This window comes from Mesocricetus auratus, unplaced genomic scaffold, assembly GCF_017639785.1.
Source record: "Mesocricetus auratus isolate SY011 unplaced genomic scaffold, BCM_Maur_2.0 Super-Scaffold_100676, whole genome shotgun sequence".
Lineage (NCBI taxonomy): Eukaryota > Metazoa > Chordata > Mammalia > Rodentia > Cricetidae > Mesocricetus > Mesocricetus auratus.
The window spans coordinates 157772205-158053889 of NW_024429266.1; the positions used below are offsets into that span (position 1 = coordinate 157772205).

Genomic DNA, 281685 nt, shown 5'->3' on the forward strand with positions numbered 1-281685 from the left:
ATTGCTCTTTATGAATTGAGATGTCAGGCAAATCAGAATCAAGTGAAAGGAAATGTCTTTGAAATAACAGTATTTGTGATTTATTCTCTTCCCCCATATTTCAAGCTAATTATCTTTGTTTGAAGCAGAAAACTAAAAAGACTTAATCTGTTTTTGAAGTTCATCCCCATCAAATTAGGCAGAATATATATGTAGCATTGTGCTGGCAGCTTGGAGACCCAGCAATTATTTTAAAAATTAATAGCAATTGCCTTTACAATATTTCACTTTTTGACAAACTTCAACATTTACCGGTGCCTTGGAGGCTTATAATTGTCCTAACTCTCTGAGCCACCGGCTTTATGCACCACCAAACCAATCACCTCAATTAAGATCAGGAAAAGAAAATTAAAGCTTTGTCTTCCTGGGGTAGCTTTTTTAGTTTAAATATGTAACATACGCAAAATGTCTTGCATATGTGGATAAATAAAAAAACTTTAAATGACAGTAATTAAAAGTCGGGTGTTGGCAAAGTCAGCTGACCAGATAAGGGGGAGCTCTTGAATCCCAGACTTATGGCTGAGAGGCAAACAGGGGACTGATCCAGACTCCATGAATCTAGTGCCAGGGAGGAGGCACAGAAATCACTGGGGCCTTGAGTAGTAGATCAGTGTTTACCATGGTGTATGAATGATCTTTGGGAGCCCATTCCAAATAGAGGAATGCTCTCTCAGCCTGGACACATGGGGAAGGGCCTAAGTCCTGCCCTGGATGAACTGACAAACTTTGGAGATCCCCCAAGGAGGGCCTCACCCTCCCTGGGGAATGATGTGGGGGTGGGGTGGGGGGCTAAGAGGGCTGGTGGAGGGACAAAGGAAGAGGAGTGGGAAAGGAAGCTGAGATTGACATGTGAAGCATTCATGTTTCTAATTTAAATAAAAACATACACTGAGGGGAAAAAAGTAGGTAATTGATCTCACTTGATGGGGGCTGTCCAAGCTAGCAAATAAGAAGCCTAAGTCATCGGTCAACAGTTTAATAATTAAAAAAAGTCAATATTGGAATGAGTTAATCATGGAATCTAATAGAAACTTTGTTCTTTTGTGTCATACTCAAGCAAGGCTTTAAGGTCTTCTGGACTCACATTTATGAGAAGAAAGAGCATCTATCACATGGGACATTGTCAAGAGTACAGAAATGCTTGACACACAAATAAGCTAGCTTTTACTACCACCACTATTTTTTAACGTGTTTATCTTCTGACAAAGGTGGTAAAGGGGACTAAATAGCTCGATTCCTAAGTACCAGAACATAGAATACACAACATACATTTGCTTATTCAACCTGTAAAATCTTAGGAAGATGGCTCAGTAAGCCAAGTGCTTTCCATGGTAGCCAGGTGACCTAAGTCTCCAGAGCCCATATAAAAGTCAGAGGAAGTGACTCAGGGACCTGTAATCCCTGTGCTTTGAAGGGACAATAGGAAGAAGAGGCAGATGACTCACCAGAAGCTTGCATGCTAGCTATGCTGGTACCTCAAGCAATGTGGAAAGTCAGAACCAACACCTGTTGCCTTATGACCCCCCCACATATGGGGTGGGGCACACACATGCTCACACTGAAGCATATGAGCACTCACATGTCACACACACACAGACACACACACACACAGACATACACTCACACACACACGCCTCTGGGTCATTGCCCTTTTGCAGATATGAACAATGAAGAACTGACAGATTTGATGAATGGTTAGGAGTGTTCAACACGGCATCTCTCTGGTCAAATCAGAATTTGAGTTGTTTAGATACCCCAACACCCATGCATACATATATGCATGCACATACATGCATAAAAGTATCCACACACATGCCACTAACTACCACACTTCAGTATAAACTCAGTGTTGTTCTTTAGAGGGTTAAAAAATAGGGCTGGAGAGATGGCTCAGTGGTTAAGAACATTGGTTGTTCTTCCAAAGGACCTGGGTTCAATTCCCAGCACCCACATGGCAGCTCACAACTGTCTGTGACTCTAGTTCCAGGGGATCTGACATCCTCACACAGATAAACATGAAGGTAAAACACCAATGCACATAAAATAAGAATAAATGAATTATTAAAACAATTTAAAAAAATAGACAGTGACAGGAATTGAGGAAGTCTAGGCAGTTCTGTAACTTTGACAAGGCACTGAGTAGTTCAGGGCTGAGACCAGCCTTCTGACTCCTGCTGTGGGAGAGCCTTCCACATATGTGAGTCTCATAAGGCAGGCTTTTTTTTTCATGTCAAACCATCTTGAAATGAGTGACATTTCTCATGTAACTGAGTTGTTTGCCATCCATGGGATTGAGCAATTGTCTTTACACCTTAAAGTATAGCTGGCCAGCATCAAATCCCACAGTTTCTAAACTAACCAGTAAAACCAAAAATCAAAAATACTTATGGGTTATGGCTGCAAAAATGTCCAGTGAGTAAAGTGTCTGCTGTGTAAGCAGGGGGAGTAGTACTTAAATCCCAGCACTCACAAAAAAGTTGACATGATATGTCTGTCACCCCAGTGCTGGGAGCACAGAGGTGGGCAGAAATGGGGGAGCTGGGGGTTTTCTCCCAAGCCAGCCAAGCTATATCAGTGAGTTCCAGGTTCAGTGAGAGACTCTGTCAAACACCAGAGTGTACAGTGATTGAAGAAGACATCCATTGTCAAGCCCAGACTTCATGTACATACATACATAAACATGTATCCCCACATCCACATGCAGATGTCCATACACAAAATACTTGGAGGTAAAAAGCATTTGTCCTGAGACTATACAGACTTATTTTATTGTCATAATTCCCTCAGCCATAGAGTATAACAATTATATACTATACAAGTAACATCTCCAGGTACTGTAAGTCAACTAGAGATTACTTAAAGGCTACAACAGGCTTTTTATATGCAAATGCCATGCCATTTTGTAAAGGAGGTTTTAGGATTTTAGTATCTATGGAGTTCTGGAACTTTTACTAGCAGCTGACTGTGAATGACATGTCTCTAGGTGATGCTGCCTTCTAAACAAACTCCACATAACAGCTCTCCATATTGTTTGAGAACATTGCCAGGAGTTTGCATCTGTGGAGAACAGAACTGCCTCCCCCCAGAGATCCATCTCCTGGGAAAGCAGTAGAATTCAAGAGGCTTGTCTAAAAACCCATCCCTGAATCTACCCCTTCTCATAAACATCTGCTCTTTGGCCCCTTGAGTCTGAAAAAGCAGGCCTCATCCATGAGGCCTCTGTGCTTATCACTGTTTTATGGATGTTTTGCATGTCTATTTCTCTTCCAGTTGAGTGTACAGGTGTTAGATTCAACTTTTATAGGAGTTGATCTAGGAATAATAAAACAGTAATGGCTAGCCAAATTCCACAGCCCTATATTCTAGTTCTCTTTTTTCCAATCAACCTTTTCACTTAGAACAAAGAGTAGTTAGATATAGGTTATCTTTTTCATCATTGATATCAATCAGTAAACCTACTAAGAAAAAATATTACTGAAAATATGATACATAACCTACTGTAATTAACCAGTGAGAAGAGAAGATTACACGTGTAATCTAAACCATTGGATTAGATTGAAACTGCTGCACAGTCAAACTTCTAGAAAAGACAGGAAAGTGCTTTCTAACACATACTTACTCTGAGCTCCTATTCTTCTACTCTGCCTCCTAAGGATTAGTGTTAGCATAATAAAAAAGAAATATAATCCAAAAGATCATTGAAAACACAGCCATGTTTAGACATAGTCAAGTCATTATCGCTTCGCTTTGCTCAGCTCTCAGTCTGAATTGTGTAATACAGGCTTGAAAACACAATGATGTTTTCAAACATTGCATATTCAGATCTGGAGAGATGGCTCAGCCATTAAGAGCACTGACTGCTTTTGCACATGGCCAGGGTTCCATTCCCAGCATCTGTGTGAAAGCTCACAACCCACCTTTAACTCTAGTTCCGGAAGAACTGACGCCCTCTTCTGGCCTCTGCAGGCAACAAACACATGAAGGCAAAGCATACATAAGCGTAAAATAAAGGTCTTTTCTTCTAAGATACTACTTTTACATCTTTTTATGATTATATTATTAATTAGAATTATCACTCATTTCCATGCTAGTTTTTCTTAAGCCATATGTTAGGTTTTACTTTCATGTATATATATTTGATGTGTGTGTTTGCATGCACACATGTGTATATAGATATGGATGTATGTGCATGTCTGTGTGTGCATCTGTGTACTTTTATAAATGAATACATATGCAATACATGTAACAATATTAATGAAAAGAGAGGTCATGGATTTAAACGAGAGAAGGGGGAGGGAATATATGAGTTTGGAGAGAGGAAAGAGAAGAGGGAAATGATATAATTAGACTATAATCTCAAAAATAAAGGAGAAAAACCATTCAATTTTAAAGCAGTCCCAGCATGAGTGTACTTGACTCTCTTCATTAACTTCTCTTTGGGACTTTCTTAGGAGATAAGAATGGCTCTCCTTGTTCCCTTCGTTATACAGTTTGCCCCAGAAATTCTGTTGCCTGAGAAATCCCCAGAGTGTATTTTTTAAATCATTTTCCTGTTACTTGTACCAATTATTTTGTCTTTATTTTCATTTTCGTGTTTATTACTTTGTGGGCCAGATTGCTCTAACAGGAATGATAACTTGCTGTATTTTTCTCACCAGGCACAATCATCCTTGATAGCAAACATTTTTATACAAAATGACTGTCACACATGCTACATTTCCCATTGATGAATTATCAGAAAGCATAACACAAGAAAATGAAGCAATAGTGTAGTGTGCTTTCCTCAACTCCAAGGATTTGTTCTATTTGAGAATTGTCTCCCAGGCTTTGTATACGTGTGTGATCATCTGTGTAATGTTCATATCATTTCTTAATCTTTATGTGTTTTTGGGTGCCTGCATGTATGTACATACCTCAGTAACTGTGTGGCAATCAAAAGATGACCTCAAATGTTCATCTTCTCCTTTGATCTTGTTTGAAAGGGTCTGTTGTTCACCACTTCATACCCAAAGCTGATTGGCCTGAAAACTCCAACACATTCTCCTGTCTCCATCTCAGTCTCAGAATAGCACACTGGGATCACAGACTTGTGCTACTGCAAACAGCTTTACATGAGTTCTGAGAATTTGAACTTAGGAGCTCTGGCTTTCACAGCAAGTGCTTTACCTATTGAGCCTTCTCCCTGTCCCTATAAGGTATTGTAATGCTGAGCTCACTGAGTATATAATACTTCATTACCAGCTTTTCTCCCTTAACATGGGAGACGTTTCTGTCTATAGAATTAATTCATTATTTTTATGTCTTTGAACTAATCTAAGTTCATGAAAGTTCCAAATATTAGCAATTATTATTCCATCACACAATATGAGTTAAACTGTTGTGAGTTGTTCTGGTATTTCCTACTTAGTCACAGTGCTACAATGTGTGTGTGTGTGTGTGTGTGTGTGTGTGTGCATGGATGTGCATTCATGAACACATTAATGCACATGCACCCATATGCGTGTATGTTAGTAAAGATATATCCCGTAACAAATGTATAATGTGTATACATTCCCAGATCAGCTCTGTGTCTATAATCTTCATATCTTCATAGCCATGATCTCCAGAAATAGTGTTTCAGTTTACACACTACCAAAGTGTCCATTTGTGAAAGTGCACATTCCCTGCCCCTCTCTCTTGTGAGCATGATTGTCACACTTTTGCACATTTTACAGGACAACATATTCATCACTTAATTTTCTTTGTTTCATCATTAGTGATCATACATGTGTCTTCCAAGAATGGTTTGTCACAATGCTATAGAAAACATACCCCAAATTAGACCCAAGAACTTACATATTTTATAACTTAAAGTTGGTATCCTTTGACACGTGTCTTTCCATTTACCACTCATAGGTCCTGATTACCACTGCTATACTCTTTGCTTCTGGAGTTTTCACTTTTTGGATTCTACAGGTAGGCAAGACCATCAATTATTTGTGTTCAGTTTTCTAATTTATTTCATTTAGCATAATGACTTTCAAGTTCACCTGTATTATGACACATGACAGGGTATTTTTCCTTTTTGACTGAAAAATGTTCCATTCTATGTATGTATATATGTATATGTATATATACTAAATCACATTTTCTTTTCAATTCATCAATAGATATTTGAGTTTTTCCACATTTTGACTCCTATTAATAATGCTTCATTGAATGTGCAGACTTCCATGTCACATTTGTTGATGATATATGTTGGACTGTCCTTGCATGAGTCATTTAATATTCTGCTGAATTATTCCTGTTTTATTTTGTTGAGAACTTTTGCATGTACTGATGTGTTCATCATTATATTTGTCTATAATTTTATTTTCTTGTATAGAAACTTCTAATTTATTTACAGGGATATATGTACCTAGAAAATTAAAGTTAGAAAAGTTCTCCCCCTCTTCAACTGTTTGGAGAAGTGTAGTGCTAATTCTTATAATACTCAACATAAGGAATGACTAAATAAAGTTATAGGGCATAAAACCAACCTTCACAAATTATCTTTAAAAGAAACTTAAAAACTAATTGCATAATGCATCAAGAAGAATAAAATATTTTTGAATAAATTTAATCAAGGTGGTAAAAAATCTATATACTCTGAATTAAGAATGTTAATTAGTAAAATGTAAAATAACACATAATTGGAAACTATCTCATGTTTATGGAATAGGGTAGTTAATATCATCAAAATGTCCATACAGTTTAAGCAATCCAGACATTCAATGCAATCCCTATCAGATTCCAATGATATTTTTCATAGTAGCAGGAAATAAATCCTAAAATTATTGTGAAACTAATCCATAATAGACCCCAAAAATCATAAGCAATTTAGAAAACATCAAATAAGATGGGGGTATTATATTACCTGATCTCAAATGGTATTATAAAGCTGTAATAATGGGAATTGTATGACACTAGTATAAAAGAAGACCAGTAAAATAGAAGGAAGAGCCTAGACATGAACCAACATCTGTATGACCAGCTCATCTTTGATAAACACAGGAAGAATATTCAATGGGGACAGAATAGTTTCTTCAGTGGAAAGTGCAGAACCATAAAATGCCAGGGGGGGAGAACATAAGGAAAATGTTTCCTGGCATTGGATTCTGGATAGAGAATAGGGATTAGCCAAGATATGCTACCAAAATCACTGTCAACAACAGTAAAACTAAATAAAGGATTGAAAGCAATGGGATTTCATCAAGCTGCTAAGCTTCAACTGAAAGTTATGAAATGTCCAGATCCATGGGGAAGAACTTGACATAGGTCCCTGGAGGCATCAGGTGTGTGAAGGTATGTATTCCTTTCTAGAGTCCTGTAAAGGAACCAAGCACAGGGACTGTGGTCCTCAGGCAGATCTTGGGACAGTTTGTGGTGAGATTCAAGTTCCTACCTTCCAACAGGGCTAGAGTGTTGACTGCAGGAATGGATGGGCAGTCTGGCTAAAGTTTTCTCAATTTTCCTAGTCCCTTCTGAGAACAGTTCCCTTCCTTGGTTTTTCTCTCTGATTTTATCTTCTATCATTCATCTCAACTTCTGCCTGTATTCTTTTCTTTCTACCAGCTTCAGATTTAGTTGTCAATTTTCGTTCCAGTTCCTTAAGGTGTGCAGTTAACAATTATCAACATTATAGTTCTTCTTGAAAGAATGCATTTATGCCTACACAATTCATTCTTGATATTGTTTTTGCAGCATCATGACTCAGTGAGTTGTTTTCATTTTAATTCACCACTAGGCTTGTTTTTAGCTCTTATAACTTAAATTAACCTATATTCTGCACCAAGGCTAGTTTGTCTCATCTATGAACTTCCCATGTTCCTTCTTTCAAGCCTGGTTCATGAATCCTCAGACTCCACCCTTGTCTGCCTGAAAAATCCTGCCTACCTACCTGTCAATGAGCTTCTTTATTAACCTTGATAACAACAAATTTTCACAGTGTACAAAATGATTATTCTACAGCATAACCCCTACAACTTGCATAGTCTACTTTGTTCTCTGAATTTGAAACTGCCCTCCCATACCTTGCACAGTTGGCTTGATTTTCTGTATTCTAAACTGCACCCCTATACCTTCTATAGTCTGCTTGGTTCTCTGTATTCTATGCTGTACTGCCTAAAACTGCCATAGTCTGCTTGCTTTTCTGTATTCTAAACTGCATCCTGTAGTTTCCACTGTCTGCTTACTTCTCTGTATTCAATCTCAATATCCCATCTTGGACTGGCAATTTCCTACTATGTATATTATCTCTCTCTGTTTATCTATTTGATAATTATCCAGCAGTTTTTATTGTTCTTTGTGAGACAGTTTCTCTGAGAAAGCTCATTTTCTTTTTTATTTCAATTAATTTTAAATTAAAAACAATCTTATTTTACATACCAATCCCAGTTCCCTCTCCCTCCTGTTCTCCCATCCCCCCCAGCCCCCCATCCCACCCCCCCTATCTACTCTTCAGGGAGGATGAGGCCTCCCGTGAGGGATCATCAAAGTCTGTCACAACATTTGGGACAGGACCTAGGCCCTCCCGCATGTATCTAGGCTGAGAGAGTATCCTACATAGGGAATGGGCTCCCAAAGCCCATTTGTGCACTAGGGATAAATACTGGTTCCACTGCCAGAGGCCCCATAGACTGCCCAAGCCCCAGAGACTGCTCATTTTCATTAACAGAAACTGGAAGAAGCCCTAGTAGTCTTGACCACTTGGGAGGTTTGCCCTTTGGTTCCCTTCTCAACTCCCCCAGAATCCTGGCTGCTGCTTTCTTTCCACAAGACTAATGAATAAGGCTTGTTATTTCCGCACATGTGTCTCACAGGGAGTTTTACTCATTTTTCATAGTATTGTTATTTCCTAAGAGAACATTAAGTGTGATGGCTTAAATACTTTTGTGATTGTAAAAGTGGTAACCAGTAAACTTATTTTAAGAGTGAAGAAAAATACCTATAATTCCTTTGACTAGAAGATAGCTGCAACTAATACATGTTATTGTATTCTCTACCAACCATTTCCTCATATGGATAAACGGAGACTTTGTTAACAAGAACACTGGCCCTGCTCAGATTGCTCAGTGGCTCAAGATGCTTGTTGTCAAACCTGATGGCCCAAGTTCAATCCCCAAAACCAACTCTCACTGTATGTCCTCTGATGCCCACACATGTGCTATGGCATGTACACAACCATACATACAAAAGCACATAATTACAAATAAATAAATGTAATTTTTTAAAAGTGACTTTCATTCAGATATAAATTGTTTTATAAATTAATAAATGTTAAACACTTTAAAAATATAATAGAATCCTAAATCAGCATTGTCTAAGACAGTAGCTGCTAGCTACACATAGCTATGAACACTTTGAGATTTGGATAACATGTTGGGAGATGTGTTATAAGAAAATGCACTTTATATTTGGAAGATTGACTATGAAAAATTTAAATCACTCATCTAAAACTTTAACCAATGGCTATATATTCCTATTCATAATTTTCCCTTCCTTTAGTAGATTTAAATGTACGTAATGAGAACTAATGAAAGTTGAAATGCACGGAGATCAAATAAAAACAATGCCCAGTGGAAACAGTAAGGCATATAGTTGAGTTGCACAATCAGATACCATATTTTCAGTAGCTGTCCTAATCAGAAGAGGAAACTCATCTGGATGAAAACCTGAGCAGCAATTCCTGGCAGAATTATAATCAGCAATTTTAAATCTCAGGTCCTAAGTAGCCAGATGCTAATCCAATCTATCATGGCTTTTTAAGTTTTAAATATAGCATCATTAACATTTACTGGGATTTAATTATAGGGTGATATTCTACTGAAAGTAAATTTTCCTGGCCATCTATCCTCACTCACTGCCATGTTGATTTCTATATATGAAAAACTGTAAGCTAAGATCCACATGTAAGAGAGAATGCAGTGTTTATGTTACTGGGTCTGGGTTACCTCAATATAGTATTTTCCAATTCCATCCATTTTCCTGAAAGTTGCATAATTCCATTTTTCTTTGTGATTGAAAAAAGTCCATTGTGTATAGGTACCACACTTGCTTTATCCATTTGTCTATTGATGGACATCTGGCTGAATCTATTTCCTTACTTTTCTAACTGGGGCAGCAATAAATATCGTCTTTGTCATTTGTTCTCTTTCTTCCTTCTCTCCTCATTAATTTTCACATATTGTCAGGGCCACGTTAGGCTGTATACTATAGTGTAATGATTGAAAGTGCCTGTCCTGGAGCCAGACTGCCTGAATCATATACTAGTTCTGCCACTGAGCATCTCAACTCATTTAGGCAAGTGACTTAATCTCCCATACAGCTTACATTTGTTTTGTCTCTTTTGATGTCTGAGTTCTGACAGCTCTAATTTAACCAACATAGAGTGTGACTATTTTAGACCCTGATTTATAAGACAAATTTTACCTTTTTGGTTTTTTGCTAACAAATAAAAACATATTTACATATTGAGGTACCATGTAATTTTTAATATATGTGTATCCTTCATAATGCTCAAATCAGAGTAAATATGCCTACCCAAACACTTATTGTTTATGGTGCATGACTTCAAAATTACTTCAGTTTTTGAGATGTGCATTACATTATGATATGTAGTCACCTTATAGATTATTATGAAAAGTCACCCTACTGAGCCACAGCATGTGAGAATCTCTTATTCCTGTCTAAATTAACGACCATTGATCCCCATTTTCCCATGCCCCCTCACTCTCCCTGATAGTATGTCCACTATTTTATATCAGCTTCAATAAGATCAACATTCTCAGTTTCCACACAGGAGGGAGATCATGTAGTACATGTCTTTCTGGGTTTGTCTAAAAATAAGGTTCTCTACAAGAAATCCAGTGACAGACAGGGAGGGCTGATGACCAAAGGTATTAAGACTGGGTTGGTTTAACCCCCAGAAACAGCTGACCTGAAAAGGGTTAGCTTTTGAATCCCAGACTGATGCCTGGGAATCCAGCATGGGACTGATCAAGACCCCCTGAACGTGGGTGTCAGTGAGGAGGCCTAGGTAATCTATTGAGCCGTGGGTAGTAGATCAGTATTTATCCCGGGTATACAAATGGACTTTGGACTTCCATCCAACAATGAGAGATGCACTCTCACCCTGAACACTTGGGGGAGGGTCTAGGCCCTGCCCTGGATGAAATGACAGACTATAGACACCCCCATGGAGGGCCTCACCCTCCCTTGGGAAATGAGGGGATATTGGGGGGGTTGGAGGGCATGGGAGGAGGGGAGGAAAATGGAGAGAGACCTGGAATTGACATGTGAAGCAACCTTGTTTCTAATTTAAATTTAAATTAATATATATATATGGTTCTCTAGCTATTGCTGAAAATGACAGGACTCCATTCTTTGTATGTCTAAGTAGTGTTTCTTTCTTACTTTGTCTGTTCATCAGTAGATTGTTTCCATTTGGGGCTGTTTTGCAATGAATGCTGATGCAGCCATTCTCCCATGAGTTCTACCACTATAAATTCAGTCTCACGGAGACCAAAAATGCTTTAAAATTTTTCTAGAATGAATATATGCAGATTGTTTGTCTTAATCTCTAAATAATCTACTAGACAACTATCTCTGTAACATTTATGTTGTATGACATAAGTAATCACAAGGTAATTTAAGGTACATGTGAGGATGTGAATGGATTATATACAAATAATGTAATATTTTATATGGGGGACTTAGTGTTTTCAGATTGTGTATTCTGAGGAGAGAAGGGTGGGTTTCCTGGACCAGTGTCCTAAAGGTACCACAAGACAGGAATAAGCAGTTTTACTATGAATGGAAGCATGATGGGTTACCATCTCAATACAGCAAAGGACTATTTCAATGTAAGAATTGTTTTTATTATTACCTAAATGTTTTCCCTTCCCCCAGCATCTCCCCATACCCCTATGGACCCCATCTATGCTCCTGTGTTCTCACTCTCACTCTTACAGGTGCTTGTGAGTGCTATCTCAAACACACATAAAGACAACAATGTAGACTTCAGTTTGTGTTTACCAACTATTCCTGGTCATCGGGCCTACCCTGAAGTGTGACTGATGACCCAGTGACACTCCAGTGGAGAAAACTGACTTTCCTTCTGCCAGCAGGTATCAGTTGCAAGTACCTGCTTGGAGAAACACAGGATTTCACATCCACTTCTCCACATCTGTACTGGGACCCTTATCTGGCTTGAACCTGTGCAGGTCTTGTGGATACAGCCACAGTCTCTGTGAGTTTATATAGTACAATGATTCTTGTACTGTGTGGTAAGAAAGCAAGCCCCCAAACACATGGAGAATTTAAAAGTCCACCGTTTTTATTAAATCAAATAGAAAGTCTTTGTTTTACTGTGAAAGAGACATAAAGACACACTGTAGCATAAAAAGAGCTGTAAAGAATTTAAGAATCATTCCAAGTGGAACAGAAAATCCCCTTCACTTTTTGAAAGGGAAAAACCAATGTGATGGTTGGACTTAATGGAACTACTAGTTAGTTACTAGTTAAATTACCCAATCTAAGAACCACACTAGGGTGACTGAGTGCTCCTCCACCCAGACAGAAGAACTACATTTACTCACAACTAACTTTTCTTACTGAATTTAGTAATCTATTTGATTTGTAGAAATGATGGGGGAAGTCCTTCTGTGTATGTGCTTATCTTATTGGTTGTTAAATAAAGCACTGTTGGCCCATAGGGAAGCAAGATAGGTGGGACTAGGAGTTGAGGAGGATTCTGGGAAACAGAGGCACAGTCAGTCACGATGTAGGACGCAGGAGAAGTAAGAGGTCTGGACCCCTTTCTCTGGTAAAAGAAGACCGCGTGGAAATACTCAGATTAGCAGTTATGGGTTAATAATTGAGTCAGAGTTAATGAATAAGAAAACAAGCAAACAACCAACAACTTCATAATTAATATAGTGTTTTGTGTGTTATTTGGGGGCTGAGACAGCTCGGGACCCAGGCAGCTGGTGGAAAGACTACACGTTGCATAGAAATAACTTGTTTCAGTGATTGTCTTTGTATCAGAGAGTCTATATCAGTGAATTTAAAAGAAAAACTCATGGACTCATTGGCCCCCTCCTTTTCTTCTTGCCACACCATCTCTGTATACTAAGTTAATGAGTAGTACCTGACTCAAACAGAAAGGATGGCTGGTACCAAACAGCATAAAGATTTGACAGCAAGCTTGTAACACTGCATCTTTCATGTTGCTGTATTATTCAGTTAATTCCGATGAGGATTCTGTGGGTTTTCCCCCACGCCTTTTTCATCGAGATGTTTTTAAATCCAGATTAATGAGAGCATCAGTGAGCTACACATCCTAGTAAATCCATGCATGGTAGGGTATTTTGTCAGGTAGAATGCACTATATATCTAACTCCCACTGCATGAACTTCTTTTTTTCCAATTTATTACAATCCCCCAAAAGGATACCATTAGGGACATATTTATTCATGTTTTCATTTATTATGTAACTCATTTCCAATTTAGATACACTGCCAGCTCTGCCATGATATAAGATTGTAGCGTGTTAGTATGTCTAGATTTCTTTGTCTATATAAAAATACTTTGATAAATGTAAGTTGATATTCTCCAAAATTAAACTCCTGTGTTCTTAAAAAGGATTTAAAACACTAATGAAAATTTTTATACCACTGTGTCTTGAGACAGGTACAAATGTCTCAAGGCTGTTCTACATGGGAAAATACAAAGTCTATGCACAGAACTTGTGAAACTGCACAGTCAAGAGTCCAGTGTTGATTCTCGTGTCCCTGCCAACTTCCAAAAGGAAAAACAAAACTGTGCCTGTATGGCTGTCGGTGCATGCGTGTCATAACACACATCGTGGAGGTCAGAGGACCTCGCTTGTTGGTCTGCACTCTCCACCTAGAGACAAGGTCTCTTGTTTCTGCTGTGCATGCCAGGTCCTCTCTCCACTTTCAGCTGCAAATAACTGCAAGAAAAGGATCTGATCTAAAAGTCCCAACAAAGGGTTATTTCCTTCCTGTTGTTGGCAATAGCTGCAGACAACTTAGTTATCCAAATTCAGAGTGCCAAGAGTTAGACAGATGGCTGAGCAGTTAAGAGCACTGAATGCTCGTGTAGACGACCCAGGTTAGTGTTTCCAGTAACAAAATGGCAGATCACAATCCTTTTGCAGGAGAACTGATTCCTCCTTTGGCCACTGGAGACACCAAGCATTAATATGGTACACACATACATACATAAAACCAAAGACTCATACACATAATAATAATAATAATAATAATAATAATAATAATAATAATAAATATTTCTAAAAGTTCAAGTGGGTAGTAGTAGAGTCTTAAAGTTGAAGGTCTGGTATCTGTTAAACAACCCCCTGTACAGAACACCTCCCAGCTAAAAAAAAAAGCATCAGTAATCAAGCAGCAAGAGTACTGGGATAGAAAAACATTGACCTACTTGAGTGAGGATGCATCTGTTTTGTATCCTTTTGTGTGGACATCTGTTTTCCCCCAGATTCCAGGTCCTTGTCTGTGCTACAAAGCAACAACTTGGTGACTGATGATGAGTGCATACCTCAGTTATGCCTTCTTCTGAGTTAGCAAGAGAAACTGAGAGGGGCCTGAGATAATTGAAGCAGCACCTTCATACACCCTCATTCTGCACACCCCAACATGGAGCCTCTTTCTCAACTATGTATCAAGGCATGCCTGAGGTTTCTGTAGTTGTCCCAACTGATGTCAGCATGCCCCACCATGTGGGATCTTAGTGGTTTTTTCATGAGCCCAAATGAGAGAAGCGATGGCAAACAGAGAAAGTTGAATAACACCACTGTATATTCACTCATTTTCCAAGTTAGATATATTTTCCACATGTAGGCTCTTGTGTGACCTGGCTTTAAACACCGTTTTCAATATAACTCCTGTGAAGATGAGATGTCTGTTTCTTTCAAAAGATCTACTGTTTCCACCCTGCTATTTCTAACACTTTTCAAGACAGGGAAAGTGATACTGAACTATGCAAATTGAGTCATTGAGTGTTCCATTATTTTCCACAAACTATGATATGCATCTTGCTTCCCATACCTGGGAAATGTAGCAACTCCTTTGAAAATGGTGATCTTTTGGGCGTTCTGTGAGTTAATAAAGTTTTTTGCTTTGGGGAGTGAGAGGCCAAAATCTCAGTGAAAAAGTGGACACGTGTGCCTTAACTTTGTTTGCTCAAACATCTTAATGTCAGACCCTGGATGTCAATCACCCAGCATATAATTATCATTACAGCATGCACAGTGTTTATGTGGAACTTCTGGTCAAAGAGAGAAAGAAAAAATATTCTGAATTCCTCAAGAAGTGTTGGATAAGGGGGAAATATTAACATACAAGAGTGGATTCAAGGCCATCAAAGGCAAAAGCAGTGTTGATAAAGGTCACAAGAGGAACAGCCATACACAACTCAAACCTCTGTTCCACACTCCCATACTTGAGATATGTAAGCAGGAGTTAGTCTTACCTGAAGAAAACTGGTGTGGATGTGGGAATCTAACTTACATAGTAATATGATAGCTGTTAACCAGGTCATCAGAGAAGGTGCTATATATGATGAAGTCCATTTACCATCCTTGGGCAGTTTGAATAGATTAAAAATTAGATGAGGTTCTCATACAAGTGTATTTCTAGCTCATTGGTAAGATAGTGGTGACAGGAAAGTACCTGGAAAAGCTTTTGAGAATGTATAAGTGGGGATATGAGGTATTCTCATGGCACAAGCAATGAAACACTTGTTTATGGAGCAAAGCTAAGAAAGTGTTTCAAATCACACACTCATTTCTTCTAATTCTATAATGTATGCATTTTCCCCCTTATAGTATATCTGCTATTTTTCTACCTTTCTTTACTACCATTATCTAGTCCTCTCTGCCATCACTTGACAGAACTCTTAGACTATGGAGGAGGATAAGAATAAATTGATGTCTCCTTGTCTTCCCAAGATAGATGGCTGGCCACTCTTGAGATACTTTTATATTTTATTACCAATGTTAAAATTCTGCAACTGTCATTTGCTTGTGCGTGAGTGAGTCCAAGTCTCGGCTCATGGATAAAAACTACAATAGTGGGACATATTCACAGCTGGCATTTACTGAATGCTGCCCAGTATGTGCAGCTTCATCCTCAGAACATTTTGAGGGGTTTACACGGAAGACAGAGTTCCGGAATTTCTCCAAAATCATTCAACCAGGAAATCATGGAGCTGTCAGTGGTGATGTCACACTGCTAGAGAAAAACAATAAGACTAAGTGCTTACTTACAGAAATAAGAGTGACAAGTACATCATGGGAAGGAGAGGACAGGGAACCATGTGTCCTTTACTACGTATGTCCATAACATGGTTTCTGAGGAGGTGGCACTGTAATACTAATGGATAAACAAGAGATCTGATTGTCAGTATGGGAAGGCCTGACTGAGAATTAGGAAACAAGCAAGCATCTGGAACAAATGGGCTTGTTTGACTGCAAAGCTTATGCTTTTGTAGGAAACATTACTATTGTTTCATTCGTTGTGTTCCACATGGGATTTGCTTGTGCGTAGTGGTCACCCTTCTCATTCACAAGCTTTAGAGAATCAGGATGGGTCTCTGATTGTAGGCCAATTGAAAGGGATATATGCTTTGTTATTCTTGTGCAAGGAGTGTACAAAAGAAATCAAGCCCTTCAACATCTTCCCCAGAAGTCAAGAAGTTGTTAGTAGAGAACACTCATCAAGACTTCTTACTCACTGATAACGCAAACCCACAGTAGCCATATATATATATATATATATATATATATATATATATATATAATGACCTTATCCATTTATATAACACACACACACAAATGCACACCCTACATATGCCATATACACTTATACAATATGCATGAATACACATACCACATAAACACAGCACATTTAACATACATGGTACACAAAATACATGCATACACAGACATACAATACATACATACATATAGGCAGGGGTTTTTATTGGGACCTCCAGATTCCCCAATAACTGACATGGAGACTTACTATTAACTATAAATGTTCAGACAATAGCTTAGACTTGTTACTAAATAGCTCTTACAACTTAAATTAATCCATATTTCTTACTGAAGTTCTACCACATGACTCAGTAATATTTTTCTTTTTTAATTTTTTTTCACTTTACATACCAACACCAGTTCCCTCCCTTCTCCCACCTCCACATCTCCAACTACCATCCCCATCCACTTCTCAGAGGGAGTAAGGCCTCCCTGGGGAGTCAACAAAGTCTGGCACAGTCTATTCATCTTGCTTCTCCCTGTGTCTCCTACTGATTCCACCCTTCTTCATTTCTGTATCTCTTTTTTCCTGTCCACAAGTCCCAACTAACCTCTTCCTGCCTAGCTATTATTGGCCATTCGCTCTTCATCAAACCAATACAAGCAACACATCTTCACAGTGTAAAAAAAAGACTATTCCACAACAAACACCATACATACACACACACACATACGATGCATACACCATACAAGCAACATATATGCATATACTCACCACAGAGACACAACATAAATGTATACAACACACACCCTGCCATTGGCACCATTGGCACCATGCCTTGAACACTTGTGGTATCTACAAACCATCCAATGTGAAATCTGTCACAAAACAGCTACATTATACATTATGTAATGAAGAGAGGGAAAGATAAGAGCAATATTTAATAGCCAAAGAGTCTGAATCGCAAAGTCTAAAACAGACGCATAGGATAAGCAATAAATACTTGAAACTCACAAAGATGTTGAGATAAAAGAGACTGTTACTAACCTGAGGAAGAGTAGGAGAGGATTTGCATGGGATTCTTGTATCCCATTGGAAATGGAAGTCAAGGTATAACTAAAGAGTTGGACTTTAATTAAATCATGTCAGCTACCTTTTGCTGTCAACTCATAGTTTAAGTCAAGAATTCTTGTGAAAACTCAGGGTCAAAACTCCATCCTCTGGAGTGCTATGGAATGTAGCTAGTCTTGTCCAGCTCCAGCCAGATTCTGTTTGGAGACCATTCCCATTGCTTCAATTAGTGGAAAAAAATTTAATGCTGTAAATGCACAGTGTGTCACTCTTAATTTCTGCACAATCCATCACACTCTGAGCATGTGCATGGCAGCTCTTTTTAATAAAGGATTTTGCAGAACACCTGCTGTGGCTAAAACATTTTATCATCTTTGCCAGCTCCGGGAGTTCTAGCATTATGTTGGGTTTGACTCCAAAAAAAATATTATTATAAGCTCTGGAATTAGAGATGCAACAGTGGAACTAGCTGACATCAATTGCCCGTGAAGCTATCATATTTTGAGGAGTAAAATGTAGTTAAGTTTTCATTTTAATCAAAACCTATAACAGGACCAGGGTTGCTTGTCTGAAACAAATAACTTTCACATTTCTGGATACTATCAGATAATGGCTCTCTCATCCATGAAATAATTATAAAGCTAGAAATGCTTTAAGAATATCACATTGTCTCCCCCTGTTTTATTTTAATGGTTATTTTATGTTTCATCAACTTAGAGCTTAAAGGATGAAACTAGAAAGTAGTAAAGAGTGAATTCTTAAAGTATCTCTCAGCCTGTAACACTTACAAAGATTATCAAGGGATGGCTATGTTCCCTCCATGGTCCTCACATAACAGACTTATTGAAGAATCCAATACTATTTGGATATAAACAAAAAATTCTTTTTCTCAAGTATAGCCCCCAAAAAGTCAATGCAAATCCTCTCCTACTCTTCCTCAGGTTGATAACAATCTCTTCTATCTCAACATCTCTAAGAGTTTCAAGTATTTATTACTTATTCTATGGGTCTGTTTTAGACTTTTTGATTCAGACCCTTTGGCTATTAAATATTGCTCTTATCTTTTCCCTCTCCATTAAATGAATATTTAGCCCTGAATCTCATTAATTTCCCCCACCCGGGAAGTGCATGAAGAAATAGTCATGTCACCCATGCACTTTGGAAGAGACATACCTTCCCTCTGTGTCTAGATCCAGGTTGTCTCCCACTGTGTGTTCCTGAGAAGCAGAAGTAATAGTTGTTCTTGTATTTTCCTTCTCAGTGGGGTACTGTAGCCCTCTCAAGGTAAAGGGACTATTTCTCTTGCAATGATTCCCTTAGAGCAAGTGCACTGGAGGTGGCAACTGTCTTCACTCTGCCTTTAGTAAAAAGTAGTACATTGTAGCCTCTGCAACAATGAGGACAGTAGCCTGGTTACTGAGGACTATCTGGGCTCTTAGTAACTCACTGACCATCTGAAGTAGGTTCCCTATGCCTATTTGACAGATGATGTGGATTGTAGATGTAGCATGCCAAGGTGTTTAACTGAATTCAAGCTTTGTGTTCTGAAGAATCACAATGGCTTAAGAACTCCAGGAGTCAAATGAGAATGGAATCTACCAGTTACCCTTTCCTCATCCTCTGCACCAAAGCTTAGCTCAGACTTTTCCAGGTCCCTTCCACATCAAAGGCACCCTATATAAACTTTGTCAAATTCCAAGGTCCAAGTTGCTTCTTATGTAGCTCCCATTCCTTGGTGTCTCTTTCTTGCCCCTTCCTTATCCAATCCCTGCAAGTAATTCAGTCATGAAATTATTCAGAAACTATTTAAGGACTTCACTGATAAGTCAGAACACGCTAATGGTGTTACAATAGCAAACCTATGATATAGGTGTCAAAAAACAAAACCTGGCTGTGTTCCATAGCTTCCTCATTCAGAAAAAAATCTTCCAGCATCTCTGCCCAAGAGGTATAACTGTGATAAAAGAAAGTCTACTTTTGATAATGGAGAATGGTACCTAGCCATGGGTAGCAACTAAGCACTTAAAATACTACTAGTGTGACTAAGAAACTTAATTTTTATTTGATATTAATTTAAACCAATTCAGATTTCCAATACCAAAATTTGGTTGATGATTCTGAACTGGTCAGAGTCGTTACTGGCACTGTGTCAGGGAGAGAGAGAGACATGGACAGTTATACACTATTCCCTGTAAGTTTCTGCCTAGAAGTAGTAATTTTCATGCCCTGTCAAATTTCAAAGACCCAAATAAATCACGTGCTCATATGCTGCCAGGAGACACTGAGAACAATCCCTGCTATCCCAGTAGGAAACAAAACTTATCAGCTGTTAGGATGAATGAGCTACATGTCAGCTCTACTAAGAATTCTGGATATTTGTCAGGAAGCACAGTGTATACTCCCCTTAGCTGGTGGGGCTGAAATTCTAGTGAGGGAAGATGGAGGCTACCATTAGAAATACACACATATGCATGACCACAAATCTCTGAGAACCCAGAGCAAATCTATAAATCAAAGATTCCAATTGAGATTGGGAATTAAGAATGACCTCTGTGAAAATTCAACCTGAAGGACTAGCCTAAAATAGTCTAGCCTAGGTAACATACAGACCAAGGCAGAGTACTGTGAAGGTCCTATATTAGTGATGTGCTTGTTGATATCATCTGGAAAGTTAAGAGAGACCCTGGCATAGAGTGGGAGCATGTGGGAGGAAGGGCAGGCAAAGCAAAAGCCATGTTCTGTACAGTGTTGCAAAGTCTGCTGGGAGACGATGCTAGTCAAGGGGAAGACCATAGATAGCCTTCTACAGGAGAGACACTTTCTTGCGTGTGGAAATGAAAGGGTACTCTGAAAGCTACCTGGACAGCAGGTTTGGGGAAAGTATAAAAGAAAAGTAGCAAATTCTTTCTAGGTATCCTTCTGGGTTATACCACAACCTTAAAGGTGCAAAACTATACTCACCATCAGCCTCACAATTCCCACTGGTCAGAAATCCAAACATAACATAAAGAGGTTCTCCTCTCAGCATCTCACCAGGCTAAACCCAGCTATTGGCTGAGCTGGATTTCTTCCAGAAGTTCATGTGGTTGCTGGACAATCCCAGGTTCTAGTGAATGCAGGGTTGAATTTCATTTTCTTTTTTCTTTTATTATTTTAATTTTAAATAGCTTGCTTCACATGTCAATCCCAGTTCCCTCTCCCTCCCCTCCTTCTGTATCCCCTCCATCCCCCCCAGCCTCCCACCCTATGGCCACTTCCTTCCACATAGGGGATATCTAGAGTCTGTCATTTCATTCAGGGCAGGGTCCAGGTACTCCCCTAAGAGTCCAGGCTGAGAGAGCATCCCTCTTTGTGTTATGGACACACAAAGTCCATTTGTATGCCAAGGATAAACACTGATCCACTCCCCAGGGCCCCTTAGGTTACCCAGGCCTCCTCACTGACTCTCACACTCAGGGGGTCTGGATCAGTCCCATGCTGGCCTCCCAGCTGTCGGTCTGGGGTCCAAGAGCTCTCCCCTGTTCAGATCAGCTGTCTCTGATGGTTTTGCCAGCCCATTCTTTGCCAATTTGTTCATCGCTCCTCTCCTCGGTCACTGGGTTCTATGGGTTCATTTCAGTGTTTAACTGTGGGTGTTTGCCTCTGCTTCCATCAGTCACTGGATGAAGGCTCCAGGATGGTTATAGACATCAAGTTCATTATCAGGAATGGGCATTCAAGGTGGTCTCTCCACTATTGCTTAGCTTGTCAGTTGGTGTCATCCCTTTAGATCACTAGAGGTCTCACTGGTGCCAGATCTGTCTTCTAACCTATGATTCCCTCTTCCCCCTATTCTACCTCCCACTCAACCTTCCTGTTCCCCCATGACCTACTCTCTCTTCCTCTTCTCCCCCTCTCTTCTTCCCAGCTCCCACTCCCCCCTCACCCCTCACAGTGTTCCCAATCTGTACAGAAGATCTTGCCTCATTCCTCTTCTCTGGGGTACCATGCATATCTCTCTTAGGTTCTTTCCTGTTTCCCAGACTCTCTGTCAGTGGAAGTGCAGATTGGCCCTATCGTGATCCAAGTCTAAAATCCATATATGAGTGAGTACATAACATGTTTTGTCTTTTTGTGACTGGGTTACCTCACTCAGGATGGTTTCTTCTAGTGCCATCCATTTACCTGTGAATTTCAAGATTCCATTGTTTTTTCTGCTGAGTTATACTCCATTGTGTAACTGCACCACATTTTCTCTATCCACTCTTCAGTTGAGGAGCATTTAGGTTGCTTCCAGGTTCTGGCTATTACAAATAATGCTGCTATGAACATAGTGGAGCAGATGTCCTTGTTGTATGAATTTGCATCTTTTGAATATATGCCTAAGAGTGGAATTGCTGGGTCTTGTGGTAGATTGATTCCCATTTTCCTGAGGAATCTCTATACTGATTTCCAAAGTGGGTGTATAAATTGGCACTCCCAGCAGCAGTGGAGGAGTGTTCTCCTCTCTCCACATCCTCTCCAGCATAAATTGTCTTCGGTGTTTCTTATTTTAGCCATTGTGACAGGAGGAAGATGGTATCTCAAAGTTGTTTTGATTTGCATTTCCCTGATGGTTAAGGATGTTGAGCACTTTCTTAAGTGTCTCTTGGTCATTTTAGCCTCCTCTATTGAGAATTCTCTATTTAGTTCTATACCCCACCTTTTAATTGTATCCTTTGCTGTTTTGGAGAATTGCTTCTTGAGTTCTTTGTAAATTTTCGAGATCAGCCCTCTGTCAGATGTGGGGTTAGTGAATGAATATCTTTTCCCATTCTGTGGACTGCCTTTTTGTCTTGTTGACTGTGTCCTTTGCCTTTCAGAAGCTTCTTAGTTTCAGGAAGTTCCATTTGTTAATTGTTGATCTCAGTGTCTGTGCCACTGGTGTTATGTTCAGGAAGTGGTCTCTTGTACCAACTCATTGAAGAGTATCTCCCACTTCATCTTCTAAGAGTTTCAGTGTGGTTGGATTTATGTTGAGATCTTTGATCCATTTGGGCTTAAGTTTTGTACAAGGCGATAAACATGGATCTATCTGCAGTCTTCTGCATGCCAATACCCAGTTATGCCAGCACCATTTGTTGAAGATGCTTTCTGTTTTCCATTGTATAGTTTTAGCTTCTTTGTCAAAAATCAAGTTTTCATAAGAGTGTGGGTTAAAATCAGGGTTTTCATTTCAGTTCCATTGCTCTACCTGTCTATTTTTGTGCCAATACCAAGCTGTTTTCAGGATGATAGCTCTATAATAGAGCTTGAAGTCAGGTATGGTGATGCCTCCTGAAGTTCCTTTATTGTATAGGGTTGTTTTGGCTATCCTGGGCCTTTTGTTTTTCCATATAGAGTTGATTATTGTTCTTTCAAGGTCTGTGAAGAATTGTGCCAGAATTTTGATAGGGATTGCATTGAATCTGTAGACTGCTTTCGGCAAGTGTGCCATTTTTATTATGTTGATCCTACTAATCCAAGGCCATAGGAGATCTTCTTTTTTTCTTTCTTTTAATTATTTTGGGGAGTGGGGAGGTTCCAGACAGGGTTTCTCTGTATAGTTTTATAGACCAGGCTGGCCTTGAACTCACAGAGATTCGCTTGCCTCTACCTCCTGGGATTAAAGACATGCATTTTCTTAGTAGATATCAACTAAATGTCCTCTTCGGCATGTCTATTCCTTGCTGTGTGACATCTCACTGCATGGTAGCTTTTCAAGGTCAGCAAGGGACTAAGTCTCTTCAGAATGGTCCAACCCTGTTTGGAAGCCATTTGTCTTAATTCAGATCCATTAATGATACATTCCTTCTGATTAATTTTCAGACAACTAAACTGAGTCATTGATTACACCTGAAGAATTTTTTCATATTTTTCCAACACTGTGGTCTAAACATGAGAGTGAGAGTCCATCATAATCACAAATCCCACCCATATAAAGAAGAAGGGGCAGCAAGATGTCTTCTGGTGATGAAAGTCATCCTAGGTTCCATCCCTAGAACACACACCTTGAAAAAAATCACACCAATTTTTTCAAGTAGTCCTCTGACCTCTGCACACATACTGAGGCATATACTCACACACACACACACACACACACACACACACACACACACACACACAATGTAATTTAGGCTGGCAATAGCTCAGAGATTAAATGCTAAGGATCATGACCAAAACATCAAGAATTTAGATCCCAGCCAGCATCCACATTGAAACCCAGCTCCAGCTTCCTTTAGAAATTAGATATGTGTATGCATGAATGTAGATACATTCCATATATGCATATAATATATTTGTTCAAATCTACATATGTAATTTAAGGAGAGGAAATTATGCAAGTCAGTTCCATTAGGGGATAGAAATTGTTGAAGGGTAATTTAGAATTTTGCCTATCACTACTTTTGGTCCTTCCAACTCACATAACATTTAGGCTTATAGACTTTCTCGTGGGAGTTCACCTATTCAGCCTTGAATCTAAATTAGGCCCCTAAGAGTCACAAGGCACTAGCCAGTAAACCAGAATGGCACTGTTATAGATTAGTATAAAATTTAGCTGCCAGACAAACAAAACAGTGCTAGCTGAAGCCCTGCAGAAGCGCTCAAAAGAATCTTGGAATAAAAAAAAGAGGGTTCAGGTCCTTAATCCTTCATGGCCTCAGTTTCCTCATCATTAAATTGGGGATCATTTGAGTCTTGGCCACCAATATTATTTGTGAACAATAAATGAACTAACATTTGTCAAGCCCTCAGCACAGTGCCTGGCAAATGATAAGCTTGCCAGAACCAGTAACTGCTTTATCTTCCTATCCTTCCCTCCGGACACAGCCCAAGTTCAATAAATACTTGTTGCAGTAACATGGTCGAAGGCAGATGGCTTGGCAAGTTGTCTAGGCTTGGTCCCAAAGGGGGCTCCACAGCTGAAGCAGATAAGCCTAGCACCGTTGTCACTATGTGACAGCAGGCCATCATTTCTGAGTCTGTTAAACGCAGATAACCTCAGCCTCCACTTCTTCCTCCCTGAGGAAGTGGGTGGCAAGATTCGAGGCTCGTGGAAGCAATGTGTCATGGGATAATAACATCGTGATAAATACCTCACATCCATGTCTCGTTTCCTCCCAGGGCATGAAGGTATCTGTGCAGCTCTATTCTCAGCAAACTGTCATCCTATTACTTCATTCACTTAGTCTGCTACAGACTTCGTACCAGCGAACAGCCAGTCACCAATTAGCTCCACCTTCTGGTTGTCACACTTGTAGACTGGCATGGCACCATTTCCCTGCCCTGAGCCTCTGAAGTCTCAGGAGTGCTTTGGCACTTGACAGCTCAGTACTTCCCAACACAAGAGTCTCATGCATTCCAGACAAGCACAATAGATCTTAGGGTGCTCCTTTATAGTTGACTTGCAGAGTTGTGCTCTGAGCACAGATGTGACTCATTTGAATATGTGCATCGAGTAAGTTTGGGATAAGAAAATTAGGTTGTATTGAGCCCATTAAATGTCAAATGTCAATATTCAAGTTTCCAGTGACATAGAGGCCCTAAAGATAATGCAAGAATATGTTTAATATCTGTTTCAGAAATAGACATTAAATAAGGAAAGGGCCCCCCCCACCTTGGGAATAAATTCATCATGAGTTGGTAGATTAAAAACCTTGAATAAGAGCTGAGTGTTGGTGGCTCATGTTTTAATCCCAGTACTCAGGAGGCAGAGGCAGGCAGATCTTCGTGAGTTCTAGGACAGCCTGGTCTACAGTGCAAGTTCTAGAACAACCTCCAAAGCAATAAAGAGAAACTGTCTCAAAAAACCCACAAAAAAGAAGAAAGAAATGAAAAAAAAGAAATCTTGGATATGTACAAAGTTTGTGACATCAAATTATTTGCTGAAATTATGCAGAGGAAATGGCCTGAAAGAACATGGGGGATAATATTGATTAAAACCATCCTGAGAATAAGTAATTGCTAGAAGGTATTCCTGTAGATCAGAGCTTGGCAATTGTCTGCTGTTGTAGATAAGGGTTCTCTGTGTTGTGCTACCCCACTCATTTTCAGCTTATCTGTCTGTTTGCTCAGGAGAGTAGTGGAGCTGAATATTTTGACAGAGAGCACACAGTTTACAGAGCCTAAACATTGATTTTCTGGCCCTTTACATAGACTCTGTTTCTAAATACTACATAGAACATTAGTGGTTAAATTGTCTTTTTCAAAGACAACTGGGTACAAAATACACTTGGAATATTGCTGTGTTTCTTAAGACACCATGGAATTAATTAAGGTGGAAGCATTCCAAGCAGGAGGAGTACACGCACCAATAGAATGTGAAAGCATAAAATTTGCAAGAGCTGGATTATTAAACGCTAATAATTAAGGATATCAGTACCCCACTACTAATAATAGAACATTTAGACATAAGAAAAATGAGACCACAGGAGTCCTGGGCAACACCGTGAACCAGCTAACTTAACCTAGCAGACATCAGCAGAACACCCCATCTTACACATGTAAAACACACATCCTTCTGAAGTTTTCAGAGAAAATTACCCAGAAAAGACCATGTGTGGGGAGACAACATACATTTTAGAAAACTATATTTGATAGTAGGTTTCCCAAATAAGAGAATGAAATTAGAAATTCTAGACAAAAGAATATTCATATCTGTGTGAACCATGAACAATATATGCTAAAATAACCAAAAAATGTTAAAAAATCACAAGGGAAATTAGAAAAAATATTTTAAGGCAATTGATGGAAACATAGAAAAGAGAGAGAGAAAGAGAGAGACAGAGAGTCGACAGAAGAGAGAACTTCAAAACCTCAAGGTGCTCAACTACTGCAGTCATTACTGGTTGTAAACTAAGGTTTTTATCTGTAAATAACTGTTAGAAAGAAATCACAAATGAGTCATCTCATCCCTTAAGCTGCTAACAGCAAAAATGACTAAGCCATACCAATTCATAGAAAGAGGAATGATGATGATTAAAACTAAATAAAAGTATAAAATACAGAAAATCAACGAAGTTAAAAGATCAACAATGATAAACCAGCTACTGAACTCTCTGGAAAAAATCAATATTAAGAAACCTCCCTCTGGTCAACTAAGATGAAAAGAAGATTTAAATTGCTGAAAACTGGGGGAAGGAAGATGGGACTTACATATTTATAGTCAACTGTTTTTTTTACAATTGTATATGGGAATAAGCTCAATGGGAATAAGCATAGACATTTTGATATCATGTTGCTGAGGCAGCTAGATACCCACATGTACACATAGTGGGGTCTCTTCCAAGGTAGATTTTCTCCTCTTGAAAATTTTACAGCATATTCAAAGAGATTTGTCGATAAGAATAACTGAGGGCTTCTGCGATGTGGAGCTTTTGTATTGGCCTACTAAAGTAGGCCTTGGGTGAAAAGGGGCATGCAGGACATAATCAGGACAGAGGCATAGGGCCACTCAGGTGTAGAATGAAGTGGTGCAGTCTTGAGAAAAGCAATGCCAGAGAGCCCCAGAAGCTGGAGAAACCAGAGACTGGGGACCTCCAGAAGGAACATAACCCTGTTAAACTGGCTTCAGACATCGTGCCTCGAGAACTATGGGAGAACACATTTTTGTTGGTTCAAGCCCCCAAGTTTTTTAACTAATACACTTATATCATACCATATACAAGAACCAATTCAACAACCAAAGACACAAAAGTAAGGGTTAAAGTAAACATGGGAACCAATGTTACTGATCCTCAACTGAGCCATAAAATAAAATAAAAAGGGTATAATTGAACCTTATGAAAATCGACACAATTCACCAAAGGACACCATCAATACATGAAAATATATGTCATGATCAAGAGGACTTTATGTCAGTGATTCCAGGCTGTTAACGATAGTCAAATGTTAAAAACAATTCATCCCATTAACAGGTTAAAGAAGACAATAAGGTAAATATTGAGTCCAAAATTAAGATAGGGTCTTAGTCAGTGTTCTGTTTCTGTGAAGAGATACCATGACCATGGCAACTCTTATAAAGGAAGATATTTAATTGGGGCTGGCTTAAAGTTGAGAAATTTAGTCCATTGTCATCATGGTAGGAAGCATGGTGGCTTACAGGCAGACATGGTGCTGGAGAGGTAGCTGAGAGTTCTGCATCCAGATCCAAAGGCAGCAGGAAGAAAAAATGAGGCACTGGAGCTTCTGAAACCTCAAAGCCTACCTCTAGTGACACATTTCCACCAAAAAAGCCCCACCTTCCAATAGTGTCATTAGCCTATGGGGGCCGTTTTTATTCAAACCATAACTATAAGTTTAAACAATTCCTTTAAAAAATCTCTAGCAGCAGTCTTGTAAATAACACAAAATTATTCAAATACTGAAAAAAAGCCAAAATGCCTAAATTTAATTCTGAATACAAGAATGAAGTAGAAGGAATCACTATCAATGTCAACATTTTCTATTTAAGAATAATGGCTTCGTATTTATTGCATACACATAAATAAATAGATCAGAATAGAGAACTGAGAAGCAGACTCACACAAATTGAATGATCTGTTAGCTGGCAGTAATGCAAAAGCAACTCCATCCAGGTCTTCAGCAGATGGTACCAAAGCAATTGGATATTCATAGGCAAAAGCTCAGCTTATATCCTCTAAGTTATACAGATGGATGTTAAATGTAAAATTTAAATCTATGAAATGTACACAAGGGATGAAATATTCAGGACATAAGACTTTTGACAAAGCTAGACATCACATAAAACACGATGTACCAAAGGCAGGGAAATGAGACCTGACCAAAATATAAGGCTTTGTATAATAGCCACAAAAGACAAAAGCAGCTGTCCAGCAAATAAAATGGCCAAACATTTTCAGTATTCAAATCTGAAGCATATGAGGAGCTCTCAGTATCCAGCATGGCCAGATCTTTGTAGTGTAGAAAAGGTATATGTCTTAAACTACACAAGAATGAGATATAAACTTTTCAGGTAAATAGAGGGAACTAGAAGAGATCATATTAATTGAGGTAACCCAGATCCAGAAAGGTAAATGTCACGTGTTCTCTCTTATTGGAGGCTCCTAGCTTCAAAATTTTAGGTGTAAATATGTAGCCCATAGTAAATACAGAAACCAGGTAAGTAAAATGGACCATTGTCAGGATGGGGGGGACTAAGGAACAATAGAGAAGGGAGTCACCAGGCATAAATGATCTGACCTGGGAAATGGGGAAAGGGAGGCTCATTAGCGAAGGGGAGGGAGCTGGGTAAAATAAAACTAAGGATGTCTGAAGAAGCACAATAAATCATGTTATTAACTATTTACCCTTAGAAAAGATCCTATAATGCACATAATTCTGTGTATAGATATAAATTCCTGATTTTGATACTGAGCTATATTTACATAATACGTACTCGGTGATTGACCTGGGCCCATGGCCAAAGGGATCAGTCTGTCAATATTTTTCTTTATAACTGTCTATGGTTATTTAAAATTTTAAAGTAAAAATAAATCCAATAAAAAGCCAATTATTCTGCCAGGGAAGGATTCTTAACATACCAAATATTCCTTTTGATAAGTAAGTCTCACTATAATTTAAACATCTGTCTGTTCTTCAACACAGAGAAAGGATGTGTGTCCTTTAGTATTTGGGGGCTCTCTGAGCACAGGTATTTAAGATACGATTTGGAGGACAAACACAGAGAGGAAATTGAAGTTTACAAGTACCTCAGCCTCCATTTAGGTCAGCAGTTCTTACCCTGTGGGTCACGATCCCTTGGGGGTTTGCATATCAGATATCCTGCATACCAGACATCTACATTAAGATTCATAACAGTAGCTAAATGACAATTATGAGGTACCAATGAAATGATTTTATGGTTGGGGGTCACCACAACATGAGGAACTGTATTAAAGGGTGGCAGCATTAGGAAGGCTGAAACTGCTGGTATAGATAAATGGTGCTTGATCTTGCTCAATGCATCTGATTCATCACACGCTCCACCTGCTGATCTGAACAGCTGTGCCAGAGATCAGAGAGAAACTAAAGGGGAATGCAGTTCTTTTGCTTCATGATCCTGGCTATTTTTAACCTATGAGGCAAGAGGCTGGCTGGTATTGCTGTCACATGTTCATCAGAAGATTAAAACGGGATTCAAACACTGCACAGGATCAAATGCCTAATTATGTCATTAGGCATTTTCCCCAACAAAGACTTTCCTTTGATTGAGCAAATCAACACCTGATATGGTGCCCCCGCAGGAATGCCACAAAACAGAGCTTGTTGTAAATTTTTTTCTTTTTCATAACTTTATTTAATTTTAAATAATACAGTATTTGAATTTGATTTGAGAGGGCTGGGAAGAAAGCTCAGTCAGTAAAGGGCTTATCTCACAAGCATGAGGGTCTAAACCCCCAGTACCAGTTGTAAAAGATCAGGCCTAGCAGGAAACATACATAACCCTAGTACTTTAGATCAGAGAAGGGAGCATTTCATGGACTCAATGACCAATTGACCATGACCAGCTAAACAGTATAACAAGTCCATGAATTCCAGGCCCAGTGAGAAATTTTCTGTCTCAAAAACTAATGCGGAAGGTGACTGAGGACAATGCCAGACAATGACCTCTGGCTTCTACACACATAAGCACCTGCATGTACATGTCCGCACACATACAATATGCACTCAGACATTAATTTGGTATTGTTCAAGATAGCACAAGGTTTAGCACCTATTTCCAAGGAGACTGTTGAAGGTAGAAACTTAAAAGGAAGTATGACTGTTTGGTAGAGAAAGGTTGTGAAAGAAAATAAGACTTCACGTTTCCTATAGAAACCACAATGAAGATGTTCCAGTCTTCAATGAGACCTGGAGGTTTTCATTGGCTCCCCAGACAATTACATGGAGTACTGATCCAGGTTTAAGGGCTCCCTTTCTCTAACCCTCTCATTATCTTTAACTCAGCCAAAGAAGTCCTGTTTGGCAACCAAAACAGAAAACAGCTCATCTTCATTCACGTAGCTGCAAAACCAGAAGAAAATTTAACCCAAGCTTTGCTTGCCCTTGCTTCGAGCCGTGAAAGACGAGCAGCTCTAACTGAGCATCTAATGCTCCTATTTTGTGCTGACACAACATCTTGGCAAGTGAGCTGATGCTGCACTGTTTCAAGATGTGTCTTATCCACAAACCTCTTATTGCTGAAATTCAACTAGTGTCTTGTCTAATTCTCATTTCAGTCTTTCTCACTTTAAGAATACATATCCCGGTTCTGGAGACTCTGACACTACTGTAGTGTTTATGATAACGTCACACTCCCATCTCCTCTCGGATTCCATTCTCACCATGTCAGTGAGGCTTTTGTTTCCTCTGGATTTCTTGTTTTTGGAAATTGAAGGCCTAGAGAGTGGCTAGTAATTTGTAACACTACCATTGACTAATATTTCCTCTCCAGTTTCATATTAGAAAGAGTAATGGTGGGGACACGAGGAGAGAGACAAATGTCAGCCCTGGCAGTCTCTGTAAGTCTTCCAGATCACTCTGCAATCTTTTTCTCGAAGTAATGGTGAAAGAATCCCTCATGCCTTACATGCAGTGAGTGAACAGTAAATGCTCGGCCCCTCTCTTCTCAGGGGTTTCTGAATAGGGAGGGTAAAGATGCATTCAAGCCTGCCCAATATTCTGATACATGAGTTCTCTGTTTACCAGGCCTAAGGATAATCCCAAAGAGTTTCAATAGTCAAATATGCTACAATTTCTTTTTTTTCACAGTAAAATGTTCAATGAAAAATCAAACTATCAGAGTTACATTTTTCCCCTCAATCAATAACATTTTATCATTGGAATGGAGTGGCTAAAACAACACCAAGCCTTCTGGAGAAATCAACCGGAATATGCTACAATTTCTAATGATCTAGATTGTCTTCCTTGATTGAGATGGCGTTGTAGACTCAAGGAATTTTCAATGGTATCCCATATATGAAGTTATATATACTGATGAGTGTGTCTCTAAAGAAGCAGTTTAACCTGTCCCATGTGTACCAGAGGGACTGACATTCATGGAGGCATTGAATGATACTATAAGGAGGACAGCATCATTGAGCAAAATTTATTACTTCAGTTCCTGAGAGAAAGGGCTGTGACACACTTCACAGAGCCAGGGGTGGAGAGAGGGCCTCACATCTCAATCAGGAGGCAGAAAAGCCCAGGCTACAGACTGCATTGGGATTCTGTCAGAAAGGGGGCCAGGTAGGTGATCAGCTTAGAATTAGCTTATTTAACTAATTAACAATGGACTTAGAGAGAGAATGTTTGTTACACAGCCTTTGAGTAGACATGAGTTACAATGCTATTGGCCATGAGTTAACAATGCACTGAATGAGGTATGTTCAAACAGAAACACAGGCAAAGCAAGGTTACACACTTACAGGTTGATGAAGAATTGTGACCCGAGGCTGTGTACCAAGCCTTGCATTTTCCCCTAGGAGCCTGGGTTAAGTGTTCATCAATTCTGTGTTTGTGACAACAATGTAGAATATATCTACTGTGTCTAATAAAAATCAATATAGATTCTTTAGAGGGTGCAAACAAACCAGGTGTCTCGTAAATGATATGTGGCAGTGTGAAGTGCACAGAAACTCTGGGAATGGTTGCAGATTTTCTTACAAAGTTAAATGTACAAGCACATACTAGCCCCTAAGTGATGTCCTTGAGTAGTTTTCCCATGGTAATGAAAACTTAGCTATATAAGCACTGTTGAAATGGGAGGTATGAGTCTTTTTACTAAATTTGTCCTGTTTTCAGCCAGACTCTAAAAAGATTTTATGGGTGGGGTATTCTGTATTCTCTTCTGTCTCCTGAAGAACCAGAATGTGAGTAGTTTCACTATTTCCTCACACTCTTGGAGACTCTGTTCGTTATATTTTCTGTCCATCTGGGTGATTTCTACTGTTCCCATCAAGCTCCCTCATCCTTCCACTCCTCATTTCACTTCAAATCCACCTATCCAGGGAGGTTTTAAACTCTGAGTAGTTTTAGTCTAATTTTGCCCTTCTTTATACCTCCTGTTGGTTGCTAGGGTAGTCTACTTTTTAGTTTGTTTCAAGAATGTTCATAGTTGCATGTTAGAATGGTGTTCTGTAACATTCTTGTCCATAAACTCTAGCACCTAGTCCTTTCAGTGCTGGCTTGTTCCGCATCCCATTTCCTCATTTGAGATGGGATTGTTTCTTCATGTGATGATGATGATGTCTCTTGCCTTCATCCTGTAGCTCTTATGTGCTGACATAGCTATGGAGGAGAGGCTGTTCTTGTCTCCCTGCAAAGAAGATAGCATCACAACTTTGCTCCCAAGCTCCACACCACAAAGGAGCTCTCATGACCAAAGACAGAGATTAGAAATCCATTCTCACTGGAAAGGGGTGGCGTGCTTCCTTGTTGGTGTCCTTGTTGGTGTCAGAAGGTGGTGGAAGTTAGCTCATCACAGGCCATGGAGGACTGCACAGTGGGAAGACTGAACGCAGCCTAAGCATGGGGGAGAGGGATATGGGAGAAAAAGATTCCAACCACAAACCCCACTAGAGGAGTGCGAGAGTACCTTCGTGGTTTTTGTCTCAAGAATAGGTGGGGCTGGAAGATGACTCAGTGGGTAGAGATCTTTCATGCAGGCCTGACTACCTGAGTTCAATGCCCAGATCCCACAAGTTGGTAGGTGACAACAGACAAGCAAGATAAATAATTCCTACAATTGAAATATTAAGAGTTATTACCTTGTTAAAATGCCACCTAACCCTGCATGTATCCTGTCAATTCATGTTTAATATTACCTTTCTTTTTTACTATTAGGCAAACAGATACACTATAGAGTAATCTGAGCTACTTCTCAAAACCTTGAGTCTCTGGGGATTTTCCTGCAATGTCTGCGTGTTATGAGCGTGTACTGTTCACTGTCTATTACAGTGTTTACTTTTCACTGCCTTTTTATTAATGCAAATATAATTACATCATTTTCCTCCTACCTCTCATCCCTCCTACCCTTTCCAGGGCCCCAGCCCTTACTCATTCTCAAATTCATGGCCTCCTCTTTTTTAACAACAGTTGTTACAAGTACATATAAATGTATGAATTCATGAATATGACTTGCTGTGTTTATTTAGTGCTGCCTGTATGTTTCTAGGCATGACCACTCAGTATTGGGTAACTAATTAAGGGATTCATCCTGGAGAAGATGAAGTGTCACTGTCTCGGCAGTTGTTAATTGCTTGTAGCTCCTATCTAAGCGTATAATACTTTCTTCCTTCATGTTGGTGTATCAGTTGTTGTTGAAATTGGTCAGGACTGAGCTAGGTCCTCATAAAGTGGGTGACAGTTCTGTGGCTTTGACAGTCTGTGGGGCCACTGGCAGTGAGACCAGGGTTTATCGCTAGTACATGAATTGGCTTTTTGGAGCCCACTCCCTATGGAGGGATACCTTACTTAACCTCTATACAGAGAGGAGGGGATTGGTCCAGCCTCTACTTGATATGCCAAACATCGTTGATTTCCCATGGGAGGTCTTACTTTTTCTGAGGAGTGTATGTGGGGGTCGGGTGGGAGAAGGTGGGAGAGGGTAGTGGGAAGAGAGGAGGGAGGCAAAACTATAGTTGGTATGAGAAATGAAAAAAACTTCTAAATTAAAAAAAGAAAAAGAAACAAAGAAAGAAAAGAAATTGGCCAGGTCCTATTTAGGCAACTATATCACTGAAATTTCATAGCTATAGCTTTCCTATTATACAATGCACAATTCCACAGTAGACCTCCTGGTCCTCTGGCTCTTAATGATATTTCTGCCCTCTCTACTGGGATGTCCCTGAGTTGTAGGTGCTGTTGTATTGTTGATGACTGGGCACTCCACTGTCAGTTCTCTACATTTTAGCTAGTTGTAGCTTTCTGTAATGGTGTACTTCTACTGCAAAAAAGCAGCAGCTTTGATGAGGGGTGAGGGTAAGTTACACTTTTTGTGGGTATAAGGATATAAGTATTTAGAATGCAGGGAAGAAGTATACTGGTCTAGGAAAGTAGCAGTAGTAGGTTTTTCTCTCAGGTCTATGACGTCTCCAACTGCAGGACGCTGGTTAAGTTTATAGTATCAGGCATGATTTCCCTTAGATAGTTGTCAGTTACCACCAAGATATAAGTGCAATTATTTCACTATTGTGGCTATGTCTTCATATCCTTTTCTTCAAATTCTGAGAGGGCATTGAAAGGCAACAGAAATAGTCCATACTATTTTAGGATTCTCTTGTTGAGAGAATTATTTTCCCATGTGATATAACTACTTTAAACTATATATGTATATATATATATATACATATTTTTCTGTGAATTATATGTAACTTTAGGTAAAAAATAAAGTGATACGTTGGGCGGTGGTGGCGCACGCCTTTTAATCCTAGCACTTGGGAGGCAGAGACAGGCAGATCTCTGTGAGTTCGAGGCCAGGCTGGACCGACAACCTCCAAAACAATACAGAGAAACCCTGTCTCGTAAAACCAAAAAATAAATAAATAAATAAAGTGATTATTTCCTATGTCTTTTTCAAGCATCCTAACTATAATTTATCTCTCTTCCTCCCCATTCTTGTATTGCTCCCTTGTGGCTTTCTCCAATTAAAGCACCCCTCCCTCATTTTTTCCATTTATCCATTCAAAACACCAGTATCCCTTCTTGATTTTATCTTTGGTGCATTTATCATGCAATTTTGAGTTGTTCAATCATGAGTTTGTATACTTACTAAAAAAACTGTTGATTTTAAGTTTTGTTGTCTTACTATCATTTATGATACATGTAGTTACTTCAATTTTTCTGATTTTCTTGAGATTTGTTTTCTGTCTAGGGTGTGGTATATTTTAGGGAAATTTTGCGAGTTTTTGAGTAGAATGTATATTCTTTGATGTTTGGGTGGCATATGCTGTAGATATGTGTTAGGTCCATTTGACATATCTTTTTCATTATTTTTTGTCCAAATGATCTAGCCACTGGAGAAAATTGGGTATTAAAAATATCTTCTATTATTTTGTTCATGTTAATCCCTATTTTTTATTCCAATAGTAATCTATAGTACAAGTAATATAAACCCAGACACAGATATTGTGGTTAAAACTGAAGATCAGAGAAATGGAGTGGCCAGCCTCTAGAGAGTTCTCACCTCTACCAATGCTTGCTCAGACTGAAGGGGCAATCCTGTCCTCTGATTCAATCTCCAAACTGCAGTTCTCCTCAGATTGCCTAGACTGTACTTCTCTCCACCAAAATCCTCAACTGCTCCCTGAGACTGCACTGAGCTCTTTATATACTCTCTAGTCCTGGGATTAAAGGCATGAACTCTGTGTCTCTTTTAGACTGATTCACTCATGTAGTCCCGGGTGGCATTGAACTCAGAGATCCATCTCCTTCTGTCTTCTGAGTCCTAGGATTAAAGGTGTGTACCACTCTATGGCTGAGACGAGCTTTGCATTCTGTTCTCCAGCCAAGCTTTATTAGATCATAAACAATATATCACCACAGTAATCTTTGTATGAAACTGGGTACACCATGATTTGATATGTCTTGCTGGTTAATTGTTCTCTTAATTAGAATGGATGCCTTTTTCATTTCTTCTGATTAAATTTTGTTTGAGGTTTATTTTGTTGGACATTAGGATAGCAATGTCTGTTTTCTTCCTTGCCCCATTGGCTTACAATACTTTTTTACAACTGTTCACTTTGAAGGTCTTGCCTATCATTAAAGCAAGGCTAAAGTCTCCTGTAGGTGACAAAAAGATGGTTTTTGCTTCTGTTCCCTCAGCTAGGATTTGTCTATTGACTAGAGAATTGAAGCCCTTAATATTAGAATTATACTTGGAAATTGTTTGTTGGTTGTAGTCATTTTTGTATTGTTAGTCATTTTTGTTTTTTAAAAATTATGGCTTCAGTTTTTGCTTCCTACAGTCTCTTGGCTATTATTCCTCTCTTATGTTCAAGGTATTGCTTCCAGTATTCTCCATGGGGCTGGTTTGTTGGATCTGAATTCTTTTAGTCTGTTTATATAATTGAAAGACTTCCTGTCTCCTTCAGCTACACTTCTGTTGGGTACAGTAGTCTAAGCTGGCATCCGTGGTCTTTTAGAACATGAGTGATACTGCTAGCTTTCAAGATTTTCATTAAGAACTCAGCTTTGTTTTGATGGCTTTTGCTTTGTGTGTGACTTATGTTTTCATCATAGATCCTATCTTTGTCTTAAACATTTAGTGTTTCAACCATGATATGTAATAGGTAGTTTCTCTTCTTTTCCTATTTGATCTACTGTGTGCTACATGTATCTGTATGGTATAACTTTCCTTAGTCTGGGGAAGTTTTTGATCTTGTTCAAGATATAGTCTATGCCATTGTCCTCAGATTCTTCTCCCTCATCTATGCCTATAATTTGGAGATTTGATCTTTGCATGGTGTCTCATGATAGTTGCAAGTTCTTGTTTTAGTTTTTTTCATGGTCTTTGTTTGTCTGGTTTAATTCTTCTACTTTATCTTCAAGTCCTGGTAGTGTGCTTTCTGTATGATTCATTCCATTTGTAGGGCTTTTTCTGTACTTTCTAAGTGGGTTATTGAGTTTTCTAAATCATCTTCATTTCAGCTTGAATGTTCTTCAATATTTTTACCTCTTATTTGAATTTTATTTAAAATTCTGGACTGTCTTTACCATTCCCTTCAGCCATATATTTGTTTTCTTTTTTTTTAGACTTTATTTATAGTCTATTATGTGAATTTCTAATGGCACCTCTTTTGTTTTCAGCAATTTCTATATTCTTTTTTTTTAATTTTATTTTCCAGTTTAAATTTAGATAAGAATCAAGGTTGCTTCACAAGTCAGTTCCAGGTCCCTCTCCCATTCCCTCCCTTCCTCCCGTGCCCTCCCCTCCCCCCTCCCCCCCCCCCGTTATCCTCTCATTTCTCCAGAGAGGGTGAGGCCCTCCATGGGGGTGTCCATAGTGTGTCATTTCATATAGGGCAGGGCCTAGACCCTTTCCCAAGAGTTCTGGGTGAGAGTGCACCTCACATTGTTCTATGGGAGTCCAAAGTCCGTGTGTATACTTGGGATGGGTACTGATCTGCTGCCCAAGGCTCAATAGATTCCCTAGGCCTCTTCACTGACACCCAGATTCAGGGGGTCTTGATCAGTCCCATGCTGGTGTTTTCTTAGTCATCACTCGAGTTTATTGCTAGTCTAAGTTCATTAATCTATGTGTTTATATCTTCTTTAAACTTGAATTTTTTGAGATGTTTATGATTGCTCTTTTGAGTTCTGTGTTCTGTGGATCATCTGGGTAATTCTCAATGGAGAACATTTCTACAGACTGGTGGACTTGGGAGGAGATATACTGTCTTGGTCTTTCATATTATTTTTGGTTTGACAATGAGACCTGAGCATGTGGACTTCATTGGTTGTACATCTGATGTAAGATTTTAGGCCAGCATACAAGCTATGTGGGAAGGACTTGGAATCACTCATTAGGAAAGGTTCCAAGAAGTCACCAGATTGGATTCTTGTACAGATGTGTGATGTGGACTAGACCCAGAGGCTGTATATGGCTTTAGATGGCTAGGGTATCAGGAAGAGGGGCTCATCAAACAAGCCTACGTCTGGAGATGGGGACGGATTCAAGTAGGGTCAAGTTCAAGGAGCTACCAGACTAGACCTGGATACAGTCTGTGACATTGGGGATAGGCCTGAAGGTTGAATAGAGGAAATGTTGCTGATCAGACTCAGTGAATATAAAGGGTGTGGTATAGGGCCATGTCTAGGAGAGGAGTTGGAATCATGTAGCCAAGACTGATCATATTGTACCTGCAGAGATGTGCATGTGTGACTTGGGCTATGTTTGGAGATTCGAAGGGAGTACAAGTGACTCTAGTTCAGGGAATTCACTGGGGGTTCACTGGATGAGACCTGGCCATAAGATCTATCTAGGCAAAACCTGGGGATTAAATATGACACAAGTGACTTGAGCAGAGGAGGGGAGGGAGACCAAGATTATCTTATCTGGGTGTGCCACCTGTGGTTTTCTGGGTAGGAAGTGGTCTGGGGTCTGTGGTGAGTCCCAAAGGACTGGAGGTGGACTAAGAATGGGGCTGGAGCTGTCAGCATTGAACCAAGGTTCGTCTAGAATGGATGTGAGGGAGAGCACAGGTAGCCTACCTGGGGCGATACCATATGTAATGGCTGTGGGGAATCTGTCAGGAAGAAGGGCCACCAAGTTCCAAAGACATGAAAATGGGATGGGAGGAGGGATCCATTACTGCTTTTTAAAAAGTTTTATATATACATAGATTCAAATAGCTTGCTAACAGGTGTAAATACTTTTCTAGTTTGGCCTTCGCTTGGGTCTTCGTGGTTTGCTATATGTGAGGTGTGGCATGTATATGTAGAATCTTGGGTATCTGTTTAGGAGCCACTCACTTCGGGTTTGTGGGTATGTGCACATACACCTGCGTATGGTCCATTTGTTCCTGTATATGTGTGAAGAGGCTAGAGATTGACATCAAATGTCATCTTCTACAGCTCTCTGCCTTATTTTTTGAGACAGGATGTCTTGCTGAACCTAGATCCCACAATTAGCTAGACCAGCTGGCTAGTGAGACTCAGGATCTGCTATCTCTAAACACCCCCCAACTCTTCCTGCCCCAGGATATGGCTTTTATGTATTGCTGAGGTCTAAACTCATGTTCCCATGCTTATCAGGAAAGTGCTTTACCACTGAGCCATCTCCCCAACCCTATCTAAGATTTTTAAGGCAGCTGTATCTTTCTTTTAAGCCCAGGCTCACTGAGTAGGCTACACTGACTGGCCAACAAGCCCCAGGGATGTGTCTGCCTCTACCTCTCCAGTGGAGGGATTATAAGTGCACACTACTGTACCCTGCTTTTTTAATGTGGATCCTGGGGATCAAACTCAAGTCTTTATGCCTTTAGGCACTATAGTGAGTGAGCTACTCCATATGAGGTTTGTGGTGTGTGTGTGTGTGTGTGTGTGTGTGTGTGTGTGTGTGTGTGTGTGTGTGTGTGTATGTGTGTGTGTGTTGGTGGTGGTGGTCATATCAATTCTATATATACTTTCTTCTAGGAAATCTCAGCCTTCTAAGTCACACTCTGAATCTGAGCAATCCTTTCCCACAGTGACTGTCTTTATGCATCTGCTGTATCGAAAATGAGCAGAGAAGCTCTTGTGGGTCTCTTTGAGCCACAGAAATCTGAATGGAGTTACAAATGCAGAGGTTTCCAATGAGTCTGTGCCTAATCAGAAATGAAACAAAAGCCCTCCCCAAACCCATGTCAATCCATCTTCTTTAGTCTGTCTGACCTCAGCCCAGATACCACCATCCCTGCAGCAAAGCCACCTGCACACCTGCACTGGCTTTCTGTGGGGACATTACTTCCCTTGGGAAGTCCCTCACTCTTGGTCCCACTTGTCTGTGATTCAGCACTGAATCAGGAGAGACAGTGATTGAAACAGTACACACCAGTGTCAGATACTGACTTTTCTGACTTTGACAGTTCTGATAGTTGTCAGTAAGTTTTTCACAGGCTGAGACTTGGTGGCCTTACCACAGTTTCTTTACTGTGACATGAAGAATCAGTTTCAGGCACATGGCACTCATAAATATTTAAATATTCCAAAACATGGTCCTGATTGTTTCAATCCTGGGCCCCACTAAGCCAACCTGTGCACTTCCATGTATTGTGAGAGACTAGAAGTGATTGTTGTGTGTATACGTATGCACACATGCTGCTTTTTACATGGGTTCTGGGTACTCAAACTCAGTTCCTCAGGCTTAGAAAACTGACCTAGCTGACCAACTGACCCAGCTATATGGGTAATCTTTTTAAATGCATTCTTTTCAGTTATTAGAGTGCCAAAACATAAAGAACATGATTTTATTTTCTATAATCTTGTCAGTGATCTACAGACATGAGATATGTGTATGTACAAATATATGTATGTATGTATATATATTTATGTATATATACACATGTATACATATGTGCTGAACATAAAATTAGAAGAAGGCAGGAGATTGTAGAGACCACAACTGCATGACTGAAAGTAGGATTTCAGACGATTGAAGTTCATTTGCTCACTTCCATTTCCTGGTGATTAATTACAGTTATTAAATTAATAATTCAGTGTCTTGAACTATTTTGATAACTCCTTATTAAAAGAATCAAAGGTGATCATTATAAGATGGGTCGGAGACCTGATCTACAGAGAGCAAAGGCCGATGCACAAGGCAAAGACTGCCTTATATATTCCCAGCATGTGAGCGGCTGCGAATATTGATGGGCCTGAGCAGGGAGGAAGAGACTGAAGGAAGAGCTTGTGAGCCTGTTTTGTTCACAGTACTGAATCAATACTTTGAGGACTGCCCAACATACTTCAGTAAGTGCTCATCCATTATTTACCGGGCTCTTTTGTTCAAAGTTTCTGTTTACAAGATTACTTTGTAACTTGAACCGATTGTTTCCTTTCACCGGGAAGCTGGACCCAAGCGGGGGTTTTAAAGGGTGAATTTGGAAAAACCGAGTCAGTCCTTGTTTTATTCTTTATGTGCCCAGTCCAGACTCAAGTCAGGATAATTTGTGTCCCTCCTGCCTTTCTGTCAGATTGGCCACCAAGGTCACAAGAAGTTTTACTGGCTAGGCTGTCCCTCTAGCTCGCTGTCCCTCTAGCTCAGTGGTTCTCAACCTTCCTGATGCTGCGACCCTTTGACACATTTCCTCCTGTTGTGGTGAGCCCAACTATAAGATTATTTTCTTTGCTGCTTCGTAACTGTAATTTTCTGCTGTTATGAATCATACTGCAAATATTTGTATTTTCCAGATATTTAGGTGACCCCCATGAAAGGGTCTTTTGACTCTCCCCCAAAGGAGCAGCAACCCATGGGTTGAGAACCATCCCTCTGGCTTGTCCTCCTTCACTGTCTCCAAGTTTGAACTGTCTTTGACAGAAGGAGAAATTCTGAAGTGCCTCACCTTGTCTATGTCCAGGCTTCTGTAAGCCATGACGTCAGCCTTTAGACTGTTGGCCTCGGTTTAAATGAAGGGCTGTCTGTTTTGGTGTTTGTAGGAAGAGTACTGGAAAAGTTGATCATGTAACGATACATTCTTTTTTAACTACTGTGGTGGGTTACACCACCGTCTTTTAAAACAAAAAGTATGAGGTTGCTTGCTGTGGTTTGAATATGGTTTGTCCATGTCTAAATGCATGCTGATTGACCCTCAGCCTTTTGGCTAGAAATTGAGTGAAAATCATGTTGACATTTGTTTGCCATTTTGTTGTCCAATGGGCATCTTTGGGAGGTGACCAGGTTGTTAGCAAAAACAGCAGATTGCTCACCTATCACATGTAGGGCACTAGACTTAAGGTCTAATTCCGCCACACAGATCAGGAAACCAGACAGTTTCAGCTAGTGTTGGCCCTTGCTCTCACAGGCCTGGATTAGTTACTTTGAGAGTGTAATTTACAAGTCGGAGCTGTCATGTCTTTGGAGCCTGGTACTTCTTATGCCCTACACTGTGTCAAAGCTTTTACAGATGCCGCCACTATGGCCTTGAACTCCACAGCTACAACAAATAAGCTCTGTATCTTTGTAAACATCCCCATCTCAACCATTCTCTAAGACAGAAGGGTGACAGGTAGATGATAGTCTCAATGTGCCCATTTCAAGAAACTGAAACGTGGGGAGGGTACAACCGTGGCAATAAACAGTAGCAGCATTAGTCAAAGCATCTCGTTTGCCCACAGCACTTAAGCCTTCTGCTGCTCTTCTGCACTGTTCTGAAGAACTGTTTGAAGGGTCATGACTTCCTATTACATAAAACAAGGACTGGAAAACTCCTGCAATGAGCCAGACAGTGAATATATTTTAGGCCTTGCATGTCATAAAATATTTACTACAGCCAGTTTATTTTGCTTTTGTAGGGCAGTAGTAGCCAGCGATAATATGTAAAAGACTTATGTGGCTGGTTCTGTAATTTTGTATTTACACAGATAAGCTGGTCAGACTTAACCCATGAGTTGCAGCCTGCTACCCCTAGTGTATAAGAGTCCAAATACTTGACCTACAGCTCTGAATGATGCTTTGCTGATTTCAGAGAGGCATTACATGGTGGAAGTGGTCATGAGCATGGCATTGGCTTTGTCCTTGCCCATGAGGGCCGCATAGCCCACAATTATGTGCAAAATTAGCTCGCAGACCTGGAGAGGCCATTTGGGAACTAGACTTTGGTACTAAGTAAGCTTTGTCCTGCTGTCATTTTCAGGAGTTGGACCTCAGTCTTGCATAGCAGCAATTTCTTCTGAAAGCAAATGTAAGAGGCTTAGCAAAAAATGCAAATGAGGAGAGCTAGCTACACAAGTGATGGCAAAAGTAGGTGGGGGAAGGATATAGCTATTAACATTTATGCCACTAGTATATGCCAGGTTCCCTCCAAAGCTCCTGGTGACCAGACAGTGGACACAGCAGTGTGTGTAGTTTTATAGGCAGCTTAGAGGCCAAGTCTAACCCCATGGTAGTTCGGTATGTGTAATGCTTTCTCACGCTAATAATCTCCTTTAAATGACAAAGAATAGTTACTTCGACTCAAGTAGAAAACCAGCTATGAATATTTGTCTCACTTTAAATGTTACCAGTTTGCTCACTATCAGTGTATTGATACATCTTAGATGGTAGCAAAGCATGCAGGCACAGCTTGTAAACATTTTTAACCCAGGAACAAACTTCACCACATGCAGCCAGATGCTAAGGCTTACCCATGCCGGTGACAGTTGCAAGGTGGAACAGTGCGTGTCATTTTTAAGATACACAAAGAAAACTAAGGCTGCAGTTTGCTATACTTTTATCATGGTCACTCACTTTTGATATGAGCTAACTGTGTGAATTGAGCAAGTTCAATATTGCCAGGTCTGAAATCCTCCTCGGTGGAATGGAAATATTCATAAAGATCTCCCAGGAATCATCTGTATGTGAATAAAAATACTATCACAGTAAGTCAGGTCAATCCAGGGAGGTTAGATTTGCTGAATATATTGTTCTTTCTTTTCCAAGTGCAGGTGATGCAAAGGTGTGAAATACCACATGAGGGCAAACTGTAAATTTATACTGGTCACCGGTTTTGTTAGATTGAGGCTTGAGGTACACCACTAGATGGTCAGGGGTGTGTTTCAAGAGTCTTAAAAAAAAACTTAAGGTCTACCTAAGGGGTACTTGATTGAAAGTTGCACCTCTCCCTTAGAATCCTGATTTTTTAAAATTTGTTAAAAACACAGCGATATCCCCTACCTACTTTCCTACAAAAGAGGGGATGATAACATTAGGATGTGCCTCGGGGCTCCAGTTCATGGCTCACTTTGAACTACATAAAAAGCACATATTGAAGTAATAGTGGATGGCATAGCACTTTCCGGGCCTCCCATTTCCCTAATGGAGCATTTATTCCCTGGAAATAGTCCCTAAAAACGTTCCCCAAGGTGAAGCAGCATCTTCCTCGCATGCTCTGCTTTCTGATTGATCAAATGTGAGGGTTACAAACTAACATGGTGCTTCATGTGCTGCAAAATCTCCTTACATTTTTAAAGCCCTTTAACAAAAGAAGGTCTTATGCTAGAACAGAGGACACACAGGACATCATAAATGTGCCCAACCCTATGGATATGGGCTGGTTTCTCAGCACTCCTTTTCTAAGCTGTACACACTGGAGACAAGATTAAGAAGTGACCTAAATTAGTCATATACCCAAAGTTAACCCAATTTTATATTTATGTTTAAAAGAACACTTGCAAGCTTGTGTCGTAAACCGAATAATCACAAGATATTATATGCCATCAACATCATAATATTTTACTTATTCATATGAGAGTTACTATTCTGGTAGGCACCCAGTAAGTCAAATTCAAACCAAAGTTTAACCAATAAATAGTAGCACCCATTTCCATTCCTTCTGCAAGAACAAAATCAAATAATTGATACCACTATAGACAATATAATGGAATTGATTTCTCCTTGTAATTGTGAAAGGACAGGGACAGTTGGCACAGCAGGTATATTTTTGACATCTCTTAGTATATACATTCAATCCCATATTACAGAAGCATGTACACAAATAACATAGCTTTCCAAAATTGTGCCAACTTGTCTTTGTTTCTTATGTTTCTATATATGATAGCATCTACAAAACCATTGAAACAAGAGGAAAGATGACTGAAGTTTTATTTATGTTTAAAGAAGTAAGAAAGCTGTCAAATGGGTATAGAAAGAATCATGTTAGGCTAGCATCATCTGTAATGTAAATATTTAGCCTTTAAAGACTTCTAGGAGATAACCAAAGTATTTCCACATAATTGGCATTAAGTGGATCTAAGAAACCATCCTTACTCTAAACAGAAATTGTCCTATATTTTGAATGGCTTTCCTATCTGATTACACCCACGTCATAAAAACCCCAACATATTTATTTTCCTTTGTGAATGTCATGAGAAAGCTTTGGTTATAAATCTCTGGTGTTAGTTTGTTTCCCTTAGGACTCAGTCAACCGTGCACAGAGGTTAAAATGTTTCTGCTGTGTCTCTGCTAATGCAGGAATGGACTAAAAAGGTAACTGTGTTAAATTATCAAAAGTAAAAAATACAAATGCACATACAATAACCCAACAAGTGCTTCCATTCTCCAAGGTTCATAAATTTTCCACATGAGATAATTTGAGTTCTTTAATCTTGAACACATATATGTTAGCCAAATCTTCTGTCATTTAGACTCCCTTCACACCTTCCGTATGGTGGCCGAAGGACACATTGGAAAGAGGAACAGATGGGGTCCCATTGTACTTCCTGTCCACATTCCTTGGGAAAGGCAGAAAGTGAACAGCCAGGTTCCGCCAGGGCTGCTCCACTCTGGCACCTCCGATGTTCCTTTCCCTCTAGTATTGCTCATGCTGTACTCCTCTTGGGGTCAGAACATATCAGCTGAGTGGCCATCTGTAGTTGAGGTTCAGTGCAATCAGATCACAAAGCAGAGAAAGCAAGGGCAGTCAGATAAATGCCACTTTTCATGACGCACAGATTGCAGCTGTGAATTTCTGAGCTCCAACGTGAGTTCTCACTAGACTGGTAATCCACACAGGGCTCTGCATCCTGATGTCCCTCAGGGTCAAAATGCTTCTGCGACTGCTACCGTGTCACCTAAAACAAATGAAACTAAGTGAGTATTTGACTGTACACCACCAAAGAGAACCCTTCCTGCCAGAGAAACAGAGAGTCCGGTTTATCAGCTGGAACCTCAGTCTGTAACCGACCTGAACAAATGGACTCTTCACATCCAACTCAGCTTTCCATTTCTTGCTTTCAGTGTGCAAAGAAACACAGTATGCTTCTATGATAGGAAAGTATGTACCCTTGGTTTTTATTTTCTTGGATTATAAAAATGGCATGAGATTAGGTGCACCCACTGCCCATGAACTCTTGCATGTTAACTAAGCATGCTTTGTTAATGGAACTTAGTAGTTTTTTCAAATAAATGCTGATTAAAATCACTGCACATCAAAATCAAAATTTAACCTTTATTACATTTTTAATGCAGTTAACCTGCTTCTAAAAGCAAATTCTTTGACAGAGATGATCAGTTTAATGGAAGCTTATAACATTAAAAGTCATTGTGGTTTTAATTTTTGGACACATAGACTCATTATTTAAAACCTCTAAAAAAAGTTTGCACATTACACAGTCAACACAGCAGCTCAGGGGGAAAGTGGCATAACATGCATAACACTTGAATACACTTGTACTGTGCACATATTTTCAGGAAAAGCTGTATTAGTTGATAAGACAGTCATCATGCCTGAACCTAACTGGCCTTTTATTCTAAAGCAGGAACTGGAAAGCTTTCTCTGCAAAGGTTTAACTCTAGGAAAGACTTTGATCTTTGGGTGCCAGACATTGGCTATAATCAAAAGTAAATCGCTGTTACAGCCATAGACTACTGATCAATTCACAGACATTGATTAGTTCCAATAAAGTATCAATGGACATTGAATGGGAATTTCACACAATTCCCAAGTGTTATAAAATAGTCTCCTTTGATTGATTTATTTTCTTTTTTTGGTTGTTTGAAACTGGGTTTTGATGGGGGAAGCCCTTCAATGTATATGTTTGTCTTATTTGTTGATAAATAAAGCACTGTTGGCCAATGGGGAAACAAGATATGTGGGACTAGGAGTTGAGGGGGATTCTGGGAAATGTAGTATAGGGTAGAGAGTCACCATGTGGTCCCAGGGAAGAGAAAACACATGAGGCTGGCATTCTCAGAAAGATAAGTCCTTGTAAAAATATATAGATTAGTAACTCTAGGTTAATAATTAAGTCAGAGTTAGCCAATAAGAAACCATAGCAAACAGCTTCATAATTAATATAGCGTCCTGTGTGTTCATTTGGGACTGATGAGGCTCTGGGACCAAGCTGGCAGGAAGAATGCTCATTACAGGGTTTCTCTGTGTGTAGTCATGGCTGTCCTGGAACTTGCTCTATAGACCAACTGACGTTAAACTCACAGAGATCTACCTACTCCTGCCTCCTGAGTATTGCAGTTAAAGGTGTGAGCCACAACAACAGGGCTCTTTTGATTTTTTTCCCAACTATTTAAGAAGAAAAGGCTCATTATTACTTATTATTATTATTATTATTATTTTGAAACAGAAAGAGGGAAATGTTAGACAGCACCAAGTTACTGCAAACACCCTGGCCTTTCTTTAATGAGGTAAGAAAAGCATGACCAGACCACTAACTCACTGGGGCCACTTTAATACAAGCATTGAAAAGGAAAACACTAAAATTTAAAACAAAAGATAAAAATGTAATAAGAAAAGATCAAGATAATCCCAAAGTCTTTGGAGTGAGCAAATAGATGATGGGTTCAGTCATGATTAGAGGTGAAGTTAAATGTGTCTGCCTTCTTCAGTTGTGAAGAAAATATGTGAACTGCACTGTCTAAACCTTATCACATAGCACTTGGGAAATGATGAGATCGAAGCCAATGTACACCACCACACCCAGAACAATTAAGTCCATTTTTAGTGCACATGTCATGAAAACAGTCAAAGGGCTGGATTTGGGTCACAGTTTGTTAACTCTGTTTGGCACTTCTGGATGCATCCTACCTTTTCTTTGCCAACTAAAAGCACACATAGACAAATATCAACCTAAACCTAGAATGCAATTTTCTAAAGTTTCTTAGGGGGTGATGAGGGAAGTCCTTCTATGTATATGTTTCTCTTATTGGTTAATGAATAAAACTGATTGGCCAGGCAGGAAGTGAAATAGCTGGGCAGAATCAGAATATACACAGGGGCAAACAGGAAATCATGTTCTGCTCTTTCTGTGCAGAGATGCTGAACAGAGGAGTAAGAGGGCCCTTGACCTTTCTCCAGTAAGATAAGACCTCATGGAGATACTTAAACTTATAGAAATGGGTTAATGATTAAGAATAAGAAACCTTAGCCTGGCTGGGTGGTGGTGGCGCACGCCTTTAATCCCAGCACTCGGGAGGCAGAGGCAGGAGGATCACTGTGAGTTCGAGGCCAGGCTGGACCGACAGCCTCCAAAAAAAAAAAAAAACCTTAGCCTGAGGCCAACGGCTTTATAACTATATAGTGTCTGTGTGCTTCTTTGGGGCAGAGAAGGGCGACGTGACTAGCCAGGCCAAGAAAGCTCACGTAACAAGGTGGCTCAATTAGATTAGGTATTTTCTGATTTATTTTCTTTTTAAATCATTATTATACTTACTACATACAAAAATTTTATTACTGATTTTGAATTTCAATGAATGTGAAGTTACTCCCATGCTAATACTAGCTTCACTTCCATGTATCGGCCTCCAAACCCTAGGCTTCTAAAGCCTTGATCATAGGGGTCAAGGAACATAAGACGTCAAGGTGAGAGAGATACCTCCCTTAGTCTTCAGGGAGCCAGTTAGGAGGTGACCTAGAGTTTCTATCACTGTGGTAAAACACCAGGACCAAAAGCAACTTGGGGAGGAAAGGGTTTCTTTTATCTTACACTTCCTTATAACAGTCCATCACTGTGGGAAACCATGGCAAGAACTCAAGCAGGAGAGAAGCTGAAGGAGAAGTCTTGCAGGAGCATCGCTTACTGGCTTGTTTCTCAAGGCTTACTCAACCTGTTTTCTTATAGTACCCAGGACAACCATACCAGGGGTGGCAACAGTGGTTTAGGTCCATCATCATTAAGTAAATACAGACTTGCATGCAGGAAAATCTAATAGGGGAATTTTCTCAACTGAGGTTCCCTCTTCCAAATGACTCTAGTTTGTGCCTACATGTGTGTACATACACAATTGAATGCTTGGTGTGTCCAGAAGCCAGGGTAGGGCACTAGATTCACTAGAACTGGAGGTAAGAGATGTTTATTAGCCACTATGTATGGGTGTTGGGAACCAAGCTATATCCTCTGCAATAGCAACAAGTATTCATAACTGTTGAGCCATCTCTGTAGCCCTCAGACAATTGTTTTCCTGTTTATAATTTGTTTGAGACCGTTCTATATGAGCACATGTCTGCATTATCCCACCAAAATCCTCCCATCCCCACAATCCTCTTAATATTGTTTCATGTATATAAATATGTATAGTCTCTCTCTCTCTCACACACACACACACACACACACACACACACACACACACACACCCTAAGTCCATTTACCATTAATTGTAAGTTGACCGTGTGAGATTAGACATTTTATGTGAGAGTTGTCGCCAGAAGAAACTAAGTCTCCCTCTTGGCAGACATTGACCATCTATAGTTCTTCCTCTGGAAGTCATATCAACTAAGATTGTCATTATGCTATTCTTTTCAAGAAATCATGTTATTGAGATTTCATGGATGCATTATTCCTTTAATGCTAGGGGTCATTATCTAGAAAGAGACATTTTGGACTTCTAGCTTTTACCACCTTCCATGATTTTCTTTGAGCATTAGGTATAGGTATAGGGGTTATGTTACTGATGTAAAAATTTGTGATAGGCAACCCACATCCCATTATCCCCTACATTTTAACCAGTTGTGAATCTCTATAGTGGTCACTGTCTGTTATAGAGAGAGAGAGAGCAAGAGAGAGAGAGAGAGAGAGAGAGAGAGAGAGAGAGAGAGAGAGAGAGAGAGAGAGAGAGAGAGTCTGTTTGAGACTGGCGGTGGTGGCGTATGCCTTTAATCCCAACACTTGGGAGGCAGAGGCAGGCGGATCTCCGTGAGTTCGAGGGCGGGCTGGTCCAACAGCCTCCAAAACAACACAGAGAAACCCTGTCTTGTAAAACAAACCAACAAAAAAAGCCTGTTTGATGAGAAGTGATAGCTATACTTATCTGGGTATAAAGATAAGATTTTGAATATAGTTATATATTCTATTAGTTTAGGAAAATGCAAGTAGTAGATATTCCTCTCAGGTCTGTGATCTCTCCAGCTATAGGTACTTGGCTAGGTGTATAGTACCAGGCATGAATTTCGTCCTACTGAGTGGATCATAAGTCAAGTTAAATATCTGTTATCCCCAAGATAAATGTGCCACCTTCACACCCTGCAGGATATTTTGCTAGGCAGATCATAGTTGTGTTTCACAGGCTTTACAGCTGTGTTAGACTACTACAGATTGCTCACCTCCCTTGGCATCTTGCATGGCAACTTTGGATACTATAGAGCCAGCTCTCTGAAAGGAGGTGTCCAGCTCAGTTCCAACTCAATTCCTACAAGTGCTCTGACTGAAGTGTGTGATAACTTCAGCAACATGGTCTGACATTCAAGTTCTGGAAGGCAACCAACAGTAATGGCAATAGCCAATAGTCAAAGTGATTTTATGGAGACTCTGACCAACAACTCAGTTGGGAAGTTTCCCATTCCTGGAAGTAGACTTTTGTTAGATAGTGCTTGACTCTTGGGGGAATATCATTACCACTAACTCCATTTAAAAGTAACAACTCTATCTATCTATCTATCTATCTATCTATCTATCTCAGTAGAAAATGATACATTTCCCTATGGCCTTATCAAGCATCCTAATGGTCTTTCCTTCCCTCTCCTCCTGTTTCACCCTCCTCCGGCCCCTCTCCAGTTAAAAAGTCCTACCCTCCCCCATTTACCCACTACGCCCTCCATAGCACCTGTTTCCTACTGTTCTGCTTTCTAGAGTTCCCATCTCTCACTCTTCCCCCATGGGCCTTCCCTGTTTTCCTGGCTTCTTAAGAAACTTCAGGCTAAATTCTCAAATCTAAAGGTCAGAGGTAGGGTCTACAAATAAGAAAGATAACAGTATTTATATATCTGGATTTCGGTTACTTCATTCGGCATAGTTTCCAGTCCCATTTACCTGAAAATTTCATGATTTTATATTTCTTGCCAGCTAAATAGAATTCTGGTGTATATATACCACATTTTCATTATCCATTCATCATCTGAAAGAAGTTTGTGCTGATTCTATTTCCTAGCTATTGTGAATAGACCAGGAATGAACATGGCTAAGCAAGTATCTTGAGAATAGTATATTGAGGTTTTGAGATTTTTGGGGGGTATATATCAAAGAATGGTATAGATGGGGCATATGTTAGGTTCAATTTCAGCTTTTTAAACATCCTCCACATTGATTTCCAGAGTGACTAGACCATTTTGCAAGTCAAATAGTGAATGAGGGTTCCTCTTTCCCCACAATCTTGCCAATATTGTTGCCAAGTGTTTTCTTGATCTTTGCCATCCTGACTGGACAGAGACAAAATCTGAGAGAAGTTCCAATTTACATTTCTTTGACTGCTGAGGATTTTGAATACTTGGGTATTTCTTAGCCATTTTTATTTCTTCTTTTGAAAACTTTCTTCAGATCCATAACCTGTGTTGTTAATTTAGTCATTTCTTGATCCTTTGCTTTCTGGATTCTTTGCATATTCTGGATATTAATCTTCTCATAAGATCTATAGCTAGCAAAGATTCTTTCTTACTCCACTCAATTATTTCCTTTGAAGAAGCATTTTAGTCTCATTAGGTTCCACTTGTCAATTGTTGGCCTTAATTTCTGAGCAAATGGAGTTCTGTACAGAAACTTCCTGTATCTTGTAGGGCACTGCCTATGTTCCTTCTGGTCCTAACATTTGAGGCTTCATGCTAAAGACTTTTACCATTTGGAGTAGATTTTGCACAGGGTGATAGCTATGAGTCCGATTTTGTTCTTCCACATATGGACACCACATTTTTGTGAACTTTCATTGACTTTAATTTTATGGACTCCCATTTGTTTGGTCTTTTATTTTGCTCCACTGATCTAAATGTCTGTTTTGTGTTAATATATTTTTTCATCAGCATAGCATTGTAAGATAGCTTGAAATTTGGTATAACAATCCCTCAAGCATTGCTCATCCATTCTTTTAATGTTTCATAATTAATTAGTATAGGTTTTTAAAGCATTACCTTATAATATACTATATTTCTTTGTTCATTTGGGTCTTTTTCTATATACATATATTTTGTTAACTGTGCTTAAGATCCTTTGATCATGCTTATCTTTTCAAAGAACAAGCTCTTGGTTTTGTTGGTTATTTATATTGTTTTCTTTGTTTCTATTAATTTCTGTTCTGATTTTATTATTTCTTGCCAATTACTGGATTCCAGTTTGTTCACGTTTTTTCCAAATTCTTGAGTTGCATCTGCAAGTCATTTATTTATGTAGTTTCTGTTTTTTTAATATAGATACTTAGAGCTATACATTTTCTTTTTAAAACTATTGTTAATGTGTCCCGTAGGTTTTGTTGTGTTGTCTTGTCATTTTCCATTGCAAGATTTTATTCATGTCTTGATTTTTGACCCATTTATCATTCAGCAATGCGTTAATAACTCTGAGTTCATATAGTTTCTTTAGATTATTTTGTGACTGTAAGCTTTACTGAACTACAGCTACAGCATACAAGGACTAACTTATGTCAATTCTTTGGTATTTGTAGGGATTTGTTTCATGCCTCAGTATGTGGTCTGTTTTGGAGAAATTCCCAGGGATGGCTGAGTAGAATGTATAATCGTTGGTGTTTTGGTAGAATATCCTATAGCTCTCTCCTAATTCTATTTGTTGTATAATGTCACCAAATTCCAATGTATCCCTGTTTATTTTTGTCCAAATGACACACCTCCTGGGGAGAGCAGATCTTAAAATCACCTACTATTATTGAATTGTGCTTATTCTGTGTCTTGAAGTCTAGTAGTATACTTTTTATGAAATGGGGTGTGCTAGAGTTTGGAGCATTTGTGTTTGTAGTTGTAATGTCTTCTACGTTCATTTTTTCCTTGATTAAAATGAAGCGTACTCCCTTACCTCTTCTGATAAACTTTAGTGTCAAGGCTGGTTTGTCTGATAGTAGAGTGGAAACTCCTGATTGCTTTCTTGCCCCATTTGCTTGGAATATGTTTTCCTGCCATTTCACTCTAAGATGGTACCCATTCTTGAAGCAAAACACTTTTCAAAGTCTGTGTTCTAAGTCCAGCCATAGGCTTAATAAGCCAAACAGTCTAGAGGGTGGGGCCTAAAACTGACATTTTAACAAGTCTCTTGATGAATATTCTACAGTCATGAAATGATGAAATAATTGTGATAGTGATTCATGGTGGTACCCAAGAGACATAGAAAAGCCCCAACTAAGGTACCACTTGAGAAAAGTGCTAGCAAGGACAAGGGCAGGTAAGACACTAATATGAAGGAAGCTTCTGAAGCCAACACTGCTGTTTCTGTTATTCTATCAATTTCTGCTTATTTTAGATGGTTCCATCTTTTTTATTCCTGATCTTACCAGTGTCAGTTTCAGAGGCTACTGGCATGATCAGCATAAAACCTGAAGGCTCTCGGGAATTAAACAAATATGCATGAGACTCTGCCCTTTTTGACTCATCCCTGTTTGCATTTCCAATGAAACCCTAGAAAATTTGAGACACCTAATAGAAACTCTGAATAAAGTGAAGTAACGTCCAAACCCACTAGTGCAGGCCTGCCATCCCAGTCACTGGGAAGCTGAGAAGATTGAACATTCAAGACATGAGAGTTTATCTCAAACATTTAAAAGTAAAGATAAGACTAGGGTTGCAGCTCAGTTGAAGTTGTTAAGCATGTGTGGGTCTCTTAAACCAGTACCCATTTCTGTGGGGTAGAGGAAAGTAACAAAGTGAATTTCAAGAATCGAGTAGGAAGGTTATAGAAAGCTCCTGAGAAAATGCATCATTTTTGAGAACAGTCCCTCAACCTAGGCACTGTTGACTGTGGGGACTACCCCATCCTTTGTAGGATGCTTACCACTGTCCTTGTGGAAAAAAGGAAACTTATGGAAGCCTGTAGCATCTCTATCTCAACATACAACAACCCCAAAATATCCTCACATATTGTCCAGCATCCCCAAAGGGCAAGAAAGCACCCAGCAAAACTGTTCATTTAAGGCAGTTCGTCTCCTTATTCACAGCTTCAAAACAAACTTAAACCATAGACTTCCTCAAGATCAATGTTGTTTTCTTCTCCTGACAAATTATTAAAATGCCCTGACACACCCCTGCTGTTGCTACTACAAAGTCATTGAGTCCTTGAAAGAAACCTTAGCACTGACAGTTTGAAATAGAGAAACGTCAATCAAAAACTCAGAAGAGAGGGAAAGGAGGCATGAGGCATGAGAACAGCAAGACTTTTTTCCCACAGGAAATGGTTCCTAAGACTTCTCTGAAGAAGCTGGAAACCACCTGGGGAGAAGGAACGGGATGTCAATTTGTTCTATCTGGAGCTGATGACTAAGTAAGGACAAGGATATGTCTGCCTCTCTTACTTTCATCTCTGAGACAGAGCCCATTAGTATCTCAGACCAACTGCTAACTCTTTCTGTATTTGCATTTAAATGGGAAATAAAATCCTAGCATAGGTGGCTTACTGGCCAAGACCTGGCATTCTGTGCTCTGTGTTCCCATGCTGCTCTGCCCAAACTCTTTAAGGAAAATGGAAACTCTGTGGCTGTTTACTTAATACCTCCTCCAGGGAAGCAACTGCTTGGCCATTACAGAATGGCTGTCCCTCCAGAGGTATGAGGTCAGTACCATTGCAAGCAAGAGATACAGTTTCTAGAATGCCAAGTTCAGCTTAGGAGGCAGTCTGAACTCCCCAAATGAACTTCTGTGTACATGCAAGCCCTAACAGACATAAAATGTTTTATTCAGTTCAAGGCATGCTGACTTGGATTAATAAAGGAAACAAAGTTTTATACCTTCCAGATTATTCTCAAATGGCATATCACTGAAAAAAGGCAGCCCAAGTATTATGGTGGCTTGGGGAACTGTATTATGTTTCTGCATCTTTCCAGGAGATAAATGAAATGTCACTACCATTGAGAATTTAGCTAGAGCAAACTCATATTCCCAGCACACAGAGGCAAAATGCCCCTAAAGGTTTGCTTCTTGCTAATGCTCTCACTAACTGCACATAAAGAGTGAGAGTCATTCTACCAAGTGAACTACTTACACACATTCTTTTTCCAGAATTCACTTGGCTTCCATTCAATCTTGTTTTACATTTATATCTAAAAATCAATACAAATTTAATCTTCTAAAATGTTATTTCTTAGTCTACAAGAAATGCAATGAAAGTTTATTTTAATCACTGATAGATGGAAGATTATTTTTTAACCTCATAGGAGACTTTAATATTTTTTATTTATAAAGTACTTATGGGAACAGCTGAAAGGAGTCAGGAGCAGGAAACAGAATTTGCTTAGCAAGTACAATAGCTTTAGGTGGTTGGAAGATTATTGGGAGTGGCCAAGTGGGAATGGTGGGGTAGTGGTAGGGTTAACTTCCTTGCTACTTCAACAAATAACTCCATGGATTTCCTCTCATATGGATGTAAAAAGAGAGTTGTAACTTGGTATCTATGGAGGATTGCCTCAAAGATCTCCCATAGATACCAAAATCTGTACATGTTAAAAACTTACCTACAATGGTATATCACTTACATGTAGTGTATTCAGACTTTGTTTAGTTTGAATGACCTCCAGATTGCTTATAATAACTACAACATAAATGCAACAGAAATTATTTTATATGTTTGGTTAGGTTTTTTGTTGCTGTTGTTTTTTGCTGGCATGTATGCCTAAGCATCCCATAGGTACAATATCCATAGAGGCCAGAAGAGGTATTGGATCCCCTGGAACTGGAGTTATAGATGGTTGTTAGGTCCTGGAACTGAACTCAAGTCCTCCACAAAAGCAGCAAGTACTTTTAACTGCTAACCCAGCTCTCCAGCCAGAGATGGGTTTAGTTGAGATGTGATTACCTTTTAATGTTTTAGTCTGTTATTGGTAGAATCTGCACAGGTCCTTTCAATACAGAAGTTATTGTAATCTCAACATCACTAGTAAGGACAAATTATGTTCCAATGGAAAAATTTGAATGAACATCATTGCAACCCATCTCACTCCAGTAACCTCAGAAAGACCTATCATTAACTGGAGTTCAGCAAACAGCTATGGGGACATCAGCTGGATCTGGCCCTACCAAGGTAAGCAAACACAGATAAGCGCCTGACTTCACAAATCCCACACTACATGGGAAGCAGTGGGTAGGGAGCGAAGGAATACAGCTATCCATGTAAAATATAAGCCAACAAACACTCAGACACTGAACCCAAAGGCAACCAAGGATGGATTCCCTGAAGAATAATAGTTAACTAGAAAGGAAGATGAGGCAGCTTGTCATATGAGAAGGAAGAACTGCCTCAAAGGCTCTGTGACAGGGACCAACAGAAGGCCAGGGAGGCCCCCGGCCCGAGTTAACAGTTCCTACAGCTGTAAATTACAGTTGACTTTTGTCCATACTTGCCTTAGTGGTTTTGACTTTATTGCCACTGCTACAGGACCAACCGGAGGAGTCTGGGAGCACTCTGCAGTCCTCTCCTTCTAAGCAAGGATCCATGTGGCACCACCACTTCTCAATCACAATGGAAGCTGGAAAACAAAGATTGCATTGTATTTGTGCCATGCTTTCTTCCTCCACATGTGGGTGGCAAGGCAGAATACGGATTAGCCCGGGACACAAACATGACTCTGGAACGATTGCTGCATAACTACATTGACAGAAGTCAGCTGTGCCTCCACACAAGCAGGAAAGTGCATTGCTGGAGCTAGCTACCCGATGGAATAGAGCCGATGCTTTGTGGGGTACCTGCCCTGATTAGGACCTCAGTGAGTTCCTTTCTTCATTGTTTTGTGACCTTGGGCTTGTCATCTAATTTCTCTTAGCCTCGGTTTCTCCAAAGAGACAGACATAAAAACACTTGCCCAAAGATGCAAGATGATATAGTGAATTCAGTACATGCTAGATACTGTGATGGCCATCCTCTTTGGTTGTAGGGTCCAGAGCAGGTATTGATACTGCAATGTTATTCTTGGCTATGAACAAAGAACATCTCCATTAAAAGTTAAAGCTTCCACCCTGCATGGTGATCATCTCCATAGGACACTGAAGTGACTAGCTGAATGGTGAGCCACAATTTGTCGTGTAGTTAAAGCCAACTGAAAGTGACAGGACCCAGCCTTGCCTTATAGTTCACATGTGATTATTCTGGGATGTTCAGTTCACCTCTGAACTCATTATTCCCCATCCCTCACCAATAAAACTGTGTTTCATGTTCATAAAGCAGAAAATAGTGCAGTAGATTCTGGAATTGAATATAGACCAAAGTATATATGGGATGGTTAGTCCTGCAGGTTCATGGGATGCTGAATTGCAGAGGAGAATTCAGCCAGTGAGCTGGCACTGAGGTGTTGATCAGTCAAGAAAGACGGACCCTGTTTTCTTGTTGAAACAGCAATATTTACATAGAAAACTTCCCAAGTAGATGCTGTCATTCTCCCCCCTTTTGATAGTTATATTCTAGTTTCTGAGCTGTAGAGATGTGTGGGCCATAGATTTCTTTAAATTAAGGACTTTAATAGATGGCATCAGGGTAAACATGACAGCTTGCTATGCATGTACAATGTGCAATGATACCAGAATCATAAATTAATTCATCCATAGTTACTCCTCATTGATCATTAGATCCCCAAAACCTGTGTACTTTCTAACTGAAGATCTGCACCCCTTGAACAACAGCACTTTGATTCCAGTCCTAGCAAACCCTCCAGTTCTGGAAACCACAATCCTTCTCTGAACTAACAGGAATTCTACTTTTTTAAAATTATATATGCATGAGATCATGGAATCTTCTACCCTTTGGTTCCTAGCTTATTGCTTAAGCATACATCCCTTCTGGTTAATGCATGTTTTCACAGATATCAGGATCTCTTTATGTGAACAAATACTAGTCTAGTAAGATTATAGCCCACAAGATCCATCTCTCTCCCTCAGTGAAGTTATCGGGTTGTTCTCATCCAGCTGCTTCAGTGAAAATGAAGATACGGAAAAGCCTTATAAGTACTGACTTCCTGAGGCAAGGAGGGTTACTGCATATATAAACTTATTTTCTGAGGGTGTCTGTACCAGCTGTACCAGTTCAATTTCCTGGCAACAGCACATGAGCATTCCCCACATCCCCTTGTGGTTTTGATAACAGTCATTCTACTGATAGTGACGTAAAACACTGCTTCAGATGCCTGTTTGATATCTCTATGTGTTCTCTGAGAAAAAAGATATTCAGGTCCTTGGCTCAACCCTATATGGGTTGGACGAGAACCCCTTATAGAAATGTGATTTGTCAGGCTAGAGAGAGTTCCTTGGTTAAAAGCACTTGCTGTTCAGTTCCATCACCCATGTAGGGCAGCTCACAACTACCTGTAACTCCAGGTACAGGAGATTGATTCCTGCTTCTAGCCTCTGTGAGCACCTATGCTCATGTGCACACACAGACATGGGGGTGGGGAGGAGAGATCTTAGAAAAAGAGAAATGTGGTCTGAAACAGGTTCTCACATTCTCTCAGCTGCCCTTTTTTCTGGTCATTGTTCCCTTTGCAGAGCTTTTGGGCTGGTGGGTGTCCGCTTGTTTGGATTGTGTTTGTTGCCTGTGTTTTTAGTATCATACCAAAAAGGCCATTGACAATGTCAATGGTTTTTCTGCATTCACTTCTCAGTTTTGTAGTTTCTTATGTCAGAGTAGCCTGTGGTGTGTGGTATGGGGGAGTCCTGTGCTTGCAACTATCCACGTTTTCTAGTACCACTATTGAAGACCTGGCATACTCTTCAGCAAATATTTCTGGTGCCTTGATCAGTAACTTTATCACTGAGCTTTCTACCTTGTTCCATTGTTCTGCTTGTCTACTTTTATGGCACACCTATACTGTTGTATGATTACTACAGCTTTGAGATGTGCACGGATTAGGAGGTATGATATCTCTAGCCTTGCCTCCTTCTTGATCTATTTGTGTTCTTTGTGACTTCACATAAATTGCAGGACTTTTTTCCATTTCTATGAAAATGCCACCAAGTTTTTGATAGGGATCTGCAGGTCATTGTGGACTTTTGGCAACAATATTCGCCTCTATGTTGTTTAATTTCCTTCTGCAACATCACTGAGCTTCCAGGATGCTGATCTTTGGCCTCCTTGCTTAAATTTCCTAAGAATTTTGTTTTTATCACACTATCATAAATGGGATCTTTTCAAAATTCTTTATTACTATATGAAAATGCAATTTTTTCAATTCATTTTAATTTTTTTTCTACCTGCCAACTTTACTGAATCCAATATTGACTGTCTTCAGACTCTCACAAAGAAGTGAAGCAGGAAGACTGTTACAAATACATTCTGTAGAGCCAGCATTAGCCTCATGCCAATGTCAGTCAGACTTCTAGAAGTAAAGAAAATTACAGGCCAACATATTTCACAAAAATGAATGCAAAAAAAGAAACCCTCAAAAACACTAAGAAACCAAATTCAATAGGATACTGAAGGATTGCACAATACGGTCTGGTGGGAGTTGCCTCTCAAGTACAATGATGACTGAATATGAATCAATGTGATCCACTACATTCCAAGAATAAATGATAGAAACCATATGGTCACTTTGGTAGATATATTAAGGCATTTTTAATTCCAGCACTCCGGAGGTAGAGGCAGGAGGATTTCTGTGAGCTCAAGACCAACCTGGTCTACAAGAGCTAGTTCCAGGACAGCCTCCAAAGCCACAGGGAAACCTGCCTTGAAAAACCAAAATAAAAAAAGAAAGACAGTTCCATGCCCTTTAGTGATCGTAACTGTCAACAAATTAGGTAAAAAGGGGATGTATCTCAATAGAAAGAAAGCTGGAAATGCCAGTCACAGCTAGTGTTATAATCCAGGATGAAAAGAGGCATGCCTCTTAAATGGACATGAGAAGGATGCCCCCCCTCTTACCACATCTACTAAGCACAGCAAAGTGGGGCAGTTAGGTATAAGAGAAGAAAGGGCATGCAAGATGGACAGGGAACACTTAATTGTCCATCTAGATTACATGGCATTATATAGAGAAAACAGAGCAGACTCAATGTCTTAAGAAAGGCCATCAATGTCAAGTAAGTAAAAATTCAAAGTTCAGGCTCCACATAAGCTAAGAGCAAATTTTCCCATTGATTGCCAGTCTCCTTGCTAATTCTTTTCCTAGCTTGAAAACTCTAGTGTCCAGAAGTACAATGGGACTAGGGCAACATACACTCTAACATCAGAGCTCATATGCTGACCCTTAAATATATACTTTTTCCTTTACACTAGAAATTCCATCAAACACAAATCCTTGTTTTAAAAAAGGTAGCAATATAATTGTTACTACTTAGACATTTGTACTGGCCTGCCTTTGGAGTTCTGACAGAATACACCCTTAGCTGCTGCCACTAAGAGCACCACTTGTACCTATTCACTGTTCCCTTTTAAAAGGGCCCTGCCCACCTCCCATCCCTCTCTCTGTCTGTTTTCTCCCCCCTCTCTCTTCCCCCTCTCCAGCTCTCTCAATCTCTCTCTCTCCTGCCCTGCCTTTCTTTCCTCTCTCCTGCTGCTCCTGTCCTCTGAGGCTGGTCTCCCCTGCCTCCACTTTCCCTTTTTACAATCCTTTTCCCTAATTTAAAAAAAACTCCACTTGAACTCTGTCACATGGTGTCCTTCTCTCTAGAGCCACTTTTTTTTAATTTACAACAATAATAATACAAAAATTTATGTATTAAAATTGGGACATGGCAATACAATGTCATGAGAACATGGGATCATTGCACAACGTGCTAAAAGAGTCAAATTTTCTTCTATCCTTATGTAGCTACAGTTTCTGGGCTGCTGGCTGCTGGCCCCAATCAACAGCAATTATACCTGAGTCAGGTAGATTTGTGATCTAGGTTAACCATTCTCTATTTAAATCAGTACATTCCAAGACAGAAAATGGTACATTGCCACATGGGTTATTTATGGTCCTAGAGACTGCTACTGAACTGGGATAGATGGATATGAAACTTAAGAAAGTTTGGGGATCTTTTTTAGGTTCCAAATATCATAATGATCTCACCCTGCAACTGCGGGGAGCTTCTGTCATTTCAAAGTACCTTTACCCACTTTTCTTCTTCTGATTGTCCCAAAAGTTGTCAGAAGCAGCAAAGGACAGATGGAACCAGAAATAAAAACCAGTTTTTTTCTAAGTTGATAATTAAGAATGAAAGTACCTAACTTGAAGTGTATTACACCGACTCTGCCTAGCAGCCTTCCTGAATGTACTGTAATGTGTTTATAATTTTAACTGTAGCTGTGTGAGGTAGACTATAATGGTTTGATACGTGCATATAATAATCAGATAAAGGTTTTCATGGGTCTACACCAGGTCCTCTGTATACATATTATAACAACTAGCTTATTATTTTTATGGGATGTCTGACTGTGAGAACAAATGGGTCTCTAACTCTTATACCTTCTCTTAGGACCCTTGTCCCCCTGTTGGATTGCCATGTCCAACTTCAGTATGATAGTAGTTTTTGCTTTGTCATATTTTATTTTGTCATGTTTGGTTGTTATCTCTTAGAAGCCTATTCTAATGAGAGATAGAAAGGGAGTTGATGCAGAGAGGAGAGGAGGAAGGAGAAACTATAATCAGATATAATGTATGCAAAAATAACCTTTTCAATAGAAGGGAAAGATGTTTTAACATTGTCAGTATTTCAATGGATGTGTAATGCAGTGATCAGTTCAAGATCCTTCATGTTCTATGCCTTTAGCATTAGTTGGTGTTTGAAAGCTTCACACTCTCCTCTTGTGGTAAAATGGTATTTTAGATTAGCAAGAACCTGGTTTGCATGACATATCATCAGGTAAAAGTCCTTTCTACTTGAGTCACGCAACTTGAGTTCAATCCCTGGAACCCATGATGGAAAGAAAAAGAACAGATTCTTAAAAAACGGTACTCTGAAATCCTCATGTCTGCCTGAGTCCACAAATAATAATAAAATAAAATTTTAGATTAGCAAGGAATATGTAGATTCTCACTATATTCATAGTGTCAATCAGTTTTTTCATTATTTCCTAAACGCCTTGGTTTGGTCTCAAATACACATCAAGGTAAATGCTTAGTTATATTTACACAGTTACAGATGAAGCCAAAGTGCTTTTTGTCTTTAAAATGTTTTCTTGAGCAAGACCCTTGCTCTCAGTGGGACCCTCAAGCACTCCAAAGCAGGATCAGAGCTCTATGGGAAACCTGGAATAAGCTGCTACGCCATGTGCTTCATGATGTGACCAGGGGAAAACACAAGGGATAATGGCAGTGGTCCCCCTGCTGGAAGCCAGCAGACCCAGGTGGCCTCAGTGAGACTTCTGAGGAAGCACTGGGCATCTGGCTGAAGAGTGTGTCGGGGAAAACCTTCTAGGTGCTCTTGAGACCCTTTAAGACCTGAGTCTCTGAGCAGACAAGAATTGTGGCAGGATCCCACACCACCAGTGAGTGTAATGAGACAAGGAAGTCTATAGCTTACAGGGAAATGACTGGATAGCAAGCAAGGGATAGTAAAATTTGGAACAGGAAGAAATCTTTGGGGGCTGGAGAGATGGCTCAGAGGTTAAAAGCACTGGCTGTTCTTCTAGATAGTCCTGAGTTAAATTTCCAGCAACCACGTGGTGGCTCACATCCATCTGTAATGAGATCTGGCTCCCTCTTCTGGCAAGCAGGCATACATGCAGACAGAACATTGTACACATAATAAGTAAATCTTTAAAATAAAAAAAATCTGGAAGAAAATATAAACTGGGTATAAATGAAGGGAAAAATGAGGAAGTCAATGTCCTGCAGATAAATGCCAGACACTTATTCAAACTGAGAGTACATAAGACACTTCTGATGTCACATAGGAAAAGGAACTTGAGTAGAAACATACTGAGATTCACATCATAGAAAAAAATATGCTATCATGTACCTAGAAAAAGGTTAAAATACTACAGTCATTTCTGTATTGTTGGTTTTAATGTATGGATTGATGTGATTACTCTGATAATTCCCGTATACACATGCATCATGAATCAATCATGTGCATCTACCCTACTTCTCATTTTGCTCTGAACCTATCTCCCAGCATTCTTTCCAGTCCAGAGTAATCCCTCTTCTATTTAAGATCTAATTTTCTTACTATATTTTAGTATCTATATATGAGAGCGAACATGGAATGTTTCTCTGATTCTCTAGGTGGCTTAACACAACCTCAGTTCCATCCATTGCCCTGCAAATCATATTCCATGCCTCTCTGAATAAGAATCTATTGTGTGATCTTCATGCGTTGATTGGCACAGAAGCCAATTCCTTACCTTAGCTACGGTGAAATGTGTCTGTAACAGGAACACACAGGATTCTCCCTGGTGTGCTGATTTTCTTTCTTTTGCATGCTATACACAGGATTAGGGTGTGTGAACCAAAAGAGAAACCTATTTTAGGTAGTTTAGAAACTTCCACACACATCTGACAGAGAGCTGATCTCTAAAATATACAAAGAACTCAAAGCTAGTCACTAAAACATCAAATAATCCAATTAAAATGTGGGGTACAGAATTAAATAGAGAATTTTCAATGGAAGAATCTCAAATGGCTGAAAGACACTCAGCAAAGCGCTCATCATCCTTAGCCATCAGGGAAATGCAAATCAAAACAACTCTGAAACACCATCTTATACCTGTCAGAAAGGCTAAAATCAAAAACACCAACTACAGTTTATGCTGGAGAGAAGGTGGAGAAAAGTTTGTGCTGGTGGGAATGCAAACTTGTACAGCCACATTGGAAATCAATATGGGGTTTCTCAAGAAAATGGGAATCAGTCTATCTCAAGATCCAGTTATCCCACTCTTAGACACTCTTATCCCAAAGAATGCACATTCATACCTCAAGGACATCATGTTATGTCCTATGTTAATAGCAGCATTATTTGTAATAGCCAGAACCGGAATCAACCTAGATGCCTCTCAACCAAAGAATGGATAAAGAAAATGTGGTACATTTGCACAATGGAGTACTACTCAGTAGAAAAACATGACATCTTAAAATTTCAAGGCAAATGGATGGAACTAGAAGAAACCATCCTGATTGAGAAAAAAGAAAAACATAGTATGTACTCATTCATAAGTGGATATTAGACATAGAGCAAAGGATTACCAGCCTACAATCCACAACCTCAGAGAAGCTAGTAAACCAGGAAGACCCTAAGAGAGACATACATGCCCCCCTCACCAGAAGGGGAAAGTAACAAGATGTAATGAGTAAATTGGGAGTATGGGGGAAAGTAGAAAGAGGACAGGAAAAGGGAAGAAGGGAGGAGAACATGAGGGATTAGCAAGGTCCTAGTTGGGTGAAGGACAGAGAAGGAAAAAGATACCTTAATAGAGGGAGCCGTTATATGCTTAAGGAGAAACCTGGCACTAGGGACATCTCCAGTAACCCACAAGGATGACTTCAACTAAGAATCTAAGCAATAGTAGAAAAGCTACCTTAAATGCCCTTCCCCTATAATGCTATTGATGATTACCTTAAATGCCATCATAGAGCCTTTATTCAGTAGCTGATGGAAGCAAAAGTAGAGAACCACAGCTAAGCACTGAGCTGAACTCCTGGAATCCAGTTGTAGAGAGGGAGGAGTGATGAGCAAAAGGGTCAAGACCATGCTGGGGTAACCCACAGAAATAGCTGACCTGAGCAAGTGGGAGCTCAAGGAACCCTGTCTGACAGCTGGGGAACCAACATAAGACTAAATTAGGCCTCCTGAACATGGGTGTCAGTTGGGGGGCTTGGGCAGTCCATGGAGCCTCTGGCAGTAAAACCAGTATTTATCCCTAGTACACAAATGGGCTTTGGGAGCCCATACCCTATGGAGGATACTCTCTCAGCTTGGATACAAAAGGGGATGGCCTAGGTCCTGCCCCAAATTATGTGACAAACTTTTGATGACCCCCTCCATGGAAGCCTCACCCTCCTTGAGGAGTGGATGGGGGCAGGTTGGGATTGGGAGAATGGGAGGGAGGGGGAACTGGGATTGGTATATAAAATAAGATTGCTTTTCATTTAAATAAAAATTTAAAAAATAAAATAAAAAGAAGCATCAGTAGTTTTCAGCAGCAGCTCTGTTAATTTGCATTCCACTGTATTACAGTTTGGTTTTGCTACGTATCCTCACCACAATTTAGTTTTTTAATTTTTCGATAATGTACATTCTAGCTGGGGTGCAATAGTATCTCCTTACAATTCTGATTTACATTTTCCCAGTAGCTTCATGCTGAACATTTTTTCATGTATTTGTTGGGTTATATATGTTCTTCATTGAGTGTTGTGTATTCAAATCACTTATGTATGTTTTAATTTGATTGCAGTTTCTTGAGAGTTTTCTTTTTCAACTCTTCATAGATTCTGTATATTCATCCTATCAGGCATATAGCTGGAATAACTTCCCTGCCATTCTGTATGCTGTCTCCACTCTGTTGATAGTTCCCTTTGCCACTTGTGAATTTTTGTCTCTATTCCCTGTGCTTTGAGAATGTGATTCAAAAAAATCACTGCCCATACCAATGTCCTCAAGTATTGCCTCTATGTTTCTTCTAGTGGTTTCTGAAATTTTGGTCTTATGGTAAATTCTTTGATGCATTAGAGCTGACCTTTTAAAATATTTATTATTATGTGTATGGTGGGGGGTGTTATGACATGTATGTAGATTTCACAGGCCAATTTCGTGGGTTTGGTTGTTGCCTTCTCCCTTTAAGTGGGTGCCAGGGATTGAAGTGTCAGGCTTCTGTGGCAAGCCTCTTTATACTTAGAGTCATCTCATTGGGCCCTGGTTTGTTTGTTTTCTTTAAAAAGAAAAATTAATAAAAGGGTTACATTTGAATATTCTGCATGTATACATCCAGTACATTCTTCTAATTATAAATATACTTTTTTAAAGATTTAGGTAAAGGAAAATACAATATCAAGTTCTTACAACTTTTTTGCTGGTTTTCCTTTGTTTGCTTAAAAAAGCGTTATGAATTAAAATAATAAGCTACTTTGGAATTTTAAATTGCTACATTTACAAAAACAAAAGTCTTGTTTATATCTATCAGGAGAACGCAGTAAGATTATTAGTGACAGATTATTATCTAGGAAAGACCTCATGGCAAATGCTCCTGAAGAAAAAGAAAGGGGCCGGGGAGACACCGAAGTGCCAGTTTCAGATGCCCTTCCACACTGGCGACTGTCTATTAGCCCACAGCAAAGGTGAGAACTGACTGAGGACAGACCTCAGAGGGAGACAGGCATGGAGAAAGCAGAACTTCTGAAATAGCAGCCTGGCTCTGAAATGAAGCAAAGGTGCAGATGTTGGATTCTATTAAAATAACTGCCAATGACATCGGCCCTCTTTCCTGGGCCATTTCTCCACAGGATAATGCCTTGTGGGAGGCATGTCCATCACTCCAGCTAGAGATCGCCACAACCTACTCTAGACAAGAAAATGCCCTGTTATGTCTACTTTTAAAGCACAATTCTTTTTAAAGCCTCATGCCTTCCTGGTTTAGGAAAATACATAATAAATACCCTTATCTTCAAATTCTAATGAACTTCCAGGTTTGCAGGGAAGGAAAACTCATGACAGTGGCGCCCCCTGTGCTTTGATAGTGGCTAGTACATTATATAGTGTCAAGCAACTAATTAGCTGTTTTGCTTTGGCACAAAGAAGGGACTACCTTCTCAAGAGTTGGTCTCTCATTGACTTAGTTAAGTTGTATTTACAGTGTTAAGGCCTCTGTTTGTTTGGTCTTTGAAATAATAGTTTATTAATTCTTTAAGAATTTTATATCAAATATTTTTATCAAGTTCATCCACCTCTGCCCAGATCTTCCCCCACATCCCTACAAACCCAACTTCATATGCACAATCTCTCTCTCTCCCTCCCCCCTTTCTCTCTAAATAAGCCATCATGTCCAGTTTGTGTTGTCAAAATACTCTGGGCACAAGGCCTGCACTGGATTGTGGTAAATACACCAGGTGTCAAACCATTGATGAAAACCGACTTTCTGTCAACCACAACCAAGTAACTGGGGTCAGACTCCATCCCACCTCTGGTCCTCCATGCTGGAACTTCATCTGCCTTGAGTTTGTATAACTCTTGTTCATACCATATCTGTGAGTCCACATGTACAGCTGTGTCTGAAAAACATTGTTTCCTTGCATTCATCTACCACTTCTGGTTCTTACAGTCTTTCTACGCCTCTTCCAAATAGAATCCTGAGACTTGGGGAGCTGTGCCATGTACATCCCATTTAGGACTGAGCACTCCAGTCTCTTATCGTCTGCATGTGGACCAGTTTTCAGTCTCTGCGCCAATCACATCTACCATAAGAAGCAGCTTCTATGATAAGGGTTCAGAGATGCACTGACCTATGAGCATATCAATAACTCGTCATCATCATATTCGTTTAGCAAAATAATAGTGGTAGGTTTTCCCCTAGGGCCCATGATCTCTATAGCCACAGGTTCTTGGTCTCGTTGACAGTGTCAGGTATGGGTTTCATCTCGTGGAGCAAGCTTTAAGTCCAATCAAAAAGAGATCCAATCACCCCTATTACATTCATGCCACCATTGCACCAGTGGGCACATCTTGCCAGGCATGTTATAATTGTAGCCTTCAGGGTTCATACTTGGGTGAAATTGTTAATTACCTTTCTCCTCTGGCAACATGCATAGCCCCTGCAGCACTATACACAGTAAGCAGTAGGGATCAAGCTTCCAATAGAGTACCAGCTAGATTTCTCCATGTTCTATGATTCTAGTATGTAGGTCTTACTGTCAAGTTCTGAAGGATAATCAATAGTATTGACAATAGCCTGCAATATTTAGGGGGCAGTCTATGGAACTCTACTGACTTTCTATTTTTTATTTAAATCTGTCTTTAACCTCAAAGTATGGATGAGGCAATTTTGAAAACATCTTCCTAGAATGTGTGTGTGTGTGTGTGTATATATATATATATATATATATATATATATATATTTGAAACCTTACACTGAAATTTTAACAAGATTTTAAAATCATTTTAATTATTGCTGCTGTTCCAACATGCACACTGTGTTCTTTGCTAATGATGCTATGAATTCAATGTCTTGGTTTTTCTAGCAAAGAAAACATAGCAGCTTGACCCACCTATAGAAATTGTATTTGTTTATTTTGCTGGCAACTTAGTACTGTTACTTCCACAAGTTCATATAGCCCTGAATAAGCTGCTGTGTAAATCCATGATCATGCCCTTTGGGTTTTCTGGTTTTTGTTTTGTTTTGTTTTTAATGATCTGAGTGATTACTTCTTGCCAAACACAGACTCACAAATGCATGTATGCATACTGGAGACTTCGAAGTCAGGGTTTCCCAACCTTGGTACTACTATCATTTGAGACCAGGTTATTCTCTCTTGTGCAGTCTACATTTATGCACTGTAAACTGTTTGGTAACATCTGTACATCTGAAGCCTCTATATAACAGATATGAGTAGAAGCTTTCCCAAACCTGCCCAATGTCCCCAAGGGGCACAAATCCATGTTTCTCATTCGTAGATATTTAATACATTGCAGGCCAACTCAGCAAAAAAGGGGAGAGGCTGTTCTATTGAATTAGATCTGTTCAAAGCTTTTGTTGGTGGGTGAATCCTAATCCACAATAAAAGGCATAACAGCTCTATTTCGTGTTTTCCTTCCTGTACCTACTATGGAGAATGCAGCACTTCTAAAATTTGTATGTACGCACCTGCTCTCACTCATAGAAACACAAATCCAGGGCTCACTATGTAACCTGTGCTGAGAAGAGGGTCTGTCAAAAGCAGGGACCACATTTTCCCTTTCAGCAGTCCCAGGGAGATCTACAGGAGCTTGGCTCACAGCAATTCCCATCTTTTCTACTGGTACACAGTCTGCTTCCTCCACTGTCCTAAACTCCCAGAATCAGTGAAATATCTCAATATCCAGGGCTCTGTGTTCGTCCAGTCTTCAGGTATGCACGCTTGCCCAACCACTCACATACACCTTATGCTCCCTCTTTGCCTTCTCCAACCTTTCACCTCCTACCTAGACAGTTAACTGCTTCTCATAGCTGACCTTCTCTATTGTGGCATAGAATCCTGCATTTGTGAGAGTTTATGTTCTCTTTCCTTGGGTAATATGAACTTCTTGGAAATGGTACTAGAGTTCATTGTTACACTGTCCCTATCATGTAGGATAAGTCCAACATCAATGAATTCATTTAAAACTTGATGAATAATCCAAGAGACTCAAGATATACATCTTGCCAACCCCCGAGGTGCTTGTGTGAAGCAAGCTTCACTGCCATTGTACTGACTGCCCCTGACAGAAACTCAGTGGCTAAGAGAATAAACCCAACTGAAACACCAAATCCAGTGAGAACACATCATAAAGGGAGACCCTGCCTCATCACACAGCCCCCAGTACCTTGAGAACTGTCAAGCCCAAATAGTAACTCTCTTCCATAATTAAACCAGTCCTCACAAGTGAGAAAGGCAGAAAAATTGGTGCCTTATCAAGAGACTTTAAAAATACCTTTAAAAGAAACTGTCTTCCATCTGAGAGCTTTTGTCTTATTAATCTGTTTTAAATCCAATATTTGCAAAGCATTCCTTTTGACAAAATAAATTAAGCTTTCTTGTAGTACACATTTATCTTGCTTTATCAAAAAGCCAGTCAGCATTATCTCTATAGGGCTGTGTTTTGATAAATGTGTAGAACATTGCTCTCATCACAATGTTGTATATGCCAGTACAGATTTTAAATAAAGAACTCTTACCCACAGAACAACTGTCTGTTTCAGGACACAAAGAGCCACAGCTCAGAATAATTCCCCTTCCTCCTTCCAAATCCCCAATGTGTACTAGAGATGAATTTAAATAATTCAGAGCTAATTGTAATTTAAAAACTGGGTGATTGGGTAAAAATATCTAAGTTTTGTATTTAGCTAATGAAGGCTAAGCTTTTACAGAAAAGCAATGAAAGCCCCAGATAAGTATCTGTGGGGTGGATTAACAATAATGCAAAAGGATATTCCGATTTCTATGTCAACATTAATTAGTGCCCTGCTCCAACATCTCCATGCCTTTGTTTTAATTTAAATGTAAATTCAGGTGAATTTTACATTTATATCCTCTCTGTACTCGTATTTACAAATAAGATAAGAAGGACATATCAGCAGAGAATGGGTCTAACCACGTGCCAATTAACATGATACTGCATAATTATTATGGGATAAAGATTAAGCAGGTAAAGCTATAAAGCCCTAATGGAAGTATTCAGATAAGGAGTAGATGGCCGGATGGATAAGAAACAGATGCACATCCTAACTAAAGCTTAAAATATCTGTGCTCCTTCAGTGACTTGGATCTAATAAACATTCCTTGAACATGGCTATTTACCAAAGAATATTAGGTGTGGGTGACGAGAATAAGAAGACACATCCATTCTCTTTGGGACACTGCTTGGTTTGTAGTCTCTTGCCATAAATATTATATTGAAGTTGAATGTTGTATAAATCAAATGGTGTGCTATCTAATATAAAGCTTTATGCCAAATATGCCCATTTCAATTTACACTAGCCACATATGGACCAACATTTCTCTTGACAGAGAGAACATTTGTATCAACACAGAAAGTTTTGTTCAACAGAACTGCATAGACTGTCATTAAATGCCAAATAAATAATTGTCTATCACCACTTCCTGCTCCTAAAATGCTTAAAAGATCAGTCATGTAGCTGGCCTATGAGTGTGTTGAATTTGCCATCAACACATCCAAGCCACCCACCAATAGAGGAATAGCTTAGTTACAGCTGACAAAAAGCCAAGTTAGATCAACACATATACTTATGAACCAATACTGATACAATAAACTAGGTGTAACTAACAATCTAAGCAATAGTGGAGAGGCTACCTTAAATGGCCTTCTCTGATAATGAGATTAATGACTATCTTATGCTATCCTAGAGCCTTCATCCAGTAGCTGATGGAAGCAGAAGCAGACACCCACAGATAAACACTGAACTGAACTTCTGGAATACAGTTGCAGAGAGGGAAGAGTGATGAGCAAAGGGGTCAAGACCAGACTGGAGAGACCCACAGAAACAGCTGACCTGAACAAGGGGGAGCTCGTGGACCCCAGACTGATAGCTGGGAAACTAGCATAGGACTATTCTAGACCCTCTGAACATTGATGTCAGTTTGGAGGTCTAGGCAATCTATGGGGCCACTGGTAGTGGATCAGTGTTTATCCCTAGTACACGAATGGACTTTGGGAGCCCATTCCACTTAGAGGGATAGTCTCTCAGCCTAGACACATGGGGGAGGGTCTAGACCCTGCTCCAAATGATATGACAGACTTTGAAGATTCCCCCATGGAAGGCCTCACCCTCCCTGGGGAGCAGAAAGGGGATGGGATAGAGTGGGGGGGCAGGGGAGGAAGGGAGGGAGAGGGAACTGGGATCAACATGTAAAACAAGCTTGTGTTTCTAATTTAAATAAAAAAGGAAGAAACTAGGTGGACCTAAGAAACTATATAAAACATACATTGATAATTGCAGTCTATACCCTATCTCTAAAATTTATAGATACACCCAAAAATATACTAACTAGATATTATAGCTATTCCCAGGATGAAAGTGAAACATAAGGGTATTTATATTTTTTAACTCAGGTGGGGAGATATCTGGGGTATTCATATTCTTTCTTTGTGGAGGAGACTTAAGGTATTCATATATTTCCTCTACTAAGACGAAGGTGGCAACAGAAATCATCATCATGTCACTAGTTTGCAAGTACCATTAAAAGTGCTGACTACTGCAAAATATTACATGTAAAACTTTTTCTCTGAAGATGCGAGACTAGACAGAATACAAAAATAGTCCACATTGTGATTCATCACTTCCTTTAGAAGAAGTTTCAAGCCTACAGAGAAAAAGGTAGCTGTTACCTTCAACAGTAAGTTAGCATGAGTCACTTCTCTGTCAAGCTACAACTAGTCCATGGCCAGCCTGTGCAAGAAGGTGAAAACACTGCTTGCACACTATCAGGAGGGTATGCACACAGCAGGGTTTTACAGAAAAAAAATGCTACAGGAGAAACAAAATGATACAGGAGATGTGAGGGTACAGCAGAATTCAATAAGCCAAACATATGTCCTAGAGCAGAGATGGGTGGAAATCAACATGTTCTATGTTGGCTGAGGCAGAGGAATTGAGAGGGGAGATAAGGAGACAGTGAGACCTTGGAAATTTTCTTGAGTGTGGAATAGAATCCAGAGCTCATCTTACAGCCTGATTGCTAAGTATGGTGTTAGCATGAGAGTCACAGGTCCACTCTGTTTTTACAGGAGATCTATTCTGGATGTGAGGTAGAAACTAGATGACAAGAAATCCTAAGAGCAAGCCAGGTAGTAGTGGCGCACGCCTTTAATCCCAGCACTCGGGAGGCAGAGGCAGGCGGATCTCTGTGAGCCTCCAAAACAATACAGAGAAACCCTGTCTCGTAAAACCAAAAAAAGAAAAAGAAAAGAAAAGAAATCCTAAGAGCAAAATATACGTTGGTCCCTGGAGTAAGGAATTAGCAAGTATGGGAATGAGAAAAAGTGAACTGATGTAAGAGACAAAAGGAGACAGAAAACACAGGACCTTGGAATAGTAAATGGAAAAGATAAATACTCTTTGTGGTCCTGGTTGAGGATAGGGTAACTTGGTGATTTTAAATATAATTTTAATATTTTGTTAATGTTTTGAAAATATCATGTTGATCATACTCATCAACACTATTCACTCTCACTCAATCTGGGTTCACCCCCCCATACCTTTCTACCCCTCCAAACTTTGTATCATCTTGTTGCTGTATTTGGAAGCTCACTGATTTCCTTGTTGTTGGATCCTCTGGAACATGGCAGATCAACAACTGGCCACTCTTTTTATAAACACTGACTCTTCCTCCCTCAGAAGCCATCAACTGTTAGGAGCACCTCCTCAGGTAGAGGTAGAGGTTTCCAATTCCCTTCTGAGTCCATGCGAGAATGCTGACTGGGATTGAACTTACAGGTGTGAGTGCACTGTGTGAGTGCACTGGTCCCGTCACATCCAGAAGATGCTCTTTGGCTCCTGTCCTCCCTGACCTCTGGCTCTTACAATCTTTCCACCTCCTCTTTCATGATGTTCCCTAAGTCTTGGGGTGGGGATGGGGTGATATAAATGTTGCATCGAGGGAGCACTCCCCAGACACTAAAAACTGATCAAGGGTCAGTCATTGAGTTTCGGTGTTAATATCGGGTTGTTTTGTTTTTTAAATGTTAAGAACCTTATCCCTTTTAAGGGTCTATAATCCTTTATCAGTAGTCTACAGAGCTTTGAAGAGGGAACGGTTCCTGTAGAAGACAGTGAAAGCTTCCGGCCTTCACATAAGGTTATTCCTCCTTGCCAGATGCCATAGTGCATGGAGATTCATATACTGCACTGCAGAAATTGTACCATCTGTGATTTCCAGGGTACACATGCAGAATAAAGTGTGTCTGTCAGGGAATACATGGTCCTTTGAACATAAGTGTCCCCCATAAGCTCACAGGGCATGGCACTATTAGGAGGTGTGGCTTTGTTGGAGGAATGGCCTTATTGGAGGAAGTGTGTCACTGAGAGTGGGCTTTGAGGTCTCATATATTCTCAATTCACTCCCATTGCCTCAGTCCACTTCCCATTGCTTTCTGATCAAGATATAAAATTTTCAGCTCCTTCTTCTACACTATGTTTGCCTACATACCATCATGTCCAACCATGATGATAATGGACTGAACCTCTGAACTGCAAGCCGCCCAATTAAATGTTTTTCTTTATAAGAGTTGCCATAGTCTTGATGTCTCTTCACAACAATAGAAACCTTAACTAAGACACATGGGGTATGTACCATGTTACCCTTACAAAGTCTGAACTCAGCAATACAATGGCTTCTGATAAGGAATTATAGAGAGGAAAGTTACCCTTAAAGGTAGTTGAGAGGTTCATTGTAAAACAGTGACTACCCAGTGCACAAATATGAGGGTGTCTCTGTTTGTGTTTGGGGTGGAGTCAGTTATTGTCTCTGACTGTGCAGTAAGATGCAGTGTTAAGAATCTGTTGGTGTCTTCACTGCTGGCCTTTCAGCAGGCGTCTCAAAGGTTCCTGAGCTTGCAATGGTCAGATTCATGAAGCCTACAGACAACTGTGGAGCAAGTACCATATACCTCTTCCCATGGGGACTGAAATGTGTTTCCAACAAAGCATCTGCTACAAGAGCCATGGGACTCAGAGTCAATCCCAGGCGTCTACCACAACCATCAATGGTCATTCATTTTCTATACATTCTCTCACACACACAAGCTATTGGTAAAATACTCTGCTAGGGACCTGGAGACTACTGAAGAACAATACAGAATCCCAAACTATTATCAGAAAAGTTGCCCCAAAGATGTTTCATAAGTGTTTGTTAACACAAAAGAGTAAGGCCCAAAAAGATGGCTCCACTTTAAAAGCACTTGCTGATCTTGCAGAGGACCCAGGTTTAGTTCCCAGCACCCACACAAAAGTCCAACTGGGGGGTCCTGACCCATTCTTCTGGCACTGCATACACATAGTGCACATACATACATGCCTGTAAAACACTCATACACATAAAATGTTTAAAAAATAAATTTTAAAACATTAGAAACTAGAAATAATGAAAAGGATATTAGTTATAAGGGGGATATTACTGTGTACCACTAAGTAGAGAGTAAAAGGCCACACCAGTTCTAAGTATAGTCACCTCTCCATATACATTGACTAAACATCCTCAGACTTAACTAATCAGATAGAAATTACATTGTTTTACGTATATGTGGCTGAAAACATACAGAATTTTATCTCCATAAAATATAAAATAATCACTACCCAATATTTACATTGTTTTAGACATTATGGGACAGATAATTTCAAGCATACAAGAGCATGGACACAGGTGGTTAACACAATCCATCTTTTTATTTTATTTTCTTTTCCAGTTTAAATTTAGATAAGAAGCGAGGTTGCTTCACAAGTCAGTTCCAGGTCCCTCTCCCTTTCCCTCCCCTCCTCCCGTGCCCTCCCCCCATCCCCCCCCGTTATCCCCTCATTCCCCCAGGGAGGGTGAGGCCCTCCATGGGGGTGTCCATAGTCTGTCATTTCATATAGGGCAGGGCCTAGACCCTTCCCCAAGAGTTCAGGGTGAGAGTGCACCTCACATTGTTCTATGGGAGTCCAGAGACCGCGTGTATACTTGGGATGGGTACTGATCTGCTGCCCAAGGCTCAATAGATTCCCTAGGCCTCCTCACTGACACCCAGATTCAGGGGGTCTTGATCAGTCCCAGGCTGATGCCTGGGATTCAAGAGTTAACCTTTGTCTGGTCAGCTGTTTCTGGGGGTTAAACCAGCCCAGTCTTAATCCCTTTGATCATCAGTCCTCCCTCTCTGTTACTGGCTTTCTTGAGTTCAGCTCAGTACTTAACCGAGGGAGTCTGCCTCTTCTTCGATCAGCCACTAAATAAAGTTTCTGTTTCCCAGACTCTCTGGCCATAGGATTGTAGGCTGGCACTCCCCAGATCTATGTCTAAAATCCATATATGAGAGAGTACATGCCATGTTTCTCTTTTTGTGACTGGGTTACCTCACTCAGGATGGTTTCTTCTAGTGTCATCCATTTGCCTGCGAATCTCATGATTCCATTATTTTTTTCTGCTGAATAGTACTCCATTGTGAGCTTCCGTGAGTATTTGGATATCCATAGAGAATCCCAGAACCAATTCCATAAAAACAGTAGGAGACATAGTTACAAAGGGGAGACTGAAGAAAGAAGTACTCGGTCTAAGTGGCGTGTGGAGACAGGTGAGCAAAGTGACTTTAAAGCATGCCTTCACGACTATCCCATAATAAAGAATACACAGAGAGAGAGAGAGAGAGAGAGAGAGAGAGAGAGAGAGAGAGAGAGAGAGAGAGAGAGTACCCTTAAGAGAGATTATTAAAGGCTTGCCTTATTCATCAAGAGCTTTTGAAGCTTGGATTTCTGCCAACTAACTTTTGGACAGACACTTCCCTCAAAGCAGCCTGGATTTCTACAGATTGATGTTCAGCACTTTTGAAGTACTGGGAAGACTGACCAGAAAGACCCTTACCTTCAACACATGAAGGCTGTGCCCGAGTCGTGCCAGCCACCTGCCCCGGGAAGCAGGAACATTTGACCGTCTGAGAGCGTTCCTCTATGCGGTTCTTATTGCAGCAGCGGTGCACAGCGACCACCTCACAGGTACCCTGCTTGATTAGGTGGTGGCCTGGGAGACAAAGAGAGAACACAGACCAGGAGCTGTCAGAGTGCACAAGATCACCAAGAACTTAGTTACACTGTGCCTACTCCTTCCCTCCTGCTATGCTATGTATCTTGGTAGTATTCCCATTTGATGACATCTCAAATTAACATAAAATTAATAAGAAAGGTGCAGAATACTCCAGAAACTCAGATTCAGAACTCTTGTGGTTATTTTGCATTCATGATGTGTCCCAAGAGATGCTGCTGGATAAATAAGACTGCTGATTTTAGACGAGCAGATCCTGGATGATCCAGACTCTTGTTAGTTTGCAGATGGAGGAAGCATCATGTGGATGAACTAGAGACTTCCATCTTATCAGACACGAATTTAACCAATAGCCTGAATAAGGCTGAAGTCTTCACAGCCCCCATAAAGAAATGCAGTCTTGCTGATATCTTGACTGTTGACATCTCAGTCAGAAGAGCCTAGGAGACAATCATCCAAGCCCAGACTTCTGGGATGAGATGCTGACTTGAAGGCAACTTGTGAGAGCAGCAATAGGAAACTAACTGTTCACCCAGATTTACCAGATTGCATGTGAGCACATCTGATGTATCATTCATGATCTGTCTCACCTGTTCTCTCAGTCAGGTGACAGGCTTGACAACTCATTCACCCCTCAATACACCAGTGCACATTTCTAAAAGTGACATCCTCATATAATTAGTCAGAATTCTTTCTTATGTATGCTGTTGTGAAATATCTATACATACAGATTTTCCTACATTGTCCCAACAATGTCCTGTCTGCCCTGCCCAGACTCTACTAAAGAAGCATGCCTCACATTCAGTTGTTATATGCCATTAGCTTACTTTAATCAGAGCCTATTCCTCAAACTGAATCTTCCTTGACCTTGACATTTTTTTATGTTTTCTCTTTTTTTTATTTTATTTTCCAGTTTAAATTTAGATAAGAATCAAGGTTGCTTCACAAGTCAGTTCCAGGTCCCTCTCCCATTCCCTCCCTTCCTCCCGTGTCCTCCCCCCCCCCCCCCGTTATCCCCTCATTTCTCCAGGGAGGGTGAGGCCCTCCATGGGGGTGTCCATAGTGTGTCATTTCATATAGGGCAGGGCCTAGACCCTTTCCCAAGAGTTCAGGGTGAGAGTGCACCTCACATTGTTCTATTGGAGTCCAAAGTCCGTGTGTATACTTGGGATGGGTACTGATCTGCTGCCCAAGGCTCAATAGATTCCCTAGGCCTCTTCACTGACACCCAGATTCAGGGGGTCTTGATCAGTCCCATGCTGGCTTCCCAGGCTAATGCCTGGGATTCAAGAGTTAACCTTTGTCTGGTCAGCTGTTTCTGAGGGTTAGACCAGCCCAGTCTTAATCCCTTTGATCATCAGTCCTCCCTCTCTGTTACTGGCTTTCTTGAGTTCAGCTCAGTATTTAACCAAGGGAGTCTGCTTCTTCTTCGATCAGCCACTAAATAAAGTTTCTGTTTCCCAGACTCTCTGGCCATAGGATTGTAGGCTGGCACTCCCCAGATCTATGTCTAAAATCCATATATGAGAGAGTACATGCCATGTTTCTCTTTTTGTGACTGGGTTACCTCACTCAGGATGGTTTCTTCTAGTGTCATCCATTTGCCTGCGAATCTCATGATTCCATTATTTTTTTCTGCTGAATAGTACTCCATTGTGTAGATGTACCACATTTTCTCTATCCACTCCTCAGGTGAGGGACATCTAGGTTGCTTCCACGTTCTGGCAATTACAAATAAAGCTGCTATGAACATAGTGGAACAGACATCTTTGTTGTATGAATGGGCATCTTTTGGATATATGCCTAAGAGTGGAGTTGCTGGGTCTTGTGGTAGGTTTATTCCCATTTTTCTGAGGAATCTCCACACTGATTTCCAAAGTGGCTGGACCACTTGGCACTCCCACCAGCAATGGAGGAGTGTCCCCCTTTCACCACATCCTCTCCAGCATAAATTGTCATTGGTGTTTTTGATTTTAGCCATTCTGACAGGAGTGAGATGGTATCTCAGAGTTGCTTTGATTTGCATTTCCCGGATGGCTAAGGATGTTGAGCACTTTCTCAAGTGCCTCTCAGCCATTTTAGACTCCTCTATTGAAAACTCTCTATTTAGTTCTGCAGCCCACTTTTTAATAGGGTCCTTTGGTGTTTTGGAGACTTGTTTCTTGAGTTCTTTGTAAATTTTGGAGATCAACCCTCTGTCAGATGTGGGATTAGTGAATATTTTTTCCCATTCTGTGGGCTGCCTTTTTGTCTTGCTGACTGTGTCCTTTGCCTTACAGAAGCTTCTCAGTTTCAGTAGGTCCCATTTATTGATTGTTGATCTTACTGCCTGTGCTACTGGTGTTATGTTCAGGAAGCTGTCTCCTGTACCAATTCGTTCAAGGGTACCACCCACTTTCTCTTCTAAGAGGTTCAGTGTGGCTGGATTTATGTTGAGGTCTTTGATCCATTTGGACTTAAGTTTTGTGCATGGCGATAGACATGGATCAATCTGCATTCTTCTACATGCCAGTCTCCAATTATGCCAGCACCATTTGTTGAAGATGCTTTCTTTATTCCATTGTATATTTTTAGCTTCTTTGTCAAAGATCAGATGTTCGTACGTGTGTGGGTTAATACCCGGGTTTTCAATTCGATTCCATTGGTCTACCTGTCTATTTTTGTGCCAATACCAAGCTGTTTTCAGGACTATAGCTCTATAATAGAGCTTGAGGTCAGGGATGGTGATGCCTCCGGACGTTGCCTTGTTGAACAGGGTTGTTTTGGCTATCCTGGGTCTTTTGTTTTTCCATACAAAATTGATTATTGTTCTTTCAAGGTGTGTGAAGAATTGTGCTGGGATTTTAATGGGGATTGCATTGAATCTGTAGATTGCTTTTGGCAGGATTGCCATTTTTACTACATTGATCCTACCTATCCAAGAGCATGGGAGATCTTTCCATTTTCTGAGGGCTTCTTTAATTTCTTTCTTTAAAGATTCAAAGTTCTTATGATACAGGTCTTTCACTTGTTTGGTTAGCGTTACCCCAAGGTATTTTATGATGTTTGTGGCAATTGTAAAGGGTGATGTTTCTCTGATTTCTCTTTCAGCCCTTTTATCATCTGTATATAGTAGGGCTACTGATTTTCTTGAGTTGATCTTGTAGCCTGCCACTTTGCTGAAGGTGTTAATCAGCTGTAAGAGTTCCCTGGTAGAGTTCTTTGGGTCATTGATGTAAACTATCATATCGTCTGCAAACAGTGAAAGTTTGACCTCTTCCTTCCCAATTTGTATCCCCTTGATCCCCCTTTGTTGTCTTATGGCAATAGCTAGAACTTCGAGTACCATGTTGAAAAGGTATGGAGAGAGTGGACAACCTTGTTTTGTTCCTGATTTTAGAGGAATTGCGTTGAGTTTCTGTCCATTTAGTTTGATGTTGGCTGTTGGTTTACTGTATATAGCTTTTATTATGTTTAAGTATGTCCCTGTTATCCCAGATCTCTCCAAGACCTTTATCATGAAGGGTGTTGGATTTTGTCAAAGGCTTTTTCAGCATCTAGTGAGATGATCATGTGATTTTTGTTTTTCAGCTTGTTTATATGGTGGATTACGTTGATGGATTTTCGTATGTTGAACCATCCCTGCATTCCTGGGATGAAACCTACTTGATCGTGGTGAATGATTGTTTTGATATGTTCTTGGATCCGATTTGCCAGTATTTTATTGAGTATTTTTGCATCAATGTTCATGAGGGATATTGGTCTGAAGTTCTCTTTCTTAGTTGTATCTTTGTGTGGCTTGGGGATCAAGGTTATTGAAGCCTCATAGAAAGAGTTTGGCAAAGACCCTTCTGCTTCTATTGTGTGGAACACTTTGAGAAGAATTGGTATAAGCTGTTCTTTGAATTTCTGGTAGAATTCTGCACTGAGGCCATCTGGACCTGGACTTTTTTTGGTTGGGAGACTTTTGATGACAGCTTCTATTTCCATAGGGGTTATAGGTCTATTTAAATTGCTTATCTGTTCTTGATTTAGTTTTGGCAAGTAATAGCTATCCAGGAAGTCATCCATTTCCTTTAAATTTTCGAATTTTGTGGAGTACAGGTTTTCAAAGTATGACCTAATGATTCTCTGGATTTCCTCAGAGTCTGTTGTTATGTCCCCCTTTTCATTTCTGATTTTGTTAATTTGCGTGTTCACTCTCTGCTGTTTGGTAAGTTTGGACAAAGGTTTGTCTATCTTGTTGATTTTCTCAAAGAACCAACTCTTCATTGCATTGATTCTTTGTATTGTTTTCCTGGTTTCTACTTTATTGATTTCAGCCCTCAATTTGATTATTTCCTGGCGTCTACTCCTCCTGGGGGAGTGTGCTTCTTTGTGTTCTAGAGCTTTCACCTGTGATGTTAATTCTCTGGTATAACTGTTCTCCTGTTTCTTCATGTGAGCATTTAGCGCTATGAATTTCCCCCGTAGCACTGCTTTCAAAGTGTCCCATAGGTTTGGGTATGTTGTGTCTTCATTCTCATTGAATTCGAGGAAGTCTTTAATTTCTTTTTTTATTTCCTCTTTGACCCAGGGATGGTGCAGTTGAGCATTATTCAATTTCCATGAGTTTGTAGGTTTTCTGCAATTTGTGTTGTTGTTGAATTCTAATTTTAAGGCATGGTGGTCTGATAAGATGCATGGAGTTATTCCAATTTTTTTGTAGCTGCTGAGGTTTGATATGTTGCCAAGTATGTGGTCGATTTTTGAGAAGGTTCCATGTGGTGGTGAGAAGAAGGTATATTCTTTTTTATGTGGATAAAATGTTCTATAGATATCTGTTAATCCCAGTTGGGTCATTACTTCTATTAGCCCTTTTGCTTCTTTGTTGAGTTTCTGTTTGGTATTCCTGTCTAGTGGTGAGAGTGGTGCGTTGAAATCTCCCACTATAACTGTGTGGGGCTTTAGATGAGATTTAAGTTCTAATAATGTTTCTTTAACGAATGTGGAAGCCTTTGTATTTGGGGCATAGATGTTCAGAATAGACACTTCCTCTTGGTGGGTTTCACCTGTGATGAGTATGTAATGACCTCCTTCATCTCTTTTGATTGATTTTATTTTAAAGTCTAGTTTGTTAGATATTAGGATTGCTACCCCGGCTTGTTTCTTGGGTCCATTCGATTGAAAATTTTTTTCCCAACCTTTAATTCTCAGGTAATGTCTGTCTTTAAGGGTAAGGTGTGTTTCCTGTATGCAGCAGAAGGAAGGGTTCTGTCTTCGAATCCAATCTGCTAGTCTGTGTCTTTTTATGGGTGAGTTAAGGCCATTAATATTGAGGGATATTAATGACCAATGATTGCTCATCCTTCTTCGATTTGCGATGGTTGTTGTTGGTGGAATTATGTGTGGAATTTCACCCCTTTGTTCTTTTGGCTGTTGGTAGAGAGAGATTCTCTAATGCTTATGTTTTTCTGGTTGTAGTTAGCTTCCTTGGGTTGGAGTTTTCCTTCCAAAATTTTCTGTAGGGCTGGGTTAGTGGACACATATTGCTTGAATCTAGTTTTGTCATGGAATATCTTGTTTTCTCCGTCTATAGTGATTGAGAGCTTTGCCAGGTACAGTAGTCTGGGCTGGCATCCGTGGTCTCTTAGTGTAGGTAGAATATCTATCCAGGACCTTCTGGCTTTCAGCGTTTCCATGGAGAAATCAGGTATAATTCTGATAGGTCTACCTTTATATGTTTCTTGACCTTTTTCCTTAGCTGCTCTTAATATTCTTTCTTTATTCTGTATGTTTGGGGTCTTGATTATTATGTGGCGAGGGGAATTTTTTTTGTGGTCCACTCTATTTGGTGTTCTGTAGGCTTCTTGTACCTTCATTGGCATGTCTTTCTTAAGGTTGGGAAAGTTTTCTTCTATGATTTTGTTGAATATGCCTTCTGCCCCTTTGAGCTGGATTTCTTCTCCTTCTTCTATACCTATTATTCTTAGGTTTGGTCTTTTCATGGTGTCCCATATTTCCTGGATGTTTTGTGTTAAGGATTTGTTGGATTTAAGGTTTTCTTTGGTTGATAAATCCATTTCTCCTAGCGTATCTTCAACACTTGAGATTCTCTCTTCCATCTCTTCTATTCTGTTGGTAATGCTTGTATTGGTAGTGCCTGACTGTTTGTCCAGCTTTTCTATTTTCTGCCTTTCTTCAGATTGTGTTTTTTTAATGACTCTATTTCAGTTTTCAACCCTTGCAGTGTTTGCATTGCTTCTTGCAATTTTCTGTTTATCTGTTCATCCGTTTTTTGCCTTTTATGAATTTTTTGGTTTGTTCTTTCTTCCATTTCTTGCATTTTTTGTTCCATTTCTCGCATTTTGTGCTTTGTTTCTTCTTCCATTTCCTGCCTTTTTTGGTTTGTTTCTTCTTCCATTTTTTGCATTTTTTGCTTTGTTTCTTCTTCCATTTCCTGCCTTTTTTGGTATGATTCTTCTTCCAATTCTTGCATTTTTTGCTTTGTTTTTTCTTCCATTTCTTGCATTTTTTGCTTCATTTCTTCTTCCATTTCCTGCCTTTTTTGGTTTGTTTTTTCTTCCAATTCTTGCATTTTTGGTTTGTTTTTTCTTCCATTTCTTGCATTTTTTGGTTTGTTTTTCCTTCCATTTCTTTGAGGGATTTTCCAATATCCTCTTTTAGGGCCTCTATCATTTTCATGAAAGTGCTTTTAAGGTCGTTCTCTTCTGCTTCGTCCGCATTGGAATGTTGGGGTCTTGCTGGTGTGGAGTCTCTAGAATCTGGCGATGTCATATTTGTTTTTCTGTTGCTGACTGTGTTTTTGTATTGTCTCTTTCCCATCTCTTCTTCTAGTGGGTGCAGAAAGAGCCCCTTACTGGTTTGGGTACCAGAGTTCCCTTTTGGTGGGTGCTAGCAAGTCCAATAATCTGGTGATTCTTCTATTCCTTGTCCGAATGCTGGTCCCGTGGGTGGAGAAGAACAGGAATCTGGGGCGCTTATCCTCTTACCTGGTCCCCTGGACCCTATGCTGGGTCCTGTTGTACTTGATCCAGAACAGCTACTCCCCTGGTCTCCCTGCGTCCTCTGGTTTCCTGGTCTCGTTGGAGTGAGCGAAGATCCGGAGTCTGGGGTGCTTGGCTCCCGCCGGGATTGGGAGCTCTGTGCAGGTCCCAGGCGATCTGCAGGCACTGGAGCACAGGCCTGGAAGCCGGCCTGTTTACCTGATGCTGCTGGAAGAACCACCGCTTCCCTGGACTCCCAGCCTCTTCTCCTTCGACCTTGACATTTTTAAAGAACACATGGCAGTCACTTTACAAAGTTCTTTGTCTTTGGTTTTTGTTGTTGTTGTTTTGGGGTTTGGGGGGGTTTTGGTAAGTCTTCTTAGACTCCAGTCATTTGTTTTCAGCAGAGTACCCTGGCAGCAACTCCATATTCTCCTCACACCAGGAGACACATGATGTCCTGTTAGCTCATTCTTACAATGTTAGCTTTAATCACCTGATGTCTCCCAGGCTTCTTTGTTGTGAAATTCTATTTTCTCTCAGAATTTACATTAAATTCTGAGAAGAGAAACATTGAAACTATGTACATTTTATTTGTCAATCTCCATTTCTCTCATTCTAGAACACATTGATGCTTTAATATCTGAATCAATCATTAATTTGATGGTTATGTGGCTGATTCTCTATAGTATTCAAATTGTTCCAGATCTTCACTAGAGGACACCCTTCACACTTTATTGCTGTATTATTTTGACATAGGTCTCTATTTCTTTAAACAATTTACTAAGCTTCTTGCCCACAGAACAATTCTGGGCATATCTCATATTTTCCCAGGTCTTCTCATTTCTCTAGTCTTGATGACTTTTAAGAAGCAGTCAGACTTAGAAACTATGACCTTCATATGTAGGCTTAGTCACTGCTCTGAGTGTTTTGGACTCTGCTAGTGTGCAAATGTACACATACATGGCATGAGTCTACACAAACATCATCAAATTCTAGTCAAGTGTCACAAGTTCATACTACCCCCTCCTATACTGCCCCATTACTAACAATAACAAACCTGACTTCCACAGTCCCTAGACACCAGAATAGAATGTATACCATGCTTGTTTTCATTACCAGTAGTGTGCAGCAGAGACAGTGTCCTGGCATGTCATAGGTCAGGCAGCTTCCACCCCTAGTGACCACATCCCTCACTTGGGGATAACTGAATTCTATTGCCAAGATCCATGTCCACAACCTTGCAAGCAAAGCTGTTCTGGTGAACCCTCCCCAGAAGGAACTAGACCTGGTCTGTGTGACAATGGTATGTCACAGAGAACTAAAGATTGCCATGTTCTCTGCTAAAATAAATGCCAATGAAATTGGAGATATTATAGCCCTACCCCAAATGCAACCACACTCAAGGTTAGGAATTCAACACATATAATGGTCAAGGGCATCAGCATTCAGACCACACCAAGCAGCAAGCCTACTAGATTATTAAATGATCCTAGAGAGGCCATAATGAAGGCAGCTCTATGCTTCATTTAGAAATTGAAAGAAATATGCTTTAATATCTTCTCAGAAAAGTTAACAAGTAATTTGGACCTTCAGTAACAACATGTTCTGCTTGGTGCTCTGTTGCTGTTTGGAAAACTACACACAAATACAAATGGATTATCTTCTACTCAAATTTAGAATTGTCCCAGACTACCTGGATGGTTTAAAGACTTACTACTTAGTCTTCTAACCTAAGAGAAACTAGTACAACAAATAGCATCCTGCAATAATAATTGGCACTGCTTTAGGAGTTCCCACATTGCAGTATGTCTGAGAACTGATGACATCTCAGCTTTGATTAAATATGGCAGGCGCTGTTGTGAACATTTTACAAATATCCTATGTGAGCTAATAAAAATGCTGTAAGATAGGAATTATTTTTAGCCCAGTTTTGCTTCTCAACAAAATATACAAAAATTGTTTCCCCCAAAGGTCACATAAATACATGAATTGCATTTGAATCTCCCGTCTTCACAGTCTATGTAGGATGGAAGAAAATGGTGTCTCTGTCTCAACCATTCACAAAGCATGTGTCAGTGTCCTACTGAAACTTACTTTCCTACTCAATGATAGTGTTTTTGTGGCACCATGATTTCTGGAAAAGTGTGTAGTGGTAACACTAACCTGGATCTCTGTTAAAAACTGCTTCATTCCCCTGTAGTCTCCCAGTATAGAAGATAAACATTCCAGAACAAGTGTCAATGTAAGAACCCAGCATGCACTGCACACAGAATTCACTAATTACAGTTGTTTGCCCACTTTGTGTTAGAACACTACATTGGGCAAAGTCTCCATAGAAGCAGGACAGGGAGGACATACACAGTGAAAAAGAAGTACACTGTCTGCAGTTGACCATCTAGACACTTAGAAGCAAAGCTTCAGTTCAAGACCAAGGGCAGAAGGGCACTTCCAGGCTCAAAAGCAAATCAGTAAGGAAAAGGTCTTTGTTTTTTCCCTGGGAGAGTATCGGTCATTTTATTGGCTGAGGCCTGCAAACACTGAGAAAGAACTTGTTAGACTACAAGCTCAGATGCTAACCTCATCCGGAAACATGCTCATCAGCTCACCTGGAACAATCCTGGGCCAAGTATTTAAGCGCCCCCTTGGGAAGTCAAGTTACCACAGAAAACGCATCACCATGAATGTCATACGACTGTGATTTACAGTGGTGTAAGATGGAGGAAAACATGAAGGTTGACACAAACGAGTGGCTTCCATAGCAGATTACCTCTAAAAATGCACAGGACTGATGCCTGATATATAACCCCGCTAGCAAGACTCTATCAAGCAAACCCACTTACTACAGAAATAAGTTTTCCCCTTCAATAAGAGGGGGATATTCTCACAGGTGGTACACAACGTTAGTAATGTAACAAGTAACAGGCTGTTCATGGAATTTCACCCAGGGGGCTCAAGGGTTTGCGTATGTGTTAGGAGGAAAGAAAACTAATACAGAAGTGGGGATTTTTCTAGAGGGACACTTTATGAAAGTAAAGCCTATGGAAATGTTTAGGTTGCTAGGTAATTTCCTTTCATGCTTTGTCTGTGTGGGCAGAGTTATGGGTGCATATAGAGGTTTTTGTTTCTTTCCATTTACCCATAGCTGTGTACAGTATACAGTGGTCTGCCAGACTACAGAATAGGTGGCTTTTGATGCTCTATAAGACATGCTAACAAAATGGGGCAAGTTGAAACTGTTAAGTAATTCTTTTCCACACCTCTGAAGCTACATTCAAAGATTTCATATTTTCTTTTCAAGGGGGAAGACTTAATATATTGACAGGACTGTAAAATGCAAGAAGTCTCTTCTCTAACTCACCAGAATAGTTAATGTGTACAGCACTATTAAAGGGGTTAGGATAATCCTTGCAATAAAAATTGATTGCTTCAGGATTGCTATGGAGGGTGGATTAACTTTATCTGAAGAGTAAATAGCTTAAACACATATCAGGGGGTTTTACTATTAAATATGCCTTTAAGAAAATTTCAAACAACAGGGAAAATATTCATTTGTTCCAGTCCAGCAAGGCTCTTGCTTTGTAAAATGGATAAACTACAAAGCCATGTGTACAACAGAAGAAATTCTGGGAAACATACTTGAAAGTCAGGACAGATAGAGGCGATGACTGGTAAGGCTTCCTCCCACTAGTGTTTCCCTACCATCCTTTCCTATTGAATTCTTTCTCCTTTTCCTCTTGCCTGTCACTAGAAAATAAAACCTCAAAGAGAAGACTCGTACTCCAGCCATCTTCTCAAAAGACACTAAGTTGATGCAGAGCTGGTCTCATTGGCATTTCCTCTCCGTGGAAGCAGAACAGAGGCGAGAGATGGCAAACACCAAATTTCAGTACATGAATGCGGAGGCGCATCAGTGCCTGCAGCAAAAACATGGCCAGCATTGCAATGTAGTTCTCTTCGTCTTAATTTGCTTATCCTAACCCCATCCCAAAGTGAACTGTTTATTCAAGAAAGGAAACATCAGTGCAGAAGGGAAGATGCTAGTGGTTATTAGCTAGGTTTGGTCAATACTTAGGGAGACAAATACCTACCATGCCCTTCTAGGTTCTCTGCTAGATCTTAAGGGCAGAGAAATAAAGTGACCTTGGGCTCCATGTGTGGTAATACCAAATGGAAATATCTTTCAAACAGGTGGGAGTGGGCATTATCATCTCATGTAAGAAAGGAAAGAGAGAGGACTTAAAGAATCGGAAAAACTGAGCTACACATTTCATATGCATGTAGTAAGTGAAATATATATAGAGATATATATGGTTTAAATTATTTAATGAAAATTATGAACCACTTTGTCACTATCATTTATCTTTTTTAACTACACTTATTTAATAAATATTTTTTAGAATTTTCTGTGTGATAGGCACATGAAATACAGCATCAAAGTCCACCATAAAAAAGGTTAACTGCCTGTGGATCTTTTATATTTTAATGATGAAAGAAGCAAAAACCAGAGGAGAGCCAATTTAAAATAGAAAGGGCTTAACAAGTTAACATCAGAGTGTTAAGTGAGAAATTAAGGCAGTGAGAAAAGCTTCTCACTTGTGACAGAAGCTGTGTGAGAAGGGAAAGTTAGTGGACAATAATGAAGGCAGAAAGGGCAGGTTACCTGGAGCCTCTATGTCATTGTGCTCTAAGAGGGATGGGGCACCACTTGAGATTTTGAGCTTAGAATGACCTAAGAGTGCTCGGCTCTCTCTCTCTCTCTCTCTCTCTCTCTCTCTCTCTCTCTCTCTCTCTCTCTCTCTCTCTCTCTCTCTCTCTCTCTCTCACACACACACACACACACACACGTCTGAAGAAAACCAAATAAACCTTTGGATATTTGTGTGTGAAACTCAAGGGAGAGAGAGGTATGGCTTTAAGACAGACATGTGCTTATGTGGGGCACTGAAAAACATGAAACTAGATAAATATCCAAAAAGGGAAAATTACAGCTAGTGAAGGAAGAAAAGAATCATTTCAATGTTAGGAGGCTCAAAGGGGAGGAGGAAGTGGAGGAAGCAGAGGAAGCAAGGAACTTGAGTTGTTTCCCTTCCTGGGCTAAGATTTTTCAGTGCTACATCTGCCTCTGAGTCGATCATCTAAAAGTAACTTCTTGCCCAACTAGAGTGAGGAACCCCAGTAAAACCAAAGGTTCACTGAGCTGGAATTTAGGAGAACTGTTCCTCGTGCAATTTCTGTCATGCATAGACATTGTTTTGTGCCTTCACAGAAAGCGACACGTGATACAACAGGTACCCAAACAGAGACCAAGAGAACCAAAGATGAGTAAAGGAGGGGTGGTTTAATGGTGATGACTGTGGTTGAGCTTTCTAAGGATAAAATACCTGCAGGGCCAATTATCCCAGTGTGGTCTGGAATGGTGTGGCTTTGTTGTACTGGATTCTGCTCCCTGAGATGCATGACAGGACACAACCAAAACTGTGCTGTCTGACAGTGGAGCACACCTGGGAGGTATCCAAAGCAGATAATCTTCTTCTGCTTGGTATAAGATGGCATGTGTCCATAATAAATGGAGCCCACCATTTGAGTATAGGGATGTTTGGGGCACACCATTTGAGTATGGGGATATTCCTACAACCCCCATTGTCTAGAAAATATAGGACAACCCCTGAAATAATCACACCTGAGAGAGAATCAGAAGCCTGCTCTGGTGCCAATCTTGTGCCCTTTGTTATGAGACAGAACTAAGGTTTACCTGTCTTCTCAAAGGGAGCACGTCTGCAGAAAAGAGAAATCACAACAAGAAAATGGCATGTGGATACCATCCACAGCACTTGCCTTGGTTTACCAGAAGTGGGAAACAAGGCAATTAAATGGAGCTGTTGGTTTGCAATTCTTCACAGCTGGCAGGATGCAAAGGAATTTGGATCTGAGCTGAGGAATCCTTCCAAGAATCAAAAAGGATTCTCTTTTGGAACTCATGAAAAGAACCAGAGAGTGGAGACAAAGAGAATATAGTGGAAATGATGGAATATGCCTCTCAGATCCAACCTGTAGTGGAAATGAAGGGGAAAGCCATGATTTGTCATGGAGACAGAGAGTCTTCATCAGAGCCTAATTCAAGAACCTAGGACAACCAGGATCTCAACTGCAGGAATTGAGAAAAAAGTTGTAAGCAACTGCAGGAACTGAGAAAGATTTTTAACCAACAATAAAGAGCCTCTCACAGTCTGGTCCCTGATGCTATGGGGCATGGTGATGGGTGGGTCAAGGCTGAGTGCTGTGGAATCGGGGAAACTGAGTGATTTCTTTTCTTTTTCTTTTTCTTTCTTTTTTTTTTTTTTTTTTTTTTTGGTTTTTACGAGACAGGGTTTCTCTGTATTGTTTCGGAGGCTATCGGTCCAGCCTGGCCTCAAACGCACAAAGATCCGCCTGCCTCTGCCTCCCGAGTGCTGGGATTAAAGGCGTGCGCCACCACCGCCTGGCTGAGAGTGATTTAATTACCCATAGTACTTGAGCAAAGGGGCGTATGAGCCACTAGGGAAATCTAGCTATTTCCAGCTGAAGTCTCTATGAATATCAAGAACTAGAAGACAACAGAAAATGGACAGGTATTACCTGGATAATCAGGCATGAGAGAGAGTGTGTTTTATGACCAGTTCACCAGGCCCAACAGGACTGTGTTCACAGATGGGCTAAGATGCTGACTTAGCAGATAACTTGAGACTTCTATGAAACTTTAAAGATTTTGTTGAGCTCCATGGTGGAATATAATCTTGATGAGGTAGATAAGGCTGTTTAAAATCTGAATGAATTAGACTGAAATGGAAGTCTGGTTTGAAAAGTGCATAATTAATTAATTAATTAATTGAGGCAAAGGGTCTGTCCAAGTGTGGAGTTTGAAAAGAAGGTGTTGTGATATTTTGTCTATGATCTAACAAATAAAGCTTTGCCTGAAGATCAGTGTGCAAAACTAGTCCCAGCCATAGAAGCCAGGAAGTGGTGGCATACACATTTAATCCCAGCAACCACACTAGTTAGACATAGAGGCCTGGCAGTGGTGGCACATGCCTTTAATATCAACACTAGGGAGTAATATAAAGGGGAGAGGACACAGGCAGTCTGCAGTCACGCTGAGGACTGGATCGCCCCCTTTTGGTCTGAGCCTTGATAGAGATAAGAACTCTCTAGTGGTTGGCTGCTTTGCTTTTCTGATCTTCAGCTTGAACCCCAATATCTGCCTCTGGGTTTTTATTATTCAGGCTGCAAGAATGCTCCATAGGTTCGTGTATTTTAAAGCTTCATCACCAGGAGTGGTACTGTTTGAAACAATTAGGAGGTGTGGTCTTGTTAGAGTAAGTGTGTCACTTGAGGTGGACTTTGAGGTTTCAAGAGTCCATGCCAATCCTACTGTCTCCCTCTCTGCCTGCAGATCAAGATGTCATTTTCAACTGCTTCTTCAGCACAATGCCTGCCATGCTCCCAACATGCTGTTCTCCATAATGACAATGGTAAGATTTGTGTTGAGACGCAGTTTTAAAGAAGAAACAGAAACCAGTTACTATGAGTTTCTGGAAAGCTTTAAAGTCTGCATAACAGTTTTAAAAATTAAAATAAAGCCGGGCATTAGTGGTGCACACCTTTGATCCCAGCTCTCAGGAGGCAGAGGCAGGTGGATCTCTGTGAGTTCGAGGCCAGCCTAGTCTACAGAGCGAGTTCCAGGACAGCCAAAATAAAATAAAATAAAATAAATCATAAAATAGTATAAGTGAGAAACATTAAGCTTGTCCTAAATATGAACAGCAATCTTCCAAAATATGCTTTGCACAATTCTCACAGGCAAGGGGTCATTTCAACAAGATAAAACAATGTAAAGAGATATTCAACTAATATCAGAGAATTTTTTAAAAACAATTAGATTTAAAGACAGATGTGGGAGATAATAAAGTAATAGTGGATCACTTCAATATCTGATTCTTACCAATGTATATATTGTCCATACCAAAAGGTAAATTAAAAAAAAACAAGATCAGCAGAAGAGCATCAGAGTCCAATTACACTACAGATCATTTGTGCTCAACCACATTACAGACCATTCACTCAATGAGCACACAATCACATTCCTTTCTTCACACTCAAAGCTCCCCTGAACAGCCCACGTATCAGGTCATAAAACAAGTTTCAATCGATTAAAAATACTCTAAATCATATCACGTGTCTTCTAACAACACTACAGTAGCCAAGACAGCATGAGTCTGGCATAAAAACAGACCAGTTGAACTGAATACAAATCTCAAAAACAATCCTACATATATACAGCATCCAAGTGATTCTTGACAAAAGTGTCAAATATATACACAAAAAAGACAGCTTCTTCAAGAACCATGACCCCTACCTCTTGTCCTATTCTAAAATCAAGTCAAAATAGATTAAAGAAATTTAAACTACTGGGAATAAAACACAGGCAACACATTAAGACATTCATGTAGGAACAGAAGAACTCCTCTTCCATAGGACCCAGGTTTAATCTCTAGCACCCATATGTTGGCTTAAAACTATCTAAACTCCAGTTCCAGGGAATCTAACAGCCTCTTCTGGTTTGTATGGGCTCCAGGTACACATGAGGTACACAGACACATATGCACGAAAATCTCATCCACATAAAATAACGGAAATTAGAAAGACTTATGTGCAGATAATGATTTTCTGGCTCTGAGTCTAAAGGTTCAAGAAATAAATGCAAACATTGACAGTTATGACTAGATAATACTAAAATCGTTCTACACAGCTAAGGAAACAACCAATATAGTAATAAAGAAACAGTTTACAGAATAGGAGAAAGATTCCTAAACTTTATCTGACAAAGAATTAGTGTCCATGTCAAAACCATCAAATTTCAAAGTGCTCAATTCTCTGAATACACATCTCAAAAACAAAAAATAAATAAATATCTGAAAGATACTTCGTCATTAGCTATCACATAAAAATGATCATCTAAACTATAAAAGCAAACCATATCTCCATAGTTAGAATATCTAAGCCGGGTGGTAGTGGCACACGCCTTTAATCCCAGCACTCGGGAGGCAGAGGCAGGTGGATCTCTGTGAGCTAGAGGCTGGGCTGGACCGACAGCCTCCAAAACAATACAGAAAAACCCTGTTGTAGGCTCCAATTGACACAAGTAACCCAGATGAGCCAAGCAGTTTTCCGCCGAACTCCAGGAAAAGAGACCGAGACTTCCTGTGTGCTGTCTTTTATACCTTCCCCCGTAACGCCCCCTAGCCATGCCCAAAAGTGGGCCTGGCTAGTGACGTAGTTCTGCCTACGTACGTATACGTCTTTACGTCGTATACGTCTTTAGTCCTGCCTAAAGTGGGTTTGGTTAGCGGTGTGGTAAACCGCCCTTTTATTACCTCATCTGTATGCGCCTCTAATAAGTCACATGTTTAATGGCGGCATACAGACTTCCTCCTACACCCTGTCTCGTAAAAACCAAAAAAAAAAAAAAAAGGAATATCTATTTGATGACTATCTTTGTCAACTTCGTGCAATCTAGTGTCACATAGGAAGGAAGTGTCGATGAGGAACTTTCTAGATTAGATCAGGCTATGGGCATGTCATTAAGGGATTTCCTTCATTGAGTTCATTGAGGTGAGAATGCAGGCAGCACCATCCATTGGCTGGACCCTGGACTGAATGGAAAGGAAGGACTGTGCTGAGACTGGATGCATCCATCCATCAACACCCTGCTCTCTGCTCTTCACTGTGGATGTGCTCAGTTGCTTCAGGTTGCTGCCACCTTGACTTCCCCTCAATGATGGGCTGTACTCTGGAACGGTGAGCCCAAGCCCCCTTAATATGGCTTCATCGGGGTATTTTATCACAGCCATGGGAATCAAAACTAAGAGAATCTATTATAAAAAATAATAATCACAAATGTTGGCAATGATGCAGAGAATAAGGAACTTTAAAATACATGTACACAAACATATTTTAAGATATATTTTTTCACTATGCTTCACAGGAAAGAATAAATACATTCTGACTATAAAAATCAAGATGACAGTAGCCCCCTTACCAGATTCCACACCGTTGGAAAGAATATAGATTAGTACAAACATAGAGAACAGCGTGGAGGCTTGTTTTTTTAATCCAAAAATAGACCTATCATTTGATATTACATTCCTACTTCTCAATATATACCCCAAGAAAATGAAATCCTCATGTGTCAAAGAGAAACCTAAACATGCATTCGGTGGTTCTATAAACAGCATAGAGTTAATCTAGGTGTCTATCAATGCAAGGATGGGTAAAGCAAAATATATGCAATGAAGTATAGTCCTGACGTTACAGAAAAGTGAGACATCAGGGGCCTTATGTTGAGTAGAATCAGGCCAGCCAGGGCACAAAGACCATACCTTCTGTTTTCTCTCATGAGCAGAGACTGAAACATCTGCTGGAATGTAGGATAATGGTTAACTGAATGCCTTAGTTAGGGTTTCTGTCGCTCTGATGGAAGACCATGACCAAAGCAACCTGGGGAGGAAAGGGTTTCTTTGTCTTATACTTCCTAAGCAGTTTGTTCATCACTGAACTCAGGACAGAAACTCACACAAAGCAGGAACCAGGATGCAGGAGCTATACAGAGGCCATGGAGGGTGCTGCTTACTGGCTTGTTCCTCGTGGCTTACTCAGCCTGCTTTATTAATAGAACCCAGGATCCTGCCCAGGAGTGGTACCACTCACAATGGGCTTGACCCTCCTCATCAATCACTAATTAAAAAATTCTCTACTGACTTGCCTACAGCTTGATCTTATTGGAGGCATTTTCTCAGTTGAGGATCCCTCCTCTCAGATGACGATAGCCTGTGTCAAGTTGACATAAAAGTAGCCAGCACACAGAGGGTAGGAGTGTTGATTGATTGACGCAGAGTATATACTACACTATGTAACAAGAATAAATAAAAGACCCAGAGACTGATATTGGGTTCAAACTTTAAGCCAAATATCATAAAAGCAAAGCATCTGGCTACTAGCTTCTTACCTCTACCTCAGGCTCTCATCAAGCCTCAGACTGTAACCTCTCCTCGTTATGACTAGAGAATGAATGCCTGATACTGACTACTGAAGACCCTGCTTCTATCTTTTATATCCTCTAGTGCTAGGATTAAAGTTGTGAGCTTTAATTATCTTTTAGACTGATTCACTCTTGTGTAGATCTGGGTGGCCTTGAACTCACAGAGATCTGTCAACTTCTTAATCCCAAATCCTAGGATTAAAACTGTGTACCACCACCTCCTAGCTTCTGGCTGCTGGGATTAAAGGTGTATATTACTACCACAGCCTGATTTCTATAGCTTGAGGCTGACTTTGCTTTTCTGAATCCTCAGTCAGGCTTTAATAAATCATAAATAATATATCACTACAAAACAGAACATTGTATAATTTATAAGTGCCAATCAAAAAGACAATAAAACCTAGCTGTGATGTTGTTCAATGGTAAACTGTGTGCTTACCAAGCTCAAGGCTCTTTATTTGATCCCAAGGAAGGAAGGAAATATCCTTTAAAATGCCCTTTTTCTCTACACTTCTCAGGAAAGAGTAAACACATTCTGGCTGTAAAAATTAAGATGACAGGCTCTTCCACCAACAGGACCAGGTAAACCAGGCCCTGTAACCAGGCCTGCCTTGCAGTGTCTGGGGACTGCCTGGGGACTGATTCAGAGCCTTCCCTCCTGACAGGAGCCACTCACCCCAGATTCCTGGTCTTTTCTTCCACCAACTGGACCAGGGGACCAGTGCCTGCAGATTGCCAGAGGGAGCCTACCCACCCCAGATACCCGGTCTTCTTCTCCACCCACGGGACTATAACTAGGGACCAGGAAGAGGAAAACTACCAGAGTATTGGACTTGCTTGTACCCACCAATGGGAAACTCTGGTCCCCTAACCACCAGACCAGTAAGGGGCTCTTTCTGCACACACTAGAAAAAGATATGGGAAAGAGACAATACAAAAACACACTCAGCAACAGAAAAACAAATATGACACTGCCAGATTCTAGAGACTCCATACCAGAAAGACTCCAACATTCCAATACAAATGAAGCAGAAGAGAATTACCTTAAAAACAACCTCATGAAAATGATAGAGGCCCTAAAGGAGGATATAGGAAAATCCCTCAAAGGAATACAAGAAAAAACAAACCAAAAAATGCAAGAAATTGAAGAAAAAGCAAACCAAAAAACTCAAAAAATGGAAGAAAAAACAAACAAAAATGCAACAAATGGAAGAAAAAACAAACTAAAAATTGTAACAAATGGAAAAAAACAAAAAATTCAAAAAATACATCAAATGGATGAAAAGAAAAAGCAAAAAATGCAATAAATAATTCAAACAGTGCAAGGGTTGAAAACTGAAATAGAGACAATGAAAAATAAATCTGAAGGAAGGCTGGAAATAGAAAACCAAAGAAAATCATAATTCCAACAAATCCCTAACACAAAACATTCAGAAAATATGGGACACCATGAAAAGACCAAGCCTAAGAATGATAGGTAGAGAAGAAGGTGAGGAAAACCACCTCAAATGGGGCAGAAAATATATTCAACAAAATTACAGAAGAAAACTTTCCCAACCTAAAGAAAGGCATGCCAATGAAGGTACAAGAAGCCTACAGAATACAAAATAGAGTGAACCATAAAAAAGTCCCCTAACCACATAATAATCAAGACCCCAAATATACAGAATAAAGAAAGAATATTAAGAGCAGCTAAGGAGAAAGGCCAAGTAATATATAAAGGCAAACCTATCAGAATTATACCTGACTTCTCCATGGAAAGTCTGAAAGCCAGAAGGTCCTGGATAGATATTCTACCAACACTAGGAGACCATGGATGCCAGCCCAGACTACTATATTTGACAAAGGTCTCAATCACTATAGATGGAAAAAACAAGATATTCCATGACAAAACTAGATTCAAGCAATACATATTTACTAACCTAGCCCTACAGAAAGTTCTAGAAGGAAAACTCCAACCCAAGGAACTTAACTACAACCAGAAAAACATAGGCATTAGATAATCCCACTTTACCAATAGACAAAAATGACAAAGGGGTGGAATTCTGCACGTAATTCCATCAACAACCACCATTTCAAATCAAAGAAGAATGAGCAATCAATGGTCATTGATATCCCTTAATATTAGTGGCCTTAACTCGCCCATAAAAAGACACAGGCTACCAGAACGGATTCAAAGACAGAACCCATCCTTCTACTGAATACAAGAAACACACCTCAGGCTCAAAGACAGACATTACCTCAGCGTTAAAGATTGAGAAAAGATTTGCCAATCAAATGGACCCAAGAAACAAGCAGGGGTAGCAATGCTAATATCGAGCAAATTAAACTTTAAAATAAAATCAATAAAAAGAGATGAAGGAGGTCATTACATACTCATCACAGGAGAAATCCTCCAAGATGAAGTTTCAATTCTGAACATCTAAACCCCAAATACAAAGGCATCCACTTTCGTAAAAGAAACATTACTAAAACTCAAATCACATATAAAGCCCCACACACTTACAGTGGGAGACTTCAACACCCAACTCTCACAGCTAGACAGGAATACCAGACAGAAACTTAACAAAGAAGCAAAGGGGCTAATAAAAGTTATGACCCAATTGGGAATAGAACATTCCATCCAAATAAAAAAGAATATACCTTCTTCTCAGTACCACATGGAACCTTCTCAAAAATCGACCACATACTTGGCAACATATCAAACCTCAACAGGTACAAAAAAATTGGAATAACTCCAGGCATCTTATCAGACTACCAGGTGTAAAAATTAGAATTCAACAACAACACAAATTGCAGAAACCCTACAAACTCATGGAAATTGAATGATGCACAATTGCACCACTTCTGGGTCAAAGAAGAAATTTAAAAAGTAATTAAAGATTTCCTAGAATTCAATGAAAATGAAGACATACCCAAGCCTATGGGACACTGTGAAAGCAGTGCTACAAGGAAAGTTCATAGCACTAAGTGCCCACATGAACAAATTGGAGAATAGTCACATTAGAGAATTAACAGCACAGCTGAAAGTTCTAGAACACAAAGAAGCAAACTCCCCCAGGAGGAGTAGACGCCAGGAAATAATCACACTGAGGACTGAAATCAATAAAGTAGAAACTAGGAAACAATACAAAGAATCAATGCAAAGGAGAGCTGGTTCTCTGAGAAAATCAACAAAATAGACAAACCATTGTCCAAACTTATCAAATGGCAGAGTGTGAACATGCAAATTAACAAAATCAGAAATGAAAAGGGGACATAACAACGGACACTGAGGAAATTCAGGGAATCATCAGGTCATATTTTGAAAACCTGTACTCCACAAAAATTTAAAATTTAAAGAAAATGGACAATTTTCTGGATAGCTATCACTTGCCAAAAGTAAATCAAGAACAGATAAGCAATTTAAATATACCTATAACCCCTATGGAAATAGAAGCCATCATCAAAAGTCTCCCAACCAAAAAAAGCCCAGGTTCAGATGGCCTCAGTGCAGAATTCTACCAGAAATTCCAAGAACATCTTATACCAATTCTTCACAAAACATTCCACGCAATAGAAGCAGAAGGATCTTTGCCAAACTCATTCTACAAGGCTTCAATAACCTTAATAACCAAGCCACACAAAGATACAACTAAGAAAGAGAACTTCAGACCAATATCCCTCATGAACATTGATACAAAACTACTCAATAAAATACTGGCAAATCGGATCCAGGAATGCATCAAAACAATCAAGAAGGTTTCATCCCAGGGATGCTGGGATGGTTCAACATATGAAAATCCATCAATATAATCCACTATATAAACAAGCTGAGAAACAAAAATAACATGATCATCTCACTAGATGCAGAAAAAGCCTTTGACAAAATCTAACATCCCTTCATGATAAAGGTCTTGGAGAGATCTGGGATAAAAGGAACATAACTAAACATAACAAAAGCTATATACAGCAAACCAACAGCCAACATCAAACTAAATGGACAGAAATTAAAGGCGATTCCACTAAAATCATCTCACTAGATGCAGAAAAAGCCTTTGACAAAATCTAACATCCCTTCATGATAAAGGTCTTGGAGAGATCTGGGATAAAAGGAACATAACTAAACATAACAAAAGCTATATACAGCAAACCAACAGCCAACATCAAACTAAATGGACAGAAATTAAAGGCGATTCCACTAAAATCAGAAACAAGACAAGGCTCTCCACTCTCTCCATACCTTTTCAATATTGTACTTGAAGTTCTAGCCAGAGCCATATGACAACAAAAGATCAAGGGGATACATATTGGAAAGGAAGAGGTTAGACGTTCACTATTTGCAGATGATATGATAGTTTACATAAGTGATCCAAAAAACTCTACTAGGGAACTCTTACGCCTGATAAATACTTTCAGCAAAGTGGCAGGATACAAGATCCACTCAAGAAAATCAGTAGCCCTGCTATATACAGACGAAAAAAGGGCTGAGAAAGAAATCAGAGAAACATCACCCTTTACAATTGCCACAAACAACATAAAATACCTTGGGGTAACGCTAACCAAACAAGTGAAAGACCTGTACCGTAAGAACTTTGAATCTTTAAAGAAAGAAATTAAAGAAGCCCTCAGAAAATGGAAAGATCTCCCATGCTCTTGGATAGGTAGGATCAATGTAGTAAAAATGGCAATCCTGCCAAAAGCAATCTACAGATTCAATGCAATCCCCATTAAAATCCCAGCACAATTCTTCACAGATCTTGAAAGAACAATAATCAATGTTGTATGGAAAAACAAAAGACCCAGGATAGCCAAAACAACCTTACTCAACAAAGCAACATCTGGAAGCATCACCATCCCTGACTTCAAGCTCTATTATAGAGCTGTAGTCCTGAAAACAGCTTAGTATTGGCACAAAAATAGACAGGTAGAGCAATGGAATTGAATTGAAGACCCTGATATTAACCCAAACATGTATGATCTTCAAAAAAGAAACTAAAAATATACAATGGAAAAAAGAAAGCATCTTCAACAAATGGTGCTGGCATAACTGGATGCTGACATGTAGAAGAATGCAGATAGATCCATGTCTGTCACCATGCACAAAACTTAAGTCCAAATGGATCAAAGACCTCAACATAAATCCAGCCACACTGAACCTCTTAGAAGAGAAAGTGGGTGGTACCCTTGAACAAACTGGTACGAAAGAATGCTTCCTGAACATAACACTGGTAGCACAGACAGTGAGGTCAACAATTAATAAATGGGACCTCCTGAAACAGAGAAGCTTCTGTAAGGCAAAAGACACAGTCAGCAAGACAAAAAGGCAGCCCACAGAATGGAAAAAGATATTCACTAATCCCACATCTGACAGAGGGCTGATCTCCAAAATTTACAAAGAACTCAAGAAGCAAGTTTCTAAAACACCAAAGGATCCAATTAAAAAGTGGGCTACAGAACTACATAGAGAATTCTCCATAGAGGAGTTTAAAATGGCTGAGAGACACTTGAGAAAGTGCTCGACATCCTTAGCCATCAGGGAAATGCAAATCAAAACAATTCTGAGATACCATCTTACTCCTGTCAGAATAGATAAAATAAAAAACACCAATGACAGTTTTATGCTGGAGAGGATGTGATGAAAGGGGAACACTCCTACACTGCTGGTGGGAGTGCTGACTTGTACAGCCACTTTGGAAATCAGTATGGAGATTCCTCAGAAAAATGGGAATAAGCCTACCACAAGACCCAGCAATTCCACTCTTAGGCATATATCCAAAAGATGTACATATATCCAAAAGATGTACATTCATACAATATTCATACATCTGCTCCACTATGTTCATAGCAGCATTATTTGTAATAGCCAAAACTTGGAAGCAACCTAGATGCCCCTCAACCAAAGAGTGGATAGAGAAAATGTGGTATATTTACACAACAGAATACTATTCAGCAGAAAAAAAACAATGGAATCCTGAAATTTGCAGGCAAATGGATGGCACTAGAAGAAACCATCCTGAGTGAGGTAACCCAGTCCCAAAAAGAGAAACATGACATGTACTCTCTCATATATGGATTTTAGACATAGATCTGAGGAGTGCCAGCCTACAATCCCATGACCAGAGAGTCTGGGAAAAAGAACCTTCATTCAATGGCTGATGGAAGCAGAGGCAGACTCCCACAGCTAAACATTGACCTGAACTCAAGGAATCCAGTGACAGAGAGGGAGGACTGATGAGCAAAGGGGTTAAGACTGGGTTAGTTTAACCCCCAGAAACAGCTGACCTGACAAGGGTTACTTCTCAAATCCCAGACTGATGGCTGGGAATCTAGCATGGGACTAATAAGACCCCCTGAATGTGTGTGTCAGTGAGGAGGCCTAGGCAATCTATGGGGCCTTGGGTAGTAGATCAGTATTTGTCCCTCGCATACAAATGGACTTTGTGTGCCCATCCACAATGAGAGATGCACTCTCATCCTGAACTCTTGGGCGAGGGTCTAGGCCTTGCCCTGGATGAAATGACAGACTATGGACACCCCATGGAGGGCCTCACCCTCGCTGGGAAATGAGGGAATACTAGGGTTGTTGGTGGGAGGGCATGGGAGGAGGGGAAGGAAAGGGAGAGGGACCTGGGATTGATATGTGAAGCTAACTTGTTTCTAATTTAAAATTAAAAATAAAAAATTTAAAAAATTAAGATTACAGAAGCCCACTTATCAGATTGATGCTCACCATATTTGGGGATCAAAAGGGCTGACCATCTTATTTCACCTGTCACATGACCCACATTATTATTTTCCCCACAAACATTAATTTAATGCCTCCTTTAACCCTCAGCTCTCCTGTAAAAGAGATGACCCTAGGCTAGATTTAGGGTGTGTCCAACAATCTGAGCGGCTCCATCTTGTTGTGCTGACTACATTGGGCAATCTAGTTCCTTATGTCTGGCTTCTAGTTTTACTACTGCCTAGTTGTTTGAAGGTTTTAGGCTCAGCTGTGCCACTGAGGAAGAGGAAATCAAGTAAAATGAGTCCCTGGTCTCTGCCAGGGACTATGTGCAACAAGCTTCTAAAGGACATTATCAAAGAGTCCTTTGATATGGTGGGACATGGACATGGTGGGAGGATCAACCAGTGAAGCAGACAGGTGACTCCCCCTGCATAGTGGGCACTCCCCTCCCAGCCTCCATGACCTCTCCTTTCCCCAGACTACAAGCGTCATTGGTGATGAAGGAGACAGATGCAGAAGCAAAATTGCTTGGGCCAAGTATAAAACTATACACATTAAATTCAGAATAAACTCAAACACAGCTAAAAGATACAACTTAGGCATAAGCCCTCCTGAAGGCCTCTCCGGTCTCTTGCTGCGCCTACATTTGGGATGCTGGCATCTTGTGCACAGTTGGGTGGATTTCTTATTTGGTTTTCTAGTACATTTATATGCAGAACCCTCTCGGTGGACAAAATATATAAATCTCTGCACATGTAACATAGAAACCAATGATGAGCTTGCACTTGTACGTTTAAAATATAAAAAGCTTGTTTATATTTTTAACATTTCCCCTTAGGAAAATTTATTCTGTTTTATTTCTAAGTATAAAAGGCTCCCACAATGAGCTACATAATGTGCTAGATAACCTAAACAGTATTTTGGGTGTAATTTAAACTCTCTTTTGTAAATGTTATTTTTTGACACATTTGTATATTTATCATTAAGGCTCTAAGCTTAGAATTAAAATGCTAGGGCATTCTTCCCTCCCGTGGCACCATAGGTCTCTCCTTAATAGCAGCTACCAGATATGGGTTTCTGCATAGGTTTTATTTAATCCCAGGGAAAGATTACAGGACCATATATAACAGCCATCTATGCTGATTTTTTTTCTCCTTTCTTCGAGAAGATCCTTCTAAAACCATACTGCAGGAAGATAAAAGAGCCATCCGTGTTGGGAACCGGAAAGAAGTGAGAAAGAATGCATGCCGGTGAAGCACATTTAGTGATGTTTGGAGCATGAGAAGCAGGGGCATGATAGAGGCAGGCACAGTAGACTCTAATGGAAAAGAGTGATCACATCTAAGCAATTGAACCTGAGCTTCAAGAAAAGGGCTAATGGCAAGAGGCCTGGGCAGCCCAGGCTGGCCTCGAACTCATGATCCTCCTGCCTCCACCTGCTTCTGCAAATCCTACCAGCATGCATCACCACATAGGTTTAAAGAGAAATCTGGCACTAGGGAAATGTCCATGTATCCATAGGATAACCCCAACTAAGAGTCTAAACAATAGTGGAGAGGCTACCTCAAATGCCCTTCCCCTATAATGAGATTGATGACTACCTTAAATGCCATCCTAGAGACTTCATCCAGTAGCTGACGGAAGCAGAAGCAGAGATCCACAGCTAAGCACTGAGCTGAACTCCTGGAATCCAGTTGTCGAGAGGGAGGAGTGATGAGCAAAGGGGTCAAGACCATGCTGGAGAAACCCACAGAAACAGCTGACCTGAGCAAGTGGGAGCTCACGAACCCTGTCTGACAGCTGGGGAACCAGCACAGGACTGAACTAGGACCCCTGAATGTGGGTATCATTTGGGAGGTCAGGGAAGTCTATGGGATCTCTGGCAGTGGAACCAGTATCTCTCGCTAGGGCACAGACTTTGAGAGCCCATTCTCTATGGAGGGATACTCAATCAACCTGGATACATGGGGGAGGGCCTAGGCCCTGCCCCAAATGATGTGACAGACTTTGATGATCCTCCCCTTGCCCTCCCTAGGGAGTGGAAGATGGGTGGAATGGGAGGTTGGTGGGAGGCATGGGAGGAAGAGGGAACTGGGATTGGTGTGGAAAATATGATTGTTTTTAATTTAAATTTTTAAAAAGATAAAAAAAAGAAAAAGGAAAAAAAGAGGTCTGGGTGACCATTACTCAAGTCCTGTTCACACCGTGAGATGCCATGTTTTCATTAAGAGGTGCCATATTTGGACAAAGTCTCCCTTAAAAAATAAAAGTGGGATGTGGGGAAGCTAGAGACCAAAGAAAACAAACAAAACAAATAAAGTGAGCGGGCAGAGGGACAGGCATCCTGGAATCTGAAAGTCTAAGGACCTAAGACCACCAATGTTAAAGGATGAACATCTCAAATCCAAAAATCCAAAATTATTTCAGATTCAAAACATTGTAGAAAAAGATTTGGGGTATTTCACCTTTTTTTCTGTTTTTTTAACAAACTTTCAAGTCTATATGAATATTATAAAATCCCAAAACTTCTGAATTTAACACTCTTGTGGTCCCCTGAATTCTCATAAGTAATCTTCAGAGTGCTGCTATACTTACTCCTCATGATGAAGAAGAGGAGAAGAGATGGCAACTCTCACCAGGGATTCTAGGTCTATTGTTCCTCCTCCTTAGAAAGATTATGTGTCAATAGCAGTGGTGGTAGATGCCTTTAATCCCAGAACTCAGGAGACAGAGGCAGGCGGATCTCTGTGAGTTTGAGGCCAGTTTGGTCAACAGAGCTAGTTCCCGGACAGCCAGGGTTGTTACAAAGAGAAATCATGCTTCAAAAACCAAAAGGAAGGAAGGAAGGAAGAAAGAGACAGAGACAGAGACAGAGAGACAGAGAGAGGGGGGAGGAGGGGGAGGAAGGAAGGAAGGAAGGAAGGAAGGAAGGAAGGAAGGAAGGAAGGAAGGAAGGAAGGAAGGAAGGAAGATAGAGGCTAATTTAGTCTACAGAACAAGTTCCAGGACAGCCTCCAAAGACAGAGAAACCCTGTCTCGAAGGGGGAAAAAAGGAAGGAAGGAATAAAGATAAGAGATAAGTCGACTGGAATTATAAAAGTTAACTGAAAAGTCTGAGAGACATATCCAAGTGGTCCACTCTCCTATTTTCAACATAAGACAATAAGGACTACAAATGGCACAGTGAACACCATCAATGAAATACTACATGTCACTGATCAGAATAATGTAAACTCCGTTAACTCCCCAGACCCCAGAATGAAGGGCAAAGCCACACCCATGCAGACATCCTGAGCTTTACAGTTCTTACTTATGATGTAGCAGCAGCAAAACCAGATGATGGGTGCCATGGAAGGCAGGCAGGAAAACTAACATGAATAAAAAGGAAAGAAACCATTTTATTAGACTTACATAAAAGCAATACTCTGGAAAAGCCAATAGTGTCAGACTTCAAATATTTCTCTTCCCAGCCAAACTGTCCAAGTTTAAGACAAAATAGTTCATATTCCATGCTGAAACTGTTACTTTCATAAGCACAACTGTTTGGACATTATCTAGAGGGTACTCTGCCAAACTAACAGTAAAACAAAGCGATCAGGTTAGTTTCACAACCAGATATACCAAAAGAGGAGGCCAGAGTATGAAGATCTTTAAAATAAAAGAGCATCTGATAAAATGAATAAGCTAAAAACATTTTCACATGCGAATAAATGAAGCATTAGAGTAGGGATGTCAGGAAAGGAAACATACTTTCAAAGTGTTAGCATAGAAGAGCTAAGATTGATATTTACCTAAATCATAGGACAGGTACATATTTTAATTACAAGTTGTTTGTTTATTCTGCATTTGTGTATGTGTGGGATTGTGCATGTGGAGGGCAAAGGACAACTTGAAGGAACTGGTTTTCTCCTTCACCATTTAAGTTCAAGGAATTGAACTCAGGTTGCCTGGCCTGGTGGCAAGTGCCTTTTCACACTGAAACATCTCTCCAGCTCATTCATGTATATTTTCAAAAGTAGGGTGTTAATACACAATACAAAAATTTAAAGAAAACAGTAGCTGGAACTGGAGAATAGGGGATAAAGAAAGTAAAGGCTAAAGGTTTCAGTCTATCATCTTGAGAAATTTCAAGTGTTTCCAAACCCACAAAACTTCACTACCATCATAGCTTCACATACAAACATGCACATATGTATCCACATACAACACATAAATGTACACATCACAGCTTCTCTTGCCTTTTATGGCATTGCAATGTGTTGCATCATGCTACCACTGACCAATGCTATAGGATGCTACAAGGCCACTAGCCCAGGAAAAGATCAAAATTTAAAGTATAGTCTTTACTGAATGAGTATCCCCTTTGCACCATTGCAAACTATTTTAAAAATCATAATTGACCATTATATCTCAGCTCTGTATAAATATGTGTAAGAATTGTGCATTAATAACTGTGAAATTTCTACACATCTTGAATGTTAGCAACTTTTCCATATAATACTAAGGTTGTTTTCAAGTTAATAGAAGAATCTAAATATACCTTTTGTCAGATCCACTTAAGAACCCACACACCACACATAGACTCAACTCCTGTCAAGAATAATGACTAACAACTGTGAAAATCTCCAAGACAAAAGTGGAAATCTAATAGAACTGCCATCTTGGGATCTAGCTGATATAGGAATCTTACCTGTGCACTGTCTAAGGCAGTAGGCTCCACCAGTATAGGGAACATAACTCTTTTATTAATGGATGTATCCCTATAGGAAACAGTCATTAAGTTCCTGGATGAAGGATTAAATTCTTCTGCTTGTATTTTTCATACATGGCTGACACTGATGCAAGAGAGCAACTGTTATGTAAAGCTGCACTGGAGGTTGACCAACTTGTCAAATACAGCTTTGTCTCATGAAAACCCATGGAAGACAGCCTGCAAAGGTGCCTATCCTCTAGGGTGGACACAGAACCACACTATTTTAAAGCTGGGGGTAACCAGATAGCTCAGCAGACAAAGGTTCTTGCTGTTAGTTCTGGTGTCCAGGTTTTGACCCCCAGGACCTACATGGTTCTCTGACCTCCAGATGCCTGGGAGCAATATCACATGATAAAAAATGACTGAGGAAGACATCAAATGTCCATCTCTAGTCTCCACATTCACACATGCATATATACATAAACATGCACCCATACACACACACACACAAATATAATATTCAAATACCAAGCTTCTTATACCGTATATTTGAGGTTGTTGACTCATTAAGTTTTGTACTCTGTTTTGCTCAGCTTGATATTGTTGTAACCACTTTTCTATGGGTTTCCTATGTAGTAGGTCAGGGCTTTACCAGTGAGCTACATCTGTCATTGTAAAATTTTAATGCATGACAGCTTTAGCAATGACATCCAACAGCAGTTAAAATTAGGACTTGACAGTCACCTGAGACCATTTTGGTATCCAAGGGCCATGATGATCTGGGTAGCCTGTGCTGCCACTGGGGTCATGGTGACATTAAGCCTGAGTTGCTGCCGAGGTTCATGTCTGAATCCATGGCCCTGCAGCAGCCAGGGACTGAGTTGATGTTTGTATTACAACTGAGGGTTGTAAAGGTGCCCGGGATCTGATCAGGCACCTGAGACCATATTGGTGTTCAAGATTCATGCTGCCACAAGGACCATACTGATCTGGGTGACCTGCACTGCCACCATGGCCATGGAGACGTGGCCGGGCTCCGAGCTGCTGCCAATGACCATGTCTGAATCCATGTGTTGATGTACATGGCCTGTGTTACCACAGGGAGCATGTTGAAATTTGAGGGCTGTGCTGAGCCAGCCCAGCCCTTCATTGGTCCTGAGATAGCTGACCCTGCCCCACACTGGTCATTGCAGCAGGGGAGCTGGCCCAACCCCTCATGGGAAAGCTGGCCCCCACACTAAAGAGAGATGGCCCCACCCCTCACATAAGGGAGGTGGTCTCAGTGTCCCAGACTAACCAGCTCAGCTATCACCCAGGCCCACATCCTGGGCCTTGGGTTGCCCCTCCCTAACATCTACCCCACATCCTGGGCCTTGGGTTGCCCCTCCCTAACATCTACCTCACATCCTGGGCCTTGGGTTGCCCCTCCCTAACATCTACCCCACATCCTGGGCCTTGGGTTGCCCCTCCCTAACATCTACCTCACATCCTGGGCCTTGGGTTGCCCCTCCCTAACATCTACCCCATCTATGCCCTGTTAGAAAGTGTAAAGGAACTGGCCTATGGAACAATACCCATGGGATCTCCATGATTTGGAGCAACAGCATAATATCTGAGAGGAGTTTTGATGAGGGTCCAGTGATGATGGTGTGCCGGGGGCCAGAGGAGTTGATCCAGACCAATGACTCATTGCAATAAACATTTTGCAGGTGGGGCTGATAGGACAAAAATGTATACTGCATGACACACCACAGTTCCCAATGCCATCAGGATGATTGAAGAGAGGTGTTGGAGAGGCGGGAAAGACAGAGGAGCAAGGTGGAGTTTTTTGTTTGTTTGTTTTGTTTTGTTTTGAATTAATTAGGGTAAGTGGGAGGATGCTGCAAGGATTTGGGGCAGATATGGAGGGGATGGGAGGTAGCAGGATTGGGGTACATGATGTGAAATTCCCAAAGAATCAATAAAGAATTAAGTTATAAAAAAGTAGACTTGATGGATCAGATACTTTTAATATGGCTAAAGTAGAAGAGATTTTGACAGCATGTTCTAAGATGGCCAGAGTGAAGTAGACTGTAGAGGGGGTGACACTAATGGAAAAACTTACTTTGAGGAAGGGGGAAAAGGATGATAATGTTTAAACAAGAATCGTATAAGTAAATGGAGCTGAGAGAAAGCTTGGTGGTCCTCGTGATCCCTTTGATATGACAATTCACTAGAATGATTCAACTAAGGATGGCTCTTTTCCTTGGTTAGTTCATTATAAAGAAATCATACAGGCCAAGGGCTGAGCCTTTTCTGCCTCTCTTCAAGAATGTGTGTTCAATACTCCCCTTTAATACCTATGAAACTCAGGTGAACTTCAGTGCCTTGTTGAAATCTATTTAAACATGGATCACTGGTAGAGAAGCAGAATTCTCTCTCTAGCTTCCTTCTTTCTACCTGAGTATTTCTACCTATGGTTATTCATCATTACCTGGCTCCAGTCTGAGGTCATCAAGTGGCCCCACTTGAGTCAAAGGAGTTACATTAAGGGAATGCATTCTAGAACTTTCAAGGTTTATTGTTTACCCGGTTTTTGTTTTGTTTTGTTTAGCTCTGGACTAGGAAGCAGAGACAAAGATCAGATACACTCTTTGTTATATCACACCAAGTAAACTAACATGGCAGAATGGGGGCAACTTTAATTCAATACTCAGTGAACTGTTGAGAGATTCCTAGTAGAGGAGCGTGTGGAGAAGAAGGAAGGATGCAGGGAGACAGGAATCTGGGACAGAATAACATGAGAAAGTAAGAAGCTGACAAAGAAAGGGCCTGAGAGCACAGCTAGGTTGTCACCATGGTGTCAGCAGAAGCCTCTAACTAGGAAAGTTATCACTGACTCATTCCATAACATGAGCTGTAACAGTCACCCTAGGCCTGACACAGGAATGTAAGAGGCCTGAAATAAACACTAGAGCCCACACCCTGGTTTCAATCCTACAGCAGGTAAAGATGCTGGAAGCTCATTATTATAAAATGGATTGACTTACTTTTTTGCAACTTTGGGGTGGTACACATTCTGAAGATGATTTTCAGTCAATAGAAACTCTACTTGGAATTTTCCATGGTGATCTCCTGGACTAAAAATGTATAATACAACTCTCCTCCTTGATACTGAGCAGCATTGATTCCCAGTCATCCATACAAGCGTGAGGGAAAACAACCAAATAACCAGGGATTGGTTAGACAAGTTTCTCAGCTAGGATATCAGCAACTGTGGTAACTAATTTATTTAACTGCATCTTTTAGGGATTGTTTCATGGAGGAATACTAAGGTATGGACTCTGGGCCACAAGATCTCCCAAAAAATCTCTACTCTGCCAAATATGTGTTCAACTTAAAATATTTTTATCTGACAATGAGTAAGTAGATCAAGACTTAACTCTATCATGGGCAAAGCAATTGCCTAACAAATGTGAAACCTTGGGTTTTAACCCTAGCAACAGACAGAAAAGATAATGAATGTCATATGTAACTGAAAAAAACATTTATACTGAGAAGGAAGTTTCTAGAAGACATTTACCTCTACAAAAGCCTAGAGAGTTCATTCAACATAACAGTAGAATGCACAAACTAAGGGAAATAATTTCCATGCATTGTACACTCAAGCAGAAAATAACTCAAAAAGGCACACTCACACGGGTGAAGGCTGTGCAATGTGGCCTGCTCTGCCTTTCACCTGGGACTACCCACATTTGAAAATTCATACAGCAAAGCTGACTTATCCAACAAATGGGTCGACCAAATAGCTTTCTGGAGGGAAATGAATGAAAATTAACATACCGTGTTGCACAGGTGGGTTAAATTTTTGAATTATAAAATGTAAATGTGATATAAAGAAACATGGTTCTTTTCTGTTCGTTTATAGTAGGGAAGCCCTTTCTAATCAAAACATCAAATCAAAGTATAAAGAGAAAAAATTATGTGTGTAAAAAAATTACATGGTTATATCCAGTAAAAAGAAAAATCAAACTACAGCCAGGAGCTGCACACTGGTGCTTAAGATGTAGAAGGCTTCAAAGAGAATAGCTCCCAACAAAACAACAACAAACAAAGCCAGAAAAATTGGCAAAATTGTCACTCCTGTGAGCCCATCAAAAAATCACAATGAATTTGAGGGAAGTTCATTCCAAAGGATGGCAAATGCCTCTAAGGGCACAAGTTGCCTTTTGTCAATATGAGGGTGCCATTAAAGCCAGCAGTAAGAAAGCAGCCAAAATTTTAACAATTTCCTAAAGACCAAGAGTAAACTGAGAAAGCCCTCCCCTTCCCTGCCCCACACACATGGGACTGGGGGAGACAGGATGTACACTCACGCTTTTCCAAGGTCCTAGGTGTGGTTCAGGTAGCCAGGGAATAGGCATAAAGCATAGTCTCCTGGAATCTTCGCACACACTCTTCAAGGGTCACAGCAAAGACAGGAGTCGGGAGTGTCTATGAGGAGGAGAACAGCTCACCCTCCTTCCCAGTACATCCTGGGAAGGAGGAAGAAAGCCCTATCATTTACAGGATCCTACAGCAATGAAACAACAGAAGTCAGTTACCATGGTGGGGAGCAACTGGTCCCTCTCCAAACCTAGCTCTCTCTAGATACAAGGGAAAGTTCAGCTAGAAATGAAGAAAAAGAAGAAGCATAAAAAAGGCACCATCTTGGGCCTGCCTGGGATGGTACTGGAGAAAAAGAGCCAAGAAATAGCACTGCATCTAAGGCAGAAGTTGTGCATAGTAACAAGCAGCTCCCATCAACCAATGGAAAAGGACAAGAGCAAGAAGGGAGGACATCTTTGTGATACAGATGATGGATGGGCCTTTCAAGCTGGGAATGTAATACAAACTCTGAAGAGATGTGCTGGCAGGTGGAACAGTGACCAAGGCAGCAACCCAACAGCCCCCTACTAAAGGCATGAGAGGCTGTGAGGGACTGAGGTAATGAGAGCAACAGCAAACCACAAACACAGCTCATCTTCAGGTGAGGCTGATTGAAATCAGCAGCTGGAGAGATGGTATGTACTGTTTCTGAGCATGAATATTCAGCTCAGTCTCCTATATTGTATCGACTCAGAGTAATGAGGCTCACATAAGAAAATGCTCTGGGCATGATGACATGTGTGTTTAGTCCCAGCACTTAGCACTTGGGAGGCAAAGACAGGAAGATGTCTGTGAGCTCAAGGCCAGCCTGGTATATACTGAAAATTCTAGCTCACCCAGAACTACACAATGAGATTGTCTAGGAAGGAGAGATTGAAGGAAGAATGGACTGACCCAGAGATATTGGAGCAACAATAAAAGCAAACCTATAATCTATTTTTAGTGTGTGTATGGGGGGAGGGGGTTCACAAGTTTGGCATGATACAAGAGGACTTCAGACATCACTCCTTGTCTTCCACTTTGCCTAAGATGGGATCTCTTGCTATTCTCTAAGGCTATGTGTGCCTTGCTAGCAAGCCCATAGGATTCTCCTTCCTCTGCTTCCTCTCTTACCATAAGAATGCTGGGATTGCAGATGTGCACTACCCCATCTGGATCTGCATGGGTTGTGGGGATCCAAATTCAGGTCTTCATGCTTGTACAGCAAACATTTTACTCACATTATCCATCTCCCTGCCCCAAATTCAGAAACTTAACCCCAAAAGTGTAGATGAAATACAGAAGGAAAATGAAGCAGAACTCCAAAAATTATACAAAATGAACAATAACTGAGAAAATAAAAGAACAGACAAAAAAGACAGTAAGTCAAAACAAGACTCAAACCAAAACATGTAGAAGTTATAGTCTGTGGTAAAGGACTACAGGTTCAATAAAAGGTAGCCGTTTCACAACAAACATGTTATCTACTTTAGTTATACTTCTCATCAGGACTGCCAGTCCACAAATAATGACACTGAGACTTATTATTAATTATAGCAGTTTGTCCTTAACTTAGGCTTGTTCTCAACTAGTTCTTATAACTTAAATGAACCCATTTATATTGATGTACATTCTGTCAAGTATATTACCTTTCTTCCATACAGTACTTCCTATTTCCTCTCCATCTATCACTGACTAATCATGCCTTTCTTCCTCCCAGAGTTCTGTCTCTCCCCATAAATCCTACCTATTCTCTTCCTGCCTAGCTATTGACCACTTAGCTCTTTATTAAACCAATCAGAAGGCGCCTGGCCTTACACATCTTCACAGTGTAAGCAAACATCCTGTAACAAACCACAATTTAATACAAGAAAGTTGAGAGTAATGGATTTTTTAAAAGGGTTATGGCATGCATACAAGATGGCAGAGTGTTTAAAAGTTAATGAAGCAGCCAGGCAGCTGTGGCACACTCCTTTAATCCCAGCACTCAGGAGGCAGAGACAGGCAGATCTATGTGAGTTTAAGACCAGCCTGGTCTACGGGACAAGTTCCAGGACATCAAACGCTACACAGAGAAACCCTGACTCAAAAAAATAAAAAAGTAATGAAGCAAAAGTAAGAAATTAAAGAGAGAAAGGGAAAATCCTACCGCTACAGCTAGAGATTTTAAGTCTGTTATCTTACCAACTAGTAGAACCATGATACAAACTCAACAAAGATTGAGCAACACATACTGGTCAGGTGGACCACAGATAGAAGGAGCTCTGCCGAATAATGTCCAAGCACTCACCACTGTGGTGTGCATGGTAAACTCTCTGAATAAAGCATATTGTAGCCATAAAATAAGTCTTAATAAACTCAAAGGTATTAAAATGATAAAGAATATGATACTGAAATAATGATTTAACTAAGTTAGAAACCAATAATACTGAGAAAACCAGTGGGGAAACTGTAAATTGAACAATGTACTGCCAAATAATCATTACATCAAAGAAGTGACCACAAAGAAAGTTACAACATACATGACCTGTGTGATAATCCTTTTTTTTGGGGGGGGGTTCGAGACAGGGTTTCTTGTATTGTTTTGGAGGCTTTCCTGGAACTCAATCTGTAGACCAGGCTGGCCTTGAACTCACAGAGATCCACCTGCCTCTGCATCCCGAGTGCTGGGATTAAAGGCATGCACCACCAACACCCAGCAGTGATAATCTTTTAAAGAAAAAATGAAAAGTTTCTTGGACAAACAGAAGTCAAGAGAAATTATTATCAGCACAACAGGAAATAGAAATAAAGGACCTTCAGGCAAAACAAAAGAAAAATGACACTGCATGGAAATTCAGGTTCATACAAGCAAATAAAAAAATGCTGAGAATTTGGGCTGAAGCAATAGGTCAGCAATTAAGAGTACTCACTGCTTTTCAGAGAAGCTGGTTTCAGTGCCCAGCACCAACGTCATCTCACAGCTCCCTGTCACTCCCCTTCCAGGAATGATGGAGATCTGATGCCTTATCGCCTCCATGGGCATCTGCACACACATGGTGCATATTGGTGGAACACACACACACACACACACACACACACACACGCATGTATAAATAATTAAAAAGAAAAATCTTTAATGCTAGAGAAGAAGAAAATTGATAAATATGAAAGAGTTTTCTCTTATTCTTAATCTCTGCATAGTATAACAGTCTAAAGCCAACATCTTAATTCACTTGTGGGTTAAAGAATGCATTGGGAAACAGAAGTCTAAAGAAAAGCACACTGTAGTGAGATACTCACACTGTAAAATGGCATGCTATTGGAAGAGACTGTAGGCATGGCTGTTATATATGTTAATCTTCTCCACATATAACAGTATTCCAGCTCAATTCCAAACTGCTGATGGCTTTCTCCACTCTAGCTATGACACTGCAATTTCCTAGGCATCTCAATTGATGCCCCATTTGCCAGGGAAAGGTCACATACTAAGCACCTGTGGAGCCTTTGGTGGCTCTTGGTTTTACTTCCTCGGGTTATAATCCAACCCAAGTTTGCTCCCAATAATAAATAAGGACAAGGACGCATGGTGAATTATGAGTGACTAGGAATAATGGTTTTGATTCAAAGTGAACCAAATGATAAAGAAAGTGACCAAATGTACCCATTATTTAAGATTACCCTCCTGATTTGATGAGCAGCACAGGCTGGACTCTGCTGTTGGGCCAAGGGCAGTGGGTAACACATTTCCCTTTGGTGTGATGAGAACATTCCAGAACTTAGTCAAGATGTCTTGACAATACTGTGAATATGCCAAATTCCAATGATTTATATAGAGAGACCAATTTGAAGGAAGAAAGGGAAAAGAGAAATGGTGTAATTATACTATAATCTCAAAAATAATAAATAATTTTTAAATCAATTAAGAAAATAATATCATTGAGAACCCCAAAATATCAAAAACAAAAAACTGGACATGAAATGCAAACTACTTATAACCATTTGCAAAGCTGCTTGATCCCACTGAAAACTAAAGAAATGCAAATGAAAACAGTTCAGATTGGCAGGCAAGAACGTCTTATGATGCAAAGCATTAGGGGAGGTCATGAGGGCAAGGCATAATCCTTCATGTTACTTTCATACTCTACAAATACTATGACATAATGCTAAATAATTTTAAAAATATGCATAAGAATTCTAAGTAACCCTTAACTCAGGAATTCTACTCCCAGGAATTTGTTCTTTAGGTATGTGTACAATATGCTACACAGAGATCGTATTCAGAACACTCCTCAAAAATACGAAACCAACTAAATAAGGGGTAACCTTGCTGGCTGCTTACCAGGGATTAGTTAAATAAACTAACTACAGTAAATCCCCACAAGTCAAAAGGGGGACCTATTTGACCTCAACCCTACACAAATAGGTTAAGCAAGTTATAGGCTGCTGTGAAGAATAGTCTCGATGTTTAAAAACAAAAAGTGCCTGGATCTGAATGTGCGCAAGGAAACTGAGAACTGATGACTTCACCACCCTTGACTCTGTCTCAGGTTTAATCATGCCTATATGTTGGCTTCAACTGCCTCTCAACCTTGACTAATAATGCAGTGCTCCTTGGCTGTACACTTCATAAAATGGCAGGAACACTTGTCCAGCTGCTCTCAGAAGCTAACGCCGAATAGCAGATGAGAAAATACAGACACGTGAACTGCAAGCTTTACATGGTGATTCACAAACTGCATTAAAGATGTTGTTGCTAATCATGGTAATTTTTCTTTTCAGCTCCAAGCACGTATGTGGTGCTCAGGATTTAAAATGGATAGGTCTGAGGAGACTTAAATTTGGGAGAGGAAGATAAATGGGAAGTAAGGACCCGCTGCAAGAAACTGTATTAGTGGGTGAAGGCTGCTGTCTTGTTTTGCCCTTAAGGCTGTAGCAGAAAACTGAAAAGGGTCAAAAAAATATATATGGAAGCTCATGCAAGAAGCCGTTTCTATGCCAAATGCAAATTTTAGCCCATGGAACATTGCTGAAGTCCTTTAAAAATGAAGACATAAAACCTCCCATGAAGTAGCACAGAAGCCTCCATAATTAAAGAGGAGTCGGCCGAGGCCAAGGTGATCCAATGAGAAATATGTCTGCTCCATGCTGGGTGAATCTTAAGCAGGTGTTTGCAGGTATCAATAAAGCCAATGTTAAAGGGAAATAGAAAAAACAACAAGACCTCGGAGTATACAGCAGAGACAGCAACTGCAACCAACTAGCCCCCCACACTCACTATTAAAACCTCATTAACTCCCAGCTGTTCATCCATTAGGCTGCAAAGAAGAAAAAGCACATGGCCTCATTGTCACACATTTATACCAGGGGTTTTCATCTCATAAACGGGAGAGAGCAGGAAGATAAGGAGAGGTTAACCATCATAATTATATCACCAGGCTGTGGAGAATGCTGTGCTAAGTATAATAAACCTCTCAGGCAATAAAGCCAGATGGATGTCCAAAGGCTGCCATGTCAAGAGGAAGGGGGAGGGAGGGCCACTACTCACTGGCATCATGGGACTTGTCCTTGAGCCACTTGCAAACTGTAGCCCCAGGATTCACCTCGCCAGGTCATATCTAATCACCTCAGGCAGTGATGCTTGCAAATGAAATGCCTTCACCTGGTTGTCCACTAAGGTGCACCAGGCCTGACTATAGTTTTAAATGGCAGAAGGCATAAAGAACACAGTACAGATCTAAAGTGATCTATGCCCAGACAATTGTTCTCCATAAAGATTAGAGAATGGGGTTGCTTGCTGTGTGAGGAAGAGTCGCAGGCACGGGATGGGGGAGTCAAAAGCAGGTTGACTACAGGCTACTATTAGCCTGATATTGTTTCATTTACCTCCAGGCTCCTAAAAGCAAGATTAATTTCACAGTTTAAAAATCAAGAGCTTTAATGCAGTGTTGGGAAGATAGCTCAAGATAGCTCAGTCAGTAAAGTGCTTGCCTTTTGAGTATGAGGACCTGAGTTCAAGGCCCCAGGACCCATGTTTAAAAACTTTAAGTTTGAAGTTAGACTTTATGGTTCGTTTTTAGTGCCGTGCCGGTGAGGCAGAGACAGCCTCATTTCCTGGGATTTGGAGGCCAGCCGACCTAGTCAGTATCACTGGAACCAAAAGGTGTAGTAAAAACTGAGTAAGGATGGCTTCTGAGAATGACAGCCAAGGCCTTACACATGCACACATGCACCAACACATATAGGCATGCAAGCACACACATGTGCACACACACATATATACACACACAGTGTAATTCAATGTTCATCCAGTTAACCCTGCAAAACTAGAAAAGTGGCGTGCACATGTTTCTGTAAGAGCCTGGACTCTTGCTTTTCAGGTTGTTTTCTTTTGTTCTGATCTAACCTTGGAAGGGTGAATTTAAACAAAGCATTGCCCGCATCAGTCTCAATGGCCTGCAACAGTAGCCACTGCTTCACAGTGCCTTCTCTAGGGCTCGGGTTCCCCTGGTGGCTGCCTACCTCACCACCACACCCTCACTTCCTAGCCACAAGGTTCTCTATGCTGCCCCTCAGACAAGCCTCCATCTCATAACATCAGCACTAACACTTCCCTTGCCTAGGTCATTGTCTGACTCCCCATTTCCTTTGAGTCTTCACACCAGCATTCCCTTCTTCTCAGGGAGGTCTTCTTTGGACACCTTATTTAAAGAACAAGTCTTTGCTATGAACCAAGTTATCTCTTTGGTGTCACATTGCTTTCTAATTTAAAAATAGAAATATATATGACCATGAAAGCAAAAAGTACATCTTCTAGTGGTATTTCTTCAACACACATAAAAGCAGTATGTAAAAAAAAAAAAAAAGCTGGGCAGTTGTGGCGCATGCCTTTAATCCTAGCACTCAGGAGGCAGAGGCAGGCAGATCTCTGTGAGTTCGAGGCCGGGCTGGACCGACAGCCTCCAAAACAATACAGAGAAACCCTGTCTCGTAAAACAAAAAAAAAGCAGTATGTATGGAAAGTATTGTATAAAGGGAAGAAAAAATAAAAGGGTCTATATGCTTATATATATATACAATTATATATATATATATAAATTGCTGGGAGAATATTAAACTCTTAGTAGACTTGAATAATGAAGTATGTATAGTCTAAGAGTAATCACTAAAAATCCACTACTACTAAGACCAATCCATAAAAAAGTATACTCAGGGATATAAGAAAAAATCCATTAAAATAAAATGCTATAAAGTATTCATGTAAGTCAAATGAAGGGTTGGAACAGGAAAGAAGCAAAAAGCAGAGGTGTCAAGCAGAAAATCACTAAAATCTGAAACCTAAAACAAACCTAAGTTCATTATAATAAATATAAATGACCAAAACATACTAAATAAAAGATACATAACCAAAATGAATAAAAATAAAATACTTAATAGTTTAACAAATAAAAGCCTTTTTAAATTTTTACTACATTTGTTTATTTACTATACATGTGTACACCTGTGTGCACACATGCCATGGTATACATGTAGAAGTCAGAGGACAACTTTCAAAAGTAACTTCTCTCCTTTTACCATGTTGGTCCTGGGGATCAACCAAGTTGTCAAGCTTGGTTGCAAGTGCCTTACCCATTGAGTAATCTCTCTGGCCCCAGGATCACTTCATTTTTTTAGTTGAAGAGTCATATGTATACACTCAAGTTATTTGAGTCATACAGTAAAATCTCAGGAAGGTCAGTTTTTATACAGAGGTGAGACTTGCTTTAATCAGAAGTTCAAATGCTTCAAATCTGATGTGTTCAGACATATTCAAGCCATGGAATAGTGTTGTGCAGCACAGTGATGGTCACACAGTGGAGCATGGCCCAGCATCACTGAGGGACTGAAAAGACTCCTTCAGAAGGGATGTGTGTGTGTGTGTGTGTCTGTGTGTGTGTGTTCCTGTGTGTCAGGAACTATGTACTGGCAATTCTGGCATCTATACTCATTTCCTAAAACAGACTGGTTTTCTTTTGAAGCTTTTATAGCAAGCTCCAAGGTGTATAGAAGTTTGCTGGGAGAACAAGGTAGACATAGATAGGCAGACGTTCATAGAGATATGATCATCATAGAGATATGATCATCATAGAGATGATATGATCATCATAGAGATGATATGATCATCATAGAGATGATATGATCATCATAGAGATGATATGATCATCATAGAGATATGATCATCATAGAGATATGATCAGATGGGGATATACATGATATGTGGATATCAGCCTAGCTGCCCATCTTCCTCCCACACAGAATTCTGGGACACAGGTCACACAAATCAGTGTGTGTGTGTGTGTGTGTGTGTGTGTGTGTGTGTGTGTGTGTGTGCATATATGATTGTAAATGTATCTATGTATGTATATAGTTTTAACCAAATTACATATATATGCTGATGTACTAATCTTCCCTTTGGAAATAAGATCATGGCAGACTTAAGTGAGATGTAATCTACTGTACCCGGTCTTCCTGTAAGAATACATGCTATGTAAAGCAGAGGCACAGAACATAAGAAAAAGGAGGCAGGGACAAAAGTACTTTGGCTATAAGACAAGGAATGCATGAGGCTACTAGAAGTTGGATGATCCAAGCAAGGAATTGTCCCCTAGAAGTTTCAGAGGAAACCAGGCATTGCCAACACTCAGAGAGAGGAAGACCCTATTACTCTAAGCTTCCTAATTTGTGCTATTTTCTTATGGAAATTCTAGGAAACTAACACAACAAAGGATTGCATTCGTGTTTTCAGTATACTGCAATTTGAAAGAACAATGATGTCTTTTATTTCTATCAGAAGAACTAAGAAAGAGGTACGGCTAACCTGGCAGCATTGTGAGACACCAATTATCGTCTACAGAGTTCACACTTGAGAATCCTGCAATCGAAGCACCAAAAGAAACAGAAGTTGAAAAAATACCTGGTGTTTACATTTATAATTTTGTATAGATTAGATTTGCATTCATAGGCATCCTGGCTATATGTGGCCAAAGGTCACATGTTAGACACACCTGTAATAACTTGCCTTGGTTTCTTGATGTGAATAAAGAAGCTCAACTCTCAAAGACAACAAAGTAAATGACAAGAGAAGCTATGTGTCCTGAGGGACACAGAAGCCAAGGGACCCTGAAGAAGAGCAGCACCCTTTCAGCTCTACAGATCAGAAATTGCAAGTTAGAACATGGATGTGATCATCCCAGATGTGGAAACACAGTCCTTGGCCGAGGTTGAGCCACCTTAATTACATTAACCTGTTTATGATCTCTGCTATAGGAGCTGGAAGGAAGGCTCGATGGTTAATAGCATGCCTGTTCTTCCAGAGGACCAGGGTTCCAAACAGTCACACAGGGTGACTCACAACTGTCTGTCAAAACTTTAGCTTCAGAGGATAGACACCCTCTGGCCACATCAAGCACACACATAGTCCACATAAATTCACACAGTCACATACAGTTATACATATAAACAATAAATAAATAATAAATAATGTATAGTTTCTGTCGTGAGGCACACCTCTTGACCCAGGGCAGAGATTCTATTTTTAATGAAACCTGGAAGCTGTCAGAAATGCCCCCAGACTTTCCATATTTAGTGGCTTACCAATGTTTGACAGTAGTTTCAGGACTTTCTGGGTTAATAAGCAATCTAATTGTTCTCCCCAAGAGACATTCATTCATACCCATCCTTGCCAGCTCTTTTCATTTACTCACAGAATAAACTCAAGTTTGATAACATATTATTCAACAGGTCTTATTAGGGATAAGATATTGGTGAACCAAAAAAAAAATCCTGTCATTAGTAGAGGAAAACTTTAAATTGCTGATCTCACCCTTATATTTTGGTTGAAAATATTGGTTGTGATTACATATGTGGGCTGATAACAATCATTCTCTATTTCAAAGCCAAGGAAAATTTTGGGGAGAGACAGACTTGGTGGTTCATCCCCCAACCTTCTGGCATGGGATACAGCCAGGTATCCAAGTTTTGACAAGCTTACTCCATACCCTAGCACACAGCCAAGCTGGTAACCTCTACCACAGACAGTACAATGATGAACCTCACAGCACCGTGAAAGCATTCTTTGTTTATCTCATTCATCCCCACGAAGATAATCCCCTCAGAGATTTCAGAGTTGTGGAACAGCCCAGTATCTCCTGTCTCCTGACTCCTGCCCTGATCTGAGTTGGTGAAAACCTTCCAGGATCCTAAACCAACCTAAAGTTTCCCGGGTCCACTTGGTAATCACTGTTCTTCATGTGGCAATAATATTCATCTGAGCTGCTTCAAATTAACTAGATTTAAAAAATGCTACTTAGGACGAACAGAACCTGTTCTGAAAATAGCAACAATTTAGCTCTCATTCGTAATGAAACTCCAAGCTTTCATCTTCAATGCAAGAAGAATCTCAAGCACTCAAGTGAAATGACTTTGACGCTTCCATATTTCTATTAAGCGGGTGGCTATCTACAGGCAGGTGAAAAGCCTCCTCGTCCCCTTCATTATCTTCGTACAGCTGCACACTGCTTCCAGGACATCAAGGGCTGAGATTGTCTATAATGGAGGGATTACATTTTCCCTGTATTTCTGCTTTCATTATTCTTGTTTTTGCAAAGCATCTCAGACTTATCTCAGACAAATACAGAAAGTTAATTGCTCTCTGATTTCATGGACAAAGGAAGATATCCAAATCCTACCCTGGAAATAGATCATCAGTTGTGACCACCTGATGAAATTCAGGAAGAAAAAATATATATGTACATATATATGTATGTCCACTGGCATGGCCCCAGCATTCACCATGGATAACAGGAGAATGGACTCTTGTCTGTAAGCCCCACCAAGCAGATTGAGTAATTAAGAGAATATACAGTCAGTAGGTAGCAAGGCTGAAAATACCCAATTTCAATTGCTTGTTTGCAATTCATTTCAGGGCTTGGTTTTGTAGTAAACTTTCAGATAAGCAATCCTATTTTGTGGTTCATAGTGAAACCGCCCAATGTAGAAATCCAATTGCCACTTAGGCAATAATTAGTTATAAAGCTAAATGGCAAAACTGGCGTTTTAATTTCCAGCTTATATTTGAGCAAGAGAACATTGAAAACGTTTAGTATGAGCCACTGCGCTCTCCTGTAACAGTCAGCTGAACTTCGTGGAGAGTAACAATCACAATCTTCGTGAAAGGAATGAATGAGATGCTAAGCGCCACCACCAACACTCCCCCACGCCCGGTCCCCCGCTCTTTTTTTTAAGAGCTGCCATTTTTATTACTGTGCTTGGAATTTAGATCTCAGCCGTGTCACCCACGAAGGTTTAATTTTCTCTGTAACAATGAATCAAACGTAGGTGTGGGAAGAAGGATCCAAATGAGGTAAGGTGAAAATTCCGAGAATGCCATCTCTTTATCTGACAGTCTGCACAATAATCCAAGACACGTCCTTACTATGTTGGATGGGGTCATCAAAAAATGTGTCATCCAAGACACCAATCCACTTACACCCCGTCCTGATGACTCATTTAAAAGTGGGCCAGTTGTCAGAATCAATGGATATAAGAACCTTTCATTCCCTGAGAAGCTTATTTTTTTCAAACTCTTTTATCCATAATAAAAGGCAGTCTTAAAATTTCTAGTATCTCAAAGCCAGAGGGAGAACATGCAAATTAACAAAATCAGAAATAAAAAGGGGGACAGAACAACTGACCCTGAGGAAATCCAGAGAATCATCAGGTCATACTTTGAAAATCTGTACTCCTCAAAATTTCAAAATCTAAAGGAAATGGACAATTTTTCTGGATAGATATCTATCATTTACCAAATTAAATCAAGAATAGTTAAGCAATTTAAATAGATCTATAACCCCTTAGGAAATATAAGCAATAATCAAAAGTCTCCCAACCAAAAAAAAAGCCCAGGGCCAGATAGCCTCAGTGCAGAATTCTACCAGAAATTTAAAGAACAGCTAATACAAATTCTCCTCAAAGTATTCCAGTCAATAGAAGCAGAAGAATCATTGCCAAACTCTTTTTACGAGGCTTCAATATCCTTGATACCCAAGCTATATAAAGACACAACTAAAAAACAGAACTACAGACCAATATCCCTCAAACATTGATGCAAAATTACTCAATAAAATACAGGCAAATCCTAGGCAATCTATGTGGCCTTGGGTAGTAGATCAGTATTTATCCCTGGCATGCAAATGGACTTTGGATGTCCATCCCACAATGAGGGATGCCCTCTAAGCCTGGACTCTTGGAGGAGAGCCTTGGCCCTGCTATGAACGAAATGACAGATTTTGGAGATCCCCCATGGAGGGCCTTACCCTCTCTGGGGAATAGAGTGGGGATTGGGTGGGAGGCTGCGGAATTTAACGGGGGATGGGAGAGGAGAGGAAGGAGAGGGAGCTGGTATTGACATGTGAAGCAAGCTTATTTCTAATTTAAATTTTAAAAAAAGAAGAAAAATTACTGGCAAATCGAATTCAAGAACACATCAGAGAAATCATCCACCAAGTAGGCTTCATCCCAGAGATGCAGGGATGGTTCAACATATGAAAATCCATCATAATAATCCACCACATAAACAAGCTGAAAAAGAAAAACCACATGATCGTCTCACTAGATGCTGAAAAAGCCTTTGACAAAATCCAACACCCCTTCATGATAAAGGTCTTGGAGAGATCAGGGATAACAGGAACATACCTAAACATAATAAAAGCAATATCCAGCAAAACAACAGCCAATATCAAACTAAATGGAGAAACATGCAATGCAATTACTCTAAAGTCAGGAATAAGACAAGGTTTCCATTGTCTCTGTATCTCCTCAATATTGAACTTGAAGTTCTAGCTAGAGAAATAAGACAGCAAAAGGATATCAAGGGGTTATAAATTAGAAAAGAAAAGGTCAAACTTTCACTATTTGCAGATGATATGATAGTTTACATAAGTTACCTGAAAAATTCTACCAGGGAACTCCCACAGCTACCTGATAAACACCTTCAGCAGAATGGCAGGATAAAGGTTAACTCAAAAAAAATCAGACAATAAGAGGGCTGAAAAAGAAATTAAACAAATATCACACATTACAATAGCCACAAACAACATAAAATATCTTGGGGTAATTCTAACCAAACAAGTGAAAGGCCTGTATAACAAGAACTTTGAGTCTTTAAAGAAATAAATTTAAAAAGATACCAGAAAATGGAAAGATCTCCCATTCTCTTGGATAGGTATGATCAACATAGTAAATGTGGCAATCTTGCCAAAAGCAATCTACAGATTCAATGTAATCCCCATCAAAATACTAGTACAATTCTTCACAGACCTAGAAAGAACAATACTCAACTTTATATGGAAAAACAAAAGACCCAGAATAGCCAAAACAACCCTGTACAATGAAGGAATTTCCAGGGGCATCACTATCCTTGACTTCAAGCAATATTATAGAGCTACAGTACTGAAAACAGGTTGGTATGGCACAAAAATAGATAGGTAGACCAATGGAATCCAATTGAAAACCCTGATATTAACCCACACACCTACAAACACTTGATTTTTGACAAAGATGCTAAAATTATACAATGGGGAAAAGAAAGTATCTTCAACAAATGGTGCTGGCAGAATTAGATGCTAGTGTGTAGAAGACTGAAGATAGATCCATACCAATTGCCATGCACAAAACCTAAGTTCAAATGGAGCAAAGACCTTAACATAAATCCAGCCACACTGAACCTCTTAGAAGAGAAAGTCAGAGGTACCTTTGAGTGAATTGGTACAGGAGACCACTTCCTGAACATAACACCAGTAGCACAGACACTGAGATAGACAATTAATAAATGGGACCTCCTGAAACTGAGAAGCTTTTGTAAGGCATAGGACACAATCAACAAGACAAAACGGGAGCCCACAGAATGGGAAAAGATATTCACCAATCCCACATCTGACAGAGGGCTGATCTCCAAAATTTACAAAGAACTCAAGAAGCTAGACTACAAAACACCAAATAATCCAATTAAAAAGTGGGATATGGAACGAAATGAAGAATTCTCAATAAAGGAGTCTAAAATGGCTGAGAGACACTTGAGAAAGTGCTCAACATCCTCTAGCCATCAGAGAAATGTAAATCAAATCAACTCTGAGATACCATCTCACTCCTGTCAGAATGGCTAAAATCAAAATCACCAATGACAGTTTATGCTGGAGAGGATGTGGAGAAAGGGGAACACTCCTCCACTGCTGCTAGGAAAGCCAACTTGTACAGCCACTTTGGAGATCCCTCAGGAAAATGGAAATCAGTATACCACAAGATCAGCAATTCCACTCAGGCATATACCCAAAAGATGCATATTCATACAATAAGGACATCTGTTCAACTATGTTCATAGCAGTATTATTTGTAATAGCCGGAGCCTGGCAACAACCTACGTGTCCCTCAACTGAAGAGTGGATAGAGAAAATGTGGTACATTTACACAATGGAGTACTACTCAGCTGAAAAAAATGGAATCTTGAAGTTTGCAGACAAATGGATGGCACTAGAAAAAAACATCCTGACTGAGGTAACCAGTCACCAAAAGAGAAACATGGTATGCACTCACTCATATATGAATTTTAGACATGAAACAGGAGAGTGCCAGCCTACAATCCCACCGCCAGAGAGTCTGGGAAACAGGGAGGACATAAGAGAGATATGCATGGTGCTCAGGAGAAGGGAACAGAATCTCCTGAGGGGATTGGGAGCATGTGGGGAGGGGAGGGGAGAGGTAACTGGGAGAAAGAGAGGGGGAGAAGAGGAGGGGAGGGGAGGACATGGGGAAGCAGGAAAGTTGAGTCAGGGGAAGAATAGAGGAGAGCAGGATCAGAGATACCATAATAGAGGGAGCCACTATAGGTTTAAGAAAAGATCTGGCATTAGTGAGATTTTCAGAGATCTACAAGGATGACATCAACTGGCAAACTAAGCAGTAGTGGAGAGGCTACCTTAAATGCCCCCCCATAATGAGATTGATGACTACCTTATATGCCATCCTAGAGTCTTCATCCAGTGGCTGATGGAAACAGAAGCAGACACCCAGAGCTAAACACTGAACTGAACTCCTGGAACCCAGTTGCAGAGAGGAAGGAGTGATGAGCAAAGGAGTCAAGACCCAGCTGGTGAAACCCACAGAGGTAGCTGACCTGAACAAGTGGAAGCTCATAGACCCCAGACTGATGACTGAGAGACCAGCAGGGGACTGATCCAGACACCCTGAATGTGAGTGTCAGTAAGGAGGCCTCAGCAATCTATGGGGCCTCTGATAGTAGATTGGTATTTATCCCTGGCATACAAATGGACTCTAGGAGCCCATTCCACATCGAGGAAGGCTCTGTCTCAGCCTGAACACACGGGGGAGAGCTTAGACCCTGCCCAGGACAATATGACAGACTTGGAAGATCCCCCATGGAAGGCCTCATCCTCCCTGGTGAGCAGAGTGGAGATGGGGTGGGAGACTGGGGTGGGGTTAGTGGCGGGGAGAGGAGGGAAAGGGAGCTGGGATTGACATGTCAAGCAAGCTTGTTTCTAATTTAAAAAAGAAGAAAAGAAATATGGAGCTCATACCTCAAGCAGACACTTAGTTACATGAACACAAACTAAGAGAAGAACACAAAAGAACTTCTGTTATTTCTCCTCTATTTACCCATCCTGGAGAATTAATTGAGTTCATGGGAGGTTCTTTCCTTGTATTTTGCGAAGTCAAAGGAACATCAAGACCACAGAACCATAACCATGCAACCCTTACAAAGTAACCCAACATCTGCCTTAAAGAATTTCACTTCGTAGATAAAAATATCCCAAACCAAACACTTAGGTTCAGAGGCTTAGTTGTCAGCTAATGGACTTCTGGCTTCATGAAAGAGATCTATTTGCCAATTACTTGGGAGCAAAGGGAAACCATATACATGTACTTAAGCACACACGTGCGTATGCACACACGCGCACAGAGAGAGACTTAGTTGGCTTTCTATGTCTTCAATAAACACCATGATCAAAAACAGCTTGGAGATGAAGGAATTCATTTGGCTTGATATCAAGGCTCATATTCCATTGAGTAGAACTAAGGCAGGAACTGAAGCAGAGACTATAGAGGAATGCTGCTTACTGACTTGCTCTCCATAGCTTGGTGAGTTTGCTTTCTTATATACCCCAGTACCACCTACCCAGGAGTGACACCACCTATAGAGGTCTAGTCCCTCCCACATCAATCATTAATAAAGAAAATTACCCTCACAGTTCCCTATATGCTACTAGTTCTCAAGCTTCCTAATGCTACAACCCTTTGACTTGTTTGCTGCAATTTTTGAGACCAAGTCTCACTATGTAGCCTAAGCTGGCCTTGAACTTGTGGCAATCTGCTTGCCTCAGTCTCCCAAGTGCTAGGATTACAGGAATACACTACCATGCCTGGTTGCATACCTTTTTTAGAGAAGAAAGTTGAAATCCAAAGAACTACCAAATAAATTCTTTAATACAGTTCCTCATGTTGTGGTAACATCCAACCATAAATTATTTTGTTGCCACTTCATAACTGTAATTTTGCTACTGTTATGAATTATAGTATAAATATTCGGTATGCAGACTATCTCATATGCAACCCCTATGAAAAGATCATTTGTTGCCCCATGGGTTCGTGACCAATAGGTTGAGAACTTCTGCTATAGGCCAATCTGATGGAGGCATTTTCTCAAGCAAAGTTCCCTGTTGTGTCATGTTGACAAAATACTAACCATCACATGTGTGTACATGTAAGTCCACATCTTAGAAAAGTGATGCATACCCATAAATTAATATGGCCCAACAATTCCATTTTACTTTCATACATGAGTCCTTTGATGGATTCATAATTTAGTGGCATTTTTAGAAAATGGTAAAAACTAGGAGAAGGACCGCACTAGAGTAAGTTGTTCACTGGGGTGGTGCCCTGAAAATGTGTATCTTGTCCCCAGATCTTTTGCTGTCTCTTTTGCTTCCTGGCTACTATGAGGTAAGCAGCCTCCTCTGCCACATGCTGGACCGACATAATGCTCTGCATAACCATAGCTCCATATCAGAAAGAATAAGCCTAAAGCGCATGTTTTACGCAAATGTAGAATGTATTTTAAAATTAGGTCAAGATGATACAAAAAATGATGTCTAGTTGTCTAATGTGCTTCTGAACATCTTGTTGACTTGTTTGCTGCAATTTTTGAGACAAAGTCTCACTCTGTAGCCTAGGCTGGCCTTGAACTTGTGGCAATCCTCTTGCCTCAGTCTCCCAAATGCTAGGATTACAGGAATAACACCACCATGCCTGGATGCATACCTTTTTTAGAGAAAAAAGTTGAAATCCAAAGAACTATCAAATAAATTCTAAATCTTCCCATTTTCAAAAAATATGTAACTAAAGTCTGCTTCTTGTGACATTTGTACTGAGGGCAGGCCATGAAGAGCTGACCCCCAGCCTCATCTGTGCTGAGGGCAAGCCAAGGAGAGAGACCTGATCCCCAAACTCATTCGTGGAGTATGCTGTCTTCCTCTTGCTGCCTACTGGATGAACCCGAGATTATCAATGGAATTCATGACTCCCTATCTTCTTAAAACTGCAAACCATTTTGATCTATACTTAAGAGCAAACAAATGTCCCAAATGAAAAGCTAAGTTTCAAAAATAGATGTATTGAATGTATTTTGGTAGGAAGAACACTGGTTTACAGATTTTCATCTTTTAGGTGAATGACTGGAACAAGCTTCAGTTGTAAGATGAAGAACATGAATTCGCAGGGCCACTCCTACTCCAAAGGTGGACAAACAGAGCCTAAGTTCATCATACTCATGCAAGTACCAAAGGCTACAACATGCCATGACTTAATCACAAAACAAAGATGTGCCTCAGAGATCTTTCTGTTGGATGTTGGATAACAGTACTTGTATTTTCTTATAATGTTTGTATTCTGGCTTAAAACAAATACAATTTTCATAACCCTGTCTCATACTTCCATAATTTTCATTTCCAGAATTCTGCCAAATATCAAAGTCTTGACATGAGTATCTCGTGAATTCATCATAGTGAATTATAAAACTCGCTGCTTCCCTCCCTTTCTGCTATGTCTGTAAGTGTGGCTTATAGCTCCTATCAAGAGGTTGTGATTTTTCTTCTTTTCCCTTGAACAAGCACCAGACTGGTGACTATGTCTGGCCCCAGAGACAGTAGCAGACATATACAAAGTGCTCACATACTGTGGCTTGCCTCCTAGCTGGCTGGAGAACCTAGTGACAACATAAACAAGCTCGGGATATGTGAGAAGAACACATTGCAGTCGCCCCAGCACCCAGCCAAAAGCCAGCTAACCTTAGACACATAAGTGAGGAAGACAGCTCCCGACGACTGCTACCAACATATGCACAAGCAGGCCCAGATGAACAATTGAGCTGGTCACAGACCAGGACACCACCTGAGTTAACATTCACTTTCTCATCCCCTTTAACACCTCCATGTGACGTTATACGTGCATCTATCGTACACATGTATGCATTATGAGGACACCACCTGAGTTAACATTCACTTTCTCATCCCCTTTAACACCTCCATGTGACGTTATACGTGCATCTATCGTACACATGTATGCATTATGAGGACACCACCTGAGTTAACATTCACTTTCTCATCCCCTTTAACACCTCCATGTGACGTTATACGTGCATCTATCGTACACATGTATGCATTATGAGCCACATGGAGTAAATGATCAACCTGTTCTCAGTAGGTAGAATGCTGGATGTTTGTTGTATAATTATTCAGATGAATTAGAGACTGTTTAAAGCTGAGAATACAATAGAAATAACTCAAAAGGATAAGGATTCTAGAGTGAGAGAAATGATTCAGATGATAAAGTTTGCCTCAGTTCAAATCTCTAGAACCCACATAAAAAAAAATATCTGGACACAGTAGCACATATATCCCTGTGCTCATCAGGACTCTGAGAGGTGGAGAGAGAAGAATACAGAATCTCATGGGCCAGTAAGGCTAGCATTCAAAGTAGTGAAGAACAAGACTATGTCAAAGCAAATGTCAGACCTCCATACGTACACCATCACGCACACACACACACACACACACACACACACATGCACGCACACCAAATAAATAAATAAATAAATTGAAAAATGAATGAAAGATAAGGACTTTAGCTAAACTCTTAAAAACAAATTCTAGATTATAGTCTAGATAGAGAAAGCTTTGAAAACTGACAATTTGGGGGAAAACTGGCATCCATTACCACTAATGCCAGTAACAAACCAAATCTTCACTTCACACAGTGACCTTTCCCCAGTTTCAGGCCTGGGAACCTACATGGTCTGAAACTGAGACAGCCACTGCAAACAGTGGTGATCTCAAGACCCAACCGTACCCCATAGTCCTGGCTAGAGCTAAGTTGGAATCTGGAACCCAGCTGACTAGGTTTGGCGCTCAATCCCACGGAACAGACACTCAAAGGCATGCAATAAGACTTGAGCTGTTGTTAACTATCTTATTACCACATGGAACCTAAATATAAAACTACAAACTAGAGGAAAAAGGAGACAAAAATAGAGAAAAGTGAACCATAGTTCTATTCTTTGATGCTCAAGCTGTAACCACAAGTTATAATCACAAAACTTGTTACTTTTCCCCTTGCTTAAGACAAATTAAATGTGTCTCTGCTAATTGGAAAGAGACATAAGTAAAATAAGGGAACAAGTTTATAAAAACCCTGGATATGTCCCATGAGCCTTAAATATACCCCCATGCTGCCTAAATTTGGGTGTATATGCCAGTGGCAAGGAGATGAAACAGGAGAAGGAAAATCGGGAACAAACTATAGAGAACAAATGCCTGGCTACAAGGTTCTGATGTAAAGGAACTATACCTTGATGTACTATGTATATTTAAGAGTAGTATACACCCAAAAGAATATGGCAAGAATGCTTACTCAATATTTTTTAAGTTTATAAATACTGTAACTCAAAAGTAACCTAAACATAACATCTAAAACTATACAGATTTCTTAGTTTGAAAAAACATAGGAAAGTTTCATGACATTGAACAATGAAGTTTTAGATATGACACCAAAGGAGAGGCAAGAAAAGAAAAATAATAAATCGAGTCCATCAGAATTTTGAACATTCACGCTACTGTGGTTTGAATGAGAAATGTCCCACATAGGCTCATGCATTTGTGTTGTTTGGGAAGTTGTCAAGCCTTTAGGAGGAAGCACTTTGCTGGAGGAAATGCATCCCTGGAAGTGGATCCTGAGCTCAGTTCCACGTCCAATTCACTCTCAACTTCCTGAGTAGGAGGCTGTGTGACCCACCCCCCAGCTTCCTAATCCTGCCATCAAGTCCTCCGTGCCTGCTGCCATGCTTTCCTCTCCATGATAGACTGTATTTCCCTGAACCTGTAAGTCAAAATAGATCCTTTCTCCCTCAACTTGCTTTTACCAGAGTGTTTTATCACAGCAACAAGAGAAGAGAAGACACATACACTAAAAAGGCACAATCAGCAGAGTGAAAAGGCAACTTACATAGATTGAGAGAAAGTATTTGCCGATCATATCTCTGAAACAAGGGTAATATTCAAATACATAAGGCACTCATTATTCAACAACAAAAACAATGTTTAATCATGCAAAGGGCTGGAATATGTATTTTTTCTGAAAATATGCCAGGGACTGAGACACACATGCAAAGCTGGTCAATACCAATCACAAGGAAAATGAACCTAAAGGCAGAGTAAGATACACCTCACATTCATTAGGATACTGTGGTGGTTTGAATGAAAATAGCCCCCATACTCTCTTAGGGAATGCCATTATTAGGAGGTGTGGCCTTATTAGAGTAGATGTGGCCTTGCTGGAAGAAGAGTATCACTGGGTGGGGGGAGGGTGGACTCCAGAAGAAGAGCCTAAACCCAGTGGCTCACTCCTCTTTCTTGCTGTGTGCTAACCCAGATGTAGAAATCTCAGCTCCTAAGCTGGCCATGGTGGTGCACGCCTTTAATCCCAGCACTCGGGAGGCAGAGGCAGGTCGATCTCTGTGAGTTCGAGGCCAGTTTGGTCTACAGAGCGAGTTCCAGGACAGCCTCCAATATAACACAGAGAAACCCTTTCTCAAAAAAAAAAAAAAAAAGAAAAAGAAATTTCAGTTCCTTCTCCAGCACCGTGTCTGCCTACACACCACCATACTTCCCACCATAACTATAATGGATTAAACCTCTGAAATTGTAAGCCCCAATTTAATGTTTCCTTAATAAGAGTTGTCATGGACATAGCAACTTCACAACAATAGAAATCCTACCTAAGATAGATACTGAGCACCCAAAAGAAAGTGACAGAAGAAAACACTGATTGAAGATATGAAAAAGGCAGAACCTTGCTCATTGTAAATAGGAATGTAAATTTTCCAACCACTATCACACATTCTCAAATAGTTTAAAATGATGTAGCAATTCAAAGTAAAGTCTTACAGACATGCGTACAGTCCACAAGTACTATTCCAATAGTTAAAAGTTAGAAGCAAACCCATGGTTCAGTAACAAGTAAGAAGAAACATAACACATACAAACACACAAAGGAATGTTATTGGGATGTATGCTTCAGAGTGGATAAATCATGAGCTCATTATCTAAAAGAAACAAACTACTCCCACAAAAGATATCCACTTTACAATTCTACCAGGAAGAAGTACCTAGAACAGTTACATCTAGAGAGATGAAGAGCAGAGGGTAAGTGTTTATGACTCCCAGGGAACAAATTGCACTTGATCCCACTAATAAGTGAAGCTACACTGACAGCAGTTGCATGTACAAAAGTAAGTGGATGGAATCTGATAGATGCAGAAATTAAAAAGTCACTAGATTGGTCATTCTAATAGATGCTTATCAATCTAAAAGTGAAGTGTTTTATAATTACAAAGCAAATTGTGTTTCCTCTTCAACAGAATTATGAACCAACCCATGTTTTCTAACCCACACCATTTTGACGATGCAAATGTGAAAGAAATAAAAATCACAAGAACTGATAGGTGGAAGCTATTAGTCATGCATCTGAAATCTGTGATTAGTAGTTGCAAGAGAGACAGCATCAACTGTGCACACTGAGGTGATGAGCACTGAATAGCCATCATGGGGAAAGGCTTTTTTGAGGTATCTGAGGAATAATCAAAGCAGATTATAGACATGTATAAAAATGCAAGAACAAAATCCAACATTTTTTACTGCTAATACATACTAATAAAAAGGAAAGAAAAAGAGGGGGAGAGAGCAAAGGAGAGGAAGGAAGGGGAAAGAAAGGAGGGAGGGAAAGAGGGAGGGAGGGAAGGAAGGAGGGACGGGTTGGAAAGGTGCCACAAGGTTTAAGAACACTTGTTCTTCCTGGGGACCTGAGTTCAGTTCCCAGCACCCACATTAAGTAGCTCACCACTATCTGTAAGTCCAGCTTCAGGGAATCTGACACCCTCTTCTGGCCCCCTTGATCACCTGCACTTGCATGCACAACCTAAAGTCAGGCACTCACATGCGCGTGCGTGTGCGCGCACACACACATGCATTTAAAAAATAAATCTTTTTTTAAAGAACACACACACATGTGTGCATTTAAAAAGTAAATCCTTTTTTAAAGAAAAGTGTGTGTGTGTGTGTGTGTGTGTGAACGCATGTGTGTATTGTTTCAACAGCATGGCATAGAACTCATATACCACAAAACCCATCCATCTATCTCGAGTATAATTCAGTGGTTTATGGTATATTCAAATTTGAAAATATTTGAATTGTTGCTAAAACACAAGATCTTGAGCTTGTTGCAGATATTGCTCAGTGGAAGAGCACTTGGCTAGCATGTATGGAATCTTGACATTGATTGCTATCACTGAAAAAAAGTAAATGAGCAAATAAAGCCAGGCATGGTGGTACATGCTTATAATCGATCCTACCACTCCAGAGGCAGAGGGTGAAGGATGACAATTCAAGATTGTCCTCAGCCACATAATCAATTCACAGCCATCCTAGGCTACATGAGACTCTGTATCACAAACCAGAAATTTGTTAGTCAACTCGTTAGGTATAAATAAAACAAAAATAGAAAATATATGAATTATATAATATATAATTACTTTTACATACACAGACTATATACAAAATAAAATCAATAACTGAGTTTCTCGGGGAAGCAAAACTAGTAAAATCAAAGCATACAAAGTCTTAAAATGATTCAAGAAAAGAATAACATTTTCGATTTTAAATTTCAGTACGATCACTATCATTTAGCTTAAATATATCACAGAGCTCACTGGTAATCAGGGTGAAATGAAATTGCAATCTGTTTTAGTATGGACCCTGTTTACATTTTGAAAGAAAAATTTTTTACTCTATGCAACAAGGAACCATCAAAAGTTTGTGTGTGTGTGTGCGCGCACACACACACACACATGTTGGGGGTGGTACACGCATGTGAGTGTGGGAATGCACACAACCATGTCTTGTGCATCTTCAGGCCAGAGTAAGATGGTGTTTTAAGACAAGGTCTAAGAATTGGAAGCTCCTGTTAGCTAGTCAAGCTAGCCAGGCAAATCTCAGGATCCTCTTGTTACTACCTACAAATGCTGAAGTTACAGGCACAAACAGCCAGGGGTGCTGGGGAGTTCAAACTCAGGCCCTCAAGCCCTCAAACTTGCAGAGCAAGCACACCGACCCCCCCCCCAGGGCTTTTAAGCAGAAAAACGGTGGACATAAGTGGGAGACAGAATAACATCCCCTTCTCATCCCATTCAAGATAATAACATTCTAATCCCCCAACCTGTGAGCTTGCTGGCTCACCCACCACATCAGCACGTTCAAGTTGCTATAACAAAACACCATCCGCTGCTTATCTTGTATATAACACTCTTTTCTTGCAGTAACAGAACCTGCTAAGTTAAAGATCAAGGCACTAAGTGTCTGATGAGAACTGGTTTCCAAGATGAAACAGTACTTTCTCAGTGTCCCCACGTGGCGGAAAGGGCTAGCTGCTCGCCTTAGTTCGTTTCTTAACCACACTCTCTCAAAAGCACCACCTCCCAATGCCATCTGCACGTACACGTACACATGTGGGTTCCAGGAGATGCAGACACTCAGCACACAGCACAGCCCCCAGAACAATGGTAGGTGGGGAAAGTTCAGCATCTTGGAAAGACAGTCCTGGATTCCAGGGGAATCCCCATTAAGAAGTGTGGTTGGGGTGGGGGAGGGGTAAGGAGTAGGCTGGTCCTGCTGATTGGCAGCCAGTTAAGGAAGAGGGATGCGCTGGGCAGACCTTGTTTCACCTCCACATGTCCTAAGATGGCTAAGATAGGGCCCAACTTCCTGGTTCTTCCCTGAAAACAGAAGGTAGAAGTTCTTTTTCTAGGATCCCACCTCCTACGCCCACCATGATTCCTGACATGCTTGTAGTCTGCTGACTTGTCCTAGACATGTGCAGTCCTGCAGCCTGCTGACCTGTCAACTCTTCCATGTTTGAATAAAACCAGGAAGGAGGAGGCTTAAGAAAAGATCCCTCATTCTGATTAGGCCCTCACACAAAATAAAAGATAAGATCTTCTGGGAAAAATAAAAGTAAAAACAAATGGATCCCTAGTTTCTGTATCTCCTCCTCAAATAAGTTTGCATTTTGTTTGTTTGTTTGTTTGTTTGCTTGCTTGGGGGGAGGTTGTTTTGTTTTGTTTGTTTGTTTGTTTTTGTTTTTGTTTTCTGGAGACAGGATCTCACTATGTAGCCCCTGACTGGCCTGAAATTGAAATTTGCACTGGAGACCAAGCTGCCCTGGAACTCACCAAGATCCTCCTGCCTGTCTCCCAAGTGCAGAGACTAAAGCCATGTGCCACCATGTGGAGCTTTTCCCATGTATTTTTGCTTTAAATGAAGTTTGCCTTTGCAAACCTTGTTTTCCACCTTTCAAATATTTAATCCTCAGAGAAAACAAACCCCTGCTGTACCCCTAGAAGGCATCATAAGGAAGACAGCCTGATGAGCACTGGGGAAGCTGGGAGGAAGGATGGTGCTAAGACAGCCTGATGAGCACTGGGGAAGCTGGGAGGAAGGATGGTGCTAAGACAGCCTGATGAGCACTGGGGAAGCTGGGAGGAAGGATGGTGCTCCCTAACAGGCTGATGAGCACTGGGGAAGCTGGGAGGAAGGATGGTGCTCCCTAACAGGCTGCCATACCAACACCCAGACTCAAAGGACTTAAAGAAACCCAGAACTAGATTGTGGTAACCGGCAATGTTTTAAGCTACTGAGCTCTTGCTCACTTATTAGAGCCTCAGTGAGACAGGAACACAGAGTAACTGTGCTCATCAGGGAGCAGAAAGGCAAGCGGATGTTCTTAGGGCCCCCCATCCCACTATGACAGAATCAGACTTTCAAGACCATGACACATAGAGTGGGCCTTGACTAACCCCTCAATTTCAGTTACGGGGTAAAAAATAAAATAAAACTTAGTCCCAGGGTGTGGAGGAAAATGTCCCTCTTTATAAAGACAGACTCTGCCTCCCCAGTGAACAGTCACTGCTCTCCCAGATGTGCTCTGTGCCTGCCTCTCAGCTGGAAAAGCCTTGCACCACAATGAGGAGGCCGCTCTTGCACATGTTCATTAGGGTGCATTTGAAGGCTTGACAGACTTAACATAAGACAGAAAAGCAAGCTCTGCCAGGTGCATATTTGACAAATTAATGAGAAGCCAAGCACTGAGGACAAGAATTATCATTAAGGCAACTTGTGAATGAAAATGAGGCTAAGGAAAAGGCAGGGTGATAAGATCAAAACGCTGGAACATCTGCTTTGTCACTATAGTGATGACAAGAGGCAAGCATCTAAGAGACAGAGAGAAGATGTCACCCCTTCAACAATAGCAAGGCTAATTGGGCTTTCAAGTGTCAAACAGACAACCAGTGCCTGGTAATTCAGAGCCCCCTTTAACTATTCACTTGCATGACCTTCTCATCAAGACCACAGACATCCCAGGCAAACTCCAGAACTCAATCCCCCAAATCAGAAGCCCTCCTATATACAAATAACAAACAAGCTGACAAAGAAGTCAAGGAGATAGCATCTTTCACAACGCTCTCAAATAACATAAAGTATCTTGGGTCCACCTTAGCCAAGCAAGTTAAAGACTTGTATGATGAAAACTTTAAGACATGGAAGAAAGAAACTGGAGATATTAGAAGATGGAAAGCTCTCACATGCTCATGGATCAGTGGGTTAACAATAAAAATGGCAGTCCTGCCAAAAGCAATATAGAGACTCAATGCAATCCCCATCAAAATTTCAACACAATTCTTCACAGATCTTGAAAGGAGAATTTTCATCTTCATATGAAAACAAACAAACAAAAAACCCAGGACAGTTGAAACAATCCTGAATACTGAAAGAACTGCAGGAAGTATCACCACCTCTGAGCTCAACTGCACTACAGAGCTATAGTAATAAAAGCACCATGGCACTGGCACAAAAACTGACATGTTGATCAGTAGAACTAGACTGAAGACCAGATAGCCAGAAATCAGTGTGGCAGCTCCTCAGAAAGTTGGGAATCAATCTACCCCAAAATCAAGCTATACCACTCTTGGGTATATACCCAAAGGAGGCCTTATTCTACCACAGAGACACTTACTCAACCACGTTAATTGCTGCTCTGTTCATAATAGCCAGAAATTGAAAATAACCTAGATATGCCTTAACAAAAAAATGGATAAAAAAATGTGATACATTTATACAATGGAGTATTACTCAGCTGTTACCCAAAAAGGAAATCATAATACTGGCAGGCAAATGAATAGAACTAGAATAAAATCATTCTGAGTGAGGCAATCCAGACCCAGAAAGATGAATATGGTATGCACTTGCTTACATGTGACATTAGCTGTTAAATCAATGATTTCACAATCCATAGAACCACAAGTGTTAGGAGTTGAGAAAGGAACTGGGGATGAGGGTAGAGAGATCTCATTAGGAAAGGGAAATAGAAGAGATAGTTATGGGGGAGCTGGAATGGGAGAATCAAGTGGGAAAAAAGGACAAGGAGGGAATATGGTAAGAGACAGCTAAAATTAAGGGCCCTTTGAGTCATAATACAGAAGTCTAATATAGTATAAGCTTCCTAAAAAATGTGTGTGTGTGTGTGTGTGTATTTGAAGGTGATCTAAATGAAATCACCAAATAATAAAGATACATAGTCCTAACTGGCTATCTCTCATCACTAATAGTCCTAACTGACTATCTCTCATCACTAAATGAAGCTTCTAGTACTGGGATTAGGTTACATCTAGTTGAATTGTTGACCAAAGGGTCCATGGGAATCCCTAGCAACCCAGGCTGTTGTCAAGACTATAGGTTGCTTTCTACAAACTGAGAGCAAGTCACCATTACTGAAGACAATACCTACACAACTCATTGAACATGAAAAAGTCGAGCTGGTGTCTACAAAGGACCTCTCCCACTTTCTAAAATCTTTGGTACCCTCCATGCTACTAAAATAGAAGCATAAACACAAACCCAGCTACAAACCCTTTGATCTACAATGGTGTCTACCTGCAAGACATGCTAGGGCAATGGTGGCACAAAGCTTTTAAAAGTAACCAATCAAATCTGATTTGACTTAAGGTTCTATCTACAAGACAGAATCCATACCTGAAACTGATTGGGTGACCAAGAACCAAAGATTAGATAGCAACAGGAAACTAGGGTAAAACCAAATACTACTGTTCTAAGAAAAAAATATAGCAACATATGACTCCTAGTGGCATTTTCCTATTACTCTTAGACTAGGAGTCCATCACCAGAGAAGCTTCCTCCTGAAACAGATGGGAACAAATACAGAGACTCACAGATACACATTATTACAGGAGTAAGAAACCTTGGAACACCCAGTCCTAAACAGGATGTCTCCATCAAATCTCTCCCCTTAAGGCTCCCGGAGAATCCTGTATAAGAGGAGGCAGAGTGTAAAAGCCAGCAAGGATGGAGGACACCAAGTAAACAAGGCCCTCTAAATCAACATGACCAATGCAAAAATGGAGACGGGGACAGCACACACAGGACCTGCAGGAGTCTGCTCCAGGTTCTTTGCATATATGTTATGGCTTCCAGTTTAGTGTTTTTATGGGATTTCTGACAGTGTGAACGAGTGGGTCTCTGTCTCTTGTGCCTTCTCTGGGGCTCTTTATCTTCTTCTTGTCTTGTTCAATTCCAATGTATTGGTTTTTGTTTCCTCTAATCATATTTTATTTTATTATTATCCCCTAGAAACATGTTTGTTTTCTAATAAGAGACAGAAATGGAGTAGACCTGGATGGGAGGGGAGGTGGAGAGGAAGTAGTAAGAGTATAGAGAAGGGAAACTGTTATTAGGATATATTATGTGAGGAAAAAAATCTATTTTCAATAAAAGGAAGGAAACGGGGATGTAAGTCAGCTCAGTCAGAAAGGGATTCCCTTGAAAGCACAAGGACATGAGTTTGATCCCATATGACCCATTTTTTTCAGTTAGAGGTATAGTGGCATGCATTTGTAATCTCAGCCATAAGAGTCAGACAGGAAGATCTTTAGGAATTGCTGGCCAGACTAGACTACTTGATGAGTTTTGACCAGGTTAGTGAGAGACCTTGCCTCCAAAAGAGAAACAAAGGTGCACTCTACCTTAAGAACAGAACTTGAGATTCTGCTCTTGCCTCCACACACATGTAAAACACACAGCCTATTCACAGATCAGATGAAATGGCCATAGTTTGCTTTAAAGCAGTCTGTAATTATTCAAATCCATTAAAAAATTTCATGTAGTTTCCCCTCCCTCCATGATCTAAAAATCTATGGTTTGGTACAAAATGCAAACTGACCACTAGCATGAGCAGTCCTTCCTGACCAGGGTAAATGCAATATATGTATGTTCATGAACTTTTCAGAATGACAGACCAGAATGTAGTGAAACTCTATTCCTGGAGAGACATGAATAAATGTCTCCTCATCCCAGACAGGGAACTGACAACACAGCAAAGTAGGAATAACATCAAAGTCCAGTTTGGTGAGCCAGCAAATTTTATAGAGACTACTTGCAGAAAAATGGGTGAGCAGGAATGCCACAAAGATGGTTGCATCACCAAAACCCACCCAAGCATGAGTGACAGCTCATAAAAGCTGAGAACCTGAAGCACATTGATCAGTCTGCAGAAAGTTCAACAGGTTGGAGTGTCCTTTCCAGGTGACTCAGTTGGCCTGAGCCTCTTCCAGGCAGTTCAGCTGCTGTAGGGGTCTTTGTTTCTTATAGCCTGTTAGAGGAGTGGGGGGGTTCTGCTTCATCAAGGTCATTGGGCTTGTCTGAGTCTCCTTTGGAGCTTTGCTAATCTGAGACTGACTCTCAGTAGTCTCTACTCTTGAGTAGAGAGGGGCCCGGTGAATCTGCTCAGTTTCATGGACTTTCTGAAGCTATTTTAGTTGTTTTCTTCCTGTCTTAATGGAGCTTCCCTGTAATACGGCTTTTTCACCACCCCTAGAACATCCTGCTGCTTTACGTCCTTGTAAACATCCTATTCTAAAATATCCTGGTTTTTCACTTTCCTTTTGTATCCTATGTCTTAGGAAGTTTCCCTTCAAGATGGATGGTTTTAACACCTGCCCTATATGAAATGACAGACTATGGACACCCCCATGGAGGGCCTCACCCTCCCTGGGGGAATGAGGGGATAATGGGGGGGTTGGGGGGAGGGCACAGGAGGAGGGGAGGGAAAGGGAAAGGGACCTGGAACTGACTTGTGAAGCAACCTTGTTTCTTATCTAAATTTAAACTGGAAAATAAAAAAAAAATGTCCTGCACAGGCTGGAGAGTGCACTCAGTGGAGCACTGACTGCTCTTTGAGAGGATGTAGATTTAATTTCCAATGCCTACATGGTAGCTCAAGACCATCTGTAACTCCAGTCCCAGGGGGATTGGATGCCATCATCTGGCTTCTGCAGGTACTGGTACAGATATGGAACACAGACATGCAAGCAGGCAAAGCACCCATACATAATAAAACTGTAAAACTTAAAAAGAAATGAAAAGAAAATGTCCTTCACTATCTACTGAAGCACCCAATCTCCTCTCGCTTGGAAGCTAAGCAGGGCAAAGGTAGGTTAGTAATTGGATGGGAAAATGTCCTTCACTGAAAAAATTGCAAGTAGCACATTTTATGCCTTCTGTACTTGTAGCAACTTTTTTAGTTACTCGGTTTCAATAAATAAATGCATGTGAGACTCATCCACCGATGTTAATGTCAATGATATTCTTGCTAAGTCACTAGAAATAAAGAGATGAATAATTTAAAAGGCCAATCCTCTGCTCTCAGTGATATTATACAATCGGCATGACACTGTTCCCTGCTTGCACTAACTCTTCTAAATTGGAATAGAACTTGATTTGAGTGGCAAAGTGGCAAGAGTGGCATATGCCTGTCCATAATTCTGTCCTGTACAAGATTAACTTTTATACTGTTCTAGTTTGCTTTTCTGGTGCTGTGACAAATAGCATGACCAAAAGCAACTTGAGGGAGGAAGGGGGTTAGCAGGCTTACAAGTTACTGTCCTGCATCAGTGAAGTTAGGGCAGGAACTCAAAGCAGGAGTTTGAAGAATAAACAAACAGTGGAACACAGCTTTCTGGCTTGCTCCCCTTGACCTACATAGCTACCTTTCTTATACAGCCCAGGCCCACCTGCCTAGGGATAGCTTCAGTCTTTGATCCAGTTTTACCCTGTGCAAAACTGATGTCTTGACATCTCACCAACTCCATTTTTGCAAAAGGAAAATAGTTTTCTCAAATTCACTAACAAGCAGAAGATTGCTCTTGTATTGGTTTCCAGACATCATAACTGATTGCCTTAAAAACACCAAACAAAAAATACAAACTAGCCCTTAATTCCCCATACTCAGAAGGCTGGGTCTGGTAAAACTCTGTGAGTCTGAGGTAAGCTTGGTCTACATAACAAGCTTCAGGCCAGCCAGAATTGTATAGTGAGACCCTGTCTCAAAAAGAAAGAAATACAATCCCTTTACATTCGAAGGTAGAGCAAGAAATTTCTAGCCTTTCAGCTCACCAACCTGTTAGACATCTATTCTGTATATGATATACTGTATTCTCTAGTTCTAAGTGGAAATTTCATAACAATTGTTTTACACAGAGGGCTCCACCAAGAGTATAGAAGACACTAGTAATAAACAAAGTCAGGGATGCCGTCTATATTTTCTATTTGTTTATTTATTCACTGTGTATGTGTGGAGATCAGAAGACAACTTTCTCAGAATCCAATTCTCTGCTTCTACCATGTGTGTCCTGGGGATCGAACTGGGGTTGTTAGACATAGCAGCAAGCACCTTACCTGCTGAGCCCCCTTATCAGCCCAAGAACACTTATAGGAGACCTGGAAGAGCTTGCTTCCCCTCAGGCTTTTGGCATGTAAAGATACAAAGAAAAGTTGTCCAAAGGTGCAAACCTGGATGCAGGCCTTCACAAGACCCAACCACAGTAACACCATTGTCTCAAAACCTTCAGCTGTCCAGACTATGACAGACACATTTCTATTGTTCAAGTAACCCTGTCTATAGTGTTTCTTTGGTTTTTAAATTGTGTGTATATCTGTGTGCTGTGAGTGTGTGTGTGTGTGTGTGTGTGTGTATACAAACACACACACACACACACACACACTTGGGTATACAACATGGCATACATGGAAGTTTCAGGTTTCAGTTCTCCTCTCCCACCACCTGGGTTCTGAAGATCAGTCTCAGGCAGCCACGGTAGGGGCTAAATTCCTTTACCCATTGAGCCATCTCGTAAGTGCTTTGTTTTTGCTTTTTGCTTTGTTTTGCTTTGCTTTAGAAATAGAGTCTTACTAGGAAGCCCATGATAGCTTCAAACTCAAATCCTTTGCTTTAGCTACCAGAATGCTAGAATTATGGGTGTGTGCCACCATACCCAGCTGTGATACTCTATTACAAACAACCCAAATAAAGAACATTTACTGAATAATGAAAGGAACCACAAACGAATCCAAAAGCTAAAAATAGTAGAGGGAGTCAAACTAACTCCTGAATTTAGTGTTCTTCCTCAGTTGATACACATGAAGTGCTGAGCCTGTCAGATGTGTTCACAGTGAGGCAACTCATGCTGTTTCTGTGTGTTTCTTTGCTACAATTGATGGTTCTAATGCCATTAAAGCACAGGCCAGCTGGGAATGGGAACTAGAATTCCAAGCCATCTACATAGACACACACACACACACACACACACACACACACACACACACGCACGCACGCACGCACACACGCACGCACTCACATATGCACATGCACACACACACGTGCACACACATGTACACCCAATGCACACCCCACCACTACCACCACCAAGCAGGTTTATCTTCTATTCCTTAAAATTTGAACAAGATGCAAGCAAAAGACAAAGGCATCAGAAAGTGAAGCTGAAACTGGGTGTTCATGGCATCTGTTCTAAGGAGGACAGTGAAGCTCTGTGATGTCATAGACATGATGATGGTACCATGCAGCAGGAACCTTACGCTGGCAGAATCGTCATTGCAAAAAGTTAGCTAGAATCACCACAGAGTAAATTTGGAAACACATGGTTGCTAAGTGATGTGGACAGTGAAGATCATCGCATCTTGCAATCTGGAATCCTAGGAGGAAGGCTTGCCCAAAGGTCCACATGATTTGTAGTGCCCTGCAGGACAGTCCATAAAGGAAAAGGAATTACCAGAGCTTTGAGCCTGAATCTACCTTGAACACAAACAAAAGATATGTTTATAAGGTTTAAAAAATCTCTATTGAAGATAGGAGTGCAGTTACCATGTAAATTAGCATCAAGCTATTAAGTCCACTAGTGTTGTCTCAGCTGAAAATTTACATATTGAACCACAGATTGTTTTATTTTTCTGTTGCCCCTTTACAATATAGTAGGATGTTATGCTAGAGGGGTTTTATGTGTATACATAGATTATAATAAGTATGAGTCAGAGGTTAGACTAGCAAAGGAATTGCTATAAAATATTAGAAAGCATAGGACTGTGTTTGAGTTGCTTGAAAATTACTGACAGAAAAGGCAGGGACTAAGGAATTGGAATGTGGAAGGGATATATAAGATAACCCAGCATCCAAGAAAGACAAACCCCTGAAAATGAATAGCCTTCCTTGACATCTCCCAGTAGAGGCCTTCGGCAGTGTCTTCTGGATCAGAAGATTGGAGAGAGCCTCTGGTCTCATTTCTAATCTGTCCACTCTGAACACACCCATGTTTGACTGATCTAGGAAGCTAAACAGCAATATGGCTGGTTAATAATTGAATGGGAGACACTGTCCTAAGAAACAATGTGACTAGTATCTTCATCTTATTCAAAATCTTTCCAAGTTATCATCTAGTCACAATCTAGACCTAACCTACCTTAAGATTTTACTGCCTACCCAAGCCTGCTGAGTCACTCATTCCAGCTTACTTTGCATTCTAAGTAGGTCCTAGAGAGTCCCAATCCCACCTTTACACCCCTACCTCCTCTGACTTCACTGCTGATAGTAAATTATCTATGTCCCCTTATGATTCAGATCAACTTCCACACGTCCATACAGCTCAGTGACTGTTTCTTCCTTTAAAAACCTGGAGACTGTAATTAAGGATGGCACAGCCCAAATGTCCCATCACATGTGATCAATACCCCTGGCTCTGTGTCATACTCATTCTAGGGCACATATGACAGAAGGGGACTTTGTTTGTACATTGCCTTTCAACATGATACAAGAAAAAGAACATAAAGAAACATCCTCCAATCTCCAAGCAGAAGGCACAGGTGCCACTTACACTAAAAAGTCATTAGCTAATGCAAGTCACATGATTGTGCACATGTGACTTCAATCAGCAAATGCAGCTAGTGACATTAATATCCATGGTGACTGAACCTCCCTAATCAGTAATTCTCTCACAGTCTACAGTATAGTGCAAGGCTCACTCATTGGCAAACCCTTGCACTCTAATGCCTCTAAACAGTGTATAGGCCCTTGTCTGATGGTACAAAGACATTCATTTGACTATGTGACAGTGTAAGTCAAAGCACTAAAAGCCCAGGATAACTCAGCACAAATGATAGCTGTTTGGCCTGCTGTGCTTGGAATTTCCTTCACAAGGCAATGAAATCACAGAATAGCAAAGGAATTTGGGCCTGAATCTTAAGTTTCACTCTAACAGTATGTGGCTTTCAAATTATGTGTCTCCAGATAGGACTTCTGCCCATGTGATTTGATTTCATTCTGCACTTATGAAGTCTGCACATTGTAAATGGTGAGATGAGAATTGTCTGTGCAGAGGTTTTTAGTTCTAGCTAATCCCATTTGTCTGGTTTTGATTTTGTTGCCTAAATTCTTGGGATCATTGCCAAAAGTGAAAGAAGGAAAACCACTGTCCAGACCAGTATCACAGAGATTTCCCCCTCTGTTTTCCTTCTGGTTTATAATTTGAGAGTCTTACATATTTAAGACCTAATCCATTTTAAGTTGACTTTTATGTGATGTCAACCTCATGTCACTCTTTTCCACATAGACATTTACCTTCACAGTACCTTTACTAAAGAATCACCAGTCTGTCTCCATTCTGTGTTGTAGGCATCTTTGTCGAAAAATCAGTTGACCACAAATGACTAGGTTATTTCTGAACTCTTCTTCATTGATCTGCATTTTTGCCAGTACTCAGCCACAGGTTTTCACATGTTGGTTTTTAATTCTACAAACTTACCACATTCGTTTGTCATTTTTAATTGATTTGGAGTGGGGTCTTTAAGGTCTTCTATGCATAATACCATGTGACCAACAAACAAAAGATAATGAAAATTCATATGGCTTGGCTGTCCACATTTCCTCTTTTCTAATCACTTCTGACAAGAACTTCCAATGTTGCACTGATAAAGGGAGGGAATGGGCACCTTTATCTTGCCTAACAATCTCAGGGGAAAGCTGCCAGTTTTTACCACTGAATATAGACTTCTTACTCATGACTTCTAGTTTATTGAATGAATATACCTTCAGAATGGTATTTCCAAGCCAAATGTATGTGTGTAATATTCAGAGTATACAGGAATAGGAACAAATCAATAGCAAAAAAAATCTGATTTTGAAATCTACAAAGGACATGAATAGACATTTCCTAGAAGAAATACTAGTGGCCACCATGTATACATATTTTTATTATTAATCATCAGAGAAATGAGATAATTCTGGAAGCCTATTAGAATACCTAGGAAAGGTGAGGAATACTATGTCTTGGCAAGGATGTAAGGAACAGAGAGCTGTTGCAAAGGCACGGTGAGACATAAATTAGTTCAGCTGCCTTGGAGATCTACAACTGCTCAGTAGAGAAATTAAAAATAGGACTGTCATATCCAGAAACCCCACCCCTGGACACATATCCCAAGAAAGTTAAATCTCTCTCCAAGACACATTCCTGAGGCTGAAGCAATCAGTGGCTAAGAGCATGGGCTGCTCTTCCAAAGGACTTGAGTTCAATTCCCAGCACCCACATGGTGACTCACAACTGTAACTCCAGTCTTGCAGAATCTGATGCCCTCTTCTGACCTCCATGAGAACTGCACACACGTGATATACACAGACATACCTGAAAGCAGAACACCTACACTTATAAAAATAAAGGAGAAAAAGAGACACATTCCATTTTTTACAGTATCATTCACAATGCCAACATATTGAACCAACCTAAGAATTAACAAAGGCTAGGCCCAGAAATATATAATGAAATGTGATTTGGCCTTAAAATAGTATTCCTATATTCATGTAATAACATGGATAAATTTAATAGCTAGCATGCTAAGTCAGTGGTTCTCAACCTGTGGGTCATGACCCTTTCACAAGGGCTACCTATGACCATCTGTATATAGTAGATATTTACATTACAACTCACAATAGTATCAAAATTATAGCTATAAAGTAGCAACAAAAATAATCTTATCGTTAGGGTCACTATGATGTAAGGAACTGTATTAAGGATTCACAGCATTAGGAAGGTTGAGAGTTACTGTTCTCAGAGATATGAGCCAGGCACATAACTCACTGAATGACCTTATTAATACATTGAATCAAAAACAGTTGAGGTCATAGAGACAGCAACTAGCATGGAGTTTGCCAGAGGCTCAGAGGGACTGAGGAGAAACTGGCCAAGAACATGCAATTTCAGCTCAACAGCAATACATTGAAGAAATCTATCACACACCAGCAATGACGACAGCTAATCACATAATTATTCTTGAAAATTCCTCAGAGAGGTGTTAAATGCTCTCCACAATAATAAAATAATGGTAATTATGTGAAGTAATGTGTATGTTAAATAGCTCAGTTTAGTCATTCCATGATGGATGTACTTAGCAAAATACCCCACTGTATACCATAATTATACATGATTTTTCTCTAATAAGTAAATAACATATTATTAGTCTTTCTATGTATGTAAAATTTTAAACAATGCAAAAAACTTCACATTTTGGTAGGGGTAGGGGTGATGGATTCCATTTCAAAGCTGGTGAGCCCCGGGAACGACAAGTCTCTTATGCTCCTCCATTTAGCAGTGCCAATTTAGAGCCGTGCACTTTGTTAGACTGTGGAAACGGATTCTGTAAATAATTTTCCTCACTACTGTTGTTTTAATGGTCAATACCCACAATTTAAAATCGTTTTAAAATTCCATAATAATGTCATCCATACATTCAGTGATGCTGAAAAACATGGTCCAAAATCAATACCTTTTGAACTACGACCAAAACACACTGTGCTGTTAATGTGCATGCAGACCTGAAGCTGGCAAAGCAAATGCTGAGGACAGCTTCAGCATCAAAGCAAGAAGTGAGGCTGAAGATGGGGGAGCCAGAAGACATCCAGACACTATGCCCCTCCACACACGCACGTGCATGCTTTCTCTTCTTTCTTTGCTGAAAATGGAAACATAATGATGTGCACTGTGGATTGGGGGAACCCCTCAAAGCAACATGCACCATTGTTACCCTAAATTTCCACCTTGATACAAAGACCGAAGCCAGGAAGGAGCATTGTCCAGTGACCACACTTCCTCCAAGTGCTTAACCCATAGGTAACTTTCTAGTTATGAGAAAAATGGGAAAATATTGACACATTTAAACCAGAGTACAAACTTAGCAGCTCTCTGTCTTCCATTAAAAGACAATACTATCAAATCCATCACTTAAAACGGAGAAGAGAGGAGGGGAGAGGGAGGAGAAGAGGAGAGAGAAGAGGAGAGGAGAGAAGAGGAGGAGAGGAGGGGAGGGGAGGGGAGAAGAGGAGGAGAGGAGGGGAGGGGAGGGAAGGGGAGGGGAGGGAGGGGAGGGGAGAGGAGAGGAGAGGAGAGGAGAGGAGAGGAGAGGAGAGGAGAGGAGAGGAGAGGAGAGGAGAGGAGGGGAGAGGAGGGGAGAGGAGAGGAGAGGAGAGGAGAGGAGAGGAGAGGAGAGGAGAGGAGAGGAGAGGAGAGGAGAGGTTTCTCCCATAAACCTCCCTATTTCAGACACAACAGTCCTTTCTTTTTTGGATGCTCAAGCAAAATTACTGGCACCCTCTCTTTCTCTTACGGTCTACTTCTACCTGTCAAACAAAGCTGCTATGACTCAATCCCCACAACACTGATCAGCTCTTACTTCCTCTAGTGCTACTTCCCCTCCAAGCTATCCAGTTGCTCTCCCTGCTAATTCTCCCCAAGTCAGTCTCTTCCATGTCACCCGGTGGAGAAGGCAAAACTCCTCAAGAGATGGGATGTAGTGTTTGCACCATTAACCTTCACCCTTACCACCTCTTCCTTCCCTTCCCTTCCCTTCCCTTCCCTTCCCTTCCCTTCCCTTCCCTTGCCTTCTCCCTAGAGTCTGAAGAGGCCAACATCTGGAATTCAACTTCTGGCAACTCAGAGCTTCATCCAAACGACACCTTCCTGGCAAAGACTACTTCCCCAAACCCATCCTAGACCTCCAAGTCCTTGATTTGATTGTTTTTCTCCTTACTCTATTATAAGTTGATTCACTGTCTCTCCACTGAGAATACATAGGCAGTATTTGACTATTTTCTGAATGGGTAGACGGATGAGGTACATGTAGGCCATAGAAATAAATGCATTTCTTCCCTGCTGGCAGGTTTCTAGGAGGCGTGATAAATAATAAATACTATGAACACGTAAACCTTGGAACTGTATAGCTACATTTTCTCCATTTGAGATAAACTAGGCAAGAATAGAGATAAACAAAGTGATATGAAGTCACTACACAGCCCAGATGCCATGTGACAGTCTCATGTGGGTACAAAGCTAAGCAGCTTGTGACATAATTAGATCACTGTGGGCAAGAGTGCTTAGAAATACCAAAGAAATCTACCTGACTGCTCAAGTTACCTGTTGTTGTAGCTGCTTCCTATGAGCATCCCCAGATCAAAGCCAGTGCCATCATTCCTCGGCATCTGCACCAAAGATAATTTCACTTCAGGCCTGCCATCCTGAACTCTGCAGAATTGATTGTCATGCTTTTAATACACCCACCGAATTGACCTTTTACTTGGTATCAGAAAACGTTCATCCAAATTATGGTGTGTTTTCTCTCATCGTGAGGTATTTTTACCAATAAATCTGAGGATTACATTTTATAACTTGCATCAGAAACTACAGAGAAGAAAGAAGGGTATACATACATACACACACACACACACACACACACACACACACACACACACACACACACGCCTAACCCCTCATTTCCTGTTGTTAATAGAATGCAAATTGACTGATGATTGCATTTAGGAATATTTCTCCTTTACAGAGGCTTTGTAATAGGTGTCTTGCTACAGGCAGTGTCCCCATTTTCTCCGCACCAGGATGGTTTGCCAAACCATGACTATTTTCAATTCTGGGAAGGCTTAAAGAAACTAGGAAGGAATACTTTGAGTCAAACATTCGGATCCTTGCAAATGGGCTTCTCAATCACGTCAGTAAACTCTTGAGTGTGGAGAAGCTTGTGTGTAGAGAAGTCTGGGCTCCAGGACTTACTTTGTATAAACGGATGTCTTGTCAGTTGAATGTTTTACCTCTCAAATCTTGTCATATAAAATCACTGGCATTGGAAGTAAAATACCATGAAATGCCCATTGCATATAAGTAACCATAAAATAACCACTCATTCAATAAATATTTACTCATGCATGACACCTATGCTCAATCTTCTACCACCGAATTTTACTAAGCACCTACTATGCTCCAGGCAGTGAAAACAGAGAAGAGTAAGAAAAATTCTTTGGAGGCTCTAGTCTATTGGCCATTCAAAAGGAAGGCTATTTTAAAAATCTCTACTGTAACAAAGTGCCTTATGGAAACAATTTAAGTAGGCAAAGGTTTATTCTGGCTTACAGTCCAAGAAGATACAGTCCATCATGTTGGGGAAGAAATGGCAGAAATGGCAGAAAGCAATGACAGCATGAAGACAGGAGCATAAGACATGCTGGTCAAACTGTACCCATAGAAGAAAAGAATGACTTCACACTCAGCTTTCTTTCTCTTTCTTAAGCACTCTGCGGTCCCTGGCCAGGGAATGGCCCTACTGTTCCACCTCCATTAATCTAATTTTAAAACTCCCTCACAGACAAGTCCAGAGATTTGTCTCCAGGGTAATTCTAGATCCTGTCAAGTTAATAGTAAACACCTACATTGGGATGTTCAGGTCTTGCTGATGTAGACACATTCATATAACAAGGACATCTGTTCCACTACGTTCATAGCAGCATTATTTGTAATAGCCAGAACCTGGAAGCAACCTAGTTGCCCCTCAACTGAAGAATGGATATCGAAAATGTGGTACATTTACACAATTGAGTATTACTCAGCCAGGAAAAACCAATGGAATCTTCAAGAAACTATCCTGAAGTAACCTAGTCACAGAAAGACAAACATGGTATGTATTCACTTACATATGAATATTAGACATAGAGAAAAGGATTACATGCCTACAATTTACACCTTCAGAGAAGCTAGGAAACAAGGAGGACCATAAAAGAGACAAACATTGTTCCCCTGTGAAACTGAAAGGGACAAGAACTCCTGAACAAATTGGGAGCATGGGAGGAGGGGGAGGGAGATAGGAGAAAGAGAAGGGGAGAAGAGGAGGGAGGAGGAGAACATGAGGGATCAGGAAGATTGAGTGGGGAGAGGAATAGAGGAGAGCAAGAAAAGAGACACATCAATAGAGAGAGCCACTATAGGTTTAAAGAGAAATCTGGCACTAGGAAATTGTACAGAAATGCATAAGGATGAGCCCAACTAGGAACCTAAGCAATGGTGGAGAGGCTACCTTAAATGCACTTCTCCTACAATGAGAATGATGACTACCATAAGTGCCATCCTAGAGCCTTCATCCAGTAGCTGATGGAAACAGAAACAGAGATCCACAGCTAAACACTGAGCCAAACTCCTGGAATCCAACTTCAGAGACGGAGGAGTGACCAAAAAGGGGTCAAGACCACACTGAGAAAACCCACAGAAACAGCTGACCTGAACAAGTGGAAACTCATTGACCCCAGTCTAAGAGCTGGGGAACTAACACAGGACCAAACCAGGCTGCCTGAACATGGTGTCAGCTAGGAGCACTGGGCAGTCTATGGGGCCTCTGGCAGTGGAACCAGGATGTAACCATAGTGCACAAACGGACTTCGAGAGCCCATTTTCCATGGAGGGATACTCTCTTAGCCTACCTAGATACACAGGTGAGGTCCTAAGTCCTGCCCCCAAATGACTTGACAGATTCTGATGATCCCTCATGGAAGGCCTCACCCTCCCTGGAGAATGGATGGGAGATGGGATGGGGGGATCTGTGGGAGGCATGGGAGGATGGGAAGGAGAGGGAACTGGGATTGATATGTAAGATAATTTAAATAAAACTTATTTTTAAAAAGTCAGCAGCATTACTGCATATCCTCCCTTGTGCAAAGAGGAAACCCTCAGTCTGTAGCTCTGAGGTCAGTGCTCCTGTCTCTGCCACCTAGTAGCTGTGTGTCTGTTAGAAGGTCTTCAGTCTTCTAGATCTTCAGTCTTGGGTATTACCCGAGAACACAAACAGAGGCATCTAGCAAGCCACTTGTCACATGGAAAGTGCTAAGTAACTGAAGAACAGGGATGAGATGCACCATGGTCTCATAACCTCCAGGAATCAGCAAATTATGACCAACAAAGACGATTCCAGCTAAATCTAGCTGGACTTCTGTTTTTATAAGCAAAGTTCTATTGGAACACCTATGCTTCCACTCATGTATTAGCTATGTCTGCTTTCTCACCTCTACGGCAGAGTTAAATCATTACTTTAGAGGCTGAGTAGCCCACAAAGTCAAATAGTTTTACTATCTGACCCTTTGAGAAAAAGGTAAATTCCTGGTCTAATCCCTTCTGTGCTAAAGGTGAGCTCAAAAGAGCACATATCAGGTTCCCCCGGCAGCCAGTTAGGAATGGGCACTCTGAGAACTACTCCCGAATGGGTATTTTAACAAGACCCTTGGGTGTGGCTTAAGTGACATGGGTGCTAGAGAAACACTGGACTGATATGTGCCTATGATGATGTCAAGTGTCCCTCACTGCACAGATATGGTCATCTTTCTTTCTTCCTTCCTTCCCCTCGGCCAGTTAATGAATTCAGAACAGTGATTTCTCCCACTCAATGGATATTGTAATAGCAGACGGAACTTCTTAGAAACATGAACTCCTGGGGTCTCCCTGCAGCAACTCTGACCATATGAGTATGAGCTAAAAAGTTAGAAACTCCACACTTTTCACATAAATACCTCAAAGAGCCTTCAACTTCAAGGACACTAAGACACCATCTTAGAAACAATACTTTGCAAGAGTATACTATATATTCTGTATATCTGGGGCAAAATCCAAGAAGCAATATTCAGGTCCATACTACGAATTATTTTCTTTGTTTGTATTTCAAGCCAGGGTCTCATGTATCTCAAGCTGACCACACTACATAATCAAGAAGAATCTTGAACTTCTGATCTTCCTGCTCTCACCTCCGAAGTGCTGGTCATGGGCATGTACTGCCACATCCCATTTTATTTGGTGGTAGCAATCAAATTCAGGGCTTTCTTCATGCCAGTCGAACACCCTGCCAACTGTGCTACGTCCTCAGCCCAGTTATTTTCTTTTGAAAACTTAAAAGTATCAACAAAAGATGAATCAGAAATGCTTTAAATGATTAATTTTGATTGGGAAACCCCTGGGAAATTAGTAGCACAGACCTCTGAACATGTATTCCCAGAAACAATCAGCTCATGCGGACCCTAACCTAATGAAAGGGTCAAATCCTTAACAATTTATAGTTTGATGACATTATTGGGAGGTGTAAAATGCAGGAGGAGGGACCAAGTGGCAGAAGTAGATCACTGGGAATGCGTCTTTCGGGGCTATCTCTTACCCTGCTTCCTCCATGCTTGGTTCCACTTTCTGGCCGCCATGTGTCAGCTGTTCTACCACACTTTCCCCGCCATAATAAATTATTTGGAACCTATGAACCTAAATATGTAATTCCTGCCTTGCCTGGGTTGCTTTCTGTCAGACGTTTTGGTCACAGACATAGTAAGTAACAAGTACAATAGTCCTTAATACAGTAATGGTGTTTCACTTTGTTTGGGGTGGGGCCCAGGGAGCCTCCTGTCTCTAAGTCCCTAGGGCTGCAATTATAGATGGCTGCTGCTGTAGCTAGCTTTTCTATGTGGGTGCTGGGAATTAAGCGCTCTGACTACAGATGCCTGCTACTGTAGCTGGCTTTTTCACATGGATGCTGGGGGTGGACCATCTCTCTGGCCCTTTGAATTGTTTTCTAACTTACAGAAAGAAGCTGTATATACTTATGGTATATCACATGATGTTTTCCAGTCATTACACTCCGTGGGATGATTAAATTAAGAAACTTACTATCTATTACTTCACACAACTATCATAGTTTTTGGTGGAGAAACAGCTATTCATCCTCCTAGGAAACTTCAGAGATGCAATGAAGCTCGGTTATCCATGGCCACCACGATGCACTCTAGATCACTCACACTTCCTCCTCCTGCCTCATTTTGTGAAGTGATGGCCCTGGGTACCTCCATGAGCATGGGTGGGTTAAGTGCTGTGACACTCAACAATGAGAAAATACTTCACCACTATTATTGGGCTCAGTGCTGGGAACGGATTTTATGTTTTTTAGGACCCTTCTCAAGAAAGTTTATTGAACACCAAATGTTTACAAGACATTATTCTAGGTAAGAGCAAGGACCTAAGAAATGAAAAATAACCCTTATAGACTCTAAAACTGAGTGACCCAAGGAGCACTTACTCATTTGGAAAAGCTCTGATTAATGGCCAGCCACTGTTCCGGGTTAAGTATGGGCAGATGTTTAACTTAAGGAGCCAAGCAGTAAAATATTTGAGGATTTTTTTGTCCCGTGTAGTTTTTGTCACACATTTTTACTTGGAGACTTTTTTAGATAGGATTTCTAGTGTAAGCTGGCCTCACACTCCCAATATACCTGAGAATGACCTGAAAGTCTCATCTTCCAGCCTCTACCCCCACCTCCCAAATGCTGGGACCTCAGGCATGTACCTCTATGCCTGGCTGACATGGTGTTAGGGACCTTATGTGTACTAGGCAAGCACTCTATTGGCTAAGTTGTATTCCTAGCTGTACTTCAGGGGATTTTTTAACCTCTTTATTTTAACCCTTTAATAATATAAATCTAATGCTTCATTCTCAGATATGATAAGAACAAGTCACCCATCAGATCAGATCTTTGGGTCATAATCTGCCAACCTCTATTTTAAATGGCATGGGTCCAGCAGTAGGAAAAAAAAAAGACAAAGCCTTGCCCACAGCCTGGCACAAATGACACAGTCGTGGAATCCCAGCATTTCTACGGCTTAAGGCAAGAGTATCGTGTGCCCAAGTGTTCAAGGCCAGCCAGGGCAATATAGCTATATTCCATCCTAAAGCAGAAAGAGACTGTGTCTTGACAGAGCACAGATGCTAGTGTAGGAACATACAGAATAAAAAGTAGATGCAGAAAAACACAGACAGAAATTAAGTCCTGTGAAGAAAAACAATGCCATAAAAAAAAAGACAAGAGAGCTGGGGATATATCAGTGGGCAGAATTCGTGCCTACCATGCACAAGGCTCTGAGTTCAATCCCCAGCACCCCATAAACCAGGCATGGTAGCAAATGCCTGCCATCACATCCTAAGCAACGTAGTATAAATTCAAAGCCAGCCTGTGACACAGGAAACCCTGCTTCAAAAACACAACAAAACTGTTTTAAGGGACCAGAGAAAAGGATGGGGGCAGGCACAGAGCTGGTTTTAAGGAGAGGCCTGAGTGGAGGCTGAACAAGTTCTCTTTGGTGATGGCAAGACTCTCATTAAATGACTATGGTGAGAAGTAGGGAAACGGGAAGCAATCCTTCGCAAACCAAAGTAATTTTAGAGGAAATGGGCAGCAAAGGCTACCAAAGAGTAATAGGGAAGCAGGGACTGAGCATTCACAGTACAGCTAAATGCAAATGCTTCCTTCCCACAAGCAGGTCCTGGAAAAGCTGGTGGCTATGCAAGTTCATTAACACCCAGGCAGGCTTGGCAAAACTTTCACGTGGAGAAGTGTTCTCTTGCCTCTTCTATGACCCGTGAGTCCATGATGTGTAACCAGTCACTCTGCTCTCCACCTCCATTTATCCTGTAGCTGAGCTGGCTTTGAAATGCACCAGTCCTCCACTGCAGAAGTCTGTTGCAAAGGTGGTTCAGGGTCTTTGGGAGGACCATCAAAGGGGAAAGTCTCAAGAGAGAGACTGTGTAAGGTGAAAAGAATCGCCAAAGGTCAGACCAACCATCGCTACAATAGACACAAGACACTGGGCTTGGGTTAGGGGGTGACAGATCCTCATCAGAGTCCCCATGGAAGCGGAGCGCGGCCACAGAGAGATTCCCTGTATAAGTGGGAAGCTGCACAAAGAAGCAGAGCTGCCTGAGACATTCTTCTGAGGCGCCCGTGGCTTTCAGGGGGACTGTTATAAGCCAAGCTTTTTCCACTTATGACATCCCTTTGTTCCTGCCAGCTAAGAGTCTCAAGAACAGATGAAGATGGTGAGAAAGAAGGGAGCTCTTGAGGCTGAGATGTTAAGCGCTTGCTTCGAAAGCATGAGGAGAGTTTGGTCTCTCACATAAAAAGCCAGGCACCGTGATACATGCTTGCAATCTGAGCTATGCTGAGATGAGAGGCGAGACAGGCCCATCACTAGAGCTGGCTGGCCACCTATCCTAGACTACTTGGTGACATTGTGGGCCAATGAGACACCCTGTCTCAAATTTCAAAAACTGGAAGGCAGCTGAAGGACACCTAGGGTTGGCCTTGAACCTACACACACACATATGAGTTCACATCAAGGAGGAGGAAGGAGGTCAACGACAACAACCATGACAAGGATGACACTGCCTCTTAAAGTACACTGAATGAGTGAGAATTCCTCTGCCACCTAGTAAGGACTTGATACTCACTGGGTTTAGAATATATATTTACAAGTCTAAATCAGCAGTTAATACAAAATGCATGCTACATCTATGCCCTTACAAAATAATACTTCCCCTATTGTATCCATCAATACGTAGACATAGATGACTATCATATTTATGTGGAATGGAGACAGAAAGGGGAAAATCAAGTCCTGTGGATTACTCATGTATAACAGTTGTAGTAAGTGACAAAGTTGGTTTTGGTTTACCCATAGGGAATGTGCCCATTTAATAGCCACTGAAGACCCTTTGTGATTTGCTCTTGGGGGCCACTAGGCCTGCCAAGTATCACACTGGGCCTGTTGCCTCATCATGACTAAGCAGACCAACACTTCAACTTTTGCAACCTAGAACTTTCTGTTCCTCACACACTCCACCTCTGCTGTCAACCTAATAGCATAGTAATCAGCATTAAGACCCACAGGACTTTGAATGGGCATGAAGACTCTGAAGTTTCATTGTTGTCTGTCATTATGCTTACTCCCTCTTCATCCCTGACAGCCCAGGGCCACCTGCCCCAGAGCTAAATTACAAACACCTGACTATCAGGCTCCACAATGCATGCTATGTTACCTCCAATTGATTTACTAGAGGAGTGTGAAAACAACTGGGCATCTCAAAGGGTACCAGCTCCAAACTGGGAGCTGTGAGTATGCCACACAGTACAGTCACCTGCTCACGGAAGCTTGCTTAATTCCCCAAGTGTCCTGCATGTTTTGGAAACACTCCACCTATGTGAGCAATGCCTGCTTTTAATTTGGCCATCCGTCCTATATCTCTTGCCACTTTTTGTGAAGAGCTCACTAGGAATAACCCTCAAGAATATAAACTTTGATGCTGCCAACTGCTGCCACACTGTAGCCCTTGCTATATCTCATTACATACAATATGCTCTTCATGCTCATGACACTACACTTTGAGGGCTTGCTCCTATTACCTCCATTGCACAGTGGAGATGTCTCCATGGCCATCAAGCTGCAAAGCCAAGATGTCCACATTACTGATTCTGACTCCCTTGCCTGTGCCATTAGCTGCCACATGGCTGCAGGTTGCATCTGTATCTGTATCTGTTGAAATCCATCGTTTCCATATTTATGTGGAACATGCATGGAATTAACCTTTCTTGTCTGCTCTGAGGTCCTGATCCACACACTGGTCTAATGCTAAGCATGGGTTAAGAAGAAACACCAGGCAGTTCCTGCTCTCTGCTCCCAGCCAGCCAGGTATCAGCCAATACAAGACAACGGTCTCACTCCTACTTTTTCAGGCCTTTAGAAACAAGTGGCTGGGGTTCTCTGTGACCTACATGTCTGTCTCAGCAGGAAGCAGATATCTTGAATCAGTAACACAGAGACATGCAGAGGTCTTTTCACTCTGGACCTTGGCAGGTCAATATACCTTCCTGTCAATGATACAGCACATGGATTAGAAGTCAAAATAGGCAGACATATTTAATCTCTTTATTTCACCTCCTCCTCCTCTCCCTCCTCCTACACACACACACACACACACACACACACACACACACACACACCAGACTTCATTCCCTGTGCCCTTTAACATTCCCTATATCCAGCATCAGTGACTGAGACAATAACACCTGTGTTGTCATTCCTGAAGGAAGTGAAGGCCACGCTGTGTCACACCCTGGCCATAGAGCAGGTCCCCAGCCTCTCTACCTTGTCCTGAGGCATGACAGATTTGGGATAGAACCTTCATACCTCCTGAAGCATGCAGGGGGGCAGACTGCCCCTTTCCACCTCATTAACTCACCCAGCAAAGAACAACATGATTCATTGGGAAGCTTCACCAAGGAGAATATCAATTTTAAAAAAATTTCTAGGAAGAAAATAAAAACAAAAAATTTCCCTTCAATAAACAGACTTCCCAGCCCTAGCATAAGCTTTCCTTCTGTGGAAATAGGATAGTGGGTATTCCTGCTGCTGAGTACAATGTTTGTATCGTTTCTATCGAGTGTCTTTCTTCAGTTTTAATGGAAAGGGAGTTTTTGCTTAAAACCCATATTTCCTTCTCAGATCTCTCAAATTCTTTTTGATCCCTACATGGATCTAAAGGATGTTAACTCCCCATGGCAGACTAAAGATGGTCACACAAGCTTTGACACTTCTTTGGTGGCACAGGGCGTCTAATGTCCCCTCCCTTGGGATCTGAACTGGCTCTGTGACAGCTTTAAATAATTTAATATGGCAGTGTGACACTGTGCTGGGTCCCAGAAAGTCTGACAGCTCCTGTGCCTTGACTCGTGGACCGCCATGTCTCCTTTTCTTTCTTACTAGAACTGACCTTTTTAAAAGCAATTAATTCAGGGAGGAACAGAAGTGAACCTCCCTGGCTGCAGAGCCAAAGGACCTTTTTCTAGGCACTTCCACAGCACCCAAGTTGACCCACACCTTTCCTCTCAAGGGTCACTGTGCCTGCTCCCTTCACAGCTGGGATAAGAACTTGGAATTGGCGTGAGAACTCTGGATAGGCATTAAAAATCAGTATATGCCCATGATCAATTTTTCAGGTTTACTAAACTTGATTCTTAGTCATTTAAATTCATTAGCATAGTTTATGAGCATTATCTTGCATTCTGACCTTCACATCATCATCTATTAAAAAGTGAAATAAAGCTAAGGACACAGATCCGGCAGTGAAGTACTTTTCTTAGCAGGGTACAGACTTTAGTTCAACCCCCAGAATCCATGTAGATGAGTCAAGAGTGGTAGCATCCATTCATTCTCTCAGCACTGGGAGGGAGAGACAGGTAGATCCCTGGAACTCTGATGGTCAGCTTAGCCTAACCTAATCAGTGAATAACAAACTAGTGAGAGACCCTGGGGAATGGCGGGCTTGGACAATTAAGCAATAGTCAAGATTGTCCTGTGGCCCACACACACACATAGATATATGTGTATATACCCACATGTGAGTAGCTGCATACACAAAATGTCTACACATACACACACTCACACAGAGAGAGAGAGAGAGAGAGAGAGACAGAGAGACAGAGAGAGGGAGAGAGAGAGACAGAGAGACAAAGAGAGAGAGAGAGAGAGAGAAAGAGTAAACGAATCAGTAATACTGAGACTGAGATTTTAGGTTCATTTGAGCACTAGGAAGATGGGAAAGAGAATAAAAGAAAAAACAAAAAATACCCTACTTCATCTCATATTCAAGATTAGCCCAGTTAAGCCTTTTGGATCTAAGACGACACTTGCTTCCCAGTAGTATTCTGAAGTAATTCCTCCTTAATGAACTCTGCTCCCTTCTCAGGAAAACCAAGGGTTCTTCAAGGGAAACGCAAAGATTTAGTTGTGACTCATGCGTGTCCTTTGTGAGAACACGGTAATAATATACACGGCAGTGCAATTTCCGAGTGAGTAATGCTCTAATTTACAATGTCAAATAGATATAAAGTTGGAGTGTCACAATGTTTTTATCTCCATTAGCTTTAATTATTATTATTATCTACTACAGAATTAAGCAAAAAGAATAAAAAAATCCACCCTGCCAACATTCTAAAAATAAACCTCTAGGAATTAACAGACATGAGACTCTAATGTTTGACTATAAGAAGGTGCCGCCATGACATCATGATGTCACTCCATGATGTCACTCCTCCCTCACCTACAAGTCTGCTTAAAGAAGTGTTTGAAACACATGACTTACTATTTTTGTTCAATCCACAGGATGCCCCGCTTTTCCTTCTCCTCTGCCTACTGGAAGGAACTATTCTAGAAGCCCAGGTAAATTCTATCTCTCCTTCCAAAAGGGACTGGGAAGATGGGGGCACCTGACCTCTCCCTTCCCTGAGATGGTTCCAACTGAGAATTCTTTTTTTTTTTTTGGTTTTTCGAGACAGGGTTTCTCTGTGGCTTTGGAGGCTGTCCTGGAACTCGCTTGGTAGTCCAGGCTGGTCTCAAACTCACAGAGATCCGCCTGCCTCTGCCTCCCGAGTGCTGGGATTAAAGGCGTGCGCCACCAACGCCCGGCTCCAACTGAGAATTCTTATCCTACTTCAAATTTATGAACTGCAGTGAGCACTCCTTGATATACTCCGCCATTCTCTTCCTATTTTTCACAATACAGACATTTGTGCACATGTTTATCTTTGCAGGTACACATGCATATAGAGCCCAGAGATCAACACTGGGCATCTTCTCCAACCACTCTCCAAAATATTTTTTGAGACAAATTCTCTCATTAAATTCTTGGCTTGCTTATTCTGCCAGACTGGCTGGCCAGCCCCAGGAATCCTCCCTTCTCTGCCTCTCCAGTGCACTAGGATTACAGGTGCAGTCTTCTCATCTAGTTTTCTCTTGTTTTTTGTTGGTTTGTGTATTTGCGTGGGTGTTGGGTGAGTCCTCATGCCTATATAGCAAACACACAACAAACTGAGTACCCCCCTAATACTATTCCATGGCCTTTTATGAATTTCTTGTTTCATTGGAACCATGTTTACTGACTGCCCAACTGGGAGCAAAGAGCTAATAGAGTGGTTAAGCCAGGTGGTGGTGGCACACACCTTTAATCCCGGCACTAGGAGGCAGAGGCAGTCGGATCTCTGTGAGTTTGAGGACATCCTGGTCTACAGAATGAGTTCCAGAACAGCCAGGGCTACAAATAGAAACCCCTTCTCAAAAAAATAAAGGAATATAGTTGAGACATTCTAGTTCTTCAACTCTCTATCTACAAGTCATTGAACTAGCTCCCAATCACCATGTCTCCATTTTCTTGCATCTGAACATAGAGAAAATAACAGGACCTATACCTCAAAGGGTCCTTAAATAATAAATTAATGGTGACAATGCACTTGGAACAAGGCCTGGGGTCTAACATGTATCAATTGATATCAGGTCCACCTTTCATTATTACTGCACATTAAAATCCTGCCTGGTAATACAAAACAAATAGGCCCAACACCTGTCTCATATGTAGAACCCATTCGCTGATTTAACAAATATTACCTAAATATGTACTGTGCATGAGCATCATTATCATTCAGGGGCTGTAGCTGTGAGAACTCTTAGTGCAAAACAATAAACAGTATAAAACTAATATAATTTTGAATACAGGTAAGAATGATAAAGCAATATAGGGGAGAGAGAAGTATGTAGCAGGAGAGAGTCTGAAAACGAGGCATTGAAGCAACAGGAAAGTTCCACAATGAAAGAGTGCCCCAGAGAGAGGGGGACAAAGACCAGAAGTGGGGATGTTCTTTGAGGAACAACAAGAATACTAGTGTAGCCAAACACAGGGAGGAAGGAATATGTCAAGAGATGATGTCATGGACCAGGCAGGATAAGGCCGTGGAGTCCTGAAATGACTAATGACTTTACTACACAGACCATGGGAAGCCACCAGAAGGGGGTGAGCAGGGTGTGACATGACCTGTGACACTGAGAAGGCACTATGTGGAAGGACATGTTATGGGTGTCAAACAATGTGCTTCCTAGTTGCTCTTAAGAGCTTTCTAAATCCCTGTGTACAGGTGTTGTGTTCTGTGACTCTTAGACTCACACAAGGTCATGTAGGATGAAGAGCAAACACATCATAAAAGCCTTACCAACTAGACAATGACCTCAGGCTTTATGATAATTTCCTTCTCTAAAACAGTCAACACATATTGTCATACAGTGGGTATTCACTCCGCTAGTGATCTTGGGTTATCTAGACCATAGACCTGGTGCTTCTTGTCTACCTATGTGACCTCTTACAAGGAAGAAGGGAGGGGGTCAACTCTCCCTTGGGTGATAAAGACCACGTGAGGGGGCATGAAGCAGGGTGTGATTGGTCAGCCACTTTCCAAGGACTCTGCAAGTAGATTTACCATATCGCGCATTCATGAGTGTATTTCCTCACTTTCATATCCTAATAAATCCTTCATACCCCTTAAACAGATGCACATAGATTTCTCATTACATTGTCTAATATGTTCTCTGCTTTTGTTTGAATGCTAGGGTTTTGTTTGTTTCTTTTCTAGTTCTCAAAGAGAGTCGATCAACAAGTCCATCTTTGCCAACATTCATTTCCAACATCCTGAAACTTCTGTAATGCAGTCTTGAAAAAGGAGCAAAACACACTCTACTGAGCCCTCCAAGGATAAGTCATGGGCTCCCAATATGAAACCTCCACATTCTCCTTGTAACTGGACACACACCTGTTCATTCTTAGTTAAGATACAGTTCTAATACCCTTGGGTCCCAAATGGACAGTTCAGTTAAAATCATTACCGGGAATAGCAGAACACTGACAATGACAAATAACAAATGACTGTGTGAGAGCTAAGCAAGAAATGGAAGGATCTAAGTCACAGCAGGACTAAGTCACTACAAACCTCAAAGGTAGTCACACCAACAAATTCAATCCGAATCTGCCTCTTCTTCTGCTTTACTAACAAGAAGAACAGTACAACATAAATTGACTTAAATGCAAAATAGCTAAAAATCAGCAAAGCTTCTGTGTTATAACAGGAACATGTTATCTTATTATGCTCCTGAGATAATCGGAGAAAAAATGGATTTCCACAATGAAACCCTATCAATTGTTGACATAGAACATGCACTATGTTCTGAAAACCAACTTTTCACTTCACTTCATGGCATAAGCATTACAATAGTGTACATTTAAATATCCAATGTCAGAGTGGAAATATATAACCTTAAATGACTAATGTGCCAAGAAAAAAAGGTTTAATGTTGCAGGACCCACAAGTGGTAGGAAAAAAGACAGGAACTGAACAGAGTAAATTAACAAACATACACCCGACAGGAAACATAATTACCGAGTCATACCTATAAAGAGAAACAAACTGTCAACCATCTAGAGTTTTGATGGTTAATTAATTGTCATAATAATTGAATTGAGAGCATTCAAGGAAATGATGGGTGCAGGGGTATCTATGAGGGTATCTGCAGAGTGATCAGATCCTGAGGATTCTGAAAGAACAAATGGATTAATCCCTTCATTGATTAATAATCTGGTGGCATTATTGAGAGGTGGGAAAGGATAGCAGTTAGAGCCTGGTCGGAGAAAGCATAAAACAGGGCGTGTCCTGGCAGATCCCTTCCAACTTCCCTCTCTCCTGTTCTTGTCTACAGAGCCTGTACCACACAGTCCTGTCACCATAACGTTCAGCCCAGCATGCCATGAGCCCTCTAAAACTGTGATGCAAAATAAATCTTTCCCAAGTTGGTTTTGTCAAGCATGTTGCCATGATGACACAAAAGTAACTAACACAAGAGTATATTTCATTTCCTTTGAAAAACATTGAAATCTCCCTAGACACAGATAAATGTGTAGAAATTTATGGAGAAATACTGAGGTGATATCCATACACTGGGAAATGCCTACTCACCATCTCTTCTTGCCATCTGTCTTACTTTCATAAATAAGACTTTTGTGACCCCATTTTAAACCAGAAAATATAGACAGTTGTTAGTGTCCAGAACACTATTGTTTTGTTGACATAAAAGGCCAAAATCACCTAATACGTCCTCCTTCCCCTCTGCCTGCATCTATCTTTCTGGCCTAGAGAGAAGATACAGTATCTAGAGCTAGAGCGACCATCCTACCACCAGGAGAACGCAGGTCTTTACCTAGGATGGTACAGCAGAAAGAAGCAAGATATGGATTCTTGGGCAGTTGTGCCAGCTCTGTAATACATCCCCCTCCAAACTTCTTGTTCTGAGAGAAAAATAGGCTACACTGGCTAAACAACTTAGTAGATATTGGGGAAATGAAATCCTAACTTATTCATATTACCAGACTAAGAGCTGTGGGAATAGCTGAGGAGAAAGTCAAGTAGGTGTAGACTTAAGTTGGCTTTATCTGTTTTAAAAATATGTTTTAACTAAGAATGTTTTATAATAATTTGTCATGTTTTCTTCTACATGCCCATATCCAGTTATACCAGCACCATTTGTTGAGATGCTGTCTTTTTGCCAATGTATAATTTAAGCTTCTTTGTCAAAAATCAAGTGTTCGTAGGTGTGTGGGTTACTATCAGAGTTTTCAATTCGATTCCATTGGTCTACCTGTCTGTTTTTGTACCAATTCCAAGCTGTTTTCAGGACTGTAGCTCTGTAACAGAGCTTGAAGTCAGGGATGGTGATGCCTCCAAAGTTCCTTTATTGTACAGGGTTGTTTTGGCTATTCTGGGTCTTTTGTTTTTCCATATAAAGTTGAGTATTGTTCTTTCAAGGTCTGTGAAGAATTGTGCCGGTATTTTGATGGAGATTGCCTTGAATCTGTAGATTGCTTTTGGCAAGGTTGCCATCTTCTGAGGGGATTGGGGGCATGGGGGTAGGGGGGAGGAAACTGGAAGACAGAGAGGGAGTCAAGAGGAGGGAAAAGAGGACATGGGGAACAGGAAGGTTGAGTCAGGGGAAAAATAGAGGAGAGAAGGATGAGAGATGCCATAATAGAAGGAGACATTATGGGTTTGATGAGAGATATGGCACTAGTGAGATGTCCTGAAGCCTACAAGGATGACACCAACTGGCAATACAACCAACAGTAGAGAGGCCACCTTAAACACCCTTCCCTGATAAAGTGATTGACATCTTCCTTGTATGCCATCCTAGAGCCTTCATCCAGTGGCTGAAGGAAGCAGAGGCAGACACCCACAGTGAAACACTAAACTGAACTCCTGGAACCCAGTTGCAGAGAAGGGAGGATTGATGGGCAAAGGGGTTAAGACTTGGCAGGTGAAACCCACAAAAATAGCTGACCTGAACAAGAGGGAACTCATAGACCCCAGACTGATAGCTGAGAGGACAGCATGGAACTGATCCAGACCCCCTGAATGAGGATGTCAGTGAGGAGGCCTCAGCATTCTTTGGGACTTCTGGCAATAGATCAGCATTTAGTCCTGTCATTCAGATTTACTTTGGGAGCCCATTCCATGTGGAGGGATGCTGTCTCTGCCCGGACACATGGAGGAGGGCCTAGGCCCTGCCCCAGATGATATGATAGACTTTCGAGATTCCCCATGAAGGGCCTCACCCTCCTTGGAGAGTGGAGTGGGGATTGGGGTTGGGTTGAAGTGTGGCAGGAGAAGAGGCGAGGGAGAGGGGGCTGGGATTGACATGTGAAGCAAACTCGTTTCTAATTTAAATAAAATAAAAAAAACTTAATCACTTAAAATGCAAAAAATATTTGTCATGTTTTAATTCATAAAAGAGAACCAATGTCTAGCATAGCATTGAATTAGTTCCTCTTCTTATCACTTTGACAAAATGCCTCTCAGAAGCAATGTAAAGGCTGAAGGATTTGTTTCACCTCACCATTTCAGAGAACTTCAGTCCATCGTGGTGGTGAGGGCATGCTGGTAAGACACAAATAAACGAGATAAGGCACCATGGTGGGCCTTCACGATAGCACTCTCCAAACATTAAGCTGTTCCTAAACACGTGTACCTTGTCTAACTCTTCCTCTGAAGAAAAAAAATCCTATTTCTTCCAGAAACTTCTCTTGACCTATATTTGAACTACATTCTCAATTTGTATTTCCAACCCACTAGACAGCATCTTCAGGTTACAGACTTTATGACTTCTGTAGGCTGCACGTGTAGCAGTCATTAACCGAATCTCCAAACAGTGGTGCTGGGAAAGACACACTGACCTGGAAAACACATTTTGTAGGTGCCACTGTCACTGCTAGGCACGGGTCATTACAAAGGCCACTTACCTCATGCCATAGCTTCCCCAATCCTATGGGCTGAGTAAGAACAATAATTACTCCTCACTTATCAGCAGGGGAGCTACAGGAAGTCCACACAACACAGAAACAAGCTCATTGCTGGGGAAGCATTGCTGGTACACAGAGCAGAAGTCCGTGAGCTCTGGGAGGAAGCAGTTGACTCTAGGACATGAGGCTGAGGAACCGCGGGCGTATCACAGAATCAAGCATCTGGATCTCAGGTAACAACAGTTCTTCAGAATTGTTGAGACTGCATGGAAGGTGGGAGAATCTCTCCTCCATGCCTGTTATAGTGTTCTAGTAACCAACTTACTAAACACATCAGTGTGTTAACAGCGTTCTTCTTGAATTAGACTTAACTTTCCTGAGTATCCCAGTCATGTGCTCAAAGAGTGGCAATCGGATTCTCTTCCATAACAGCCTCTCTGCCTCTGCACAGCCACTGTGGAAGATGCAAAGCTATCTGGGTGGCACTAATACCAAACGGCATTACAAGCATAGAGGACCACAGTCCCTCCTGCTAAGGACGGATTTACTGAGCACAGTAAGCACACAGGCAGCTTTTGCAGACATGGAAAAACAATGCCTAAGATGCAGAGCTAATTTGGAAAGAGAAACAGGAAATGAGGTTAGACGCCAGCTAATGAGGACCCATGGCTGGCAACCTTGAGTCACTCTGATAATGTTCTTAATTGCCATCAGAATCATTTCAAATCACTGGAATTAAAAATGGCTTTACAAACCAGGGCTGTTTTGCCGACTTAGCATCACAGAAATGTATGTTAACTAAAGATGCATCATGGAAAGCAAGAACTCATTCTGTAGTCAATGTTAGCGTTCACCGAGTGCATGGCTCCTGAGATGAAGTGCCCTCAGAAAGACTGTTCTGTGTCAGCGCTAAATAGCTTCTCAAGCTAACGTCCTTTAAGAGAAGAAAAGAGGGGTGAGGGAGAGCCATCTCAGCTAAAGAAGTGCAATACATTATGCTCTGACTCTAGTTAAAGGAAGGATGCAACGACTTCATGCCAATCTGTCTCCACCACATCCCAGCATCCCTTCATTTAAATCTGCTCCTGACTCTCCATCTGCTCATCAGACACCAAACAGTGCTCCCAGTAAAGTGCTATCCCCAGTGAGAGGGACCTGTTCTTCTCTCCGCAGAAGAAAGGCATCTTCACTCCGTTCCATGGTAAAGAAATGAGGGGCACTCAGTTGAGCAGGGTGTTCAGAGGAAACACTTGGCACACTTTGTGTGCACGCCATCCCCTCAAGTCTCTCTGTTTTGAAAGGTATCAAGGCAGGATGGTGTCTAATGGTTTTTAATTTTCCCTTTTGTTATCACTAATGCTAAAATAAGGTTTAATCACACTATCAAGCCAACGCACGTGCCATTTTAATGACTGCCTACGTGAGGCAAAAATGTTGTTTCTTCCTTAGTCGAGAGGACTAAAGGAAGAGAAACCACACTGTTTATTCTGTGTGCTTGCTGCTTTTCCTGTTACTGTGACAATGTATCTGACAAAAGCAGCCGTCCATCATGGCCACACAAGCCAGAGGTGATGGGAGATGTCATTCTGTAAATCTGTCTCTCTTATTGGTTGCTGAATAAAGCACTGTTGGCCAATAGGGAAGCAAGATAGGTGGGACTAGGAGCCAAGGAGGATTCTGGAAAAGAGAGACAGAGTCAGATATGATGTAGCCACCAGAGGAGTAAGAGGTCTGGACCCTTTCTCCGGTAAGAGAAATACTTAGATTAACAATTATGGGTTAAATACTTAAGTCAGAGCTAGCCAGTAAGAAACCAAGCAAACAGCCAACAGCTTCATAATTAATACAGCGTCTTGTGAATTATTTGGGGTTTCAGACAACGAGGCAGGGCCCAGGCGGCTGGCAAGGAAAAAACTACACTCTACAAGAGGTGGCTATCATGTCGTATCCACCGTCAGGAAGCAGAATGAGACAGATGCTGACCCTCAGCTGCCGCCCCCTCCTTGACTGTTTTCTTTATTCCATCTCCAATTCTTTTTGCTGTTGTTGGGTTTTTGAGACAGGATATCCTGGAACTCACTTCATAGACAAGGCTGGCCTTGAACTCACAGAGATCCACCTGCCTCTGCCTCTGGAGTATTAGAAATAAAGGCGTGCACCACAGTAGTGTACCTGACTTTCCTTCTTCAAGTCTAACTCATGGAGTGGCCCTGCCCACATTCGGGGTGGGTCTTCTCAGTCAATCCTCTCTGGAATCACCCTCACAGATATGCCACATCCTAGAGGATCCTAAATCCTGTTGCGTTAACGTTCGAAACTGACTGCCCATCACATTTACTAGCAGAAGTTTTGTTTTCAAGCCATGAAAATTCATGCGTGACCTAAGAAAAGGGTTATCATCTACTCTGGGTGGTGTGTGTTCATGTGTGTCAGTGCTGACAAAGCCATTGAGATGCTTTGGAATCCCCGTAAGAAGCAAGCCTAGTGAGCACCAGCGGTGGGAACCAGACTTCAGAGAGGTGAAGTCAGGGCCATAACCACACAGCAGCCGGGGCAGAATCAGCACTTGAATTCCAAGTTCCATCCGGGAGCCCAGATTTTTAAGCGCCATGATATAAAGTAATAAAGACACCTGAACCTCAGTATGAATTCTCCTAGTTATTTTTACCTTCCGTCAAAGCTCTCAAATTCACTTGCCTCTACTGTTAGGTCAAGGAGGTCAACAAAATAAGGGAGGCAAGCCTGGTGGCAATACAGAGAATGAAAATGGCCCCTCCTGAGGGAGGCAGCCAGCCCTCAGCTGTGGCAGAGGCTGTAGAGAAGAAGAGCCTAGAGTTGCCCAAAATCTAGACTTTTTACGTGAAATTTTATAAGTTTTTTTCAAGCAATGCAGCCAATAATTTAAAAAAACAGCTCCTAACAAAGTATATTATATGCGCATGTGAAAATGTCATATTGAAGCCTATCATTTTAAACAATGTTCTCTAATAAAAACCTTTTTTAAAAATTGTGAACATAGGGACTGGGGAGATGACTCAGTAGGTCGAACAAGCATCACACAAGCATGAGGACCTGAGTTCAAATCCCCAGCAGGCATGTCAAAAGCAAGACATGGCCACACATGAGCCTTGAACGCCAGTCCATGTGAGGAGAAACTTCAGAGTCTGATTCTCTGGGATTGCTGCCTGACAGCCTAGCTCCAGGTTCACTGAGAGACCCTGTCTCTAGGGAACAAGATAGAATAGGATACTCAGTGTCCTCCTCTGCATACCTACACATGTATGTGCATACCTCCCCCTACCCTCCCACACACAGTCATACCATGAACATAATCCAAATCTGGTAAAACACACATATAGGCCTAAATTACCCATGAGCACCTACTCTGAGACCTCTGCTTCAAGATATATGCCTTAAGTTTTACAGGAAATGCAATCCCTGGAATAACAGTAATAGCTCATCTCACCTTAATTTCAGCCCCCTCCCCATTCCCTGGAGACAATTCACCTACTCCTGAATCCATGCCTTTGGCTGCATTTCTTTGGTCATGTAGAAAATGACCTTGCTGGTTCTATTTATTATTTAACAGTACTCAGTCTTGAAATCCCTGTCATAATCCATAATAAAACAGAGAGAGCAAAGCTTAATCGGCCGTAAATGTACAATAGTTAGCATTCACCGTAAAATGCTAATAATATCTCCAGAATGCCATTTCTCTTCCTGGCCTTTTGACCAAGTCAGTTAATGGACTGAGACTCGGGAAATAATGAAAATAATTTAGGCTGAGACGTTACCAACCACATGTCAACCTTGGAGGGAATCACATTGCTGCGGTGGCAGTGGCTCCAAGAGTGCAGCCCATGGAGCAAGTCTAGTCATGAGAGTGACCAACCAATGTGGACACTCGGAGCTCTCCTAAAGCAGATGTAATATTTTAAACACAAGTGGAAAATAGCTGCCACCTTGCTGGGCAGATAACTTGTCAGCAGATGCTTGCTTTGCAAGCATGAGGGCCTGAGTTTGATCCCCTAAATCTCATTTAAAAAAAAAGACATGCAGTGATTGATTATAATCCTAGGAGTGTTGGGGAAGCAGGCTCAGATGAACCTCTTGGGCTTTATGCCCAGCCAGGTTAGCCTATTTGCTGAGTGTCAGGTCAATGAGATAGCCCAAATCACAAAAAAGGAAAAAAAATGGTGAACAACAATCAAGATTGTCCTCATGCATGTGTATGTGTGCACATGAACACATACACGCATGCATGCACATGCACACACACATGCACACACACACACACGCATGCATGCACACACACACACACACACACACACACACACATAAATCTACCACTTTCAGTGCCTGGCATCAGTATTTCAAAAAGAAAACTACAAACCTAAAGCTTATTACCTGATATATATGTAAGATACTTACATCCCATGGTTGTAAAGAACTTTTGGAAAGACATGGAAACTCACAAGATTTGCCCATCACCCAGGCTTCTCAATAGGTATGTTAACTACATATGATATCCATTGCACTGTGACCCTAAAACTGTATGAAATCCAGAAATTATTTTTAAAAATATTTGTGTCTTAAGTCCTTTCTTTCAAATGGTAAATCTCACATAGACACTCTAGACCAATGGTTCTCAACCTGTGAGTCATGACCCTTTGGGGTCACATATCACATATTTACATTATGATGTATAACAGTAGCAAAATTACAGTAATGAAGTAACAACAAAAATAACTTTATGGTTGGGGGTCACCACAAGATGAGGAACTGTATTAAAGGGTTGCAGCATTAGGAAGGTTGAGAACCACTGCTCTAGGCTATGAAGCATCATGGCCACTGCAGTCGGCCATATATCAGCATTTTGTGACATTGTGACATTTTGTGCCCTCCCTAGCTGAGTGCCTTTTCAACATACAAGTCGGAGTGCTGCTCAAATTAGTTCTTGGTAGTGAATGATCCAGTAAAATCAATTGACTTAGAATATCCTATAGTGAACATGCCACCCAGAGGACTTCTTTATTTCCTAAGTAATGGAGACTTAGGTAGCCTCAACTCCCATTATCCCGAAACCAACAGCAAACCAAACAAAGGCCTGGATGACCATCATGTCCATGCCACTCTCCATAGAGAATTCCTGTCCAGGCGAGATGATAGGCTAAGGAAGGTTTAATCTAGAAAAAGAAACATTCTGCTTACAAAGTCTTTGTTTTCTCTGTTAGTTTAAATATAAATACATGCAACACGAATAAATTAATAAACCAGAGACTGATATTGGGGTTCAAATTTCAAAATGAATATCAGAAAAGCAAAGCCACCAGCTCTCACCTCTACCTCAGACTGAAAGGGCTGACCCACACATGAGCTCTTCACCAAGTCTCAGATTGTGATATCTCTTCATTGTGACTGGAGAACAAATGTCCTATCTTCAGCGTGGCTGGAGAATGAATGCTTGTCTGAGACCTTGTTTCTGTCTTATATACTTCCCTAATTTTGGGATTAAAGGTGCGAGTTATATAATTATCTTTTAGACCAATTCGCTCTTGTGTATCCTGGGAGGCCTTGGACTCACAGAGATCCTTCTATGTCTTAATCCTGAGTTCTAGGATTAAAGGTGTGTACCACCACCTCCTAGCTTCTGGCTGCTGGGATTAAAGGTTTGTGGTTGACTTTGCTTTTCTGAATCCTCAGTCAAGCTTTAATAAATCATAAATGATGTATCACTACATATATATTTTTTTTCTTTTTTGAGACAAGTTCTCATTGAGTAGCCCTGGCTGTTTTGCATTGTGTAGCCCTGGCTGTTTTGGAACTTGTTATGTAAGCCAAGCTGGATTCAGACTCACAGAGATACTCCTGCCTCTGTCTCCCAAGTACTAGGATTAAAGGCATGCATCACCTCTCATCTGTCAAAAGGGGATGTTCTAAAGAGAGACATTAGTGTCCTCCTCTTTGGCTGTCAGACTACTGAAACTGAAAGGAAAGTTCTTCCTAGCCCTGGCCTGGACAGTTCTCATACATGGTGATAAAGGTTACTGAAGATGCACATGGCCTGCCAGTCAGGGTGCCCAAGATTCCAGCAGCTCTGCCAAAGGATACACGAAATGAAATACAATCTGTGTGAACCCTCTTGGACGGTAGGAGCACACAGTCCCATGGACCAAGGCTACACCTGCAGAGAAAGTACCAGAGCCCCAGAAGCTTTCAAATCTTCACTTCCTTTCCTCACCATGTATTCAGAGGGAAGGTTTGCGGAGTGAGCAGCAAGCAGCAAGCCACCTGCGACCTGGGGAGGGAGCCCACCTGTTGAAAACGCAGACTGAGCTAGGGGTCCAGTTTCCTGGGCACGTGTGAAGCAAGAAGAGGGGTCAAACAACCCTTTCACAGTGTCCCCCTAAGACCATCAGAAAACAAAGATTCATGACAGTAGCAAAATTACAGTTATGAAGTAGCAGCAAAACAGTTTTCTGGTTGGGGGGGTCACCACAACATGAGGAACTGCATTGAAGGGGTCACAGCATTAGCAAGGGTGAGAAGCACTGCTCCAAGGCTTCACTAAAGTACCCAAATCTCTTGTGTTCAAGCGCAAAGCCCCATCACTGCAAAGTTCGACAGCTGGTACCCCATCTGCCTCTGGACGATTGACTGTTCTTCTACCTTTCGGAAGCTGCTGTAGGGTAAGCTCAATAAGGCTGATGCTTGAGGGCAGGACAAAGTGGTGTCATTAGTGACTACTGCCTCCCTGTAAGGAACTCATTGCAGAGATGCCACTTAGCGCTGGGACACCAGCATCAGGAAACTTGCTAAGAGCAGGTACCAATTCTTTAACTATAAACCAGTTCTTTACCTATTTTTTATTTTTTTATTTAAATTAGAAACAAGCTTGCTTGACATGTCAATCCCAGCATCTTCTTCCTCCCCTCCCCTACGCCCTCCCCTCCTCCTCCCACTCCCACCCCCCACGAGAACCCCAACCCTTCATCCAATCCCCATCGACTCTCCAGGAAGGGTGAGGCCCTTCATGGGTGATCTCCAAAGTCTGTCATGTCATCCCAACCAGGGCCTACACCTTCCCCCATGCATCCAGGCTGAGAGAGCATTCCTCCATGTGGAATGGGTTCCCAACGTTCATTCAGATGCCAGGGATAAATACTGATCTAGTACCCGAGGCCCCAAAACTTGCCAGGGCCTCCTCACTGCCACCCATGTTCAGGGGGTCTGGATAAGTCCCATGCTGGCCTCTCAGCCATCAGTCTGGGGTCCAGGAGCTCCCTCTTGTTCAAGTCAGCTGTCTCTGTGGGTTTCACCCACCTGGTCATGACCCCTTTGCTCGTCACTCCTCCCTCACTGCAACTGGATTCCAGGAGTTCAGTTCAGTGTTTAGCTGTGGGTGTCTGCCTCTGCTTCCACAAGCCACTCTAGGATGGCATACAAGGTAGTCAGCAATTTCATTATCGGGGAAGGACATTTAAGGTAGCCATTCCACTGTTGCTTAAATTGCTAATTGGTGTCATCCTTGTAGATCTCTGGAAATCTCATTAATGCCAGATCTCTCCTCAAACCTATAATGACTCCCTCTATTATGATATCTCTCGGCCTTCTCTCCTCTATTCTTGCCCCACTCAACTTCCCTGCTCCCCCATGTCCTCCTCTCCCCTCCTCTTCTCCCCCTCACTTTACTCCAGCTCCCTGTCCCATCCCTGAATGCTCTCAGTTCACTCAAGAGATCCTGCCCCATTCTCCTTCTCTGGAGTACCATGCATATCTCTCTTAGGATCCTCTCTGTTTCCTAGACTCTCTGACAGTGGGATCATAGGCTGGCACTCTCCTGTTTCATGTCTAAAATCCATATATGATTGGGTACATACCATATTTGTCTTTTTATGACTGGGTTACCTCACTCAGAATGGTTTCTTCTAGTGCCATTCATTTAACTGCAAATTTCAAGATTCCATTGGTTTTTTTCTGCTGAATAGTACTTCATTGTATAAATGTACCACATTTTCTCTATTCACTCTTCAGTTGAGGGGCATCTAGGTTGTTTCCATTACAAATAATGCTGCTATGAACATAATGGAATAGACGTCCTTGTTGTATGAATGCACATCTTTTGGGTATATGCCTAAGAGTGGAATTGCTGGATCTTGTGGTAGACTGATTCCCATTTTCCTGAGGAATCTCCATACTGATTTCCAAAGTGGCTGAACAAGTTGGCACTCCCACCAGCAGTGGACGAGTGTTCCCCTTTTTCCACATCCTCTCCAGCATAAACTGTCATTGGTGTTTTTGATTTTAGCCATTCTGACAGGCATGAGATGGTATATCACAGTTGTTTTGATTTGTATTTCCCTGATGGCTAAGGATGTTGAGCACTTTCTTAAGTGTCTCTTAGCCATTTTAGCCTCCTCTACTGAGAATTCTCTATTTAGTTCTGTACCCCACTTTTTTGTTTTTTTTATTTATCATTTTTTATTTTAATTTTAAATAGCTTGTTTTACATGTCAATCCCAGTTCCCTCTCCCTCCCCTCCTCCCGCACTCCCCTTCCCCCCCTCCCTCCTTCCCCTCTCCCTCCCACCCTATTGCCAAATCCTTCCCCATAGGGGATATCTAGAGTCTGTCATTTCATTCAGGGCAGGGTCCAAGCACTCCCCTAAGAGTCCAGGCTGAGAGAGCATCTCTCTTTGTGCTATAGGCACACGAAGACAGTTTGTATACCAGGGATAGACACTGATCCACAGCTCAGGGCCCCATAGGTTGTCCAGGCCTTCTCACTGACTCTCACATTTGGGGAGTCCAGATCAGTCCCATGCTGGCCTCCCCACTGTCAGTCTGGGGTCCAAGAGCTCTCCCCCTGTTCAGATCAGCTGTCTCTGCTGGTTTTGCCAGCCCATTCTTTGCCAATTTGCTCATCTCTCCTCTCTCTCTGTCACTGGGTTCCTTGGGTTCAGTTCAGTGATTAATTGTGTCTGTACCCCACTTTTTAATTGGATCCTTTGGTGTTTTGGAGACTTGTTTCTTGAGTTCTTTGTAAATTTTGGAGATCAGCCCTCTGTCAAATGTGGGGTTAGTGAACATTTTTTCCCATTCTGTGGGCTGCCATTTTGTCTTGTTGACTGTGTCCTTTTCCTTACAAAAGCTACTTTACCTATTTTAAAGTCTGTAACATTCTCAGGACACACCCTGTAGGTGCATAAAATAAAACTTTGTATAATTAAAAGGGAAATTAGCTGTATTAAAATACTCTGGGAACCCAGATAGTTAGTAAATGCCATTAACACACGAGGCTGCTGGCTCAAGACACATTTTGCAGCACAAGGGCCACATGGTAGGCTATAGGATATTTATTTTTATGCTAATCCACATGCTTGTTAGCATGCTCCTGGGGGATTCTGGGATACCATATGATACAGATCTTCCTAGAGAAAGAGTCAAGCTCCAGTATTCCAAGATAGCCTGAACTACAAATATGCTTCTGATTGTGACATACAATACTCCATCCATAGCCCCCATGTCATTTTATGAACCCTTACAAACAGAATAAGGTCTGTTATCAGTGCCCTGGGAACAATATTGAGCCGTTTAACCTCTTCTAGTAGAACTATCAGACTCACCTGGCTTCTCAGTGTACCGATACCATCACTGGCCTTCAAACAGTTCTATCATGGACCCACTGAACCTCAATGATTAATGAAACCTGAACAGATCATTTTGCTAGCAGTTTTTCTGCTCAGAGTAGCAATATGTTTTAGTAGTAAGACTAAAATCCACAGGAAAGTGCCAGTCGGACACATCGCGTGACGAGGCATAAATGGTCATAGCATGAATAGCAAGCCAACAGTTCTTTTAAGTCATTTCATATGCCTCCATCAGAATGCCATTAATAGATGCTTGGAAAATTATATTATACAGGTAAGAGCCATTTTATTCAATCTGGCCAATGATTCGTACTAACACGGACATGCAGGCCTGTAGAGATGCTGTGACTTTATCCATTCACTAACTTCTGTGCTTTGCTATGGTGGAAACTTCAGCTGAGTGAGCAGCTTGTCAGGGTCATCTCTGCACAACTGTTTATTCCAAAGTATGGAAGAGAAGGCAGCTTCCAGTTGACTTTCTTCTTGTGCAGAGCTATACAGAGATATTAAAATACTTTATCTGCAAGTGTTTGCTGTATAAAGTCATTGGTCTGACTCAAGGCCTCTGGTTTCCACTACACTATCAATGCTGGGCTCTCACTAGGACTGCTCTTGGATGTCCTGTTGTTACCCTGTGTAAGGGAGAACCTTCAGCTTTCGGTCTGCCAGACCTCAAGTGCACCAGCAGATCAGATGGGGTGGGGTTTGGGGTGGGCCAACTCCTAACCCTGGCTCTTGGCCTGGGTAGTTGCGAGGTTGGCAGCCTGTCAGCTCTCCCCACTCCTCACCACCAGGCTGAGCTCTCCTGCATTGTCCCAGCCAGCTCATGTGCACAAAAGGGCTAACTACATGATTCACTATGTCACACTCCAGCTTCCATGATGAGATTTTTCCTTTTTCCTCTCTTCTTTCTTTTCCTCTTAAATTTTATTGTGTTTTGTGGGAAAGGTTGCAAGGACAGAGGAAAGATACAAATAGATGGGAAATGAATTGGATGGAGATGCATGATATGAAAGACACATATGTTGGGTCCCAGCCACCACGGATCTCTGTGCATTGTTTGTCAGCTGATAGCCACAGGTGCATCCTGCTCTCTAGACCTGGATTACAGCCCTGGCCTTGCCTGCCTGAAATCAGTATCTAGCACAAGGAAAACACGAGCTCTTACACCTGGGGTTTTTCCACTGTGCTGTAAGCCTGTATATAAGCCTGCTCCCTCGCTCCCTCTTTACAGAAAGAGAGAGAGAGAGAGAGAGAGAGAGAGAGAGAGAGAGAGAGAGAGAGAGAGAGAGAGAGAGAGAGAGAAATCTTAGCACTTGCAATAAAGACATATACACATGCATTCTCTGGCAATAAAGGCGGCAGACGCGTTCTCTTAGCATAAACGGTTGGACGTCTTGCCTTTCATTTCCTGATACCTCAGACTTGCTCATGGTGCAGGTTCCACACACAAAGAATTTTTTTAATTAAAGAGGGATCTGGGTGGATGGCTTGGTGGTTTAGAGCACTGGCTGCTCATTCAGATGACCCAGATTCAATTTCCAGCACCCATGGCGACTCACAATTTTCTGTAAGTCCAAGATCTGACACCCTCACACATGCATGCATACAAGAACACCAATGCACATAATTTTAAAAATAAATAAATAAAAATAAAATACTTTCATTTAAAAAATCAATGTACTCTTGAGTCCACTTACTCAGACTAGGCAGTGTGGAAATGCCTTATGACTTCTTAGACTGCCCCATTCCTTTAGGAGAGGTCTAGGGGCTGGAGAGACTGCACAAGGATTGTGAGTACTAGCTGCTCTTCCAGAGGACCTGGGTTCGATTCCCAGCCCTCACATGGTAGTTCTCTACCGTCTAGAGGATCTGAGGACTTTCTCTTGCATCTTTGGGTATGCACATAGTACACAGAAGTACATGCAGGCAAAACACCCACACATAAGATTAAAAAATTTAAAGAAATATTGTGTATTTATAGTTTCAAATAGTCATTAACTTTACTAAGAGGAGAATTTACACTGAACAACTTTGCTGCTGTTGCTGCTGCTGCTGTTTAAAACAACAGGTTTAGGGCCAGCAAGTAAAGACACTTGCCACCAAGACTAACAACCTGAGTTTAATCCACAGGATGGATACACATGGTAGGATGAGAGAACAAACACCTACAAGTGTCCACAAGTGCACACGTGTACCCTGTACCCACATACATACATATATACATACACACATACACACACATAAAAATGAATAAATGTAGTTTCATTTTTGGGGTTTTTTTTTGGTTTTTTTTTTTTTTTTTGGTTTTCAAGACAGGATCTCTCTGTGGCTTTGGAGGCTGTCCTGGAACTAACTCTTATAGACCAGGTTGGTCTCAAACTCACAGAGATCCACCTGCCTCTGCCTCTGCCTCCAGAGTGCTGGGATTAAAGGCGTTTGTCACCACCACCTGGCTGAATAAATGTAGTTTTAATTTAGAAAAAAATATTCTTTCACAGGTGTGGCTTCTAAAACTCAAGTACTGAGAGGGACTGGCTCTTCTATCTTCCTGAGGGAACACCAAACTCTGTCCAGTGCCTCAGCTGGGGGCAAATATCTCTGAGGTTAAAAAGACATCAAGAGTAGCAGAAGTTTATACATCATATACCATGAAAGCAAATCCTTTTACTCTCAAAAAGAGGCAGTTAAGAAAATGCTAAGACAAGCCATGGGCTGGGGTTGACTATCTCTAAGCCAATTATCTGATACACAGAATATACATGGACTTCAGAGAACAGCACAGCTGAGCAAAAGTGGATGAACGATTTGAACAAATGCTTCGCAGAAGAGGCTACACAGGGCTGGAGAGACTGCTCAACAGCTGAGGGCATTTGCTGCCCTATAATGAGGACCAGAGTTCAGAGTGTAGCACCCACATCAGGTGCCTCACAAACACTGGTCACCTCTGAGGAAGCTGATGCCGTCTTCCAGCACCCAGGATCAGCTGCATAAACATGTGTACATACACTCACACAAATGCAAATGCACACATGAATAGTAAAACTAAAGCCATCCTACAAATTGAAAATGAGAATAGGTGGATGGAAAAGAAGCAAATGAGGAGATATTCAGCATCCTCGGCCACTGAGATACAAATCAAACCTGAAGAATCAATTGAAATTCCTAAAATAGAGATGCAGACCTGTTATGGAATAATCTTTTTGTACTATGTAAAGATGTGTCATTGCCAGCCTTCTGATAAAAGAGCTGACTGGCCAATAGCTAGGCAGGAGGTATAACTAGGACAGCCAGACACAGAGGATGCTGGGAAGAAGGGTAGAGTCTCCCCAGTCACAAGCAGATGCCAAAAGCAGCAAAATGGGCATGCAATGTTGAAAGAAGGTACTGCCACATAAAAGAGTTAGCTAGTAACAAACCTGAGCTATCGGCCTATCATTTATAATTCATAAGTCTCTGCCTAGACACAGAGAAATTCCACCTACACAGACCTCATGGTGACTGACAAGAGCTTGAATAAAGTAAATTCTTATGCTAGTGTTAGTGGGTTGTCATATCAATTTGGAAAACAGTTACTTGATTAGTTTTGTTTTTGTCTTTTTGGCTCCCTTTGTCATTAGCTACCCAAGAGAAGCAAGAGCCAAACCCTGTAAATGCTAAGTTAGTTCATAACTACTCTATTTGTAATAGCCCAACCTGAGAAAACTCAAAATACCCGAGTGATTAGATGATCAGTCGATGTGTGGCATCTAATGGACAACATGTCTATTATAATTTTTAATTAGAAAGTTGTTAAATGGACTATTAATACTTGAAGTGGCATGGATGAGTTATAAAATAATTATGCAGAAAGAAATCAGGGGGAAAAATAATACATTCTGTATGATTCTACTTAAACACAATTCTAGAAAATGAGCACTCATCCACGGGAACACAAAGATCTGTAGGGACATACCTTGGGAAGGGTCAAAAGTGACAGATTTTAAAAGAATGCCAGAAGGTCTTAGCGGAGAGGCTCAGGGGTAACGTGCTTGACATTCATGTGCAAGGACACATGATCAGATTCCAGGACCCTTCAACCTGACGTGTAGTGTGTACGGCAACCCCTGACTCCTATAGCAAGACGGGGGTGAGAGTCTCTGTCTCTGTCACTGTCACTGCCCACCCCCTGTTATAAACAAAACAGAACAAAAAAAAAGAAAGAAAAAAGCAAGCCACTTTTCTTTTTAGTACAAGAAACTTTGTGAGGGACATGGTTCAGAATATCTGCCTGTATTAAAATTTATAAATACTAAAAGGATGCAGTTTATTATGTCAGCTAAAACTTAAGCTATTAAAAATAAAAGCTAAAATAAATGCAGTCAGTTTCAAGCACATCAAATCTTCTATTTTCTCTGAGTGTGTAAGCCCACTGCCTTGTATTTTAAAGAAATTAGAAAACAGAAATTTGTAAGGGAAAGTGGATTTCTTTTCAGTTTGACCAAACCAGGCAGCCACAGTCTCACTTACTGCTCTTCACCTCAGAGCAGTGTGGTAACTGTATAGAAAAGAAGAAACCGTAGCCAGGGGAGCACAGATACACGGGCCACTGTCACCAGGTGAGTCCTTAGAACTGTGTGAAGGATAAGACCTCGGGGCTGCATGAAGCCTCCTCCTAAGGCAGGAGGATGTCCGGCCTCGTTTCTGTGTCCTGGCCCATGGCTTTTCAATCTCCCCTTGTCCCAGCATAGGATTCTTTGAGGTTTATTGTTTTGAGGTCCCTGTTTCACGAGTCTGGTAGCCAAAAAGAGTAGTAGAAATGTCTCTCTTCCACACAGGATGCGACAGCTTCACCTAATCAAAACACTCTGAGAAAGGGGAGACACCCAGCAAAATAATGATCCGTGGCTCAGAGTTGGATAACTTTGCTCAAAGTCAAAAGGCCAGGTCTCTGCATAGCAAAGACACAAGCATTTAGATGTTGGATTAAATGAATATTTCCTGAGTGAATCAGCCCTGGATTGTTCCCTAAGATCAATGACAGCTGCTAGGTAAACATATTTATTCTATGTATCTGTTCAGCAAATCTGTTTTTCATAACAATACATGGGTAAATGTCAGCCTTATCATTCCACGATCGTCTCAAATTCTGAAATTAATAGAGCTCAAATTCAGGCTTCAGTAGCTTATGAGAGCCACAGTTCTGATGTGTTACACACTGAGTCTGGAATCAGGCTCACTCAAGAGCATATTCAAGATCAAGACACCATATGACAGAAAAAGAGAGGCAGGTGATCTTGCTTCCATCTGGAGAAATCAAGAAAGCAGAAACACAGACACACAGACATACACACAAATGCATGCATGCTACACGTACACTATTAGGAGAACAAACTGTTGCCCAGCTGTTCTGATGTCAGAAGATCCAATGGGATCAGACAATACAAAGGAGGGCTTCTGGGTTCTGAAGCCTCTGAACAAGGAAGGAGTGGAGATGGTGCCCTCGGCTGGAGAGAAGACTCAGCAGTTTTGAGGCCTTTCTTCTCTTCCAGAGGAACCAGGTTCAATTCCCAGAGCCCACATGGTAGCTCACAACCATGTGTAACCCTGGTTTCAGCTGACCCAATGTCCTCTTCTGACCTCTGCAGGCATGTGCTGCACAGACACACATTCAGGCAAAACATCAATACACATAAAATTTTTAAAACGTAAGTTTTTAAGAGAAAGGAGAGTACACTTCCAAAGAGGAAGAAGCAGGATACAGGAAAGGGATTATTCAGCAGATCGATATGGCACCACTGTGCAAAGAAGTGAGAGTTTGCTCTTTGGGGTTTTGATTTATTTGGGTTTTTTGGGGGGAGGAGGGTTGTTTCTAACTCACACAGCTCTGGCTTTTTGAGGCATTTGCTCAGCAGGGGCTTCCTCGCGAATGCTGTTCATTCAGTGCAGTTCCACACACAATCCCGTACATCATACTTCTCCTGGACGTCTACACTCCAGCCGGGGTCATCTTCACACACTGTGGAGTGCCGCTGAACCTATGCCAGTGGTCAGACCTAGCAGGCCTCAGGTCGGAGAGGGGGTAGAGGTGTTCCAGCATCCTCTTTGCCAGATGGTCTTTCATACACCAATTTTACAGGCTTTGCATGCGGCTCCCAGCCCTGACTCTCTGCCCTACATTCCTGCCTCAACTCTACAGATGCTTCCAGCTCTAGGAAGGAGTCCCAAAGTTATAAGCCACTCTTTCCCTTTAAACAGGATTGCTATTTCCCATGAGATAGGTTGGATAGCAGTAACTCAATCGCCAAGACTGTCCCTTGTTAACAATTACTGCCCCTGACTGGCACACACTTTACTTGAAAGCCTGGGAATTGACAAGAAAACTATAGCGTTGGGGGACAGAAAAGAGCAGCAGGTCTCTGTGTTCCTTTCTTGAGCTAAAATCCAACCAGACTTACAAAGCTTTTCTTTCAATGAATGCCTCCCACCAGCTTTGCAAAGTCTTGCCAACAGGCAAACCCATTCAAAGAAGATTAGACATTCCAGGGTCTAAAGCTTGACTTGGTGGAAGGAAAGCAGCAGTGTTGACCAAGTGCCTTAGTCATGTACTTCTTTCCCTACAAGCAACTTAAGTTATTCCAGTCCCACCCCTGCCCCTACCCATGAGTGGGTCGCCATGAGAAGTCAACGGTACCCTATGTAGAGTTCCTCGGTGGAAAGTGCTGGGCATGGTCAATTGTTTCCTCTTACACCTCTGTTCTAATTCCATGTTTCCTAAAATTAACTGCTCTATTGTTTCCAGGCTCTGAGACCTCAGGGCTCCCTCCCACAGGTGAGAAACAGGAGAGCATCCCTGATGAAGAAACCCAGCTTGGTCAAGTGTGTCTGCTCCTTTTAACTTGCCTAAGGCTACTGACTCTCAGACATTCCCTAACCACGTAGATGTCATGTGGCACTGGGAGTTGTTTTTAACTATGGCAAACACTATCTTCCCACAGTCAATTAATCATTTCAAATGTGTTATTAGATGCCTCTTCAATAACACTATTTCTAGCATCCTATTCTGAGACCACCATATGGGCCAAAATATTTAAAACACCCAAGCAACACCTAGGAAAACACACAGTCTCTTTTTGCTTTGTTTCTTTCCTTCTTGGCCCCTCTCCACTCTCCTCCCTTCCTGCTTTTTACCGGTGGTTTTTACTTTCCTTATAGGGAACAAAGGATTCTGATTTCCTTGGTACAGATGAGCCCCTGACCTATGGCTCTTCAAATCCCAAACTAAATTTAAGTATGTGGCTTGGAAGAATAAAGATGAGGACTCTTCCCCAGGAAGGAGAATCCTCTAACTCAGAGAGCTGCTCCAAAGCTGAAGTCTGCTCCACCTCCAAGACCATAAGGGAGGGAGAAGAGCAGGCCCTGCCAGTGGGAAGTTCAAGAGCTCACTCTTCCCTATAGGAAGAGTGACAGCCTCTCTGCCTTGTCATGGGAGAAAGGACACAAAGAAACCACATTCAGCTGCAGGTACTTCACCTGACCAACCTTGCCAAGCGAACCGAACATGAACGTTCTGAGGTCACAAAAGAAGGTGAACGTTAAAACCTCTAACCCAGTGATTCTCTTTTTGGATTTTAATCTCTGAACTCTTCATCTGTTCTGAGAGTTAACTTTCAGTTTAGCTAGGCCAAGTAGATACTTACTTCCCTTTGTTTGGGCCTGTGACTGACTGGAAGTTAAGATTTTCATGAAGGGCCAGAGTCACAAATATGTAAGCAGTCCTGATAAAGGCATATTCCTGCCCACCACTGGCTCATCATGGATCTCCTGTAAGGTGGTCTGATGAGTTGTAAACCTCTTCTCTTTAGACTTTCTATTGTCCCTGCATGAGACTCTTGGGGGAATTTCAATTTCTCAGGACCATTGTCTCAGTATTCTGATAGCAAAGTGAGGGACATTCATCATCTCTCTTTAAAACACCTTCATCATAACTAGGCCAGTTAAAACACTCAAGACGGATACTGTCTCTTTTCTCCCTGTCTGTCTCTCTCTCTCTCTCTCTCTCACACACACACACACACACACACACACACACACACACACACACACACACACACTTCTGCACATTCTATTTAAAATGATTTTCCCATGACTCTTTCCTTAAAACATGCTTTTCCTTAGAAACATGCTGTTGCATAGGTCAGTGTGATGCCTTAATGGGTAAAGACAGTTGCCACCAGGTCTGATGACCTGAGTTAAGCCCCCGGGACTCACAGAGTAGAAGAAGAAAACCAACTCCCACAAGTTGTCCTCTGACAGCCACAGAGATGCTGCTACACACACACTAAAATGAACTGTAAAAAAAAAGACAAGCATGATCTGTCCTTGTAGGAAACAACATGCATGTAATACTCACTAAGAAGAGAACCTCTTATAACAAGAGGTGGAAGGCCCTGCTTGTCTGGCACTAAAACCCAGCAAATACTTTTGAAAAAGAGAAAAGAAAAAATAGGAAGGCAGAGGAAATGATACATAAAAGGAATTAGTGAGATGAAGGGACACCGGATAATATGCTTCATGAGCCAGGGAAATATCAATACTTCTAGTTCTGATACTTAAAAGTACAATGTTAAGAATCAATTCCCTAGCCAGGCATGGAGGCGCACATCTTTAGTCCAAGCACTCAGGAAGTAGAGGATATGGATCTCTGAGAGTTCAAGGCCAGTGGGGACTACATAGCAAGCTCCAGGCCAGCCAAGGCTACTTAGTAAGACATTGTCTAAAAAACGGACAAAAGCAACAATACCCAAAAAGAAATTCAACTTGAATTATTTTCTATAGTCACCTCTAGACACGTCCAGTCATTGACTACTCAAGAAACAAGGGTCACATGTCTACATGATAATTATTTGAACGTATGGGATTTTAAAACATACTAGTAAAAGTAATTGCACTGGTTTCTTTGTATTTTTTAAAGTGGCCAGGAAACATTGGGGGGGGGAGGGGGATGCAGCGGTGCTACCGGCTTCTCTGAGTGTCGCCTGCCCTCTAGTGTCAAAACTTCAGCAATGCAGGAAAAGCACTTTTTAAAACTGAAATAATAACAAGAGCCGAAATACGCAATTTTCATTGGCAAAACTAACACAGCAGAGTCTTACAAAATAGAATAGAAATTCTATTCCCCATATAATTAGTATCTCAGAAGAAACAGGGTCTCCGTAACAACGAGTAAGGGTAAACGAGCCAGTTAGTTCACACGCAAGAGTGGCTGTCCTCAGAGTGACTGACTGAAACACGGGGCGCTACTGGAATGCAACCAGCACTCTTCATAGAATTTTAACAAAGTTTAAATAATGGTAAACAACATCACCTTGTGCTTTTGCATTGACATTTATAACACAGAAAACTGAAAAGCCTACGTCCACAAAGAGCCCAGGAAACAGACCCCGTTGGAATGGAAAAGGTAGTGCCCAATAAAAATGGTCTTTGTGTTCTGTGGGCTTTCTATTCTGTACAGTCGGGCATCATCTTACTGACCCCTCTTAAGACCCATGAGGGTCCGTTTTAGTCTCTTTGACTATCCCCATCCATCAGAAGACTGACCTGAGTCCCAAAGAGGCTTGGGGGTTCCCCTAGGATCCAAACAACTCAATCGAGAGACCTGCTGCCTGCATGCCCTCAGCCAGTGCGCACCAGCACTTACCGGCTCGCTCCCCAGTGGGAAGGCACTGCAGGCTTTCTGGGGCTCTCAGCATCTCCCTGTGCCTCAGTGAAGCACCCCCCTCGGTGGCCGGCAGCCAGTCACTCCAGGCTGGCCTGAGTCACCCTGCTCCCCAGCAGTGCTCATCTCCTTCTACAATTTAAGCAGAAACTCGGTGTTTATACAAACAGAGAACTGCTTTCTTCATTCTCTTTAGCTTTTCCAAGGCACTGATAAACAAGCTTTTTCCTTACATGCCATAAAGCTTCGAACTCTAAAGATCACATCTCCTGGGACAGCCCACAGCCTCCAGCCACTCTGCCAACGCACAAGAGTCTGCAGTATGTGTACTTTTTTTAAAGATTTATTTATTTGTTTATTATGCATACAGTGTTCTGCCTGCGTGTATGCCTGCATGCCAGAAGAGGGCACTAGAACTCATTACAGATGTTTTTGAGCCACCATGTGGTTGCTAGGAATTGAACTCAGGACCTCTGGAAGAGAAGCCAGCCAGTGCTCTTAACCTCTGAGCCATCTCTCCAGCCCTAGTATGTGCACCTTTAACTACGAAAGCAGTGTCCGTTCTGACGTGTTTGCTATGTGAGTCCTTCTGCCTGCTTGTCCTCAGTCATCCGACTGAAAGGTTCAGGCAATGTGCTGGCCTGCCCTGTTACCTGGCAGAATGCACTCAGGCAGCGCTCTGGCCAGCCCCGAGTTCCATGAGAACCAGTCTGCACGTGAGTGCAAAGGATCCCTTTAAAGGACTTACTCTCTTACTTTCTCTCTCTTACTTTTCTCTGTCTCTGTCTCTCTGTCTCTCTGTCTCTCTGTCTCTCTCTCTCTGTCTCTCTCTGTCTCTCTCTGTCTGTCTCTGTCGCTCTGTCGCTCTGTCTCTCTCTCTGTCTCTCTGTCTCTCTGTGTCTCTGTCTCTCTGTGTCTCTGTCTCTCTGTCTCTGTCGCTCTGTCTGTCTCTCTCTGTCTCTCTCTGTCTCTCTGTCTCTGTCGCTCTGTCTCTCTCTGTCTCTCTCTGTCTCTCTCTGTCTCTGTGTCTCTGTCTCTCTCTGTCTCTGTCTCTCTCTCTCTCTCTCTCTCTCTCTCTCTCTCTCTCTCTCTCTCTCTCTCTCTCTCTCTCTCTCTGTCTCAGATCTGCACGGGTTGGTTATCCCTCACCCCCCTTTTCATTCCCTGTCCACCAATAAAGCTCCACGTGGGACTGTTGACTCACGGTTTGTGTCTCGTTACTGGGTAAGCCTAGACATTTTAATAATGCTGACGTAAGGCAGGCTTGACGGCTGTCTCGCTGTAGAAATGATAAAACACGCTCAGAGGGGTCACACAGACAAGATGGGGCATAACTAGAGCTATGTTGAAACCCAGCCCACCAGGACTTGGTTTCCTGTGCTGCCTGGTTGCTAAGGGTGCTCTAGATTTTCTGGGTCTTTCTGTGAGGAGTACAGTGAGTAGACGCCAGGTAGGCACCACAGCTTCAGTCAGACAGCCCGAGTCAGGCCAGGCACAGCGCCTTCTGGGAAAATGGAAGCATGAAAATGAGCTGAAAATGAGCGAAGCCACCCACAGCCCCCAAATCTCCACAACCCCACCCCCATCAAAAAAGCCGCTATGTCTGTCTTTACAGGGAAATCTGCACTAAAGTATCCCAATAGCCCCAGAGACAAGTCCCACAGACTTAGGAGGCTTTGTGTCTCAATGATACCATGGTTACAAAGAACAAAACTTCCACAAAGTCTTTAAACAGTTAATTCCATCAGTCACTAGGGTTTTTTACCACCTCCTGGCCTGAAGCCTTCTCAGGATGCTGTTTGCTGCCCTCTTGTGGAGAAAAGATGCTATTGGCTGGGGGAACGCACTAATAGTGTTTTTAAAAAAAGTCCCATTAAGAGTACTGACCCCCTTCTTTCTCTGTCGCCTGGGGTTGCCAGGGACCTGTGTGTGTTCTCTTTCCAAATCAGGTTGGTAAACTGAATGGTAAAACACGGGGTCCAGGATATATTTGTGTGTTTTTTAATTTTTTTTATTTTTCATTCCTCCAGACACTCGTGGGCAGGTATACAACAGTACAAAGGTCAGAGTGGGAATGTATAAAAGACTCCATGGCTAGTTATGCAGCCTCTACAAAAGATGACTCCCAGGTAGAACAAGCCTCATCTACAGAACAGAGTCCCTGTGACACAAGAATAACCCCTGATCCCCTTGGTGGCCATGTAGATATACAGTGATAGGCATTAAAGTTCCAGAGAATAACAACAGAGGACTGCCAACAGCCAGAGAATGCCACGCATGTGTGCCGAGAAGCCAAGGGAACCCATCCATATAGAAACTCCAGGTTATGGTGGCTATTTCTCCAACAGGCTTGAGCAAAGCCTCACTCAGTACTCTCACCAGCCCTTCTGACGGTTCAACTTTCACTAGAATGGGAAGATGCCATCTGCCTTTCTTGGGAACAACTCCACTCTTAATTTAGAGTTAACTATAGAGCTGTCTGTTTTCTGACTTTGGAGTTAGCCTGAAACAAAGATTGTCACAGATGAAATGAGAAGTTTGGCTGCAGCCTATTATCTTCGTTAAGGTTTCCATTGCTATGAAGAGATACCATGACCACAGCAACTCTCATAACAGAAAATATGCCATTGAGATGGAAGCTTATAGTTTCAGAGGTTCAGTCCATTATCATCAGGGTGGGGAGCCTGGCAATGTGCAGGCAGACGTGGCCCTGGAGGAGGAGCCGCTACATGTGGATCCGCAGGTAACAGGAAGTAGACTGAGATGCACTAGGTATGGCTGAGCATGCTGAGACCTCAAAACCTGCCTTCACAAGGCCACACTTCCCAATAGCACCATTCCCTATGATATTATGGGAGCCAATTACATTCAAATTATCACACCTATTTTCTTCAAGTGTGCTTGCATGCATGCATGTGTGCATGTGTGTGGTATATATACTTGTTTGTATGGGTGTGTATGCATGCCTCTTGTAGGTCAGAGGTCAACATCAAGTGTATTCCTCAATTACTTTCCACCTTATTGCTTGAAGCAGGGTCTCCCATTGGACTGAAGCTTCCTGGTTCCCGTGGGCTATCTGGACAATAAGCCCCCGGGATCTACCTGTCTCTGCCACCCTTGCCTGGGCTTATAGGAATGAACCACTGCCTGATGGAGGTTCAATCTCAGGCCCTCTTGTTTGCATGGCAAGTACCTTATCCACTGAGTCATCTCCCAGGCCACCCTCCTTAATTTTTTCATCTCTCCTGAACACCCACCTCCCTTCCTGGTGCCTGGAAATCTGTTGAGAATGCACCCGCTGTCATGTTTTACCAAGCTCTATTCTAGAGAACAGATGCGCTTTAAACAGATAAGATTAATGACTTCAAACACTCCGGCCCCCTAAATGAACTCATCAAAAGACACGCCGCACAACAACCAGCCACCTATAGATGCTCCACACCAGTCGAGTGGTATCGATTTTATGCTGATTCTGCAAAACTTCAATCATTATTTTTCTCATCTTCGAACTGTCACTTGCGGGTAGAAAATTGAGTTGTAAGAGATTTAAGAAATTATCTTGAACCTAAAACTGCAGCCATCCTTAACAAGTCAAAGTAAGGGAGGAGAAAGCATGGCATGCTATCATCTGTCTGGGCGTGGGCTATCACATAAATCAAATTTCCCAGATACAGAAGTCTGGACAGGGGGAATTTATACTTCTGACATGTATGTAGTTCAAGGTTTACACTTAACTTTCTTGGGGCCATGGGAGATACAGGGTCTCTCTGTATAGTGCAGGCTGGCTTTGAACTCCCAATCTTCCTGCTGAGAGTCAAGTACAATAGGGGTCTCAGCTACTCTGAAAGCTGAAGCAAAATGACCACATGAACCTCAAATGTTTGGGGCTGATATGGGCAACATTGTGACTTGGCTTAGATGTGAAACAAACAGCTACCTCATGTTCCCACTGCCAGAGAGATGCCTGGTACTGGCTTCCCCCACCTGATAAGCCATATGTCCTCTATCCTCCATCCTCTCTTAAGTTGTGTTTGCCCAATATTCTGTCGCAGTGATGAAAAATAATTTATGTAGCAATAGAATGCATAGTAAGATCCCTGTTGAAAACAAGTACTATCTCACATGTAGAACCTACATTAAATATATATCTACATATATCAACACAGATGCATGAATCAAAAGGGGAACTATTTTTCAGGGGCTTAGAAAAGGCCAAAGAAAGTAAAAACATAAATATCCCCCCTAAATCACAAAAGTTAAGCTGTGAGGTAGCTAGAGTCTTGGCTCTTTTATCCTTTTCAGACATGTGAACTAGCTAGAGCCTTGGCTGTTTTATCCTTTTCAGACATGTGCTGTTTTATTTGTTCAGCATGTAATTTCCAGTCTGTGATCTGGAAGTTAGGAGAGGCATTTGGATGGTAAATTGTATCCCGTGGTTTGTAAATAAAGATGAAAAGTGCTGGGGATATAGCTCAGTGGTAGAGTGCTTGGAAGTAATAGATTCAGCCCCCACTTCCAACGAAATGAAGAAAGAAAAGCAGTATTGAATGTGTGGCAATACTGTAGCTGCTCATGTCCATAGCCTGAGCTCAGATCTCATGTTGCATCTGACTCCAGCACTTTCATCCATGCTGTGGCCTCCACTACCCACACAATGGACTTTGCCAACCTGCGTTCAGTCTGGAACTAAAATCTCTCAGCATCTTGGAACTCCCAGATACACCAGAGGGGTTAAGTCACAGTGATTTGGGTCCAGCTTCCTGGGCCTGTTGTAACGAATAGCATCATGGACAGTGGAGATCAAGGGTTCCCTCGGGGTGGATAGAGGCAGACAAAAGGACAGAATGGGAACTACTTCCAGGGATGATGGGGAACTCGGGAGAAACAATGGACGATAAAAGGGGAGGAGGAAAGACAAATGTCATGTTTTCTCTCCTGCACAGAGTTAAGCATGCCTAGAGCGCCTGTGGAGGTGCAGATAGGACTTGAAAGTAGGAGGGGCTCTTTGCAGAGAAGAGCAGAGTGACAGGAGGAGGTGAAAGGGTCACCAGAGGGTAGTGGAAGGTAATCATGGACAAAACGTAATGACATATAACCATGACAATTACATCATGAAGCCTGTTATTTTACACATTGCTATAAAATTAACTTTAAAAGGCAATGCACAGACATGAATTTCACTAGAAATTACCAGAACAGCTGTCCCTCTAGGTTTAGACACACTTACGTTTGAGGGCCATGAAAATGCAAAGGTTATCCTTGCTATTTTCTTTATTTTGTCTTTTTTTTTCTTCTCTCCTTCATTATGTCCCTCACGCAGCCTATTTTCTCCACGTGTCTCAGAAGCATCTTGAGTTACCTAAAAGGTCCTCTCAGGATAGCCCTGTGTCACCAGAGATCTAACCCTGATCCTGAGTTTCAGGGAGTTATAAGAGCACCTGCATATGTGCAGACACGCTCAGTCACACACAGAGTGCTATGACATCCTGACATTCAGAGAAAAAAAACACTACTAACGCACACCCTAGAAAGTCAAAGTGACACCTCAAAGGACAGCCCAGACAACACCTTGCAAAGACGCCCAGCACAACCCTGCTCCAGCACCAGTCATTAGCCCCTCCCTGTCTGTCCGTGGCCTACCATTATTTACACACCAGCCAAAGCTCTTGTCAAGCACCTGTGTCTAACCTGTGGACTCTGGTGTGTCAAGCACTTTATTAATTGATCTCAGCAGTATATAATGAGCTTAAAGGGCTTACCTGTGTGTCCCCGGAGGTGCTGGCTTGAGGCAGACGTCAGCTTACAGCAGCACATTAGCACATAGGCCAGAAGCAGCCAGTGTGACAGCAGCACCCACCTAGCACAGACTCTCATCCTGTGAAGAAACAAGGCCGCAGTCAGCAAGGCTGAGGAAGGCCAAGGTCTTTGGTCAGCCCCAGGCAGGGAAACAGAGAGGGGCTGGTGAAGAACCTCAACACGTGACTTCCTCTTTCCTCCCCCGGGAAAACTGTAAGGCCACCAAGCTTCATCTCACTGAGCATTGACTCCACTTCCAACAAATGTCTCTCATAATTAAGAGTTCTGAGTTAACACCACGCCTTGGTGCTTAGGAATCTCCAAGGAGCAGCTGAAGCTGCCCTGGTAAAACTCGGGCCATATTCTATCCTATCTCAAAATGTAGAACTCAGTTAGAGCCATTTTCAAAGAGAGTACACAGGCTCTCTATGTCTGAATAAACCCAAAAAAATGTGCACCTGTGACCCAAGGACTTTGGGTTTGTGTGTGTGTGTGTGTATTAAAACCCTCTGATCCAGATGTGATTCATAGTTCATGACACAAATTAGGTGGGAAAAAACAAACCAGTATAAAAAAATCTCAGGCACTTGGGGAAGGGCCTGGGCCCTCCCCAGAACAAAATGACAGACTCTAGAGATCCCCCATGGAGGGCCTTATCCTACCTGGGGAATGGAGTGGGGATTGGGTGGGGGGCTTGGGGGGGACTGGTGGGGGGAGTGGGCATGGAGGGGAGAGAGAGGGAGCTAGGATTAACATGGGAAGCAAGTTTGTTCCTAATTTAAATATATAATGAAAAAAGTCTAAAAAAATCTCAGGTATGGGGACTCGACACCTTAATTTCAGGACTCAAGAGCTTCATTGAGTTCAAAGTCATCATTGGCTATTTAATGAATGGAGGGAGGGCCTGTCACCAAAAACTGGAACAAACAGAAGTAAAAATAAATTGCCGTCAAATGCGTGGACAGTATCAAAAGAGTTCTCTAAGATAACTCCATTCACAATTGGCTGTGCCCTCTATTCTAAAACAAAATGAGAAAACAATAGGACTATCAGGGGCTAAAAAGAGGGCTCTGTAAGGATGCTACTAGTTGTGTAAGATGAGGACCTGACTTGGCATCTCAGCATCCAAGAAAAAAAGGGATGTACCACGCACACACCTGTAACCCCAGTGTTGGGGGGGGCAGAGATGGTAGGCTCCCTGGGGTTTGCTGGCTACCAGCCTATGTTAGACACATCCAGTGTCTTCCCTCTGCTTGCAAGCACACAGGCACACATATTTGCACACTCAGAAATGTGAGCCTTAGAGTTCCAGAAGTAGTTTTTCAAGAGAGTGGACTCTAGTCTTCAGTCTGCACATTTCTGTGGAACAAGGTGGGTAACAGCAGCTTCCTTAGATGGGTCTCCACACCTCCTGCCCCCATGGCTGGTGCCTGAGGCCCTACCAACCCAACTTACAGCCCTCTCGGCTTTTCAGCCCTAGAATAAAAGGGAAAATCCTTTGAAACAACTAAATCAATGAGGATTGAAGGATTAACAGTTGGAACTTAAATCACCCTGTACAAGAGAAAATACTCTACTAAGAGTCACCAAGGTGCTGAGGATGCGTCACCATTGGTAGAGTCCTTACCTAGCATATATAAAGCCTAGGGTTCGATTCCCAGCACCATGAAAAACTAGGCAAGATGGTGCATTCCTGTTAGACTAGCACTGGGGAAGTGAAGGCTGGAGGGTCAGAAGCTGCCAATCATCCTCAGCTAAATAATGAGTTCAAGGCCATCCCAGATTGCAGAAGACACCGTCTCAACAACAACAAAAGGAAACACACATCAAATATAAAAATTTCAATCTCTTTGCTTCCCTTATGCTAATTGATAAACCTCAGCATCTCAAATTGGCATGAGGTCCACATAGTGGTTTCTTTGTAACCTCTGAGGCTGCGCCAGGCCTTAGGGTCCCTTCATGCATGTGTACTGAAGTAGAGGAGATGGCCACTGTATTTTCATGCTGACCCTCCAATGCAGAGAGGGACCACGTTTGTCTCCAAGATGAGAGTGCTCAAGATTTCTGAAGTAAATGACTAAATGTCACAGTTGACAGTTAAGTCAAAAATAGGAGTTTGGTTCTTGAAAGTTAGGAGTGTGGCATGGGCCTTCTGGTCATTGCTAGAGACAATTAGAATCCTGGGTTCAGTTTCCCACCACCCCTGGGCCAGTAGAGGAAAGGGAAAAACAAAAGGTTTTAACTAGGCTTGTGTCATCAGCTAGAGACCGAACCAGGAAGCTGATCCCTGGGATAGTGGAAAGCATATCCTTGGACTTTGTAATTGAGATTGCCACGTAATAGCACTTGCCAGGTGCTCTCTTGGGCCCTAGAGGTTTGATGGGTGGAGTCTCCTAGCCCTGTCTTAGTTATAACTATTATTCCAAAGAAATCACAGTCCCATGGGCTGGAAAGATGGCTTAGAGGTTAAGAGCACTGACTGCTCTTCAAGGGGTCCTGAGTTCAATTCCCAGCAACTACATGGTGGCTCACAACCTTCTACAATTCAGTCTGGTACCCTCTTCTGGTATGTAGGCAGAACACTGTATATGTGATAAATAAATAAATCATATTTAAAAAAAATAAATCACAGTCCCATTTTGGGGTTCACCTGAATAATTCAGTTGGATGGAGAATAAACACACGCCATTGAACTCCAATCAATTATCTAAGATTTTAATTACATCTGCAAAACCCTTTTGCCTTCACCCTGTGCTTGGAACCTATTCAAAGGAGTGAACCCCATGTTAAGATACTTCCCACACTCAAAAGGGGACTGCACCAACCCGGCTTCTCAATATGTGAATGCTGGGCTGCCCCTAATAATCTGCTCAGCGTCTCTGATCCAAGCCTAAGTGTAATCAGTCCCCTACATTCACTTCCCTGCCCTCACATCATCCTGAATTGTTTCTGTTTTCCTGTTCAATCCAAACAAGTCCCCAAAGTAAGAAGACCATGGAGCAACAGTCCAAATCCTAGACCATGGTCTCCAAGACAGATTCTTCCAGGAACTGTTCTAGATGCCAGGTTCTGCTGCTCCTAAAACAAGTACCAGGCGTGGTGACACATGCCTCTAACCAGCACTGGGGAAGCAGAGGCAGGTAGTTAGTTCTCTGTGAGTTCAGGGCCAGCCTGGTCTACCGGGTGAGACACTCTTCCCACCACATCCCCCCCACAAAGACACAGTGAAGCCCTAGAGAAATGTCAGGGCCGGGTAATAAGGTGGAGCAGGGGAGTTACTCAAAGTTCTCTGTGTCTCCTCTTTTCCCCCTAGAATGTGCCCGAGGATTTTACACCTTGAAATGACTTTGTTTCAAAGACAGTGTTAAAATTAAAAGAATGACAAGTATCCTTTTTTTTTCTTTCAAGTCAGGGCTTCTCTGTGTAACCCTGACTGTTCAGGTACTTGCTCTGTAGACCAGGCTGGCCTCAAACTCAGAGATCCTCCTGCCTCTGCCTCCTGAGTGTTGGGATTAAAGGTATACACCACCACTGCCCAATTTAACAATTATCCAAAAATTTAAATGTATTTTTAAAGACTTCCAGGAAGCTTCATCGACTCTTGGCTACTTGGTGTCTACTGAAATCATTTTAACTATTTTACCTTGGAGAGTTCACAGGGTGTGGGTCCAGTCAAGCACAGTTACTCCAGAATGTCCTGCAGAGTGGCAGCAAATGCTCCTTTGTAGCTGGGACCAACCATATCGGCAGCTCCCAAAACCTGCTTCAGCTTGGGAAACCTGTCTTTAAAAACGCAGAAAAACAGGGATGAATTACCATCTAATGTTAGCATTAGGAGTAAAATAATGCTTTCTACCATGATGCCTGCAATAGGCCCGCCGATGAACAAACTGTACCTCATTAGTAATGTTGGCCAGGGGGGCAGGGAGGACTTGATGCTAGTCCACGCAATACAGACAATTTTATGTTTGTTTTGTATGTAAATAAGTATATTTGTATTGTTTGTATGTGTGCATATATGTAAGCAAGTATGCATGGCTTCGTGTCATGTGCATGCATGTCTCTGCACTGATGTAAGCAGGTATACATGCGTGTTTACATGCATGTAATCAGACATGAATGCATGTGCCTGCTTGCATGTAAGCATGCTGTGCATACATTTGTGTGTGTGTGTGTAAGGTGGTGTGTAGGAATATGTGTGCTTGTCCATGTGGATGACAGAGGACAACCTCAGGTGTTGTTCCTTGGGTGTCATGTTCGATTTTTTGTTTGTTTGTTAGGTCTCTCACTGGCCTGGAAGCCCTTGAGTAGACAAGAGTGGCTGGCCATCGAACCCTAGGAATATATCTGTCTCCACCTCCCCAGAGCTTGGGTCACAAGCATCATGCTACCACATGAAGCTTTTTATTGGACTGGGTTAGGGGGTGGGCGTTGAGACAGGATAACCTTGACTATCCTGCAATTTGCTCTGTAGACCGAGGGTAGCCTTGAACTCACAGATATCCACCTGCCTCTGCCTCCAGTGTGCTGGGATTAAAGGCATGAACCACCACCACCCAGAAAAGCTTTTTATTTTTGTAGTGTGGGCCCCAGGGATCTATTTCAAGTCCTTCTTGATCAGTTGAGCAATCCCCCCAGTCCTACACAATTCAGATTTAAAACGGAAATGTTCTCAGCAACACAGCCATTCAAGTTATGATAGAGTGACCCAAATCATTTAAGATACACTATTTCACAGTCCTCATCTCATTGATCATTGGACAAAAAGGAAATCCGAGACAGTCCCGAAGGGCATACAGTTTGCTCAAGCTCACAGAACAGGTCACAGTCAGTCTGAAGATCTGAATCCCTGGAGCTGGGTGACTGCAATGACACTAGACCATCTTCAAGGCTCCCTCTTGAAAAGTGTTAGTGGGAGACACACAGAAAAGGTCTTTTCAACGTAACTCATTGTTCCAAATTATAAAGAATTCAAGAAAGTCCATAACTCATACTCAACACCCCAAATGCACCAGCATTTTGCCTTCTAATGGTATCATTGAAAGAGAGAGAGGGAGAGAGAACTGAATGATCCAAGCGACAGAAAAGCCCAATGGTCAGTGCTTCACGAGCATCCACGAATCCCTGGGTCCAGTCTCCAGCACTGCATAAATAAAACACACAATCCAAACCAAAGCACCTGAAAAGCAAAATGGACCCTAGAACGCACCGCCTTGCACACTGCTGAGGGGAATATGCCCCTCCCTGCTGTACAGCGGAAAACAGTCACACACACTAAAAAACCTAATGGAAATGGCACTCAATAAATACGGCATTGCAAATATCAAAACAGTTCTCAGAATGCCGCCTCATTACTTTGGGATCCTCATGAACCCATTATAAATGCATCCCCAGCCCGAGTGAGATTATTTCTCTTCTTTAAATAATTTAAAGATAATTCCCCCAGTCTGATGAGAGAAGCTTTCAGGTGATGAACTTCAAGACCAGCCCCTTTGAGGGTCTTGGGAAACAAAGAGTGTGCCAGGAACAATCCACTCCACAAAAGGAAAATGGCTCTGAACAGCTGCATAAACATGAATTACTCAGGATGTTCATGTCCCCAGTCTTCCAGCTTGATGAAGAATCTTTGTTGTCACGTCCACCCAAGGGCATGACATGACCTTCTGCTATTGGAAAGCAAGGCATCACATAATCCATCAGCGCCAACTCTTCATGTACTGGAAACAAAGGTGACCTTTCCTGGCTAATATTCATCTTGTTTTCTTCACACGGAAGGAACCACTGAGCCTTCTGTTTTCAGTTCACTAGAAAGAATGCACTCTCAGAGAAGAGGCATACCTTAGCATAGTCCACATGTCAGACAAGGTACCAGGAGTTCAATTTTGGGTGATTCATTCAGTCATATTTTCAGTGCCTGGGTGAAGTTCTGAAAATTATAAACCCTTAAAAACCCCACAGTGATCAAGACCACCAGCTTGCTATACACAGCCCTCAAGCATCCACTAGGAGTCACACCAACTATGACACAGTTGTTTTTGTAATCAGGCTGGCCTCAAACTCACTAGGAAGCCAATGATGACCTTTTACTTCTGATCCTCCTGCCTCTGCATCCCCAGTGGATTGCAAACATGCACCATCAAAGTCAGTTTATGTGGTGCTAGGGACCAAACCCAGAGACTCTTCATTTGCTAGGTAAGCACTCGACCAAATGAGCTACACCCCCAGCTAACACCACCATTACCATTAGTCAGCTTCAAAACTCATTTATTTTTAAGGAGTTTTCAGAATTCTCCGTGATAAGAGACACTGGGCGCATTGAGGCTCAGATGTTTCAAACTGTTTTACCATGTCTGGTCATTCTGAGAATGCACTGAAAAGACAGACAGCATTTGGATGCCGGGCTATGTCTTTCATCTCTCACCTGACACGGTGGCATTATACAGAGGCAGGTATTTTTCTATGTCTATTCACATTCCCCAATACTGAGAAACTTTGAGGTTTCCAGACCGAGGAGACTATTCTTCAGATGTTTAATTTATTTCCATGTTACACAGCAAAGAATGCCGCCTGCCCTTGATTTCTTATCAAGGAAATGGAGAGGTCGTGCCTTTCTGTTCTCTTGATCTGCCTGCCTTCCCTGTTAGCAGGGTGAGCTCCCAGGGGAATGATTCTCTTGTGCAGCACCGCCTCCAGCACGCATGCCAATCTTTATCCCATCCCAAGGTTTTTCATTCTGGAAACCTGTGCCACTGACACATACTAGTTCCTTTTTCAAGTGGGCAGACGGAGGATCCAATCCAGGAAAGAAAAAAAAAATTCGGACAAACTCACGTGTTTGAGGCATTTAGACCATAGGCATTCTGCTTTTCTTCGGAAAATTATCTAGATCACAAAGACCAACACCCACCCACCCAAAGAAAGAGAAAGAATTATCTGAGTAAAGAGGAAGATGTATCGTCCACTGGATCTCAAGCAAGGAAAATGAATTCCTTGTCACTGCCAGGATGAGCGTGTGCAACCAAACAGCTATAAAGGGCGTCACTCTGACAGTTAGAAAATCAGAATAGAGGATGTAAAGTACAATGTTGAAGAGACAGACACTCCAACTCCTTATTCTGATTACAGTGCAGCTCAAAAAAAGTCTTTCTTATTGAAAACTACGCCCTGAAATATTAAAGAATAAAGAGATAAATATCTCCAATTCATTTCAAATGAGCCAACAGAAAAGAAAGAAAAAGAAGGAAAGATGAAAAGGGGGAAACAGGCAGGAGGAGGGGAGGTGGGGTCTGCGGGAAGAGGAGAAGGGAAGAATGATGGGCAAGTGAATGGGTGAATGGGTACTAAGCAATGGGAATGGCACCTGGTGGATGGGGTAGACAGTGCATGGGAACGCTTTGTACTCTTCTTCCAGTGTTCCATTGTCAGAAACATCAAAATTAGGTCTGCACTTGAAAGGCTTCATCGGATGTGTTAAAAATGGTTGATACCATTGCCTTTCCTAAGCAACAGAGTTCATAGCTTGGACACTGCACTGGATCCTCCAAACCCCCAAAGAGGTCTGCCTGCTTTATTATTTAAAACCCTTACTGGGCCAGCAAGGTGGCTCAGTGGGCAAAGGCACTTGCTGCTCATATCCTGAGTTTGGTCCCTGGAACCTACATGGAGGAAGAAGACAACGGACTTGTCTTCTGACCTCCATGTACATGCTGTGATACATGAATACATGCATACGTACATACATATATAGTACTCACACATATTCTTGATAGATAGATGATAGACAGATAGATAGATGATAGAATGTTTGTGGGGTATGTTTATACATTTAAATGTAAATAAATAAATAGAGCAATAGAGTGGTATTTGATTGAATAAATAATGTATACCACTAGGAATGGTGAAATCTGTATGTCCATAGTACCAGCACTGAGGTAATGGAGACAGGAGATCACAGGTTCAAGGACATCCTCACCACGTAATGAACCCCAGGCCAGCCTGGGCTACATGATGGTTTACCTCTCCCATCCCTGACCCCTGACCCCACAAAAAACAGACTGTCATATAGCATCTACTATAGACAAAACACCTAACTGTTGTGTTAAGCCTTTTAAAATATTAACCCCCACTGGATATAATGGTGCATATCTTCAATTCCAGTCACTTGACAGGATAAGACGGGAGGATCCAAGATTCCAGGCTAGCTTGGACTATATGAGACTTCTGTTAAAACAGAATTGGAATGGACTTGGGGCCAGTTCAGTGACAGATTATTTTCCTAGCATGAATAAGGCCCTTCATTCAATCCCCCTGGTCTGTAAAACAAACACATGAATGAATAACCATCCATTTTAAATTAGGGCTTATTTCTATCCCATTACAGCCTAGAAAGGACCAGAAACTCATTCAGTGTCACCCAGCTAGGAAGTACATGATCTAAGATTCACATTCTAGCCACCAAGACACCAAATGTCTAAACTCCACTAGACTACACATTAATACATTCCCAAAACATGTGCAGCTCTTCCCATGAATTTAAGTACACTGAAAATCAAGTCACTTTTCCTTGGCACCTGAAGACACTGACCTACGACCTCTGGGTCTCAATCTGCCGAGACGGAATGACATCACCAGAACACCCTGGATTGGGTCTATGATGGTTTACACTGATGCCTACAACATTAGTTTTGCTCTGTCTTAAAGGGCTACTAGAAGACAGTGGGCCAGGTAATGTGCAACAGATTCACTGAGTGAAAGTGAATCTGCAAGAATTACACAGGTTCCAAGGGTCTGAGCCACCATTTTATCAAGGGTGTGAGAGCAGCTGCACTTCTGGTCAGAACTCTAGAACATCCAGCAGAAATGCTTCAGAGCCAAGTAGAATATATGAAGACAAATTACTTCTGTTGGTTTCTGTGACGGAATCAAGCACCAAAACAATGCAAAAATAAATAAGTGAATAAGATGATTTTTCTATGTGTGCATTTATATTTATTACCTGACCCAGTCCCATTAAGAAACATCTTTGCAAGAATCTAGCAAGACAGAATCTGGCTTAGTTACAAGTAAACAGTCCTAGTTGCCTCTCCCTCTGGTCACTGGTTGGGAATGTCTCCAAGGGCCTCTTGCATCAGCACCAGGGTGGTAAGAATACAATCATTAGCTGTTTACAGAATCACCACTAGATCTGCTCTGACCTCCAGGGCTAGTATCTACTGGGATAGCCTGGTGGCTTCTATTCACAGCCCTTGGGTACCAGGTGCAAGGCAGAATAGTGCTAGCTGTCGTTGTTAAGAGGCAAGATGCTTCAGAGTCTTCAAGCATGATAAATAATTTTTCCACACTTGTTCCCACTCGAGACAGGAGATGATGAAGGTGGAAAAATAGTTCATAAACACACAACCTCGGTTTGGGGAACCCAAGGGGTCTTACCAGTGGAAGCAGATGGGAAAAGACAGTCCTGTGAGTGACAGCTCACTAGCAACCACCAGACACTCTGGAAGGGAACCTGTCTACATAGAAGGAACCCTCAGGTCTCCAGACAAAAACTAGGAAGGATGTTTCCATTTCCAATTGCTTAAAAAAATAACTGCACTGAATGAAGTCTTTGCTAATTTGCAATCAGCTTTTCCACTTTCGAATACATAGCCAATGGAAACTTTCTCTGGCAAATTAATTCTCGAAGAAAATAGGAATTAATAAGCTCCTTAGGCTAAAGCATGTGCTGATGAAAGTTACAGGTTACCCATGTTTTTGACCGGTGTATTGCAAGTGGTATCGCATGGCTGAATCCTCCACCAAGCTCTCATTTATGATGATCACATGAGGCATGGAATTACTTCTCCATTAGAGTGTGGGCATCAGCTACATTAAAGCAGCCTACTTTTCTGCCAATATGTGGTAGATGCATGCCACAAATTGTCTTTTTATGGCTTCCTTAAAAACATCAATGAAGAATTTACTACTGGATCATTTTACAACATACTAAAGTACATTGTAAATGAGCCATTAAAGACAATAACTGCATCTATTAAAAATTAAAGAATTTTATAAATGGCATTTTAATTTCACATGTTATCAATACCTTCTGTTCTGAATGATGGGGTAGCATTCTTGAAGAAGGCTCTTCTAATTGGAGCTGAATTAAATTAACTAAATATACATGCCACGTCCCCGTATGGCTTGCACTCTAATTTAAAAACCTGAGAAATTCCTTCTAGCTACAGCATCTTCATCTCCATGAAGTGCTATTCCTTTCTAAGGCAGACAGGACCAAACCCTTCATTTTCTTCATTGAGAAAACACCAGGTGACCATGAAGAGCACAAAGCAGTTATTGTAAGCGACAATGCTGCAGTGGGGGCCAGAACACATGAAACAGGGAAATCTGGAGAGTAGCATAACATAAAATGCACTCACGAAACTCAGGGTCACCCAGCACAGCTGCACAGCTCGTCATCCAAGCGAACTAGCCAGGTCTGGGGCTGAGCAAGTATGACCCGTAATGACCATTTAGCCATAAATCTCTCAAGGCCCAATTATCCTCACTGCAGAGGCTTGATTCCTTTTAATTAGACTAGTCTGTAATTGGAAATGTTCCTCTCATTTTTCAAATAATCAAAACAGAGTGACAACGATTTTAGCTACCATCATAAAAGATCAGTACAGCATATTGGGGTGGGGTGGGGGCTACCGAGCTCTGAACTTAATCCAAAAACTGCTTTATAAGCTAGGATCTAACCTCAGTGTCAGGAATGTGCGCAGCACGGAAGGGAGCTGGAACACCTTGAACAGAGCTCCTGCTCCTTACTTGGGGTGGGTGGTAGACTCCTGACAAAACTCACATGTGACCCTCTGGGACCGGATGATGTGTTGCTGCTCTCCCACACCCCAGTCTCCAGGATAGCTGTCATGCATATCACAGTACTTAAATATGTCTTGTTCATAAGGTAGGCCCTCCAAAAAAAAAACATTAAAAAGAGTGAAAGAAAGAAAAGAATGGCCATTTGACCACAAGGCTTCTCCAAACTTCTGTCAATTAATAGAATTTGACCAAGAGCCCCGTCAAGTGCCTTCCAGCCTTAGCAACTGATACACAGATTATCATTTAAGGCTAGTCCAGTATGATTCAGCTTGAAAGACAGCAGTCTTAGACAGACCCTCACACTAAATTCAGCCATAGCAGGATGGCAGAGCAAGACAAAGCCCATTGCAGACAATATTGGCTACTTTAATCCATTAGTCGGATAAATGCTTCTCAAAGGCTTAATCTAAGCCTCAATTAAATTTTCAACTTTAAAATTATCTTTAGTTAGACAAGAGAGCCCTCTTGTGGACAAAGAAAGAAAGTCTATTGCCTGCTGAAGTTATCTGCCAATCCAAACTCTTACTGTAATACACTTTAACGTTTAATAAATCCACATTTGCAAACAGAATACAAATCATTCCTAAATAAGTATAGGATGTAACTTAAATAACCATAGCACAATAAATACACTCCATTTTAAAGTTAAATCAATAAGCAAGAGCTTACAAATGAAATGGCAGTTATTTCTACCAATTCCTACCCATACTAAATACACGGGTCACGTGAGGCCGTGCTTTCTGCTTCTCCATGGTAGCTTTAAAACACAATCCCAACAACAGTCATATCAAGGCTCCTAAGATACTCAAGATATCCGTATGTACTGACAGTGAGCTTGATCCACCCACTGCACAAGGACAAGCTAGGAGATGAGAAACAAAACTGATCCCTGCCTCCCCAGAAGTGACCATCTAACTGGGGGCCGCTCGCTTGCATGGAGCTACTGAAGGAATAGTCGGTTAGAACGGTGGTGTCTTTCGGGAGAGTGTAAGCTAGGATCAGCAAGGCTCTCAGAGATCCAGGAAAGAGGACAAAAAGGAAGATGACAGCCCGAGATGAGCCGGGAAGACTTGGGGCTTGTCTACCGGCTGGTCACTTGGAACTGGAGCAGAGAGGGGGTACAGGTGTCAAAGCACATGGAGCAGGCTGCAGGGAAGTCACACAGTCCTCCGCATCGCATCTGTGTGGTCCCCAGGCCACTTCTACGCGAGTCCCTCAGCAAGCATGTTTGAGCGGCTCTTCCGAGAACCCGCACCCTGTGCAGAGGAGAGACCCAGTCCTGGGAGTCCTGGTGTCCCAGCACTAGGAGAAGGGGCCCTGGTAAACCGGCTGGGTAAACACTGAGGACTGGAGGAGAATTATAGAGAGAGGGGATGTGCGTGGGGCTGGGCAGGAGCAGAAAGAGGCTGCTGGGACTTGGCATTTTGGGATGGTCTGGCTTCTCTAAGGAGGTGCCTCAGCATCGTGATGGACACGTGGCCAAAGGAGGAAGGAAAAAGCGAGGCAGCCCGAGCAGAGCGTGCAGAGGCATTGAAGAAGGCACATCTAAGTGTGCTTGGGAAGGATACATAGGAGCTCAGGTAGCCCAGGCTGGCCTCAAAATCACTCTGTGGCCAGAGATGACCCTGAACTCCTGACCCTCCTGCCTCCACCTCTTGAATGCTGGGATTGCAGACGTGAGCCACCACGTGCAGCCTGTGTGGTGCCGAGGGGGCAAACCCAGGGTTTCGTGCACTCTAGACAAGCCCTCCAGCAACTGAACCACAGCTTAATTCCAAACGAGACAGGTGGTAGAAACAGAAAGTGGCCTAGCATCTCACAAGAGCATTTTAACTGCTGGATGGAGAAAGGGATCCCACACATGGAGAATAGTCAGAAACTGAGACTATCGCGGTGCTCCAGGTAAGGGATAGTGACAGCTTAGAGCCGGAGAGCCGCAACAAAGCCAAACAAAAGCCGGTGCTCTGAGTAACCAGAGCCTGACACATGGATGGCTTACCAGACATGCCTGTGAGAAAGCTCGCTCATGGATGATTGAGTCAGAGAACCTCTGGGTGAGCCTGCTGCATGGTGTGTGGGGTGGAGTTTGTGAGCCAGCAAGGGAGTGGGTGCTTAGGCAACTGAGAAGCAGGGCCTCGCCATTGGTTTGGTCAATACCATCCCTGTCCCTCCCCTTCGCTAACTTTCTCTAGGACCACAATCTGTCTCACAGCATATCAGCAGATCTACCTATGCCTCAAGACATGAACCCTTCCATGCTGGGAGGTGGGGGGGGTCCTCTTACATGTCTGCTAGATACCTTGCTCCCTCGAGGCAGGGGCAAACTAGTAAGCTCGCACAGGGCTGAAGTGCTGGGTCAGAGGGCCAGCAAAACTGGCTTTTATTTTATGGATGTTTTCCATCACATAGTGGATTATTTTCCCGTTCACTTTTGCCACTAGGAGGCTCAGAGCCAGTTTGACAGTGAATGGGGCCTTTGGTTGTGCGTCTTCTGCTTGGCTCACCTTGCTCTCCCTGTCTCCTTTCACCTGAATATTCTCTCAAATCTGCTTTGATGGAGACAGATATAACTTCATCCACAAGACACTATATATATAAATAATTATATATTTATTCATTGAATCAATTTTTGTAACCATATTCCTCCACTGACTCCCCTTGTCTCTACCCACACCACAAGACAAAATATCCACTATGCCATGGTTATAAGAGGAGAAAGAACTATTTACAAATGGCAAATTAAAAACTGTTGCAAAACCTGGTGCTGTACAGGACTTGAAAGAAACAGGTCCCCATGGGATACAGGGATAATGTCCTGGAAGACGCCGAGACTATGAGGGGCTGTGACAAGGGACTGGTAGGCTTTGGAGGAAGGTAAATGAGGACCTGAGGAAGAAATCCTGGTGCTTGTGAGAAGCAAGAAGAAGACGCGATGAGCAGGGAACAGAGTAGACAGGGACCCAAGGACGCACGTTTGACAGCCCCTACAGAGATCAATCTTGGCGAGCAGTAATCAATAACCAATCACTTTCTGCAAGATTAAAATCAGCATGCTATGTATGATGCAGAAAAATGCTCACAGCCCCTAGAAAATACTGTGAAGCTCTAGTGCATGTATCACATATAATTCCAGAAGAGAAGGGAATCAAAGAACCTGGCATCGTGATAAAGGAGCCACAGGTATAAGGGTCTCACGCTTGTACCTTGTGGCATTAGGCCTCCGAACAACACTAGAAGGCATTGGACTCTTTTATGTTGTGTTTGTTTTCTTGTTTGTTTGTTTGTTTTCTTGACATCCTGTTTAATAGAGGAGAAGAAAATTAAATCCACCTATTCAGACAAGGACCCCAAACAAGAAGCAGTCGATGTGGGATTTCAAACCAGGCTGGGGTTTGGAGGAGAAGAAAATAGAAAAGAGGGAGAAAGGAAAAGGGCTTGAGACTGAACAGGAAGTGCTGAGCTAAGACTTTGGGAGTCAGATGTGTGGACCACACCGAAAGTCCAACTTGGAATCCCTGACTCCAACTCTCTGAAAAAGAGAGAGTTCTTGCAGCATCTGTCCCCAATGACGGAGGAAGACACCCAGGTGCCTCTAACTCTACATATGCTATCTTTATGAACAGATGAACCACCCGTTAAACACTCCCAAGATGGTGAGGGCCCCTGGAGCACTCAGGGCCTTGGCATTTTCAGAGGACCCCTTAAGCCTTGGGTCTGGCACCTCTGGCCCGGGCCAAAAACTGGGGGCCCATGCCTCATTCTCCATCTCAAAAACAAGCAGTTTATATTTTCACAACAAGAACCCCAGTCTTGAGCAGCATCTACAATGTTTCCAGGTATTCACATATAAACCTGCAAATCAAAGCAGCTTTCAGGTACCAGAGCAGTGGTTCTCACAAACCCTTGGGGGTCAAATAAATCCTTCATAGGGGTCACCTAAGACCATCAGAAAACAGAGATTTACATTACAATTCATAATAGCAGCAAAATTGCAGTTATGAGGTAGCAGTGAAAATAATGGTTGAGGGTCACTGTCACATGAAGAACTGTATTAAAGGGTTTCAGCTTTAGGAAGGTTGAGAACCACTGCACCAGAGAACATTCCAGAAGTAAGTATGCCTAGCTATGAAAAAATAAAAAAGGTAATGATCCCATATCCCTCTACACAGGAGAGGCACAACATACTTCAAACTACTTTCAAAGCAAACTAAACCACAATCAGCTGGGAAAGGTGTCCTCTTCCTAGTCACGAGATTTTGCCCCCAAAGTAATAAGTGCATTGTTCATCCCCAAGCAGAAACACATGGAAAACCTGAGATAGCATAATCTACTCTGTAATGTAAAAATTTATGCATGGGAAGTGTGACTGGCAGAATTGTTAACCTTAGTTAAAATAACAGAGTTGCCTAAAAGTTCACCATTCCCTTTGGCAACCAAGGTCAAAAGGCAGAGCAGCAATGAAATGGAAACACTATCCTGCTTTTTGTCCTAGTCCTTCCTAGCCTTCCTGTCACAGGACCTTTGCACACATCAAGGTTCTGTTTGGAGCCAGATACATTCGTCTTCCTCCACCTTGTGATAATTCCTACTCATCCTCCACACCTTGGGGGGGACACCATCCCCTCAGGGAAGCACTCTTTAGTTTGCTAAGATCTTCCACTCCACCCCCCCTTCCTCAGAACCCACTGCACTCTCCCACTGTTCCGAGCATTCCCTATAAGACGCTGTTTATGAGGGCAAGTTGCAGACATCTACCCTCAGGGCTTCCCTTAAGAGACCAAGTAGACAGGACCCGGCAGACACCAAGCATTCAACAAATCCTTTCATTACATGTGTTTATTTTGTGTGGGTGCACTTACATGCAAGTGCCTTGATGCACACATGACAATTATAGGATAATCTGTAGAGCAGATTCTCTCCTTCTACCATGTGGGTCCCAGGAGTTGAAGCAAGCACCCTTACCTTCTAAGCCATCTCACTGGGCCCCTCAACAAATATTTGCAGAAGCAACAACTAAATTAATGAATTTAAAGACTTAAACTTAGCCAGGATGTACATGTTCCTTTCCTTAAAAATCTGGTTTACCAATCACAGGTTCTGCATATCACAGGTTCTGCCAATCACAGGTTCTGCTGTATGGCTAAGTTTTTAACTAGAGATACTTTCTTTGGTCTCAACCTAGTTCACAACTAAAATTTTATTGTAACCATCTCGGGGCCCAGTAGGGTTACCAGCGGGGTTTCTGTGAGATTCAGCCACCCATGGCAAATTCAACACAAGCCAGGTGATACCTCCTATTCCTGGAATGCAGAGTTGGGCCTGGACAATGGCCTGTCATATGGAACTAAGTTGCAGAGGAGAAAGAAATACACTAATAGGCTGATTGGCCAGACAGGAAGTGACGTAGCTGGGCAGAATCAGGATATAAGCAGGGACAAACAGGAAATTGCTCTCTTCTCTGCAGAGACACTTAGCAGTCACCCTGTGAGCTGCCAAAGTTAGAGGTCTGGACCCTTCTCTGGTAAATAAGACCACATGGAAATACTTAGATTAATAGAGATGAGTTAATAATTAAGACAGAGCTAGCCAATAAGAAGCCCTAGTCATCGGCCAACAGACTTATAATTAATATAACGACTGTGTGATTATTTGGGAGCTCAAGGGCAGCAGGACCCAACTGGGACAAAAAAAAAACCCTCATGTTACACTTCCCCATATCCCAGAGTGTGTGTTCTGTAATAACTACAGTCACTCCTTCCTCTAACTGCAACCAGCACTGTTTTCCAGCAAGTACCCAAATCATTTCATCTTCCAATCATACACTCTAGTGCAGTGGTTCTCAACATTCCTAATGTTGTGACCCTTTAATACAGTTCCTCAAGTTGTGGTGACCCCCAACCATAAAATTATTTCATTATTACTTCATAGCTGTAATTTAATTTTGCTACTGTTATGAATTATAATGTAAATATCTGATATTCAGGATATCTGATACACAACTCCTGTGAAAAGGTTGCTTGACCCCTCAAAGGGGTCATGACCCACAGGTTGAGAAATGCTGCCTTCTGGCTCTCTGCCTCTGTTATTTCCATTTGTGTGCACATGTCTTTGTATAGGCACCTGAGAGGCCATGGTAACCTTGCTGGACATTTACACACTACATGCCCAAACAAGAGGCTGGTTGTGCATCCCAAACACCATTCACTAGATGATAATCAGCAAACATGAGAAAAACCTGACAAACCAGGTTAGGAAAATCACTTTCCCAAGTAGTTTCAATCTAATAAGTAATTTCAGACATCGTTGGTTCTTCCAATCAATGATCATTTCTATAATAGATAAAAGGAGGGGGAGGCCAACAAAAAAAACCCAAGGGCAGAAATCCTGAGAGACCTTCCCTGCTTCCTTTCTTGGATCTGGCGGGAACAGTGACAGACCCAATGTGTTCATTCAGTCCATATGCCCCAAGCCTTTCTGGGGAGCCAAATGCTGCAGGTCACCCACGCTCTGCCAAACAGGAGTTCAGCACAGACTTTGAAGGACAGGGTGTAGGGGATGGTGTGCAGCCCCAGGAATGATGGGGAAAGTAACTATCAAACTCAGCGTGACCTGAATCTGAGGTCTTTGAGTAGAATTCAGAAGTCCATAAACCAGGATGAAAAAGAAGACGAAAGGAAAAGTAACATTGTATCTTCTCAAATTTCTCTTAGAAGTTGATTATTCTTTCCTATTGTAAATGTTGACAACAATAAATACATACGGGTATTGAGCAGTTCCTCCTACTTGTCACAAACAGGGACCATAGGTATTGTCAATTTTCTTAGTTTGTTTGTAGACACCTTCAAACTGTGTCTATCAACAGCCTGACACTTCCATAGGAATGGACCTGTGGTCAATCGTGTGCCTTGAGCCCAGACAACTGAGCCTCATCTTCCATATCACACAACCCCTTCCCCCCGCCCCCGTGTTTCCTCACCGAATCCCTGCACAGTTGGACTTCTTTTGCATTTGACTTTATGTGTTTTATGACATAATCGTGGGAGCCAGGGATGATGACTCCGTGGGTAAAGCACTTGCTGAACAAAGTTAGGACATAAAAGCCAGGCTGGGTGGCACACACCTGTAACCTGTGGGCTACAGGTCTCTGTAGGTCAGAGACAGGCAAAGCTTTAGCCAGCCAGTGTAGACAAATGGTGAGTTTCAGTTTCTGTGAGATATCCTGGCTGAAAAACAAGTGAGTGAATGAATGAATGAATGAATGAATGAATGGGCAGAGATCAATAAAGACATCTGACAGCACCTTCCAACCTCTATACATATACACATGAGCAAGTGCACACACACACACACACACACACACAGAGACACACACACACAGACACACACACACACTAGTCTCATGACAACATCCACAAAACAAAGGCCAGGTACTACGTCACAAGTTTGAGGCCAGCCTTAGCTATACAGTGTGTTCCAGGCCAGTCTACACTGCAGGTTAAAACCCTGTTTCAAAAATACAAAAGGATGGGGCTGGTTGGATGGCACAAGTGCTGAAGGAAAAGGTACCTGTCACTAAGCCTAATGACCCAAGTTTGAGCCTCATGACAAAAGGAGAAAACCACTCCAGAAACTTGTCTTTTGAGCTACACACACTTATATATACACACACTAACAATTTTAAGAAAAAACTTTTAAAGAACAACAACAAAAAATAGCCATAATTCAGCTTTTTTAAATATCCAAAGGGAACCACAGTAAATCACACACCTGAAGAGTTAAAGAGCATCCACTTCAGGAATTGGAAACCTTTTATTTGCAGTATCTAGGCTAACCCTTCCTTTGCCTGTTCCTATTCACATAAAGTAGCTCTACCGCCCATCCATTCTATATTCTGTACTAAGCCTCAAAGTTAACCAGCAGATGATGTAATGATGTCATGTAAGACATCAACTTGTCACAAAAGCACCAGGAAACTGATGCAGAATGCCTTCTGGATGAAAAACTAAAAAACACAATTTGTCCTGTACAGAGCCCCATCGTTTCAAGTGCCTCTTGCAGCCACTCTCCTGTAATGTATTCCAACTTGCAAGTGTAGAAATGGCCTCATTATCCCCACAGAAGTCCTTCAGAAAGTCTATTTCAAAGCGAGCACCTCAGAAATTTAGCCCACAGTTGGAAAACCAGCGCTATAAATACGCATGGCCCAGGAAAACGACATGAGCTTGACTCCATAACTGTTTCTTCAAGGAGGAAACGGGGAGAGTCTGAGGCCAGCAGGCTGCTTAGTGAACAGCTGTGAGAAAGGAGGGGTGAAGTCTCTAAGAACTTCAGGATGACAAGGGTCAGAGGTCCAAGAACAAAGAGACCCTTGTCGTCCTGAAAGAGGCAAAGAAAATAAGTGGGCAAATGTTAACAAAGAGATTCATAAAAAGCTCGGAAGTGACTGTGGTGCGGGTCAGGATAAAAAGACCAGTGACAATGAAGAGAACTCATTAGTATCAATGGAGCCTTGGTATTGGTCTCCCCAAAGCAAAGCCTCAGACAAGGATGAGGGACAAGAGCACATGGCAAGGATGTTCAGGAGCAAGGGAGCTGGATTCCACCAGGCTTCCCCACAAGAACAGAGATTCACTGAGAACAGCTGGCGGAATGGTCTGCAGACACCCATGTAATCCATCAGCTGTACCCACCAAACACTGAGTGCTTCCCTCAGGAGCATTCCCTTCTTGGTTAAAGGATGTAAACCTCTGGACAGTCTGTACTAGCATGCCACGATATGAGAGAAGTCCCCCATGGAAATGGTAGGAAGATACCCAGTGACTGCTAGGGCCAGAATGGGGCCTGCAGGCCTTTGCAGCTTGTTAAAATCAATAAGGGCTATAGAGATGTGCCACAAGATACCAGAAGCCTCTACTGACACAAATGTAGGAGGCTAAGCCTTTTCTTTTTCGAGGACCTTCCTCAGCATTGAACTTCAAGATTCATTCATTCATTCACTAAATAATTTTAATCCAAATCTAGATACTCAGACACTGTAGTGAATAAGCCAGGGGAGCCCTCTGTGTCAACAGAACCTATAGATGAAAACAAATAACGTTTCAGATATTGATTGTTAAAACAGGATATACAACAATGGGACATGTGTAAGGGAGCAGGAAGAGAGAATGACTGGGCAAGGGAAGTCAGAGGATGTCACTAGAGCTGGAATCTACAGGGTGAGGCAGCCCTGAGTCACGTGGAAAAGAAACACGGAGGCAGAGGAGGCAAACCCTGAAGTTCAGTGCAAAGATCGCACATTAGGGAAGTTTCCTATGAGATGGGGAAAGGGAGCTCCCTGTTACACCCAGGAGCTTACAGCTAGGAGATTCCCAAACCTCTGGGGCAATTCTCACTTAGACCCTAATGAGTTCTGGACAAGTCACAGAGGCCTCTCTTCCAACAGGCTTCGAGGCAAACCAAAGGGGGTATGTGTGTGTGCGTGCGTGCGTGCGTGCGTGCGTGCATGTGTGTGTGTGTGTCCAGCTACGTTATCCACTTATAGGTGAATGCAGAATTTCACCCAAAGTGAAAACCCTAATCTAGATTTCCCTGTAATAAATTGGTGATGTCACAGGGGCAGCAGGAAGTGCTCTATTCCACCCAGATATCTCTATGGCACATCATACCATGACTACAGACATCACGGAACAGAGCAGAGGAACAACCAAAGTGAAGCTTCTCTGATGCCAATGGAGAAAAGGGCCAGAGTGGCCGCATGCTGCGAGTTTCTCTAGCCTATCCCAGTCCCGTATCTCTATATTCTTCTGTGATGAAGAGACTGCCCTTAGAGTTGGGGTGTTTTAGATAGGTCACACTTAAGTAACAAAGGTATCAACCAGAGGTAGAGAAGGAGCAGGAAGCATAACATATGCGTGTTACATCCCAGAAGGTTTTAGGTACACAGATGGGGAAGCCAATGTGGTCAAAACTCTCCTCAAAGCAGTGTCCTTCCTCAGAACCACAGCCATCTCTCTCGAACCTCTTGCCATACTGATTTCTGGACCAGAAAAGCAGGTGTTAATGTCACAGGTCCCTCCCTAGGCATTGCACCTGAAGCTCTCACTGGCTGAGTGTTCGTTAATGTCAATTATTTGGAGCCTTCTAGCCTTGGGGGACTTGGTATGCAAATAAGAGCTGCTATCAAAATCATGTGGAAAACTTGTTACATATATTAAGTGAATCTCGCGATGGCCTTCTGTGAGAGACATCCTGAAAGCACAGACAAACACGGGAGGCTCTAAGAGACTCCATAGGGAAGCCTGGATTCAAACCTGTGAGGATCCAGTGCCAGAATCCCTCATGGACCCCAAACTGTAAGGATCTGTGAAATTAGTGGTAGCCAAAGAGAACTCTCCTTGGTGGTGGAGCTTAGGAGGTGCCAGAACCTGCCTGTAGAGAAGACTCTGCAAGCTATACAGAATTCAATGGCAACAAAAAACCACTTTCCAGACTTCATTACAACCAACGTGCAGGGTTTCACTAAAATGATTCCATCCCAGGGGAGGATAAGAATATGAAAGAAAGTTTGAAGAAATTGATCTTCCTCTAATTCCCAACATAGCCAAAGCAATTAATGTGCCTTGTCCAAAGAGAAGGTAGAAGCTAAGATAGGTACCCACTGTCACTCCCAATATAATAGCTTTCTTTGCAGCCGGTTCCCTTTAAGTCATCTGTTTGGGACAATGCCTCAGTCTTCAGATGAAAAATCGCTTGTCTTCTGATACTCATGTCAGAAAGGAAAAAGGGCTGGGATGAGCTTAGCCCAGCAGAAAATGAGAATGGTGACAAAGGGGCTATTTTTGTTATGCTCCAGGCAAGGAGAACAACAGAAACACATGGGTCTCGTGGCTGGAGAACAGTGTGAAACTACCCAGTGACAGCAAGTAGGATTGCTCAATATACAGTGTTCATTTGTGTTCATCAGGAAAAACAGGACACCTTCCACAGAGGGCACAAGGGACACCAGTTAGAGGGAATTGAGGTCCAAACTATATGCCCCAGTAGTCAGAGAGTCTGCCCTCTCTAAATGAGTCCAGGCCTCCTGGCCCTGATGAATTAAACCTCAGGCATCTTGGGGCATGAAGTCTGCAGAAGCAAGAACTTCTGTGAAACTCTGAGGAATTCTGAAGAACAGTGATCTCCCAGCAATGGAAAAGAAATGAAAACTCAGATTCTGCCAGTCACCATCTTGTAAGTACCACACCAAACCCAGGCAAAGTCCTCAGATGTTCAGAAGCAAGGCCAGGAATGTGAAAACATACACCAGTAGGGAAATGCTGAAGAGAATGAGTCAGAAAGATCTCGAGTTCAAGACCAGTTTGAACTGTACTCTGGGGTGGGAATGCAGCCCAGTTGGTAGACTGCTTATCCACCACACATGAAGTCCTAGGGTAGAACAAAGAACAGTGGTGCTTGTCTGTAATCCCAACACTCAGGAGGTGAAGACAGACACATCAGTTGTTCAAGGTCATCCTTGGCTACATAGTGAGTTCAAAAGCAGAAGACAGTCTTGGTTACAGGAAACATTGTCTTTCACCAAATAATAATAATGGAAAGGAGAGGGAGGGGAGGGAGAAAAGAGAAGTTATTTCTGGAATGTCCCTGAAGCTGCAACCCAGCCATCTGCCAGGCCTGGAGGGGCAGCAGTGACTGTTCATCTCCCATGCCCACTGAGTGGCGTTTGGTATTTCATCCTTGTGACCACAGGACAGAGGACTTTTAGCTGGTTCTGGTGAAAAGGCTGGCTTAGTGTCTGTGGACCACAGCTGTCCCTTCACACACCAGTCCCCCAGCATGTCACCCCTTCAGTCCATCACAGACACTGTCATCAACTGGCAAAGCACTGGCTTAGGTGTCCCTGTCATATAAGTCACTGTAGAAACAAGTCAGGCTTCACTCAAATGCAAAAGGTCATGCGTGCTTGGACGTGAGGGTCACAGGGGCTATCCTAATATGTGCCCATGACAGTAAGTCACTCAGCAAGTCACTTAAACTCTCAATAGTTATCTATAAAAGGGAAGCTGCTAAGGGCACAGTTTAATTCCAGGCACAGGTGACTTACAAGCTCAGTTTCAGATGGAACCAGAGCTGGGCTTGTCTCCACAACAGCGTTTAAACCTCACAACAATAAATCTGGTAAGATCCTGCAAAGGAGGCTTGGGGTTAAAATACAGCCAACCCTTTCGGCCAGAAGAAGTCAAAGAACTCTCAAGCTACCACCTACATTATGGAATTTCCAAATTTAGAAGCACAGTTCATTCTGTAACCACTTACTTCATAACTGTGATTTCTAGACCTCTGTGTGAGACATTCCTTGTGTTTCTACTTGAGAACTAGATCAGTGACTCTCACTCAAACTTCAGCACTAAGAATTCTTCTGCAGAGAGTATCATAAAATGTTTTATGGGTTTGTCAGTGACTACTCTGTGTGAGGCAGAGTGTGAGTATGTGAGTGTGTGTGTGTGTGTGTGTGTGTGTGCAAACATAAACATTTCCAGTGTTTTATACCGATGCTGAGCATTCTGAGTCAGGCCCAGCAGAGCCATCTCCCAGCCCATTTTTCTTTAACACACTTAATTGAACAACAAGTCCCATGTATAATGAGATTCCACAGTACCACCACAGGTTTCTAAAACAAAACATCATTCTAAAGTCCGATGCGATGCTTAGTACTTACCTGTTTAAGAAATGCAACTGCTACCTCCTATTAAACTACTAAACAGGTGAAAACATGGCGGGGGGGGGGGGGGGATAAGAGCTGGTCTGAAAAATTAGTTCATTTTTTATTTCTCAAGAGGGAGTCTACCTTTCTCTTCTAAGCTTACATTTCAGCAACTACAGTCCCCCCCAGAATGTTAAGGGTGCCACTCACATTCTGAACAGTGTACTTCTGAGAGCACCACCAACGCTTGAGGAGAAAGCAATTATTCCAAGGCAATCAATAAAATGAACTGGAACGATTAATCCTCCATAATCCATTCTCTTCCTGTAGAAGGCTACACTGGACTTTCTTAACAGCATTTCCACATATCGCTGTCATCTTCATAGAAGACAGAAACAGCAAATATAAAATAGTGATGTTAATTTTGAATCAAACAATCTTATCTGAGACATGTGCACGCCTTGTATTTTGATTGAGAAGGAAAAGGAAAAGGAACTCTATAACAAAGGCAGCCTGTGTCCTGCTCTTCGATCAGCAAGGTCCCTGGGTTGGTCCACTGACACCTCTTAAACCCCCTCCCAGGTGATGGGCATGGTAAACAGTGTCACAGACAGAGTAATGGGAATGTAAAAGAGGCCAAAGGCTTTGGTTTGCTGATGGCTGCACACATACACCGCTCCCAAGCTGAAACTACTGGCTACAACCTCAAAGTGTACACAGAGCACATCACTGCATTGTAGAATCCCCACATGACTCATTTGCTCAACCAAAACTTTAAAGTTTTCTGTGTGCGGAACCCCACCATCTGTTTACCTGGCTTTTAAAATTAACCAGAGCACCAATAAACAGGGGGGAACACACAACTCCGAGTTAGCCTGCAATCTTGCATGAGAAGGTCACTTCATTACATCAGTACCTCCAAAAACATAAAGCAGGAGGGTGACATGAATGGAGCCTTCCAGGGCCAGTGCACAGGTGAGCTGTACTTGTCTGCAGGTTGCAGCTGTCTGGGCTCAAAGCCCTTATTAGTGGTAACAGATTTTTACCCATGCAGTGGGCTCTGGTGCCCAGATCATCAGCCTAAGCGCTGTGAAGTCATTTTCATTCTCCACACAACGCCTCTGGGGCATTGCCCCCCTCCCGTCAGCGCTCTCCGATCAATGTTTCATCCGCCACATTTGAGAGAATCACTGATCCTTCTCATTCATTCTTTGGATCCAGGCTCACAGAACGCTTCCCGCGCCCTTTATCCCATTTCTCACCCAAAATCATCAGCACGCAGTAGACGGAACCGGTCTATCCTTTCCCCATCTGTTTGCCACTTTCTAGACCATTAAAGAGAGGCTCGCTCCTAAAGGGTAGAAGAGCCAGTTTTGCCTTTCTACCCCTGTGTTGGTCCCTTTAATCATAAAACAGGGAAAACAACGAAAACCAAAATACCCTTTTGCTTTGACCAGTCCCACTGAAATGGTGACTTTTATTTGCTTGCAGAATAGTAGCACATCAAAAGCAAAAGGGTTGGGGCGCAAAGAGGGAAAGCCATGATTAAAAGCCTGCCGTAGCTCAAGGACACAAGCAAAGTGTTAGCTGCTTGACTTGACTACTGCCCACTAATTAAAGGCAAAACAGCGAGTAGCATGAATGTAAAACAGGATGAGCAAAACTGTGCGCCCCCCACCCCCCAGTAAACCACAGTGGTCTCCCCCCCAATCCCCAGCCTGCTGGAGTTTCCTATTCAAACACTTGGACCAGATGAGCATGCTACCAGCATGCTGTTAATCAACACTTCCCAGTCTGCAAGTGCCTCAGCATTCAAAGAGAATTAATAACGGGTTCAGCTGCAGACTACCAGGCCCAAGGTACAGCTGACTCCTATTCAAGTGCTCCGGGATCCACGCTCAGTCGTTTAAACCCCAGGAGATCGAATTCAGATTTTCCGTCTGGGATAGCCTGAACATTGGAAAGCTCTAAGAAGCAGCTCTATGGGGCTTCAGAAAAGCACTGGAGAATAACAAAGTGGAGGCACGAAACTTCTAGGTGGCTGCTACACCATGTGTGCATCCTGCTCAGGAGTGTAAGATGTTTCCCTGGGAGAAGTGTTACAGGAGATACCAGGGGTGGATATACATTCCTCCAAAGTCCTTCCCCAGCCAGCTTACACTACAGGAGCTAATCTCTGAGAGGGGTAGGTACTTAGGATCTGTCACTCCCTCAGTGATGACAAGAGAAGATTTTCAGATAATCTTTCACTCGTAGCACTAACTCCGCTTGTTAGAGCAACAGCCAAAACTGATAGCCCACAAGATGATGACGACGACTGCTTACACATAGTAAAAGCTTTCTGCACCCAACATTGTGCTATAGGACACACCCTCCCCCACCTCATTCTCACCTGATAGTATTTCTGCCTTGTGGGTGAGGACTGTCAAGAGAGCTCCCTTGTCTGCCAAGGACTGCAGGGACAAAGCTGGCGTGTAAAGCCAAGCCACCAGACCATGGGCCAGCAACAGTTTCTGAAGGCCACCTACATCTGCCCCCTTTCACAGCTGGTGGCCAGGTGGGGCAGCCAAATGAAGCTGGCCTCTTGGGGGTGGGTGGTAGGGAAGGCAACACTGTCAGCCTGGGAAGCAAAGGGTGGTGGCTCAGAATTGCAATCCCAGTCCAGGAGAAGCAGCATCAGGCTTGCTGGGCAAGACAGGCTGAAGCGTCCGCAAAAGGCAGTTTTGTTTAGAACAGTGGTTAAAGCTGTACTGCGTGGGTTCCAGGCCCAGCTGAGGGTGAGGAGTTGATGGAATACAGTTTATGCTACTGATTGCTTCCCCTGTGCCCTCTCCCTGCCACGTGATCCTGTGGCATGGTAATCACTTGGAGAAATTGCTTGTTACTAATCTGATCAACATTTCAAAGATGTTCCTGGCATGCTGCTTCACCCCACAACCCCCGCCCCCCCCTGCACCGTGTGCACGGCAATGCCACCCATCCCAACAGAACAGGAGAAGAGATAGAAAGATCTGAAGCAATTCTCGGCACACAAGAAGCCCTATGTAAGTGCTAACTGTGTTCCTCTTTTTTGTCATTTATTACTTCCAGCAAGATGCAGACCTGACTCACATTTAATCTGGAAAACAAAGACATGCAACAGAAATGCATGCTAACATGTACCAAAACCGGCTTACAAGGGTTCATAGCAGCTTTCTTTATGCATAGCAGTCAAACCTAGAAGGAAAATAAAACCCTCCCACATTTAGAACAAGGATGCATAGAGTGAGCTCTTCATACAGTAGAAGTCTACACAGTGATCAAGAACACCTGCCCCCAGACAACAACAGACCTAGTGTTGAGCCAAAACCTCAGAGAAAAATACACACTCTGTGTTTCCATTTAAGTGCAGCTGCAGAGAAACAAGCAAGCTCTGCACAGGAAGGCAGTCACATGCTCACCTGAGCCCGGTGGGTATGAGGGGGAGAGGGGCACAAGGGACCCATGCCGGTGCTGGAGCTTCCACCTTCTACCTCATGGATTCACAATACGTGAAAACCCACCAAATTCCAGTAGTTAGGACACTTAATGGTACAAGATGCCTCAGATGCCAAGGAATGTGTTACATCAGTCCTTTCTGTTTCATAACGTTAGGCCATCCACGATTTTAAAGGCTGCTTGACACGAATGTGTCATCTATATTCATTAAACCAGAGCACCAAACTCATTACTTCATAGACAGTATTATCTTAAATTTGGGACCAAATAAAAGTTTACTTCAATAGAAATATGCAAGAGTGGGGGTTTTGTTTGGTTTTTGCTTTGTTAACTACAGAGACTGGGGAGATGGTTCTGCCAGGGAAGTACTTGCGATGTAAGCACAGGTACCTGAGTCCAATCCCCAGAACTCAAAGGTCCCACATAAGCTACAGGTGGTGGCTAATAACCGTAATCCCAGTGCTGGAGCGACAGCAAGAGGCTTGCTGGCCAGGTTGCCTCACCTGGTGAGTTTCAGAGCAGTGAGAGACCTTGTCCAGGTGACCAGCTCCTAAGGAACACTTGTCTCAAAAACAAGGTGGCCAGCTCCTAAGGAACAAGTCGGAGCTGTCCTCCAGCCGCCCCACACACACGTGTTCACACATAAACCACACGCAGAGGCAGGGTGTGAGTCAGGTGTGAAAGCAGTAGACTTTGGACCAACCCAGTGACTGGCACAAGAGACAAACAGGTCTTCACTGTAGTCTAAACTCGGAGGCCAAGCCCAGCCTGTTGCCTGCTTTTGAGCCATCTGCAGAGGAAGAATAGTTTTTCCACTTTCAAATGGTTGGGTGGGAGCTGAGGTAGCTCAGTGCACAAGGCCCTGAGTTCTATTCCCAGTACCACCAAAAACAAAGTACTCAAATGGTTTGGGGATATTGAAAGTATTTATTGGCATGTAAAAATTATACCAATCCAATTTTCACTGTCCATACATAAAATGTCATTAAAAACATTAGTTGCATATTAATTTACATGTTGTCCTTAGCCCTTTTTCTAGGCCAAGGAATATGTGGCTGCAAAGTTGGAAATATTTACCATAGCCATTTCCTGAAAAGATTAGCCAAGCCCTGCACTGATACTTTCATCATTGCTGGTGTTGCTCTGGCTCCACTGAGCTACCTTCCGGGTCTCATCCGTCCTCTGAGAGACGGTTCTCAAAGGTTTCTATGATTTATCACTGATCAACATCTGACATTGTAAAGCCTAAAGTGTGCAACTGGGCTCTGAAAACGAGGGACAAGCTCTGGCTCATTGTGAACCAGCCCATGAAACATTGCCCTCTTCTGGCCCCCATGGGTATTGCATGATTGTGGTACATAGCAGGCAAAAACACACACATAAAATAAAAATGAATCAACCTTTATAGTAATTTAAGGAAAGAGCCTTAAGTCTCCAAGTCGGATGTAAATGCCGGTGTTTCCACACAGCTGATGGGATTCTTTCCTCTGTGGGAAACACCCTTCATTCTGTCTCCACTGGAGTCAATTCTCCCTTAGCAGATAGAAGCTCATTGAATACAAAACCCATACTAGGATTAAGAATCGCATTCAGCCCTCTGCCTTACAAAATCAAACACTTGAGGAACACATGAGAGAAGAAAAGTTATGTGTAAGAAAATTTCTATCGTCTTTTAATAAATATTGAATTGACCAAAATATGCTGAATTTACCCACTCGTCATTTCCGAGTATGGCTATTTCTCTGTCTGCAATAGCAATAACTGTTTTTGACAGACAAGATCAAAATCTCCAAGGGCAAATGTGTACTTTAGGAAATAGAGTAAACACCTTGCAGCGGTGAGTTCCTTCCTGTGGAATGCTGCTGGAGAATCGGGGTGAGGATCCCTCCATTTAATGTTAATCATTTATGAAATACTGTGGCTCACAGCACAGCAATTGGAGTCATTTCAGGCAGTAAATATACATTTCCTGTCACAGCACATCAAACGGAGAAGGCTTCAATTTATTTGAGAATGAGTTGTAACTAACTTCCAGATTGGCAATTTGGAGAAATCTCTGGTGGTGTTTAATACCCTTGACCGTTCTCTCTGCTGCTTCTTCTTTTATTCCTTTTTGTTTTTCTTTTTCTTTTAAGTCTTGTTTTTTCAATGCCAGGGATCAAACCCAGTCCTTGGGCCTGTGAGGCCAGTGATCTACCTCTGACCTACATCCCCAGACCCAGTTTTCTTTACTTCTTGCCTTCCCAGAAACAGCTCCCGTTCGCTCCTGCGTGAAATCTCCCCTCAGATTTCAAACCCACCATACCCTGTCCTTTCCCAGAACTTGAGTTTTACAGAACTCAAGTTAGGTGTGCATAACAGTCAAAAAAGTAGCGGTGGTGGCGGTGCTATCTTCTTAGGGGTAAGGAGCTATCCTCGATGATCATTCTGCTGTATCATTTCAGCCCACTGAAAGGAACAATGATGCAAGAAATGAAGGCATCTACACAAATGGCTTTTTACAAAATTTAAGTTCCAAGGTGGGCAGACCAGGCAAGCACCATTACCAGAGATTTACGACAGCGCTCTGGTAGTCTCGATAGACTAAGGTTGGCCACCCACCCAATACAGCAATTAAGTAGACAGTAATGGTGAAAAACAGAGGAAGGAGATTTATTCAACATAGCCACACTGGAAATGTTTGAATAAATAAAGGCCTCCAGTGACCTCAAGCCCTTCTGTAGGGACCGCATGGAGTTTAGGTTTAAACAGCATAGCAAGCAAGAGGTATGTATAACTAAGCAATCCTGGTCAAGAAGTGATCCCACACATCCCTGACCCATCATTGTCTCAACTCAGGACCAGAAAGGGGTCCTGGAGGTTGTTAACCTATTCTGTGCTACCATCTCTGAGGGCACCAATCTGGCTCCCACAAGGTAATTACTTTTACTCCAGTCTTGCCACCTTTGCTCCTTTTGGAGCTCAAGGTGACCTTCAACCAAAGCATGGACACGAAAGGAAGGCAGATGCGAGGCTTTTGTGTAGCAGTGGATACCCATGGGTGCAGACCAGAAGGTGATGCTTCTTAGCAAGAGCGTTCCCTGGTGCCCGGTTTTAGTTCTCCAAGCACAATGGAGGCCTCCTCCCCACTCTGTCATCTTCTCAGCTGTCTTTCCTCCTCAAGGTCATTCCCCAGTCCAGCACCAACTAGTGAATCAGATCCCAGGACATGACGAGATCAAGAAAGGCTCTCACCACTTAATTACAGAAGACTCAAAAATTCCACTTGCTACTTCTACGTGCAAGTCAAATTGCTGCTATGAGATACAGTCTTGATTCTACACAGTGTGGGCCTTACTAGAAATTAGAGTTCTAGTACTAAGGAAAGGGTATGCATGATACAGACAAACCTCATCTCTTCTACCACCTTCTACCATATATGTCCATTTTGTACAGCCTCAACGGAAAGAAAGGCCACAGAGGACACCAGAGAGAAAAACAAGAGCCTTGGCAACTGTCAATTTTTGCTGCCACTATCTTGATACAGTTTCTGCTTTTTCTCCAAACAAGTAGGTGGAAACCTTTTCCACCTTCTTTCTCTGATCCCCATTCCCTCCACTTCTGAAAGTATTTTTCAAGAAAATAGAGATTCTATTGCTGAAGACAATGCACATTTTGGTCACAGAACAAGACGAGATCGAGCTTGCACTGAACTACAAGATCCTCCTGTGATGGTTACCTTTCATGGTGCTAGAACATATAATAAAAGCTGCTGGAGAAAAAAATTATCAATAGCCTTATTCAGCTGTGAACCACATGTGCTACATCAGTGAGCAGCCTGGCAAGACACTCCCAGCCGTGCAATAGTGGTGCAAATGTTGTAGGTGTAACCTACTGCTTTCCCATTTGCTGGTTTGTTTGTTTGTTTGTTTGTTTTACTAGATTTAAGTCCACCTTCGTGGGAGGGAATTCATACCTAGTATTGTAATCCTAGCAAAGAACCAGAGGCTGGGAGATCAAAAGCCCCACTACTATTATTTTGCTAACTAGATAGGGTATACATACTGATTCTAAACACTTGCCCTTATTCCCGTTGACCGCCGCTACAGCTCTCAGCCTTCATCAGAGAAGCTTCTTTTTGTACTGGGGAGCAGTTAGTAAAGAGACTCACAACTGCTCAAAGTGCACAAGTAACTGTGGAGTGAGTGCTCAGCCCTAAGTGGACATCTATCACACACACACACACACACACACACACACACACACACGCCTCAAAGAACACCAGTGAAGAAGTGGCAAAAAGTTTGTAGGAGTCAGAGGTAATAGTAATAGGTTTTCTTAAGCCAGATCAAGCAGAATTTCAAGCCTAATTGAAAAAGTAAAAGAGCAGGTTTATCTGAACAAAGCAACTCCCAGGTGTGTTCTCCAGTCCCAGAGACTGAAGCTGGAGAAGTCACGCGGCCATACTAAAGGAGGAAGGAAGCTTATGTAAGTTGTAGCTAAGGGGTGATGACGTGAACACCCACAAGCTGGATTTATGCCCAAGTATGATCAAGCTGGATGCTTTAGGCCTTTGGCAACTAGCAACTTCAGGGGAGGAGCTACCCTAAGAACATGAAACTGGGTTTTTTGGCCCCTTTTCTTTCTTGAGATTCTCTGAGAGGGTGGGGTTTGGAGAGAGGGGAACGGGGCTTTTCCAGATCAAGCAGGAATGAAGCTGGAGGTTGCAGCCTAACAAAAGGTTGAGAAGATTGCATTCAGGAACTCACAGCCACTGAGGCCACATGCACCAGATCAAGTCAACATTCCAGCCATTCAGCACCCACTCCTGGCGAAGGAGCTATTGCTGTCTCTGCAGAACTGGGGTACAGGCACACTCCACCATGCCGGCTTTTCATGTTGGTGCTAGGGATCCAGACTCCGGGTCCTCACGCTTCTGTAGCAGCCACTTTACTGTCTGAGCCATCTCCCCAGCCCCATATGCCAAACTCTATTAAAAACCAAGTTTCTCACAGACTTCCTTTAATCAAAGCTTTCACGTTACAAATCAATTTTATGTACTTTCAAACCTAAGTGTACAGAGGCAGGTGTGACGGTGAATGCCTGTGATCCCAGTACTGGGAAGGCAGAGACAGGAAGATCAGTAGTTCAAGGCCAGTCTACACTACATAGGGAGTTCAAGGCCAGCCTGTGCTACATGAGACCTTTTCTCAAATTCATTAATTAATCAAGTTAAATCATCTGTACATGTGGTCGTTGTATGCCCTCAACTCCAGGGGCTTCCTGGGTCTGTAACAGCAGAGGACTGCTGCTTCAGCCAGTTAAAGAGGTATTCCAGGAAAGGGGGAGATTGTACTATTTTGTCATCCATCAAGCATTTTTTGCAAGGGCAAGAAAACTACACCGCCCAAGGAGCTGTCTGAGGTGCTTAAGGTTAATGGCAGTATTTACATAGCCATCAATTCACTTTACAAAGAAGTGCCCCATAGGACTGTACAGCAATTGACAGAGGCCCCAGCCAGAGAAGGGCAGACAGGCGTCTCCAACAAGGAGGGGCAGTGCCTGAGAAAGCCTAATGACACCACTTTGTTTGCATTCCCCGGCTTATCTCCCCATTTACAGCTTCAAATCCCGGGGCCTCTTGCTCAACACAACAGACCATACTTCCACCTTTTCATAATATTTAGAAATAATTCTAAAATATGTTGGTACTGGTAAACTCTATAACAGTGCATACCCTTCTACCTGCACTATCTGACATGGTAGCCACCTCACACACAACTGATTAAGGCTACACTAATTAAACTTAAGTTGCAGGCCGTTGTCAGGTCTCAGAAACCCAGAGCAAATGGCTAACTGAGGTGCCCAGTCATATATCAAAGAGGGTGCTGGCCAGCTCTCCCAGCATTACTGAGTACCTGTGCCTCTTCCCAGCACGTCTCATTCCATCCCTACCTCAGCCTCTCATTTCAAGAGACTGGGATTCAGCTTCCCTTTCCCCAACCCGGTCCCTAATAATCCCAGCGTTTTGACTATACCTGTGTTCTCTTGGCCTCTGGCTGCCTCTTGGTCCCCAGCAGTTCCTTTCTTGCTCTCTCTCCCCCTTTCTCTCTTCTCATGGTCCTGTTTAGTCTGCTGGCCATACTCAGCCTGGACTCTCTCCTCTGCCTGCTTTCTCCCCTATATCTACACATGCTTTAGGAGTAGTCATATCCTCCTTTTATTTCATTTTTTCACTCAGTCTTTACCTATAATAGGCACATTTACAGAGCCCACAAGGGGAATATGGCTGGATAGCTGTAATAGCAGACAGTGAGGATGTTGCTTTTTGTGTATGTGTTATTCATGAGTGTGTACCTACATTTGTGCATGTAAGCATGTGTGTGCATGCAGAGGTAAGAAGACAATCTCAGATGTCATGCCTCAGGCATACCATCCTTTCCCTTCCTTTCTTCTTTCCTTCCTTCCTTTCTTCCTTCCTTCCTTCCCTTTTTGCTCCTTAGACAAGCTTTTTCACTGATCTGAAACTCATCAATCTAGACCAGCTGGTCAGCAGTTTCTGGAGTCTGCCTGGCAGTAGGGGTTTTAGTACATTTGTGTCATTGCAGAAAGTTCTATTGGAGCATTCAAGAATATTTAAGATTGGGATCTGGGGAGGTAGCTGGATTGGTAAAGTGTGTACTGGACAAGCATGAGTTTGGGTTCCTTGGCACCCACATAAAAAAATACAGGTGTGGTCCTGCACATCCACAATGCTACAAACAGAGATAGGCATATCACTGTAGCACACTTGACAGCTAATTGGTACATTCTAGGCTCTGTGAAAGACCCTGTCTGAAAAGATAAGGAAAAGAACAATAGTAGGGGCTTCCTAGCATTGACCTATCAGCTCCATATATACCCAAATACATGTGTACACACACACACACACACACAAACAAACACACACACAGTAAAGAGTGTATAGGATTGTAGTTGACAGATTTAACCTCTGATACCAAGATCCTCACCTCTCCTGGAGTCTCCTTAACTTAATTCTAGAGGAAGATACATCGAAAAAGGCATGTGGGCTTCCTCTCGATGTCCAGAGGCACCTACTCTAAAGCACATCCTCTCATGTGACAATTCCCCCTTCTGCCCTAGAAAGCCCCTATCACACGAATAGAAAGAAAGCTGAACTCATGAGAGGCTTCACGTAATAAACGCCACATCTCAGTTAATGTCGTGCATGAGCTTGTTCACAAACGTCTCCTGACACCCCTCAGTGTGTATCTGAAAAAGAACCGGTGAATAAGATGTACACCCACAGCAGAACACTAGAAGATAACCATTGAGAAGACTGAAGAAGCTCCATGCATATCTCAGTGGAAACAGATCTCAAAAGCAGTAAGTGACATACACTTGTGAAAACAACTGTCTTGTGTGATCCAGGTTAAATGAAAAGGTTCACCTACAAGGTTGTACTTAATGAGCATACTGAATTTAAATAACAAATGGGAAAGTTTAATGCATTTTAATGTTAAAGTATAATGATGAATATGCTTCCTGATTCTTTTGATTTATTGACAATGACAAATCAACTTCACGTGACACTCATTGTATTGCCAGTGCTTAGCATCACAGACAGAGGACCCCTTGGGCTTGCTGGAAGGCCAGCTGAACTTACCTGGAAAGAGCTAAGCCAGCAAGAGACTCTGTCTCAAAATCAGAAACTGGCTGGTGTCTGAGGAACAACACCAAGTGCTGTCATCTGACCTCCTCACACACACACACATCACACGCACCTACACACATGCACCACACATGCGCAAACACACATCTCCCCGTGTGGAGAAGGTTAGCGGTGTCTGTGGATGGAAAGAGATGTGCTGTGGAAAGAAAGAAAGGCAGCCTCTACATTTCCTCTCCTGCTCCTTCTACTCCCACATTCTTCTTAACTTCATGACCAGTGGGGCTCTTACAGAGTCACTGTGGCCCGGCATTGTGGCAGGTGGCTTCGCTGGTATCACAATGCTGCCTGAACAGCTGTAACAGAGGGAACCAGCCACCCCTGCCATGGTTCTTCAAGGTGCATATCTGCTTTTAAAGAATGTTGTTCTTTCTTAAAACAAATGCTTTGATGCCTCTCTTTCTAGGCTCCCATGGACCCTATGTCCAGTTCTGTCCTCTCTGCCACCGAACTGGAAGCCAGGAGCCTCAACTCATGTCTGTCCAGGTCTGAGTGCTGGAGGGTGACATAGGTCCAAAGGGCAGGCAGCCAGAGAAGAAGTCAAACTCAATGGACAGTGGGAAAGAGATGGACAAAGGAAACCTTGCTAGGGGACAGCCATGACTGAGGGGTCCCAAGGAAACATTAGTGCTGACCTAGCCACACAGAGCACAGCTGTGAGAGAAGACCAGGATTACACGCACCTGCCATGGAAATACAATCCAGCCCTTCAGAGTAGGAGATTAGGTGATTGTCCTGACCTAGAAGCTGCATGGTTGCAAAATCTGTGCTTCCTGATACCATGTTTCTATGACTTACACTTCCTCTGAAAAGAAAGAGTAAAGATGAAAACTCACCAATCCCCGTTTTTTAAATGAGTAAATATAGTTGCATGTGCTGTATGTGCACACACAAGTAATCCCAGAACTCTGATGGTTCAGGCAGGGAGTTAGGAGTTCAAGGTTTTCCTTGACTACATAGCAAATTCAAAACTAGCGTGAGAGGGAAGAAAATGATGAAAAACTGGCAAGCATTTTACATTTATTTTATTATTCAAGGGAGGCTTCAGTTTGCAAACTCTTAAATTCTTTAACCAATACAGGACAATGAAAAGAAAAAAAAAACACTCAAAGCTTTTCACTTAAACAAACACAGAAGGTACCTGATTCCTTCATGTGGCAGGAGAAAGCAATAAAACCTGTGCAAAAAACATTCTAAAACCCCTCATGCTCTGTAACTCTACCAACTGGCCCATCTCCTGTTTCTTCCCAACAACTCAGTTATTCTCAGAACAGATGAAATCTGAAATCCACGTCAGATCTTAACTCTGGAGGAGTCTTATCGACACAGAACAAAGCAAAATTCCCACATGCCCCCTGCAGGTAGGGAGCATAATCTAAATCAGAATCAACCATCTAACAGATTTGTACCATGTGTAGCCAAACCATCTCCATATTCATTCAAAAAACTCTATGGTTGTTTCCAAAGCCTTCAACTACTAGCAAGTGTCTTTGTGCTCTCCAAAGGACATCATCAAAATCAGTTTCTCACTTAGGACATTGATTCCACTCACATTAATTTATGCTTTGGGTTCGGTAATTTGAGTTAATCTTCAGAGTCACATTGTTAGGACAAGATTCTCTACGGATTACAACATCGACTAACTCACATTCTAATCAAAATGGCCACTTTATGAAAATCTCTAAACTCTAATGTTTCACCGCTGAAAATGCATTGTTCTGCAAGGTGCTGCTCCTAGGGTGGCCCAAGGCTAGCCCCGTGAATGTCTGGGAGACATGCGTACTTACAGGCCCCACCAGAGATTTGCTAGATCCCAAGTTCTGCGGTGAGGATGGGGGACCTGGTTCACCAAGCCCTCCAGGCAAATCTTATTTACTGGCACTTGCCTGTACTTTAAGAGCTCCAGAGTGAGAGGCAAAAGTGTCTCGAATTGGAAAGCAGACTGGTAAGCTACATGGTAAGGTCAAAGCCATTTGGGGTTACATTAAGAGACCCTGGCTCCTGAGCTGGGGAGACAGATGACTGTCAGAAAAATGCTTGCTGTCCATATGAGTTTAATCCCAGCATCCAAAGGGGAAGCCAGGCAATCTCAGCAGCAAGGTAGAAAACAGGAGAAACCTTGGGGCTTGCTGGCCAGGCTGTCTAGGCAAATCTGCAAGTTCCAGGTACAGTGACGGATACTGTCTCAAAAAAATGAGGTGGGTAGCAGTTGAGAAAAATACTAATGCCAGCCTCTGGCTTCTACATGCACACATGGGTATGTGCACCCACACAAACACAGACAGACAGAGAATGAGACAGAAACAGAGACAGACAGACACACTGGCCCTGAGTTTAAAAAAAAAGTGAGGCAAAGTCCTGCAGTTGGAAGCAAGTACACAACAGAAGACTGATAGTATTAATATAAAATAGATTGGAAAACTCCAGACTTAGGCATTTTGTAAAATGCCATTAGCCTTAACTTATTTCATCCCAATTCCTTCTAAGTAAATGAAAACCGTGAAACTCATACTGGGAGGCAGTGAACGACTTGTAAGTTCATGTCTATTTATGCTGTGACTCAGAAATATTTGCACATCAAACCAGAATCTGAGTTTACACTGGGGATCCTGGGTCTTTTGTTAATGTGGAGAGAGTAAATTCAGAATCAAAACGTCTTGAAGAAACAGTTTTCTAGGAATGCTGCCAGTCCCTTCTCTCAGGGTGACCTTAACTTTCAGATGGAGGGATCTTCTCCTCTCCTGATTAATACTTCAAGGGATGATTGCTGGGCTTTGTTCATGGAGACACTGGGACACGATGACTCGTGACCTCCCCTGAGAGCTCTCAAAGTTGCTACTGTATGGACAGCAAACTGGTTGCTCCCTGCTCCAACTCCCTGTGAGAAATATGAAACCCACGTGTTCCAACCCTTGCCATTTTCCTTCTCAATACAAACGACACCTTACAGATGAACTTCACACACCTGAAGCAGGAGTCCATGGGATTCCCCCTCCCTGCTCAGATAAAAGCTTATTTCTAAATCTTTAGAATCAAATTAGGACATTGCCAGACCCCTATTTGTGCAAACGTTAATTTCAAGTGTATTTAAATAACTTTGCCTCTTGCTTTTCCTCATCTCATCAAGCAGGGATGCTTCCACTGTGTAATCACGATAATGAATAAACATGGGGGTGCTTACAAAGGACTCCGGCACTGCCAAACTGATCAATTGTTAATTCTACCAAGTGACGAAACGTGCCTTCCTTGGCAGTGACTCCATCAAGCCATGATTATCGTGGGAAAGATGCCCACATCCTCTGCCCAGTGCCTCTGAAAAGCAAGACCACAATCATCCCTGGGACCCCACCTTGGGCTCATCTGGAATATCTCCTCTCCCAACCCACCTCTCCCTGCCATCCCCGAGAGAGGCAGAAATTGTTATGCATTTACAAAGTCGTGGGCTACATGATTATTAATTGGCAGAGGACTGGAAGCAGCTATTACCAGACTAAACAGGCACGGAATATATCCAGTGGGCCCTTATTATCTAGATAAAATGACAATTTCATAATAAGCATTTGGCCTGGAAGATTCAAATCACCATGAAATACTTTTCATGTGTCTGGATGAGGATGATCAATACTCGTCCTGGCGACAAGACATTCATTAGTTGTCCTATCCTCACCCAGACCTAGGCCACACACCAGAGGAGTCAGAGCAGCCTTTTGTGCAGGGAATGAATGAATGACCTCCTAAAGGCTTTGCCTCTGCCCTGCCACAGGTCCCTGGAGTGTCCTCATCCCTGCATGCCTTTCTTTCCTCTTACGGGGAGGACACTGATGGTGGCATCTGCTTTATAGGACTCTGAAGACAGTATGGCTAGCATGGTAAAATGCCGCAGCCACTATGAACAGTAGCATGCTGGCTCTAAAGAAAATTAAGCACAGAATTCCATTAGGTCCAGAAGCCCTACTTGTGGATACATATCAGAAAAAAAAAACTGAAAGCAGGGACTAGAATGCCTATTGCATTCATTAACAGCATGTTGCTAATATACAATTTGGGGTCTGGTTTGTTTTTTGTTTTTTTGGTGGGGGGATTTGAAGTTGTGTATGTAGAAAAATGAAGAGATTCTGGCAGGAGTTGAGGGGGAAAATAATATGATCAAAATAACTTTGCTGAAAAAGGGAAAAATTAAGGAATATTTATACCTAGCAATCAATGCATTCTTTTTTTGTTTTGATTTGGTTTTTTGCTATTTTGTTTTTGGAGACAGGGCTTCTCTGTGTAGCTTTGGAGCCTGTCCCAGAACTTGTTTTGTAGACCAGGCAGTCCTCAAACTCAGAGATCCACCTGGCTCTACCTCCTGAGTGCTGGTATTAAAGGTGTATGTCACCACTGCCTGGCTCAATGCACATTTTAATTACTGTTCTGCTTAAGTGCCTGGTTCATCTTATATCTGTGATTTCTAACCTACTAAAGAGCTATAATATGTAAACATATGCTAAAAAGAAATAAAAATAAGCATACTATACATTAGGAAATAAAAAGATAGGGCCAACCTAAATGTCCATTGACAACCCAAGAGAATATGAAAGACAAGCCCCTAAAAGGGAAGTTAAATCTGGTGCCTGCTGCAACATGAATGAATCTTGAAGGCTTTATGCTAAGTGAAAAAAGTCAGTCATAGAAAGACAAATATTGTATAGCCCCACCTACAGAAGGTACCAAGAGGAGTTCAATTCAGGAACACCCACAGTAGAATGGTGAATTTCAGTAGTCATAGCATTGGGTAAGGAGATGGGGCTTAATGGCTTCAGTTTTATACAAAGAAAAGAATGCCATGGATAGAAAGAGATGATGACACCCCAATAATGTGAATGTGCTTAATACTATTGAAATGTAGCCTTGGGAATGATTAAAATGGTTAATTTTAAGTTATTTCTATTTTTAATGTCCCCCCAAAAAACTTAGCATATTACAAGACAACAACTTCAATACTAGCGATTGTTGCTGCTATTATTTGTTTTAAAAGCCCAGTAGACAAATATTTACCACACATCCCCTAACCTATAGATAGTAAACCTGAAGCTAGACATAATGGTCCATAACTGTAATCCCAACTCTCAGGAAGCTGAGGCAGGAAGATTGCCATGAGCTGTCTTCGAGGCCAGTCTGGGCTACAGAGTGGGTTCCAGGCCAGCCTAGGCTACATTGTGAAACCCCATTTCCAAAACTCTCATGAAAAAGACATATGACTTGCTCCATATAGTCCATTTCCTTAAGAACCCACTCCGTTGATGATAAATCCCTATTGATAGAGATTCCATGCTCTTCAAACACAGGGCCTAGAGACTCCTGGGCTAGAACCGACCCAAATGCCTCCTCCGTGAGGATAGCTTTCATGCTACAAAAAGGACCATGCAAGCTTCCAAAGAAGAGAAGCAACCAAAATCCTTCCTGACTATGATACCTATGAACCACAACAATGACCAGAAGGACATGATAACCCTAAGGGTGCAGTAGTGCCACACAACTTGGTGGTAACCAACAGCTCTCTAATTGGGCTTAAAACCTGCTGAACAGGATGGAAATCATGCCTGGTACTGGAAATCTAGCCAACCACCCAGATCCAGTGAGTCATGGATCTTGAAGGAAAACCTATAGTCATCAATTTACTAAACCAGCATAATCCCTAACTATACTCTAAATATTTGTCTTTATATCCACAGTTAAGTATAGTCCTCACTCTTCAATAAGGAAGCTTCTCTTTACAACAGACAAAGATCGTGACAGGAAAACCACAACCAATCAAAATGCAGAGCTGTGGAGCCCAGTGCCAATAAATAAATCTATAAAGCATCTCCAGTACCCAACGCTCAAGGATCATTGCAGAAGTGGCAGAAAGATCATAGGATCCAGAGGATTAGGAAGATTGATGTGAGATTGTGTCTTCTAGCAAAGTGAAAAGCTAAGCCACACCCATAAAGGATCAGCAACATGACTGGCTAACCATGAGCTGAAAAAGGATAACATTAGGCATACCAACATGCATGGGGGAAATACTATGAGGCCTCAGCCTCCTTAAAGCACATAAGCAACCAAAGAATTCTGAGATAGGAAGTAGTAGTCATCTCCCCAAGGAAGAGCACAGCAATTTGTTATTCAATACCAAATGGTTTCAATACCAATACCAGACTGAATAGATTATATTTGGAAATATATATGTATATACATGTGACAAAAGAGGTCATGAATTTGAAGGAGAGTCTGTGGGAGGATTTGGAGGGAGGAAATGGAAGAGGGAACAGATGTAATTTCATTATAATCTCAAAAATAAAAGAAAGAAGGGGAAAAGACTCCCACCCACCCCTCCCCCCCCCTCCACTCTCGCTGGCAGTGAGTGTGGAGCCTTGCTGGACATTGTTGCAATGTTTGCCAGTGAGTTTCCTAAATCGCCTCAGCTGCACATCAGTGCCTAAGTTTTGAGGTGGGGAGAATCTGACGCATCAGAAAGATGAGATTGGTACCAAGGGACCCACGCTGAACCATCTTCCAGCTTGCTTAATGCAGCTCCGCGCTCCTGACAGACCCTGTGGTCTGCGAAGAGCAGGACAGAATTTGAAAAAGGTGTGAGTTTAGTATCTTGGGAGGACCCGGCCCACAGTTACCAATTTTATGGCCTTTTTGATTTGTGTGTGCACGAATATTTGTGAGGTGGGTGGGGAAGAGTTTGTGTGTGCTGAGAAAGAATTAACCCAAAAACATAGATGAAGAAAGCCCTGCCTGTGATGCGAGGCACATTGCATAATCAGCTCTGAAAGAGGAGAGAAGGCAGCAGATGCTCACATTACAACCCGCAGCCACAGGAAGGGTGGCCAAATGTTTTAAACATTGGTAAAGATTGTGAGCCCCGCCCCGCCCCCACCACGTATGTGATTCCTTTTTCCCACGGATACATGCAGGAAAGAGTGTTCTCCAGTAACTTTTTCTTCGGATTCTTTTAAACATCCCATTGTTCAAGATAGAGCCTTTGGATTGTTCAAATTTTTAAACAGTTAAAGACTTCTTCTGATACTAACTCACAAAACTTGATTTCTTCAGCAAGCCTGAACATACTTCAAGCCAAGTGTAGTGGCACACCCTTGAAATCTCAGCATCCAGGAGACTGAGGCAGAAAGAATGCTGTGAGCTCAAAGCCAGCCTGGGTTATATCATGAGTTTGCTATAACCTGAACTATTCTGTGAGACCCTTTTCTTAAAAGCCAAAAGTCAGGGTGGGCAGCGATAGAGTGCTTGCTTAGTGTGCATGAAGTCCTAGGTTTGGATCCTTAGCCTTACCTCACTAGGTAGGTAGGTAGGTAGGTAGGTAGATAGATAGATAGATAGATAGATAGATAGATAGATAGATAGATAGAAGATAATCCAAAATTTAAAAAATAGTAACACATTATAATAAAACCTTCAAAATTCTTCTGGGTATTGGATAATTAACTGTAGAAGAGTAGCATATAGCCATGGAAAAGAACGACGATACTCCCTGGGCTGGCTTGCAATCCTTCCTCTGCTGGGCCCTGAACTTCTCTGAGCCTCATGGGAATGCCACTATGTGAAGAGGCCCCATGGTCAAGGGGAGGTCTGCAGAACACATGATGTGCCTCCTTCCCTACCCCCAGCACCAGCAGAGCCCCTCCGGTGGGCACTGCTGAATAAACAATGCGGAAAAGAGAATAAGGTCCCCTCTTCTCAGAACGAATCTCAACACCTGCTCGTGGATGAAAGCAGACGGCGGGAAATGGGAAGAGACTGGTCCATATGTGAAAAGGTGCCGAGTCTAGGAAGCAGGGCAAGGCGGGCTTTTTGTATGTATGACATTCTCACACCTTTAAACTCAGCACTCAGGAGGCAGAGGCAGTTCTGTGAGTTTGAGGCCAGCCTGTTCTACAAAATGAGTTCTAGGCCATCCAGGGTTACCCAGTGAGACCCTTTCTCAAATAAATAAATAATAAATATAAAAGTCTCTGATTTGAGCCCAGTGATTTACAGGCAACTAACTATACTATACAGAAGAGACTTAGGTCTCAAAAAACACTTGAGGGCATATGGCACAGATAAGAAAGTGAAGAATTCAAGCAAACACAATGGCCATTAAAATAATAAAACAATAACTCTAACTCTGACAGTTCTACCTTGACATTTTGTAATATTTTTACTGTATTTAATTTTTGTGCATGTGTAAGACCATATGTGTGTGGGGGGTGTAAGGTTTGCATGTGTGTATGCATGTATATATATGCATGTCTATGTGATGTGCCTGTATTGTGTGGTACGTGATGTGCTGATGTGCATAGGGTGTGTATGTGTGTCTGTGTGATGTGTGTGAAGTATGTATGTGTGTATGCATGTATATGTATGCATGTCTGTGTGATGTGCATGTGTGTGTGTCTGTGTTTGTGTGTGTGTGTGTGTGTGTGTGTGTGTGTGTGTGTGTGTCCTTGAGGAGTTCAGCTTGCAGGAATCAACTCTCCTTCCACCATGTGGGTCCAGGGGATCAAATTCAAGTTGTCAGGCTTGGCAGCAGGTACCTTTATCAAATGAGCCATCTTGTCAACTGTCCACCTTCAGATCATTAAAGTGTTGCAGAATGGGCAAAGGCTTTGTAGTTTAGTGATATTTTGTCCAGTGCCTTTTCTTTATTTAACAAAAAATATTCAATGTTTTCTCTTTGCTTCATTATTTTTAAAATCATCATACTTTTCTAATGTGTGCTAGCAATACTCAGTTTCAAAAAGGGGAGTAATTTATCTGTGACTCCATTGCCTATTGAGCCACAGCATCTTCTCCATATTTGTCATGTTAAGCAAGTACTCCCCAATATCGATGCCTCCAGACTTCTGGATTAAAGCAGATTGTGTTCACGCAAACAACCTACTATTGTAATAGCTTGACATCCTGCACACAGCTGTCATATCCCAGAACCTGGTTTTTACCAAGGCAATGCTCCCACATCTAGAGACAAGCCAGTGAAAGATATCCACAAGGCCCTCTGCAGAGACAGCCAAGAGGAGAGTCCTATCATAACACAGAAACTACTCCATGGAGCAGACACCAGACTGAGAATAGGGACTTAGGGATTCCAACCCTGTTCCCTGTACACCACAGTGACATCAAGTCACAATACCTCCTCCCTCTGAAAGTGGAGCTCAGAGGTACCACCCAGATGTGCAGTTGGAGCCTCTGCATAATTCCATAAACCAGAATGCATAATTAAGTTCATGTTTAAATAAAAAGAGGGGAAAAATCACCCCCCTTGGACAGGCTTTATAGAAGAGAGTGGACTGAACTTAAATTTCAACCATAAAGCTACAAGTTATTTTTATTTTTGCACAAATATCAAATAGATGGGAATACAGGGTTAATGGTCTCTTGGGAGAAGCAGTTACTGAAGGGTGAGAATTGAGTAGGCTATTAGAAATGCAAGTCCGTGGGACAGTTCCCCAAGTCTGAGTCACCTAAGGGTCTAGCACTGTCTTTGTGAAATAACATTTCCAAATCAAATAGTTATGAAGCACTGAAGTTCGCTAAGATTACTTCCCCAAACCCATGGTGCACAGCTTTGCCTGTCCCAACTTCAGTCCTGAGTCATCTTCAGTGAGGATAAATTACACTGGATGATCACCTGCAAGATTTGAAGTCATTTTGTGATCCTGACTGACTTAGGATAAGGCAAACACCTGAACACAAACAGTTCGGTCCACTGCTCAATTGCTACAGAATTGAGGACAAAACATATACAAAGCCAGTTGGTTTACTATGATGCTTCCTCATCCTTGCAAAGAAACAGCCACAGATGGGTTGAAAACTCCCAAAGAGGAAGGAAAGATAAAGGGGAGAATACATTTAGGCAACTTCTAATTAGATCATAAAACCGCACTCTGCAAATTTTATTATTAGGCTAAGCCTCTTAACATAGAGATTCCCCTAAACTCTACAACCAGGCAACTAATTGAGAGTTAGAAAGTGTCAAAAGAGACTTCATCCCCTTATCAGAGGCAATGTAGGATTCCCTTACTCAGTATACTCAGTATGATAAGGTGGTTTTTGTCAATGCAAGCTCTAATCAGGCAGAGGATTGGCTGGTGATGACATCATACCCATGGGCTAATCCCCAGTGAATACAGTTTTAATATCATATGCATCAACATATCATTTACATAACAAAGTATTAGAATAAGTGTAACAGTGAACAGAACGAGAGGTGCAGATTAAAAGAACTAATAGGAAAAGCTCTGTGACACAGAAAAGAGGCGGGGGTGGGGAGTGGGGGGACAAAGCAAAGATTTGTTCTTTTCTACTAACTGGAACTAGGTCACCAAACAATACACACCTCTAAAAGGATCACAAAACGAATATTGAAATCCAAGCGACCTAGAACAGTCTAGTACTAGAAATATCGAAGGCTGTCTCCAACAAAGAATATTCAATATCAAAGAGATACTCATAGGTGTACTTTTCAATGGGGTGAATTAATGAAGCCGTTCACACAGCAGGCAAGCTGCTGCTCTGGGGAACTTCATTACAGATCTCCCTGAAAAGCAGCCAATCAAATCATGACTTAAGTCTCCCAACACACTGTGACAAGTCAAAGGATAGTTAGTCCTGAGGGAAGAGAGCCAAGTCTAGAAAGACGGAATTAGAGAGGAACTTAGGGAAGAAACCTTGAAACACAGTTATTGATCAAGTTATTGAAACAAACTATTGATCAAGAAACATCCACACCTAGAAAGCCCTGTACATGAAGGAGTGATACCAACTCAACTTTGCAGAGGGCATAAGTCACCATTAGTTGGAGAGATTCTGGAACGTACACTCACCATGTTCATAAAGCCTCTATTTCCAATCCAAAGGACATGGACTTGCACCCTGGTTTATGACTCTCAAGTTAGCAGAAATGCTCCTCATCCAAGAATCTATTGAAGAATTCTTCAAATCAAATCAAACATCTGTTCCTAAACCACCAAGTGGTAAACATTAACTACATTGTCAGACCGCCATCCCTAGATTATATTGGATTTTTGTTGCTGTGTGCTTGCTTGCTTGCTTGTTTGTTTGTGTGGTTTTTTTTTTCTATCCAGGATGTTGCTAGAAAGCTTAGCCACCAATGTTCACAGATTTGGGTGTCTGAGTCTGCAGATGGACTATCCCTGTATCAAGGATATTACACAAAATACCAGACTAAGGCTTCAACGGAAATACCCCTCTCCCACTGCTGAGGCTGCCAAACGGGGATTTGACCTGTCACATTATATTAACTTTGCTCCTCTCCGATGGAAGGCCATTGAAAATCTAAAAGCAAAGAGTTCGGGGATCACTGCTTTTCACCAAAGGGGACCCCTTCAATGGGGGTGGGGGATGATGACGACACGTGGCTCGGTCTCGAGGAGTCTTTGAACTTGGGCCCATACATATTGCTGGCTGACTCCTAACTCAGCTAAGCTTTCTTAACAGGACGTGTGGAACCCTCAGCGTCGGAGAGAAAAACACACTAGCACACTAGAGAGATGCTTGTGGCTTGGGCCGCCTCCCGGGGTGGAGGCTATCAAGCTTTCTGTTTGCAACTCCCCAAGGACAAGCCTGGGTTAGACACCCTGCTGTGTGAGTCCTGCAACTGAAGCCAGAGGGAAAGAAAAGTCCAGGCGCTGCCTTGGTGGAAAAAGCCAAGATCCCTCAACTCCCAGACCCTCCCCCGTTAACCATTTGTGCTCCCTGGCCCAGCTTGGCTATCAGGGGTCCTGGAACCAACCCACCTGCTGACTCCTGTAAGGGCCCCTGCTCAGATGCAAAAGCATGAAACCCCGAGGCCAACATAGCCAGAGCCCCCAGTTCATGGAGGGTTCGCCCTACTGCTGTTCACTCCAATTCATCAAGTGGCAACTGCCCGCCATCCCCACCCATACCCTTTCGCGGCACAGATCCCTACTTTGCAGTGTCTTTTCTAACTTTAGGACACACGCGGCAGATTCAAATACTTCCCCCTGCTCCCCGCAAATGCAGGAGTGATCAGGGCTGCTCCAAGCCAAGTTAACTGATACTAGCCCAAACACCACAACTGCTCTGGAGACAATGATTGACGACCTGTTCCGAGGCAGCTCCAACCCCATCTACCGCCAGCCCTTCTCCAGAGCCCATTCTTACTGAACTAGAAAGGGCAGCGGAGTCAGATCCGGGAGTCCAGGGCAAAGCGCCGGTCGAAGCACTGGAGTCAAAGGATGCTCAGCTGGTCGTTCGAATGCAGGAGCCCCCGGTAATAGCCCATCACCATCTCATCCCGGCCAAGAGGGGGCAAAGTTCCGGTGCTGCTGCAAAGAGAAGCCGAAGCTACCTTGGGAAGCGCCGTGTTTTAAAGGAGAGACATTGCCCTGGCCAGCTTGCTGGGGTGCAGACACCACGCGCCCAGCAGGTGCGCCCCGTCCAGGGTGTCTCCAGGCTAGCTAGCTGTTCGGAAACCAGCCCGGAGCTAGCTGACCAGGAGGAGCCCGGCTGGCCGCGGACAGCGCTGATTGGCCAATCCTCCTGATTGCCCGCGTCCCTGTCAAACTCCGCAGTCCACGTGGGTCGGTCCTCTGCGCCCCGCGCCTCCCCACCCTACTACTGTGTGAGCCTCTCCCGAGCGCCTCGCTGTGGCCACCACTCTGCAGGTGAAGGAGGAAAGGTGCTGAATTCTTCTGAGCACCTGAGAGCCACTTTGAGCCCTACATAAGAAAGAAGAATTTGGAGTTCAACTCCCAGCTGAAACCATTTCCCCCTCCACAGAGGACCCACAACAGTCTGCAAGCAAGTCCTCTAGCATGTGCAAAAGCAATCTGGCTTCATGTGTAATGTCTTTGCATGGGAAAAGGGGAAACTTGACATACGTGTCAATAGCTGAATGACAAAAATAAAATTTTAATGGGGCTAAGGATATAATACAGTTAGTAGGGGAATTGCCTAAACATGCAAGAGAAGTAGAAGCAGGAAGATCAGAGGTTCAAGGTCATCCTTAACTACACAGTGAGTTTGAGGTCAGCCTGAGCTACAGGATATCCTGCTTTAAAATAAGTTTTTAAAAAAACGCATCCAGGTCTTTTTATGCCATTCTCTACTTCATTCCCAGCCATGCCAAATCTCTTTCCCTTCACAGAAGGAACCGGCAATCAGCAGCATTCAAATAATAATCCTTTTGCAGAAATTCTTTTGTCTGATCTCCATTGAGCAGCAGGGGAAACTGAGGCACAGAGAGGCTAAATGACTTACGGAAGATTGTGGAATTAATTAGTAGCATGGCTTACATTTGACCCTGGTTTGCCAGCACAGGCCTTCTCTGAGACCAAGTTGGAATTTTGGATTTTCTGGCTCCACCCCAGCACCAGAATTTTAATTTAAACCAGATTCTCCATGTGGTTATTATATGCATGCAGTTTGAAAAATCACCGTTCTCTGTCACTATGCTGTCCTCTGCCACTGGCCAATAGCTTCTTTGTCCTTTTACTTTGCAATGAGCTGAAATGATGTGTCGTTCAATCCAGAGACACATCCTAACACTTCGCTCTTCTCTGCCCCTACTGCTTGAACTCATCCAGGGCAGGCTCCTGCCTCTGGTCTCCTTGCCTTCTTACCATACATACGCACAAGGCATAGCGTAGTATTTTACCGATTGCTAAGCACTGACAATTCTTGGATCTTTTGTTATCAAAATCGGGACTTTGCAAAGACAGTCATGTTATTAAATTGTCACCAATCTAAGAGGGTTTTCAAACATGAACAATCCTTGAAATCCTGCATGATCCTATGACAGTACAGTTAAAGGACTCCCTGCGAAATGTCCGATGTCGTGATGTGTCTTAGAGGCAGAATGTCCCTGTGAACTGAGAAATGTGGCCAAATCACTGCCACAGGAAGGTAAGTTACAGGGGGAGGTAGCTAAATGAATCCCAATTATTTTTTCCCCAGCTGCTTATCAAATGCCTACACGCTAGGCTTAGGGATTCTGTGACAAACAGCAGGTGTGACTTCTGTCTATAGCTATCAGGAAAGTTGGGCACTAAACAATTCAACCAACATATAAAAGAGGCAATTTTAGAGCAACTATGTGTTAAAAGAATATAGAATAAGCTTGAGAATCATGGTGGTGGCTTTCATTTAGAATGTCTGCCCTGGGAAAGTCACTATGATGGTGACAACCAAGACCTATATGGCAAAAGGCCAACCAGGCAAGCTTCTAAACAAAAACTGTCTCCAGAAGTAGTTCAGTGATCTTCTTGTAAGAAATAGTTCTCCATTCATTTCTTAGAAGCCCCCTTGTATCCTGCTGCCCATCTTGCACCTTATGAAGTTATATAATATCATCAATGTCTGTATTATTAAAATGAGTCAGACTATTGTTTTATATAAGACCAGCTGAAGGTCATGCCAACACGGTTTTTTTGAGGGGGGGTTGCTTGTTTGGTCAGTTTTTGTTTATACACAGCAGCTCACAATACCCCCATGTGCCTGTAGGAACACATGTGATTTGAACTATGTTTCTCTTTTCTCATTTGTATACTACTGGGCATGAACACTACTGGCATGTCTTGGTGTACAAGACACATACATGCTTGTGACTGAGCCTGTGAAGGGACATTCTGACTCTTCTAGGTCTATTTATAGAAATCTCTCCATTATCTGGGCTGGGAGGATGGCTCAGTGGGTAAGCCACTTGCTACCCAAGCCTGATGACCTGAGTTCCGATTCCTAGGACACATACGAAAGCTGAATGCAATAGTGTGTGCATGGATCTCTAATACCAGGGCTCCTACAGCCAAATGAGAAGTAAATACAGGTGACTCTCTCAAGCTTGTAGGTCAATATTTGCAGTGACAACTTGTCTCAGGCAAGGGAGAAGGTGAAGGCCGACACCCAAGTTTGTCTTCTGACCTCTACGTGTGCACTGAGATACACACACACACACACACACACACACACACACAGAGAGAGAGAGAGAGAGAGACAGAGACAGAGAGACAGAGACAGAGACAGAGACAGAGACAGAGAGAGAAATTCCCTTTTATTAAGTAAAGCTTCAATTTAAATTTTTTTGCAATGCTCATATACTTTGAGTATAATTTTTCCTTGGGAGACGAATAATGATAACAACAAATGTTAGTCATAGCCCTGTGTGTCTGAGTATGTGTGTTGAGTGCCCCATGTGGCTATCAGACTCATCATCTGAAAAAGTAAATTTCTCTTACTATAGCTTCTATTCCACAGATGCAAAAGCTCCAGCACCCAAAGGGCTAAGGAATAACAAGCCCATGTTCCTGGACCAGTCTGTCACTGCAGCCTGTGCTAGGTGTCTTAGCAGAGGCAGATGAAGTTTCAGGAATGCAGAGAGCCTGTGTCTATTCCGTGGTGTCGGTCTTTGAAATGTTCAAAGCGCTGTTCCTTCACTTTTTTTATTTACCCCAGCTCTTTAACTTTCAAGTTCACTTTTCTCACTACATACTTGCTTTGCTTTCCCTTGCTTCAACTTAGGAACTATGAGGACTTTGATAAATGAAACAACTGGTGTATTTTTTTTTTCTTTTTTGTTTGTGTTAGGCGGATCTGCTCTTCAGCATCCTCCGAGGAAATGCGTCAGGCTTCTTAGAGCTGTCTACTTTGACATGCCCCGGTATCTCAAACACTGACAGCTCTTCAAGACAAAGGAGACTCACCCCTTACCCAAGAAACAGAGACAGCATCACACCCCTCGCCATAGCAGAGGTTGGGCGCAGTGTAAAGCAGTAACTCTGACCCTGGTAGAATAAATATGAACAGGTCCTCTCTCCTGCCTGAGAATGAACTCCGGAAAATGAGTCAGTATCTTCCCCACAGTCCCCATCCGAGAGAAAACACGGTGAACTTGCAGTGAGAAGAAGATATAAGGCTCCTCTGGTTGGGGCTGGAATCCCTCACCTTTCTCGGGAAGTATGGGGTCTGCTGCCGTTGCTAATGACTTCCGGCTTTGGATGGCTTGGCCAGGTTTGCTTCAGACTTCTGGAACTCAGACAAGGAGTCTGGCTATTTGCTTTGGAAGGCTCAGGTGGGTTTCTCCACCCTTCCCTTTGCTGACCACAAGAGTTTCAATAATTTATATCTCAAAGAGGAACAGCACTTCAGGGCAAATTAGTATAAGAGGGATTTATGAAGCCGCAACGGAGCACATTTTTAGCGATAACACTAGAGCTGTTACATAGATACAAACAAGGTTCTGATCAGGCCGGGCCTTGTGTAGAATCATCAAAGAAATGGAGCCCACCCTTCCCCGCCTCTTCTGCCCCAAGATCTCCCAGTCTGGTTGTCGACCTCTGAGCTCGCTGAAGATTGGGTTGTCATTCATTCTTTCTTTCATTGATCCTTTTACTAGCTCATTTAGAATTCCTGCTTATCAAAGGGACATGTGAACAGCGTGTTTATAGCAGCATGATTCAATGTGGCTGAAAAGCAAGAAACAGCCAAGCTGTTCGGGGGACAAATGGTAATCTGTGTGGTCTGCTTATAAAATAGAGTATATTCAGCCTTAATAAGGAGGAGAATTCTGACACACATAACAATGAATGAAACATAAAGACAGAGAGGGGAGGGCAAGTAAGTCAGTTACAAGACAAAAGCTGTGTGATTTCCCATGTATGATATACTTAGAATAGTAAGGTTTATAGAAATAAAAAAGAAAATGGTGGTTACCCAGGACTGGATGAGCAGGAGAGCAGAGCACTGCTGTTTAACACACGCAGACTTTCAGCATACAAGGAAAAAGATTCCAGGAGTTGTGCTATGGTGATGGCTGTCCCAAAATATAAGTGTACTCGATACCATCTAGCTGTTCACTTGCACAAGTTTACATGATAAGTTTCATGATATGTGTATTTTTCCACAACAAAGAATGGCTTTACAGTTACTCTCATCCTCTCTAAAGCTTTTTAGGACTGAAGTTTTAAGATATGATTCCAAGTATATCATAGATTACCAGTGCAAGCATACTTTGGTTATAAAATGGTACCTGCATTCGGGAGGCAGAGGCAGGTGGTTCTCTGTGAGTTCAAGATCAGCCTTGTCTACAAAGCTACACAGAGAAACCCTGTCCCAAAAAACCAAATAATAATAATAATTAAAATGGTACCTAATTCTGTTTGTGTGTACTAGACGTCACATCCAGCATTTGAGATGCAGCTGTGAAAGGTATTCATAAGACCCACCTCAAGGAACATACAAGGGCAACCATTCTGATCCAGATGGAGTCTTTGGTTGCACCATGCTTTTCTCTTCCACGTATTTGTTTAGCTACTATGTGCTGGACTCACTGCTGTGTGCTGCTCTTCCAGTGAGTAATAGATAGAGGTAGACCAAAGCCTCATAGTCCAGCAAGGGAAAACTAAGTAAGAGACTGTCTAACCCCTCTCCATCAACAAGCATAGGTTCTTCAGATTTTCACATCCTAGACTCTATCAAGATGCCTTTATCAAGTCTATCTATAATAGATGCAAAAAAAAAGTCTGTGACAAAGGACACAGTCAACAAGACAAAACGTCAGCCGACAGAATGGGAAAAGATCTTCACCAACCCCACATCTGACAGAGGGCAGACTTTGAAAATATACGAAGAACTCAAGAAGCTAGTCACCAAAACACCAAATAGCCCAATTAAAAAGTGGGGTACAGAACTAAATAGAGAATTCTCAGTAGAGGAATCTAAAATGGCTAAAGACACATAAGAAAGTGCTCAACATCCCTAGCCATCAGTGAAATACAAATCAAAGCAACTCTGAGATACCATCTTACTCCTGTCAGAATAGCTAAAATCAAAAACACCAATGACAGTTTATGCTGGAGGATGTGGAGAAAGGGGAACACTCCTCCACTGCTGGTGGGAATACAAACAGCCACTTTGGAAATCAGTATGGCAGTTCCTCAGGAAAATAGAAATCAGTCTACCACAAGATCCAGCAGTCCCACTTTCAGGTATGTATCCAAAAGATGCACATTCATACAAAAAGGACAGCAGCATTATTTGTAATAGCCAGAAACTGGAAGCAACCTAGATGCCCCTCAACAGAAGAATGGATGGAGAAAATGTGGTACATTTGCACAATGGAGTACTACTCAGCAGAAAAAAAAAAAAACAATGGAATCTTGAAATTTGCAGGCAAATGGATAGAACCAGAAGAAACCATCCTGAGTGAGGTAACCCAGTCACAAAAAGACAAACATGGTATGTAGTCACTCATATATGGATTTTAGAGATAGAACAAAGGATTACCAGCCTACAGTCCATACCGCCAGAGAAGCTAGGAAACAAGGAGTACCCTAAGAGAGATACACATGGCCCCCCAGAGAAGGGGAAAGGCACAAGATCTCCTGAGCTAATTGGGAACTTGGGGGAGGAGAGAGGGAGTTAGGAGAAAGAGAAAAGGAGAAGAGGAGGGGAGAGGAGGACTTGATGGAACAGGAAGTTTGAGTCAGGGGAAGAATAGAGGAGAGCAAGAAAAGAGATACCATAATAGAGGGAGTCATTATAGGTTTAAAGAGAAATCTGGCACAAGAGAAATGTCCAGAGATCTCCAAGGATGACCCCCAACTAACAATCTAAGCAATAGTGGAGGGACTACCTTAAACACCCTTCCCTGATAATGTGATTGATGATTACCTTATATGCCATCCTAGAGCCTTCATCCAGTAGCTGATGGAATCAGAAGCAGACACCCACAGCTAAACTCTGAGCTGAACTCCTGGAATCCAATTACAGAGAGGGAGGAGTGATGAGCAAAGTGGTCAAGACCAGGCTGGAGAAACCCACAGAAACAGCTGACCTGAACAAGGGGGGGAGCTCATGGACCCCAGACTGGTAGCTGGGAAACCAGCATAGGACTGTTCCAGACCCCCTGGACGTGGATGTCACTTTGGAGGTCTGGGCAATCTATGGGGCCTCTGGTAGTGGATCAGTATTCATCCCTAGTACATGAATGGACTATGGGAGCCCACTCCACATAGAGGAGTACTCTCAGTCTAGACATACAGGGAAGGGCCTAGGCCCTGCTCCAAATGATATGACAGACTTAGAAGATCCCCCATGGAAGGTCTCACCCTCCCTGGGATGGGATTAGAGGGTCAGAGGGGGGCAGGGGAAGAGGGGAGGGAGAGGGAACTGGGATTGACATGTAAAACAAGCTTGTTTCTAATTTAAATAAAAAGGAAAACAAATTCCTGTGCTGCCCACATTTGTAACATATCAGTGACATAACTTGTCTTGAAATAATATACTAGCCCAGTATTTTCTAAAATGCAATCTTTATCCCACAGATAGAATGTAAGGTGATTTTAACCAAAACACGGAGGAAATGTTAATAATTGCAATTCATTTTACTCTCCATTGAGAACGAAGCTAAATGAGACCATCAAACCTGTGGTTTCACAGATTCTGTTCTTTCAATCAAAGTTATCTTCAGAAGAGTTTCTGACTAAAGAGAATTCCAGAAGTAATGGTTTTAAGATTATGACAAAATTTGGAAAGAAGGTGACATTTGTTAAAAAAAAAAAAAAAAAAGTCAAGACTCCATTGGCAGAAATGGCTGATGGGAACAGCATTCCAAGAAAGCCCAAGGCTTAGTGGCCTCATAATCCACCATAGGCAGTCTGGCCACACCCATGATGTCTCAGCTTCCCAGGTCGGGTCCCCACACAGACAAAGACAGAATCACTTTTATGTCAGTTCAACAATTCAGCTTTCTCTAAAAGAACACCCATCCGTTATGGATGACAACACACACAGACCAAGAACATCTTTAGAACCTGGGTTCTCAGAATGCTGAGTCTGTATCTCGAGCATTGAGGTTGTCTCAGAGGAAAGATAAAAAGAGAAAAACCCACTTCCAGTCCCGACCTGTCCTATTTATTTTCTGACACGTCTAGTGCAAAGTTTTGGACAAAGCAGAAGAATAAATGTTGAGTTTTATTCCAATTTTTTCCCATCGATGCTATTTTAATACATGCAACAAAACCCACATGCTATTTGATTTTATTTTTGGACTTGAATTTTTTGCCTCTACCTTAGAAAAACATTATTTAGTGAAAGGTCATAAATGTTAAAGTAGGATTTAAGAGACTCCACTCGGACATCTGACATTTGGAAGACTCCTGGCTGGGAACTTTCCCACCAGGAACCCTAAACCCATCTGTGGACCTCAAATCCCATGATTTCAAGCTGGATGCAGGATTAGCCTTTTGCTCACATGCCAGCATCCCTTGGGAGTGGGCATAGGAGCCAAAATCCTTGATTGCAAAAAGACAGAAATAACATACTAGAAGAGGTAAGAAGGGACAGCTGTCCAGCCATGGAACCAAGAGACTTCACCAGGGCAAGCCATGCTAGCACTCAGACTGGCAAGATGGCTCAGTGGAGAAAGGAGTCTGCTACTGAGCCTGCCGATCTGCCCCTGGGACACATGTAGTGGAAGGGAAGAACCAACTTCCACAGGTTGTGCTCTGACATCCACAAGGGTACTGTGGCTCATGAGTGCGCGTGTGCACACAATCGTGCATGTATACACACACACACACACACACACACACACACACACACACAATGGCTTTTTTTTACTGTTTAAAGATACTGTACTCATGTGTCTTCCCCCCCATCTCTTGGTACTGTTGTTGTTATTGCTTGGATTGGACTCATCCTCTCTTGCAAAAATGCTTCTTCCCAATGGCAAGAAAGATGTCCCTTGTTAACCCAAGTGTCCCTACACCCATGTGAGCTTCATGCAATAAGAATTATCCTCTGGCTTCAAACTTTTAAATTAGCTTCACAAACTTATCCCATGTCCAGGACGTAAAGATGGGGCAGACAGCATCCTTGTCATATTTGCATGCTTATAAATTCCTGGAAAAATAATGCTGATACCAGAAAGTGATATCCATTGCAGGACTCAGCCCTACCCACAGATCCAACTGCCTGACCAGTCATATGCTGTATTGCCTAACCCTCGTGGTTATAGCCTAGTAGACTAGGTTTGGGCTCCTAAGGAAAGTAATGGCCAACCAAACAATATCTCTAAAAGGTAATGTTGATGAGAATCAGACATCTTCCACCTGGACTTTGAAAATGGAAGCTAAAGCAATGATCCATGTCACCAAGACAGTTGAACTAATCACCATAAAATAGAAAACACATCATGGACAATGTGTGATGAGAGACATGAAAAGCCAGTCTGCAGAGATTAGGGGTTGGAGCAAGAGGAACACTGCTTCCGAGGCACATCACCTCTGGAAGGGAGACTTGTGAAGTGGCCACATCAGTTTCCCAGTCTGAGTAAATCCTCAGTGCCTGGGAATTTATGATGTGTATAGAAAATCAAGGCAGCACATAGATAACCCATATAATGCTTTCACCCAGGTTGCTGTGTCTACTTTGGAGCAATTCACTTGAAGGACTTCCTTCTCCATTTCCATTATTATAGACTAAGTTCCACAGGCCTTATTTGATGACCCATAATGTGAATTTTGTCAGACTGTAAAGTTCTAAGTTATAAATGGTTTGCCTCCTTTCTTGTGTGTGTGTGCATGTGTGTGTGTGTGTATACGCGCATAAGTGTGTGCATGTGTATATGTGAACATGTATGTATGTGTGTATGTGTATATGTATGTATATGTATGTATGTGAATATGTGAGTATGTGTGTGTGCTCATTGGTGTAAGTACAGGTACAATCATACTGCTTACATATGAAGAAGCCAGAGGACACACTATCTCATGAACATTACAGGATCTCAGAGGAAACACAGATGTGAAGAGCACCCTCTGAACCCCTGAGTGTTACTCACAGAAGCCACAGGAGGGAAGGAGGCTGTTGAGAGGCAGAGTCTACACCATCAAGTGCCTGCATTCCATGAGAAACCTGAGCCGTCAGCTGTCTGCTGGTGCCTCGCCATTGGTTTTTGTGTGTCTTCGGCTTGCAGACAGCAGACTGGGAAACTCCCATGCTTTCTGCCTCTCCTGAGACAGTATTTATGAAGAATAACAGGCTATCCATCCATACGCCTGCATGTGCCCTATCGGTTCCATTTCTGAAAGAACTCTAAAATAGCACTCTATCAGCAAAGGGAGACTCAAATCTCAGTGTGCCCAAGTGTAGTGAGAGAGAAGGGACTTTGGGTAGCTGTCTATCTGTTTGTTCTTAGAGGGAGTGGTTTAGGGGAATTGTCTTCTCCTCCTGGTCATTTCTTTTAACTAGTACAAATTAAATATCACCAGCCAAATATTTCTTATGTTTGCAAACAATCTTGCAACTTAGCTAAGACATGGAGGACTATGCCGAAGAGAATGATCTGGGCCTGGAGAGCACAAAGGATTAGGTGTCTGCTCAGAAATGACAAACTCCAAAGGCACCCAGTCCCCGGCAGCAGAGCTGCCCAGTTTAAGTGAACTTGTCCTGGTGGATCTAGAATATGCCAACATTTTATCGACTTGAGATTCTGCTTGGTTAAGGTAGGTCTCGCTGTATACCCCAGACTAGACTCGAACTCATTATGTAGACAAGGCTGACCTCTAACTCATGGTCCTTCTGCCTCTATTGGCATAAAGGCTGTATCCCCCCATTCAGAAAAATACTGAAGAACAGCAGAGGTGTGATCCATCCTGTCAGCACTTTACTTTGCAAGCCTCTCAATGCACACTCACATACACTTTAAATAATAAATACTGTAAATGTGCCCAGATTATTTTTTAAATATCCCCTTCCATTTTCTTTCCCTCCTGTACCCTCCCTTCTTGCTCAGCCCTCAACCAATTCCAGCAGTTAAACAGTATGCTTACAGCCCTAGGGGAAAGGAGACCAAAGCAAAAGTCAGAGAACAAAGACACAAAGCCACGGCTTATGAGTTTCTAAATAGGCTGCTGAAACTCAGGCCAGAGATAATAGTTTTGAAAGGCTTTCTGAGCCCCTCTAGCCGAGCTTCTGAATATCAAAAAGCCACAGCATACCCTCCACCCAAGGCTGCGAAAAAAATAGTCCACCCTCTTCCTTCTGAAAAACCATAAGGATGGAATAGGCGAGTGGACAAGACAGAGGGAGGAAAGTAACAGAGTCGAGAGCAGGGCAGAGATGCCACTGTCAGGACTATGAAGCTGACAGCAGAAGTCTAGCCTGGGAGGAATGCTTCGAGTTTCTCAATCTTGACACTGTTGATGTTTTGGCTGGATCTTTATGGGGCAAGGCTACCCTGAGTTCTGCAGGGTGCTTAACAACATTCCCAAACCTTATCCTTAAAATGCCAAGAATAAGTCCCAAGTGTGACAATCACATATTCACTGGGAAGTAAGGGACAAAATTCACCCATAATTGAGAGTTAATGAGATAAGAATATAGATAGATGACAGACAACAGACGTATGATACTCATAAGTAAAAAGCTACATATGATTTATGCAGAACACTTCAAAACTACAGGACATCTTCCCCTAAATAGAAAATGGTATATGCTGGAAGATTATGCATACTTTTAATCCCAGAAGGCAGAGGCAGGTAGATTTATGTGAGTTTGAGGCCTGCCTGGTCTACATAGTGAGTTCCCAGAAAGTCAGGGCTGTGTAGAAAGACCCTGTCTCAAAAAAAACCAGTGTGTGTTTAGTGTGTGTGTGTGTGTGTGTGTGTGTACTCCTACACAATCTATACTTTTAAAGTTTATTAAAAAGTTTATTGATATAAAGGGTGTCTTGCAAAAACTTACAAGATATGTTCTGTAATCTTTAACTTGTCATGAGTTTTCATAGAGATATAATATTCAATATGGCTAGAACATCTAATGAACAAAACTATTTTTTGACCTAGGTTTTTTGTTTGCTTGTTTGTTTGTTGATGTATTTGTTTTGATTTTTTAGACAGGGTTTCTCTGTGTAACAACCCTGGTTGTCCTGGAACTCGCTTTGTAGACCAGGCTGGCCTCAAACTCACAGAGAACCACCTGCCTCTGCCTCCTGAGTGCTGATATTGGGCATGCACCACCACAGTTTTGGTCTTTGGTTATTTACATTGGTTTTATGGCCATCTCCCCACATTACTTTTTTAGTTTTCCTGGGGTAAATTCCCAAGGAAGTTCCTTAACAAACAAAGTATAACTGCTGAGGTTTGAACATGGAGTATTTATTCCCTCAGTGGTTTAAGGGTACACTTAGCTGGCTGTTTCTCTAGTACCTCTAACTTTTCACGGCACTCATAACCTGATCTAGGCTTCAGGGCAGCTGCCAACACACTAGTTTTACTAATGCAAACACTGTCAATTACTAGGACTTAAATGACTTTCTGATGGCGACATTGTTGTTTAGCAAGACTGGAAGCCATCTAATGCCATTAATACCTATTATCAGCTTTACAGGATCTATAGTTACCTAAGAGACAAATTTCACCTGCATCCCTATGAGGAAGATTCTAGATTGGGCCAATTGAAGTAGGACAAAACCATTTTAGCTGTGAGCAGCACCATTCCATGAGCCGAGGTCTCAGAATGAATAAAGGGAGAAAGCAAACAGAGCATGCATGTTTCATTTCTCTGCCTCTCTCTGCTTCCTGGCTGCAGATGCAACGTGACCAGCTACCTCACACTCCTGTTGCCATGCTGTCCCCACCGTGAAGGACTGTACCGTCAAACTGCGAGCCAAAATAAAGCCTCCCTTCCTTCCAAAAGCTGCTTTTGTCAAACATGGTGTCATGGCAGTGAGCAAAGTAACTGAAGTTCCATCTCGACAGAGTCTCAGCTCCTTGTTGTTGGTGCTCATGTTAACAAAATGTTAATTACCCAAGCTGAAACTAAGACATAGAAACTTAACATATCCCTATTCACAGATGGGATGCAAATTTATGAGAACCGGGTGCTAGGAGCACTCTTGCCCGTGAATCCTGTCTCTAAGTACATCTTGTGTGAGCTTCAGCTTTCCAAAGCACAGTTCAGTTATGAAACTTGAATGGTACATCTCCCACCTCCTCCTCCAGACTGCACAGCCAAGGGAGTCTCCCAATGCCGCCTTGGAGGGTAAATATTTAAAGACGCTAACTCCAACATCTGCATCTTTCTTATCCCTGAAGCCAAATTAAGTTGGCACCGTCTGTTTTTACTTCCACTTCCACTCTAACACAGATTTATTACCAATTAATTGCTTATTGAGGAAAACAAGCTCATCATAAGTCTTAGATAATGCCATCTAAGTATTTGGGATGACTTCAAGTCTGAGCAGGCAGAATACAGAGTGCCTCCAGTGTTCATTACCCCATAATGGAGCATTCTTTTTCATGTTTTGATTCACAAAAAAGTAAAAACGCTACCCACTGCTCAGACATTATTTAGATTTAATGAGATTAAATCAATTCCAAGAATGGGAGAAAGAGTAGAGTTTAATAATGTTTTAGGTGATTTGTACAAATATTCCTTCTACCCTGAGCTCAATTTTAAGCCAAAGCAAACTTCTACAGTGCTATTGAAGGCTAATGAATGCCTTAATAACATGCAGAGAAAAAAATGCAATGAGTTGATTAGATACAGAAACATGCTAGACCTCTGAAATACAGTTAGGAAAACAACTCAATTGTACCCAGAGAGAGACATCACGACAAAGATTTACCCTATCATCCCAGAGACACACTGGCCTACACACTAATAAGTAATATTCTTGGCAACATAAAGGGTAGGGTTTAGGGTTGACTTATGTTTTTTATTTTATTTTATCCTATCATATTTATTTTGGTTTTTAAGACAGAGTCTCCTGTAACCCAGGCTAGCCTTGAACTTGTTAAACAGCCAAGTCTGATCCTGATTTTCCTAGCTCCACCTTCCAAGTACTAGGTTTCCAAGGCAGGGTTTGCACTGCCTTGTCTGGTGAAGGAGTTTAGATTTGTTTGTTTGTTTGTTTTGTCTTTCTTTAAGCTGGAAAATAACTTTATTTGTTCCAGGGAGTTAGCTAGAGTCCTCTCAGAACTTCTGAAACTGCTTCTTGGTGCCAGCAGTCTTAGTGTCCTTGAGTACATTGAAGCCTTCCTTGGTCTTGCTCAGATTGCACTCTCCCACGGTGACAATGTTGCCAATCTGTACATCCCAGAAGCAGGGAAACAGGTGCACAGACATGTTCTTGTGGCAATTGTACTTTCAGATGTAATGGAGATAGTCCCGACTGATGGCAATGGTCCTCTGTATCTTCATCTTGGTCACAGCACCAGACAGGATCCCACCTCTGATGGAGACGTTACCAAGGGAAGGGGCATTTCTTGTCTACATAGGTGCCCTCAATGGCCTCCTTGGGCGTCTTGAAGCCTAGACCGATGTTTTTGTAGTACTGAGGGAGATTTTCCTTGCCAGTTTCTCCCAGCAGAACGCGCTTCTTGTTTTGAAAGATTGTAGGCTGCTTTTGGTAAGCATGTTCAATCTGAATATCGGCCATCTTCCCGGCAGTCTGAGAAAAAGAGAGGTGGGCTAACTCCTGGGTTTCCATATTCCAGGAGTTTAGATTTTAAAGCTCTGCATAAACTTTGAACCCATTTCTTTCTATTCTAATAATACCTAGAAAGTGACACAGCAGGACATCATGTGACTTTCTATTTCCTAGTCTCCAGATGAGGTCAGTCCCATTAAATAAATTTCTTTTGTAGGTATGTGCATTTCTTCTTGTTTCTTTTCTTTTTCCTTCCTCTTAGATAAAAGCTCTTTATGTAACCCAGAATGGCCTCAAAGTCATGCTGTAGCCTGGGCTATCCTTGAACTCACTGTGTAGTCCAGGCTGCTCTTGAAATTTCTTTGTATCCCAGGTGAGCCTTGAATTCACAATCCTTTTAGCTCAGCCTACCAAATTTGAGTCTTACCAGTATGAGCCAATGCCCCAAGTTTATACATTTTTTTAAACATGCGATTTAATAAATTCTTCTGTGTATGCTATCCTTCCTCTCCTGTTTGCATGTCTAGACACCAGAGTCATCAATGCATCTCTCTCTGTAGGACTGTTGCTTTCAGACGACTTCCTTTCCATTGGACACCCAGTCACACAAGTGCCTGTTACACAGAGCTGAAATGAATTAGAGTCTGGCAAATGCTAAGTTTGTTGTTAGTGGGTCCTTGGAATTCTGAGCAATGAGATACATTAGAGGTGACACGTTCTGGTAAAGAAAGTAAATATCAAATCACGGGGCCATCTGAACACAGACACTGGAACCATCAGAGAATATGAAGTAGCCAGAGCCCCAATAAAAAGGAATAATGATCTAATGCCATAACATGGATGAGCCCTGAAAACCTCTTGCTAGGTGAAATAAACTAATCACAAGGACCGATACCTTGCATAATGTCATTTATGTGAAATGTCCCAAGAAGGCAAATCCAGAGAGAGAGAGAGAAACAAAACAAGTGGCCAGGAATTGAGAGAAGGAGAACTGGAAAGTCACTGATAATTAATGACTCTAGGATTTCTTCAGGGGTGGGTGAGAAAATATTCTGCAGAAAAATAGCAATAACGGTTTCACAACTCTGTCTTAAAAACTACAGAGCTTCCTTCTAAATGTGGTGGATTTAGTGGTATTTGAGATGTACCTCCTCAAAGCTGTTCAAAGGGGGGGGAAAGGAAAATAAAACATCGGAAGGAAAAACAAAGCAAAATAAAAGAGTGGCTCTGGTAGCAAATTCAGATGCTGAGAGAAACTTCCCCTCACGGGTTCAAGGTGACTGCTGGTGCTTAAAACACCATTGGTATGATTGATTGGAAATTTCTGAAAAGAAGATAAAATCAGCACTGGACTTCCACTGAGATCAGTCAGCTGGACCCAGCACATGGCCCCACGCACTAGTCAAAACACTACAGTGGTCCAAGCTTTGAGCTGGAAAGTGATGTCTTTCTTTTTTGGGCAGGAGGCATGTAGCACAGGTTGGCCTCAACCTTGCTACCTAGCAAAAGGGAAGAGGTAGTAGGCCTGAGGCAGGGATGTCAAAGAAAGTTTGACTGGCACCATTCATTATTAGTGCAAAAAGATGGGAATCACGGAGAAATGGCTGCAAGACATTCTTCCCTCCTTCAGGCCCACATCTGCCTCCAGGCCTACCCTGAAAGGCCCAAGAAGCTGTGTGCTCAAACACAGGGCAATGACATCTGCTGTCTCTGCAATTTCCACCCACCTTCTGGGCCTGCTTCCTGATTCAGGTCTCTTAACAAAGAGTCTTTATCAAGGAATTAACGTCTGGATTTTGGCCAGTAGGCACAAATTCAAACTCTTCTATTGTTGCCAAAGTGCATTATATAGTGAGACAATTGCTCTACAACTCAGAAGGAAGCATTTGCTCTTAAAGCCAAGGTGAGCACAGGTGTGTGTGTGTGTGTGTGTGTGTTTGTATGTGTGCATATATATACAGAGAGAATAAATATGTGAATATATATATATATATATGAGAGAGAGAAAGAGAGCTGGGGTACTACTCTTTCAGAGGACTGAAGTTTGGTCCCTAACATTGGTGCCTGGTTTTAACTACAGTGCCCCTGGGATCTAGTGCCCTCTTATGGCAGCCATGGGCAACGCACTCACAAGCACATACTCCCAATCCAGACACACATGCATACATATAATTAAAAATAAACACGGAATTTTTAAAAAGAAAAGTCTCTGGGACTGAGGAGATGGCTCAGTGGGTAAAGTGATTGCTATATATGCGTGAGGATCTGAGTTCAAGTGCCCAGTACCCACACATAAAAATCAGGGCACAGCAGCATGCACCTGCACAGGAAGCAGAGACAGGAGGATACCTGGAGCTTGTTGGCCCACCAGCCTACCTGAATCAGTGAGCCCTACATTCAATGAGAGACCCTGGATAAAATGAATTAAGTAAGTAAGTAAATAAAAACAAGTAAATAAATAAATAAGGTGGAGAATGACTGAGAAAGATATCCAATGTTGATCTCTTATACAAAGTGGAGGGGGGTGAATCTCTATTGCATTAGTTATTCTGTAGGCAAGATGGTCACCTTTCCAAGGGAGATACAGAGAACGCATTTATTATTGTGAGCTATTCTCAACCCCATAGCTCTGATATGAGTATCCTTTGCTGCTCTCTGATGGAGTGAAAGCAGTGACAGAAGCCACATTGGCTTAAACCTGTGGTTTATGACCCCTGAACCCAGGGCATGACACGGGAGGAAGGCTGCTGCAGGAGAAGTGTGTGAACTTAGAACAAGACCCTGGGGCTTGATGCTGGCGGAGTGACACACAAGTTGGGCTTAGGAAGCATTATTCTAGCTGTCTGGAGAGTCCTAGTCACTTGTATCCAGTGGGAGACATATTACCCCTTTTCTCACAATGGCTGTGATCACTATTGGAAGTAATATGGATATACACAATCATCTGGCACCTTAGCTCTGTAACAAATCTGAAGTCATGTTTGTCCATTATAAGAATAAAGGACTCTGGGAGCTGGAGAGATGGCTCAGTGGTTAAGAGCACTGACTGTTCTTCCAGAGGTCCTGAGTTCAATTCCCAGCAACCACATGGTGGCTCACAACCACCTTGAATGAGATCTGGTGCCCTCCGCTGGTATGCAGGCAGAAGACTACATACACAATAAATAAATAAAATATTAAAAAGAAAAAGAATAAAGGACTCTGGCTGGAGAGATGACTCCACAGTTCAAAGCATTGGCTGCACTTCCATGAGGACTTGAGTTCAATTCCCAGTACCCACATGACAGCTTACAACTATCTCGTGTAACTACCCAGTTACAGGGGATGTGGCACCCGCTTCTGGCCTCTGCAGCCACCAGTTACTCACATGTTGCATAGAGGTGTATGTAGGCAAAACACTCATAAACATACAATAAAATAATAAATGCAAGTTTAAAAGTAAGAAAAAGACTCTATGGCAGCTTGCTCAAAAGTTACACAGCCAGTAAATACTATCATTTTCTCCCAGCCTGATTATATAGGTTTCACTCAGCATGCAAGTCTAAACCATCTTTGTAGCATTGCTTCAGTGGAACTTACTTGGTTACAGCCCATGAAAACACTATTGAACCGGCTTTGAAAAATTTTCCCAGCAAAACAACACAGGCTATTGCCATTGTTTTTGGTTCCCTACCATAACTACGTGGAAAGATGCTATTGCTGAAAATGCAACACACGTGGAAAGAAATCAAGCTGGAAATAACTAACCAGAAACTTCCTTCCTGGGGGCTAACTTCCAAAGTATTAGAGGGTGTCTGCAGGCTACAGGGGGGAAAATCTCAATCAGTGGTGTCACCAAGCCATGAACCTTGAATGACTAAGGAAGGCCAATATTGACCTCTGGTCTCCAAATACATGTTTACAGAGAGATAGAAATAGGGATGAGGTGACTCTCCTCTGGATTGAGGGACTATTTATGGATTCATGTGTATAAATATCATGCACATGTGTGCCCCTACTCTCTCATTTACTCCTTCCTACCGTCCTATGTGTCATAATTATTGTTTACAGACAAAGAAACTAAGGCACAGGGCTACCATATGGCTCTCTGATCACAGAGCTGTGTAAGTGATCCCTGCACAGGTCCTTTCTCAGCCACCTCTCCAAACTGTCCCCTCAAGAGGCAGAAAGAAAAGCTGGACTTTGGTGGTAAAGGAACAAGAAATATAAACCCCAAAGGGCACGTGCTTTGGAAATGAAGCAAATAACCAAAAAAGGTTGGGCCATTTACCACATGGAGGGGACCCATCGCTCAAACTTGTTTTTCGTTTTGAGGCAGACTGTGTCTCTCCTGCTGTAACTCACACGTAGATTTTATGAGTGCCACCAAAACGATACATCTGATGGAAAACTGCAGATGTGGGGACAGTGGAGTCTGGGTCCCTGTACTGGTCATGTTGAGACAACCCATACCCCAGCCCCAGCCTATCTCACAAGCTACTATCACAAGATAAAAACAGAAAGGAAAAAAAAAATACTGCAACTGCCGCTGAGTCGACACCTAATTTGTTGACCGATTACCTCACTCTGGTGACTAAAGGCACAACAAAGCAGAATTCACTAATAACTCCACTGCATTCATGGAAATGCATCCCCTCCCCACCTGACAAGATCATTTTCTACCCATCTCTTCTCAGAAAGATCGCAGGTTTGCTTCCAGCATTGGAAACAACGTTGTTTTGTCTCCTTTAACAAGAGGGAGAGCGCACATGTGTCATGCACACATGCAGAAGTCAGAGAACAGTTTCCTGTGCATCCTTGCCTCTTACCTTGTGTGTGAGAGGGTCTCCTGATCCCTGAAGTATGTGTCAGCCAGCTAGTTTGCTAGTTTCCTAACTTATGGGGATTCTCCTGAGCTCATGGATTACAGATGAGGGCTGCATCCTCTTTAATTTGGGTTCTAGGGATCTGAACTCAGATCCTCACACTTGTAGTATGTCCTAGTTATGGTTACTACTGCTGTGATGAAACTCTATGACCACAAGCAGCTTGTGGAGGAAAGGGCGTATCTGGCTCACACTTCCACATCACAGTGCATTGTTGAAGGCAGCCAGGTCCAGGGCAGGGACCTGGAGGCAGCAGCCTATGCAAAGGCCATGAAGGGGTGCTGCTTACTGGCTTGCTCCCCATGACTTGTTCAGCAGGCTTTCTTATTGAACCCAGGACCACGGGGATAGCACCACCCACAATGGTCTGGGCCCTCCCCCATGAATCACTAATTTAAAAAACGCCCTACAAGCTTGCCCACAGCCTGATCTCAGACAGACATTTTCTCAGCTGAGGCTCCCTCCTCTCTGATGACTCTAGCTTGTGTCAAGTTGGCATAAAACTAGCCAGTCCACACAACAGGTGCTTTACCCATGAGCTATCTTCTTCATCTTGCTTTGTCTCCTTTTTAAAGGAGAACTGAGAATTTTTGGATGCTGAATACTGCCTACAACTGGCAATTTGTTAGGTATTAATGATATCGAAGGTTATATTTAGGATTCTATTTGCTCTCAATTTGTGGCCCATCTCACAGACCAGACCGAGAGAAATGGAAAACGTGAGATTATGCTGGGAAGATGAAGAAGCAAGACAGCAGAAGTATTTTTAAATCTAAAAGGAGCAGTTATTGATTTTTCTGTTGCAGGTAAACACCTCATACGCTATGCAAATGTGGGACCCGTGCCACTTCAGACTGTCTTTCCTCTCTGGTCACCTTCAACTGCAGCTGCAGGTTGGTGCCAAACTCAAACCCGTGCTCATCTAGCTCAGTCTGCACCTCTTTCAAGACAGTTCTCTGTCACACTGGAGTGTGAGAAGTCCCCAAAAAGGGTTGTAGGAGCTGAGAATTTACCCCCTCGCCACCCAAAATATCATCTGTAAAACTACTGAACTGTGACAACTGAACTGTCTAAGTCACTGCAAATCAATGTCTTGGTAAAGTTCATCTTTGTTTTCAATTATCACACTAGAACCATAAATGTAGACTCTGGGGATGGCTCCCTAGCTCTTTGGATCAAAGCACATGCAGTCAGTAGGCGATGGCACTCTTTAGTGGAAACGTGGAGCAATGGGAAGAAGTTAAAAATAAAATAAAATAAAAGGCAACAACAAACCAAACTTGCTTTTAAAAGGACTAAATTCTGAAAGATCTCTGGGAAGCTTAACCCAAATCCATAAGGAGATAAATGCCACACATTGTCACTCATGTTAGATAGGCCTTAGACTCTGCTTTGGTAAAAGACATTGGCACCTTACTTGGCCCCTAGAATAACTAAGGCAGGATAAGAGCCTGTGCTGTCTCTGCCTCCATTTTGTATCTGCGCTTTTACTTGGAGTCAAGTACTTCCTCATATCTGCACAAGTTTAAGGGGGGGGGTCTGTCTAACACCTGCTGATACTGAACCTGTGTCCTCTCTCTTCGAGGCTGAAGATTGAAAGATACCTGTCAGTTTTTTTATAAGAGTGTATTCCATACTGCCCAAAGACACCCAAAGGTCTCCAGTCATCACCCTAAGCCTATCACCATTTTGAATTCCAGGAACTGCAGTTTTAAAAGGCAGGCCATTCCCCATCCCACACCGTGCCCCAAGACAGGTCAGTTATCCATGGTAGTGAGGTTGCATCCTGGAGCAGGAGTAATCATTTCCTATGTGCCAGCTTCATCTCTCAAACAAGAATGTCTTCAGACCAGAACTTAGGGCCACCCGGCCACACATGGTCCCTGATTGCCTAACATGCCTAATACATATTAGCCCTTCTCCCCAAATCTTCCTCTATTTGAACCTAAAAGCTCATGTCAGCACTTCAGACACAAACTTTGGGTCCCTGAACCCCTTCTTCTGTTTCTTGTCCCAATGGGCATTGATTAACTTTCATTTCTTTGCTTTTTACCATTGACCATCTCCATCACAGGTTTGTTAAGCTAGTAGGCAACCTAGACCTTTGGGACTAGCGTTTGCCCTAGAACTCTGGTTATATATAATATGTGGAAAGTTGAAGACTCCATTTCAAGCCGGGCGTTGGTGGTGCACGCCTTTAATCCCAGCACTCGGGAGGCAGAGGCAGGCGGATCTCTGTGAGTTCGAGGCCAGGCTGGACTGACAGCCTCCCAAACAGAGAAACCCTGTCTCATAAAACCAAAAAAAGAAACAAGAAACAAGAAACAAGAGGACTCCATTTCATACAAGAAGAGAGTCAAATGGTAGTCAGTAGAGTATGGGAAGTAAGAAAGGAAGGGGGGGAAGAGAGAAGGTGCTAGAATGGGTACCGCATGCTGGGTGGCTACAATTCACAACAATTTGTCAAGTTTGCAAAAGAGCTAGAAGAAAGGAGTTCAGAGTTTCTAACACAAAGAAATGACAATGTCTGAGGAACTGGAACTGCTTATAACACAAATAAATAAAAGGCCCAGAGACAGATATTGGGGTTCAAGCTGAAGATCAGGGAAGCAAAGCAGCCAAGTTACCAGGGAGCTCTCATATCTAAAAAGGGCTGGGGTGTTCCTATTCTCAATGTGACTGGATAATGAATGTTCCTATCTTCAGTGTGGATGGAGAATGAATGCCTCCTATCCTCAATGTGGCTGGAGAATGAGTGCCTGATACTGAGACCTTGCTGTCTGATATACCTCCCTAATGCTGGGACTAAAGGTGTGTGATCCCAAGTGCTGAGATCATCTTTGTGTGAGCTGTTTCTCTTTAGGTCTGGATCAGTCTTGTATAGATCTGGGCAGCCTTGGACTCAAAGAGATCTGTTTACCTCCTAATCCTGAGTCCTAGGAGTAAAGGTGTGTGCCACCACCTCCTAGCTTCTGGTTGCTGGGATTAAAGGTGTGTGACTGGCTTCTGTGGTTTGTGGCTTACTTTGCTTTCTGAATCCTCAGGCAAACTTAAATAAACCATAAATAATATATCACTACAATTGCTAATCACCCTGACTTGATCATTACACAATACAAACCTTTCAAATTATCACTCCATAATGATAAATATGTTCAACTATTAAGTGACCATCAAAAAAGCTTCTACTTGCCCTGATTCAAAGAATGTATCCTTCTGTCAAGTCACTGAGGCTCACACTGTTTAAGTACATTCCCCTTAAGTATTCATAACTCAGTTCTAAATTCATATTTATTTTATAGCATCTCTCCCTCATCCTTTTATGACTATTAACATTCACCCTGACAAGTTGATAAAGAATATTGAGTCTGATACTTGGTAGTCTTAGTAGAAATTAATCAAAATCCATCTGTTCCCTTCTAAGTCTGGATAATTTTCATTACAACTAAACCTGGGATTACAGGATTCTTACATCCCCCCCTACTACCCCTACCCTCAGTTCAGTTGATTTAGAAACAATGATTAAAGCTGCTTATTTTAAGGAAGATTGTTTCCAATCTTCTCCTCTTACAAGGCATGGAAAGATAAAAGCCTCTCCATCCTGAAATATTTATGTCAAAGGCTGGAAATCTGTATCTTGGGCAGGTTGACCCGGCTGCAGCAGGAAGTATTTCTTATCTTTACACTTTTGCTTTTCCCAATGTGTGATGAAATAAGAAGGGTCTGAACTCACCCACAGTTACCTTTCCTTAATTGTCAATCTAGTGTGCCATAATGAAGAGACTTGCAGGGAAAGATTACTTTCTGACACAGACTATTTACAGGGATAAATACCAGTTATCCTTATGTGGCCTTAGAACGGCTGCTTTCAAAGGAACGAAGAGCACCAAGCAGGGGGAGTCAGCTTAAGCCTCCCTCGAGGGAATACCTTGATCTTGATTCCAGAAAGCTCAAGAATTAGAAGTGATTACAAGAGAGTAATTCTGGGCTCACCCAGTCTCACACAAGTGCTGTAATTAACTGCTCTCACTCTTTTTTTTCTTTAATATATGCTTTCCCTGCATTTTTCCCCCTTTAATGCCCTTCTAATTGAGGCAAAATACTGATATCTTAAGTGCACAGTGGGATAGGCTTTGACAAATGCATATACCATAGAACCAAGCTTCCCTACTCTTAGTTTTCATCATTTTCAAAAATCATTATACCCTCTGCTACTGAAAGTGACACCCCTCTAAATATTAGAAGGAATGTAGTCACACAGACAAATTGATTCCTGAAGGAGCTATATGCTATTGGAGACCAGCCCATGCCTACCCTTTTAACAAGGCAAGAAAACGAAACAGAGCAGAGGTGGGGGGGGGGGTGGGGTGGCTTTTGACCAGCAGCCCAGGAGATGGGCATCATGACCCAAACATTAGGTTAGACACATAGCAATTCCCTAGGACCGGACTCCAAATCGTGGCAGACCAGGGCAGCCTTTGAGCTTCTGAAATGGATAAATTGAATGAAGCAAGGCCAATTCTGGGCCAGGCTGCTGGCTGAGGTTTTGTGGGGATTTTTTTTCTCCTAACTGTTCTACATAGACATTAAAACATCAGTTATAGCAGACCCAGAAACTGTCCTTGTGTCCTTGACATTTTCTCCCTCCCCACCAGCTTCTTTGTATGTGAGGTTGCTCTCCGCCCACGGCTCCCCACCCTTGGTCCTCTGCACCTCGGGGGCACTTCCTTCTGTGCCAGGATCCCCCTGGATAAAGGCAGAATTATAAACACTGTCTTTAGAAGTTTTCAAGGGTATATATAGATACAGCCCAAGGAGGACAAAGTGTTCTCCACTTCATTGAGCAATCGTTGTTCGAGATGCTAAGAACAAAACTGAACGATGAATGAATACAGAGAAGAGTGAAAAGGGGCTAGGTTCTTCAGAGTTCTTTTTTGCTGGGTGGTTTTTAAAGCAAGAAGTTTTGTACCGGCAAGTTCTCTTGTCACCATGTTAGGATACCATAGTGAAGCTGGGGACCAAGGCAACCTGGTTGTTGGTGTTCAAATCCTAACTTCTGCCACCTGTCTAGTTAGAGATGCATTAAATCAACTGCTTCACTGCAAAATGAGGACGAGAGTACTTAGCTCAGCACTCTTTTCTAAAGAGTCAGATACTAAACACTCTTCACTTAGTACTCTGGTAGCTCTCTGCCGCAAGCTCCTAATTCCATTGCTGCAATGTAAAAACTGACCCAGGCAACAAAATAAAAAGGTATAACTGTGTCCCAATAAATCTTGATTTAAAAACACCACAACTGTAACCCTGGCTCTTGGGAGGCACAGGCAGGAAAGAGGATGGAGAGTGGAGGCCAGTGCATAATGAGATCTTGGCTCCAAAAGCAAAACCAAGAGCTGGAGTGTTGGCTTAGTTGGTAAGAGCTCCTGCTGTGCAAGCCTAAGGACCTGAGTTCAAATCCCTAGTACCATGTAAAAAGCCAGGCACAGCTGTTCGTTCCCGCTATGGAATGCTGTGCACCCCCAGCATTGTAGAAAAGAGACAGAAGGATCACAGGAGCTCCTTGATCATCCATCACAGCCAAAACTCTGAGCTCCTGGCTTACTGAGAGACTCTGTCTCAGGACAATAAGGTGGAGAGCGATAAAGGAAGATAACAATTGTCCTCTCGTGGCCTCTGCCTTTCACTTTTTGTTTTGTTTTTAATTTTAAAGAAATTAAAGCAAACAGCAAAAGCAAACTGTGATGGTTTGAATAAGAATGACCCCCATAAGAGCATGTATTTGAATGCTTGGTCATCAGGGAGTAGCATTACTTGAGAAGAATTAGGAGGTGTGGCCTTGTTGGAGGAAGTATGTTACTTGGGGGAGGGTTTTGGGATTTGAAAAGCCCAAGCCAGTCCTAGAGTCACTCCCTTCCTGCAGCCTGTGGATCAAATGTAGAACTCTCAGATACTTCTTCAGCACCGTGTCTGCCAGCACGCCACCATGCTCCCCTCCATGACAATGGACTGACCCTCTAAAAGTGTAAGCAAACCTCAATTAAATGCTTTCGTTTGTAAGAGTTGCCATGCTCATAGAACACTGACTAAGAAACAAACTCAATTATAGATCTGAATTTGAATACATTTGAATCTTGTATAACTTTCACAGATCAAGAAAAATTGCTCTTTTGATCTTTTTCTCCCACCACTTAAAAATGTAAACACCCGTGTTAGTTTCCAGGCTGTTCAGAAACAGACTGTATTGAAATGGGGCTCTAAAGCCCTGGCTTGTGAGCTGACTTAGTTCAAAGTGTTGAGTTTTAACATGGGTGAAAACTCTTAGACCCCTGAGCCTGCATTCTGTAAGCACGACCTCTGAGCTACTGATCACCATTACTATTGAGTGGAGAGTGATGACAGCTTCTCTCTTGGGGGGTCCGCTGACTGTTCTTCCCAGCAAGTCTGCCTTATGGGCATCTAGTTTTGAGAATAACAGTTGGAGGTCCTGAGAGACACAGTGATCTCAGTGCCTCCTTTTAATACCTAGGAAAGATATAGTGAACACTCTCACCAGATATGGATCCAACACACAGAGTGCCCGATCGTATAGATATGACCATTTGGCAAATGATTTTTTTTAAAGCCATTGCTGTCCACTTTTGCACATTAAATCCCACAAAGAGATTTATTTACAACATTAAATCATTTCTTTGTGCTGCCTGGCTACATTTTTAACTATTAAAATATTCATCACACACTCTAAGAACCTAATGCCAAGTGTTTTATGACCTTTTAAAGGATGGCTTCTTTTAAAAATCACCTTCAAGTGTGGATGTGAGTTTCAAACCGGGGCTAAGGAAGAGCAAATATCAAGGGGATAAACAAGAGACCATTGCCCTGGAAGGCAGTACCAGAGATAAGCTGATGAAGCAAAAACATATGGAATCAGTAAGTGGGGATGGGGGGTGAGGGGAAATCTGTTTGCTCCTTAGCATGAGAAATACCGTCTATTGCCCACAGCAATGGGTTTTGACAGAGGGAAACTCTACCCCACAGGAGACAGCAATGTCTATGGGCATTTTTAGTTGTCACAGCTAGGCAGAAATAAGGTGGCACTGGCCTCTAATAGCAGAAGCCAAAGGTTTTGCCAGACTTCCAGGGATAGCTCATGCTGATTGTCAATGTCCTATGATAGTCAATATCAATCATCAAGGTGACAAAATCTAGAATGATCAAGGAGATGGGACTCTGGGCATGCTTGCGTGGGGAAAACATTGTTCATAACATTAACTGATTGGGGGAGATTCTTCTTAATTATGTGAGGGCCCTGAACTGTTTAAGCAGAGACTGGGAACTGAGTAGCATGAGTGCATTCATTGTTCTCTTCTTCCAGTTATGGTATGATGTGACCATCTGCTTCAACTACTGCTGCGTCAACTTTCCCAGACTCAATGGACCTGATGGGCCTGTGGATTGTGCCTGGAACTGTGAGCTAAAATAATCCTTCCTCCCTTAAATTGCTTTTGTCAGAGTATTTTATCACAACAGTGGGAAAAGAAACTAGGACAGCACCTACAAAATGCAGCATAGTCCCCCACAACCAAGAAGCAGGTAGCTCAAAATGACAGTGACAATAGCTGGGGAAACACCTACAAGGGCCAGCTGCGGAACACACTTTTACTTTGCTTCTTCTTGAAACTGACTCTTCCAGACTTGAGTGAAACTAAAGAAAAACACGAGGAAGCATTCCAACACCTTGTATTTCTGCTAAGGACAGCAACTGTGTTTGAACTCAGTTTCCACATCCTTTTTCAAAATCATCACGGTGGGGAAAAAAATGCAAGATTGGTGTTCATTTAAATTGCACAAATTAATTCAATTACCCTGAAGGAAACTGGTACCAGATCACCAGACCGCCAAGCGACAGATGCTAATTTTGTAATTCAATTTACTAACGAGGTAGCTTGACAAATGTTTAAGAGCTAGTCAGCTGTGGCTAAAACCAAACCACTCAAGGAAGTCTGTTCCTGCTGTGTATCAATTTGGATATGATTCCTTCTTGTTCTTCACCAGAGTGAAGCTGCCCAATTTCCTTAAGTAAATAAGGCTCTTTAGACCAACATAAGGTGGAAAAAGAGGAGAGTGAACATCCATCTTTTGATGACAAAACACTAAATATGCAGAGAAAAGCTTCCGGATCGAAACATGGAAAGTCAATGTGATTCTGATCCATCTGAAGGTAACTTAAAATTATAAGCACACTCATTAATGCTGTATGTTTAACACTATTTTAAATATTTATGTCAGTTTAGGCTTAAATTTTACAATAAAAATTCTATTTAAATTAAACCATATTACACAGTGCTGTACAATTCCATTTTAGTCCATCCATATGTGTAGAGTGTTTCCCAATTTGTCAAGTGCAGTCACATCTATCTTCTCACTTGAGCCCTAAAATCATTCCGAGAAGAAGAGACTGCCAGTAATGTTTACCCTCCATTTACACGTTTACTCATGCCACAGATGGGACTTTGGAGCCTCACAGAAGATGCAAGTAATGATCACATGTCTTAGAACGTTGGATTAAAAGGGAATGAGACACCAAACTGTGTCTCATTTTCCTATCACTCAACACACATCCCAGTATTTGCTGATTTAAAAGAAGGACTGTTTTGCCGGGCGTTGGTGGCACATGCCTTTAATCCCAGCACTCGGGAGGCAGAGGCAGGCGGATCTCTGTGAGTTCGAGGCCATCCTGGTCTACAAAGCGAGTTCCAGGAAAGCCTCCAAAACAATACAGAGAAATCCTGCCTCGAAAAGCCAAAAAAAAAAAAAAAAGGACTGTTTTATGGATTCCCACCATTTGGTGAGACTGGAGTACAGGTAAGGTTCACTGAGTGCTGATATTGCAACCTGGGATACCAGGGGCTGTTCTGTGGCCTTTTGTAGGCAGGTGGGTGAACAGAAGTATCAAGATAGCTTAGCTCACATACATCTGCTGGTGACATCAGAGGGACAGCTGAAAGGCCAGGGTCAGTAGGACCCTTCTCTCCACAAAGGTCATCAGAGTTCTTTCTCTTCCAAACAATTTACTGCATTTACATTAGGGGAGGTGTTTCTGTGTACCATTGAACTCATGTGGAGGTCAGAGAACAGTAAAACCTTAGTTCTTTCCTTCTATCACCTTGGTTCTGAGGATCAAGCTCAGGTTGTCAGGCTTGGTGGCGAGTGCCTTTACCCACTGAGTCATCTTACTGGCCTCAGATTTTCTCAATGGCAACTCAACTACTCAAACAAGCACTAAACGTAAATTCTCCAGCAGACCTGAATGAGAGAAGATGACAGTCTTTTATGGCCAAGCCTAAACACAGGTACAGGGCCACTTCTAACATACTGAATTGGTGACAGCAATCACAGAGCCTACTCAGGCTTAAGAGATAGAGCTACAAACAAGAAGGATGTTAAAGAATTCATGGCCATCTTTAACCTGCCATATCATCTTGAGAATCTCCTTCATCTTAAATATTCAACATGACAGCCCAATGACTGACTCTGGGTCTTTCATTGACATGGGAGCAAAAAAAAAAAAAAGAAAGAAACAAACAAACAAACAAACAAACAAACAAAAAACTTGTAGCAAGCTCCCTTATCTGCAAGGGATATGTTCCAAGACACTAAGTAAATGCCTACAATTGTGAGTAGAACGGCACTACATAGATAGAATTTTTTTTCTAAATTTCATATATGCTGTGAGTTAGGTGTAAAATGTCCTCCCATAGGTTCATGTGTTTGAATACTTGGTCCTCAGCTGCTGGATCTGTTTAGAGAGGTCATGAAATTTTTAGAGTGGGATGGAGTCCGAGGAAATGGGTGATGGGGGTGAACTTTAAGGGTTATATCTCATTCCTACTTCCAACTGGAGCTCTGTCTGCTTACTGTTCAGCTCCATATAAAAATCAGTTGTCACATTCCTGTCAGCATGGACCTAGATCCTTCAGTCACCCTTCCTTTCCAAACAGGATGCATTGTATTCCCTCTGAATCATGAACCAAAATAAACCCTTACTCTCTTAAGTTGCCTCTGGCAGGCATTTGGTCACAGCAATATAAAAGTAGTTAATACAGAGAAATGGTACCAGGAGTGGGGTTGTTGCTATGATCCACCTGACCATGTGGTTCTAAGGTCTTTGGAATTGGTTTGCAAAGGAATGTGAAAGAGTTTGGAGCTTTAAGGAAAATTTTCCCAATGTGTTATAAGCAGAAGTTAATGGGTCATTCTGGTGGGAATGAGGAAGACTAAAATGCAAAAGAAATGTAGACCATGAAGGCCTGGATCACAAGGTTCAAAGGAACTTGGGTAAAGACAATTCATGCAGCATTTTAGAAAAATAATCTGGATCTGTTCTACTTAGCTCCTGAAAAATTGATCAAGGCTCAATTAAAAAGTAATGGACTAATTAGTTTTGTGGTGGAAATTTCAAGACAGCATAGCATTCAGCCTGTGTCATGCTCAGTGCTCACTGAATTTTAAACAGATTAATGGTGAGAATCTGAGTAGAAATATATAAATACATGAAATTTGACAAGGAAAGGTGTGGACCAGTTTGAAGCTATGGATAAGACTGATGCAGACAAATGGTATTATACTCTGGGACATTAGGAACAGCATCTGGAGGGAAAGATCCTCCTACCCAAGAATCCGGGTTCTAAAAATGTAAGTCTAGCTGAAGAATTGTCATTTAAATGAAAAGTATGTGATAAGAGCACCTAGAGGAGGAGTCTGCAGCAGAGGAAACTCTGGAGTGGGACTACCTAATGAAATGTTTTTCCCAAACTCAAGTGCACAGACACTCAAAAGAAGTTTATTGTAACCACGGTTCATCCGGCTAAGGCTACATCTTTACATAATGGTAGCATCATTTATATAATGGTGGTTTTGTAGGCATGGAGAATATAATTGATAGGTTCATGGAAGCTTGCACAAATGTTTTAGAGAAAACTCAACAAGGCTAGACAATGTGTAACAGGAAAGGCACTGCAGAGATGACCTGAAAAGTCAGTATGTGAAACTATGAAGGTGAAACCTGTTACAATGGAGCCCCCAGAATTTCAGAGATACCAGAGATGTAGTGTATCCGCCAAGGAAAGCTACAGGTCACAGGACTATAAGGGCAAGGCTAGTCAAGTCCATTGGGTTCTAGATGATATTACTATGAGCCCCAGATGTCACACATGGAACTCAGAGTTGGGCGTTTGTCCTCCTGCGTTTCAATCTTGTTTTAGTCCAAATCCTGCTGTACATTTTTAGATATGATATGTTTACTGCCTTCAATATAGGAAGTATATAACTTGTATTTTTATTTTAAACACACTCAGAGTTAAGAGATCATCTTGGAAAACTTTGGACTTTTGAGCAAGCAGCTTTGGTGCTGTGAAGATTATGCAGACTTTCAGATTGGATTGAACTCATTCTGTATTATGAACTTCTAGGGACCATGGGCAAAGTTTTATGATTTGAATATGAAATGCCCCCTATAGGCTAATGTGGTTTGAGCACTTGCTCCCTAGCTGGGGACACTGTTCTAAGAGGTTATGGAACCTTTAGGAAATAGAGGCTAGCTATAGGAATTGGGTCCTTAGGGAGCAAGCCTTAAGGGCTATAGCCTAGCCTCTCTTTCACCCAGATCTCCTTGTTGGTATCATGTAAAAGTCAGACATTGCATGCCCAGTGACTACAGACCAAGCTGCTTTAGCCACAATGCCTTTCTCACATAAAAGGATTATATTTTCTGAAATATAAGTTAAAATAAATTCTTCCTCCCTTAAATTGCTCTGCTGAATATTTGGCTAATATCAACATTTGAATAACTAGTACAACATACCTACTACAAAGTTTATTAATTGGTCATAGTAGATTAATAACAATAACAATGAAATGCAACAATATACTGTAATAGAAAATATGTAAACTTTTCATTTATTGAATTTCCCATTTAATATTTTTAGTTAACTATAGGCAAGGGAAACAATGAACTATAAAACTAAAGATGAGGGGATACTGTAATTATGTAAGGGAAACTACCAACCAGAAAGGGTGCTAGCAGGCCTAAGCACTTGTGTGTTCACTATTTTCTCTTGTTTTAATACTATCTCCAATCCTGCCTATTCTTTGCCTCTATCTATTCTCCCAGTCGTGAAGTTCAACAGTCCATCTTGTGTCTCCACTAGAGAGCCCAGCTCATAAGCACCTCAGAGTCAACAGATCCACGATGGAGCTTGTCATCACTCCTTCCAAGCTTTCCTCTCTCCCCATCTTTGTTACTATCAAGTGACATAATCAACTACTCAGTTTTCAAATCAGTATCCATCTGAATACCATCCTTGCCTCCTGTACCTTCCGTATTAAACAGACAACCACATTTGCTGGATTGTCACTGTGGACCTACACCCACTTCAGCCCACCCTGGCCCTCCCTTCTCTACGCTTGGACTTCAAGCCCCTCCTTACTGTTTCCCCTACCTCTTGTCTGACTTGCCTGTAATCCAAAGTGACCTTTCTAAAACCCAAATAAGATTATGCCACTTACCATTTTAGTTGGAAGACATGCTGTTGAGAATAAAATCCAAACTCTTTAAAATCATTTATAAATTTTATTCTTGTGTGATTTAATTTGAAGACACCAAATGCCCTCTTACCATCCTGCACATGTCTCTCACAAGCCCTGCAAATAAAATGTCCATTTTGTTTGCTTTTCCAGTTAAGACTACTGAAGCTCTTGTTAACTGCAAATGGTATCTAAGAGGAGTCAACCCAATTAAAAATTTATCAGCCGTTAACTCCTTTATTCAAGAACATTCAACAAAGTATCTTTGTGGCTATTTGATCCTTTGAGGATGAATCATAGGAGATAAGTTTTGAGAAAGATTGTAAAAGTCAGTGTCTAGAGCCATTTTTAATGCATGGCAACCAAAATAATTTACAGATGAATGTGAAATATGCAAATAACAGAAGATAATCCATATTTTGAAATTCTTTGTTCTATTTTTGTTATCATTGCTGGAATCAGATAACTAATGATTATAGTAAGCTTTCTTGTTGGACTATCTTTGGACTGCCAGCCCACAAGTAATGACCTGGAGACTCATTGTTAATTATAAAAGCTTGGCCTTAGCTTAGGTTTTTTTCCCCCAACTAGCTCTTATAGCTTAATTAACCCATATTTTTTAATCTACATTATGCCACATGGCTTGGTTATCTCTTCTTAGAACAGCCCATGCAACTTTCTCTGAGTCTGCTGGCAAAATTGCACACCTGGATTTCCTCCTCCAAGTTTCTCTCTCTCTCTCTGCCTGGAAGTCCTATCTATTCTCTCCTGCCTAGCTATTGGCCATTTAGCTCTTTATTAAACAAATAAGAAGATACCGTAGGCAGATACACATCTTTAGTGTGCAAAGAAACAGTCCTCAACAAATGATATCAGTCAAAAAATAAAGGAAGTGTCCAGTAAATAGAACAGTTAAAACCAAATGTTAAGCTCATCTAACCATCTTTACTTGGTAAAATCAGATAACTAGGAAATGAATCAAATCTCCCACACACATGAAAAAATAAATTCTGGAGGATGACATAAATGAATTGATAGTGGTGGTTTGAATGAAAATGACCCCCATAGGTTCATATGTTTGAACAGTTGGCTCCCAGTTGGTAGAACTTTCGGGAAAGATTAAAAGTTGTGGTCTTGTTGCAGGAGGTGTGTCACTGGGCCAGCTTTGATGTTTCAAAAGACTGCTGCCATTCCAAATGTGTCTCTCTGATAGATAAAGATGTGGAATTTCAGCTGTTCCTGCCACCATCAGGGACTCTAACCTTCTGAAACCATAAGCCCAGTTAGACATATTCTTTTGTGAGTTGTCTTAGTCATAGTGTTTTGTCACAGCAATAGAAACATTAACTAGGATATGAGGTGTCCAGTAAACAGAACAATTAAAGCCAAAATGTCAGAATTATTTAATAATCTTTATTTGATAAGATCAGATATCTGAGAAACCAACCAAATATCGCCCCAAAAGTAAATTCTGAGAGATGACATAAATGAATTGATCACATATAAATCTGCAATACCCATCCTATCTGGAAATGAAGGACTCATCAGACAAGACTTGAAAATTGTCTCCATTTATAGCTCAGCTTCTCCAATGTGATATTATTTATCACAGCGATAGGATTTGACCTCTAATGGAAATTAACAGTTGAAATTCAAGCTGTCTATTCCTCTTCTAGATTCCACTCATTTCCCAAAGTTTCCATTGTGTTTCTAGTAACTGAGCACCAACCTGTGGGTAGGACCATCAGAAAACCTTCATCTCTGCCTGTGCCTGGGCTGCTGCTGTCCAAGCTTTACCACCACATCTTTTACTAACACACCTGTAACACTGTCCATTTTCTTCCCCAGTAGTTTCTTATGTTCCTACATCTTAACTCAGAGATTTCTAATGCTTCTATATGTTGTATACTTACAAAAACTAGATCTAGAGATGATAATTCCTGAAATTTTTATCACTTTGATATTACACTATCTGGAAACCATAACCTTCAAAATGTTACTATAGGTCTAAATATCTCTTTTACAGGATAGGACACTGAGGCTTCAAGTCAAATAATTAGTGAAAGCTTCATAATTAACCACTATCTTTGAAGATATAATGAACAATCAGAAAATTAAGTTGACCAATCAATCATAATCACCTTACATACTAATATAATACTGATGAAGAAATGACCAGATTGTAGATGTAACAAGAGTGGCCAAAGACTGGCGTCCACTGTAAGGTGATGATGTGAACCCGATATCAAATGTATTATTCATTGAATCTTTGTACTATGTCCAAAGCTCACACTATAAAAAGCTTGTTAGTGTCATCTTTTGGTACAGCTACAAACAACCCAAGTCTGCTGATGAGCACTGCTAATCAGTGTTTGGAGATGATTCTGAAACTGTTTCATTATACATCCAGGTTTATGAACACATGACACAGGAAGGACAGGCCTTACAGCTTTAAATGCAAAGGTCTCACTTTTGTCACCCAAGTGTATTTTTTCTAACATTGCACACTTGTCTTAGTGGGAGAAACAATTACCCAGGCACTGTAAACCACTGGATAGTGTTATCTTTTAATTAACCCATGTAGCCTTTCTCACTTAACCTAGTTTGAGAAGTGACAGCCACTTGAGCTGTCTAAATTATGTATGCCACTGCTCTTTTATTGGGTTTATTCAGTCAGGAACAATAGTTTCGTGCTGTGAGATACAGCCCTTCAGAGATTGTTATACTTTGGATCAGTTGTGATACTTGTCACGACCATTGATGCTACAACTGTCCCTGACCAAAGCACTTGGGATTGTTTCTCTGTGTAAAACACAGACTCCGCCTACACAGGCTCTTCTTGCAATGTTTCTGGGTGGATGTCATTCTGAACTGCACTATAAAATCTCCCACCAGCTTACAACATTCAGGGTTGCAATATGGTGAGTAGTTGAATGCTTACATCTCTGCTGAAGGTTGAAATAAAAAAGTACCACTTTCTAATTTATTAGTATGTATTCCAAGCTCTCTAAACATGCATGTTCTGGGGGTCCAGAAGTGCCAGGCATCTAATTTCATCATAAGGGCATGACTGGAAAGGTTCACAAAAGTATACTATATGGTATGCGACCATGTTCAAGGCAGTGGGATTTTAAAATACTATTTAGTTGTTACAGCCTAACTTCATATGATATTGGCACAATAAAATCATCAGACATTAAAAGTATTGATGTAAATATTGTTGTGGTAATGGAGCGTAAGGAGTTAAGTCCCATTCATAAACATCAAGTTGCCAGGAATGACGTATATTGTGACCATATGTCATAGAGTTTATATATGTACACATATGAACAGCCTGGCTTGTAAAATTTATGCATATGTGTTTGGGGGAACTATTGGGGAGAAGAGCACAGCCTAAATCTGAGTTGATAAATAGTATGATCTCTTTGAAGTCATTTTCCCTGTCTGTATTTTCATAAATAACTACAATGACATACCACTGTATGTAGTAGCCACATAAATATTCTTGGAGAAAAAAATAACTTACAAAGTCTACTCTTTCTAAATGTGCTTCCAGGGTTCAGATAAAAGGAAAGTGAAATAACTCAGAAGACAACATATAAAACCTTTAGGGAGCACCGTTCCAACAAAGAAAAGCCTTTCAGTATTAATTATTGAGCAGAAAGGATGGAAAGGGTATCAGGGAAAGAAGTGGTGGAAAGCAAGGAGTGATTCTGCCAGTGTTTGTAATAGGCCACCTGGACTCTGGAGATGAGTGAGATGGTCCTCAAATCCAGGGAACGATGATAGCACATCAATGTGCCAGTTACTTGAGCTACAGTGTGCCAGGTACTATGGACCCTTCAAGGTAGGTCTTTCTAAGCAGCGACCCTGGGGAGTTTGATGTCATGCCAGAGTCACACAGCTGTCAGGCTGTGAGCTGAGATGCCTGTTAGCATTGGCTTCAGTGATTCTCCACTACACAGTGGCGCAGAGAGAGTTCAAAGAAGGCCAGGGTTGCTTCTGTCCTATTGACCAAGGCTAGATGATGCTGCAATGATAAACGGCACACCTATTGAAAGTATAAGTATTTATTGTAGAAATTACTCACAAGAGAAAAACAAGCAACCCAGATGAGCAGGGTATTTTTCCACAGCTGAACTGGAAGCCGGAAAGAGGGCAAGACATTCTGCTAACAGTCTTTTATACCTTCCTCCGTACACGCCCCTAGCCATGCCCAAAAGTGGGCCTGGCTAGTGACATAGTTCACCGCCTGCGTCTGTATATGTCTTTAGTCATGCCTAAAGTGGGTGTGGTTATCGGTGCGGTAAACCTCCCTTTTATTACCTCACCTGTATGCGCCTCTAATATGCCACATGGCTAATGGTGGAGGACCAAATTTCACCCTACAGCTAGACCTTAGCAGTATCTGGGTAAAGTTCTTGGAAGAAGGAGGTAAAGCTGAGCTTTACAAGTAACACTGGGGGACACTTTTAGGACACCTAAGCAAGCTTTTGTGATAGTGAATGATTCAGGCTAGATGTTTATAATGAGCAATTTAGCTTTGGGCCAACCTTAACTTCCATTCCTATTACTATCAGATTAATTGCTTTTTGTTTCTTTTTCTAAACACACTTCAAATCAGGAAATCTGTAAATCAGCAGTCATTAAAGTAAACCCTGGATCTTCGACTGAGTTATCTGAAGCTTATCTTCCATTGAAATAAAAGCCCAGTACCTCCTTTATCTGTATAATAAACAGAGCATTCATAATAAGCAACTAAAATATTGTTTTAGGGCAAAATTATGTCTACGCTGAAAATTTCTTCAGATCAAAGAAATCAAGGGAAGGAGACAAAAATGACTGGGAGAACTTGGACAAATGTGCATTTTAAATAGTGCACTTATAGAATCATGGTAAATATAGATGCAATTTTTATTTAAAGAGAAGTCAAAGTTAAAGGAAGGTTCATATTATCTGATAAATTTCAAATACTGGAATACTAAAGTCATGCTCCCTATACCCCTATGTACTGCGTAGAAGCTCTATATGAGCTTGTAAGTATGTGTGTACATATCCATTCTTCATTTTCCATTGTTCCCTATGATCTCATACCATTACATGCAGCTAATATCAAATATGGTTTCACAGCTAATCAATAAAACACAGTTTACATCAAATGACCAGAGAGTTGTCAATTTTTTAAAATCCCAGCCTCTCTTGTGGCTTGCTGACTTCAAAGACATGCATTAAGATTATTAAGCAAGTAATGATTGATTTATTACATAACATTAAGAAATGTTTTCTTTGAAGCCCAAATTAAAAGGTCATGCATGCCCAGATTTTTCTTTAGGTTAATAGTTAGAAATGTAGAATAGTTAACACTGCTGGCTGTGAAGGACACATAAAGGGGATTTACTTCTTTCTTGGCAATATTTTAATGAAATGCTTAATATTCTTGTGTGGGTTAATGAGGTAGTTCACTATTTTCAAACAATGGGTGAACAATTAAGAGCCAGTCCTGAGAACAAATTAATGTTGCTGTTATTTTGATGGTATTTCAAATGACCATTGCTCTAACAGAGAGGAGTTATTTAACCAGAATGAAAACAGCGGTTTACATCAAGCAATTTGGTGCAGACACATTCAGAGGATGGGATGTGGCAGCTGCTATTCCTAGAGATACAGCTGACATTTTAGTACAAAAACGATAGGACCAGCTGTAACCTGAGCATGCTTTGTGCCATGTAAAGAAGTCACCCAAAAATGCATGCCAGTGTGCTAAATGGTCCCATGACGCAAGGGAGAAATGAGCTTTCTCATGCTGCTTTCAAAATATGGCGGGAGAAATGGGGGCAAGGTTTTCAAGAAGTCAGAGTCGGGATGGAGGGAATTAATCAGCTTCATGAAGGTAAGAAAAGCAGTATATCAAGCATTTGGGCAACAATCTCCATTTGGAGGTTAACTAGGTGAAAACTGGTCTTCCAACCAGCCTGAAATCTGATCCAAGGCTGTCCTAAACCTGTGAGCCCTAGATTATCAGGGCCTCTATTGTCCACTAAGCTTGCATAACAGAGTAATCAGTTGTCTCAGAATTTCCCATGCCAAGATGGAGGACGGAAGTACTACAAGTGGCCGCTGGGAATAAACTTACCTTCAGACCTAAGAGTCATAGGAAATAACTTTCTTAGATATTGTGAATCTGTGTTCGTCTCAATGCCTGCTCAGATGAACATGGGGTTATTATTGCTGTGATGAAACACCTTGGCCAAAAGCAGCTTGGAAGGGAAGAGTTTATTTGGTTTACATATCACAGTCCACTGAGTAAAGCCAAGGCAGGAACTCAAACTGGGCAGGAACCTGGAGGCAGGAGCTAATGCAGAGGCCAAGGAGGGGAGCTATTTACTGGCTTGTTCCTGTAAATCCCAGGACCACCACAATGGGCTGGGCCCTCCCACATCAATCACTGATTAAGAAAATGCCTTTCAGGTCTGCCTGTAACCTGATCTTACAGGACATTTTCTTAACTGAGTGAGGTTCCGCTTCCTCAGATGACTTTAGCTTGTGTCAAGTTGACATAAAACAAGCCAGCTCCTCCAGCTTCTCGGAGTTCTCATCTTTCCTTCCTAGGTCTCAAAGTTGTTTTGCTTGCTATTTGAGAAAACTTCTGTAATTTAATCCTCCCCCTCCCAACTCCCCCATAGAACAGTCTATATGGTCAAATTGATGTGATGAAATGATAGGTTCAAAGAATAATTCATTATACTATCAAGATCTTGGCATGCCAATTGCTGAAAAGACTATTTTGAGCTGTCAGTTCTAAAGCACATATTTTTTCATTGACGGACATGCCAAGTGCTTGATGGAATAATGAATTGTTCCCATTGACATCACTGTCACACACAACCCTTGGGCTCAGGGCAGCATTTTTCAGGCATGATGAATAACACTGCTATCTGTGAGCGAAGGATAAAGTCAGGCTCTGGGAGTTGCTGAAGAAGACAATGGGGCCTGAGAGACAATGGGAAGTAACTTGAAGACCAGCCAAGGTCAGATCCAACTGTGCTTCATTTTATAATGTGTCATAGTTTAAAATATTGAGATACATATTTAGACATGACTGTTCAAAACAATTCCATCCAAGTATTCTGCTCTCTTGCTTGGAAATGGGATGCATTTGGTTTTTCTGTTTGTTTGTTTGTTTTAGGGTAGTAGTTGGTATTTTTGCTTTGTTTCTCTGATTTAGGAAATACTTGCTGTATCCCAACTTAGGAGCCCCAGTGTTCTGACTTAGAGAAAAAAAAGAAGTCACCCAAACCAAAGCCTTGGGAACATTGTCCTCACAACTCTCGTAGAACTTTCATAGCCCAAGTTTCACTTTACTCCCAAGATATCATCAGCATCCATGCATCTCAGGCTTCACCATACCATGCCAGGCTACAGAATGGCCTGTGAGGACTTGAAGACCCACAAAGCAAACTCATCGGGGGCCATCAATAATACTCAGTGTAATAAGAAAGTCACAATCCACAGAGACGGGCATTTATGCATATGGTACTCACCATTTGAGTAGAGAACATTCTCCTTCCATTTCCAAGGCAGTCTGAGACCACTATGGAGTTGGTTCACTAGGTACCACTTAAGGGCTTTCTCTGCCCACGCACCTGAATCATCAATACTATGGTAAGAACAGCTGTTTCAGCAGGTCTCACCCTTACCTTCTAATTATTTACTTCTGTTTGCCAAAATAAAAATAAAAATGGTGGGGGGAGCCTTGGTCTTCCCTTTCCCCTCTCTTTATGGTCATTTTCTTTCCTGTAATCGAAAACTTTGGATTCTTCCAGGAGTCCTTCATGTCTCAGGTCACTTCTAAATACTTCAGTTGATTGATGACCCCTTCATTACCCCAAGATTAAGAGTCTGTATCTATTTCCAGAGATCTATAAGGATGGCAAAATAAGCAGTAGTGGAGAGACCACCTTAAATGCCTCTCCCTAATAATAAGTTTGACTACTTCCTTATATGCCATCCTAGAACCTTCAACCAATGACTGCTGAAAGCAGAGACAGACACCTACAGCTAAACACTGAACTGAACCCCTGGAAACCAGTGACACAGAGAAAGGACTGATGAGCAAAGGGACCAAGACTGGGCTTGTTTAACTCACAGAAACAGCTGACCCAAACAAGGGGGAGCTCTTGAACCCCAGACTGATGGCTGACACCCCTAAATGTGGGTGTCAGTGAGGAGGCCTAGGCAATCTATGGGACCTTGGGTAGTAGATCAGCATTTATCCCTGGCATACAAATGGACTTTGAGTGCCCATCCCATAATGAGGGAGGCTCTCTCAGCCTGGACTCTTGGGGGAAGGCCTAGGCCCTACCCTGGATGAAATGACAGACTCTGGACACCCCCCATGGAGGGCCTTACCCTCCCTGGGTAACAGAGTGGGAATTGCGTGGGGGACTGGGAGGGTTGGTAGAGGGCATAGGAGGAGGAGAGGGAGAGGGAGCTGGGTTGACATGTGAAGAAACCTTGTTTCTAATTTAAATAAAAAATCTAAAAAAAAAAAAAAGGATCTGTGTCTATGTCTATATCTACATCTACAACTCTATATCTATGTCTACATTTATAACTATACACCTATGTCTACATCTATGACTATGGGACTTGAGAAATGACTCAGTGACTAAGAGCACTTGCTGCAGTCTGGTTCCTGACACTCACGTGGCAATTCAAAACCATCTGTAATTTTAGTTCCAGGAATCTGAAGTCTGATGTCCTCTTCTGGTCTCCAAGGGCTGCTTCTTGGTATGCAAGAACTCAGGCAAATACACATGAAAATAAATAATTTTTAAAAGAATACACACACACACACACATACCTATATATAGGCTAAAGACTTCAGAATGATAAATATATATGTATATATTTGTTTCTTTAAAGATTTTGGGATATTTCCCAGAAGAAAAATCTCATCAGGGCTACCTGGTGACTATTTTACATATCTGGACTGTGAATTTGCATATATGTGTCTATTTACGTATTGCATATATTTACATATTTGTCACTTAATCAGAAACTCAATAAGCCTAAGTATAACCTAAATACAGGTTTCTACTTTGTTTCTGTTTGTTTGCTTATTTGGTTAGTTAGTCCATTGCTTGAGATATTCATGTAGCCCAAGCTAGCCTTGAAGTCTTGACAGTCATTACTTTAGCCCCCAAGTACTGGGAGTCACTTCTGAGTGCTCTATCCCAGACTCTAGAGCACTTCTCATGGTTATGATGGCTTCCTTCCCTCCACAGTACTCAGCTGTTTATCTTTCCATAGCCTAGCTTCTAGGATTATCTGATTAATGTATGCTCCCTGTTCGCTCATCGTTGTCTTTCCGGCCCAGTGGTTCCATTCAGAGGATGACCCAACCAATCCTGTCAGTGACCCTGAGAGGTACCTCTCTTCACAGTGCCCATGTACAGGTGACAGCTTGAAGCTCTCTGAGGCTTCATGTTCCTTGAAGGGACCCAACTATAAGCAGCAGCCCTGAGCTGACTCTTGTACCACCCCACTATCCTGTGACTCCCTGAACTCTGCCAAAATCTGCAGATTTTTTACTAAGTGTCACCAAGCATCATCACTCTACAGGATATCCTGGGTCCATGTCAAAAAACTCCTGTGGGTATGAGGCATTGTCCACAGGTTAATTTGGGTTCTGCAAACTAAAACCTGACATCTAAAATTTACTATTATCATTAGTAGTAACAGAACAGAGAGCTGGCTCTACACTGTCATCCCTGGCAGCCTGAGGAGTTAGTTCTCTTAACCTTTTAGAGACCTGGACGTACGTCAACCCAGGAGTCATGGCATTGACCTAGAGTAGGACCTCAGCACTAGCTCATATGAAACAGAGTTGGGTTTTATTAACAGCCTTTTTTTTTCCTTCAAGCACCAAGGTTAAAGACAAAGGACTTCAGAAAGATAAGATATACCCATGTGCCAGTCCGGGCTTCCAAAAGAGAGTCAGAAATAGGTGGGTTGGTATTTTAATGGCTTTACAATTACATCCCCAAAAGTTTCCCTGAAACCTTTTCCCCCATTTTCTCTTTCCTTTTGACACGTGAGACTGTATTCTGGCTCCAGAGAAGCTGTGGATGAAATTATAATCTGATAAAGGAAAACCAGGAGGCACTCGGGATGTGATGAAGACAGACAATAGAAACCGGAAAGATAGTTTAGACATAGTGTCGCTGGCCAGAATTGCAATATGTCCTTGCGTCTGTCCTGGCCAGAGGCCATGAAAGCCAGGCTGGAGGTCTGATTCCCTTCTCCCACTCTTCTCTTCAATGAGCGCTGCTGCCTGGACTCTGTGCTTGCAAATCCAGACCAGACACCAATCCCTTCTGGTGAGCAGTTTGGGAATCAGATATCCAGATTTTCATGGTGGAAATATATCTAATCCCAACAGCCCATCTCCTAAATGACTTTGGGGTGGAGGAGAGTCTCTTGAATGGGAAATTATACAGCAGTTTTAGAGGCCACTGAGGATGGATATCAGGGGTCCCTTGGGACCCATTAAGGGAAACCTATTTCGTCCTGGTCAAAAGAATTCGATCTACCTCTGACACTAGGTGGAGACATAATGACCTTAAGGGTTCATGCTTCTTGAGTATACCAAGCATCATGCTCAAAAGGCAAGTTACTTTTCTTACATTCCCTTGTCTTTCTATACAGTCTCACGAAGGCTTCCCATAGTCAGTACCTCTTTGCAGGATTCCTGGGTGATGGGTGTTGCACTATTGTGGGAGGTGGAGGGGGGGAAGAGAGGCAGAGCACGCGGTGTATTTCGCAACTGTGGAGAGCAGGTACCTCTGTCTGGATGTTATTTTGTTCCTTTGCGGTCCAGATGCATTATTTGCACCAAGAAGCATCCACTATAAAACTTTTCATTCTGATACTCTGTTATTTGAATTGCAAAAACAAGGCAATCCCAGCGTTTAGCATCAAGTAAAAGGTAAATACGATAGGGTTCCAAAGTGACTTCTGCCAGGAGTTGATTTGCATAGAGATGCCTGACAGGACAAAGCAAAGACCGAGGAGCTCCATCATCGAATCTTCTAGTCTTACAGGAAAGCAGAAGTCATGACACTCTCATAAAGTGAAGAAGGAGACCCTGAGGCCCGCTTCCAGGAGCCCATCCATAAACACTTCTCAAAGCGCCCTGTGTCGATTCCCTCCCTGAACGCTGTGGAATATTACCCAGAGATTTGAAAAATGATACATAGGCGAAAATATTTTTTCTGGGGCATTTACATTTTTCTATCATTGAGGAAGTGCTCCAACCGTGAATTAGGACTGGCTTTCCTTCCTCAGCCATTTCCCACCTGCCTTTCCAGTTTGCAGGTTTTCAGGGGTGGAGTGAGGCCTTCAGTCGTCCCCTTTCCTCCTTGGCTGGCTTTCAAATGCTAATCCTGGCCTTTGGCTGTGTTGCCTTGGGTCTGTTCAATGCAGCCCTTGTCCCTCTCATTCTAGCCTGGCATCTGCCTTATTTACATGTCTATACCGCTTTAGCTTTGGGTTTGCTTCTGGGACTTGCCAGAGTCACCTTTAACTCCATCTCCTATGGGCCGATTGTCTTCCAGTGGACGTCCGTCAAATCAACCAATTTCATTGGCTAACGCTGCACCCAGTTTAGATCTCGGCCCAAAATCATGCCCGATTCAAATTCATTCCGGGACCCTTGCAATTTAGTTTACAGATTTCTCAGAATGCTACGGTTTCCTTTTACCCATGCTTGTCTTGCTGATTGAATCATGCAGTGTCACTGCAGCTCTATCAATCTAGATGACATTAAATGTGGAGTGAGACAACCCAGATCCTG

The 281685-nt window shown here is 41.8% G+C and overlaps 1 protein-coding gene and 1 pseudogene across 1 annotated transcript; both read right to left on the bottom strand.

The window, feature by feature from the left end:
- Positions 1-44714: 44714 nt before the first annotated feature.
- On the bottom strand, positions 44715-238458 carry Tafa4 (TAFA chemokine like family member 4). The gene is made up of 6 exons (XM_040738891.1): positions 238113-238458; positions 194834-194973; positions 191154-191269; positions 76654-76809; positions 56852-56976; positions 44715-46154 (listed from the first exon to the last, which is right to left on the bottom strand). Exons 3-6 carry the CDS (start codon positions 191266-191268, stop codon positions 46143-46145), a joined length of 408 nt encoding a protein of 135 aa, XP_040594825.1. The 5' UTR covers position 191269; positions 194834-194973; positions 238113-238458; the 3' UTR covers positions 44715-46142.
- A 13386-nt stretch (positions 238459-251844) lies between these two features.
- LOC101844285 lies at positions 251845-252390 on the bottom strand (annotated as a pseudogene).
- Positions 252391-281685: the final 29295 nt, after the last annotated feature.

What these genes read in the sequence shown, in the direction of transcription:
- Tafa4 (XM_040738891.1), bottom strand. Translation starts at nt 191,268, where the DNA reads ATGAGAGTCTGTGCTAGGTGGGTGCTGCTGTCACACTGGCTGCTTCTG. An exon ending in GCACCTCCGGGGACACACAG is followed by an intron (nt 76,810 to 191,153) that starts GTAAGCCCTTTA and finishes TTTGTCTCCCAG; the next exon opens with GCCACCACCTAATCAAGCAG. An exon ending in ACAGCCTTCATGTGTTGAAG is followed by an intron (nt 56,977 to 76,653) that starts GTAAGGGTCTTT and finishes TTTGTTTTCCAG; the next exon opens with CTTCCATTGTGATTGAGAAG.